General features: G+C 50.4%; 1 protein-coding gene across 2 annotated transcripts; it reads right to left on the reverse strand.

Annotated features, from left to right (window-relative positions):
- Positions 1–43,546: 43,546 nt before the first annotated feature.
- On the reverse strand, positions 43,547–212,601 carry Gli2 (GLI family zinc finger 2). 2 transcript variants are annotated; one of them, XM_041648623.1, is made up of 14 exons: positions 212,473–212,601; positions 109,721–109,727; positions 100,521–100,626; positions 80,133–80,335; positions 78,732–78,917; positions 69,915–70,116; positions 67,215–67,431; positions 66,090–66,212; positions 61,150–61,284; positions 57,366–57,515; positions 55,639–55,803; positions 51,980–52,261; positions 49,696–50,032; positions 43,547–47,553 (listed from the first exon to the last, which is right to left on the reverse strand). In XM_041648623.1, the coding sequence occupies exons 1-14, from the start codon at positions 212,599–212,601 to the stop codon at positions 45,158–45,160; spliced, it is 4,638 nt and encodes a 1,545-aa protein (XP_041504557.1). In that variant the 3' UTR covers positions 43,547–45,157. The 2 variants fall into 2 exon arrangements, with proteins under 2 accessions (XP_041504557.1, XP_041504556.1); XM_041648622.1 differs by lacking the exon at positions 109,721–109,727 and having other exon boundaries at positions 212,457–212,601.
- Between the last annotated feature and the right edge of the window lie 75,757 nt (positions 212,602–288,358).

Consider the following 288,358-nt stretch of genomic DNA (forward strand, 5'->3'; position numbering starts at 1 on the left):
GGTTAATGCATAAAGAAGCTGCTTTGGCCTGTGATAGGGCAGAATAGAGCTAGGTGGGAAAACTAAACTGAATGCTGGGAGAAAGTAGGCAGAGTCAGTGAGAAGCCATGTAGCCACCCGCAGTAAACAGATGCCTCCAATGGAGCCCACCAAAACTTTGCCAGTAGGTAGGCCACAACCTCATGGCAATACACAGATTAATGGAGATGGGTTAGTGTAGGATACAAGATCTAGTTAAAAATATGCTTAAGCTATTGGCCAAACAGTATTGCAAATAATATAGTTTCTGAGTGATTATTTCACGTCTGGGAAGCTGGGAAAGAACAAGCAGCCTCCCCTAACAACTGTGGGTGGCCCTTGAGGTTTTATAACACACCATTTCCTGTTCATTCTCTGCTTCCTGACTGTGGTTAGCATGTGATCAGCTGTCTTATGCTCCTGCCACCATGCCTCCCCTCCATGGTATCCCTTTGAGCTGGGAGTCACAATAAACCTTTCCCTACTTAAGTTGCTTCTAGGTATTAGGTCACAGCAGCTAGAGAAGTAACTAATTCATCCATCTTTACATCCATGACCCTATCCTTGAGCTGGGTTGGCAATGGCCATCATAAACCAAAGTTAAAAAAAAATGATGTAAGATCTTTTCTGCATAATAGAGTCCTAAGAGTAAAGAGAGGGATGCAAAGGATGCTGGGATCTTCTAAGAGTCCCAGGCTAACTAGAAACCAAACCAAAGCCACATTGTACTAACTTGGAATGATGACAATCAAGTCTAATCAGACAAAGATGGCAAGAAACAGGGCTTAGGAACTAGGACCAGGTTTCTACCTGAGCAGGAGCAAAGGTTTAGCCAATTTGAAATATCTCTTGGATGGGAAAGGTGTCATAGTTGGTGACAAAGATCTGACTTTGACCACCCTAGAACCTCTGCAAAAAAAAAAAAAAGCTATCTGTAGTTTCATGTGCTTATAATTCTAATGCAAGGAATATGGAGGTAAGCATAGTCTTAGGGCTCACATGCCAGCCAGCCTAGACAACTTGCTGAATTCCAGGCCAACAAGAGACAGAACAAGATGGATGTATCTGAGGAATGACTCCTGAGGTTGACCTCTGACCATTATACATTAATGCATACATGTGTACTCACATACACACATGCACACATATATTATTTGTGCATTCTTGTTTTGTTATAGTTGTGTTAGTTCCTTTATTCACACTGCTGTGTGCACCTGTCCTAAAATGGCCAACCTATACTTCCAATAGCTTTCTTCCCAGGAGAGTCACCATCAAGTGACAATTTATAATTGAATCAACTAAAATCAAATGCAAACAAAATTTGAATTCTGCATCCCACTCAAACTTTACCAAGTGCTCAATGGTCCCCATATTTGTCATCAAAGACTTTAGCATGTTTTGTTGGGTATCCTGTGGGCTAAGGAATGCTTGGAGAGCATGGGAGTGCTGGGATAGGCCTGACTGTGCTTTTATTTGGAGGAATTTGAACTTTGGTACTTTGGGTTAGGATAGCAGTGGAATTTTTAAAGCACTGCTTAATGGGCCACACTAGTAGGAGCATGAAAGACAATGGTGCCAAGCATGATTTGAACTGTGTGTGTATGGGGAGGGGTGGCTCAAGAGGTTTCAGAGGAGAAGAATTTTAGTATGTTGTCTAGAGATCATTCCTGTGATATTTTGGTGAAGAAGGTGACTGTTTTTCGCCCTTGTCCAAAGAATTTGCTGAGGCTAAAGTGAAGAGATTTGGATTAATTCTGTTGGAAAAAGAAATCTCAAACAGCCTAGTATAAACTCTGTCATGAGGTTACTAGTATTCATGTTTATAATGATTTATAATGAAAAGGAGCAAGGTGAGCAAGGAAAAATACAAAATGTACAATTTGAGGAGAAAAAGAGCACCAGGAAGTAGAATCGAACTAAGTCCTGTGTTCAGAAAGAAAAATAGATTAAGAAATAGAAGAAAATAGATTAATAGATAGAAAAGTGGTGCCCTTAGGGTAAGATCTTACCCAGCTAAGTTTCCAACTTGTGAAAAGGAATTCAAGAAAGACAGAAATCTCAAGGTCCAAATCAGGAGCAGGAGAGAGAGCACGAGCAAGGAACTCAGGACCGCGAGGGGTGCACCCACACACTGAGAGAATGGAGATGTTCTATCAGGAACTCATCAAGGCCAGCTGGCCTGGGTCTGAAAAAGCCTGGGATAAAACCGGACTCGCGAACATAGCAGACAAAGAGGACTACTGAGAACTCAAGAACAATGGCAATGGGTTTTTGATCCTACTGCACATACTGGCTTTGTGGGAGCCTAGGCAGTTTGGATGCTCACCTTACTAGACCTGGATGGAGGTGGGTGGTCCTTGGACTTCGCACAGGGCAGGGAACCCTGATCACTCTTCGGGCTGACGAGGGAGGAGGACTTGATGGGGGAGGGAAATGGGAGGCGGTGGAGGGGAAGAGACAGAAATCTTTAATAAATAAATAAAGAAAGAAAGAAAAAGAAAGAAAGAAAGAAAAAGCTTAGAGCTGGGTGTGGTGGAGCTCACCTTTAATCTTAGTACTTGGAAGGCAGAGCCTGGTGGATCTCTGAGTTTGAGGCCAGCCTGGTCTACAGAGCAAGTTCCAGAACAGCCAGGCTTAGACAGTGAAAGAAACCATAGAAAACAAAGCTGGTGAAGATGTGATTGAATGAGAGGGCCATGTTTCAGTGCCAGCAAGCAACAGAATGTGGCAGCTTCAGCACATGGTTCTGGCTTTAGAGTCAAGGACAGAAGAAAGGCATTTTGGAATCTTCCTCTGTGACTAAGGAAAGCCCCCAAGGTCAGATATATGTCAGGGGTGTCTCTGGATGGAAGCCTAGAGAGGCCATTTTATGGAGGTGTTAAGGTGAAGCCTGGAAGTCTTAGAGATCCCAGGATGTTAGAGATGCCAGAGTTGTGGGATACCTGCCAACGGAAGCTGCTCACAGGGAGTGGAACCAGTCTGAGAGAGAAGTAGTGGCAGTCGAGGCTTGATGGAGTTGGAGATCTGAAAAGCATTTTGACATCAGACATGAAGATGCTGAGTTTGGAGTCTATTCAAATGGGTTTTGGTCTTGCTTTGGTCCAATATTTCCTCACTGTGCTCCTTATGTTTTGGAGTGGGATGTATATTTTGTGTTATTACGTGTTGGAAGTATGTGATCTGTTTTTTGATTTTGATTTTATAGGGGATTATAGTTACAAGATTGCATGAATCTCAGAAGTGAATTTGAACTTTGGACTTTAAAATATTGTTGAGACTGTGATAGACTATGGTAACTTTTGAAGTTGGGCTAAATACATTAGGCATTATGATATTGTTACATCATAAGTTTGTGGGGCCCAGGGGGTGGAATGTGGTAGTTTGAATGTAATTGGCTCCCACAAGCTCATAGGGAGTGACATGATTAGGAGGTGTGGCTTTGTTGCAGTGGGTGTGGCCACGTTGGAGGAAGTGTGTCACTGTGGGGATGGGCTTTGAGGTCTTCTTTGCTTGTGTTTTTCTTAGTGTGACACACAGATCACTTCCTGTTGCCTGTGCAAGATGTAGAGCTCTAAGCTACCTCTCCAGCACCATGTCTGCCTGCGTGCCACCATGTTCCATCATGATGATAATGAACTGAATCTCCGAACCGTTAGCCACCCAATGAAATGTTTTCCTATATAGGAATTGCTGTGGTCATGGTGTCTCTTAATGGCACTAGAAAGCCTAACTAAGACAGTGTACATACCTGTAAATCTCATCCCCGGGGAGGTGAGGTAGACACGGGAGACCAGAAGGTTAAAGTCATCTTTTGGCTACGCAGCAGACACAAGGTCAGCCAAGGCTATGTGTATCCCTGTCTCAAAAATTAAACAAAAATAAGAGAATTTAAAATTTCTAAATTATAAAAATTTAAGTTGTAAACAATTAAGGTAATGACTTTGTATCTTTGGAAGGACTGGTCTGCTTGTGGACCTAGGGACCAGCAGAGGCCTTTCAAAGTCCCCTTAATTTGGGGGAAGTTTGAGGTGATGGAAAGAAAGTTCTGGAGAACTCTAGAAAACCAGCCATGGGAGCTGGAGCTGGACTCCAGCCCTAATGGGTGTCTTTCATTCTCATTACCCCCATTAGTGTTTTATTGTATTAGTTATAGCTAATTTACATTTTACTGAAGCATTGAAAACAGATTGCAGATGTTTGGAAACAGATGTTATCCTAATGTTAAGGCAAGACCATGAATATTTATGATGGTTACTGCCTGGATCAAATTACCTCGCTTAAACAGGGAGGCAGGCATGTTCTGACAACTTTGGCTAGCACCTGGGGAGGGAAGACAGACGAGTATTGAGGAATTTTTGGGCACACTTCAGTTTTCCTTCAGGAGGGATGTGTTTTTTTTCTTCTACCTTCCAGGGAACAGAGGTTGGTTGTTACAAAATGCATTTATGGACGGTTCTGCAGCAGTCACTGGCCAGGTCCAGTCTCCAGCTGGCTTTTTCCATGCTCTCCTTGCAGAAGGCCCTGCCAAGTCTTCCTCTGACCTAAGCAGTTATGGATGCTGCCCGGAATGCTGTGGGGACAGCTGGGTTTCTCCATGCCTACCTACCGGGGCTGGAGAGAAACCAGAAGAAATCAGGCTAACTCACCACCAAGAAGGACTTTCTTTCCCTCCATCCCTTCTTCTCTCCCTCCCTCCCTCTCTTTCTTTACCTCCCCCTTTTCTTCTTCTCCACCCCTTTCTCCCTTCCTCTCTCTTTTGTTTTGAAACTGACTCAGGTAGCTCAGGGTGACTTCAGATTCACTATGCAGTCAAGGTGAACTTGAATTCCTGATCTCCCTGCCTCCACTTCCCAAATGTTGGGATTAGAGGAGTGCACCATCAGACATGGTTTACACGGTTTATGCCATGCTAGAGACAGAACCAGTGGCATTGTGTATATTCGGCAAGCAAATATTCTGCTGAGTTAGACCCCTAGATCCCAAGGCAGGCTTTCTTCTCCTGACATGCATGTTGGCAGGATGCCGGCTCTGGAGCGCTTCCTTTGCTGTTGTAGGAGATCCTACCTTGACTCTAGGACCAGTGCAGAGGACTCTCTGCTGAGTATAATGGGAGAAGTAACGCTGGCCCAGGGCCTCAGAGTCCTCTTGTCATTTTGGTCCCTGTCATGTGACCTTTCCTGGGAGGATGTGAACAAACACCTACGGACTCCGGGTGAAACATTGAGGACACACAGAAGAAAACTCCATCCAAGTCCAGATTAGTGAATGGTTGAGGTTTTTGGTGTTGACAGGCTTAGTGGTAAGGGATCACCTCCAGGAGCATGGATGCCTCAAAGGCAGTGGTTTCACCAAAGCCCAGCCAGCATGGGTGATAAGTCACCAAAGCCGTAGCATAGGGCTCCCTGCATGACTTGCAGGCAGCTTGGGGTCAGTTGTCTCCTCTCCCCAGGAACTGTTAGTGCTTACACAGCTTTAAGGAAGGACTCGTGAATCCTGTAAGGCTCAGGAGCTTCCTGAGCTTCCTGAGCCTGGAACATTAGTCTTCGTTCTGTGCTGCTCCAGAGTCATCTGGGAAGAGGGAGACTCGATTGAGGAAGTGCATCCAACTGATGGCCTGGAAAGTAAGTCTGTGGTCATTCTCCTGTTTAATGGTGGATGTGGGAGGGCCCAGCCCACTGTGGGAGGTGCCACCCCTGGACAGGTAGTCCTGAGTTCTATAAAAAATGCAAGCCAGAGCTGGGCAGTGGTGGCACACACCTTTAATCCCAGCACTTGGAAGGCAGAGGTAGGCAGATCTCTGTGAGTTGGAGGTCAACCATGTCTACCCGAGCGAGTTCCAAGACAGCCAGAACTGTTACATAGAAAAACCCTGTCTCTGCTGGGCAGGTGGCACACACCTTTAATCCCAGCACTGGAGAGGCAGAGGCAGGTGGATCTCTGTGAGTTGGAGGCCAGCCTGGTCTACAAGAGCTAGTTCCAGGACAGGCTCCAAAGCTACACAGAGTAACACTGTTTCAAAAAAGAAAAGAAAAACACTGTCTCGAAAAATAAAACAAAACAAAAAAGCAAGCCAGTAAGCAGCAGTCTTCTGTGGTCTCTGTTCAGTTCCTGCCTCCAGGTTCCTGCCTTGAGTTCCTCCCCTGGTGATCAGCTGAGATATGGACTTGTCAGCCGTTTCTTTTTTTCTAAAGATTTATGTATTTATTTCATTTATGTTTATGTTTGTGTGCCTACACGAGTTTATGTATACCACAGGCATGCAGGTGCCTTTGGAGGCCAGAGGGTATACCCTCCCTGCGCCTCAAACTGGAGTAAGAGACAGTTGTGGGCTGCCAGATGTGGGCGCTGGGAACCGAACCCAGGCCCTCTGGAAGTCATCTCTCGAGCCCCATGCCCTTTCTTACCTCCATTGGTTTTGGGTATGGTGTTTATCACAACAATAGAAAGCAAACTAGGCCAGGCAGTGGTGGCCCGTGCCTTTAATCACAGCACTCAGGAAGGCAGAGGCAGGAGGATCTCTGTGAGTTTGAGGCCAGCCTGGTCTACAGAGTAAGCTCCAGGACAGCCAGAGTTACACAGAAAAACCCTGTCTTAAGGAACCTCCTTCCAGTACGGAATGTTTCTGTTACTGGGAAACTGCTGTGTATCCTGCCCCCACCAGCTGCATTTATTACCAGTACCTGCCAGAACCTGCTAGTAGTCTTAGTGGGCTGTCGCCAGGTGCAGCGACCCAAAGGTCAGCTGGTGCTGATTCTCACAGCCCCTTCTCTGGTTCCCTGGCTCTAGGTGGGTAGAGCCTGAGCCTCAGCTCATTCTCTAGACTCTCTCAAGGGAGCAGGCTTCTATTCTCCTACCCATCATTCTTTCTTTCTTCAGGGGCCATCTCAGTCTCATGTTTGAGACCTGCTCCAGGCTAGCTTCTGGGGTAGCCTTAGCAGGTATGTTCTATCTTTTGATAGCACAATAGGAATATGGTCATTTACAAAGTTTTCAGTAAGAGAAATGGGCCATGAAGTTAGAAAAATCAATCAATCAATCAATCAGTCAAGAATGGCCTAGGTTGATAACTCATATACACACAAAATATTATAAAGTAATTCCATAATGTTATAAGTAAGCTTATAATTTTGCAGTTCTTCATCCATAGCTATCCTGGGGTACAAGACATAGGCTGCAGGTTGGATGAAGCTGAAGCATGGAGAGCCCTTCTGGAGGAGTCTTTGGGGGACAGATGCTGTGCACCTGAGAAGTCCATGAGTAGGCAGGCGGTTTCGGGAGCTGAGGCTAGGTGTTAAGGGAAGGAAGGTGAGCTAATGGGCACTGCTAGCTACACACGTGGGTCCTCTCTAGCATTCACAAGATGCTCCAGTGTGGCTGGGAGCTACCCTATTTCAGCACAGCCCTTCATGTGGGTCCCAGAAAGCCCATTTCCCACAGAAGGAACCACAGTTCCAGAAAGGTTTACAGAGTCACTTGGGACATGTACTGATTTAACCAAGTCTTGGTATCTGTATGTTTCTGTGTGGTGTTGTATGTTTTTGTGTGGGTGTGTGCACATGTTCATACAGCATGCATATGGAGACTAGAGGCCCATCGCATGCACATGTGCATACGGCATGTATACAGCTACTAGAGGGTCATTCTGGGCCAGCCGGTGAGTAAGATCTCTGTCCTCACGGCCAGACGTGATGGGGAAAACAGTCGCGACTATACAGGTAATCTAATGGACTGATTGACCCAGGACCTCCTGTGGATGACTGTATCCACAGATCCTCAAGTCACAAGTCCCTTAGAGAAAACAGTGCAATGCTTGCTTAAAAACATAGGTGCACTCTTAGATCACAGTATCTGACATGTGACTGCCAGATAAACAATTCTCATTCTGTGATATCTAGGGATAGCGACAAGCAAAAGTCCAAGTCTCTGTGTGTTCATCTGGGTGCTTACTTTTATTTTTTTGTTATTATTTTGCCCTGGTTAGTTGAACCTGAGGGAGCAGAACCTGGAGATTTGGACAACCAACTGTATATGCACAGTAGACACTGAAGGCTGAAAACATAGCTCAGCATGCAGGGAATCCTGGTTCCATTTGTAGTCATGAGTCAGCCAGACGTGGTGACACATGAGTCAGCAGGACGTGGTGACATATGCTGTAATCGGCTGTGCAAAGTCATCCTTGGCTGTATCATGAGTTCGAGACCAGCCTGGGATACATAAGAAACTTTGGAACATAATAAAATAATATAAAGTAACAACAGACACACATGGACTTGGAGAGATGGCTCAGAGGTTAAGAGCGTATGCTGCCCTGAACGGATGTTCAATTCCTAACACCCACAAGGCAGCTCACAGCCATCTGCAACTCCAGTTCCAGGGGATCTGATGCCTTCTTCTGGCTTCCTCAGGCAACAAACAGACACACACACACACACACACACACACACACACACACGTCTTTTAAGATGGACATGTGATTACAGCAGATGTAACAGGTATACGGAGATGTATGAAGAATGTTCTGGAGGGCTGCTGGGGGAGCTCACAGTCTGGGGTGTGATATTTGTTCTGAGAGGGAAGGAGGAGGGGTACACCCACGGGAGGTAAGAGGAAAGCACTGGCATATCCTGGGGTCCCAGATGAAGACAGTTAAGGTGCTGTGGAGAGCTTCTAGGACAGTGTGACCAGACAGGTAACTGCAGGGCCAGGCCAGGACTTTATCTGGTAGATGCCAGGTCAGATGGCCCTGCTTGGGCAGGCAAAGGCCAGACCTGAGTAAGGACCAGCCTTCGGCCTCTGAGGACAGGGTTCTGAGGCAAAATCGTGGATAACAAGGAGACAGCATCTGTTGTTGCCCAGTCAGCATGACTCAGCATGTCTCCTCCTGGGCTCCTGGGCAAAAAAAACCTTTAGAGAGTGTTCCAGGAATGAGAAAGTACTTACCCCACACGCACATGTGTGATTTCTATGAAGTGGGCACGTGTGTGGTTTCTATGAAGTGGGCACGTGTGTGATTTCTATGAAGTGGGCACGTGTGTGATTTCTATGAAGTGGGCATCTGTGTGATTTCTTTGAAGTGGGCACGTGTGTGATTTCTATGAAGTGGGCACGTGTGTGATTTCTATGAAGTGGGCACCTGTGTGATTTCTATGAAGCGGCACCTGTGTGATTTCTATGAAGTGGGCACGTGTTTGGTTTCTATGAAGTGGGCACCTGTGTGATTTCTATGAAGTGGGCACGTGTGTGGTTTCTATGAAGTGGGCACATGTGTGGTTTCTATGAAGTGGGCACGTGTGTGATTTCTATGAAGCGGCACCTGTGTGATTTCTATGAAGTGGGCACGTGTGTGATTTCTATGAAGTGGGCACGTGTGTGGTTTCTATGAAGTGGGCACATGTGTGATTTCTATGAAGTGGGCACGTGTGTGGTTTCTATGAAGTGGGCACGTGTGTGGTTTCTATGAAGCAGCACCTGTGTGATTTCTATGAAGCGGCACCTGTGTGATTTCTTGGGAAGCTGTCTATACAAGTCTGGACTAGTGGCCGAAGAGGCAGATGGATGAGAATGGAAGGAAATGAAAAATGATATAACCATGACTTGACATGACAATACCAGATCATGCCAGTAGCCCCTGCTACCCCTCCCCTACCACCTCTGGGATTCTGCCAAGATGGCCTTCCTGTGCCTGGAAGAACAGACAGACAGACAACTGGGCCTCTCTTGGGAGGAGATAAGAACTGTTTGATGTTTTGATTGTTGGGACAGTCCATCTGCTCAAGAGATAAGTATCTTCCTTAGAGGTAAACAAAAGCTTCCTTAGATGATTCTTTTCAAACACTTCAGGATCTTAGCTGCAAGAGTCCCGCACAGGGCCAGGGTGTAGGAGAGGAGGGCCACAGGTGACTGAGTTAATGGCAGCAGCCGCCTGCTGGTGGCTCAGCCTGTGGGTCTCCCTCAGCTTGCTTCTTTAGAAAACAATGGTCCCAAGGACCGCCCACCTCTATCCAGGTCTTGTAAGGTGAGCATCCAAACTGCCTAGGCTCCCACAAAGCCAGTATGTGCAGTAGGATCAAAAACCCATTGCCGTTGTTCTTGAGTTCTCATAGAGGTGGGCGGTCCTTGGGCTTCCCACAGGAACCCTGATTGCTCTTAGAGCAGATGAGGGAGGGGGACTTGATCGGGGGAGGGGGAGGGAAATGGGACGCGGTGGCGGGGAGGAGGCAGAAATCCTTAATAAATAAATAAATTAAAAAAAAGAAAAGAAAACAATGGTCCCTCTGCGGATGACGCAGTCAGAGGGCCGAGTCTGGGAATTCCACGTCAGTTACTAAACAGCCAGACGAAAGAGATGCCACTCCTGTTAAAACTGCAGCTCAATAGCTGGCTACTCGTGTGGACCAGCAGGAAGAGCACCCACTGATAGCCGTGCCAATAGTTTCCTGGGAGTTCAGGTTCTGTGTCCGAGCTTTCTGCTGTGTTTTCCTAGTGGGCTATTGTCCATAGTGTACATGACATTGGAGTGCCCTGGAAGAAACCCCAGAAGTTTGGCAAATACATCCTTAATTGGGTTCTCACAGGTCATTATTGTTTGTTGACCAGCACTCGGGAATTCAAGTACTTGCTAAAATTTCTTTGTGAACCTCGAATCACTGTGAAGCACGTGTGGGGCAGGGATTCATTTTCAGACAGGAGTAGATGCGAAACCTGAGGCCTCTCGTGGGTGTGGTTCCAGCAGAGACACAGAACAAGGCAACCTTTATTTCCTTGTTCCAGCTGTGGACAGCTGTCCTTTTGAAGTCTGTATGGCGCCAACTTTTTCATATCTGGGGACCCCTTTTCATTTGCGTATGTGTATAGTGAACGTTGGCTTGAATGCGTGTGGATACCTGCCTGTGCAGGTATGTATGTATGTGTGTGTATATGTGCATGTGTGTGAGCGTGCATGCAGAGGTCCAAGGCTGGCATCAGATTCTTCCTCTGTTGCCCTCCTCTATAAGTGTATTGAGGTAGGTCTTCTCACTGAACCCACACTTAGCTTGCTCTTTTGGTTAGTCTGACTAGCCAGCTTGCTCAGGGGATCCTTGTCTCTACCTCCCATGCTCTGAGATTACAGGCGCCTGCCATGTCCTCCTGACCTTTGAATGGTTCTGGGGACCTGAACTGTGGTCCTCATACTGGTGCAACAAATCCTCTATGTTCTCTCTCTCTCTCTCTCTCTCTCTCTCTCTCTCTCTCTTTCTCTCTCTCTCTTTCCTTCCTTCCCCCTCTCCGTGTATGATTGTCTCTCTCTCCCTCTGTCTCTCTCTCCCTCCCCCTCTGTGTTTTTTCTTCTCTCTTCTGGGTTTTCGAGACAGGATTTCTCTGTGTAGCCCTGGCAGGTCTGGAACACAGAATCCGCCTGCCTCTGCCTCCAGAGTGCTGGGATTAAAGGTGTGCACCACCACCGCCCAGTCCCCTAGGGGACTTTTTAAGTTGGTGATTTCACTATTTTAAATGGCTCAGTGTTAGAGTGATTGAACAGCATGAAGTCCAGGTTTAATCTCTGGTAGCAGTAATAAAAAAATAAATATAAATAAAACGCCTCCAAACCCAGCATCAAATACTCTCTGGTGTTCCCATGCATGTGAAGGTTGTGATGGGGAAAATACAAGCGTTAGATAAACCTCCTTCAGTCACGGCAGTAGTGCTCTTGTTCAATGGCAATGAATTAAACTCTATGTTAAGTAGGGGCTGGGATATAGCTCAGCTGGTAGAGTGCTTAGCATGCATCAGGGTTCATTCCTCAGTGCCATGTATATGAAGTAGGGTGTCTTTAAGCAGATTCACTCAAGAATGGAGAAGCTATGCATTGATTTCTTGAACATGTGTTTTTGTGTGTAAGCACATGTGTGTGTGTGTGTGTGTGTGTATGCCCTACATGTATATGTTTGCATGTAAAGACCAGAATTAACCTTAGCTGTCCTCTTCACTTGCTATATTTTGAGACAGGGACTCTCCGTGGACCTGAAGCTCACTGATCCAGGTAGCCTGGCTGGTCTGGGAGCAGAGATGCTCCTGTCTATTCCTCCAGTGCTAGGATCACAGAGGCACAGCGCTGCTGTTGACACGGGTGCTGGGGATCAAACTCAGGTCCTCATAAAACAAGCACTTTACCTGCCAAACCATTTCCCCAGCCCTCGAGCCCTGCATTCTTTTTGTTTTGTTTTGTTTTTGATAAACATTGTGACTAAGAAACAAGAACTCTAAAAACCTGTGTTTATTTTCCCTTGGGGCAACAGATCAGGAGTCACTAATTTTGAGTTCACCATTGTGGTAGTTTGACTATAACTGGCCCCCATAAGCTCATAGAGAATGGCACTATTAGGAGGTGTGGCCTTGCTGGAGTGGGTGTGGCCTTGCTGGAGTGGGTGTGGCATTGCTGGAGTGGGTGTGGCCTTGCTGGAAGAAGTGTGAGAGAGGTTTTTGAGCTCTCTTGTGCTCAAGCTTTGTGCACTGTGAGCCATGGTCATGGCTCTTCACAGCAACAGAAACCCTAAGACAACTATGACGTCATAGACCCCACACAATGATGGTGTTGTCTCCCAAGAACATGCAACAACGTCCCCCAAAGGAAGTTATCAGTCTTAAAACTTGGGTGGACCTGATGTCACCCTCAAATCCAGGGTTAGACTGTGATGGTTAGTTTAAATTGTATCACCTAAGAAGGGTGTCTCAGTGAGAAATTGTCTAGATCAGGTCGGCCTGTGGGTGTGTCTGTGGGGACTGTGGGTGTGTCTGTGGGGACTGTGGGTGTGTCTGTGGGGACTGTGGGGGACTGTGGGAGACTGTGGGTGTGTCTGTGGGGACTGTGGGTGTGTCTGTGGGGACTGTGGGTGTGTCTGTGGAGACTGTGGGGGACTGTGGGGGACTGTGGGGGACTGTGGGCGTGTCTGTGGGGACTGTGGGCGTGTCTGTGGGGACTGTGGGTGTGTCTGTGGGGACTGTGGGCGTGTCTGTGGGGACTGTGGGTGTGTCTGTGGGGACTGTGGGCGTGTCTGTGGGGACTGTGGGCGTGTCTGTGGGGACTGTGGGTGTGTCTGTGGGGACTGTGGGTGTGTCTGTGGGGACTGTGGGTGTGTCTGTGGGGACTGTGGGCGTGTCTGTGGGGACTGTGGGCGTGTCTGTGGGGACTGTGGGTGTGTCTGTGGGGACTGTGGGCGTGTCTGTGGGGACTGTGGGTGTGTCTGTGGGGACTGTGGGTGTGTCTGTGGGGACTGTGGGCGTGTCTGTGGGGACTGTGGGTGTGTCTGTGGGGACTGTGGGTGTGTCTGTGGGGACTGGGTGTGTCTGTGGGGACTGTGGGTGTGTCTGTGGGGACTGTGGGGGACTGTGGGGGACTGTGGGTGTGTCTGTGGGGACTGTGGGCATTCTGTGGGGGACTGTGGGGGACTGTGGGTGTGTCTGTGGGGACTGTGGGCGTGTCTGTGGGGACTGTCTTGACTACACTAACTGAGGTGGGAAGACACATCACAGGTGTGATTATGTAGGGGATGTGTTACAGTTGGAGAGTTGCAGAGATATCCTGACTTATCAGAAAGCCAGGCTATACTTAGAGCTCTTGAGGGGTAGAGCCGCAGTAGGACAGCTCTTGAGGGGTAGAGCTGTAATAGGACAGCTCTGGAGGGGTAGAGCCGTAATAGGACAGCTCTGGAGGGGTAGAGCCGCAATAGGACAGCTCTGGAGGGGTAGAGCCGCAATAGGACAACTCTGGAGGGGTAGAGCTGCAATAGGACAGCTCTGGAGGGGAAGAGTCACAATAGGACAGCTCTGGAGGGGTAGAGCTGTAATAGGACAGCTCTGGAGGGGAAGAGTCACAATAGGACAGCTCTTGAGGGGTAGAGCTGCAAAAGTACAGCTCTGGAGGGGTAGAGCTGTAATAGGACAGCTCTGGAGGGGAAGAGTCACAATAGGACAGCTCTTGAGGGGTAGAGCTGCAATAGGACAGCTCTGGAGGGGTAGAGCTGTAATAGGACAGCTCTGGAGGGGAAGAGTCACAATAGGACAGCTCTGGAGGGGTAGAGCTGTAATAGGACAGCTCTGGAGGGGAAGAGTCACAATAGGACAGCTCTGGAGGGGAAGAGTCACAATAGGACAGCTCTGGAGGGGTAGAGCCGTAATAGGACAGCTCTGGAGGGGTAGAGCTGCAATAGGACAGCTCTGGAGGGGTAGAGCTGTAATAGGACAGCTCTGGAGGGGAAGAGTCACAATAGGACAGCTCTGGAGGGGTAGAGCTGTAATAGGACAGCTCTGGAGGGGAAGAGTCACAATAGGACAGCTCTGGAGGGGAAGAGTCACAATAGGACAGCTCTGGAGGGGAAGAGTCACAATAGGACAGCTCTGGAGGGGAAGAGTCACAATAGAACAGCTCTGGAGGGGTAGAGCTGTAATAGGACAGCTCTTGAGGGGTAGCGCTGTAATAGGACAGCTCTGGAGGGGTAGAGCCGCAGTAGGACAGCTCTTGAGGGGTAGAGCCACAATAGGACAGCTCTAGGGGAAGAGTCACAATAGGACAGCTCTGGAGGGGTAGAGCCGCAATAGACAACTCTGGAGGGGAAGAGTCACAATAGGACAGCTCTGGAGGGGAAGAGCTGCAATAGGACAGCTCTGGAGGGGAAGAGTCACAATAGGACAGCTCTGGAGGGGTAGAGCCGCAATAGGACAACTCTGGAGGGGAAGAGTCACAATAGGACAGCTCTGGAGGCTGGAGCAGCAATAGAACAGCTCAGTCCTAGAGGAACGGTGTCCTGACTATGGGGAAGCCAGGCTACCTGAAACTGGGGTGCAATGCGGGATGGTCTCCTCTCAGGATATAGGGATCCTGCTCTTTTCCTGGAGAGCCACTACAGCTGAGCTCTGCTCTGTCCCTTTAAGTAAACATTCTAGCAGAGGTATCTGCTTCTCCAGGCCAAGATGTTTCTTCTTTTGTTAACCCTCTGCTAAAGGTGAAACCCCTGCAGAAATGTAGATTCTCTGGCTCTGGTGAGAAGTTGTTACTTTTTTCTACAGTCTTGCTCAGCGCCCCTTAAGAAGCATCCTAGCAAGGTTCTGTTCTGCTCAGCCTTGCTCCACTAAGGGAGCCTCTCAGCAAGGTTTTTCAGCTCAGTCCCCTAAGGGACGTCCCAGTCAGGTTCCTGCGTGGCGAATGAAGGTCATCACCCAAGACTCTTGAGAAAGAGGTTTATTTGGGAAGGAGGAGTCCAGGAGAGTGGCTGCCTCTGTCAGGTGGCCTTTAACTGAAGGGGCAGAGAGGTTTATTTAGGGCTTCTTAGGGGCGGAGTTTTCCCAGGGAGATGGGAGATTGGTTAGTTTTTCCCTATTTAGGGATTGGTTGGTTTAGTTGGTCAGGGCAGAGATGGCTCAGACTTCATGGTCAAACTGTGTTTCTTACACTGGTCCTTTTTAGCTTTGTGACTCTAATCTTAGGACCAGGACTTCTGGAGAGGGAGCCACCAGGATTCGAACTGCAGGTGTGAAAAAAACTATGAAAAGGAAGGGGGAATTTACTGAGGGAGGCTCGTAGCTGGTCTGAGCTGATTTTCACACAGACACTCATAAAACAGAATCCAGAGACGAAAGTTTTGTTTATTTTTAAGTTTTCTTAAGAAAAAAAAAGTTGTTTAAAGTGGACTGGAGTGTTTGGCGGGGACAGGCGGAGCGGGCTTCTTTGTGCTCCTGAGTTTGTTAACTTGGTGACTTTGGGCAAGTTAATCACGACAGTGGACTCTGGCTCATCTCGGGGACTCATGCTGTGTCAGGGTGGCTGTGGGCACCGCAGTGTCCCCAACAGGACAGTAACCCTGGCATCACTTCAGGGTCCGGGCTGCTTTAATGTTCTGAATTCGTTCCTAAGAGTTCTCAAAATATAGCATTGGGTGTGCGGATAGTGGTGTTGGTGATGATAGTGTGTGTGTGTATGTGTGTGTGTGTGTGTGTGTGTGTGTGTGTGCGTGTGCATGCCTGTGATGATGTTTGAGGACATGTGCCCATGAATGTGTTTTTGTGGAAGTGAGGGGACAACCCGAACTTAGACAATCTCTCCATGTCATGGAACTTGCTAGACTGGAATTGTTACAAGTACACCTTGCTTTTTTTTTTTTTTTTTTTAAGTATAGGTTCTGTAAGTTGACCCAGGTCTCCATGCTTGCAAGGAAGCCCTTTCCTGATTGAGCTCCCTCTCCACACAACCCTCTCTACCTCTTCTTATCCCTGTGAGGCAGTTATGGCCCCTCTTTGGATCAGCTGCTCCTAGTGTGTATGGTATTGAGTCTGACTGACCATGCTAGGTGGTCACACCTGTGACCATCACTCTTATGTCCAGGAGTCAGATGTCCATGAGGCCAGCACATTCATCTATGAGTCTATTCTCAGACAAGCCAGCAAAGGACAGGAGATGGGTTCAAGCAAGGGGCAGAGGTGAGCAGGCAGCCATGGGCATTTCTGTCCCCCTGCTCGGGAAGGGCGGGTGGATGACTCCTGCCCCAGCGTGCTCACATGCATAGCAATTATTTTCTAACTGAAGTATCCTGCAGCAGGAGGGAGTGTCACACAGCTCAGGAATGTCCCCAAAAGCTTAAACCTCAAGATTTGCAAGGCCCTTCCTTTCTCAAGGTTACTGACACAGCACCTATCGCTGGGAAGAGGGGACTGTCTTTGCTGGAGTTGCCTTCAGGTCAAATTGTGCAGGGTCTCTAGGGATAGGTTGGTGAATCATCCTCAGGCCGGGATGGACCTTCCAGTGATGTAGCTACCTTTGATTCACCTGTGCTCCCGTGAGTACCCTTAAACTCACTAGTTCAGCAAGCTAGACTTGGTAGAATCATTTCTTTGATATGTCATCAGGACTCTAACTGGGATGACTAGACATTCGTTCATGTCACCCCAGGAAAAGTCACACAACACCCACCACAGCCCTCTGCTAATTTCTTTTTCTGAAAGCCAAGGCTCCTAGCTAAGGTTGTGTTGCTGATTCTTTTAACTGATGAATTGATTGATTGATTGATTTTCCTTCACACATGAATGCATTTTCTTTTTACCTAATCTGCCCTCACTCCCCAACCGCCAGCTCCTCCTGAGTCCCTTCCTCTCCCTCCTTCTGGTCCTGTTTCTCCCACTCAGCATCCCTTAGTTGCTTTGAGTTCTTCATCGAGGGTTGAGGCTGTATGTGCTTCCCCTTCCTTGTCAGCATGTCTATTATGTCATCGTTGTCCAAGTCTTGTCTAGGTAGCCATGTTGGCAAATCTTCATGGGTGTAGCTTCGCTGACATTCCTAAGAGACACAATCTCACAGCAAGCTTCCTGTTCCTCTGGATCGTGTGTGTGTGTGTGTCTTCTACTGTGTTCAATTAGGATTGCTTGCATGTATAGGTGTTGGGTTGTCCACTGTAGCATGCTACCCGACCAGGGGCCTCATCTCTGAAAAACACTGGCTTTCTCCCAACTGCCATTGCTGCCTGCATCTTCTCAGCTAGGGTGGAGCCTTGTGAGTTCCCACCCCATCCACGCTGGAATGTTGGCTGGATTGGTCTTGTGCAAGCAACCGTAACTGTTCAGAGTTCATCAATGTAATTGCAGTCATGTCCAGAAGACACTACTGTGCAGCTGTCCTTCTCAACCCCGGGTTCTCTTCTCTCATGTTCTCAGAGCCTTGTAGATGGTGATATAGATGTCCCATTTGGGAGGGAGCTCTCCATAGTCAGTTACTCTGTAACTTTCTGGGTTAACTTCCATCCACTGGAAAAAGAGCTTGCTGATTTCTGGGCAAATCATTTGTGCTGCTGTTTGGTCTCAACTCTACACCTGAGCTGAACCTATCAGGGAACCAGCCCATTTGTGGTAAGCTCTGCCATAACACTTCCTTAACAGCCTGCGGATACAGCCCCTTCCAGGTTACATTTGTGCTTATGCAAATGAAATCATCTCTGCATGGCACCATGCCACTCTCCAAGGGCTTCTAGGAAGGACAGTTTCCAGGGGTTGAATGGCATGTTAATTCTGATCCACAAATTAATTTTGTCTCTCTGTATATCAAGGGTGTGCGAGGCTTATTTAATTTGAAATAAATGTAATTATAGAAATGAATGGGCTATCAAAAATTTAAACATATGATCCATCAATATTGGCACGATGTGAGTGGCTGGTTATTATAAATAAGATGGGTCTTTGGCAATACGGAATTCAATTTCCCCTCGCAGTGTGTCTCGTTTCATCTTGATGTCGGGTTAATGCTAAATTACAATCCTTAATTTCCAGATCGGAGCTTAATTTCTAAGTAGGAGGTTAATATAAATAGCCCTCCAGCTGTGGGGCTTCTGGAAGCTCTGGAGAAGGCCTCAAAGGTAGGGCTATCTATGGTTTTGTGCAGTTATTTGACCCTTCAAATCCTCCGCCCAAGGCTAGGGCTGGATGCAAGGGCCGAGGTTGGTATATGGCGGCATTACACGATGGGGACCACGTGTTCCTCGGTGCTCTGTGGGGTGTGATCGAGCTTTGGGCAGTAGTGAGGCGACAATAGCCTCCCTCACAGACACCTATGTGCTCATGAATAGGAGCAACTGTGCCCTTCAACCTGGAGGGCACATACCCATTCCACTGGTCTTCCTTTTATGGCCGCAATTCCAGGGCAGACTAAGAGAAGCAAATTTCTTAATGGCACCTATGGGAAAAACACTGCAGAGCAGCTGTGAGATGGCTCAGTAGGAAAAGTACCTGCCGTGCAACCATGAAGACCTGAGTTCAATCCCCAGGTACACAGGTAACAAAAACCCATGTATGGTGGCACATGCTTATAGTTCCAACACTGGGGAGGTGGAGACAGGAAGATCCTTAGGGCTTTCTGGCAAGCCAGCATAGCCAAATCTGAGTTCCGTATATCAGTAAGAGATCCTGCCTCCAAAAAATAAGGTGGACGGCACCCGAGGAAGGACAACACCCAAGGCTGACCTCTAGCCTCTGTGTGTATATGTACATGTGAACCTGTGCACACAAACACCCACTACATGCAAACATGTGCACTACCCAAGAGCTCCAGAAAGTGGCATGCAGATACCCCAAGAGTGAACCAAAGACACACAAGTGCCACCCTGAGTGACCAGGCAGAGATGCTTGGAAAAGTTGTTCATCAGATACAAGGTCTCCCAAGGAGGCTGCCACCTCAACAAAGTCGATGGCACCAAGCACCAGCACTGGCTTCCAGATCATGGCAGACCTGTGCCTACTACACAGTCTCTGGGTGAAATGTGGAGTGGGCTATGTAGTTACCAGCGTGAGAGCAACTCTGAAGGTGACCATCAAGGAAAACTCTGGACATGGCTGTGGGAACAGAGCTCTGTAGCAGCTTCACAAGTTCACCTGAAGGTGAATACAACATAGTTAAACTCATCACTGGAGTCGTAAAAATAGTCATAACGAGCGTGCAACAAGGCAGGCTTAAGTTTCGAGCATTTTTGTGGTGGGGTATGAGTTAGCGTGTGTGTGTGTGTGTGTGTGTGTGTGTATGTGTGTAAGGGATGCAGGGGGCCTCTCCAGGGCCACAGTGGCTAGCAGCTGCTGCCGCCCCCACAGCCTGCCAACATCATAGAATCCCGTGTAGAGGATCCTTTCCCTCACGTTGTCCCTGATGTACTCAGAGATGGTCATATCCACTGCTGGTCCACCTGATGGCATCACATTCCAGTGAGGAAGACATCACCAACCTGCAGGTCACCATCAAAGGCCCTGGGTAGCCCCCTGTGATGGAAGTCTATTTTCTGTGAAGCTCCTGTTGGGCAAGGAGGTCCTGCTTCCCCACCCAAGAGCTACTCCCTGACTAAGATCTTCCACCCAAATGTGGGTGTTAATGGTGAGGTTTGTGCCAACATGTTCAAGAGGGACTGGATGGCTGAGCATCTGACATGTGCTGCTGACCAAGTGTCTGCTGATGGATCTAACCCAGAGTCCACACTCAACCAGGAGGCAGCTTGCCTGATTGGGAGAACTATGCAGGGTGCACTGTCAGGCCCTTAGAGACACACAGGGGGCAGGCAGGGTGCACTGTCAGGCCCTCAGAGACACACAGGGGGCAGGCAGGGTGCACTGTCAGGCCCTTAGAGACACGCAGGGGGCAGGCAGGGTGGGCTGTCAGGCCCTCAGAGACACGCAGGGGGCAGGCAGTACCAGCATCGGGAGGGACGAGGCTATCTGGGACCTGGCCAGTGGCACTACTGCCTCCTCCACTGACCCCATGATTCCTGTAATGATCTTTTGTTTGTGTTTTAACAAATAAAGCTTGCCTGAAGATCAGAGTGCACAGTTGAGCCACTAGAGGTGAGGCAGTGATGGCACACACCTTTAATCCCAGGACTCCTCTGATGGCACACACCTTTAATCCCAGGACTCCTCTGATGGCACACACCTTTAATCCCAGGACTCCTCTGATGGCACACACTTTTAATCCCAGGACTTGGGAGACAGAGGCAGATGGATCCTTGTTACTTCAAGACCACCCTGAGTTATGTGAATCGATCTGGTCTATAAAGAGAAACAGCTCACACAAAGGTGATCCCAGCACTTGGAACCACACGCCTTTAATCCCAGAACTAGGGAGGTGGACACAGGCTGGGTGGAAAGAGGGATATAAGGTGGGAGGAGACAGGAGCTCAGTGCAGTCTGAGGATGCAGTCTGAGGACAGGCTCGCCCCTTTATCTGTGCATTGGTAGAGGTCGCTGACCGCTCTGCTTCTCTGATCATCAGCACTCACCCCAATAGCTGACTCTGAGTTTCTATTATTAAGAACAATTATAATTCATGCTACAGCCTAGGAGCAGCTGACCCCACAGTCAAGAAGCATGCAGGTGATTGAGAAGCTGCAGCCGGGAAAAGGCTGGACAGGAAGTGAGTACCGGGGAAGCTGCAGGGGGCCCTTCTCCATCCTCCCTCCCTTCTGTTGCTTGCCTTCCTGTTCTGCTTCTAAGTTACTTAAGTTACAGCTGGGTGAGTGGGGTAGTGGAGAGGCACCAGAACCTCGTTTTGAGTTGAGGGGGTCGGGAGAGAGAGAAAGAGAGAGAGAGAGAGAGAGAGAGAGAGAGAGAGAGAGAGGAGAATATAAGTGAAAGGCTGGAAGAGAAGGGCCTCCCGTGGTGGCTAGCTGCAGAGTGCTTCCTTTCCTGTTCGACATACTGTTGGTACACCATGGCAGTAGCAGAAGAAATGGTGTTGTTCATGATCAGGTCAATGCGATTACTTCTATGAATGAGACACTTGTTTGACCTTTGGAAAATGGAATGACATGCCAGAAAGGATGGAGAGAGAGCTTGCAGTGGTGGAAAATTCTGTATCTTAGTTGGTTATACAGGTGTGCACCCCACCCTCCAAAGCACCAAATTTAACACTTCAGATCAGTACAATTAGCCATAAGTGAATTTTACCAGAAGCAAAGCCATGCTAAAGACCAAACCAAACAATAACAAAAGCAAAAACGGAAGGCAGAAAATGTCCCCAGGCTTTTGAGCGTAGGCTTCTAGGTGAACAGCTGAACTATTTCCACCAGGGAGGAAAACTCAGAGAGAGCTAAGTTTGTGTAATATCATAAACCCCTTGTGTGCATGGTTTATTTAAGATGTGACAGCTGAGGAAATTGGCAGCCAGACAGCTTCATGTAGAGACTAGGAGGGAGTAGGGACTGGTCTCCAGAGAGCATGACCGTGGGACCATGACTTCATGGTTAACTTAGAAAGGTGTTTGCCTCTCTTTTTCTCTGCCCCTTCCCTCATCCTATCCTGAAAATTGTGAGATTCGTCTTGGTTGCCGACTTGACAGGATCTAGAGTCACCTTGGGGACACCCTCTCAGTGTGTCTGTGAGGGAGTTTATAGATGGTTAATGGAGGTGAGAAGACAGCCCCCAGCCCTGAGGAATGGCAGTGGACCTACACTCCCACTCCTAACCAGATGCTATTTACAACTGATACTCACAAGGAAGGGAAACCCAGCTTTCTCCTACCTACTGTCACTGAGTTCACTGACCCTGATCCAGAGCAGGCCCCAGGAGTAGTGGCCAGCACAAACCAGGCTCCATGCTTCTCAATGCACTTTCGTTTCTTTTTGTTTTGCTTTGGTATTTTTGCCTTATTGGCTCTTTGTTTAAATTTTTATTTTGTTGTTGTTGATGTTTTGAGAGAGAAAGAATATGAAGTTGAATGGGCAGGGAGATGAGGATGATCTGGGAAAGATGGGGGGGGGGGGAAAGGAATATAATCAAAGCATATTGTATGAGAAATATTTAAATAAAAAGTATGGATAGCACGTTCCATGGCCTGGGGTTTCAGAATACAAAGAACATAAACTGAGCATCAGCATTCTCTTTGTGTGGCGGTTTGAATGAGAATGGCCTGCAAAGACTTCTATGTCTGAACACTTGTTCCCAGTTGGTGAAACTGTTTGGGAAGGATTAGGAGGTGTGGCCTTATTGGAGGAGGCGTGTCATTGGGGAGGACTTTGAGGTTTCAGAAGATTCACGCCATTCCCAGTGTTTTCTTCTCTGCCTCCTACTTGGCAGTCAAGTTGTAAACCCAAAGCTGTTCCACCTTTGCTCTGTCATTATAGACCCTAATACCTGGACATCATAAGCCTCAAGTTAGATCCTTTCCTGTACTTATTGCCTTGGCCAGGGTGTTTTATCACAGTTCTGTGTCAGTTAGCATGATCTATTGAGCAGATTCTGAGTCACCTAAGAGACAGCCCTCTGTGCGTGTCTGTGAGGGATTGTCAAGACCAGGTTGATGAGGTAGTATGACTCACTTTAGCTGTCAGTGACACCATCCCATGGACTGAGGTTGAATAAAAAGAAGAAGTGAGCTGAGCACCAGCATTCATCTTTTTCTGCTAGCTGGCTGTGAACGCACTATGTCCAGCTGTCTTTTATCCCTGCCACCGTGCCTCCCCACCATGATGGACTGTCCCTGTAGACTGTGAGCCAAAAGACCCCTTTTTATTTCCAAGACAGGGTTTCTCTGTGTAGCTCTGACTGTCCTGGAACTCGCTCTGTAGGCCAGGCTGGCTTCGAACTCACAGAGATCCACCTGCCTCTGCCTTCCAAGTGCTGGGATTAAAAGTGTGCACCACTACTACCCGGCCAACTCTTCTTTCTTTAAGTTACATTGTTAGGATATTTTATCACAGTGGCAACAACAAGGAAAGAAGTAATAAGGCTTCCAGGAACCTCTGATCATAACACTTTTACCAACTGGTCTACCCACAGCTTCGCTTCTGTTTTAAAACAATCTATACTATCAATCCATTCTCGCTGAACCCAGGGGCAGAAGCTCCACGACCCTAACAATGCCCACATGTTATCCATGAGCAGGCATATCCTTTCTGCACTGAACATTGAACAGCACTGTGCTCCAGGCTGTTTTAAAGAGCTAGGCCACCCAGAGCAAGAAGAAAAACGTGAAAATGGACCGTGAGAAGGATGCTTGTTTATAGACTAACAAGAAGGCCTTGTTCTGCTTCAAGAGGGAACATGCTCTTCATGGAATTCAAGTTTCTTATTGCCACTGATGTGTATGTTGGCAAAGGACCAACAGCATCACGGGTATTGGTGGTGACACAGGATTGTCACTGAGTAGAGCCAGTGAGAGATTTTATCTTTAAAAAAAAAAGGAAAGAAAGAACAAAACCCAAAACAAAACAAGGTGGAAAACAGTTGAAGAACAACAACAAAGGTTGTTTTCTGTCCTCCGCATATACCAAGGTACACGCGTGTACCTGCACACACATGAACACATACAAACACAAGCTGGGCACGGTGGGCCATGCCTGTAGTCCCAGCACTTTAGATACACAGGCAGGAGGATTAGGAGTTTAAGGCCAGACTGAGCTACATGGGACCTTGTCTCAATGAACGAACAGAATCCAGGCAGCTGCAACAACCCCACACCTCACACCAGCAGAACCCAGGTAGCTAAAACAACCCCTAACCTCATACCTGCAGAACCCAGGCAGCTGCAACCCCATACCTCACACCTGTATTTTCTTAGTCCTGGCGTCTAGAAGTTCCAACTCATTTTCACTGGGCTAAATGTGTCAGCAGGCTGAGAACACACTCCTCACCTTCTCCAGTGTCTGGAGCCCACCTCCCCTCTTTGGCCTCTGATCCTGCTATAATATAGACCTACAATGCCTCCTAAGGGCTGGGTTAAATGTTTAGTTGCTAAAATTGTGCTACTGGGAGGTGGTGGAAAGGAAGGTTTTAGGTCACTGGAGCATGCTCTTATGGGGATTATGGGACCAGGCTGTCTCTGTCTGTCTGTCTGTCTGTCTTGTTTCCTTGCTTCATGTTCTCACCATGATGTGTTCTGCAAAAGCAGTGGAACCAACATACAATGGGCTTGAACAGCTCACGTGAGCCCAAACAAACCTTTCTTCTTTGTAAGCTGATTTATCTCACGTGTCTGTTACAGTCACAGAAAGCTCACTGACACAGGCTTCTATCTCCCGTCACTTTGGTGGATTATTTCTGCTGCCCCTTCTTTAGATATTCCATTGCAGTCTGCCGTCCTGTCTTCCTCTCAGAAGGACCTTGTTATGACAGACGCAGTCTATCTAGTTAATCCAGGAAGGTGTACCTAAAGACACAACACCCTTATTTTAACTGCATTTGCAAAGTCACTTTTTCTTTTCATTTTTGTTTTGATGTGGGTCTATGTGTTTGCACGCGTGTTTGTGTGCATGCGTGTATGTGGGCATGAGTGTGGAGGCTGGAGGACAACCTTAGGTGTTGTTTCTTAAACCCCACACACATTGTTTTTTGAGGCCAGGTCTCTCACTGTCCTGGACTGCATCAAGTAAGCTAGGCTGGCTGGCCAGTGCATCCCAGGGGTCTGCCTGTCTCTGCAGGAATTGCAAGCCTAAAGCTCACATCTGGTTTCAAAGTCCTTATTCTCCATACGGTAATATTCACTAGTGTTTGAGAAGATGTGGATGACAAGGAGAGAATCGCTACTAATCTTACCTGTGGTGTGTGGTGGTGGGAGGTGTCTGCGTGTACACCTACACACAGAGATTCACTTTTGTAATTCATGAGAGTGAGTGTCTATATTCCTCTCCTATTGCCTTAAGTCAGTGGTTCATAACCTGTGAGTCATTACCCCTTGAGAGTCGAACAACCCTTTCACAGGGGTCACGCATCAGATACCCTGCATATCAGATATTTTTATTATGATTCATAACAGTAGCAAAATTATAGTTATGAAGTAGCAATGAAAATATTTTTGTGGTTGATGGTTGGCGGGTGGGTCACCACAACATGAGGAACTGTATTAAAGGGAGTGGTACATTAGGAAGGTTGAGAACCACGGCCTTAACTGTGGCTGTTTCCTCAGAACAGAACTTGCTCTTACACAGCTGGCATGGTTTGGAGCAAGTTTAAGAGGTCCTCTAAGCTTCCTGTGTTGAGATTTAACCTCCATCCGAGGTACGAAGACAGCCGGAATGGTTTGCAGGGTGGCGGGGGGGGGGGGGGGGTTACTTTGTGAGGTGACTAGCTTCAGGGAAGGCTTTCAGGCAGAGCTACTGACCAAATCCTGGTGGCTTTAAAGAAACGGGAGAGGAGCCAAGGAGCAAGGAGGTGGCTTAGTTGGGAAAGTGATGGCCACAGCATAAGCATGATCCCACGTGGAAACTGAACACGGTGGCACATAGCTGTAATCCCAGTCCTGGGGAGGCAGAGGCAGGAAGATCCCTGGGGCCTCCTGGCCACAATCTAGCCAGATGAGCAGGTTCCAGGTTCAGTGAGAGACCTCATCTCAAACAATAAGGTGGAGGGTCTGGAGATGTGGCCTAGTGGGTAAAGGCTCTTGCCTGGCGACCTGAGCTCGGTCCCTGAAACCCACATAAAGGTGAAAATGGAAAACTTACTCCACAAAGTTGACGTTGACATACACACTGTGGCACTTGTCATACGCACAATAATAAATAAGTACATAAATGATTTAAAAATTCTTCCTTGGGTTGGCAATGCATCCTGCTTCTGCCTGAACTAACCTTGACCACAACGGTTACAAGGCAACAGCTCTGCAGCTTCGGTGCCCCCTCTGCCTTTCTAGACACTCTCCTTCATTCTTCTGTAGACAAAACCCCCTCAGCCCTATTTAGTTTTTCAATTTTACTTTTATTACCTGCAGAAAACATAAAGTATCAGGCTTCTCAGCTTATACCTATTGGCATTTTAAGGTTAATTATTAGTAGTAAGTGTGTGTGTTACATGTCTGTGTGCCTGTGCACATACCACAGAACATGTGTGGGGGTCACAGGCCAACTTTGTGGAACTGCTCCTCTCTCTTCCCCTTTCCATGGGTCCTGGGTATCGAACTCAGGAAGCAAGGCTTTTGTGACAAGCACCTGTACCTGTTGAGTTGCCTTGCTAGCCCCTACTGACATTTGAAACAGTGCTTTGCTGTGGGAATGAATGGTTCTGATCATTGGAGCCCTTACTCATACTGGATGCCAGTAACCTCTTTCCTGCCCAAGAAAATCTACATATGGACATTGTCACTGTCCCCTGGAGGGATGGGAAAGACTTTGCCATTTGTTCTCAGGCTCAGCAGGTCCCTGATTTGACATTCAGGGACCCTGTAGAGTGTCTCCCGGCCCTATAGAGGCTCTTTCATTTTTTTTTTTTAAACCTGTCTTCACTTCCTGCCCCAACAGTATGTTCCAGACCTACTGTGTTGGCTAGTTTTATGTCAACTTGACACAGGCTAACATTATTTGAGAACAGGGAACCTCAACTGAGAAGATGTGTTCATAAGATCAGGCTATAGGCAAGTCTGTAGGACATTTTCTTAATTAGTGATGAAGGGATGGTTGGTGCTATCCCTAGGCCGGCAGTCCTGAATTCTGTACAAAAACAAGCTGAGCAATCCATAAGGAGCAAGCCAATAAGCAGTATACCTCTGCATCAGCTCCTGCTCCTAGGGTCCAGCCCTGTTTGAGCTCCTGCCTTGGTGTCCCTCAATGGACTTACATTGTCCCTCAATGGAGATACAAGCCAAATAGACCCTTTCCTTCCCAAGTGACTGTTATGGTCTTTCATTACAGCAATAGAAACTCTAAATAAGGCCCTTAGTTTGTAGCTTCCTTCCATCCTCGATATTGGCCACTTGTTAAAGAGACTTACCTAGTCATATTAACAAAGCTGTGTGAATGTAAAATGAAGGGTGTGTGTGTGTGTGTGTGTGTGTGTGTGTGTGTTTGCACGCACACAGGTGAGCACTTCTGTGGAGACCAGAGGTTAATCCTCAGGTGTTGTCTACTTTTTTTGTTTTTCCTGACTGAGTCTCACAGGCTGGAACTTGTCAGGTATGCTGGGCTGGCTGACTGGCTGTGAGTACCAGGGATCCATGTCTCCTCCTCCCTGGTGCTGGGATTACAAGCACATGCCTCTCAGTCCCTGATCTTTTATATTTTTAACATGGGTGTAGGGGATTGAACTCAGGTCCCTGTGCCTGCGTGCACTTTACCAAAGGATTCTAAAGTATAGAGAGGCATGCTCAGTAGCAACCTGCCCCCTCCTCCCACCTCACCTCACCTCCTGCTTATGCCCCTGCTTCCTGCCTCTGTCAGACTCCTGCTCAAGGGCATCGGCAGCAAGTTCGGCAGCAAGCTCGGCCTGGAGGAAGTTGAGCTCAGCAGCTGAACACTCAGTGTTTCTGTTTTAGGGATGATCCAAACCACTCTGCCAGAAGATGTGTGCTACAATTCCCCTTGTTCACAATCAGAAGGGACCCCATAAAATCAACGGTAAATGCCACTTGCCAATTTGTGTATTGACACAGTATGCCTTCTCCTATAAGAGCGCCCTCTCTCTCATGTATATGTGTGTGTAGGTAATGTGTGTATGTATATGTGTGTGTACATGTGGACACCAACCTTGACTGTCATTTCTGAGATACTATCCACTTTATGGTTATTATTATTATTATCTCGCATTTTATTTGTGTATGCATGTGAGTGCACATGTGTGCGTACCCTCACGTGGTGTGTGTGTGTGTGTGTGTGTGTGTGTGTGTGTTGGCCATAGCATGTGTGGGGAGCTCAGAGAACAACATGAGGGAGTCTGGGAACTGAACTCAGATGGCCAGGCCTAGCTGCAATTAACTTTGCCCCTTGAGCTGTTTTGCTTGCCCCCTTAAAATTGTTTAAATTTAGTGTGTGTGTGTGTGCCTGCGTGTGCCACCCCCAGATTACTTGTGGAGGTCCAAGGACAGGGCTCAGTCCTCTCTTCACTATGGGATCCAGGGCTCAAACTCCAACTCACAAACTTTCAGTACTGAGATGTTGCCAGCCTCCGCCTTGCTTTCGTTTGAGTCAGGGTCTTATTAGCTTGACGCTCACCTACTAGGCTAGGCTGGCTGGCAAGGCCCAGGGATCCACCTGTCTGCCTCCCAGCTCGGGTGTTACAAGTGTGCATCACCATGTGGGTTCTGGGGATTGAACTTTGGTTTTTAGGCTTACGAGGCAAGTGCTTTACTGACTGGATCTCCCCAGGTCTGCTTTTAGTTGTTTAGAAACAAGATTTCACATAGCTCAGGCTGGCCTTGAACTTGGTGTGTAGTAGGCATTGACCTCAAACTCCTTATCCTCTTCCCTCAGCCTCCCACGTACTGGGATCTTGTCCCCACGTCTGTAAACACTATGGGTGCTCATGACTGCTTGGCCTAGTTCTGACTTACATCTTATTCCCCCCACTGCTGAGCCTTCACGCCTAGAGCGAGGCAGGCTGGTGGTCCCAGTGCTCAAGCTTTGAGAGATTTAATCTGTTTTATTGAATTTTCAGATCCTCAAATCAATAGCTATAATAATGCCCAGCAGACAGAAAATCCCGCTCCAGGTATTTTTGGCTAACAGAGCTGATATATACACATGCTGAGTTCCCCTTGACAGCATCAAATAGCTTAGGAAGTCTTTAGGCAAGGCAGTTTATAACCCTAGGCAGCCAGCACAGGGTCAGGAAGCCATCTATTGCTGCCCGCTGAGATCAGGTCCCAACCTAGGGAAGGCAGGAGGAGCCCACGAGGGTACGGGACTTCATGGGCAGCACGCAGGGGCTTGAATAAAATCTGGTGCCAGTTGTCAAGCTGTCTACAAGGCTGTCACTTGTAATAAGATTTTCCTGTGTTACATAGCACACTTATATACCAATCTGGCCCCAGTGCCCAATGCTGGCAACCACTGGCCACTCCAGGGAGGGTCTGTGTGAGACGATTTCTAGCCCATAGGACTCAGGAAGTGAAGGAAACATGCAGGACCCTCCCTAAGGTAAACAATTCGGGAGATGGTTTAGTGGGTGTCTTAGGATTTCTATTGCTGTGATAAAACACCATGACCAAAAACAAGCTGTGGGAAGAGGGTTTATTTCATCTTCTAACTCTCAAGTCATACTACGTCTTTGAGGGAACTCAGGGCAGGAACCTGGAGGCAGGAGCTGAGCAGAGGCATGGAGGAGTGATGCTTACTGCCTCGTTCCCCAAGCCTTGCTCATCGCACTCAAGACCACCTGCCCAGGGCGGCACTATCAGCAATAGGCTTGGCCCTCCCATATCAATCACTAATTAAGGAAGTGCACAGCAGGCTTGCCCACAGGCCAGTCTGGAGAGGGTATTTTCTCCATTGAGGTTCCTTCTTCACAAATGGCTCTAGCTTCAGTCAAGTTGACATAAAACTGTCAGCCTAATTGACCCTTGTCAAGTTGACGATCAAACACATTGCTATTAAGCCACAGCCTTTTTTTCTTTTTAATCCTCAGTATCTCATATTAATGATAGTATCACAATATAAAACATTCCAATTTAAAAGTCCAATAGTCTTTAAAATTCAGTCTCTTTAAAATATCCAAATCTCTTTAAAAGTTCTCTAAAATATTCAAAGTTTCTAAAAAAAAATAAGGTTTCATAAGTGTGGGATCTTATAAAATAGAAAAAACAAGTTAAAACACTTTCTAATCCTGAGAGGGACGGGCCAGAGCACAGTTACGTTCAAATGGAAGCCAAAGCAAAGTCCATCTGTGTAAAGCTCAGCATCAGGCATCTGGGACTCACGATCGTCTGGGCTCCGAGGGGCGTGAACAGCACACATAGTGTGTCTGCTCATATAGTGTGTCTGCACACATAGTGTGTCTGCTCACATAGTGTGTCTGCACACATAGTGTCTGCACACATAGTGTGTCTGCTCACATAGTGTGTCTGCACACATAGTGTGTCTGCTCACATAGTGTGTCTGCTCACATAATGTGTCTCCTAGTCTCAGACCAGCTCCACTCTACAGCTGCTGCTGTCTTTGGTGGTAATTCCATGGTACTGATATGTCCAAAATTTGTGGGGGTCTTTGCAGCCTTTGGGCTGCACTTCCATCAACAGCCTCACCTGTATCCTTTCTAGGAACCCTGATCCTACTTTATAGTGCCGTGACTCCTCAATCTTGGGACATCAGCTGAGGCTGCACACATTATCAGTGGCTCCTCCTGGCCTCTCACAGTGCCAAGCCTCAGCTATGTCTTCAAAACCAGTACTGCCCGGGAAACTCTTAGATACTATCAAGTTAGGCTGCCAGCACAAGGTACAACTCCCACCCCTGCCCCAAGTCTGGACCACAGCTTCTGGGTCCCGACTCCAAGGCAACACTTCACAGAGGATTTGGCCTCAATGATGCCGGTTCTTCAGCTCCAGCTGACTAGTATTGACTGTCCCAGCAAAGCAAAGGTGACACTTTAGTCACTCTGGTCTCTTGTCAATCACAGCTGATTCTTCAGACCAGAACCACAAACTCTTAAAACTATTGAATGACCCTGATAGCATATTTAAGGGACTCTCAGCTTTCCTCAGAAACTTTCTAGGCTGGGCTTCCATCGTCTGCATTGTTCTCAACACGCTTCTAAGTCCCATAGAGCAACTCTGAGCACTCGATGGCCGTTTCAGGCCAAAGTTCAAGGGCTACCACAATCCTCCCAAAACACGTCGTCAGGCCTGTCACAGCAATACCCCACTCCTGGCACCAAAATTTCTATGTTAGTGCCTATAGTGCTGTGATAAAACACCATGATCAAAAGCAACGTTGGGAGGAAAGGGTTTATTTCATCTTACAGTTTGTAGTCCATTACACAGGGAGGCCAGAGCAGGAACCTGGAGGTAGGAGCTGATGCGGAGGCCATGCTCCTCATGGTTTGCTTAGCCCGATTTCTTACAGCACCCAGGACCACCAGTCCAGGGCTGGCACCACCCACAGTGGGCTGGGCCCTCCCACATCAATCACTAATTAAGAAAACGCTCTACAGACTTATCTGCAGCCAGATTTTACAGAGGCATTTTCTTAATTGAGGTTTCCTTGTCTCAGATAAGTCTAGTCAAGTTGATACAACTCTAGTTAGCACAGTGGCCAGAGGCAGCTGCCACCAAGACTGAGGACAGAAGGTCAATTGGTGTAGAAGGGTCTTCTTTCTATGTGTTGCTTTCATTGGTTAAATAAAGAGACTGCCTTGGCCTTTTGATAGGACAGCAGCTTAGATAGGTGGAGTAGACAGAACAGAATGCTGGCAGGAAGAAAGTAGGGTCAGGGAGACACCATGGAGCCAGCCACCAGGTCAGACATACTGAATCTTTCCCGGTAAGCCACTACACTGTGATGAAATACAGATTAATAGAAATGGGTTAATCAAGATGTGAGAGTTAGCCAATAAGAGGCTAGAAATAATGGGCCAGGCAGTGTTTTGATTCATGTAATTTCTGCATGGTTATTTTGGGAGCAAGCTAGCCAGGCGGGGCAGAACAAAGGACCTGCTCTCCTTTTACAGCAGTCAACTCCTGGGACCTACATGTCTTAGGGAGAGAACTGACTCCCACAAGTTGTCCTCTGATTTTTACATGTGCGCCATGATTCATGAGTCCACACACACACCCTTGCACATCTACACAATAAATAAATGTACTAAGATACATTTTTAATTGCTGTGGAGAAGAGACTCTTTGGGGCAGAGCTATCTGTGAGTCCGTAAGGTTCTTCAGTGACGCCACTTTCATGAGTCATCACTGATGCTGGGATGGGCTTTTTTGCGATGTTTCAGAATCACCTATGCTCCTGTAACCCCAATAAATGTGCTGCTTCTCCAACCTAGACTGAGGTGGAATGATTGTGCTGGGGGGGGGGGCCTTTGCCCACAGCTCCCCAGGGGATGTTAACACATCGTCCTTCTCTCTGACTCCCAGGGACATGTGACACATAGCCAGCTAGCATCTAGGAAACAGCAGTAGCCACGATGGAGATAAGCCATACCAGAGCCACAAGGCGACAGCCGGCCTGGTGAGGAGCAGAGGTGGCTACCAGCAGAAGAGGTCGCCAGCACAAGTGGTCACCAGCAGAAGAGGCACCGAGTCCTCCAGACCTCTTGGCACTCTAGGCTCACAAGGGGTTGCGCTGTGATCAGATACCATGCCTTTTCTGTAGACGGTATCCTGGTTGTAGATGCTGTGTCCCCTGGGGCCCCTTCTGGATACTGCTGGAAATCAAGGGTATGGAGTAAGGCTAGGCTGGCCCCAGGGCCACCTAGGGTGCTGGCCTTTTTCCACCCTCCAGGCGAGGAGTTCACATACTGGAAGGAAAGACTGGCAGACTCTGGCCACTGGATTTCCACTGGTTTGTGGGACCCACCACTGCCCTTCCTGAGGGCTGACTGTCCTTTTTGGCTGCCTTCCCCCTCATTCTGCTGCCGGGGCATAGCACACTGTTGGCGCTGAGAATCTCTCAAGACACACTTTGAGATGACTCAAAGTTGGACAGGCAATGACTTTGTGAGTGGAACATGGATACACATGGTCCTTCGTGTCACTCATGTTAGAGAAACAGAAGAGTCAGCATCTTGGAGGGAAACAGGAAGTGAGATAAACTCCAGGTGAAGAGGAAAGTGAGGTGTGGCCTGGAAGGATTTGTGTGGACTGAAGATCCCTGCTTTCACTTCAGCCCATTGACATTTGATGCTGAGGTGCTGAGAGGTTAACTCAAGCCAAGAGCAGCTGGAGAGAACAGTCTATTCCAGATAACAGTCTGGGAACGGATCAAGGGAAAAACCAAAATGAGTAATGGAACAGTGGGCTTGGGTATAGCTCCATGGGACAGCATGAAGCTCGGGGTGTGATCAACAGAACTGCAAAAAACAACCGAAAGACCAACAGCAGGCACAGAAATCTACCCCAAAGCCACAATAAAACAGACTAATGATCAAGTTGCCTTTTTTTACTGGCATCCAGGGCCAGCAATTCTAAACAACATCAGTAGTAAAATGGCCCTCTGTAAACCAAAATCAAAGAACCAAAAAAAATAAAAATCCCAAAACCCAACTTCTGTTGGTTTAAGGTCTAAACAATTGCTGTAGTTAAGTTGATGTTTTCTTTTTTTTTTTTTTTAAACACAAGAAAGATGGAGCTGAGCCTGGCAGTGGTGGCGCACACCTTTAATACCAGCACCTGGGAGGCAGAGGCAGGCGGATCTCTGTTGTGAGTTCGAGGCCAGCCTGGTCTACAAGATCTAGTTCCAGGAGAAGCTCAAAGCTACAGTGAAACCTTGTCTTGAACCTCCCCACCCCCCAAAAAAAAACCCCAACAACAACAACAACAAAAACCTAAAAATAAATAAATAAATAAATAAAATTAAGAAAGACAGAGCTGGAAGATGGCTTAGTAATTGAGAGCACTGGCTGCTCTTCCAGATAGCCCAGGTTCAATTCCCAGCACGCACACGGCGGCTCACAGCTGTTTTTAATTCCAGGCCCAGAGGATCTGATGCCCTCTTTTGGCTTCTGTAAGCATTGAAAACTCAAGTGGTACACAGATACACATGCAGGCAAAACAACCACATATATTAAATTGAATTAAATTTTCTTTAGAAAAGAGTCTGTGCTACTTCTGCGCGGACCAGTGTTTGATCCACAGCACCTAGGGCGGGCAGCTCCTGTGAGGACCAGGGTTCGATCCCCAGCACCTAGGCTTGCCACTCCTGCAGAGTAGCTAACAAAAAAATGACTTGATTTATGGCTTTCTTTGCTTTGTTATGATAAAAGAAACTTTGTGCAGCTGTTACCACATTGGAACATGGAAGTTTTGGTAATCTATGTCTGTTTCCAGGTCATGGTCACTTATATTTGGCTCCTGAACAAACTATTTCGTATTCTTTTTGAGGTGAGAGATATTTTATCGTATATTGTCAAGTATATTAGCGGGAACATCAAGTTGGTGGCTTGCAGCTAAGTGGGGGAAACCTCTACTGTTGGCTTCAGGTGGTGTCTGATGATAGTCTTAGCCATTGGGTTGGTGGAAGCTAATATAGTCCAAAAGGACATACCAAATAGTCACAAGGACGTTAGGTCACACATAAAAGTGGTCAAAAATTGGATATTTAAGAAACCGAGCCTCAAATAATTTGTCTGTGGACCAATCTCCACAATCATTCATGTTTTTAGTCAGTCAGTCAGCCTTGGGGAATGCTTGCCATAGCTGAGGCTTCTTTTTTATGGAGACTTCAGTTCACATTATTCTTTAATAACGAGTGGGTATTATCTGAGAGGTAATCTGTGAATACACACATGTGTGTGCATGCATGTGCATGCGTGCGTGCACACACACATCACACACACACAGAGACACCACACACACACATGCACACACACACAGAGAGACACCACACACACACATGCACACACACACACAGAGACACCACACACACACAAGCACACACACACACACACACACTCCTCTTGTCACTGTAGGTAGGTTCGTGGAATTCAGACCATTTGGGAGCAATCATGCTTCCAGGTGCTACAGCAATAAACTCTCCACAGAGACAAAGACCCCAAACTTGGAAGTTGATCCCCATGGAAATGGAAAACTGACCTTGTGCCAACTGTTGGGTATAATGTCTTTGGTAAACACAGGGCTTAGTTGAAACACCTTTTAAAGCTGAGTGCATATTCTCTGTGGCAAGCTGGCTATTTTAAAACTCAATAGTAAAGTAACACATTACATCATCATAGGACAGAGGCAGGACTCAAACTGGCCATTTTGCAGATGTTCTGGTTTTATTAAAAAGCCTGTATTGGGTATGGGACATTAGTTACCTAAAATAGTATTTCCTTAGCCAGTTACTGAAGAATTAAAGTTGGTATATATAAAGAATATTGTACAAATAGCTGACTGTTTTCATTTTAATTACTATAATATTAATTTTCTTGAATTTTTTACATGAGTAAAAAATTAACATATATAAATAACTTAAATGTGTCCCATTATGTAATATTTAAATGCATAGTTAATATATCAGATATCAAAAACAATGTGGACGGTTCCTGAGGACAAGCACCTGAGCTGAGCTCCGCCCCCACCCCAGCACATACCGATTAGGCTGTGCTCACTGGAGGGTCTTGGACCAGCCTGACTTGCCAAGGCCAAGTTTCTGTTTGAGAGTAGAGCTCACCATTCTTGCAGAGCTGTTGGGAGCCCCATGCATGGTCAGCCTCAGCACACCCTGGCTCAGGGCTTGGCAGGGCCAGAACAGGGTCAGGGCAGGGTGAGGGCAGAGGGTCCAGCACAGGGCAGGTCGGGGGTCTCCATTCAGGAGATGTGGAGAACATTTATCCTTCCCAAGCCTGTCTTCTCGGCTGTAGGAGGATTGCCACAGCTCCCCCTCAAGGGTATGGCAGGGGTTAAATAGAATAGCATGCTTGTCGGGATCTGGGCTCAACTCCAGACCCTGGGTAGGTGTGCAGACACACGCTTGGAGCTGAAGCAGCCTCTTAAGGGATGACAAGAATGGCAAGAATCTTTGGGGACTTGAGGGGGTAGCATGTTGGGGGAACATCTGATTTTTGAGGAAAATGAAAGCCAAGCAACAGGCGCCAGGGAAATGTCTTGCAAAGTGTTTACCTTGCAAGCCTAAGGACATGGATTTGGTCCCCAGAATTCATGTAAGATGTATCCTGTAGCCCAGGTTAGTCTCAGGCTTGATGTGAAGCCAAGGATAACCTTGAACTCCTGATCCTCCTGCCTTTACTTCCAATGTGTTGGGATCATAGGCACGCGTCATCATACCTTGATACAGCTACTATGTTAAAGCCTTGACTCAGCAGCCAGAGATGGGGCTCTTGCTGTGGTACCCAGTGCAGTTTACAGAGGGCTTGGAGATCAAACCAAATGACAGGTGCCCACACTCCAGAAGCTGAGTTGAGACAGGTATGTCCAGTCGATACGTACGGCCTAACACAGACTTCAAACATAACAAAACAGTTTTAAAATGATTTTAATTCTGTATGTAGCCACATCGTCACAATGTCAAGAGATCAGACGCAGGCAGCTTGAAGTGGTTGCACAGGGGATAATGTCAGAACTGTGTGAAGGAGAGAGGTAGGTCGGTTGCTCTGATTTGCTGGCTGCCAGCTTCAGGTTTAGTGAAAGACCCTGTGTCTCAAGGAATAAGATGGAAAGAGATGGAGTAGGACCCTCCACACCTTTGTTTGGCCCCCACATGATAGGTGTTCACACACACATTCACATGCATGCTCTCACACACACATACTCACACTTGTGTACACATGCACTCACACACATACTCACACATGTGTACACATGCACTCACACACATGTGTACACATGCACTCACACACATACTCACACATGTGTACACATGCACTCACACACATGTGTACACATGCACTCACACACATACTCACACATGTGTACACATGCACTCACACACATGTGTACACATGCACTCACACACATACTCACACATGTGTACACATGCACTCACACACACATACTAACACATGTGTACACATGCACTCACACACACACTCACACATGTGTACAATGCACTCACACACATACTCACACTGTGTACACATGCACTCACACACACACTCACACATGTGTACACATGCACTCACACACATACTCACACTTGTGTACACATGCACTCACACACATACACATGTGTACACATGCACTCACACACATACTCACACATGTGTACACATGTACTCACACACACTCACACATGTGTACACATGCACTCTCACACACACATACTCACACATGTGTACACATGTACTCTCACACACATACTCACACATGTGTACACACGCACTCACACACAGTTTGACATGCTCGAAGACAGACCTAAAGTAGGCAAGCACTTCAGCAAGAGATGGACGTGTCTGAGTGGAGATTTACCCAATGTTTTGCAGAGAGATCCACTTACCTGGGGAGAAAGGAATGCAAGTTGATTTGGTAGGAAATGGCCCACCTCTCCCCAAGCCCTGCTCATCAGGTGTGACGCAAAGGCCCTATGCAGCAGGAAATGACTCATTTGGTTTCATTTAAGTTTTACAGCCGGTGCATTTAGCAGTGATTTCTGTTTTCCAAAGCCTGGCGAGCTCACAGACAAAGCTGGCGCATACAGACTGTGCCGTGCTCGTGTGTGCACACCATACACACACGTTTGCTTTCTGGTTCCCAAATTTCTTAAGCATTAGGTCATTTTCTTCCCTGGCCAAATAGCTGTCTGCAGGGTGCTGGGCCCCCACATAAATCGTCCAGCTTGTGATATAAAACACAGCCCTTATTGACAGCCACTGTGCTGGCTGAGGCGGTGCTGCCAGCTCGTAAACAGGCGCTGGTGTCACTGGCACCGAGTAGAGCCAATAAAGGACACTGGGGAATTACCTCTAGCCACCGCAGCTGACTTTACCGCGGGAATGAATGCCTGAGGCCTAACGGGCTCTCCCCACACCTAGTAAAGAGTTGCACTGAGAAGCATTGAGTGGGGACAGGTCCCCCAAAGAAACCTTGTCTGCAATCTGGCCCAAAAAAGGAGTCAGAGACATCTCTTGTGCCTGGGCATCTTCCCACGTGGGCAGTTGGGCTTTCCCCAAGCCTGGAATGGGCTCAGATTCCCTTCTGTAGCCCATACTCAGACTGTAGGCTGGCTGGTGGTGGCACAAGCCTCAGACTTCCTCCAGGAACTCCATGACCTTGCGGCAGATGGAACAAGGCTCCCACTGGGCCTGGCCTTCCATTTGCACGAGTGCCACCCTCACTCCTCCATGCTTTTCCAGGCTATCCCTGTCTTCTCAGCCCATTTGGGTCTCTGCTTCCTCTATCTCCTGAGAGACAATCTTAGCGCCTGGGTCAAGAGACAGGCCAGCAGCCTTCTTTTCTCCTCAGTTCCAAGCCCCCAACCTCTTTGTCTCTGTCCTGACCCCTTGTTCCAACAGGCTACACCATTCTGCCAAGGCCAGCTTAACTCACCCTGCCCCACCCTTAACTCCCATCATGCACTATAGCTAGCTCTCCTACTTCTCTGTCCAGAGTGTCTAAGAAATCATTACGTGTGTCTTTTTCCCACTGAGGACCCCAGTCAAGGACTGAGAATGTAGCTTAGTTGGTATGGTGTTTGGTTTGCACACACAAGACCCTAGCTTCAATCTTCAATGCTTCAGGTATGGTGTTGCCCATCTGTAATCCCAGCACTCCAGAGGTAGAGGCGGGAGGATCAGGAGTTCTAGGTTATCCTTGGCTACGGAGGGAGTTTCAGGCCAGCCTGGGCTAGAGAGACACTGTTTCAAAACAAAACATTCGCAATCAGAGACTCTTCTATTGTTCTCTTTCTCCGTCTTGGCAAACTTCTGAAAGGCGCCATGACTTGCTGCTTTCACCGCCCCCCCTCCCCCCAGTCTCCCTGCATACACGCTCTCCCAGCACCAGCTCACCGCACCAGTGAGCTCATTCAGAAGGTGTGAATTAACAGTTTTGAAGGCCATCTGTACTTGAGGGAAAGCATAGCAGGTAATGGGGGAGGTATGAGAGCTTATTTCTTCCCAACGCTGGCGATCAAACCCAGAGCCCTCCGCGAGCGAGGCAAGTCCTTCTAAACAGGGTGGTTACGACAGCAAAGGCCTGAAGGAAGGAACGAATCCTTTGGCTGTTTGAGGGGAGAGCATTCCAGACAATGGGAAGGTCAGCGCGAAGGCACTGAGGCAACATGTGCTGGGCCTTGCTTGGCATGGTAATAAGAACATACAGATGAAGTGGTAAGGGGAGGGGATGCGGTCCACAAGATCCCAACGTATCATGAGACTTGGTTGGGACAAGGACACCAAGTGGGGAAACGGTGTTTGAAAGGACCTGGTCTGACAGAGGAAAGTGGTGGCCTGAGACCAGGCTGGGGCAAGTAGATCAGCAGGGAGGTGTGGGTTGAGACAGAGACAGGAAGTGGAACACAGTTCTGTTAACTGGATCCCCCAGGTTCGTGGGGCAGCAGGAGCCCCATCCCATCGTTTTGGAGGAAAGACGTTCATTTCCATGTTTGTGAGAGTACATAGTAACAGCATGGCATTGCTGGCTTGTGGATCCATAGGAGGGGCTCACGTACAATATGGAGGTGGGGAGTGGTGATGATGCAAAGGGTTCTGGGTAATTTCTGAAGTTGCAGTGAGGAAGATTTTCCTGTGGCTTGGATTCAGGATGGGAGAAGATATGTGTGAGTGCCCACCTCACACTTGCTTACCTGTGTGCATGGGAGAGTGAGGGAGGAGAGGGAGAGGGAGAGGAGGTGGAAGAGAAGGAGGAGATTGTGGGGAAGACAGGAAGAAGAGGAGGAGAGAGGAGGGGAAGAGGAAGAGGTGGAAACCATGGTTTCTGTGTCCCATGAGACCAGCGTCTTTAGTTACTGTCTCCCATCCTCCTGGGGAACCACCTACCCCTGCTTTCCTCCTCTCACCGACCTTCTCTCAGGCCTCACACTTCAGCGCGCACACGCGCGCGCGCGCACACACACACACACACACACACAGCTGAGGAATGAACCCAGGATTCTGCACTTGCTAGGCAAGCATTCTAGCACTAAGTTAAATCCTTGACCCCAAGTCTAACCTTTGGACACTGCTACATGACACTGTCCTCTACAAAGTTCATATTCAGGAAACACCACACATACACATAGCCCTCATGTTTTAAGTCCATTGAGAATTTGATGTTCAGCTGCACCATGACTATCCTGGGATGCACGCGGCCTGTGTGTCACAGGTTGGGCAAGCCTTTCAGAACAGTCAGTTTGGTCTCTGGGTGATGTCTTCTGACCGCCCTCTGTCCCATGCCACCAATCTGCAATTTTACCACCGTCAATTCTGCCTTGATGACGGCAGCTTTATAGGAAGTCTTAAAGCTGCATGTCTGAAACGCTAGCCCGTTCTCTGTGCATGTCTTAATTGAAGCTTTTAGGTTGTTTTCATTTTATGTAGTTATCGATGGGGCTGCATTTAGGGCCACTGCTGTCTTTATTTCCTCCGTTTCTTCTTTGTATTGATATTTGTTTTCTATGTCCTGCCTTCTTTGGGTTACTTGCAGACTTTATTTTTATTTTGAGGCAGTTTCGTGCAGCACAGCTGGTCTCAAGTCTGTGCTGTAGCTGGAGATGATCTTGAACCTCCTGTGTCCTGTGTGCTGGGTTAAGGGTGAGCACCACCACACCGACGTTGTTTGAAGATTTTCAGTATTTGTTATCTTTTGTGCTCTTGCGCAGAATCCCTTACAGTAGGGGATTCTGCATCCCCCTTAATTGTACAAGAAATCACTACAATCTCCCTACTGAGCATCTCTGTCTAAAAATCCGTATTTTGCCATTCCCAGGGCAATGCAGCCATCTAACCTCATCGGAGTCACAAGCCTGCCTCTATTTGTGCGGTTCTTGCCTTATGACATCGACAGAATTGACATGGAGACGTCAGTCTTGGGGATGGGGAGATGACTGTCAGTAAAGTGTTTTCTGTGAATTCTAGGACCCAAGTTCCCGCCACAAAACCCACATTAAACATGAAGGAGCCAGGCATGGTGATGCACGCCTTTAATCCCAGCACTCAGGAGACATCGAGGGAGGCCAGCCTGGCCAACAGAGCAAGTTCCGGGACAATCAGACTATATGAGAAACTCTGTCTTGAAAAGCAAAACAAAAGCCAAACAAAAGTTAAAAAATAATAAAAAGGTGGGTGTGGTGGCCCATGTTTGTAATGTCAGCACTGTCGAGGGTGCAGGCATATCCTGGACTCAGTGGCCAGTTCACTTATTTGGTGAAATCCAAGACATCAAGACCTAGTGAGAGTAGACAGGGCTGGAGAAATGAGCGCTTATGTTGTCCTTTGGCCTCTACAGATGCACGTGTGTTCTCTCTCTCTCTCTCTCTCTCTCTCTCTCTCTCCCTCTTCCCTCAAGCTTCCAATTTTGTCAAAAAAGATTTAAAACATATTCACTTTAGGTATATGGATGTATACCTGTAGGTATACAAGGACACTATGCGCATGCCTGGTTCCCAAGGAAATCATAAAGAGTGCAGTTTCTTTGACTGACTGTGAGCCACCATGCGGGTGCTGGGTCCTGGGTCCTCTGCAGGAGTGCCCTTATCCACCCATCTATTTCTCCAGGCCTCTGTGTTTACTTTTTGTATGTATCTCTGTGTCTGCGTGTGAGTGTGCACACATGCATGAGAGTACACTAAGGTCACAGAAGGAAGTCAGATCTTCCCAGAGATAGAGTTACAGTGGTTGCGAGCCTCCTGACACGGGCGCTGGGAACTGAACTGGGGTCTTCTACAAGAGCAACAAATGCTCTTAACCACTGAGCTTCTTGTAAAAACCTCATTTTTAATGTGTGTGCGCTTGCATTCCCCCATCTCACCCCCATTTCAGGCACGCACATTGCCATAGTGTGGGTGTAGACTTGGGAGGACAACCTTGTGTGCCGAGCCTCACCCTCTACCTGAGACAGGGTCTCTGAATTTGTATGCCAGGCTAACTGGACTGTGAATTGATTCTCCTGGTTTTGGACCCTAACTCTCCATAGGTAATTCTACTACTGTGTCTGGCTTTTTTGTGGTGGCTTCTGGGGAGTTGAACCAACCAAGTTATATTGTACTCTAACAAACAAAACTTGCCTCAAGATCAGAGCTAGCCACAAGTTAACCACAGAGGTCTGGAGGTCTGTACAGACAGACAGGAAGTGATATGGCTGGATGGAGAGAAGACTATAAGGCGGAAGGAGACAGTAGTTCGGCCCTTTGTCAGTTGAGGATTAGCAAGGTAAGAGGTGGGTGTTACTTGCTTGTTCCTTTCTCTCTGATCTTTCAGCATTTGCCCCATATCTGGCTCCGGGTTTCTATTAATTTGAACTCGCCCAACACTATAGTCCCAGCCTTGTGAAGTCAACATTGTTCAATCGTTGCCCAGTGCTGACTATCAATTTATTGACCCAAGGTTCTGCCTGTCTACCCACAAGGAGGCTTTCCTAGGTGTGGGGTCCTAGCCACAGCTCTCTCCTGGTCCTCTACCCAAGGCTGGGCGCTATGCAACCAGGACTTCACTTGCCTGTCCTGACTCTTTTCTGTCAACGTTAGGGGTCTGTCCTTCTTTCCACCCTTCACTCACTAAAACAGTTAATCTCAGTGTCAACCTGACGGGATCTGGAATCACCAGGAAGCATGCCTCTGGGCATGCCAGTGAAGGCTTAGAGGTTGGGAAAATTGAGGCACCTTAACCGCAGGCAGCACTGATGGAGGAGTTAATTTCATTGGTTAATAAAGAAACTGCCTTGGCCCTTGACAGGACAGAAAATTAGGTAGGCAGAGAAAACAGAACAGAATGCTGGGAGGAAGTGAGGCAGAGGCCATGCTGCTCCTCTCCAGGTCAGACACGATGAAGCTCTGACCCAAGATGGACTTAGGCTAGAATCTTCCTGGTAAGTCACCACCTTGTGGTGCTACACACATTTATAGAAATGGGCCAAGCAGTGTTTAAATGAATACAGTTTGTGTGTTGTTATTTCAGGGCATAACCTAGCCAGGCGGCCAGGAGCCGGGCGGCAGGAACGCAGCCTGCAGCTCCTCTCACTACATAGCACCATTCTATCTTCTGGGATCCTAGCCTGAAGCTTACCTTTAGCACCTCCTTCCTCTGCTTCCTGACTGTGAACGCATGTGACCACATACCTTATGCTCCTGCCCAACATTCCCCACTGGGACAGACTGATTGCACCCTTGAACTCTGAGCCCTTCTCCCGTAAGTTGCTTTTGTCTGGATTTGATCACAGATTGAGGTAGTAACCAAAACATTATCACCAGGAACCAGACTGTGCCTGGGACATGAGACCTGGCACATTGGGACCCCAGTCAACTGACTCAAGCGTGCTGAGAAAGCTCACTAGTATCCGCGTCCCGGCAACCTGTCAAACCCTGCCTGCTCCCACTCCAAAGTCTCACTTCTCAGAAGCAAACAGCCAGTAAATGATTCTGAATTAAGCTTGTCTGGGTTAAGGTGGGCTAGTCAGTTTTGACACAGTTGTGAAAAAAATACAGCCTAATTTCTGTTCAAATGCACCAAATTTACTGCCTAGATTCTCATTAACTACTGTCAAGGGAAAAGCAGATGGACAAGATAAATTATGAAAAAATTATTTTTAATGTACAAAAAGACTTATTTACAAGTTGAGACTGTCATCTCAATTTATAGCATGTAGAAAAAGCTAAAAATGTTTGGCAATATAAATTTGGCTGGACGATTCACCCACAGTGTATTCAGGGATGGCGATATCTACACAAAAGAGATACAAGTGGAGAATGGGAAGTCAGGGTCTATGTCAGGCAGTGAGGTCCCACCACTGGAACCACAGACCCGTGGGCGTGGCCCAGAGCTGTCATTTGGATTCGGTCTTGCCTCTAGATTGTAAACAGACAGGTTTGCTGTCTTAGGACCCAGAGGTCCAGACTCTGCTAAGAAGTTCCTCACTGAAGCCAGAGCCATGGCCAGAGGGAAGCTCTGAGTGGCGAGGTTTGGTTTGGCAAAGTGTCTATGAACTCAAAGGGAGAAGTTTTGGATGGGGTGTGCGCAGGTGTGTGGTGGGGAAGAGGCATGGGTCCCCCTGCAGGGTGTTCTCGACTGATTCTTTCTGCAGTCAGCTTCCAAATGCCCCTTCTCATCTGGGGCCAGGCCATACCGAACAAGAAAATTCAGTGACTAGTTCCTCCAAGTCCAAGAATCAATCCTATGCCCTCTCACCCAACCAGAAACACCATGCATGTCATTGGTCGATGCCAAATAACATGGAGAGGAGGGCAGAGGTCAGGGGAGCGGAAAGTACCGAGACAGCACGTGGTGGTTAGGTGTGGACAGTTGGCCACCCGCATAGTGTGGAGAAGCCCTAGAATTTTCCATGGAGGGTGGAAGTGCACAGGAGAAAAAGGACTGGGTAAACATGCAACTTGCTCTTTCCGTGGACGGTCTCTTCACCTTGGTCCATCCCCAGCCCACAGCAACCCGAGGAATTAGACACAAGTGTTCTTCCCAGGAGGGGCACCACTGTACGCTTCCGAACACTGTAAACAGGAGAGGCCCCTGGGGGCTTCTGGGCTTGTCCCAGGTAGCAGTTTATTTCCTCGTGATATGTATTTTATTAATTTTTCTCCACTCAGGAAATCTGCGGGTCCCGTTGTGCCTAAGGGAATGGAGATGCTAGCAGTAACTGAGGAGACGCCGTAGTATCCAGCAGATATACCTTTCTCCTCCGTGGTAAGCAACCTTGGCAAGCTTCATGGAAGAATCCGGGGGAGGCAGCAATCCCTTCTCCTTGCCAGCGGCAGAACGGCAAACCCTTCTCAGAGCAGAGTATCCAGCATGGTCTCAGATTCAAACCCAAACGTGATTCCCCGTCCCTCTTTGGGCCTGTACTTAGAAAGCCTTGGCCAATGCACTCTCTCATTAGCGGAATGGCAGAGGCAAAGAAGCCAGAACCAAGTAATCCCATAAACACCAAAGGCTGGCGAGCATTGTGTAAATGGGTTTCTTTCTGAACGAGACTTTATGAGTGTTCCGAAAAATAGGTCAAACAGCAAAGAGGATGCCCCTAAAACTTTCCTTAAAATATTTGCGAGTCTGGACCAGCCATTGCCCAAGCCTCTCAGACCTCATTAACACTTTTTTCTCGCAAAGAGATCAGACTCTCATGTTCCAAGAAGCTCAGGTTGCTCGGGTCCGCTCTGGAGCAGGGCCTTTAGGTCATCATATTTAAGAACTTGTTCTCTTCAGCCAGGCTGGTGAGCATGGAGCTCATGTCCCCGACAGCCATGTTGCTGATGCCCGCAGGGATGGAGGGCAGTGTCAGGGAATTCCGGGGTGTGGTGAGGCGTGAGGAATTCTGGGAGAGATTGTGGAGAAGGGTGGGGCTCAGTGCACCAGAGAACAAACTCGAGTGATCACCATCATCCATGATGGCATCAAAGTCAATCTGGGGGGCCTCCAGGAGCTGGGAATCCACAGTGCTGGACACCTGGTTGACCCCTGGTGAAGGCAGAGGCTGGGGCTGGATATTGTCTGAGCAAGCTTGTGGTTGTGGTGGCTGGGGCTGCATGGCTGGGCAGCCCCCATTTTGTTCATACATGTGGATCTGGCCATAGTAGTAGAGTGTGTTCTGGTCCTGTGACCGCCCTGTGTCCTGAGATGGCTGAGGGGCCAGGGATACCATGGTCCCTGCTGTTCCCTTGGACATAGCTTCTGCCGTCTCTTGGTTGGCAGACGTGACCATGGGTTGGCCAGTGGTCCTGGCATACAATTGCTGTTGCCCGGCACGTACTGCGCGGTGACGGCTGGCAGTGTTGGGCTCAGGGGGTGGCCGAGGTTGCAAGAGACCAAAGCCAGTGCTCTGCGGGGACTCCATGAAGCTAGGCTGGTGGGAGGAGAGAAGGTTGGAACTCTGCTGGTAGCCTTCCTGCTGGGGATAGCTCAGGACCGCATGAGATTGGGACAACCCAGGCAGGGATGAATTGGCCATCCCAAGCTCCCGCTGATGGCCACTTATCATGGTGGCATTGGAGACAACGTCCATTTGTGGAGGGAGTCCCAGGTGGCTGGGCTTGGCTGCCATGTTGCTGCAGGAGGGAGAGAACTGGTTCAGCTGTCCACTAATGTTCGGGCTCAGCTGGGGGTGGGTCTGGCTGTAGTTGGCCTGAGGGCTCAGGGCGGCAGGGACACTCAGGCACTGGCCGCCTGTGGTCGGCTGTCGAGGCTGTTGCGTGTAGCTCCCTCTGGCTGCAGAGGAGGCTCCAGGAAGCTGGAGGTGTGGCTGGGTGCTGTCTAGACCTCCTGGGCTGGTCTGCAGGGCTTGTGGGCTATATCCTGAGTACTGGCCAAAGGCTGGCTTCTGCTGAACCACAGCCAGATTGCCATGAGGGAAAGGAGGTGGCTTCACCTGAGTGGGCAGGGCGTCCATAGTGCCAGAACTCACCTCATTCCACTGCACAGGCATGTTGCTCTTACTGATGTTGGAGGAGGGGCTGTAGCTCAGCTGGCAGCCCCCCAGTCCAGGAGCAGAAGGACCCACATTGGAATCGGCAGCTGCTAGTCTACGGTGGCCCTGTAGGCCAGGACTGGGCAGTTTAGAGTTCTCGGGGAAGCCAGTGCTTTCTGCGGGATATCCCTGTCGTGTGCTGTCATCCAAAGAAGCACTGGTGTGGGCCTTGATGTACTGGACCACATCGTCTGGCAGCACCAGCTCATCTTCCACCAGCCCCAGGTCGGATTCAAGTCCTGTGCCATCTACTCCGGCAGCCATGGCCTCCATCATCACGTTCTCAGTGATACTAGGGGGTCTCGGGGAGTAAGTGCTGCGAGTCAGGCTGCTATCCACGCCAGGGTGGCTCTGTAGATGCGGGCCTCGTCGATCGGTGCAGGGAGGCAGTGAACCTGGATTCATGTTATGGGTACTGTGGAAACGCTGCACCCGAGGCAGAACCAGGGGGTCCGGTCGCCGCACAGGATCACTGGCCCGGCGCATGCTGCCGCCTGGCGCCTCGTGGGGGAAGGCAGGAGCTGCGCCCACATAGCCATGGCCATGGCCGTGACCGTGGCTGTAGGCAGGCCCATCGCTGCCACGCCGGGGCCCCAGTGGATGTGAGCAAGCGCCAGGGAGCGCACGCTCGGGAGCATCCAGTAACGCCAGGCGGGTGCGGAGGCTTACGCGCTCAAGGCCGGGCAGCGGTGTGGGTGGCGGCCCACCAGTGGCTGCTGCGTACTTGGCACGCAGGCTGTACTGCTGCGCAGGCGTAAGGTTGAGCAACCCTGGGCTTCCACCGCTGCACTGGCTGGCCTCACTGGAGCGCCGGGAGGCGTCTGTGGAGATGGGGTCATAGGAGTCTGCTGAGCTGGCATTGTGCGGGCGGCCGGCACCAAGAGGTGAGGCCTCACTGGAGCGACGGCTGGAGAAGTATGGGGAGATGCCAGAGGAGCGGCGGCTCACAGTGTAGGCTGAGCTCACTGTGCTGGTGGAGCTGTCCCTTCGTTCCTGCAGCTGGCTCAGCATCGTCACTTCAGTCAGCTCTGGCAGCCGCTGGTTGGGCAGCAGTCCCGCTGGCCCACCGCCCCCAGTGCCATTGAAGCTTTCCAGGACAGAACCTAGGGAAGAACAGAGGGGTCAGAGGAGGCCAAGAGCTGTGTTCTGCAGGACACTTAATTCCTGGTGGTGTTAGTCCTACGGCTACATTCCCAAACCAAAAAATCACCTATATTCTATTCCGAGTAACCGGTTCCTCTACCTTGACCAGGCTGAGCCTGGAGCCCCAGCACAAGGCCAGGTACACAGCAGGCACTCAATAGAGAAGAATTCTGGATATAAGATGGGAAGGAGGAAGGCAGGTGAGATGGCATGATGGTGCTTAATCCTACACTCGGGATGCAGAGGCAGGCAGATCTCTGGGTTCAAAGCCAGCCTGGTCTAAAGAGTGAGCTACAGGACAGCAGGGCTGCACAGAGAAACCGCCCCAGTTTCTTTAGCTGTATATAAACTGCACCTGCACATATGACAGAGTTACTGACATCAGGGCTCAGGAGGGTCTAGCCCATAGTTCCTATATCCCCACATGGAGGGTGTTTCCCCCCTTGAAGACAAAGGTTTTAGATACCCCAGGCTGGCTTGTGACCAAAATGACCTTGAGCTCTTGATCCTGCTGTCTCTATCTACTGGGCGCTGGAATTATGGGTGTGCACCACCACAACCTTGATTTGGTGCTAAGGACAACTCAGGGCCATGAGGATAACAGGCAAGTACTGGACGTCTGAGCCGCATCTCCAGCTCTTGCTGTTTGATTCATTTCTATTTTGAGGCAGGATATCCCAGTGTTGTCTAGGCTGATCTTAGAGGGCAGAGGCCAGTCAAGGCCTCTCATAGCCCTTTAGGGCTGAGATGGGCAGACAAGTGATCACGTCGCCTATGACCAGGGATGAGATGAAGTGGTGACCTGAGCGGAGACAGCTGTCTGCAAACCAAGAGATCCCAGCCCTGCAGAACTCATGGTCTTCTGCCAGCAGTCCTTCCAACAATGGGGCTGCTGGTGTGCCAGTGTGCTCCATCGTGGGTGGCAGTGCCCACTGGCACTCCAGAGATGCTCTTGGCGATGAAGACCCTGCCGAGCACCACCTCCTCCGTGAAGCCCCCTGCTCTTTCCTGTAGAAGGTACCTGCTCAGTGCCCCAGCTCCCCAGCTCTCTGTCTTTGTGGCTTTCCCTGCACGTGAATCTGACTGTGGCTCCTTTGGGATGGCAGCCATACTGCGCTCCTTCCTCGAGCCTTTGCCATGACACCCCAAATGCTGAACAGCTAGGTCAGGACGGAGCTGTAGCAGGGTCTGCCTGTGTTTAGAAGGTGACAGCGGCATGCTGCATGAAGAATAACATGCATGTTGCAGCTCACAGACCTGAACTAAGTTTTACTGCTGCCTGGGGTTTGGGTGGGGCCCCTCCATCTCTCTGAGTCTGTTTCCTTTCCACGTAGCACAAAGTCGGTTGAAGTAGCCAAGTGCAGAGAAAGCTTAGCAATTGGGCTTCACTTGGTTGACACTGTACACACTCCTTTACCAGCAGAACACTTACACATTTGGAGCTTACGCCTGCACTGAACTACACCCATATCTCTCTCCAAACAAAAGAACCTGGTCACTTTGACTTCTAGTTTCCCACTAACCCTTAGGAACCTTTAGTGGCCAAACATATTCTGAAATACAGCTACAACCAAGGAACCAGGCTGATCTGGCCTTAGCTTGTTTGGGGTGCCATACACAGTAAGGTAAACTATATTCTTTGAGTGAACTATCAGGGACCACCCCTCTCCCGACACCTATCATGTTATACATGACTGGGTGTGCATATGGATAAAATCAGGACAATGAACTAAGGCTTATATAACCTAAGGCTGCTAATCAAACTCAAAAGACCATCCACACCCTGCCCCTAGCAACCCATCTCCTCTTTCTAGAGGAAGTCCTGGGCAATAATCAGGAACTCTTGAGCTGTGTAAAGTGGCCTGTACTCATACTTCAGTTCTGAATAAAATGTGTCTTTTTTTGCTATTTCTGTGGGCTTCTTCAGTTCTCTCTCTCTCTCTCTCTCTCTCTCTCCCTTTCTTTCTTTTTTAATAAGACATTGAGAACCTGAAACCATCGATCTGTCTCATTGTGGGTAGTCAGTAAGACTGCAAGGTGCCTGGAGAGAAAACAGCCCCAGGCTCTCTCCTACCTGGGCTTTTAAGCCCCGCATCACTCACCATTTGCTGGGAGGGGAGGCAGCTTGGTGTTGCGGGTGTGCGGAGCTGGGCCGGCCCATGAGCAGGAATCTTTGAGTGACTTGAGTTTCTCTCTCTTCAGCTGCTCAAAGCGATGCATGGTGGTCATGTGTTTGCGCAGCTGCAGGCCACCAGTGGAGGGGGCGGCCAAGGCTGAGGTGTCAGCTCCTGGAGACGGGTCATCCAGTGCCGTCAGGTCTCCCAGACTTCCTGGCCCTGTCCCCGGCATCTCCACGCCACTGTCATTGTTGGGGGCACTGCCCAGGGGAGAGGGCTCGCTGCTGCAGGATGACTGGGCCCCGGGGCTGGACTGACACAGCTGTAGGGACAAGGCAGAAGGCACAGGCTCAGAGGGTGTGAGAAGTCATCTGGTCCTGAGCCCACTCCACATTCATACCCTGCTGTGTTTGATTGGGCAGGGACAGGAGGAAGCAGGGAACAACTTTGAAGAGACACTTGCGACCCATCCCTTGTCTGCCTGCAGGAGATGGTTAAGTCCACCCTTGAGCTTCTTTCCCAACGATGAGATTGACCCAAACTGCCTTCTACATGAGCAAGGATTTGTCCTATTGTAAGTAGAAGGTGACTACGGTTGCCCACAATGAAGTGAGGGGTAACAGAAGTCGGGCGACTTGCTGGCTAGGTGCCTCCTACTGCACAGAGTGCTCTCTTTAGGCCAGGGGAGGAGCAGGGAGCTAAGGCGTGTAGCCATTGCCTGCACGGCCACTCCACACTGGCTACATACCAACTTGACAGTCTAGACTCACCTGGAAGAGATTCTTGATAAGGAATGATCTAGATCAGATTGGTCTGTGTGCATGTCTGTGGGGGACTGTCTTGATTATTAATGGAATGTAGGAAGACCTAGGTTGAATGTGAGTGGTGGGTCCTGAACTGTCGGAGAGAAGACAGCCAGTTGAGAAAAGCAGCAGACAGCACTGCTGCGGACTGCGGATGTGACACACTTAGCTGCTTGACTTCCTGCCTCGACTTCCCAGAAATGATGGGTAGGGATCTGGAATTGTAACTCAAATCCTTTCCTCACACTTGCCATTCCTGGCTTTTTGCTGGAGTATTTGCTGTAGCCACAGAAATGAAAGTGGAATACTTGGCTCTCCCTCTGGGCTGGGGTGGGGCCGGCAAATAAGTCAACACCACAGCCCTCTACAGCATCCAGTGTGGCCTGAGATTGGCCCCACAAGCAAACCCTAGATGCAGTAGTTTAAGGCTCATTTCTGGATCAAATGCCTTCCCTGTCCCTGCCTCTTCCTTGGGAAAACACAATAATAATACATGCCCAGGTTAGTGGAGATGCTTCCAGCCAGCAGGACTCTGTAGGCCTTGACCACGGTGCCCTCCACTAGTCTTTGCTCCATCTAGCCCAGACTCACCCCTGCTCTCCCTTGATCCCCAGACCTCACCCCTGCCCTCCCTTGCTCTCCAGACCTCACCCCTGCTCTTCCTTGATCCCCAGACCTCACCCTTTCCCTCCCTTGCTCCCCAGACTCACCTCTGCCCTCCCTTGATCTCTACCCTTACCCGCCTTCCCTTGCTCTCCAGACCTCGCCCCTGCCCTCCTTTGTTCCCCAGACCTCATCCCTGCCTTCCCTTGCTCCCCACACCTCACTCATGCCCTTTCTTGCTTTGGATTCCTTGCTCCCCACACCTGCTGGCCTCTCTCTTGCTGCCTACCTTTACCTACTACCATAGCGTCACCTGCTTCTCCAAAGATCAGTTCCACCTCTGCCCAGTCAGGGGCCTGAGACCATATCCCAGTCCACCCTCTCACCCTGGGCACCCGCACCCCCACCCCATTCCTCTGCTCACCTCAGTAGCGTCTATCCTTAGGGGAGGTACAGTTGGGAAAAAGAGGTGGAGACAAAGAACAGGTGGTTAGAACGAAAGGAGCAGAGGCTAGAGTGGGGACGACACAGACACGGACAGAGGGGTGGGAACCCACAGTGGTACCCAGGTTCTGGATGAGGAGGCAAACATCCTGTGCAGAGCATCACGGAGGAAGGGCATCCCGAGCCCCAGCCTCAGTTGCCCAGCAGGAGCTGGGTCAGAGAAGGTGACTGAAACAAGACAGGTTTCATGAGGGGGTGCAAGGTGATAAAGGAGGAAAGTTGAGCTGGAGCAAGGTGGGGCATCACTCCATTCTGAGAAGGGGGTACCTTAGCAGAACCCTCAGAGGGGCTGGGCTTTTGGGCCTTGTGCAGAGCTGGGGAACTGCCCTCTGCCAGTTGGGCACCCAGCTCTGTCTTACCCCAGAGCTCTCTGTCTTGATGGCTTTGATATGCAGGCAGTCCTCCACAGTGTGGCTGGTGCTACTGGCCTCCACACCGTCCTCAGATCCCCGGCCACCGGGCTCGCCACTGGCCTCATTGTCCCCATTCTCTTTGAGCAGTGGCGCACGGAGGTGCACATCATTGCGTTGCTTCTTAGTGACATGGGCATCTGGTCCATGGACCGTCTTCACATGCTTACGGAGAGAGCTGGGGTCTGTGTACCTCTTGGTGCAGCCCGGGATCTTGCAGATGTAGGGTTTCTAGGAGGAGAGTCAGGCCTGGGTTATGGATGGGGGCCTAAGGACAAACTCTAAATGGGTGCAATGCCTGTTCTGAAGCCATTCTACATTCCCTGGCAGCCCTGGATGGCACAGGGACTAAGGGCTCCAACATCTTCACAGTCTATAGATGGAGTGCACCAGGTCAAGCCCACAGGAGCCTGGCCTCTCCATATACCTGGTGTACTTACTACCCTTGCATATGGAGGAGGTGCACTCTCAAAAGAACTCTTGCCACAAAAAGCTGGTGACACAGACCAGAAAGAGTGTGGGAAAGACCCACATGCTCCCCCAGGAACCGGGACTAGGATTTCAAGCTCATTAGACCTTTCTGTCTCTGTCAAAAGCAGATAGGATCAAGGAAACTTTCAGTCACATGGCCATGGGGTGCACACTTGAGTAACTGAACATCTAGTCTCTGTACTAGGATTGGTTACACTCAAATCCACAGACACAAACCACCACATACATATTCCTAACCCTGCACATATCTTCTTCACACACACATAACATACATACACACATATAAACCACTCTCACTTGCCGTGGAACAATTTTTGTACGCTGTAAATATGTATTGCTCTCATTGCTAATAAAAGGCTGATTGGCCAATGGCTAGGCAGGAGAGCGGGGGAGGGGGCAGAAAGAATGCTGGGAAGAAAGATGGAGTCAGAGGAGTCATGAGCAGATGCAGAGAGAAGCAAGATGAACATGCTGTGTTGAAAGAAGGTACCACCACATGGCAGAGGGTAGATAAGAAATACGGGTTAAGTTAAAATGTAAGAGTTAGCTAATCACAAGCCTGAGCTGTCAACAGAACATTTATAATCATTAATAACTCTCTATATTGTTATTTGGGAAGCGGCTGGCAGAACAGAGCTGATTGCGGTCCTGAGGAAAAACTCTACCTACTTGCACTCATATCTACGCAAACACGGGTATACCTACAAACCACTTGGCCCCACATACTCATATCTACGCAAACACGGGTATACCTACAAACCACTTGGCCCCACATACTCATATCTACGCAAACATGGGTATACCTACAAACCACTTGGCCCCACATACTCATATCTACGCAAACACGGGTATACCTACAAACCACTTGGCCCCACATACTCATATCTACACAAACATGGGTATACCTACAAACCACTTGGCCCTACATACTCATATCTACGCAAACACAGGTATACCTACAAACCACTTGGCCCCACATACTCATATCTACGCAAACACGGGTATACCTACAAACCACTTGGCCCCACATACTCATATCTACGCAAACATGGGTATACCTATAAACCACTTGGCCCCACATACTCATATCTACGCAAACATGGGTATACCTACAAACCACTTGGCCCCACATACTCTCCATATTGGCACCCACCACGTACATACAAACGCACAACACACATGTAAATACCTCCATACATGTATACATGTTCCCATATATACATGTGCAAAAAGTACTTATTTATATACATGAGCATCTTATATCTATATACAGATATTTATGTACCACCCTCACACATAAGCACATATATATCCACTATATGTTAATATTCCAATACACACAGATATAAATCTGTAACATATCTTACTCCCACATCTATACATGTGCATATAAATTCACACGTCTTAACACCAACTATATACTTCTGTCCATACATACATACATACCCATATTCCTCCCAAGGCTAGCTCCAGTCTAGAGAGACTCTAAGGGGCCCAGAAACCTTTGAGAATGCCTCTAACTTCTGACATGCACTGAAGAAAGGTCTCTTTGGGGCCCACGCTGTATCTAAGCTGTTAGAAATACTCTTTTCCCTAGGGCTGGAGAGATGGCTCAGTGGGTTAGAGTACTTGTTGCTTCCAGGTCCTTGCAGAGGACCTGGGTTCAATTCCCAGTACCTATATGGTGTCTTGCAACCACCTGTAACTTTAGTCCCAGGAGATCTGACCCTGTTTTCTGACTGGGCACATACATGATGCAGACACACACAGGCAAAACATTCATATATAGGCAAAACATTTATATATAAAAAATTACACACACACACACACACACACACACACACACACACACTGGTCTGCCTGAACCACAGGGATTGTATAGATGAGCTGTGACTGGGAGTTCCTGTTGAGTTCCTTCCTTGGGTCTCTTAGGCCTGTCCAGGAGCTCCGTTTGCTCTGAGCTCTGAGCAGGCAGTTGGTAGCCTAGTGGAGCCTACGCGATACCTTCCTCTGGAGCAGGAGCTGCCACATGGACAGAGGGCTGAAGGCACCAGGGCAGCTGTTCTGTAGGCAGACACCTACTTGTGGGTAAAGCAATGGCCCAGCATAGTTTCACAGCTTCAGAGAGGCCAGCCAGCCTGGCTCTCGGCCTGTGGCACCTCTAAGAGGCCGTATCACCTCTCTGATTGCCAGTTTCCTTATCTGTGACCCAGGCAGCAGAAGCCATTCAATGGCCAGAGAAGCAGGGAGCAAACTACATTTCAGGACATGCTTACAACTTGAAAACCGGGAAGCTCTCCGCATGTGTTATTTTTCAGGCACCATACACCTGCATTTCTGAGAAGGGTCTCTCATTGTCCTGGATCATGCCCAGCTAGACTGGCTGGCCAGTGAACCCCAGGGACTGCCTGCCTCCACCTCCCCAGTACTGGGGCTATAAACATATATCACGATGTCCAGCTTTAAGAGCATTAGTTTTGATTTCAGTTTCTGCAGATGGTGGCATCTGTATGTATTACAGACACGAGGAAACTGAGGTGCAGAGTGTCAGTGTACCACGAAGCTTTATGAAGTATGTGCTGTTTCGGGGAGAGGCTACGGTGTAAAGAGGGAGACCTGCTGGTATGCAGGACTTGTGTAAGGAGAGGGGCTGGTGGGGGCGGAGGCACCTGGCACATGGTTTGTGCTGGCTAGCTTTATCTATGTAGTATCATGTGGGGAAGAGAGTCTCAGTGAGAGACTGTTTTGGATTGGCCTATGGACATGTCTGTGGGTGTTGTCTTAATTACTCTGATTGATAAGGGAAGACCCAGCCGACTGTGGGCAGACCATTCCCTAGGCTGGAGGCAGTGAACTGGATGACAGCAGAGATGGAGCTGAGTACCGGCAATCAAGAAAGCAAGCATGCATGCGTTCATTTCGCTCTGGACTGCAGATGTGGTGTATATAACTAGCTGAGATTTCTGACTTGACAACAGACTGTAACCTAGAATTAAAGGTCGAACTGAGTCCCTTTTTGTCACGGTAACGCATCACAGCAATAGAAATGAAATAGAACAACAATCAAGGGCAACGCATTCACACATGGCGGGCCCATCCCAGGCACGAGTACGTACCTCATTGGAGTGAGTGCGGTTCTGGTGTTTGGCACGGTCCGAGGCATTGGAGAAGGCCTTGTTGCAGCCCTCATGCTCACACACATACGGCTTCTCCCCGGTGTGGGACCGCAGGTGTGTCTTTAGGTTCTCCAGGCGAGAGTAGGCCTTGGAGCAGCCTTCAAACTGGAAGGAGGTGGATTGGTCAGAAAGAACACTCCACACGCAACTCAGGCAGCTGGACTCAGGGGCTCCCCTCCACCCCTCCATCCCATTCCTTGCTCCCTCCTGTGGCACTCAGTCCCACTGTGCACCCCAAAGAATGCATGATGGTGGTAATGACAGTTACTCTCTCCTCTAGGAACACTGGAAAGGCTGAAAGCGTAAGGCAAAACTCAGATATATCAAAGACCTCGACAGACGAGCTTTACTGTGAAATACATGAGCTCACATGTGTGGCATTTATATAAACAAAAGCACACATTTATAAGCTGTCCAAATCGTCACCTTCTACAATCCTGTCAGCAGTATGTGAAGGTTCTGATTTTCCACAGCCTAGCTCTTAACTGTCTTTTGTTTCGTTATGGGTGTTTGGTCTGTACTTAAATCTGCACACCACACGTGGCCCTGGTGTCCAAAGCACCAAGAAGAGGGTAATGGATCCTCTGGACCTGGACTTACGGCTGATCAGGAGCTGCCATGTTGGTACTGGGAACTGAACCTGGGTCCCTTGAAGAGGTGCGACTGCTCTGAAATGCTCAACTATCTCTCCAGTTCCTGCTTTATTTTGTTTTTGAGACAGATTCTCATACAGCCCAGGCTGGCCTCAAACTCACTGTGTAGCCAAGGATGGCCTTGACCTTCTGATCTAGCCTCCAACTCCTAAGTGCTGGCGTTAAAAGCACACACCATCACACTCAGAGTATGTGCTACATGTAAGCATGCACCATCACACTCAGGGTATGTGCTACTGGGGACGGAACCCAGGGCCTGTGCAAGCATGCACCATCACTCTCAGTGCGTGTTATACTGGGGGCGGAAGCCAGGGCTTGTGCAAGCATGCACCATCACACTCAGGGTATGCTCTACTGGGGACGGAAGCCAGGGCCTCGTGCATGCTAGGCAAGTACTCTATCAGCTGAGCTATTTTTCCCACTATCCCTGGCAAACTCTTAGAAGAAAACAAAGTAGGAGGGATGGTTAAATCACTGTGGCCACAGGTTAGGTAGCCATTTCTAAGACACAACACCTAAAATTTGGATTTTACTAAATTAAGCTTTTGTGCTTCAAATGATATGATCCAGAAAATGAAGACAACAGAGAGAATTGGAAAAATATTTGCAAACTGTATCTGATAATGACCTAAAACTTAGCTACAAAAGAATTTTTGTAACCAAGCAGCAAAATGACAAGTACTGTTTCCCAAAGAAGATGTACAGATAGGGACCAGGGACATGTCTCGATGTACACAGGTGCTTGCTGCCAACCCTGATGCCAGGTTCACCGTCTCTGGGACCCACACAGTGGAAGGAGAAAACAGATTCTGGCAAGCCGTTCTCTGACTTCTAGGCATATCTCATCCCCCGCCCCTACTACATAAACAAATGTTACTAAAATGTTTTAAATGTGCAAACAGCTAGTCTGATATCATCTGTTATCGGAAACACCAGCTGAAGCCATAGTTAGTGCTGGGGTCAGGGCCCGCTAGTGGCTGGGCCCGCGCGGCTCTGCAGTAGGAGGAGGCTCACCGTGCACTTGTGCGGCTTCTCACCCGTGTGCCTGCGCATGTGGACAACCAGCATATACTGGGCCTTGAAGGGCTTCTGCTCTCTCGTGCAGGCCTGCCAGCGGCACACGAACTCCTTCTTCTCCCCATGAATGTGCTCGTTGTTGATGTGCTGTACGGAGGTGAGACAAGTGGTGGTGGTGAGTTCAAGGGTCACCTCCCTGGGCACAAGCGCTCTTCCCACAATCGCTCCTGCCCTCAATGGACCGTCATCCCACCCCAAAGCCTCTACCGAGGACACACAGACGCCTCAGTAAGGATCACTACGTGTATGTGCACACTCGTGTGTGTGTGTTTGTGTGTGTGTCGGCTCTGTCTGTCTGCCCCCAACCCTGCCTCTATGCCTTTGATGCCAGAGGTACACAGCTCTACTTCACCAAGGGCAAGGAGCCAAGAGACCATAGACTGCACTTTCCGAAACCGTGAGCCAAAGCAGCTCCTCTGTGGCCTAAACTGGCTCTGTCAGGCAGCTGGCTGCTACAACTCCAAGGTAAGTAACTCACCACTCATTCCCCTGACTTCCCCAAGTCACAGAAGAATACAAGGAAATAAAAGGAACGCGGCAGGGAGAGGAGGTTGGAAGAAGCTTCTCACTGTCTAATCCTGGGAATTCCAGCACCATTAGCATTTGCTGTGAAGATTGTTGATGGGGAGATAATACTTTAAAATTAAATGTTCAAATAGTGACAAACCGCATTTAGCCTTGAGTATGGATGGCCTTGAATATGGCCTTGTTCTTCTCCTAGGTATTTTCTGGGAACATCAGTGAGTCTGAAAATACATCACTTCCTATGCAGAGCTGTGAACCAGGGATGGGTCTGTTAGCTGGAAGTCTGTCAGTGAACAACAGGAGCAGGATCCACCCACGAGCTCACGGAGGTCGCAGAGCTGCCACGAGAGTTCATGCTAATTGACAGCTTGGCAGATCTAGAATCACCTGAGAGACGATCCCCTGGGCGGGCCTATGACACCAGGTGACGCTATAAGGCAGGAAGCCCCGCCCACTGGTTAGGGGGTCCCTTGACTGGGATCCTGGACTGGATAAACGGTGCAAGGGCAGGGAGCAGCAGCCCGCCCTCCTTCCTGTTTCCTTATGGTGAATGCGGTGGATGATGTGGATGATGCGGTGGATGCGGTGGATGCGCTATGACCACCTAGACTTTCCCGCCAGGATGGACAGCGCCCTGGACTGCGAGAGAAAACAAACCTTTCCCTCACGTTGCTTTTGCCTGGGTATTGTATCACAGCAGCAGAAAGCAGTCCTTTGAGAAAGTCACCTAAACTGTAGCAAGGCTATCATCTTAAGGACACTTATGTGTGGCTCTCCCCAGAGAAGCCCACACCCATATGTGGGCGTGTCTCCCCCCTTCCCCTTAGCCCCTCTCTTCCTATTAACCCCCATGCTTACATTTATGCTAAACTATCTTAACAAACTGCAATTCGGAGGCTGGTGAGAAAGCTCCATGGGTCTCTGTCTGCTTCCCAAACCAACAAACCAGAGTTTGCTCCCCAGGCCCCATGTGGTAGGAGAAAACCGACTCTCACAAGTTGTCCTCTGACCCCCACAAGCGTGCTGTGGTACATGCAGAAGCATAGACCAAATAAACAAATGTGTGTTAAAACAAACAACTCCATCTCTGCTATTTACTGACTTAGCCTGAGAGTCTCGGTTGTGATGAAGTCATGAGTCTTCGGTCTGAGCTGATGTTTCTGCAGTTAGCAGCAGGGGCTTCGTCTCCCACCCCCACTCATCATCGGAGACCCTTCCCATTGCCCATTCCATCCAGTGTGTAGAGGTCACTGTGCGACCCCTTCAGATAATCCCCAGCTGGTACACCTCTTTGTTCCATCTTTGTTTCCCAATTAGCTATCAAGGGCTAGTTCCTGGGGAGGGAGCTCAATGGTAAGATGCTTGTTCAGCCTGTGTGAGACCCTAGGCCCAAACCTCACCCCAAATACTTCTGTGTGTGTGTGTGTCCGTATGTGTGAGGATGCGCATGGAGGCAGAGGCCAGCACAGCCTGTCTCCCCCTGACGTTTTTGAGACAGGGTCTCTCACTGAACCTGGGTTTACTAATTCAGCAAGGCCAGCTGGTCAGTGAGCTTCAGGGGTCTTTGTCCCTCCATCTCCCCAGTGCCGGAACTATAGACCAAGCACCACCACACTTGGCCTTTTATGTGGGTGCTAGAGATCAGCACACAGGGCTTGAGGTTTGCATGACAAGCACCTGTCAGACTGAACTATCTCTCTGGCTCCTTCCCTGATGGAATTAGCTGATGAGTAAAGGCTGCCCACATACCCCAGGCGAGGCTCAGGGCCTGGCCTATGGGGACACAGTGATTATGGTGACATTCTTGAGGTATGAGCAGCAGGTGCTGGCTAAATGTGCGGTGTGGCAGACATACTGATACTCCTGCTTCAGAGATGTGCACAGGAGGGGGAAATGAAGCTTCCTCAGCTCTGCCCGAGAGGGACCCTTAACTGTGGGCTCAAGGCACGGTGCCAGGCTGACCCTGGGGCTAAACAGCTTAGATGATGAGCAAGGCAGGCCAGCCAAGGACACAGCAATGCCACTGCCTGACTTCTCTGTATTTTACAGGGTACTCCGAGGAAATGTAAACTCATGCTGTAGTCTCTCCCAGACAAAGACATTTACAACCCACACAGCTGCCAGGAACCGAGTGGCAGCACCTTGTCCTAGAAGATGAAAAGCCACCGGCCCAGTGCCCCGTGCAGCATGCCCGACTGTCAAGCGTAGATAACACAACCTTGGGAGTAAGGAAAAGAGCAGCCCTCTGAACTTCCAGAAAACCCTTCTCCTCCAGCTCCCATTTCCATTCATAAAGCCTTTCAAATGAGAAAAATGCTTCCTGACTACGCCTTTCATTTTTTTCTTATTGGTTTACTTAGCAAGAAATTGTTAATAATGGACGGGGCTCTGGCTTGCCATCCGTCTTCCCAGAGCACAGAGAGGCAGCACCAGGCAAAGCAGATCCTCTCTGGAGAGCAGAGAGCTCTTTCCAGGACCAGGTAGATACGATTCCCTCGGGCCACAGAGATAGCTCTGGAACGCCCTTCTGGGTCAAGACAGGACTCTAGCTGAGGAATTCTGTCTGCTAGGTACTTCCCCCTGGGTTTCTGAGGCAGAGACTCTCAGTGGCCTGGAACTCAGGAGGAAGGCTAGGTTGGTTGGCCTGAGATCTTCAGGCATGCATCTCTCTTGGCCTTCTCATTGCTTGGAGTAAAATCATCTGACACCATGCCCAGTTCTTTTAAAAAGGGAACTAAAACCAGGCCTTCCAAGCACTCTGCCAGTGAGCTGTCTCCACAGCCACGGAGCACATCTTTTTATATTGTCACCTCTGGACTTTTGCTAGAGCCCAGTTCCAGCCCAAGCACTATCCACTCTTTAGCCTAAGGGCTTGAACCTGCAACACACAGCTCTGATAATCATTTCCTCCCTGGTTTACTGCGAGAGGTCGACAATATGGATTCAAGTTCTAGAATGAACTTCCTGGGCATGTGGACTGCAGCTCAGAGCACCCAGTCTTGCTACCCTGCACCCGAGCTGGGGAAGGCGCCTCTTCAGTATTTCATGCATGTGTTTGGGGTGAGGTGAGGAGGCTCTAAGGCACCCAGTCATGATACCACCCATGTGCAGAGGATGGGGATCCCCCTTTGCAGAACAGGCCGTGAAAGGCTCCAGATCCTCCATCCCTCCGCAGCGGCTGAGGTCAGAGGCTTACATGCACCAGCTGCTCCTGGGTGTCATATTCCTTGGTGCAGTCTGCCCAGTGGCAGTTGGTCTCGTAGATGACCACCTCGGCCTCCTGTTTGCAGTCATCCCTGTCCAGGTCTTCCTTGAGATCGGCCAGCTGCTCCTGGGAGAAGGGAAGACCCACATCCACATGAGTCATGCCTGGGGACCCAGTCCTGAGGGTAGCATGAGATTAACCTCAGGAGTTCATACTAAGGACTCTTCGTTGGCACATGTGAGGACACACATTCATATACAATATATGTACTCATGTTATACGCATGCACATATACAATGCACACACATGTGGACACACCTGACATATACATACAGAGTCACACTCATTCCCACTTTCCTCAGCCCAACCTTAGGAAACCATGGTCGCAGGCGAGAGTCCTGGGCCCTTCCTGTTCTGTCATGAAGCTGTTCTGACCAGGGCATCCTCCCCTCCTGATCTGTATGTAAGTAGGAGAAAGGAAGACCCTGACTTCTGCCTCTGTGGTTCAGTTTCCACTATGGGTAGCTGAGGCGAGCCCTATAGCCGCTGGAGCGGGAAAAGTGTGTGGGGGTCCTGCCTGGACAAACAGGAAACCCCAAGTCCTCGGCCTTCCAAATCACCTTTTCATACTGTTTCCTCTTCCTCAAGTGCACGAGGGCACTCAGCTGCCATCAGCACAGGGCCACTGTCTGTCAGATTCACTGCAGAGAGGATGCAGACCCCACAGACTGTGTTGTCGGGCGTGTTTCCCTGCCACAGCTCACAGCCAGGGAAACTGAGGCTCAGAGCAATGGACTCTCCTCTCCACAGCAAATCCTAGTGTGTAGTAGCCTACACCTGGACCTGCGTCCCCTTCTGGTCAGCTTTAACTGTCAATCTGACACAGCCTGAGTCACCTGAGGAGGGAGCCTCAAATGAGGAGTGCCTAGGTCAGATTTGTCAGGGATTGTCTTGTTAACTGATATAGCAGGACCTGTGGGCGGCACCATAGCTAAGGCCCACGGTTCTCAGGTGCATAAGAAAGCTAGCTGAGCAGAAACTAGCAACAACACTCCGTAACTTCTGCTTTAGCTTCCTGCCCTGGCTTCCCTCGGGGACGGATCTGGCCCGGAGGTGTAGGCTACTACGCCTACTTTTCTCTCATACTTGAGTTTGGTCAGAATGTTTTATCACAGTGATACCATGGAAATGCAATACTCTTTTGACCACAGTAGCGCTATGAGGCCATTTCAAAGATCGGATCACAAGGGACTTCCCTGGAATGGTAGCAAGGGATAGGTGCAGGCGCCCCAGGCTGGCAGCAAGGTCCAGGGAGGGCTTGTGAAGTCTGTTGAGGACCATCCAGTGTTCAACGGAGCTGCCAAGCATTCTGGGAGCCAAACCAAGGCCAGGGGCAGTTATAAAGATTTGCTTTACTGTTCAATTTATTTTTAAAAACAGTAGGAATGTATCCAGTATTTCTGAAAGAGCTTCTGGGGTGTGGAGAAAGCTCAAGGACATTTGCCTAACACACAAGACCCCAGTTTAATTCCCTGTACTGCAAAACAAAGAAAACAAACTAAGGAAGAGCCTCCAGGGAAACAAGAAACTGCTGGCTAACAGGGACAAGCTCTTGCCAGGTTAAGAACTCTCGTGTCCATGGCACGGGTCACTTAGGGACACTGAGTTCATCTCAGAAGTTCAGGATTTCCCATGGTGGGCCACAGACACAGGCCTTCTCTGATTTTGCACTGGGGCCACACTTTTTCCACAAGGGCTCCCTGATTCACCACCAGGGACCCTCCCAACAAATGCCCTGCTCTGCAGGGGACAAAGCCGCCACACTTGACAAGCAAGCTCACTAGCTCCATAGAGATCTGAACACCTCCCTTCCAGGTGGGTATTCAGCAGCCAGGGGCTCTCGAGATGAGCCTGTGGAGGAGGTAAGAAGGTCTCCTAAGGCAGCACATAGAACGTCTGGAAACATCTTCTCATACACTCCAGGCTCTGCTCAGTTTAGACTGCCCTAAGGGGACCGGGGACCAGCAGGCCCAGCGGTGGGCTGCTCCAAGACCAAAGCAGGAGCTCTCCCAGTCTACAATTTAAGTAAGGGCTTAAACAGAGAGTAAAGTTACTTCTCTGTCTTTTCTGCTGAAGGGAGGCAAGGCCTTGCAATAAACCACACATGGAGGCATGAAGCCTGTCTCCTTGTGAGAAAGAGCCCTCTGCAGTGACTTGAATGGACTCTCCCTGTGCCCCCATCTCTAAATTTATTTGAGACAGGGCTTCGTACAGCTCAAGGCTTGCCTTAAATTCCCAGTCCTCCTGCCTCCACCACCAGAGCGCTGGGATCCCAGGAAGGTACCACCATGCCCAGTGCGCTTTTCCTGTTTTGCTTTGCATGCTATTGGTGTATAGGAAGGCTACAGATGTCTGCATGTTCATTTTGTATCCTACTACTCTGCAGCAGTGTTTATCAACTCTGAGGGTTTCCAGGGGAGTCTTCAGGGCCTTAAGCATGTATAGGGTCACATTATCTGCAAATGAGGATGCACTGGCTCTTCCCTTCCTAGTTGTATCCCATTTCCGTCCCCCTCCCTCTCATCCTATTGTACTAGCTGCAACTCGAAGCACTACGCTGACAAGAGAGGGGAAAGTGGACACGCTTGTCTCCCCGATTTTAGCTTCCCCCAACTTAGTATCATGTTGGATGGATGCAACAATGTAATCACAGTAAGGAAATTAATGAATCAATCTCAGGTTCTTTCTCTTGCTTGTGAGTCCTTGCCTGTAGAGATACATAAAATCCTATCTGTACGGAGGGCATGAGGTAGAAACAAAGCTGTCAGCAGAACAAGGGGATGCTAGTGAGAGTACAGGGAACTGAGAATAGGAAGAATATGCACTTCCATGAAATTGGCCTTATGTAACTTTGTATAATAATAATTTTTTGTGTGTGTGTGTGTATGCATGCCCAGAGAGACACTGAGTGTAGTCCTTATTCCTATCTGTGTAGACTCTGGTTAAGGGTCTCATCATCATGAACTGGAGTGAGTATGTGTGTGTGTACATCTGTTCAGGTATGCTGTTGTGCATGAACTGAAGGCCAGAGGACAGCCTTGGCTGTCATAACTCAGTCACTGCCCACCTGTCTTACTGACACAGGGTCTTCCTGAACTCGGAGCTTGCTGATGCAGCTACGGTCTGACCAGCAAGCCCCAGGGACTCATCTGTCTCTGCCTCCTCAGCACTGAGATTGATTACAGGTACATGTTATCATGTCCAGATTTTAACATGGATGCTGGGGATTCGAACTTAGGTCCTCATGCTTGTGTGGCAAGCACTTTATTGACAGGATCATCTTCCCAGTCACTCGCAAAACAGGTTTGGCTTGTTTGCTTGTTTTGGTATTTTTGTTTGTTTTTAAGGGCTCTGGGTGCAGGGCAGGAAAAAGACCTCTGGGTGGCCTTCCTAGAGTGTAGGGCAGTAATAAGGATCTATCCACGGATGTGGAGTGAGACTCCAAGGTGCTTGGCAGGCACCCATCCTTGGTCCCCTCCCTGTCCTCAACATTCCTGCATGTTTATCTTCCCTGAATGTGTGCTGTCCTCATCAATTTCTGCACACACCCCCTCCCCATGACGGCCAGCCTCTTGGAAACTATGCATCATGTTCAGACTGGCGCTCGTGTCAGTGAAGGGAGAAGAATTTGTCACCAACCCCTCTGTTTGCCTGACAATAAGAGGACCCAATATTTCATGAAAATTAAGTGTCTGGAGCATGCCTGATAGTTTACAGGCCCGATAAAGGATGGGCCAGCAGACTCTGGGAGCCAGGGACTAGAGGCCTGGAGCATTCTTGGTGACTGGGAACACAGATGGAGTAGGCCACTGTGGGGGCTTGGAGCTGAGGCTTAGGGTCACATGGCGGACTTCTGCTCCAAGAGCAGCATTGGCCTACGTGTCTTCCTAGGGAACGCAGCAAGCAGCAAGGCTTCCGGAGGGCTCTGCATTGAGGCCAGGCTCCACTCATGCTGGTCCCAGGCCACAGCTGTTCCATCTGTACTCTTCCCCACCAGGAATTATCCTTCCTCCTACCTGATGTGACCCAGCAGTTAGCATCCAGGTGTCTGCGAGTCGCCTTACCGGGAGCACCGTAGTAGAAGAGGTACAGCAGGGGACTCCAGAAGAGGGGGCAGCCTGAAGGACCAGAGCCAGAGGGCTCCAGGAGAGGGGGCAGCCTGAAGGACCAGAGCCAGAGGGCTCCAGGAGAGGGGGCAGCCTGAAGGACCAGAGCCAGGGGGCTCCAGGAGAGGGGGCAGCCTGAAGGACCAGAGCCAGGGGGCTCCAGGAGAGGGGGCAGCCTGAAGGACCAGAGCCAGGGGGCTCCAGGAGAGGGGGCAGCCTGAAGGACCAGAGCCACTCACGGGACTTGAGCAGTTCAGTCCCTTGGCTGAGGCCGTGAGCATGTGGGGATAATTGTAGCCTGAAGCAGGGTGGAAGGGAAGGAGATGTGCGTGTTCATTCATAAATTTGGCCATAAATGTAGCACATGCAGAATATTCATTTACTCATTTATATTTGATAAAAATGATATACGTTCAGGGTGCTGAGTAAGAGAGTCATGGCTCTATGAGCTCACCTACACTCTTTCTATGTAATGCAGATGGCCATCCATCCACTTGCCCATTCTATCCATTCATACATACATACACCCACCCACCCACCCACCCATCCACCCATCCACCAATCCATCCATCCATTCATCCATCCATCCACCAACCCGCCCACCCGTCCGTCCGTCCATCCATCCACCCACCCACCTACCCACCCACCTACCTTTCTGCTCCTCCCCCTTCTCCCATCCATTCACCACTAGTGCCCAACATCAGCCAAACCAGGAGACCCAACCTGGTCCCAGCCCAAGGACAGCGGCAGTGGGCAGCAGGCTACCTGCGTCAGTCCTAGCGGGGAGGCTGGCCGCAGGCCTTCGGCCTCAGTCTTGACCTTGCTGCGCTTATGAACGGTGATGGGATTCACGGTGCTACTCACGGCTGACTCGCTGCTCTGCTTGCTCTGAGGGAGGAGGCAGAGGACAGAGTGTCATGTAGGCACAAGGCAGAGGACCCCGAATTCTATCAGAGCTGTGGCTCTAGAGTTTGCCCACACAGATCATCTAGGATAACCCTGTATTTGAATGTATGTGTATACATATGTGTGCAGTACATGCTATGTGTGGGTTCACACAATGTATATCTGTGTTCATGAGCACGCACGTATGTGGACATCAGCGGTTATTCTCACGTGTGTCCCTTAGTCCCAACCCACATTGTCTTTTTGAGGGTCTCTCACTGGGACCCGGGACTCCCCAATTAGGCTAGGTTAGCTAGCCAGTAAGCTCCAGAGACCACCTCCCAAGAACTAGCAATACAAGTGTGCATCACCGTGTCTAGCTTTTTATTTTTAAATTTATTTTTTATTTTTCAAGACAGGGCTTCCCTGTGTAGCCCTGGCTGCCCTGGAACTCACTCTGTAGACCAGGCTGGCTTTAACTCAGAGATTCACCTGGCTCTGCCTCCTGAGTGCTGAGATTAAAGGTGTGCACCATCATTGCCGGTCAATGCCTGGCTTTTCAAATGTGTGATCATGCTTGCAAAGAAAACTCTTCACCCACTGAGATGTCTCCTTAGTTTCCCCACCCTTCTGTATTTTGAAGCATCAGAAACAGTCTCTCGGACTGGTCCTCCAACCAGAGCCAGCTGAAGCAGGGAGCCCAGACACCTTGTTTTACACGAGGCATGTATGTCCCTATGTAGCACTGAACCCTGTACATTGAAGGGTTTCTCCAGCCTTTCAAGCTTATTGGACAGAGGACAGACTGAGGGACTGGGAGCTTACCCTGGGTCCAGGTCAGGGCTTCTGGCCCAGTTTAAGGCTCTTCCCATCATGTGGCCTCTGTCCTCAAAGCAACCGACCAGTCAGGCTAAAGTGCAGTGATCCCCACCAGCTCCGAGCATGGCAGTCCTCAGGGGCTGCGTGAGCAGCAGTGGCCCACCTCCGGGTCTCGCACCCACCTACCTGGCTGGCATCATTCAGACAATTGCTGCTATTGCTGCTGAGCTGGGTAGGCATGGTGCTGATGGAGGTGAGCGCCATGGACTGCTGGGCCAGGAAGGTGGGTGAGGGCTGGATCAGGGGCGGCGTATGTCCAAAGGCTGAGCCCAGGCCCCGCTGCTGGCTCAGGATCTGCTGGTAGGCCACAGGGTTGATGGGGTGGGGAAAGGTGAAGGCTGGGCTGCAATGGAGAACAGAGGAGAATGGGGGACCATGTGGGTGCACTGCTGAACCAACACATCTGGGCAGAGAGGACCAAACCTGAGGCTCAAGATGGCACAATGTTAATCACACCATGGCCATGGATTGCCCTCACTCAGCCTTGCTGCCCACACCTAGCTCCTTGATTGCAACCTTGACCCCACGTGGGCTGGTTCCCTGCAGGTTCCAGGTTCTATCTCAGCCCCACACCTGACTGTGTCTGTGCTGACACCTGAGATGCATCCCTGAAGCACTGCTGCCTGTTGGGACCTCACTTGGCCTTGGACCACTGCGTTCTCTCGTTGTACTGAGCCCTGCAGCTCACTCCATCCCCCACCTCCTTGAGCTTCTGCTGCACTTACGAATTGTCATACACTTGCCCATGAGCCACTTTTTCCTGGCAAGAGATGAGAGGTGCTGGTGGCTTCTGAGGCTATGCCACCAGAGACATATGGTTTCCTCCTTGTTCCCTGCAGCATCTCTGCAGTGTGAGCTGCTGCTATGAGGAGGCCCCCTGCAGAGGCTCCTGTCCCAGTACTGAGGACATGTTCATGGACACAGAGGTCCAGGACATCCCATAATCTACAAAGGGGCAAAGATGAAGCCTCAGCGTCTGAAGGGGAACTCAGAACCACGCCAGCCTCAAATTCATTCATTCTCTCTCTCTCTTAGATTTTTTTAAAATTATTTATATGACTGTGGCTATGTATGTGTAGGTAACCACATGGGCGAGAAGTGGGCATTGGATCCCCTGGAGCTAACGTTACCAGTGGTTGTGAGTTGCTCAATGTGGGTTCTGGGAACCAAATCCAGGTCCTCTGGAAGAGTAGCAAATGCTCTTAACAGCTGAGCCATCTCTCCAGCCCCATCAGCTTCAAATTCTTGCTCCTCGGTGTGGGCTTAGCATTTAAAATGTTCAGTATGAGAACAACTTTTCCCGCAGCAGATATTGTAGACAACTGTAAGTGCCTGTATCCAGCCCTCGCACAAGTGGGGGGTGGGAGGGACAGCGAGGGCCGGGACAGTGTGGTGCCAGGACAGTGGGGGCTGGGACAGTGTGGTGCCAGCACAGTGCGGTGGGCGGGACAGTGGGGGGCCAGGACAGTGGGGGCTGGGATAATGGGGGTTGGGACAGTGGGGCCCAGGACAGTGGGGGTTGGGATAGTGGGGGCCCAGGACAGTGGGGAACCAGGACAGTGGGGGGCCAGGACAGTGGGGACAGGACAGTGGGGGTCCAGGTCAGTGGGAAACCAGGACAGTGGGGACAGGACAGTGGGGGACCAGGACAGTGGGGACAGGACAGTGGGGGCCAGGACAGAAAGTTGCCTGAACAGTGTGTGGGGGGGGCAGGTTAGTTGGGGACCAAGACAGTGGGAGGGCCAGGACAGGAATCACACTTCAGTCATGCTGGTTGCATCTGAGTCCTGGGGAAAGTCTAGTGTCACGTGCAGTGGAAAGGTGAGAACGTCTGGGTGGGGCTACAGTGAGACCTGTTACCTGCCCTGAGATGTGCTCAGGGCAGGGACCGCATCAGCGTCACACCTGGTGTGGCCTTGCTAGTCAACAACGAGATCTCTGCCACATTAGCGAAACACGAGAAAAGCCACATCAGTAACAACTGTGTTTCTGTGTGTGCACAGATGTAAACGTATTTTTGAGCATTTGTACCTGCAGGGAAGGAACATGCCAAAGTATACACAGGGAAATCAGAGGCAGCTTTGGGTATCAGTCCTCTCCTTGCAGCGCCCAGTGTTGGCGACAGGGGCCTCTGCTGCTTCTCCACGGCATGCTACAGGCGGGCCAGGCATGAGCTTCTAGGGCTTTCCCGTCTCCTCCATCTCCCCACAGGAGCACTGACTATGGGTACTGGTGCTATGTGCCTGGCTTTTGACATGCATTCTGAGGATTCCAACATCACTTACACTCTGTGGTTACTGTTTCTACCCACTATGCCATCTCCCCAGCTCCTAAAAAGGCCACTTTTGACCTTGGCTTCCTCTGGTGCTGTGATGGAACCCCTGATGACAGGTTTACTATGTAAGGATGCACTCCAGGGTTGGCGTGAACTCTCTGCATTACTGTTGCTTTGAGGTTTACAATTAGGGTCTCACGTAGCCCAGGCTGTTCTCAAACTCACTATATAGCCAATGGCTCTGAACCTCTGACCCTCCTGCCTCTATGTCCTGAGTGCTGGGATCACTGGCATGCATCACCATGTCTGGTTTTATACAGTGCTGGGGATGGAACCCAGGGCTTTGTGCAGGCCAGTAAAGGACTCTACCAAAGACACATCCCCAGCCTCACTACTGCTTCGCAATTATCAGCACAGTTGTTAATGCGCTGATTAAGTTAGTGTAGCATGAAGTTCTGTGTTTCTCCAGTGTAAGGCCTGAAAGGCCAGACCCTGCCATGTGGCCCCAGCCCAGCTCCCAGTTCCTATCCCCACCCGCGGATGGGGCTCACCTGAGGGCACCGGCAGACAGATGTCCATAGGAGCCGCTGGCTGCTGAGCTGCTCCTGGAGTTGTTGATGTAAGCTACCAACGAGTTGGGGGAGGTCCGGATCATGCGCTGCAGGTCCAGGCTGGCATCTGAGAGTGGGGAGATGGATAGTGCCCGCTTGCGGCTGAGGCGGGGGGTCACACGTGGGCTAGAGAATCGCGACGCTGTGACAGACAACAAAAGGCATGTTAGCGTCACCAATTCCACCCACATCACGAAGGTCCAGGATCTCTCCATAGTGTGGTGTGGCGGTGACGGGCTCATTTTCAACACTGAAGAGACCCTCCTGGGGAGGAGAGTGAACAGGGTTCCGAGTCACAGGGTCATGGGTTTTGCTGTAGCCGGTATCACCCGAATACCCTGCGCCCTAGGGGAACCTCGCCAAGCAGAGGCTGGAGGGCTGCTTCACAGCCTTAGTGTGGTACTTGAATTCTGGCTGGCTCCTCAGGACCTACTGGAAAGGATGCTGTGAGAGACCATGGAGGCAGAGGAGGAGCAAGGGAAAGAGGCCTCGTGGTACACAGATGTGCTCATACTTGGGGACCCCCAGCTCTAGGTCACCTGAGCTTCAGGAAAGTGTGGTTCTGAATGTTTATACCTCCTGAGCATGCACACATATACCCCTGCATGTAGGTACATACACCAGCCATGCTTGGACACTCCTGAACGTGTGTATACTAACATACACACACACACACACACACACACACACACACACACACACACACCACACATGCATGCGCGCGCACACACACACACGCACACACACAGACTCCTGGCACTCCAGGCCCCAGTCTGCTCTTCCTCCTTCCCCATTACCCCCTATTCTGGACAACAGTGCGCGCACTGCGCCCCCGTGTCTGCGCTTGGTGCGCTAGAACCCAGTTCGCGAGCTTCGGGCAAGGGGCTGGAGGTTGAGAATACAGACGCAGAGACAGACCGACACGCAGACCTTTAAACACTGATACCAAAGCCCCCAGAATGCTCCCTTTATTGTGTTCAAGGGCAGATTATTCGAAATAGCCACGCCCCAGCCAAACCCACCAGAAACCACTCTCCTGCGATCAGGAACTCCTGAAGGTCTCGTGCTCATAGAAGCTGTAGGCACTCAGATCAGGGGAAAACAAGTTGTTTACAAGAAATTCAGGATCTGGGGGTCTCACTGCTCCCAACACAACAGTGGCCTAGAAATTGTCTGACACCACTGGATGGCCCTAGTCACTGAAGTATCTTCACTGTCCCACAATGGGGTCTTATGGTAGTGGCAGCCTTCAGGACTGCCCTGAGATGAGAATTAGGTGATGGGTGGTCTAGCCCGTCACAAAACAAGGTCAGTGCCAGGGTATGTCTTCATCTTCCCAGATACTTGCGAGGAGCAATGGCTTCTATGCCTTGCCAATCTCCATCGGGGACTCTGGGCCTACATATGCCTCAGCTGGAGATGCTGCCTGCAAGCAGCCTTGATACTGCTCAAATGCTGTGCAGGACATCAAAGAACCTTCCCCAGCCTCCCTCTAATGAGGGCAAGATGGCGTGAAGCCATGCAGAACTCCAAGGACGGCACCTATTGCCCTGTCCACATGTCTGGGTGAAATGGCTAATTCCCAGCTCCTTCAAGGTGCCAGCAGGTCTGTGTGGATGACTAGGGTGAGCCAACAGTTTATGGTAAAGGGAAGAGCCAAAGTCTTGAAAAGATGACCGAGCCTGTGGTAGTGACCTACAACTCTCCTCCCCCTGCCGCCATCCAGGCATTCTCTGAGCACCTGGTTCCACGCTTTGAAAACCCTTACCTCAAAGTTAGAGGCAAAAGGAGGTCCCCTCTCGGGCTCTTCGTTCTGAACTAAGTGGAAAATGGGCACAAGAGGGGGCACAAAGGGGCTAACATCCACTAAAGGAGACTCATACAAGTCTTTGGCATGTATGTTCTTTCAGTATGTGTGCATATGTGTGTGTTTGTGTGCACACATGTGCGTGTTGTAGAGGCCAGAAGAAATTCTCAGGTGTTGCTCCTCAGGAACTGCCCATCTTCTTTAGACAGGGTCTTTTAAGGGCCTAGAACTCACCGAGTAACTAGGCTGGGTGGCCACCAAATCCCAGGGACCAACCTGCCTCTCCCTCCTGGGAGGATGCACCAGCACACCCCTTTCCACAAGAGTCCCAGGGAACGGAACTCAGGCCCCCGGCTTGCAAGGCAAGCACTTTCCTGACTGAGCTATCACCTCAGCCCATCGTCATCTATTTTTCAAAAGGAGATTTCGCTGCTAACACTCTGACTCCCACCCTCTCGGGTGCCCCTAACAAGAGGAAGCAGGCCAAAACTGACAGTGGTATTCATCTCTGTTATCCCTGCCCTCGAGGGAAATGTGTTTATTAACGCGCCTCTTCCCTGGATAAATCACTAAATAGGAAGGAAAGCCTGGCACTCATTTCCCGAGCTTCTCCTGTGATTTATGTCACGGGACTGCTGCACTCCCAGCAGCCATTCCTCTATGGCTGGGCCTGTTCTAACACTGGCCATCCAGTGACCGGCCACTCGCCTGTTCTCCCTCAGAAGACACCTGACGTGGCCAGTTCCTGTCTCTACCTATCTCTGTCTCTGTCTCACCTCTCCTCTCCTCCCCTCTCCCTCTTCTCTCATCCCCTCCCCTCCCCTCTCTTCTGTTTTCCTCCTTTCTGTATCTGAGGAAATATGTGAGCATGTGGACACATACATGTGTGTGCAGGGAGACCATGCCAACACTGATATTTTTTTGAGAGAGGTGCAGTCACCCCTCTTGTCCCCCACTGCTGGGGTTACAGGTGCAGTCACCCCTCTTGTCCCCCACTGCTGGGGTTACAGGTGCAGTCACCCTCCTGTCTCCCACTGCTGGGGTTACAGGTGCAGTCACCCTCCTGTCCCTCCACTGCTGGGGTTACAGGTGCAGTCACCCTCCTGTCCCTCTACTGCTGGGGTTACAGGTGCAGTCACCCTCCTGTCCCTCTACTGCTGGGGTTACAGGTGCAGTCACCCTCCTGTCCCTCTACTGCTGGGGTTACAGGTGCAGTCACCCTCCTGTCCCCCACTGCTGGGGTTACAGGTGCAGTCACCCTCCTGTCCCTCCACTGCTGGGGTTACAGGTGCAGTCACCCTCCTGTCCACTGCTGGGGTTACAGGTGCAGTCACCCTCCCGTCCCTCCACTGCTGGGGTTACAGGTGCAGTCACCCTCCTGTCCACTGCTGGGGTTACAGGTGCAGTCACCCTCCCGTCCCCCACTGCTGGGGTTACAGGTGCAGTCACCCTCCTGTCCCCCACTGCTGGGGTTACAGGTGCAGTCATCCCTCCTGTCCACTGCTGGGGTTACAGGTGCAGTCACCCCTCCTGTTCCCAATGGGTTCTGTAAATCTGAACTCACATCTTCATGTTTCAAGGTCAAACCCTTTGCCAAGTCTCCCCCCACCCCTCTTTTCTTTTCTTAGGCAGGGTCTGATGCAGCCCAGTGTGGCCTTGAACTTCTGGTTCTTCCACTTAGGCCGCTGGGTGCTGAGATTATAGGTGTAATCCACTATACTTGGCCCAGGTCTTTTCTGGGCTCACTCTTAGGGTATGCTCTGAGGAATTTAGTCTAAGAACTCTATCTACACTTCAATGACCCAATGGAGGAACCTCCATGGTGAAGCCACAGAGCTGGGGACTTAGGTAGAGGCCAGTGCCCCTTACCTAAGTTATGTCACAAGGGCAGTTCCTTTGTATCCTGGTCAACTCAGGTTCATCAAAAGGCCTCTCTGACCCAGCTCAATTCCAGCCTGGCTCAGCAGCCTGTGGGACATGGAGTCTGCTTCCTCAGCCTCAGTCTCCCTGCTGTCTCAGGCTGAGTCTGGGCCCCCTGCTGGAATCAGTCAGTCCCCTGAGGCCCCAGCGATGTCTGTCTCTCTCCTATGAGATCAATGTCCTGGGTTTCTGAGCCTCCCCATCCGCAGCCTGCATAAAGAATACACATCAGGATGGAGGTGACATCTGAGTCAAATTAGTGCCAATATGACAATAAAACACACAGCAGAGGAGTTAGGAGGCTGTGAGCAGACGGGACTTCAATCAGAACAGTTCCCTCTTCCTGGAGTGATGCAGGGGGGTGGGAGGGGGCAGGCTCTGCCTGCTGCAGGGTGACATGCAGTGTCAACAGCCTAGTGCGAGAAAGTTCCACGCTAGGGGCCTGTGATGGGCAGTGAACTCCATGATCTCTGCAGAGCCACAAGAGGAATGGATTCGAGACTGTTCTGTTCCCTTCTCAGGGGCTCAGCTCCTGGTCTTCCTGCTGAAATCAGGCATGAGAAGAAGAAAGGACATGGAGGGAGGCAGGCCTATGGGACAGCCTGGTTTCCCTGGTCCTGCCCTCACTGAGGCCCAGGGAGGAAGGTGGCACTGGTGTCTGGACCTGTCAGAGGCTTTGCTGTCTTTCTGACCCACGTGTGGGGTGCAAATAAAACCCTTGAGAAGCTATTATAAGTTCCCAGACAGAGACATCCTCTTCAGCTTATGATACAATTCATCCCCACCCAGGAAAACGTGGAAAGTTCTAGGAGTTGGTATGTAGCTCACTTGGTGGAGTACTTGTCTATCACTATGATGCCCTGGGTTCCATGCCCAGCACCACACGGACTGTTATGACAGTACAGGCCTGTAATTTTGGCACTTGGGAAGTAGAGACAGGAAGCTCAGAGATCCAAGGTCATCCTCAGTTAGACCGTGAGTTCAAGACCAGCCCTGATTACGTGAGTTCATATCTTTAAAAAGTTTCATTTTAAGGACTGTTTATTTAGCCTTCAAAGTTAAGACAGTTATGAATGCTAAGCACGCTGTTGTGCACCGGGTACTGAACTAAGGTAAAGCCATGTTCTAGGTGTGGGAGAGCTGGAGGAGGAACTGAGGGCTGAGTGCCCAGATTGCCCCACAGTCTGGCAGATACTGCCTCCGTGCCTCTGTTGGATACACAAGGCCTCTGGAATGTTCTCTTCTCTGCCGGGTGCCCCGTCTCGAGACATAAAGACAAGGGCTGCTGGGAGAGGAGGCAGTGAGAGGATGAGTCAGGTTAGGTCAGGTCAGGTCAGGTCAGGTCAGGACCGGCTTTGGCGTGCTTACAAAAGACAGCCTGGCGACTGGCCAGCCAGCCAGAGCTCATTGGGGGCAGAACTTGATGTGGTATTTAGCATCATGCCTAGTGCATGCTTAGAACCTGACCTGGTATGTGATGGTTAGTTTTATTGCTTTGTTTTGTGGCACAAACTGGGCCCATCTGGGAAGAAGAAACCTCAGCTGAGAGATTGTCTCCAAAGCCTGGTTGTAGATGAGCCTGTGGCGGCATTTTCTTGATTGATGATTGATGTGGGAGGGTCCAGGTCACTGTGGGTGGTGCCACCCCTCAGCAGGTGGTCCTGGGTTGTCTACAAAAGCAAACTAAGCAGGCCAAGGGGAACAAGCCAGTGAGCAGTGTTCTTGCCTTCGGATTCCTGCCCTGGCTTCCTTCAGTGGTCAGAGTGTCACCTGGAAGTTGTAAGATGAAATGAACCCTTCAACAAGTTGGTTTTGATCAGTGCTTTATCATAGCAATAGAGAAGCCTAACCTGGATGCATGCCGAGTAAGCAGGCAACGAATGGGTGTGTATACCATTTCTTCTGCAAGAATACTGGGCACAATTAGTCAAAAAGGTGTAAGTTTTCCATGACTGAAGCGTCCTGTGGGGGTGGCGTGCAGAAAGTGCAGGAGTTGGCAGGGTCTGCCTGGCTCACATCATACGGTCCACTTGAGGGGGGGGGGAGGAGGAGGATGGGGTGGGGCTGGGCTTATTTAGCATCTCCCAGAGACACAGCAGACTGGTTATCAGCACGGGTACCTAAGTCAAGTGGAAGTGGTCTGTATAGTATAACAATCTGAAGCAATGATTGAAGCTCTGCCTCCCACTGCTTTGGAAAGGGCTGGGATAGATCTGAGACGGTGCGTCAGTTCGAGGTGCTTGTTGCCAAGTCTGATGACCAGAGTTCCACCCCCCAGTCCCACATGATGTGAAGAGAGCACTGTGGCAAGCATGCTCACACACACATACCAATCAGACAATGAACTCTAAAAAGCTGCAACTTCCCCAGGAGGCTCACACTGAGAGAAGGAAAGGGCTACAGCCTGGTACCAGTCTGAGGGAAAGTCTGTCCCCCAGAGAGAGTTCACACAGTTCTGACAACTTGCCAGAAGACCTTGCAGGGAAGATTTAATGTCTAGACCACACCTTGACCAGGACTGCTTAGCTGTATTGCCCTCCATTGAAACCTAAACTTCATATTTAAACCTTGAAGACTGGTGTGTGTGTGTGTGTGTGTGTGTGTGTGTGCATTCACTAGTCCCCTTTGTCCCTCTTCCATATGTAGTCACAGTGAACAGAGCTCCTCTCTCTGCTTTTCATGAGTCCTGTCTGTTTAAGTGGCCCATGGAAGATGGACTGCTGAGTCTGGCTTGTTATTGCTGCCAGGGCCCAGGTTCTGACCCTGATAACTCTGGTAAGTGCAGTGCTTTCAGGAAAGGAGAGAAGCCACACCTAACACACTGGGGGACAAGATGGATGGGAAGATGACGAGGACATGACGCCCAGAGTGGCCTATGGCCTGGGTGGGGTGATGACAACTAAGGTATGGACTCCTGGAGACGAGGGTGGCTTTGGAAGAGGTAAAGGGATTCTGTAGGCAGAGGTCACACAGCACTACCTGAGCACTGGGCGCACGCCAGCCAGCAGACCACACTCACCTTCATCTACACTGCATTCTGCTTCAGCTGGGCTCGTCCACTTGGCATATAAATACTGTGTCCCACTAGCTCTTATCTCTAGGTCTAGCTATCCCAAAGAAGGTGGGGACAGCAGGGGTTGACCTGGGTCCTCTCTGCTGCCTCCTACAAGGTCCTGGTTCCCCTTTGCTTCCTGCCTGGCTTCTCTGTGCAGAATCCAAACCCAGCTGTCCAGCCGCCTTCTCAAGGAGAATTAGGAACTGTCAAGGGCATTGTGGCCCAGCTACCTAGAGGCTTGGGGACTTGTTTGCTCATCCTAAGCAGGGTCCTAACTCCAGCCACAGGAGTAATGCTCACTGTCATTTTTCTCTCTGTCACACACATGACACTGCATGGAGGGGCACACCCAGGCAGGCACTCAGGATCACTGTCACAGTGTGACTCTGGTCTGCCCGGTTCTGCCTCTCCTGCTGTGTGGGCACACCTGCTCAACTTGGTACCCTAGCCATGGCATAAATGCATCTGTCCATTTGCCAGGGATCTGTTCATGTTCCTGCTCTAGGCCTTGGAGAGAGGTTGCCCAGAGTGGCAGAAGCTGGCAAGTGTGCACGACTCTGCACTTGACCTCAGAACCTCTCTTCTGCCTTGTGTTGCGGTGGCTGGGTTTACAGCACTGGAAAACACTGTGTCTGCAATGCACCCTTCCCAGCCCTGACCCTGTCCTGCTGCCTGCTGTGGGAGAAGATAGGAAGGAGTTCTACAGATGGGCCCCTACACTGTGCTAAATCCTGAACCCAGCATCTTCTTGGGGAAGGCACAGACAGGTAGGACAGCCACTAGACTGAATGTTGGCAACACTGCTTTGGCACTCAACAGCCTCCCATCAGGGAACAGCAGGGATGGACAGAGAAACTTGACCTTTTGTGTGTGGTGGCGGTGGTGAGGGGGGTGTCCTTATGTCTCAGAGAATCAGGACAAACCAGAGAAGGCAGGAAGTGTCCAGACAGACTTCCTGGAGAAGTCCCACCTCTGTAAAGAGCTAGCTCAACCGGAGCAAGGCTACTGAACAGAGCTTCTGGGGTGATTGTGGCAGAAAGCCCAGGAATGGAGCCTCGGGTGTGAGCTGAGGCCGGGATGATACAGGCCCACCCTGAATCTTGCAGCCTCTAAACAGCTGCCACAGTCCATTTCCAACCTGCTGCCCTGCAGGACCAGATGGCCTCTCTGCAGGTCTGTCTCCCTCCACCACGTATCACTGGGGCATGAAGAAACTGCTCAGAGATTTGATCACAGCAAAGAGAAACATAAGCACTGTGCTCCTCTCCCCTGCACAACCACACCCGAGCTAGGAACATGTCTTATATCTCTACCCAGTGATCTCCCTTAACACGACTCACCTACCGCTCATGGATGGGGTCTACTGCTGCCTGCCCTGATTCTCAGATCAGCATGGTTCCATCTCACTCCAGCAGAGGGCAAGACCTTCAATAAGCCCCAACAAGTTGGCACAGCCCACCCCGAACACTGGCCTCAGCACCATTCCTGACCCTTACTTGATTTCTACCGATCACGCTGCTCTCCTGAGCCCACACTGCTGCTCCAGGCCCTTTGTACAGCTGATCCTCTGCTGGCTTAGCTCTCCCCAAGCCAGCTGGTGGGTTTGCCTCTTCAGTCTTGTGCTTGAATGGCATCCCCTATACAGCTAGTGAGGGATACCCTTGCCCCCTGAGTCTGTCTCTTTCTCAAAGGTGCGTCCACTACCCCAGTATACCCCTCCATTCTTATTTTGTTTACCCTGTTCCATCCTAGCTTTCTAATTCCTGCTATTGGGCAATGTTTGAGGTCCCCACTACAGATTCTCCTCAAAGTTAAGTGAGGACATTCCATTCTTTGTGGTGACCACAGGGCTTCCCATGCTGCCCGCGCAGACAGTGTTGGGGTGCGGTGCAGACTTGAAGGACTGCTTTCCGTGGCAGTCGGTCACCATCTCCCTGCATCAGCTCCCCTCCATGTCCTACCCTCAAGTACTCACCATCCACGGGATTGAGGTAGTCGTGGAGATGGGGTGCACTAGCAGCACCCCCACTCTGCATTAGGAGGTCCCCGTAAGGTGCAGGGTGGCTTGCCATGAGGGTCATCTGGTGGTAATAGTCTGAAGGGTTGGTGGCTGGAGCAGCAAGGCCAAACAGTCCTCTCTCCTTCAGATGCTCATGCGCCACTGCCACAGAAGGGAAGAGAAAGAAACCGTCAAAATGCACTGCCCGAGGAAAGTCCAGCAGTTAAGGGTACAGATCGTTGTTGCAGAGACCTGAGTTCAGTTCCCAGCACCCATGTTGGGTGGCTCACAACTACCTGTAACTCCAGCTCCAGGGGATCCAATATTCTCTTCTGGTCTCTGGAGGAACCTATGCAAACACGTATGTACAGACTCATGAAATGAAAATATACAAATAAAAGAATTCACTGTCTAAGGAAGACCTCTGGCCTACGGTCCCAATGCAGAACCTCGTAGCCCACCCATCACTACCTGAGCTCTGGAGGCCAGAGATCCACACCGGATGTGTTCTCAACTGCTCTTCACTGTCTTTTTCAAGCAGGGTCTCTCACTGAACCTGGACCTCACTGATTCTGCCAGACTCAGGGGCTAGCAAGCAAACCCCAGTCTCTGCCTCCCCAGTGATGGGAGTCCAATGGCTTGCCACTGGGCCCCACTTTCTGCTTCTTTTCTCTTTTAGAAACTTGGATTCTGGGTGATTGAACTCAGACTTACCAACTGAGCTCTCTCTCCAGCCCCCAGGATAAAATTTAGATCTGAGAGAGTAACTATATTACATGACAGCTCACTTCTGGTTCAAATCAACCAGATCCAGTGGGCTGGTCCATTCTGAGCATCTGAGCGGACACAAAGTCGCTGATCTATCCCTGGGTGTTGGGACACCAGCTGCCTGTAACTCCAGCTCCAGGGCATCCCTGGGGGTTGGGAGACCTTCTGTGTTAATCAGCGCAGAGGGAGAAAACAGAGATCCAGGCAGCAGCCAGCTCTGCTCTGCCTTCCTTTTGATGTTGAGTTCTTGGAGCTATTCCTACACAACAGCCCTGACTTCACACTAATGGCTGCAGCCTTTGGTGTGCTGCAAGCAGCAGTCTGCTCCTATGATGTGGCCGCTGTATTCTGGATATAAAATTCCCCTCAGTGGCTCATGTGCTGAAAGTTTGGGTCCCCAATGCGATGTGCGGAGGTGCTGCTTTGGGGAAATGACGGGGCCACGAGAGCTTAGACCTAATCAATAGATCTGTCTACTGATGAAGCTGTAATTTTACATGTGATTGGAAAACGAAGGAAAACAGGTTGGTTGTGTGGACAGAGCCACTGAGTCACCCTTAGCACTGCCCCCTCCCAGGTCCCTGCTGCCCCTGCTCCAACACTACTTACCATCAGCAGGGCTGAGGCCCCTGGCTGCGGAGATCATTGAGAGTGTGGGGCTGCTGTGTACAGACCGGAGGTAGTGCTCCATATGGGGGTTCACGTAGGGGTGGTGCGCACTAAAGGGAGATTCCCCGGGGCCGGCAGGGTGTGGAGAAAGTCGAATCAAGGAGATGTCTGAGATGACAGGGCTGCCACTAAGGGTGGGAGGCCTGTGAAGACAAGAGGCGACATTCTCAGAATACTCATGGGACACGAACACCCCACTACAAACCCCAAACTACAGGGGTAGCCATTGACACGTACAGGCGCTCATAGAGAGGCTTCCCACAGAAGTCCGTCCTTTCAATTTCCTATGTCAACCTCTCTTAGTCGTCTCCAGCTTAGAGTCAGACCTTAGAAGAATCAGCCAGAGGACCCAGACTGGAAGCTCCACAGGGGTTTGAGAGATGGCTTAGTGGGTAAAGGGGTTGCCTTGCAAGCCTCAGGATCTGAGTTCAATCCCCAGAGATAATGTTAAGAACTGGGAGTGGTGGAGTGGGCTTGTAATTCCAGCCTTGTGGAGATGGAGGAAGACACAGACACACCCCTGGAGTACACTGGCCAGCCACTTTCGCTACTCGGCAAAGTTCAAGGATAACAGAGACTCTGTCTCACACAAAACGTGGAAGACACTGAGGAACGAGACTTGCAGGTTGTGCTCTGACCTCTATACGCTGTGCACACCCACAGAAAGGAGCGGCACACTTGGAGGTTGTGCTCTGACCTCTATACACTCATGCACACCCACAGAAAGAAGCAGTACACTTGGAGGTTGTGCTCTGACCTCTATACGCTGTGCACACCCACAGAAAGGAGCGGCACACTTGGAGGTTGTGCTCTGACCTCTATACGCTCATGCACACCCACAGAAAGAAGCAGTACACTTGGAGGTTGTGCTCTGACCTCTATACGCTGTGCACACCCACAGAAAGGAGCGGCACACTTGCATTGCCATCACTACCATCCTGGAAGTGGAACTCTGAGCACCCAACTTGGGTTTGCTGGGCCTAAGCTCAGCTGGTCACATGTTTGGGCGGCGACCCTGCTGCTGTGTGTCTGCGCATGTCAATGCATGTATGCTAGCCATATGGACAGTACATCCCTTGAGTGTCCAGGGATTCTGGACAGGATAATGTAGAAAGCAGGCTGGGCACAAGTAAATGTGCATGAATTTATTCTCTCTCTTTTCTTGGCTATGATGTGACTAGCTGCTTTAGGTTCTTGCCTGGACTCCCCCACAATGATGGGCTATGACCTGGAGTTGTAATTGAATATATCTCTTCTCCACTAAAGTGCCTTTTGTCAGGATATTTTATCACAACAACAGAAATGAGACGAAGACAAGGGCACAGAAGTTGGTGGCTGTAAGTGGCTTTCCCCGGGCCCCAAATCCAGGAACGGGGTTTCCTTGGCACTGAGGTTGCAGTATGGTCTAGCCACAGCTGGGGTCCCAACACAGTTAGTGAAGACATGTGGATGCCTAGCAGCAGACTGAGGCCACACAGTAGCCCCAGGAAAGCTGACTGATGTGACCCAAGCCCCACTCACCTCTGGGACAGGAAGACAGGAGTGAGTATTGTCAAGGAAATATGCATTCAATGATGGGGAGAAGGGTACTCAAGGGGAGTAGGCCTTGAGGTGGCAGTGGTGTCTGTGTCCCCACACAGAGGAACAGCATCTGTCTTCAGAGAGTAGTTGCCACCCTCTGGGGAAAGATGAATACTGCCTCCCTTTCTCAGGGGCCTCCCCTGCTGAGTTGCTGCCCAGCATGGCCTTCTCTCCCCAAGCCCAAGCTCTGCGGAGCATCCTGGGCACTGGATACCTTATCATGGTGGTCATCAAGGAAGCTTCATTGCTACCCCCTCCTGTGTCACAAGTGGCCCTGGGAAGGGGCTATGACTGGCCTCTTGCCCACAGCTAGGAGGCAAGCAGGAGTGTGTTAGAGTCGAGCTGGCATCCTGGTGTCCCCAGTATCTGGGGCTGCTCCATTTGGAGAGAACAGCTCTTGATGACTTCTACTCTGCTCGTGGACGTGGATAAGAAACTCAAGAAGCCGTTACAGCCACTCCAAACAGATTTACCAGGGTACAATGGGGTGGTTGGCCAAGTCCTGGCAAGTGATCTAATTAAAGGCCCAAGGAGCAAGTCTTTACTCTTCCCTCATGCCAGATGGGTGACAGGCTGGATCTGCAACAGTGGGATCTGGGTCCTGGAGCCATGGGGACATGAGCAGCTCTGGATTCGTGGGGGACATGATCAGTCTTGGAGCCATGAGCTGTCCTGGAGCCATAGGGGTGTGAGCAGCCCTGGAGGCATGGGGGCATGAGCAGTCCTGGAGCCATAGGGAAGTGAGCAGCCCTGGAGGCATGGGGGCATGAGCAGTCCTGGAGCCATGGGGGCATGATCAGCCCTGGAGCCATGGGCGCGAGAGCAGCCCTGGAGGTTTTCTGGGCATGCTGAAATTAGGACTCAGTTTGGATGGACAGTAGGATATTGACACGGGGCTGAACCTGGGGAGTCAAATCAGGACACTTCTGAACTCTTGGTGGATCAAGTTCAGATGAGCTCTGAGTTGGACGAGGGGGAGAAGGCAACAAGAAGGGCCAGCTATGTCAGCCACTGGATCACACCCTGGGAGCGTGTGGGTATGCCCATATGCATCTGTGGTGTGGGAGGCTGGGGGGCTTGAATGTACACCAAGGATGAAGTGAGACAAAGAGTCAGAAGTGGAGAAGTGGGCTGAGGAGATGCCCAGTGTGTAGTGTGCGCTATGCCAGCACGAGGATGACTTAAGATCCCCAGCACCCATGAAAAAGCTAGACATGGCAGCAGAGAGAGGAGGGTCCCTGGGGCTCACAGGCTAGCTCATCTAGTTGGATGGGGGATGGTTTAGTGGGATCCAAGTTCAAAAAATAAGGGAGATGCTGTGGGAGGGGGCTGCTTGTTGGTTCCCAGCTGTTTAGCCCCAAAATAATCACACAGAAACTGTATTAATTAAATCACTGCTTGGCCCATTAGCTCTAGCTTCTTATTGGCTCTTACATATTAATTTAACCCATTTTTATTAATCTGTGTATCGCCACGTGGCTGTGGCTTACCAGCTAAAGTTCTGGCGTCTGTCTCCAGTGGGGCTACACAGCGTCTCTCTGACTTGACACCTCTTTCTTCCAGCATTCATTTTAGGTTTCCCCGCCTAGCTCTGTTCTACCCTATCAGGCCCAGCTAGTTTTCTTTATTCATTAATGGTAATCATAGCCTACAGAGGGGAATCACACATCAGAGAGAGTGATTGAGGAAGACACCTGATGGCACCCTTTGGCCTCCACATCTATGCACATATGTGCGAAGGCACCTGCAATCCATAAACATGTACACATGTATGTCTTCCCTCATGTATGCATACGAAAGTCAAGGGTCTTGCCCAAGAATCAGAATGAAGGTCAGCCTCTGCCAAAGGAGCCAGAGGAGGTCAAATTGGACACGTTGCTATTTCTAGTTCCCTTTCCTCTCACCGCACCCTCTCTGCATTGTCTCCGACACTCTCTCCAGCAGCCCCACCTGGTGGTCCCCGAGGCATCACTTAGCTGGGGGTGGTGGTATCTAAGAGGACACCCCTCCAAGTACAGGCAGAGTTTGGGGAGTCTCAACCTCCATGCCGCCACTCTTGTGCGTCCTGATACTATACCCCTTAGAGCCGAGTGTTCCCGGCCTGCGGGCTGGTATGGATGTAGATGGATGAGCAGGTGTACGAACAAAGCACAAGCGTGTAGGGTGGCTGGACCAGGTGCTTAGTAGGTGCTTAGCCAGCATGTCCCCTTCTCTTGTTTAACAACATGGGAACACAAGAGCTCAGCACGCGGAATACACCCAGCTCACCCTCCTGACGTCCCAACGCATGCCCGCTTCTCACATGTCAGCACAGGAGTTCTGGCAGGAGACCAAAGGAGAAGCTGAGGTGATGAGAATCCCACATGGCCAGCCACGTGCGCCCTAGCACCAAGACTGGGCCTGAGCTAGCACGCCCAGACCCTTGGTAATGGGTCCCCGGGGAGCTAGAGTGCCGAGAGCCATGTCTTCCTGGACAGGAGGTGCGAGAGGGCTGCAGGCTGGGAGCACGGGCAAAGCTTTCACAGATGGAGAAGTGAAGGGAGGGTGTGGGCTCTGGGGCAGGAATGGACGTGTTCCTACTGAAGCGAGAGGAGAAGAAAATGGGAGGGGGGTTCGGGCCCTGAGCCCCACCCAGCGGAGCTGTCTGGGAAAGTGAACAGCACCCTGACTCATCCAGACTCAACCTGAGCACCCGGGTGGGCTCTGATCTCCTACTAGGGATGGAAGAGAGTGGGTGGGACCAACCGTGAGCAGCTGAGACAGGACCATGAGGCCAGAGCCAGGCAGGAGCCTATGTCCCATCTCACAGACAACTCCTGGGACCCAAAGAGACACCACCATGACCGTGAGGGGTCAGGGAAGGCAGTAAGTTGAAACACTAGGAGCGATGGTCCCTTGTCTTTTCCGGAGCCTTGTGAAGATGGTAAGGAGAGGCTACACTCTTCACTGTCAGCCTACACCTCTCCTGGCCTGGCTTCTGGGGTGACCGTGACCTCGGAGGCAGGCAGACCAGCTACAGCTCTGACCCCAGCTCCCGCCTTCTCGTCTGCGCTCCTCTCAGCTGCCCTCATGTCTCTCCCAAGAGTGACGTCAGAAGCCCTTTCCCAAGAAACTTCTCAGACCCGGGTCGGATATCTTGAGCTGCTCCTGTGGAAGATGGAGCCTTTTCCATTATGAGCTTAGCCAATGGCTGGGCTTCCTTGGGAGGAATAACAGGGGATGGCATGCTCAAGCTTGTCCTATTTCCCTGGTGACTGGACAGGCCCACTCAGGAGCAGGCACCCACTAGGTCTGCTTGCCAATTACTAAGCCTATACCCACTAGAGAACATGCTACTATGTCAAATAGATGGATGATAGACGAGTGGATAGATGGGTGGATGGGTGGACGGATGAAGGATGGGTGGATGGATGAAGGATGGGTAGGTGGATGGATGAGGGAGAATAGCAGGTAATATAGCAAAAGACCTGGGTTCCAATTTAGCTCTGCTCAGCTTACTCTGAGCTGTGTGACTGTGAGAAAGTTGTGTGCCTTTTCTGTGCCTGTCTCTTCATGAGCAAAGAACAATCATAGATGTGAGTCTATGGATTCGAGCTGCCAAACGCATGAGGGTGACATTTCCCAAACATGTGTCTGCTTCCTAATCCCTGGAACCTGGGGTCACCTGCATCTGTTCAACAAAGGGCATGGCAGACATGACCAAGGTGAAGTCTGAGATGATGTAAGTGGCCAGTTCTAGATGTCATCACAGGGTCCTCAGAGGTCAGGGAACACAAGACTCAAAATGGAGAAGGCCATGTGACCTGGAGACAGAGATCAGAGTCCCAAGCCAAGGGATGCTAGGCACCACCAGGGGGCCAGAGGGAAGAGCAGCTTCTCTGTGCGCCTCTATGGCACAGTGTCATCTTGCCATCGGCCTGCTGAGGCTGCCCTGCAGCTTCCTAGTCCCAGAGCTGGAAAAGCACACATTTCCACTGCTCTAAGCCCCCGATTTGCGCAAACTTGTGGTTGATGAAGATCCTGTCCCAGGGTGGGGTCAGCTCTTGCGGGGCAGGAAGTGCTACCCTCATCATCCCTGTCACTTTGGTGACTGTGGGACTCTCAGAGAATAGGGCTCATGTGTTGTTCCTGGAGCTGACCCAGGTCTGTGTGGGTGCACTTTCTATGGCAGGCAAGGGCAGTGAGAACCCCTGCCCAGCATTCGGGGGTGCCCTGGGAGGGTAGAGTGTTTTAAGTCCCGTGTCCCACCCTCTGTTCTTACAGGGCTCCAGAACGTGCCTTCCTGCCGCTGCTGGGATTACACGGTCACTGACTCCCCATAGCGGAAACCACCCGGCGTGACACACCAAGCCGTAGGCTCCGGGGACTGTTGGCCTGTGTGCTCCAGTCCTACCTCTGAGCCAAGCTGCCTGCCACCCACCACGATCACAATGCTGTGATGAGCAAGCCATGCTAAGACGCAGGGAACCCGTGTCCTCATGCCACTGCTAAGCCGCTGGGAGAAAGCTGCCTGTTTCCACCAGCACCACAGAGTCTTGCTCTCTTCCTGGACCCTACCAGGGCCCACTGACCTGTCAGGAACGAATTTGCCAATGCCCCAGTCTTGTTGCCTGGCCCCTCTCTTTTCCTTTCTGATGGGAGTGGGCAGGGCCTATGTCTGTTCCTGCAGAGCAAGCAGGCTTGCATCAGCTGCCCAGGCCCTTCCAACCCGAGAACATCCCCTCAAGGCTCACCGAAATCCCTCCTCCTTCCCAACAGGCCTTTGTTGCTCTGGGTTTTATTAGGTTTCTTTGCTTTGCTTTGTATCAGAAGCTTGCTCATTATGTTTCTATACATCTCCTTGGAAAGTTCCAAAAAAAAAAAAAACAGCATTTTTTAAAGTAGGTATTCAGGGCAATTGCACTTTCATAGATTCAGCAGGTTCACTGTTTGGTTTGGGTGGTGCTGATCCTAGCGCTTCATGACCCCTAAGCAATCCATCTACTCTGAACTGTATTCCTGGACCAGGTAAGGGTGAAATCTTCTTTTTAAATGTGTATTAAAGGCATGGTAGTGCATGCCTTTAATCCCAGCATTTAGGAGACAGAGGCAGAGACAGGTGGATCGCTGTGTATCTGAAGCCAGCCTGGTCTACATGGAGAGCTCCAGCCAGAGCTACAATGTGAGATCCTGTCTCAAAAACAAAAGTGTGTGCACACGTGTGTGTTTGTGTGTGCATGTGTGTGTGTTTGTGTGTGCGTTTGTGTGTTATTCTTTGTTAGTCTTTAGGCATCATCCACTTGGTGTTTTGAGACAGTGTCTCTCGCTGGTGGAATTCAGACTGGGCTATGCAGGCTTGCCTGGAAGCAAGGATCCATGTCTACCTCCCCAGTATCGGGATTACACATGTGTGCTACCACATCCAGCGCTTCCTCCTCTCCTTCCTTTTAATCTGCCTTCTGGGGCTCAAACTCCCTGAGCCATCTCCACAGCGGGTGCCCTCCTGCTGTGGCTCAGCTGCTCAAGCCTGTGGGTGGGAGCTCTGGTTGGCACATCCTGGAGGCTGAGATGTGAGAGCCTTGTAGCTGGGAAACTCCAGCCCCCACTACACAGCGTCCAGAAGACAGAGGAAGGGTGCCCCAGCAGCCATGTGGAGAGGTACAAGTGTACCCCAGATGCCTGGAGGGAGATGCAGACTGCTGGAGAGCAGCAAGGATGGGTGAACCAACAGTGAACAAAGGAACAAAGGAACGGAGAGTGGATGAATACTGACTGCAAAGTATGAAATCCGAGTTCCCAAAGAAAACGCCTGCAACAGTCGTGTTTACAGAAAGAGCACGGAGCAAAACTAAACAAGGAAATGAGGATCCACAATATAGAAAATTCTCATCCACGCCAAGAGGATGTTAGAAATTGTCAGGGAGGTTGGGGACAAAGAGCTGGTAACCACAGACAACAGCGGAGTGACAGACACTGGGCAGGGAAGTGGAACGCAACAATCTCTTTCTGGAATTCTGGAGGCAGAGCCAGAATAATCAGGAGTTCAACGTCATTCATGACTACTTGAGAAGTTAGAGGCCAGCCTGGGCTACATGAGACTGGAAAACACAACATCAATATTAATAAAAGCAGCCAGCAGGCAGAAAGATTGGAAACCCTTTGCTGCCTGACTTCATACAACAAACAGAACATGCTCACAAAAAAAAGCTCACAATATGTAAATTACTGTGTGAGTTAGGTGTTAAGTAAATGACCTACAAAAGGTTATGCAGCTGCTGGCCAATGCTTTGGAGCTTTTCTCTAAGCTCACAGCTAAATGGCTGGTTTTAACTGTTACCGACACAATCTAGAATCACCTGGGAAAAGTTCCGATGAAGGATTATCAAGATTCGGCTGTTATGTGGCCGTGTCTTTGGGGAACTGTCTTGATTACCACATCTGACGTGTGAAGGCCCACACCCTATGGGTGGTACCATTCCCTAGACACGGGCTCCTGACCTGTCTGGAGTGGAGAGAGTGGTCTCTTCTTCTGACTGGAGTGGCTTCAGGCCCCTGACTCCTTGGCTTTTCCTGACCCCCCATGATGGACTGTAACTTGGAATGTAAGCCCAACAACCCCCCCCCCCAAAGTCACATCTGTCACAGTAGTTCACCATAGCAACAGGTACACTAGCCCATTCCCATTTTCTTTGGAGTGCTTTTCCTTTCTTAAAAACTCTGTTTGTATTTCTAGTCCTGGTCCAGTTTATTACCCTGGAACATAAGAGCCTGGATGGTTCCACGCATCCCCTGGGACTCAGAGCCACTCCTATACCAATCAGGCTGGGCGTGGGATGAGAGTGCCTTGGCCATGCTGGTCTATCCCCACCAGGCATTTTAAATCTGCTTGTCCTTAGTATTTAGCAAGCCCAGATTTTGGAGAAAGGATGGCTGTGGAGATCCAAGCGTCTGGTTAGAGGTTGGCTGAGCGGGTGAGGACCCTGGGAAGGAGAATGGAGAGGATGCAGGGCTGCAGAAGGATATATGTGAGCATGTGTCCTCCCATCCAGGCATCCTATCTGAGCCGTGGATGACATGTGCTGCTTGGGGTCCCCCCACCCTGCCTGGTGGACTAACTCTGTGTCAGATACACATGCATCCACAGTGGTCCTGACTGCTCCCCACTCCTGCTACAGAGCCAACGCTCTCCAGGCACAGCTGAGCTCTGGTTTCCCTGGGTCATCTCTCGGCAGGGCTCTTGTAGAGCAATCAGCGTTTGGAGCTTGAAGCTGACCCCAGAGCAGATATCTCACTAAGTAAACACTGATGTTTGTATAGGGAAATGAGGTCATAAAACGGAGGCCACAAAGGCCATCCAGAGTGGTCCTAAAAAACCCAGCTGCAACAGTTAACCCAAGTTGGTCACCCCCCCCCCTTTCTTTATCTCAGCTCCCCTAGAGCCAGAAGGGCAGGAAGGCACTGCACACACCAACTCCAGATGTGCCTAGAGGGAGGGGCTGGGGATGGAGCTCAGCTGGGAGAGCGCTTGCTTAGCAGGCATGAAGACCTGGTTCCAGCCTTAGCGTGGAATAAATCAGACATGGTAGTACATGGGTACAATTCTAGCCCTACAGAGGTAGCGACAGGAGGAGCAGGCACCCAAGCCCATCCTTGGCTATGTGCTGAGTTAGATGCTGGCCTGGGATACACGCGATCTTGCCTCAGAAAAGGAAAACAAGTTCAAAGATAAGAGCTAGCTGTCTGGGAGAGGTTTTGTGGCAAGGTGCTTGACTTTAAGGCAGAGAAGTTCTGGGAGGTGGGGTGTTGGGGCTCAGATAGCCTCAGACTTGCTGCAGGTAAATAGTGGGGCTAGGAACACAGCTGGGCTTGGGGAAAGGCCAGGAGAGCCTTGTCAAGCTGAAACCCTCTTTCCGGGACCTGGGTACTGGTTACAATCTAAGGATGTGGAGTCCTGGTCTACTATATAAGACACTCTTGGGTGACCACTGCGGAGTGGAATCTTCTAGAAAGTCAAAGCCATGGATGGGAAAAGGTAGACACTGGTCTCGGAGGGGGGAGGAGGAGAGGGAGGAGGAGGACAGGGAGGAAGAGGAGAGGAAGGAGGAGGATGTTTTCAGGAAAGCAAAGTGAAGGGATGGAGGGTAAGCATGGCAGACTCAGCTCAGCCCCGCCGAGAGCTCATGGAATGTCCTGTCGGACCATCAAAGCTAGATGGGTTAGTTCTCCTGGGCTCGAATAAACTTTCTCTCGAAGGCAGTACCCACGAGTGCATGCCTGGGGAAGGTTCCCTCCTCAGCAGCACTGTATCAACCCCTCACTGGATTCCGACAGTCTCTGTGGGCGTAGGGAGGCGTCCATCCTGCTTCCCTGTACTGGACTCCACACCCCTCTCAGCTTATCAACTTAGGATCTGCTCTCTCCCCTTCCTTTTTATCTTTCTTTTCTGTGTGTGTAGGATGTGTCTACATGTGTGCACTCATGTATGAATACAGCTGCGCAAGTGTGTCTGTGTGCATTCATGTATGAATACAGCTGTGCAATTGTGTCTGTGTGTGCACTCATGTATGAATACAGCTGTGCAATTGTGTCTGTGTGTGCACTCATGTATGAATACAGCTGTGCAGGTGTGTCTGTGTGCACTCATGTATGAATACAGCTGTGCAAGTGTGTCTGTGTGCACTCATGTATGAATACAGCTTTGCAGATGTGTCTGTGTGTGTACTCATGTATGAATACAGCTGTGCAAGTGTGTCTGTGTGCACTCATGTATGAATACAGCTGTACAAGTGTGTCTATGTGCACTCATGTATGAATACAGCTGTGCAAGTGTGTCTATGTGTACTCATGTATGAATAGAACCCATGAAAGCACCACAAACTGTTCCATACACATTGTGTGTGCTACTCAGCTTTCCAAATACTTGAGATAAACTAATTCAGCAAAAAAGAAAAGTTTTGGGCTGGGAAGATGGCTCAATCGCTGAAGTGCTTATCACTTAAGAATGAAGAACAGAGTTTGAGTCCCTGAACTTGTTTAATAAAATAAAAGCAGTCGTGGTGGTGTACCCTCGTAACCCTGGTGTTTGGAAGTCTGTCAGGAGGATTCCTGAGGCAGCTTAACCAAATCGCTGAGTTCTAAGCATGTGAGAGAGATTTTGTGGATGGTGATAGAGGAATTGTCCTCTGGCCTGTTCCTGTACATACATGCACATATACATATATGTGCCCACTCACATGTGAACACACATATTTAAAAGAATGATTTGTCTTGTCTCACAGTTAGTTTAGAAAATCCACAGGCACTGAGCCCTGTTGACTGGGGTCTGTCGTGGCAGAGGACATCACAGGGAGGTAAGGAGGAGACGGTGGGGCAGCTTCTTTACCTCATGGTGGCCAGGTTCCAAGAGCAACGCCACCAACGGCAACTTCCCCCCACTAATCCCTACCCACCACAAAGGTTCCTCCACTTCCCACAGCACCACAGGGCGGGGACCAAGCCTTGAACAGGGCAATGTTCTAACCTAGGCCCAAACTATAGCACACACCACATGTGATAACTCACTTATCCTCACGTGAATCCCGCCCGCGCTCTGTGGTTCCTTCCCACACGACTGTGACCCAATGCCCGACAGAAGCAACTAAGGAAGGAAGTCTGAATCACAGTGTAAGGGTGCAGTCCCTCATGGTGGGGAAGGTGTGTGAGGTAGCTGCACACGGCATCCAGTCAGGAAGCAGAGAGACAGGGACGCTGGTGCTCCGCAATCTTTTACAGCCTTTTTTCAGTCCAGGACCCCACGGGAGGGTACCACCCCACAGAGAGTGGGCCTTCTTGATTAACCCGATCTAGAAACCCCCTCACAGCAGGACTGGAGACTTTCCTCCTAGGAAATCTGCATACTGTGGAGTTGACAGTGTTAACCATTACAAGGGCACCCCACCCCCTTTAGAGAAGAAGAAACTGAGGATTGCGGTGGTTCAGCAGCCAGCCCTGTGTGTAAGGAGAATACGCAGTAGGATCTGTATCCCAGCCCTACCTATTTCTGCCTCCATCCTGAGTGTGCAGAGTGGCCAACGTCCAGCAGAAAGAACCCCAAGGGACAGGAGAGGGAGCAGAGCATCACTTCCTGATGTCCTAGGACATCCTGGCCAGAAGCCTGTCCCTGCGACTGCTGGGAACTTGCTCCTTCTGTACAGCACCATGTCTACAGGACTACACCTTTACTCCCCAGTGGCTTGGGCCCCCAGCTGACCTCATCAGTGTTCCCCAAAGCCAAGGCCAGGAAGCGTCTCTTACAGGAGCAGCTGCTATTCACAAAGATCAAAGACGAGGCATCTTATCAGACAAGCTCCTCATTAAACTTTTACGGGCCAGATTCCATTATAAATGAGCAGTCTGTCCTAGGCCACTGAGCTCATTCCTGGGCAGAGAATCCGGTGTTCTCAGAGCAGGGGGAGATGGCGGAAGGGATCACGCTGCCTGGAGTTCAAATCCTACCTGTGCCAGACTAGGAATGTGTTACAGTTAACTGAAATGTCTCTCCAGTCACATGCATTAAAAAACGTCTGGCTAACAGCTGGGAGGGGGAGAGGAGGGGAGGGCCTGGGAAGTGATGGGATCATGAGGACTCTGCTTTTCATCAACGGATTAATGAACCGTCAAGGAATTAACCCATGGATAGATACATAGTAACTGATGATATTGTTGGGCTTAAAAGTACACACCCCCATAACTGGCTTTTAAAGTGGGTTCTAGGGGACTGAATTTAGTCCTCAGCTTGTACACAACCAACTGCAGCATCTCTCTAAGTCCAAAGGGGTGTGCTTCACCTCTCGCTCCTTCTTAATTCTGTTTCCTGGCTGCCACGTGGTGAGCAGGATCTGTCGCAGGATTGGCTAACGTGCCTCTGCCTCACCACAGGCTCCAGATGATGGGACCAGCGACCATGGACTGAAGTCCCAGGAACTTGAGTTTGAATAAATCTCTCAAGTTATTCTCTCCTTATCTATCACAACAAAGTCTAACACACAGGGTATGTCAAGGAAGAGGCAGCCTGCCTTCCGGTGTCTGAGTTTCCCTCTTATGAATGGGGAGGGCCAGCATTTCCAGGCCTGCATGGCGGTAGGTCTTGATTTTACTTCACAGCTGGCCTGACCCAGAGGTCTCTTTGCCTGAGGGTCCTCTCATGGCTATGCCGCTCCATTCAGGGCAGGCTGTCCACACAGTCTGCTCTAGGCTCTCCCTCCATCTGCTGACCTGTCTGTTGATCTGTGGCAGGTTTTAGAGAGAAAGAGCTCCAAAGATAGACAGCAACATAGCTGGGGAAGCCATGGCAGGAGGGACGAGGCTCCTGGTAGGTGACTCCGAGTCACCTAGCACTTCAGCCCAGGAAACAGGTAGACATGCCCTTCCAACGTCCCCTCCCATCTGCCTGTGGAGAAGACGGTTCTTTAAGACGCACAAAGCAGATACAGTGCGCCCACAAACAGGTACGGAGCCAAGAATCCGGAAGCAATCAGCCACGTTTCCTCCTGCCCAGCTGCTGCCCTTGCTGAATGGCTGAAGACTGTCACAGGTGAGTGTTTATCAACAACAACGACCTTGGGAAAGCCATTTTCAAAGCCTCCAGACTAGAAAGTCAGCTAGCTGAGTATAGTCCCGGCAAAGAAATGACCATCTTAACTGACAGTGTGCCAATTTACGGGCTGGCATCTCCATTTGTATGCTCCTGCTGGAAACAGGCGGGAACTCATGTTTGTAAAACGGTTCCCTCGGGGGACTTTGCGTAAGGTGTGCCCACCACCTGGCATTCCGTCTACTGCCTTCACACGCCAGCCAGCGTGCTGACTTTCCATGAACTGACAGTGAGACCCCAGAGCCATCTGTCCCCAGCTGGGGCCTTTCTGCCCTCTATGAAGAGTGGCCTTGCAGGACTATAAACTAAGTTTAACTCAGGACCAAGTGATCTGCAGGGAGTCGTTTGCTGTAGTCGGACATAGAATGTGGGGTGGCTGGAAGACACGAGAAGACAGCAGGGCACTGGTCACTCTCCAGCACACACTCCATGCCTTCTGCAAGCTGGGGTATGAATGAGGTCAGGTCACCCCGGGTGGGGCTGAGGTTCAGCTGGGAGTGGGAGAGGCACAGGAGATTTTAATGTTCCCATTTCAGAGGGGGCTATTGCTATTGTTGAAAGGGCAGTCAGCCCACAGCTCTGGACTTTGTTCCTGGATATAAAACAAGTAGGGACATCCCTAAACACTGGCCTGTGTAAATTTGCAAATAAGCAGATCCCCCAGGCCTCATCCTGGGCTAGAAAAATCAGAATGTCTGAAGCTGGGTTCCAAACATCTTTATAAGATATGTGTGGGGAGAAGGGGGCGGAGATGGAACTCGGGTGGCAGGGGCTGCCTGGCACACACAGTCCTGGGTTCCATCCCTGATGTAATAAATCAAGGATGGTGGTGCACATCTGTAATTTCAGCCCCAGAGGTGGAAGCAGGAGAATCAGAAGTCCAGTGTCATCCCCAGCTACAGAGCAAGTCTGAGGCCAGCCTGAGCTATGGGAGACCCTGTCTGAAAGAGAAGCATCCCAGATCACTCAGACTGGGGCTTGCTACCCTGAGAGGTTTCTCTAAAGTCTTCTAGGCTAAAGGCAGTTCCGACTGGCTTTCTCTGGAAGCCCAGAGCCGAGCAGAGCTGGCCCACAAGCAACACCGAGAGCAAAGCGGACAGCAGCTTCCTGAACCATCAGCATGGCCTTCCGCTCAAGGGCCCAACGTGCACCCAGAGTGGTTCTTTTCTGGGGGACCAGCCCCGCCACACTCCCCCACGTTCCCTCCAACATCCTGGCAAAGCTGTTCTAAGAGCAGAGGCCCAGAGGGGAGCAAAGGGCTCCCCTTCTTCTCATGGCAACATGGGCATTGCAGATGCTACAGGTGGGGTTATTTACAGGTCAGCTGGCTTTTTCTTCTTCCTCTGAAATTTTGGGAGCGTGTCCACATTGGGGGGTCACAGAGAAGCCCTGACCAGTGTACCCCCATCGCTGGTGTTTTTCACAGAGCCAAGATGTCGCACTACAAGTTCAGGGACAGTATCAATGTATACGAGCATTATGGGAGATACCATCCGCCATACACAGCCATCAGATACCGCCACACACGGGCATCATGAGCGATACCGCCATACATGGCCATCATGAGCCATACCGCCATACATGGGCATCATGAGCCTCACCGCCATACACGGGCATCATGAGCCTCACCGCCATACACGGGCATCATGAGCCTCACCGCCATACAAGGGCATCATGAGCCACACCGCCATACAAGGGCATCATGAGCCATACCGCCATATACGGCATCATGAGCCATACTGCCATACACGGGCATCATGAGCCTCACCGCCATACAAGGGCATCATGAGCCACACCGCCATACAAAATAATAAGCAAGTTGGCATGGAAAGGGACTGGTGATTCAGCTTATGCCTCCAATCACAGTTTATCATCAAAGAAAGGACAGGGCTCACACAGGGCAGGGATGTGGAGGCAGGAGCTGATGCAGAGGCCATGGTAGGATGCTGCTTACTATCCTGTTCTTGTGGTTTGCTCAACCCGATTTCTTACAGAACCCAGGACCACCACCAGGGATGGCAGCACCCACAATGGGCTGGGCCCTCCCCCATTGATCGTGAATTAAGAAAACTCCCTACAGCTGGATCTTATGGAGACATTTTTCTCAGCTGAAGTTCCTTCCTCTCAGATGACATAGAACTAGCCAGCACAGATCCCCAGCAGTTCTCACCCAGTCTTCATCCCATGACTTTTTCCCGGGTACCCTGATACATTTGACCATCATCCCTGCTCCTGGGGCCACGGAAAGACAAATGTCCATAGTCCTCCACTGAGGAGAAAGACTCCCTCCTCCCTGAGTCCCATTTCTGACCTACCTGTGCCCCCAGTCTGTCCTCCCACCTGTGATGAACCCTCTTCTGGACAGGTAAATGGAGACCCACAGTAACAAATCTCAAAGAGCATGCTTCCAAACCTATTTCACAGACCACTGCTCCATCCTAACTCGGGCTAGTGAGATGGCATAATCAGGAAACTGTTGTTCACCTTCAAGCATAAGGACCAGAACTGAACAAAGCTAACAAAAAGGGGTGGCGGTGACACACACCTTTTAGAGGCAGAGGCAGGCAGACCTTTGAATCCAAGGCCAGTCAGAGTTACATAATGAGACCCTGTCTCAATATCCCCCCTCCCCTGCCACATACACATACAAAAAAAAAAAAAAAAAAAAAAAAAAGCTGAGGAGCCAGTGAGATGACTCAGCAGGCAAAGTGCTTACTGGGCAAACATGACTACTGAGTTTGGATTCCCCAAATACCCACATAAAATCTGGATGGGGTGGCAAGTGTCTGCTAGGCCAGCGTCCAATCCGAGAAACTCGCTGACCAGCTAGCCTAGCTGAAATGGTGAGCTGGTGAAATGGTCCAGTAAGAGACCGTGTCATAAAAGAATATGATGATGACAACAATGACAACGATGTAAAGAACGGTAGAGGAAGATAATTCATGGCGTGTGTTTTCAATCCGCTGCTGCGGGAACAGACAGGCAGAACGTCAGGGCCTGCTGGCCACCCATAATAGCCTACTTTGTATGGGTATTACAGGTCAGTGAGAAACCCTCTCTTAAGAGGCAAGTTCCCGCCAAGCAGTGGTGGCACACGCCTTTAATCCCAGCATTCAGGAGGCAGAGGCAGGCGGATCTCTGTGAGTTCGAGGCCAGCCTGGTCTACAAGAGCTAGTTCCAGGACAGGCCCCAAAGCTATAGAGAAACCCTGTCTCAAATGAAAAAAAAAAAAAGGCAAGCTCCTGGGAACAGCAGCTGAGGCTGTTCTCTGGTTCCACTCCTACGCCATGCACGGCCACAGTCACGCAAATAAGCGGTTTTGTGGCTGTTACAAATGACAACTTGGAGGATTCCACCATTAAGATCATCTCAGTGAGAGGTCTTGGGTTTGGCATTCAATGGGGATACTAAGGTGGACTGCCATTTTGTTAAGAGATTATCAGAAGAGTGGTTAGCACGATGGACAGACAGACAGACAGACAACAGCATGACAAAAGCTCCAAGGAGTGTTCAGGACCACGCGGCAGAGCTGGGGTCCCTTCTTATAGGTCTCAGAAGAAGGGGAGGTTTTTCTGTCACATAATTGGTGGGTGTTCCACAGTGGACCTGCATCTGGGGTGGAGATGTGGATCTCCACGGATGTGACAGGGTGGGGAGGAGGGCCACACTGAGTTGCGGGGCACCCAGTATATGCATAGCCCTCTGGTGTCCCAGAGTCTAGCAACCCGAGGCCTGCAAACTTCCTTGGGGATCTGAGAATGGCACCTGCCACTCTCCTGGAATCACAGCACCTGGGGGAGTCCGCAAGGGATGGGGTTGCAGATCTGCAGACAGACTCTTGGGGAGCTTGCCATTTCCTTCACAGCAGCACTAAGAACAAGCTCCCCAAAGAGGAAACTGGATCTACCCATCAGCCTCCAGTCTGCAACCTAACGTTCAATAGATATGCCCGCTTCATAAATAAGAAAAATGAGGCTTGGGGGTTCATATGAACCACCTCTTCTGCACTGGCAGGCAGCCTGTCAGGGCTGAAATGACAGCAAGTCCTTGGGTATGATCCAGGCCCTCCTATGAGCATATGGAAGGCCAGGGACCATGGAACTCAGAGCCTGCATATTCGGATCCTCCCCTCCCGGAGTTATGGATCCTAAGAGCCACAGGCAGGGATCTGAGTGTTCAAGCAGTGTGGGGCAGGAAGGGGCTGAGCAGAGCACCAAGTACGCCCAGCAGTAAGCAGAAGCTTATGACTCCGAGAGGCAGGCCGGGGCTTAGAGATGACACGGTACCTCATTTGCCACGTGCCGCTTGCGTAATTAGACACATTGGTGGTAGCAAGCAGACTACCACAGGGGCTTGATGGATTGGGGACTCCACCAGGCTCGGACCACATTAATCACGGAAGCCAGAACTACGGGGCCATTTTTCTTACAGGCGTTGTCTAGTTCTCACCTGGGATGGAGGGAGTAGGAGAAAGAGGAGATGTGCCTCCCAGAGCCTTAGGCCAGCCCTTTCTTGGCCTTCTGGGTGGAATCCAGCAATCCTGATGTTCTCAAGGAGCCTCTTAGGATGACCTACCAAGTCAAAGGGCCTACACTGCTTCCTGGCAGTGGGGTTGACAGGCAAGATCCTCCAGGGCTACGTCCCAGAGTCCAGTCCCCTAAACCACACAGAAGCGCATGGGCTACCTTCCAGCCTCCACACCAGGACTCGGTGATATCAAATGATTAAGGACTAGCCCCTAAGAAGGCATGCATACTAATCTATTGAACCTGTCAATGTCATCTGCATCATAGCTGTGATTTGGGGGAAGATGTTAGGATGCAGAGATGATCCTGGAGCCAACTAGACCACCTCTAAAAGCAGCAGCAAGTGCCTCTGATAAAACAGACAGCCATGAAGAATGCCATACCAGGGGAGGAGCGGCGTGAGGTTGGGGCTACAAGTCAAAAGATACAGGCTCCCAGAAATGGGGAAAGACAGAGGCACGTGTTCTTTCCAGAACTGCATGAGCAAACATTCGTGTTGTTAAGCTACTGTGCTGGTCATTTGTTATAGCCACAGGAAGCGAGCACACACCCCGTAGTTATCCAGTCTGCTGCAAAGGTCATGGAAGCCAGTGAACAACAAGGTAACTTCCACGGTTAAGAGGCTATGGAGATAGCTCAGTGGACAGGAGCACTTTCTATGCAAGTCATGGGCCGTGTTCTAATTCCCAACACCCACTTAGAGAACTGGGCATGGCTGCGGATCTGTAAGCCACTGCTGTGGGAGGACAGAAACCAGAGGACACGGAGGCTTCCTGGCTCTGTCTAGTTTCAGGTTCAGGGAGAAACTCGGTCTCTAGGAGTGACAGTGAAGGGCATCTGATGTCCTGCTCTGGCCTCCATTGTGTGTGTGCACACACGCTTGCACACACATAAATTCATGTACTCAGTGTGAGATCCTGCCCAAGGAAGCACAGACATTTGCATCAGATATGTGAGTTACTTCACCATATTGGTACTGAATGATATGGGATGTTAACGTCTGAATAGCTGAATGGAGGACACGCTGTTTATATTATCTACTTTTTACAACTTCTGCATGCTTGAATTTACTCCAAAGTGAAAACTTGGCTATTGTGTATGGTACATTATCTGTGTATGTGAGTGTGTGGTTAGAGGACAACCGTGGTCCTCCTCTGCCTGACATGGGTCCCAGGGGTAGAACTCAGGTCACCAGGCTTGCACTCAAGGAGCCATCATGTCATTCCCTGACATTAAACTTAAAATTTGTTTCAAAAGAAAGCTGAAGTCCTGGGTTGTCTGTTTACTGTCTAGAAGGCAGTAGGTGTGCTGAAACAGTATCACTGGTGGGCTGGCTGGAATGTAGCAAAGGTACAGTGATTTGAACATCGGAGCGCACGGCTATGCCAACCAATTTTTTTCTAGTGGGAGATAGAGTCTCACAGGTGGGGTGCCAGCGGGGACTCTCTGCTTAACACTCTGTGTGTGCCTTCTACGGGTCTGTCATTGTCAGTACAGCCCCAAGGGAAGCTCAGAGTCTATGTGGAGCACGTATGATAACAGTTTATTCTGCTATGGCAACAGTGTTACAATACAGACAGGGTCTCATTCAGTTCTCCTCAGGAGGTGGCTCTGCAGCTGAGGAGGTTCTAGAGCTTGGGCAGGCAACAGGAGCCAGCCATAAGACAAAGGCCAGAGTAGAGTGGGAGGGGAAGGGGACAGGCAGAGGGACTCGCTTCCCAAGCATGGACGGCGGTGCAGAGGCTGAGAGTAGGGAAACGGCCAAGGCCTAGACCCCTGTGATGGTTAAAACTGATGATCAACTTGGCAATGGGAACCACGCAGGAGACACACATATATGCCTATAAGGTCTTTCTATATTAGGTTATTTGGGGAGGACCCACCCTAACTATGGGAGGCACTATGACATGGGCTGGGGTCCCACACTGAAAAAGAAAAGGCGAAAGCCAACTGAGCACCGGGATTCATCTCGCTCTGCTTCCTGAATGTGGATGCTGTGTGACCAGCTGCCACGACTTCTCTACCACAATGGATTGTAGCTTCAAACCATGAACTTTCCTTCCTCATGTTGCTCTGGTCATGTTCTCTGCCCCTGCAGTGGGAAGAGTCATGGGGTCTCTCCTCTGCTAGAAGAGTGGTGGTGTAGGAGGCGGAGGGGCTGAGAACGGAGCAAACACCAAGAGAATGAGCGTCTACCAGGGGCTGGAGGTCCTGGGTGGAAATGTCCAGGCACATCGAGGTGTTCCCTTTCTCCTTCGGGACCTCAAGATGGGAGGCAGGAGGAGACCTCAAGGCATCACTCTAGGCTCGTTTTAAAGAGGAGGGGACACCTGGGGTAGTAAAAAGGGGGGCTCCAAACCATTATGCCAGGGCAGTCTATACCTAAGGTTATATTCCTGACTTGAGTTTGGGGTACTGGATGGGTGATGAGCCTCCAATCATGTAGGGACCAACGAGGAAGCTTAAAGTCCCAGGCCATAGTGATGACATGTGACCAGAGCTTGCTACTCAGAAGAAACCAGAAGGTGGCGAGCATGTGAGTATCACCTGCTCATGGGTGAACAGTGGCTGCACACCAGGAGCGGCAAGCAGATGGAAGCCAACACTTACCCATGAACACCGTGGACTGAGTGAGGATCGTAATGGTACCGTCCTTCCTGGTGTCTCATGTCAATCGGCAAAGGCGCATGGAAAGGTGGCAGGAGCTGCTGAGGAACTGTGGAGAGGGAGGGAGAGAGAGAGAAAGAGAGAGAGAGAGAGGACTTCAAAAACTTTCCCCCTCCCTGGAAAAATAATTTTCAAAAGGCTTTAAGCTCCATGAATTCCTGAGCGAGAGTGGTCAGGACAAGGGACTCCGTGATGCCTGCGCTATCACACACCCACGAAGGGGATGAATAAATAATCAAAGCCAGCCTGAGAATCCTACATCTTCCACATAAAAGATCCCCAGCCGTGCTCTTGACAAAGACAAGTAGCTCAATGCTCTTTGAACTTGGGGAACCCAGCTTGGCCACAAATCAGGGCTGACAGTGCTGACAGGATCCGACTCCCGCCAGCTTCTGCCCACCCCGGCTTGGCTGCGTGTGGCTTCGGTAGCGTCAGGTAGCTACTTTGGATCTAGTGTGCACATGGGCTGTACATGTTTACCTAGAACCATCTATGAAACAAGGCCAGGCCTGGCTTGGGGGCATTTGCTTAGACAGCTAATTCTCTGCTCTGCGTACATACGTGTGTGTGTGTGTGTGTGTGTGTGTGTGTGTGTGTGTGCATGTGTCCACGTGTTTACATGTATGTAGAGGACGATTTCAGGTGTTGTCTTTAGGTGCAATCCGCACTGTTTTATAAGACAAGGTCTCTCAACGGGGCTTGGGGTTCACTCATTAGACTGGGTTGACTGGTTAGTCCCAGTGACCCACCCATCCCTGTCTTCCCGGTGCTGAAATAGCAAGCATATCACATGTCACCACTCCAGGTTTCTGACACGAGTGTGGGGACTCATCCTAATGAGTGCATGGCAAGTTCTTTACTATCTCCCCAGCCCCAAACAATGGTAAACTTAACTCTTTTATCACAGCACCATGGAAGAGAATTTCCTAGCATTGAGACTATGAGGAGCAGCCTTATTCCAGCGCATCTATCCAGGCACACGGAGCTGTCAGCAGCCCCGATGATGTGAGCAATGCACAGTCAGACCCAGCCCCACTTCCCTGGCCACCGGCCTTCTGACTGCGGGAAGCATGCACAGAGGAACGGGAACGCTCCAGTCCTTCGCCTTTTCCCAGCCTACTTGTTAAAAGGCCCTGTTTTCCTAAAGCCTATAATTACGTTTGCCTCTGGGGCACCCAGGAATTTTCTTTCAATAAGCAAAGAGCATCCTGCAATTATCACGATGATTTGTTGAGCGCAGGCCAAGCGCAGTCGGGGGCTGACTCAGCTCCGAACTGACACACGCGTGTTGGTGGTTTCAGTCCTGGAGGCACCCGCCAGCATGCATGGCTGGGGAGGTGGTGCACACTCATAAACCCAGCTCTGAGGAGAAAGACAGGAGGATCCCTGGGGCTCTCTGGCCAGACAGCCCAGCCCCACTGCCAGGTCTCAAATCCTAGTAAGAGACTGTGTCTCAGAAAACAAGGTGGACGGCATCTGAAGAATGAACAGTGACTAACCTCTGGCCTTCGTACACATGTGCACGTGCATACATCACCCAGACAACACATGGACCTCACATACGGGAACATGCCCACAAACATCCATTTTCACCCCTCCACTCACGCCACGAGGCTGTCACCACTCCACCTACAGGACTTCTCAGCACGCTAAAGGGGACTGCCCCCACCAAACAGCCCACTAGTCCCTTTCTCTGCAGTCAGCCTTTCATCAATATAGCCCTTGTCCTTTTGTGTCTGGCTTACTTCACTCAGCGTATGTCCTCGGGGTTCACCAAATTGTGGAACAGGCTGTAATTTCTCTCCTTTTTAGGCTGAATGCTATTCCACTGTATGGATATACCACATTTTGTTTGTCTGTTAAGCTGTTGGTAGACATTTCGATTTAACGCTATCAATTTCAGGGGACGTGGGAGACAGAGTCTTACTATGTGGCAGCCCAAGCTGACCTTGAATGTATGACAATCCTCCCTCTGAAGATTATCAGCCTGCTGACTGCTGTGATCGTAGCATGAGCTGCCCAACCTGCTTTAATGGGAAGAATTCTCAACGAGAGGAAACTTTCCCCCTGAATTAAAAAAGATTACTAATTTAGTGCGTGTGTGTGGTGTCTGCATGTGCATGGGGGGGGGGGGCGCGCACGCACGTGGGCATGTATACTGTATGCTGCATGTGTACAGGTACCCAGAGAGGACAGAAGTGGACACCCGATTCCCCAGAGTTAGAGTAGCATTAAGGGTCCTGATATGGGTACTGAGAACTGAATGGGGCCCTCTGAAAGAGCAGGAAGTCTATTACCCACGAACCATTCCTCCAGGCTTCTGAAATTTTAACTTCACCATCCCATGCCTATGGAGCTCTCCACTAGGGACTAAGCGAACAGAAACCACATCTCTCTGACATACTAAACTGGCAAACCAGACCCAGCGGGGAGCCAGCGGGGGACAATAGGCACTTGAACCAGCCTGGTTCTGGCATCTTAAGCTGCACAGAAGCAGATGGCCTCCTTTTTCTGTGGCTCGTGTCTACGGCCCTCTGTATCGCCACACACAGTTCACTGGCCCACTGGCCCTTGCACCAGCCTGCAGCCCAGTCCCTGGAGCCCTGCTGTAACAGGACAGCACACACTCATTCTGTCACTCCCAGGCTCACACTCAGGCTTACACCCACAGCCACCATGCAGTCTTTGCTGCCCCAGCTCTTCATGCAAGTAAGTAAAGGGATGAAGGCTACCACCGGTTCATCTGAAGTCTTGGATATTTCAGCTCAGTGGAGGTCATCCCCCTCAAGCTCCTGACGGAAGCTTCCAGAAACAAACACTTGCCCGAAGCTCTCTGTGGGGAAGTTTTAGCTTCTGGCTCTTGAGAGGATGCCCAGGAACACAAGGAGAAACAGGAAACAGAGCTACCTTTGGGCTGGGAAGACAGTGCAGCGGGTCAGAGCACCTGCCGTGCAAGCATAAGGTCCCGAGGTCTAATTCCTGACACGTGTGTAAAAGCTGGGCACAGCCACCTGGAAACCAGTACTGTAGGGGACAGGGACAAATGTCCCTGGGGCTTGCTGGTTGCCAACCTACCTCCAGGTTCAGTGTAAAACCCTGTCCAAAGGAAGAAGGTGGAGAGTAAGAGAGGAGGATACCGATGTCCTGCTCTGGTCTTTGCAAAATGCACGGGCACCTACACACACACACACACACACACACACACGCACCAGACATAGATCCACACACCTCTTCACTCATATATATACACACACACACTTAGATCCACACACTTAAATAAATAAATATATATGCCAGCTGAAAGCATATGTTTTTATTGTGGTTTTGTTTTGTTTTGTTTTTTCAAGGAAAAAAATCCATATTAAATCATGTCCTTCCAGCACAGCGTGCATGCACACACACACGCACGCACACACACACACACCATATGCCATTTCAAAGAAATATCTCTTTTCAAGTTTCTAAGGAAGAAGCTCAAAATGGAGAATGTTCAAAGGCCACGCCCTGTCCCCTGGAAAAATGCACATTTTGCACATTTGTTTTTGATCTTGCACAGTGAGACCCTGAGGAGGTAGAGTGGGGGTGACTGCCACTAAAAGTCCAAAACTTTTGTATGCTAACTCAAACACCACAGGCTCCTTGCTGGTAGGGTCCGTAGGGTCTGGTGAGGAGACATTTGTGTGAGGAAACAGCTGGACGGAAGCAGAGAGTCCTTCCCTGGAGGCTGAACTCGTTAGGGCCTCATGACAACCACAGCGGTGAGCAAAGTGGGGTCCTTACGCAGAGAACTCAGAACACGTGAGTCAGGGAAACACAACTAGAAGCCATTTCAGCTACAGGACGGTTCTGAGATAAGTTACACATGCCATGGAGACACCTCCCAGAGAGGGGGACAAGAGACTACCCACTGGACATGACCCATAGACTGGGTCCTGTGTATCAGACTGGAGGCACCTCAGCCTTCCAGGCTTGTAGGCAGAAGTTTCTGTCCTGCCCCGTCCCATAGTTGTGCAGTCCCAAAGAAACACACAGAGGCTAATGTTAATCATAAACTTTTGGTCTATTTGCTCAGGTTTATTACTAACTAGTTTTACAACTTAAATTAAGCCATAATTCTTGTCTGTGTTTAGCCACGTGGCTTGGTACCTTTTCTCAGTGAGGCATTCTCATCTTGTTTCCTCTGCGTCTGGCTGGTGACTGCATTTCTGCCTTTCCTCTTCTCTTAGTCTGGTCGCCCCACCTCTACTTCCTGCCTGGCTACTGGCCAGGCAGTGTTTTAGCAAACCAACACAAGTGACCAATCTTTACAGGGTACAAGAGCATTCTCCCACAGCAAGGCTGTCCACTCCCTGCAGAACAGGCACCTCCCAGTTTCCTGCCTTTTCAGTTCTGACTACAAGACGGAACCAGCTCAGAGGACGTGTGTCCTGTGTGAGTGGACCAGAGAAGCGTGTTTCTTGGAGAAGCCCTGTTGCCAGGTACCTGTTGAGCCTTTGCACAACATAGGTGGTGTGCTGGCTGTTCTTCACTGTCAGTGTGATGGGATGTACAATCACCATGGAAAAACACGCCTGGGTGAAGCTATGAGGGTGTTTCCAGAAAGGTTTCCCGGAGCAGGGAAGACCTGCCCTGAGTGTGGGACAGCGTATTAGTTTCTGTACTGCTGCTGCGACAAACACCATGAACAATGCCATGTATAGAAGGAAGGTTTATCTGGTTTATGGGTGCAGAGGGATAACTGTCTACTGTGACAGTAAGACACACAGCAGCTGGAACAAAAGCTGACAGGCCACGTCTTGAACAGAAAACACAAAGTAGAGAGGAAACTCTTTAAACTTTCAAAGCCCACTTCCAGTGACACAGGCCACACCTCCCCCAACTCCCAAAATGTACCACACCACCAACTGGGGACCAAGTACTCAAATGCACAAACCATGGGAGGAAGAGCTTATTCAATCCCCCACTGATGGGCTGGGGTCCTGGACTGAATAACAAGGAGAAGGCAAGCTGAGTGGCAGAACTCATCTCTTTCTGCTTCCCAAGGGCAGATGCAAAGTGACCAGACACCTGTGTTCCTGCACCCATGTCTTCCCACCATGATAGACCAGACACCTGTGTTCCTGCGCCCATGTCTTCCCACCACGATGGACCAGACACCAGAGTTCCTGCGCCCATGTCTTCCCACCACGATGGACCAGACACCTAAGCTCCTGCGCCCATGTCTTCCCACCACGATGGACCAGACACCTGTGTTCCTGCCCCCATGTCTTCCCACCACGATGGACCAGACACCAGAGTTCCTGCGCCCATGTCTTCCCACCATGATGGACCAGACACCTAAACTCCTGCCCCCATGTCTTCCCACCACGATGGACCAGACACCTATGCTCCCCCTCCCATGCTTTCCTATTGTGATGGACCAGACATCTATGTTCCTGCTCCGGTGCCTTCCGACCAGGATGGGCTGGGAGCCAGGTCCTTCCCTAGATAATTTCTTTAAAACCTTTTTCCCACGTTGCATTTGTTGGGTATTTTGTCCCAGCAACAGGAAAAATAAGTACTACAACAGGCCTATGTTGTGATAAGGCTCGAGTATATATAGATGCAGCCTGCAGGGCGATGAGGCCAAGGAAGGGCAGCTGGCTGGAGCTGACTGGCCAGTGTTGTGGTTGTCTCTATGACCAAGGGTCAAGAAAGCAAGTATGGTGCCCTTGATCCTGAATGCTGGGTACTCTGCCCTTGGGTTGTGGCCAGGGGACCAGAACATCCAAGAATGAAAGGTGCTTGTACTGAGAGTCCATGTTGTGTGCGAGTGCACGCATGTGTGTGTGAGTGTGTGTGTATGTGTGTGTGTGAGTGTGTGTGAATGTGTGTGTGTGAGTGTGTGTGAGTGTGTGAGTGTGTGTGTGCGAGTGCACGCGCGTGTGTGTGAGTGTGTGTGTGAGTGCACGCGCGTGTGTATGTGAGTGTGTGAGTGTGTGTATGTGTGTGTGCAAGTGCACGTGCGTGTGTGTGAGTGTGTGTGTGTGTGCGCACGCGCGTGTGTATGTGAGTGTGTGAGTGTGTGTATGTGTGTGTGTGCAAGTGCACACACGTGTGTGGGTGAGTGTGTGTGTGAATGTGTGTGCGAGTGCACACGCGTGTGTGTGAGTGTGTGTATGTGTGTGCAAGTGCACGCGTGTGTGAGTGTGTGTGAAAGTGAGTGTGTGTGTATGTGTGTGTGAGTGAGAGAGTGTGTGTGAGAGTGTGTGTGTGAGTGTGTGTGTGTGTGTGAGTGTGTGTGTGTGTGTGTGTGTGTGAGTGTGTGTGCGCGCGCGTGCGCGTGTGTTCCTTTAGAGAAGCAATTGGCTCTCTGGAGCCTCCAGGTAGCCCCATGTCAGGAAAGCAGATCTTTTAACTCCCGGAACAACTGTCTGCCTCCAGAGCCTTCAGGTCAGGGTACTGCGCCCCTGGGGAGGACACTCACTGCTGTTCATCCATCAAGGGCTTTGTGGGTGAGCACCCTGCTGCGGGCTCTCTGAAGCTGGAGCCAGCTCTGACCTCCTGAAATGAAGAGATCTCATGGTGCCTTGCCGGAGGGACTTCCACTTTCTCTCCCACTACGGAAGAATCTATCTGAACTTTCCCAGTTAGTGAATAATGGCGCATGTCCCTTCAGCTTAGAACCTCCCATGTCTGGGCTGGGGAGATAGCTCAGTTGGGATGGGAAAATGCTTGCCTTGTAAACATGAAGTCACAAATTTGATCCTCAGAACCCGGGCAAAAGGTGAGTGGTAGGCACCGTCCCAGTGCGGGGGAGAGGGGAGGTGAGGACTGACTGAGGACGTGAACAGTGTGCCTGAGGGTAATGTCTGAGGTTGGCCTCTGGCCTCTAGAACATACACACAGGTGTGTAAGTGTGCCTGCATATGCACAAACACAGATATATCAGAAAAAAAGGGTCTTCCTTTTGTCTCTTTGTTATTTTTTTATTTTATTTTTTGTTTTTGTTTTTAGAGAAAGGGTTTCTCTGTAGCTTTGGAGCCTGTCCTGAAACTCTTATAGACCAACTGGTCTCGAGATCCACCTGCTTCTGCCTCCTGAGTGCAGGGATTAAAGGCGTGCACCACCACGGCCCAGCTCCTTGTGTCTTAAGTAAAATCTAGGGCAATTATGTTATCACTTTTCTCCAAAGCGAACAAGCCTGGCTGGCAAGACAGTGCAAGGAATTCTCACTCCTGTCCAGATGGCTCACTGGGTCATTCTCCTCCTAGCGGAAGGGCATGGGTAACAAGTGACACTTATGTCTTTGACCAGAAAAGGTGGTGAAGGGAAGATGGCTCAGGCAGTAAAGTGTTTGTCACACAATTCTGAGGAGCTGAGTCTGGGTTCTCTTTCCTGGAAAAGGAAAAGTTGGGTGTGGTGTTACATGCCTGAAATCCCCGTGGTGGGCAGGGAGAGACAGGCAGATTCCTGGTGGTTCATGGCCAACCGGCCTAGCTGAACCGACCAATTCCAGTCTTAACAAATGAGACACTGTCTTAACAAAAAACAAAAGCTGAAAACCAAAAGCAAAACAAGATGCAAAGGGCAGGATCCATAGCTTTGCAGACAGGGGCTCTGGCAAATGGAGCCCTCTAGGCTGCCCATCACATCACGGGCCGCAATCCCTAGACAGCTCAGGCTGGTTACTCCCCACGTGTCTCTCCAGTACCTGTGGCCACTGTGTGCGGGGTAAAAACGACAAAGGAATGTGTGGGTAGCCCTCATTTATACAACGTCTAGACACGTGGCCTTGGCATCATCAGGGATGCAGCCTCTGGGTCACCTATACTTTTTAGCGCTGTAAAGATGAAGGAGTAGACCAGAGCTGGGAGTCTTCACTGAGCTGGGCTTGTCCTCAGTCCACTTTGCTGTGTGGACAGCCTCCAAGGCTAGCTTGTCAGTCAGGTGGACTCAAGGCCCACGCCTCAGAGCTAGAATGGCTGGCACTAAAACAGTTAAGAAGCAAGCACACCTCAGTCCTCAAGGCCTAGTGCGCCTGTCTTCAGGGCCTTGCACAAACGGCATGTGTTCCCAGGAACCAGCCACAGGACAAACTGCTGTCACAGGCCCCTGCTGGGCGCCATCGCCTCACAGGATGCTTTTAATACGAAAAATGATGTCCTGAGTGGCTGCTTCACGGCATGAGATTATAAAGTGTTTGGGTCTCACGTGGCGGGTGTGTGTGTGTGTGTGTCAAAATCAAGCTGGACATTCAAGAGCAGACTGAGTTAGCACCTTGGCCTACCCCTTTACTGACAAAAAAGCAGCTGGAAAAGCACATGGGGCTGGGCTGGAGCCAGCAGGAGCCGCTGCATGTGGACAGTGTCCTGGGGTTGAGCTCAAGGCTAGGAAGGCAAGAGAGAAGAAACAAGCAGACTCCCAAGAGTGCTCGGAAAATGCCAAAGGAGAGGCCATCCAAAACCTCGGGGAGACTGGACCGTGTAATCTATCCCTTTAGATGGTGTTCCTGAGCTAACAGGAGACAGACTACAAGAGCAGGCTAGGGCTAGCCCAGAGGGTAGTGCTGAGGGTGTCACCTCAGTGAGTCATCCTGTGCCTCAGTTTCCTCATCTGTGAAGTGAGGACAGTGACAGGCCAGAGCCAGAGGGAGACAGCATACAGCAGAGACCGCAGTAGCACCAGTGTGGCTGTCGCTACTACCTGCTCTGCTGAGCTCCATCCTCTTCGGCAGGGGCTGGGACACAGAGGGGAGCTTCGCAGGACCCTGGAAACCCCCGCCATCTGTCATGGGGAGCAGCAGGGGCTACTCAACCAGTTCTCGTTGACCAGTGGGTCCAGAGTTAGGGAGTTTGTGTGTCCTTGTTCATGTGTGCACATGCGTGTGTGCGCACATGCGTGTGCATGTGCGTGTGTGTGAGTGGACAGTTTCTGGTGTCACTCAGACACCATCCACATTTCCTCCTTTCTTTCCCTCTCTTTTCCTTTTGATCCTCTTCCTTTCCCCTTTTCTTTTTCGACACTTTCTTTCTCTCTCTCTGCTTTTGAACATGGCCTCTCACTAGGACCTGGAGCTCAGCCATCAGGCTAGGCAGGCTGGTCAGTGGCACCTGGCAGCTGCCTGTCACCACCTCCCTAGCAATGATGCTACAAGCACACACCACCATGCTTAGTGCTTTCTCAGTGGACACAGGGCATCAAACCCGAGCCCACATCCTGCAAGGTAAGCATTTGCCATCTGAGCATCTCCCCAGCCCCGGGTTAGGGAATCTTAAGGTCAGAAGAAACCTGAGATAGGTCAAGCCTGAATATGCTGGGCAACTGTCTAGTTCGTAGAACCTGTTTCCTAGAAAGCTGCGTGATAGCCCCCAGAACAAACAGTGGATGTGCCGCGCAGGACTGTGGTTCTGGGACTCTGAAAAGGCGTGAATCTACGGGCAGGGCCAGCGCAGCTGCTAAGGTGCTTGTCTCACAAGCACAAAGACCTGGGTTTGATCCCCTGGAAGAACCCATGTTGAAAAGTTTGGTGTAGTATTTGCTTGTAGTCCTATAGCTGGGGAGGCAAAGACAGGCAGATCCCCAGGGCTTGCAGGCCAGCCAACCTTGCCTCCTTGGGGAATTCCAGGCAGTGAAAGACCCTGAGTTCCAAAATCAAAGTTAGACAGCTCCTGTGAAATGACACTTGAGGCTGTGCTCTGGCCTTTACACACACGCATATAACATGGGCATGCACAGTTCACACACACACACACACACACACACACACACGGAGGGAGGGAGGGAGGGAGAGAGGGAGGGAGGGGGGAGGGAGGGAGGGAGGGAGGGAGGGAGGGGAGAGACGAGAGAGAGAAAAGAAATCCAGCCAAGTTCACAGACCCGAAAAAAATGCAGTCAACAAACTGGTGCCTGGGGCCCCGTGCTCCTGGCACCCACTGCAGAAGCGGAGCTTGGTAAACTAACTTGGTGAAGATGTGATCCCAACACCCTGCTCCTTGCGCCTGTGACCGACTCCCTGTTTACACCTCTTCATCTGGCAGCTACCAGGCTGTGCGGTCAGAGTCTGGGGCATTTGGTTCTTTCTAAAGGACATCTGTGACACTCCACTATTATGTCCCCATGAACCACATTGGCATCAGTTGCCACAGTGCTTGCAAGAGAAGCTAAGCTCCCAGTGAGGAGCCAGGTGGAGCCCTGCCAGCTCACTAGCTGACCAGACAACTCAGGCTCATCAGTGAGTTCCAGGTTATGAGACACTGTCAAAAAACCAATAAGGTGGACAGCTCCTGAGGACCCACACCTAAGGTTGTCCTCTGCCTCCAGACAGATATGCACATATACTTCCACATACAACTGTTAATGAGACATTTTGTATTCTTTATTCCACTAAGTCCACAAAATCTGGTACCCTTCCTTCCCTCCTGGGCAGCTTCCTGGGACATATCACCAACACCCAGCGGTCACATGCAGCTGTGGTTACCACATCCGACAGCTCAGGCCTAAGCAGTTATCACCATTGTCTTTGCACGCTGATGGATCTCTAGTCCAGGCTAATCATAAGTCTATCAACACATAAAACATGGGAATGAGAATTCCCTCAGACTCCCCCCATCTTAGCTTTCTATAACTTTTTTATGTCACTTAATGAAGGTAATAAAAGGTTACTATTATAAAAACCATGTTCGCCCTCCCTCCCATCTCTTCAGTCACAGAACTCACAAGGTCCCTCAGGGCTTGGAGGACGGTTACCAAGCGACACTGTGACACTCCTTTTAACCTCCCACACCCTTGACCAGGTCGGCCAGTGTTGGTCAGTGCAGCCTGCCTCCATCCTGGCTGGATCACTGCCCACTGCCTTCCTGGCTAGCTGGGGTGTGCTCAAATGAGGCGGTGGGTGTGTGGACTCCTGGGGCTGTGGAGATGTGTCTGCCAAGCCATGCAACATGTCCAGGAGCCCAGCTCCTAGCTGTATCACACCATGGATTGAAGCAAGCGTCTTTCTAGTATGTGCTATTCCCACCAAGCTTCCCCGATTCCATCCCGTTCACTCTTACCACTCCTGATAGAAATGATGGTTTTCGCTAGCAAGGGTAATGGGGGATCCACCAGCAACCCTGGAGTCTGCTCCACAAGCCCTGTCAAGAGTTTGTCCTGCGTGAAGAAACTAAGGCATGGAAACATGGCCACAGGCTGGCCAGATGGCCCAATGGGTAATGGAGCCTGAGGCCAAGGCTGATGATCCGAGTTTCAAACACAGAACTCACAAGGTTGAGGGAGAGAACCAAAACTTCCACAAGTTGTCCTCTGACCTCCACATGTGACCTTGACACGCACAAACCCACGTACATACATACACATAGACAAATAAGTAAGTGTAACTTTTCTTAAAAAGAAAACATGGCCATATGAGCCAACCTATCAATCAATGTGGTTTCCAGAACCTTCTTCCTGGAATTAGACTATAAAGAAGAGCCATTCCAAAGGCTTCCTAGACATCAAAAAGCCTCTTGCAAAACAATATTTTGATGAGCTAAGTGTGTGAATTAAAAACAGATGAAGCTGACTCAATATCCAGGGGAAAACGTCTCACACACTGGGACTGGGGGCTGGTGGAGTCTCCGGAACTCCAGCTCCCTCACAGAAGGCTTCTGACAGAAGAACTGTGTCACACTCTCCTGAATGTGTCCCTTCTTAATGCATTGATCCCCACAGCCCTCAGACAGGAAAAGGTTAGCACTCACCCCATTTTACAGAGGAGGAAACCGAGGCATAGAGCAGCATGGTGACTTGACCCTCGTCATGCCTGATTAGTGTCATAGCCAGGCTCAGAGATTCTGATCCATCGTCACAGGTGGGATCAGACGGTGGCATCTCTTCTGTGACCACTGTGATGGTTAGCTCTGTCACTTTGATATTACTTAATGGCCTGTGGGCGACACCACTCTCTAGGCAGAAGTCTTGACTGGTGTAAGGATGAAGAGACCCGGCTGGACACAAGCAAATGAGCACGTGTGCAGATTTAGTTCCTTCTGCTCTTGATTGCGGATGTAGCCAGCTGTCTGAGGGTTTAACCTTTACTTCCCCACAATGATAGACCATAACTGAAAGGCAAGTTGAAATAAACTTGTCTTTCCTAAGCAGCTTTTTGTTAAGTTACATTGTTGCCCAAACAGAAATGAAACTCCCTGGATGGTGGGAGACCCACTGGGTTCTGTCTCTGTTCCACTCAAGACTGGTTCTCCTGGGGGATGGGGAGGGCAGCTCCCCTCTGACATCCGGGGCCAGGTATCGGTGTGACAGGGCCATAAGTGTGAGATCACACTTATGAGGATCACTGACACCCGGGCTCCTTTATGGGGACACCAGAACTAAGGATGCCCAACAGGCACACTACTCTCACGTCCTTCCTGTCCATCCAAACATAACTGCAACCCACAGCGGGGGCTCCATGCAGTGCTTCTGCGTGCCACCAGGTAGGCGACAAAGCGGATGCTAAGTGCAGGAGGGGCGGTCAGGAGCGGTGTTATCTGTTTTCCCCAGCTGTGCTCCCGGTGCCTACTAATAACCCCCATGGATCATCCTGCTTGGCTCAGAAAACCTCATGACTGGCATTAAAAATGGGCCTCTTTCCTGCCCATGGCTGGGTGCCCCTGCAGCCCACGTGGGATGCCCGTGGTTAGCATGCTGCTTCCATAATTAGGGCTCTAAGGATGGCAAAGGGCCCACCTTGGGTCCCCAAGAGTGATGGCAGTTCAGAGAAAGCACCCACCTGGGCTTGCACTGATTAATGGCAGGCCCCATTAATAGCCCTGCTTAACACAGGAGTTTGTCAAGATTAAGTAATTGCCTTAAACAAAAACTGTATTATCTTTTAAGGGCCTGGTGAAGGATGGCTGGTGCTGGGAAATGGGGTGATGGATGTCTGTGACTCTGTCCACCACCCACCCTCCCTCATTTGCATAAATTATCACACACAGCCCTGGATTTGGGTGAGAAGTCCTGGACAGACACTGTAGTGTGCGGACAAGATGGCCAAGCTCAGATCTGGTGGCCACTAGGCAACTTCAACCACAGGAAGGTGTTCTATGCCTCTGGGATGCACCAAGTCTCCTTGGGAGAGGTAACCAGACCCCGCCCTCCAAGGAAGTGAAACTTGGGATAGAACATGGGACGGGGAAACCACTGCATAGGCAAAGTGCAGGAACAGAGACACAGGACCACCAGCCCTGTATGTGGCTAGCAGGCTTCACATACAGTTTGGAATACCATCACACATGAGAAAAAGCTCTCACAGACTCACAAACTTCCTAGGAACACACCAGAAGAAAGGGGAAGAGGCTCGTGCGGCCCCTCCCCTGTGGGGATCTATAGGCAGCAAACAGGTAATGGGGGAGGGATAGACATTTTCTTGTCTTGAAGCTGCTGGTGAGCAGCGCACACTTTTGACACGACCCCTCACCCAAGCTCCTTTTAACAACCCTACGAGGCCACCGAAAAGAAAAGGAAAAAAATCATGAACCTAGAAGAGGGATTATTGGGAACAGGAAAGGGATCAGTGGGAGCGAGGGGGCCGAGGGATGGTAATGGAAAGTGAACATGATCAAAACATATGTACATGCATGAAAAAACCCTAATGAACTCATTATTACATGTGATTAATACCTGCGAAGGAAAATGTTAAGGAAGGGTGTGTATGAAGGCTTGTGAGGAGCCAGCTGTAGCCAAGGCTATGGGCACTGCTGGTGGCCCAGGATGTCAACCGGGTTTGTAGGTGAAGCGTGGACCATCTAGTCCCCAACCCGCCCGAGTGCAGCATTCCTGTCTGAGCTTCTACATTCCCGGTACTTGCCACAAGTTCCCTCCAGGGCAACTCTTTAGAGCCAGCTGCATCAGTGACAGGGACACAGGATGTGGGGATGGAGCTAACACAGCAGGACTGACCAGGGAGGGAGGCAAACAGAGACAAGAGCTGGACTTAGAAGCGGGGACAACAGAGGCCCCAGATAGAAGACCTTACAGGTCATACGTAAGTGTTCTGGGAACATTACCCAGGTAGGGCATTTTGGGTAAGACCACGCCCTCCCCACGGCAGTCAAAAGGCAGAGGGTATATTTGTTCCTAAGAAGGACTGACAATGACCCACACTGCCATCTATGGCTTCTGGTAGCTTAGGGGACGCCCTGCTAAGAACTTTAGCTCTTCCCGATAGGCTACAGAGAACACACCCAAAGTGTTTCTGGGGCCATTAACACGCTTTCTAGGCAGAGGAGGGTGGCTCTCCTGCACATGGCTTCTCCCTTGGTCTGCCTACTAGTCATATACATGCCAGGTGGGTGATATTTCCCCTTCCTTCCTGGGCAAAATATGATTCCCAAACCAAGCCACCCACGCAAGTTTCACCAGGCAGAGACGCTGTTCCCATAACATCGATTTCCTCCAAACCACAGCTCCAGAGCAGACGCCTGTGTGGCCTGTTAGTGGAAGCTGGGGCTATGCCCGAGGGAGCCATCCCTCCTAGGAAGGGTACACGATGCCCTCTCCCTCCTCCTAGATAGGCAGGGCACCTACTCCAGCACAAGCCTTTGTGGCAGGTGGGGGGCGGGAGGGAGCAGAGCACAGACTTTGAAAACAACAGCTTTGACACACACAGCAAGGGCTGTACAAGGTGTCCCCTGTGGCTGCTGGCCAGAGGTACCGTGGAGCGCTCACTCTCTTCTCCGCCAGCCTACACACGGCCTCCATGCTCTGAATACTATTGGGCAGCCCGAGTGTGTGCCTGCTCCACACCACCCAAGCCAAAGGGGACAGGGGACAGAAAGCTCTGCTGGCCCCAGCACGACACAGGGCAGACCAGTCACTGGCATACAGGGTCCTGTATGGAAACAGTGGAGCGTCATCCATACCACACTTCATGAAGACAGTCTTCTGGCTGTTCCCTGACCTCTCACCAAGAACGTGATGGACGATGGATAAGGATGAAGGCAGCATCGATCACACATGCACTGTTCACATGCAAACTCGCAGTGAGCAGCTACTGAACCACAGTGACAAACCAATCTCATGTGCTTCTGCCAACACATGATAGCCCTTCACACCATTTGGGGTCCCCTGATTTCTGTCACCACTCCTCTTTTACAGATGAAAGACTAAGTTACCCACACCACAGCCTCTTTGAATTCCAGGAATTCCCTGGCAGCCCCTGGGACCAGCAGTGAAGCCACACAAAGGTAGCAATGTAACATAACAGTATCCATGCCTTACTTGGCTGTCAACATACCTGCCCCTCTCCTAAGCCAAGCTGGTAAGGTGGAGGATACCCAAGGCACAGTCCCATTCGAACTGCTGGGATGCTGTACAGGGAAACGCAGCCACAAGCTGCTGTGGGTTCTGCCCCCTTCTCCTTGTGCTCCTTCGCAGGAACTGGGAATCCCTTTCACAGCCCCTTACCACACACCCTCGGGAGCCCCAGGCTGGCAGAAATGACTGCTAATACTTCCAGGCACATTTACTGAAAGCCTTTGACACACAGGGTATTTTTATGGGATAAGCACCCCAGCGTCCATATCAGCTGGCAAGTTTCACTGCTCACATTTCAGCCCTGCAAAAAGCCTTTTTCAATCACTGCTGTGGTGAACAATAAACTTTAATGGCCCAGAGAAGCCTGAGGCTCTCTGTCCTTCCCGCCTCCTGGCCCAGGCAGCAGGCCTCCCTCCTCCACTCACTCTGCTGGGCCAGAGGGAGGCATGGTATACCTTTCTTCTCAGCCTCATGACGACTTCAACTCTGGGTGGAAGGCCTGAACGCACAAGGCTACCAGGGAACTAACAAACAGCAGTCTCCAGCTCAACTTAGCTGCAGAAACCTAGGCGCTATTCTCTGTGTGGGTGGATGTGTGTGTGTGTGTGTGTGTGTACTTGTATGTGCAAGCATGTGTGCAGAGGCAGAGACTAACTAACATTGAATATCTTCATCAATCACTCTCCACCTTATTTTTAAGTGTTTTTTTACATTTATTTATTTATTTATGAGCGTATGAGTTTATGCAAGTTATACAGGTATGCTGTCTAGTTTTATGTCAACTTGACACAAGCTGGAATCATTGACTCTAGAGTATATGGACTCAGCTAGATTGGCTGGCCTATGAGCCCCAGGGGTCCCCGTCTCTGTCTCCCCAGCACTGGCTTACAAGCACGAGCCACCATAACTGGCTTCTCTACTGTGGGTCAGAAGGGACCACACTTAGGTTCTCATGCTTCTGTGGCAACAAGCATCTCCCTAGTGTAACACTAGTATCTCAGGGGACTCCGGTAGGCAGTGACCATTGAGAACTGTGCCTCGTCACAGGTTTGCATACCCAGCCTGCCACCCCAGTGATCAGGCACACTCCTGCAGGCCACCAGTAGCACCCAGTCAGCTGCGATAGTCACTATCTGATGGTGGCAGAACCAAACTCGGAGGTAAGGTGATCACACAGAGAGCCAGGATGCTCACAGGACCAAGGGCCTTTCCTTTCCCTTGGGGGAGCCATGCTTGTTTGGAAGAATGGTCTAGGCCACCACACAGTTAGTGTTTAAGGAATGAAGAGGAATGTGTGATTCAACAAATGAGTGACTTTGTGTGGGGTGGGCAGTGTGTGCATGGATTTGTATGTAGGGCCAGAGGTTCCCACAGCTGTTGATCCTCAAGTTCAGCCCACCTTGTTTTTCCTTTTTTAAACATGGTCTCTCACTGACCTGTTGAGTTTGGCTACACTGGAAAGAGAGCCCCAGAGATCTACCCGTCTCTGCCTCCCCAGCTCTGCGACTGTAAGGGCAGCCTGCCACACCTAGCTTCAACAAGGGTTCTGGGTCTTCACACTTACACAGTGTGGTGGTTTGAGTGAAAATGTGGTGATTTGGATAAAAAGAAGACAGAAGTTGGTACCAGGAGCTGGGTTATTGTTGTAACAGGCCAGACTGTATTTTGTTTGAAGGGAAACGGAACACTTTGGGACTCTGGACTAGAAATGCAACTGGCCCTATAAAATGGGGCTTAATGGGCCAACCTCGCAGGAGCATGGAAGACAGTGGTTCTGAGGGTGATTTGAACTGTGGGGGCCTGGTTCAAGAGGATGCAGAGGAGATGAATATCAGGCTGTGGCCTAGAGATTGTTCTTGTGATGTTTTGTCAAAGAATGTGGCTGCTTTCTGCCCTTGCCCAAAAAAATCTGTGTGAAGCTAAACTGCAGAGTTTTGGATTAATGGCGTTGGCAGAGGAGATTTCCAGATGGTCTAGTACTGACTGTGTTGCTTGGCTATTAAGTCATCACATGTATGTGCATCTATAGTGAGAAGGAGCAAGCTGAGCAATGAGGAGAAAATAAAGGGATTGGTGACCTCAGGGCAAGACCCCAGCCAGGTAAGCTGCCAACCTGTGAAAAGGAATTGAAGAATGTCTTAGGATGGGTGTGGTGGTACACACCTTTAATCCTAGCATTGGGAAGCAGGGACAGGTAGATCTCTGAATTCAAGGCCAGCCTGCTCTACAGATCTAGGACAGTCAAGCTTAGGCAGTTAGGGGGAAACCATCAAAACCAGAAAGCTGATGAAGATGTAATTGAACAAGGCGGCCATATTTCAGCCCTAGCATGCACAAGACCTTGGTATCTTCGGCCATAAAGTTCTGGTTTCACAGCCAAAGCTACAAGAAAGGAATTAAAAGGAATCTCACTCCTCTACTAAGGAAAGCTGCTGAGGCCAGGCGGGTGGCAGTGGAGTCCCTGCAAGGAGGCCCAGAGAAGTCATTGCAGGAAGCTGTGACAGTGAAGTCTGTATCACCTCGGAGACCCCAAGATACTGGAGACTCCAGAGCTGCGAGATAGCTGCCGAGAGCTCCTCACAGGGAGCAGAACCAGCCCAGGAGAAAGACATACATTGCAGAGAACAAAGTGGATAGAAGTTGGAGATCTGAAGAGTGCTTTGACATCAGCCGTGGAGATGGAGAGTCTAGAGTTTGCCCAGCTGGTTTTCAGTCTTGCTCGTGTCCAGTATTTCCTCATTAGGCTCCCTTTCTTCCCCTTTAGCATGGTACTGCATCATCTGTGCCACTGTATGTTGGAAGTAGGAGATCTGCTTTTCCTTTTGATTTTACAGGGGTCACAGTTAAGAGATTTCATGAGTCTCAGAAGAGACTTTGAACTTCGGACTTTTAAACACTGTTGAGACTGTGATAGACTATGCAGACTTTTGAAGTTGGACTAAATGCATTTTTTATTATGATATGGCTATGGGTCTATCGGGGTCAGGGAGTTGAAGGTGGTGGTTTGAATGAAAATGACCTCCACAGGCCCACAGGGCGTGGCGCTATTAGGAGGTATGGCCTTGTTAGGAAGTGCGTCACTGGGGATGGGCTTTAAGGTTCTGGAAACTCAAGCCAGGCTCAGTGTTACTCTCTTTTCCTACTGCCTGTGGATCAGGATATAGAACTCTTATGTTGCTTCGTCAGCACCATGTACTCCGCCATGTTTCCCTGTATGATGTTGGTGGACTAAACCTGTGAACTGTAAGTCAGCCCCAATTAAATGCTTTCCTTTATAGAAGTTTCCTTAGTCATGGTGTCTCTTCACAGCAATAGAAACCCCAAAACACAGAGTAAGCTCTTGTCTGTCTCTCCAGTTGCCCTCTCTTTTTAAAACCTCAATTTAATCCCTGCTGACAGTCTAGTCCCAGATTCTGCTAGGACCTGGTTTTAATGAACACCTCTCTACCACTCATTTCTTGAGCCTCACGTCCCTCCCTGCCTCAGCCTAATCTACTTACTACACACAGTCTCAAAATGAACAACTTAGCAAAGCCCCCAATGGTCCTCCCCATCCATCAAGGCAACACGATTCATTTCTCCTTGGAGATGAAAAAAAAAAAAAAAACAGCCCCGAGGGACAATGAAGCACTTCCTTTGAAACTTTGGCACAATGTGAACTCTGACCCCTGTGACTAGAACGGGAACCAGATCCTAGGGTTTGGAAGATAAAGCATCCCGCCCTTGCAGTCCGTGGCCTGGGAAGAATGAGCGGGGCAGCATGGACAAGTCAGGGGCTCCGGATGATGTCAAAGACTAGCACCAGGTGTAATTTCATCTCAGTCCTCGATGCACAATGAGAGAGTGCCTCGGCAGCCTCGTGAGCACAGCATGCTCCAGCCCTCCCTGCTTTGCACCCCTTCGTGAGGGTGCCTCAAACACCCATTCCCTGGAATACCTCCCTGGAATACTCAAGACTGGTGGGAAGACTCCTCCGCCTAAGAAGAATCAAGAGGGTCGCCAAGATTCAGCCCTAGCACAGGCTGCCTGGGAACACCAGCTGCCTGTGTCTACGTCTCTAACTAAACTTTCTATTAACTACTGTCCCTCCAGCCCTCCAGAGCCAGCTGTTCAGTGGCCATACATGTCAGCAGCCAGCTCTCATAGGAAGAGAGCAGGAGAAGCCAGTCTGCTCTGCCCATTATCGTGGTGTGTCGACGCAGTAGCAGGTTTCAAGTCACCAAGACAGAGCACTGGGTTTAGACACAGAAAAATGGGCTCCACAGAGCTCGTAGGAGTTGACTGCCCCACGGCACTGCCAAGGCAGCTTCCGCAGTCCTTACGTTTCCTTGAGCAAGGACTCATTCTCTCCTTTGCAATGGAAGGGATGATTTTGAGTTCTTGAAAATTCATTAAGATAATTTCTGCTTAAAAATGCAACAAGACTTTAATTTTAATGAGCATATCCAGTGCTGGAAAAACAGCATAAAGTCCACCGCTAGAGGTAAGCTAGGGGCAGTGGAGACAGCCTTACGGGCAAGATGACCTAAATTTGATTCCCACAGGACAGCTAAATATGGTGGTGTGAGTGTTTGTATCCTCAGTGCTAGAAGATTCCTGGGACTCACTAGTCTACATGGTAAGCTCTAGGCCACTGACAGAGCCTGGCTCAGGAGAACAAGTCAGAGAGCACCCAAGATTCTCCTTGGCCTCCACACCAAGAAACAGACATAGACACACGCCACACACATACACACATGCACATGCGGACGCACACAGACATACACACATACAGAGAGACACACCCACACATACACACATACAGACATACACACACAGACATGGACACACAGACACATACTGATATAGACACACATACATACACACACACACACACATACACCTTTATAACCCACTGGTAGGAGTGAAAAGTGTTAGCACACAGTAGAACTCTTAGTTTTAACTAAATTAGAATTAACTAGTTCTAATCAAACAATTGGATACAACCTGAAAGTTCAGTCAGAGCCAAGTGTTTCGGTGAAGTCTAGACCCAGCCTTGAAGAATTCTACAGGAATAACGAGAAAAGGGTGCTGCTGCGGACTGGATGTGATTTATCTACCAATGCTCACGTGAAACTGAATTTACTCAGTTCAGGTGCCAGCACCCACATCGGGCAGCCCATACTGTCTGAAACTCCGGTTCCAGGGAACTCCCCAGTCTCTCCTGGCAATGGGGGACACTGCGTACATGTGGCCGGGGCTCCTGCAAACAAGCAGATCTATGCACACACACACACATACCAAAATAAAGCAAATTTATGAAAGGGGCTGATCCCAGTGTCATGATGCTGGAGCACTGTTCCTCTCCTGCAGTCTCTGCACCCTTGCCCTTTTGTCTCCACCTTGCATGGGGCTGTGCAAATCTGCTACTCAGACTGTGAGTGTGGTGCATGCCTGTGTGCACATGTATGTTTCATGTTCATGTGTGTACAGGTGTGCATAGGCACATGGAAGCTGGAAGTCAACATCAGGTGTCTTTTCTAACCACACACCACCTGATTTTTTTAAATATAAGGTCTCTCGCTGAACCTGAAGCTCACCAATTCAGTTAGACTAGTTAGCCAGCAAGCCCAGGGATCCTCCTGCTGTTACCTCCCCAGTACTAGGGTTACAGATGCACATAACCATACTTGGCTTTTTACGTGGTGTTAGGGATGCAAACTCAAGTCTTCATGCTTGAACAAAAAAAAAATTCATCTTTCCAGCCCCCAGATCACTTTCTTTATGAATTACTGGCCTCAGGGGCTAGAGATAGTTCAGTGGTTAAGAGCTCTTGCTCACAACCTATTACTGTAGCTCCAGGGCATCTAACACCCTCTTCTGGTCTATGAGGGTACCTGCATGCTCACGCACAATAACACATAGGTAAGTAAATGATTAGCCTCAGCTACTTTGTTCTTGCATCAGAAAATGGACTAGAACAGGTTAAAACCATACGGAGAGGACATCTCTTTGTCATCTTTCTCCCATAGGTCCTCCCCAGAGATAATAACTGGGGCCCTGAAGAGCCAAAGGAACCACTGACTGTCGCCCTCCCCAGCAGATACTATGTCTCCAGCACAGCCCAGACTGATGGGATAAATCAACAGCAAGGACACTGTCACCGGCCATCCTGATCCACTCAATTTTCCTGTGAATTTAGCAGCCTGCGAGCTTTGTGAGAACCCAATTGTATCCTGACACTTTTTAAATGATGCTTTTTTAGATCCTGCTATAATTTATCTTTTATTTGGGAGCAGCTCTACTTCCATAACCATTTGGAAGAAAGAGAGAGGGGGAAAAAAAACCACACCACACTGACTTGACTGTATTTATAACCGTCTACACTCAGTATAAAACACGCGGAACAGAGATTTGCCAAATGTGAATTCCAAGTCAACAGCCCACCTTGGTAAAGCTTGCGTGGTTTTAGTTTGAAAGAAAATACACATTTCATTGATGTTTACAGAGGCAGATGAGCCGGGAGGAGGGTAAGGTTGTGGGTGTGTGAGAAAGAACACATGTGGGCGCAAGTAAACCCCACCGCTAAGATTTACACTCATCACGAAAAGGATTCCGTTTTTCTCTTTTTACAATTCTGGGTAAGTGTGTGTGTTTACATGTGTGCAAGCATGGCATTTGTTTTTTTCTGTGTATGTATGTGTGCATGTGCAGGCATGTGTTCACATGTGTGTATGTGCATGTGTGCACACATGTGGTTTGTGTTTACTTGCGTGCTGGTGTGTGGCTGACTCCAGGCTTTTTCTTCTAATGCTCTCCACTTTACCTTTGAGACAGAATCTCTCATTAAGAAACATGGGATACATGGAGCCAGCTAAACTGGGGTCCCATGGGCTTGCCGGGTCCGTTGTGTCTACTCCCCCAGCACTGGTGTTTTATGTGGGTGCTGCGGGATGAAACTTAGGCCTTGATGCTTGTGTAGCTGTCCTTGACCTCACAAATACAATGTGGGCCGCAGAAAGGGCTCCGTGGGGAAAGTGCTTGCTTCCCAATGTGAGGGACCTGAATTCAGGTTCCCAGAACCCACAGGAAGTGTGATGCAGTATGGCAGGGCTGAACCCCAGGAGACTGCACAGAAGCTCATGGTAAACAAAGACAGAGATGAATTTAGAACCTGGAGCCCAGCAAGCTTCCCATGGTACTCTGAGTCAGCACCCTCCAAATTCCCTTGGGGGAAAGGGCAAGTGAGAAATGCAAACAGTAGCACCTCCTGACCTAGGGAAGGGAGCTCTCACCCTGGGGGCTCCCACAAAGGCCTCCTGTCCACCACTACACTCATTTAGATTCTGCTGTGGCCCGCACGGGGGTTGGATGCCAGCTTGAGGAAGCAGTCAGGTTTGTTCTAACGGGCAGACTCGCTTCCAAGGAGGCTTTCCCATGTGTTACCTGATGTGACCCTCTGGGGCCTCAGGGAGAAGCAAGATGGCCAAAGGAAGGAAGGTGAAACCATGCTGGGGCTTTGGGATGCGAGGTAAGGGCAACTTCTCTAGAGCTCTCACGCTCCCACACAGTTCTAGACAGGCCACACCTACTCGGTCTGAGGCCAGGCAGGGTGAGGGTCCTGCAGGGCAAAATCAGGCACAGGTTGGGGGCTGCCTGATCCAGCCTTCGGGTACCCTCCCCACTTGCCTCCTAGGTGATGCTAGATCCTGTTGACAGTCAATACCTAATCACCACACCCAGGGGGCCTTTACAGAAGTTCCCACGGGTACAGGCAGGAAAAGTGCTGACTCTGCTTCCATTGGGGAAAATGATCAAAGTGGGAAGTGGGGTTTGTCCACGACTCTGTTTGAAGAGATACCAACCCTTTCCCCGGCACCTCCCACCACCACCCCTACTCGAATCCCCCCCAGAACACAGATACAGAACCACCAAAATGGGTTTAAGGTGAGATTTTACCTACATGGATGGACCAGGACCAGCCTAGAAGGAATGTGAGGGGGAGAGAATGCATAAGAGGGAACAGAGGCGGAGGGAGGGGTCTGTGAGCTTCAGGCTGTCGCCTGTCAACCCAGGGGCATGTGGGCTCACAGCAGTCTTCCTTTGTAATGACACATGCATCTGTTACAAAAGACACACAAAGAAAATAAGCAGGGCTGAGGAGATGGCTCAGTTGGCAAAGTATTCGCCTTGCAATCATTAAGACCTGAGTTCGATTCCTGAAACCCGTGTCTAAATGTGGAGTGAGGTGGCACATGCTTATAATTCCAACACCAGGGCTGGAGGGGCGGGGCAGAGACAAAAGGATCCCTGGGGCTCAAAAACTCATCTAATTGGTGGGCTTGAGGCCAGTAAGAAAAGCTGTCTCAAAACAGGTGAATAGCTTTCCCAGAGGATGATATCCAGATCTGTCCTTGGTCTACTCATGTGCGCGCACACACACACACACTCGCACCCGCATGAACAACACACAGAGACATGCTTTAACAAGAAAAATAAACAGCAAATAAGTTTTGCTCAGATCTGAGAGATTGGCCAACATTTGGAGGAACAGATTATTGTCCACACTAAGATTTGGTAGTGGGCCTGGAGAGATGGCTCAGCAGATAAGAGTACTTGCTGCTCTTCCAGAGGACCAGAGTTCAGATCCAAGCACCCACATCAGGCAGCTCTCAGCCTGTCTTCTGTGATTCCAGAGGGGGTCCAATGACCTCTTCTGTCCTCCAGGGGCGAGCGCGCGCGCGCACACACATACACACACACATACACACACACACACACACACACACGGGGTGGGGGGTTGGAAGAGAGAGAGACAGTCAGAACTGAAAATAAAGCATTAAAACAGTGTTTGCAGCAAGCAGTAAGTGGAATTGTCTGGCTAGCAAACAGCAGGACTGCAAGCCGAAACTCAGCGGCAGCCACACAAAACCCGGCAATCCCCAGACAGTCCCCACTTCGGGCCTCTTGCAGGCAGTGATTAATATGCAGCGGGCTAGGAAGAAAAGCGCTCATTCTGCAGGGGAGTGGGGAGAAGGAGGGGGTCAGGTGGCTCTTCCTTGAATCAGGCAGCTGTGGGTCCTACACAATTCCCCTCCCCTCTAGGGGCTATGCCCAACCTTCCCCAGGACCAGCTTCCAAGGTCTAAGGTAAGGAGGCACCACGCTCAGCCACATGGCAGGAACGAAGCTGCAGGCCCGGCAGCCTTTTTGGTAGTTTGCTTCAGAAGGCTTCTCTCCTTTCTTTTCTTTTGGTAATTCCTTCTAAGGAACTGCCCTGAATACGCTCTCGCTTGTTCTCCTCTGGTTCACTTTCTTTCTTAGGCTACGTAAGACTTACAATTCCCAGTTTTCTATGGGGGAGCTGAGCCAGAAGTAACCTCCTCGCAACGCTCTGAATAGAACCAGTTCTCAGAAGACCCTCTAGTAGGCTCAGCTGTGGGGCTGCAGTCACCCAGCAGGAATCTCCATTGTCAGGCCGCCACACACAGGCCCCAGAGGGGGAGGGGTTGATGGGCTCCCAGGCCACCTACTTTAGAAAATGACCCCTCTCTTTGGGGGCTGGGTTTGAATACTTACCTTGGACCTCCCTTCTCCACCAAACCAATACTAAGGACAAAAACACCAGGAGCTGATAAATGGCTCAGTGAGCAAGGATTAGAGTTCCAATCCCAGAATAAGGTCTTTCGTTGTTGTTGTTGTTGTTTTGTTTTGTTTTGTTTTGTTTTCACAATGAACGCTGTGACTGGCTTGAAAACCCAGCGGGGAGGAGGAGATTGGTCTGGGGCTTACTACTAAGTCAGCAAGCTAGGGCCCAGTGACTCAAAAAAGACAAGCAGACGTAGCCTGAGTAATGGCACCCAAGGTCAACCTCTGGTCTCCACATGCATGTGCACCTGTACACACATGTGATTGTGCAAAAGCACGAACACAGAGAGAGCAAAAACACAAATATGGGGCCCGGTGGCTGCTCTCCCAGAGGACCCGGGTTCGAGTGCCAGCACCACAGTGACTCACAACCATCTGCAATTCCAGTTCCAGAGGATCTGATGCCCTCTTCTTGCCTTCACAGCTGTTGACATGCATGTGGCACACAGACATACATGTAGGCAAAAACACACATACACACAACATAAAATAAAAATAAAACTTAAGAACACAATGAAAGTGAGAAACGCTGGGCTGGCTGGCAAGACGGCTCAGTCAATAGACACTCTCTGCACAAGCCTTGTGTCCCGGGACCCATGTAAAGGCGGAAGGAGAGACCTGACTCCACAAAGCTGACTTCTGACCTCCATGCGTACACTAAGGCATACGCATATCCACACACATACATCACGGACACACACGTTATAATAATAAATACAAAGTTTAAAAACGTCTTTTTGAAAAAAAAATAGAGGAAACAATCCATGGTAACCTAGCTACCCTCCCAAACCATTGTGGACAGGCTAGGCTGCTTAAAAATCTCAGAAGGTCACCTCACGTCACCCCAGTCAATAATAAAATAATGGTATGCACTCCTAAGCAGGCCACTGTCCCCATGTCACACACAGGCAGTTTTGCAAAGAAGCACTCTATGTCCCTCTATGATTCAAAGCCACATGAAGCTCACCCCATTGTGTCCCTAATATGACTCCAAGACAGAGGCAGGAGAGGGATGTGCTTTGGAAACCACAGGGCACCTGCAGGACACTGGGGAAGTAACAGTCACTGGAGACAAGTGGTTAGAGGTGGCAAATAAGGGACATCAGCTGACATCCAGTATCTATGGTAAAAAGAGCTGAGCTGACCCATGGAGGATGCGTGGAGCTGGGGTATAGGCATGCCTGTGAAGCTACTGTGTGTGAGGTTAGCTTCCAGATGCCCTGGCAGCAGGGCAGGGGGGAGTGAACACAGCTGAGAGAACAGAACAACAGCAGGGTCTGCCAACGCTAACTAGTCCTGGAGATCAGCCCTGGAGCTAACCAGCCCTGGAGATCAACCTGGAGCTAACTAGCCCTGAAGATCAGCTCTGGAGCTAACCAGCCCTGGAGATCAATCTGGAGCTAACTAGTCCTGGAGATCAGCCCTGGAGCTAACCAGCCCTGGAGATTAGCCCTGGAGCTAACCAGCCCTGGAGATTAGACCTGGAGCTAACCAGCCCTGGAGATTAGTCCTGGAGCTAACCAGCCCTGGAGATCAGCCTGGAGCTAACTAGCCCTGGAGATTAGACCTGGAGCTAACCAGCCCTGGAGATTAGACCTGGAGCTAACCAGCCCTGGAGATCAGCCTGGAGCTAACCAGCCCTGGAGATCAGCCTGGAGCTAACCAGCCCTGGAGATCAGCCTGGAGCTAACCAGCCCTGGAGCAGCGCCGGGTCTTCCTTCCCCTCTGCAGCACAGGCTAGCAGCAGGCAAAGAGTGGGGATTAGACACCATGTCCCCAGGGCAAACAGAGGCCTGGGCCCTATCCACCTGCCTCTGTGTCCAGCAGTGACACTACTGGTTTACCCTTAAGGTTCCTCACTCACTTCAGACCTGGAAGCCCAATCCCTCCATCTATATGTTCCTTTTCCAAGACAACCTTGCCCCATGGCACCAAAGAACCTTCATGACACAAAGGTCATAAACAAAGAGGAGGACAACCTTGGATCCTGAGCAAAGGCACCACATCTCCTTTCCCTTCTCCTGCCCCCCCCCCCCCCCACCAAACAAAGACAAGCTCAGACCATCCACCCCAACTCCTGGTTAATTTGTCTTTCCACGAACACCTCTGCTCCACACCCATGCAGATCCATAGGCAATCTGATAAAGCAGTGAATGAACCATCTGACACAATTCCTGGGAACTCATCAGAAAACAAAAAACAAAAAGCAAAGGCAGAAAACAAACATAATACATCCTCAAGCAGTGAGTGAAAATGGCCATGATAGGCAGAAGATGCTCATCCTAGCTCCTCCCCAACACCTGGCACCAGCTCCAGGAAGCTAGACCTTGGGGCGTGTGTGTGTGTGTGTGTGTGTGTGTGTGTGTGTGTGTGTGTGTCTTCTCATTTCTAGGACTCTGTAGCCTGTCACACTAAAATAAGCACAGATATCTGAGGGAGGAAGGGAGGGAGGGAGGGAGGGATCCCATCATTTCTCATCATCCCAAACACAAACTGGCAGATCTGTGCCCCTCCCAAACCCCAGGTTTCATGGGAAGAGTACTCACAGACGCATGCCTGTAGCTGCTGACCACCCCCTCCCTAAGTCGCACGTGCAGGGTCTTCTGGGAATACAGAAGAAAACAGTCATTAAGAAGGTAGGTGCATAGATGCACCGGGGATGCCATTCAAAAGGGAGAGGATTCAGAACCACTGGACTTGGATTCTCGGGCTCAACCACCAACGTCCTTCCCATTGAATGGAATCAACAGGTGCCACAAATGCCCCAGAAAAACACCCCTAATAAAACCAAAAACATCTCCCATCCTGCCAGAACAGACACCCACGAGGCCAAGCTGCAGGGCACTTTGGCAGTAGAAACTGTTTATTAGAAACAGGCTGTCCTTCCCTATGGAGTCCTCCCCACCCCACTGCCTATTCCCTGAGGAGGCTTCTTTTCAGCATCCAGTCAGCCAGGGAGAAGGCTGAGGATAGGGCAAGGGCTTAAGAGGGCCCATGCAGGGTTGCTGCAGAAAGGGCCACTCCAAATCACTTTGGCAAACTCAAGAGGCCACCATGGCTGGTAAAACAAACAAGTGGCTCCAGGCGGGTCCTCTGAAGGAGCTGCCTCTGTTTCTGTGTCCTAGAAGGACGTGCTCAGTGAAAAGGGCTCTCGTGAGCGCTGCCCCAAGCTTCTTAGTGTTCCTCGTATTGAGCGAGCACCGCGGAAGACTCCTGGCATCTCAAGGGCCTGGGCAAACACTGGGCAGCAGTTCTCCACGGCACTGAGCAGACACTCCACAGCTTCCCAAGGAGGAGACCCCCGACCCCAGCAATCCATCAAGTGGATGCAAATCTGTCCAGGACAAAACCCAGGCAAACAGCACCCCTCTCCACATAACAACCCGTGCAGGAGAAGGACGCGTGCGGCAACTGTTGTGTACACATCGCGCTAAGTACCCCCAACTTCTGATTAGCTTCATCATGATTTGTGTGCACATTCGCCGCTTTTGAAAGACTCCCAAGTGCTCAGAACAAGTTGACTCAAGGCTAACCTCAAACAGTGGCTTTCCTGAACTTGGTCTTTTAGGAACAACACAGACCCTGGGCCCGAGGAGAGAAGTGCCCTTTAAAAGTGTGGGGGAGGTGTGAGGTGCTGGGCCGAATGGCTCAGTTAGTAAAGCACTTGTTGCACAAGAACAAAGATCTGAGTTCATATCCCCAGAACCCATTAAATAAAGAAAGCCAGGCACAGCAGCACTTGCCTGTAATCCCAATGCTGGGGATCCCAGGGTCAGGATCAGTGAGTTCCAGGCTTGTCAAGAGACATTATTTAATTCCAGCATTTGGGAGGCAGAGGCACAGGCTGGCCAGGTAGAGAATGGTTGAGGGAGGCCCTGTTGTACTTGGGCCTTCACATGCAGGTGCAAACACATGTACACTTGAAGCTGAACAAACATTTGCACAGCTGTACGTGAACACACACACACACACACACACACACACACACACACACACACCCGGGTACTGATCACAGGCTGGAGGCTGCATGAAGCTGAATTCATCTGGGGAGCACCTGTCCAGGCTCAGGGAGGGGACACCAACAGAGTATCCCCTAGCTGTGTCTTTTGCAGGCTGGGGTTAAGTGTGAGGTGTCCCCTGACACTGGCAGGCTAGAGTCTCGGGTGAGAGTCCTCTGTGTCTGGCAATGTCTATCACTTTCCAGGTGGGGGCTTTTAAACAGGGCATCTGGTCACCTTCTCTCAAGAGCTGTAGGTGTTCAAGGAGAACCTGCTGCTAAAATATGTTTGTGAAGTTGGGCATTTTCCTCCAGTCTCCGGGTACTTCCAGAGAAAGATGACTTCCAACGCCTTTCTGCATCTTCCATGTTTAGAGTCCAGATTTTCCGTACTTTCCTCATCCCCCATCCAACTGTCAGAGATTGGCAGTTCCTGCCCCATCCCTGATTCCCTGTACCCACTCCTCAGGCAGCACTTATCCTGGTGAAGCCCCTGCTGTCCACTCAGGCCCAAATCCACACAGCAGGTTCAGCTCTGAGTCAGCGTGAGGAACACCATAGCCCCAGTGGGGTCTCCTGCATCCTAGGCAGTCTCTGTCCCCTCCTCCTCACACCCAAGAGAAAACCTTCCGTAACTGTCCTCATTAAGTAATGTCCTCCTCTTATCAGGTCACACACACACACACACACACACACACACACACACACACACTGTTTTCCTATTCATGCATACTTATGATAAAGTTCAATTTATAACTCAGATACAGTACAGGATCAACAGGAATAATACTAAGCAGATATAAATATGTGTAACAGAATAGTCAGGATTGCTCCTCTGGGCCTCAGGGATTACCAGAGCACGATACTAGGATAGCAGAGAAGACTAACGGGAAGGCAAGATACGTAGTGACTACACTGGACAGAGATGCTTCTTATCTGGGTAGATTCTGGTGCGATTTGGGGTACAGCACGTAGGAAACCTTAGGTTCCTGCCCCAGCACTGCATGGACTGTGAATTAGGAGGCACACCTGTAACCCCAGAACTTGGAGGCAGGTGTAAGAGGATCAGAAGTTCAAGGTCATCCCTGGCTACTTATCACGTTGGAAGCTAGCCTGAGCTACAGGCGGCACTGCTCTAAACAAATGAATGGATGAATGATAAAAATAAATAATCAAACACGATATTATAAGATTTCCTCATACTACTCAGAAAAGTTACCCAGAATGTACAAACTTGGTTTTCTAAATTTTTATTACATTCGCTCTGTGTGTGTGTGTGGGGGGGGGTGCTCACGAGTACCACAGTGTGTGTGCAGAGGTCAAAGGACAACTTGCTGGAGTCGGTCCTCTCCTTCCACCATGTGTCCTGGGAATTGAACCCTGGTCATCAGTCTTGGTGCTGGGCATCCTAGCCTCTGAGTCATCCTGCCTGCTCTTTTTGGTGTTTAGATTATTTTTATTTATTATTTTCCAGACTGTGGCTGAACTCAGATGACTGAAACTATAAACATGGCGACTCCAGTCAGCAGCAGGCATTATTCCTCCTTCTTGGGCTCTTCGAGCCACAGAGAGCAGAGCGAGATGTTAATGACTTCGGTGATTTGTGACCCCTTGCGCTTGAGACTCTTCCCCTCATGTCTGAGTGTCCCCCTCCGACTCGGGGCATCAAGGCCTTGGGCTTCAGGGGGCTGAAGAGATTTTATTTTCAGTCCTTCCTGTGTCCCAAGCCTGAATCGCCCCACCGCCTCCCAGATGCCCGCTGTACATCAGCAGCTATCTTGTGGGCTATCCAGGCTGTCTGTCCAGCAAACACTGGCTGCCAGCAGCTTGTTGCCACAACCGTTCCCACAGTGCCTGGCAGTCAGTGAGAAAACAAGAGTCAGGAAGGGAAGGGCCTAAACACACAAGCTGCCTCAGAAGAGAAGCGAGGGAAACTAGCCACCTGCGTGGTGTGGCAGGAGGCAGGACAAGGCCGCATGGATGTTTCCAGGGCCAGGGGTGGCTCAGTTGATAAAGTGCTTGCCTTGCAAGATTGAGAGTCCTTCGAGTTCTTGTTTTGTATTGTTGTTTAAAAAAAAAAAAAAGCCAAGAATGGTGGCATGTGCTTGTTAATTCTAGCAATGAAGACATGCACCTATAAACATATACACGTACACACGCGAGCACGCGCACACCAGTAAAGAAAGGCTAACCCTAGACTCTACGGCCTAGAGGAGCAATGGTATATGTTTAGGGGGCTAAGCTTGTGCCTCTAGTCCCCAGATGGGATGTCTTTCCCCCTGGGGGAAAGGCAATCAAGGAAGGCTTTCTGGAGTCTATGACATTTCAGTTAGACATTGCTTGGAGGCCAGGATAGGGTCACTTAGACCTTCCAGGGGGCAAGTCAGGGACACAGAAAGGAGAGAATCAAACAGCAACTCCAGCAGCGAGAGGGAAGTGGAGGTAAGTCGGGGCCAGGCATGTGGCCAACGGGACAAGCATTTGGCGACTCTGTCACCCACTACAGCTGGGCCCCAGGAGCGTCCTAATGTCACTGGGCTTGGGGGTGGGGTGGGTGAACTTTGGGGACCTGGCCTGATTAAATCCCCCATCTCAACCCAGCCCCTGGCTGTATATCTCTACAGTGGGGGAAGTGACACGTCACAACCTGCACACAGCTTCATTTCTGGAAAGACTGTGAGAGAGGGGGAAGGTCAGGAGACAGGCAGCGTCGTAAATTTGATGGAAGGTTTAGCTGGAAGCCCCATTAAATCCACCGGCGGCTCGGTGCTGGGCAATGTCCTTCCTCTGGCTTGCCGAACAGGGCCAGGGAGGTGAGGGACTCGCTAAGTAATGTCCTCATTTTTGGGTGTCTCCTATTACTCCGGGGATGAAAAACCCATTACCCACAGGTTTAGTGGCACTCGGGCCCAAGACTGCAATATCGTCCTTTACCTAAGCTCTCTCCTTGGCCAACACACATGGCATCTAGGAGCTTTTTGGCCTCTCTGTTTCTGTCACCATCTGCTGAGACAGTCTCACTCTCCTTGAAGTCCAGGCCAGGGACCACAAGTTTCTGGACTCTGTTCCCTGGGGTGGGTGCTTTTGTCCCTACCCAATAGAGCACAAGCTAAGTGTGAGACAGTAACCCCCACTTGCTGGGCTGCCCTCAGGTCAGGCGACAGACTTTCAACACATCTATCTCAGGAGAGTCAGAGCTCACTATTTTCTGGGGAAAGGGTTCTGTCCTAGTCAGTGTGAATTGTCCACTTGCCCCAGCCCAGAGTCCTAGAGAAGACAGCCTCAACCGGGGATTAGCCGGACCAGACTGGCCTGTGGGCATGTCTGTGAAGGACTGCCATGATGTAGGAGGGCTAAGTCCGCTGTGGGCAGCACCATCCCAGGGCAGGTGGTCCTGGGCTGTAGAAGCAAGGAAATGAGGGAACCAGCCAGCCAGCAGCCTTTCTCCAGGGTTCCTGCTTCAGGCTGCTGCTCCAGTTCCGACCCCGACTTTTCATTCCCCAACAATGACTGTGACTCAGAAACATAGGCCAAGTCAGTCCTTCCCTCTTCTACGTTGCTTTTGGTCATGATGCTAGCCACTGCAACTAACACCAAAGTATAGGCTATAGCCCTTAGTGATGGGCTAAAGGCAGGGATCAAAGATGTTTCGGTTCCGTCTCTACCACCCTCGTACTTCTTAGCTCAAAACCAGAGCCTGACAAGTCACTGGCAAGAATCGCCCTTTGGACCTAAACTCAAGAATCTTCCAGACTAGAGAGGAGAGTGGACTCAGGGCTCAGATCCTAGCTGAGTGACTCTGGTGAATTGCTGAACACTCCAATCCTTAGTCTTCTCATTGGTTCAATGGGATCATCCTAAAACTGCTTAGGAACATGGGGGCCAGAAGAAAGTGCTCGACAAACACTAGCTAGTACTCAGCTCCTCTGGCCTGGGGGGAGGGGTGGGGCAGGACTCACTACCTTAGAGCAGGTGGAGGCAGAGCACTAATCTTTCTCACGCTAGGAAAGACCCTGGTCTCTGTCCCTTGAAAGTCCCGGATATACATGCTTTATGATGCTATTTATATGACATCTGGAAAAGGCCAAATGGCAGGGACAGGATCCTTACCGGGTTACCAGGGGCTGCAAGGCCATGTGGAGGACAAGATGAACATTTTGGGAAGAGGGAAGAGTCGGGAGTGTCCAGGAGTGGGAGTTTGCACTTAGGTACATCTGCTAAAATTCACAGGACTCTACACTCTATAGGGGTGAATTTTGCTGAACAATAGTTACACTTTAATAAAGGAACTTCAAAATAAAAAAAAAGATGGGCTGGAAAAGGGACTCTGTGACTAAGAACACTTGCTGCACATCCGACAGCTTGCGACACTCAACTGCAGTTCTGAGGGCCCCAATGTCCTCGTCTGAGGTCTCTGAAGGCTCCTGGATACACAAAGTGCACACAATCACAGACACAGGCACACACACCTGCATGTAAAATAAAATTATAAAATACAGATTTTTTTTAAAAAAAAGAAAAAGAAATAGACACGATGAAAACCAGATAGCTGTAAGCTCAGGCCAGCTTTCTGAGCCCTAGAGATGAAGAAAAGGAACCCACTAAAGGAGAATAAAGAAAGAAGGGCTAGAAAGAAAGCTCAGTCAGTAAAGGGCTTGCCTTGTATGCATGAAGGCCTGAACTGTGCTGAAACAAATAGCCAAAAACCTCGGTGTCAGTCTGAGGAGGTAGCTCAGGGCGCAAGTGTGAAGACGGGAGTTTGAATACCCAGAGCCGGTTTAAGGCTGAATGCAGCAGCACACCTCAGTAATCCCAGAGCTCCTGCAGTGAGATGAGAGAGGCACAGTGAGATGAGAGAGGCACAAGCTTGCAGGCCGGTAGGTGAGTCTGCTGCACACACGGCTACTGCAAAGCATCTTCATCTTAAACAAGGTGAAGGTAAGGGCTGACACCTAAGGTTCTTCTCTGACCTCCAGATGCACACAATAGCATGTGTCTACTCACACAGGCATATGTGTATGCATGTATTCACACGCATGTGCACTTACAGAGAGGTCTGGTGGTGTGCACTTGGAATCTAGTGCTGGGGTAACAAGGACAAGAGGATCCTTGGGGCTCCTGGCTCGCCAGCCTAGCCAAATTGGTAAACTTCAGGCCAATGAGCAATCTTGAATGCCAACCTGATGTGATTTCCTGGGAGACAGACCACTGAGCATGTCTGTGAGGAGCTTCTAGACCGAGTTAACTGAAGTAGGGAAGGTCCAACCAAAGAGTGGGTGACAGCCATCGATGGCTGGGGTCCTGGACTGAATACAATGGAGAGAATGAACTGAGCAACAGCATTCCTCTCTGCTTCCTGAGTATGGCTGTGATGTGACCAGCTGCCTCACACTCCTGGAGCAGGACTTTCCCACACAATCATCTGCCCCCTCAAACAGCAAGCCAAAACAAGTCTTTCTATTGCTAGGTTGCTTTCATCAGTTTTAATGCACATGAATGTTTTGCCTGGATGTATGTACGCACCATGTGTGTGACTGCAATGCCCAGAAGAGAACATCAAGTCCTCTGGAACAGGAGTTACAGATGACTGGGTACTGCCATATGGGTACCGGGAAAGGAACCCAAATCTTCTGCAAGAGTAGGAGATGCAGAACCCTATCTCCAGTCTCTTTTGCCAGAGCAATGAAAAAAATCAATGACTGCATCCTCATGCAGCACAGCCCGTAGCTAGTGTCCAGGCCTACCACAAGCAGACAAGCCCTAGCCTCCAGGGTTCAGAGTAACACAGATAACTTCAAGCACTTGAGGGGTCTCTCTGTCTGCTCTGATTATTACCACCCTTGCCCACTGTGCGTAATGCAGAAATAGAAACACACAAGCACTTCCTTCACACGGGCATTTTAATTAGCACTTAAAACTCTCAATGCTGAAATAGAGCTGGCCGTGGAGGAGATGATTTCTGAACTCCTCTGGCTGTGCCGTGCCCCGCCCAGGCGTAGAGGCTCGCTGAGCAATGTTGAGAGCTTATTAGAACAGGATTGTGCAAATCACAGTGAGCTAGAATCTACTGGTTTGCATCCACAAACTTCCAAACAGTAATTATGGGTTAGTGTGAAGTGGCAGCCCAGCTGTCAAGTGACTGCAAGCTGAGACTCACACAGGGCTGAAGCCAAGAGCAGGTGAGTGGCTGGGCACCATGTGAGCAGCTGTTTAGCCTGTGGTGCCTGGCTGGGATTCTGTCTGTCAATCACATAACAAGGGCCAGCTAATGGCATCTGCTCCCAGGCACTAGCGCAGTCACCACCTTGGATCAGTCACTTCGTTCAACCTGGAAAGAAGCTTGGTAGGTCTGAGTAGCTGCTCTAACCTGCAGTGCAATGGAGGTACCTCAATCAATAAAGTGTTTGCAAGCACAAGAACCTAGTAGCTCCATCCCTAGAACCCAGTATAAAAAGTTTCCAGTGTGACTTGCAAGATTGCTTAGTCACCTAAGATCCTTTCCCTCAAATCTGACCTTCTGACTAGATCCTTGGGAGCCACGGAACTGACTCCTGAAGGTTGTCTTTGACCACCACACGAGGGGCTTAGCATGTGGGAGCGCTCTCTCTCTCTCTCTCTCTCTCTCTCTCTCTCTCTCTCTCTCTCTCTCACACACACACACACACACACACACACACACATGCACTCATATGCAAATGCAATCTAAATTTTTTAAATTTATTCATTTTAATGTGTATACGTGTTTTGCCTGCATGTATATATATGTGTGTTATGTGCAATCCTGGTATCCACGGAGACCAGGAAGAGGAATTGCAGTTACAGGTGGTTGTGGGCCACTGTGTAGGTACTAAGAACCAAACCTGGTTCTCTGCAAAGCAGCAAGTGTTCTTAACCACTGAGACATTTTTTTTCAGTCCCAAATTTATTATTTTTTTAAGTTAGGCCTCTCAGCACTAGGGAAGTAGAGACTAGTATACACACAGGGCTCACTGGTCAGTTAGCCTCAGCTACTCGGTGAGCTCAAGGTCTATGAGATATTCAGACATTTGGGGATGGAGTGGGGAAACCTGAGGGTGTTGTCTGGCTGCTTACACACATACACACACACACACACACACACACACACACACACACACACAGAGAGAGAGAGAGAGAGAGACCTGAGCCCCCAGCGAATCATCAACTCCATGCTGTACCCACCCTTGGTGCGTCACTGAGACTGATAAGATCCCATCTGATGCTCAGAACCTCTGCAGGTACCAGGTCCTTTCCCACTTCCCCATGGCCTATGGGGCTCCCCCAGCCTGGGCAGTAGCAGCTGACAGCTCACCCCAAAGCCAGAACCAGCCATGGGACACTCAAGCTACATGGAAGGGAAGCTGATGCTTGAAAAATCAAAGGTCCTGCCCTCTCTGGCCAGGAAACAGACTCCCCTCTACATCCATGAAATAAATGCAAAGCCAGGGTTCAGGCAGCCAGCAGTACCCATGAGTCCATGGTGCAACAAGAAGACACGAAGTGCCCCTTGGAGACTCCAAGGGGAACATAAAGGGACAAGCACACAGAGAAATTTTAAACGAGAATTATTCAACAAAGTCTGACTCTGAATTTGGGCTGTAAGATAGGAGTTTCAGAAATACATTTTATACTGTGTACAGAATTTGTAGTACTGGGCTATGCCATACAGATTTTTCATAAATATCTTATTAATGGATTCACAGTATCTCCATCTCTTGCTGAACATTAATTTATTTAAATTTTCACTCTTACTCAGCCAAGTCTTTAAACACTATAATGTGATTTTACTACAGCCATGATTCTGCTCAGGCAGATCCCTGGACCTAATTATTTGTGTAAAGCAATGGACTTCTTGTTAACAGGCATTACCAGCGGCAAAAAATAGCTGCCGCGCTTGGCATGACAGTATTAAGCACAGGCGTAATTGTTCCCAGTGTGCACCTGGTAAATATTTGCAGCTGAAGGAAGATTGGGTAAGTGAGTGGCCACTGTATTAGCAACACCTCCCCAACCCGCGGCCCTCTCTTGCGCTATCTCTCTGAAGGTCATTATTCCTCACGTTCTCATCATGGACCCAGGCTCAGTCAACACTTCAACTATCCATCTCAGTCTGAACAGTTACTCCTCAGTGTTAAAAACTAAAGTTTTTGTTTTTGAGACAGTGTGGTGATATTCCTGAAGATCTGAGTGCAGAGCTAAGCAACTAGTTAGCAATAGAGGCCCAGCACTGGTGGCAGACACCTCTAATCCTGGCACTGGGGAGGCACAGGCAGAAGGATCTCTGTGAGTTCAAGGCCAGTTTGGGCTACATGAGATTGATTCAATCTGAAAGACTGGGGACAGGCTTTGAGAGCTACAGCCCTGCACCGCTACTCTCTGTTTCTTGCTGTGCTGATGACATGAGATCAGCCAGCTTCTTGCTCCAGCCACCTGCTGCCATGCCTTCCTGAAAACTACAGACTGTAATGGAAGCGTAAGTCAGAACGAGTGTTCTCTTCACAAATGCTTCTGGTCGGGGCATTCTGTTACAGCAACAGAGAAGAAATCGATACAGTGACCAGTCCCAAAGTTTACAGGTAATAATACAAATAGAGGTGCATTTGTGCGTGAACACACGTAGAGGCATACGTGTGTACGTGTGTATGTGTAGGTGGTGGGGTCTAGGCCAGAGGTCAACCTTAGGAGTGAGTCTGGAGGCACTGCCTGCACACTGTTTCGAAGACAGAGTCTCTGAGTTTTACCTGCAACTCATGGCTGGCCTGGCTGGCATGCAGCATGTGGTATCCACCGTCTGCATCCCACCCCCACTCCCAGGGCTAGAATTACAAGTGCACACCACTCCTCCCAGCTGCTTTTAACTCAAGTCCTCCCGGTTGCACTGTGAGCAGTTTATTGCCTCAGCCTCTCCCAGCCTCAGAGGGATGTACTTTGGGGAAAGAGGAGAGATGGGGTTTGCAAGAGCCTGGACTGTAGACTAATAATAACAACAACAACCACACTGTTATTGCTACAAGCAAGGGCCTGATCGCCAGGACAGGCATCAACTGTAACTTTCCCTGCCAACTCTACCAAGCCTGTCCATTTCAGGGCTATTTCTCCAACAGAGAGGATTTTTGCTTCTTCAGCCCTCCCATCACTCATGACGCCAGACCCTCTTGCACCCAGGATGAATCTGTTTCAGGCTCCGCTAGCCTCACCTGGGTTGTGTCTGGGCTTTTCCTCTTACTTTGCTCTGTCTCAAAAACTAGGGTAGATGGCATCTTACATTAGCACCCTGAGTTATTCTCTGATTTACACACGTTCATGTACATGTACACACACATGCGCGAGCATGCGCGCGCGCGCGCACACACACACACACACACACACACACACACACACTCTACTCACACAGTAAATAAGAAAAAATAACTTTGCAGACGCCTCAAAGTGTTCTCCAAGATCCTGAGACACCCTTAGACAACACTAAAGCCTCCTTCATTAGCTTACAGGATGCCTTTGACCTTCCCTCTGAGGCTGGGCCAGGAGCATGCCTCTGGTAACCGCAGGCTCCCTGGGCCTCCTCATGTGACCACACTCGTATCCATAGACATTTGGCTTCCCCTCGCCAGCCCTGGAACATGCACAATCATAACACACATTGTTTGCAGTTCACACTCCTGAGAACATGTTAGGGTCTTTCTCCTGGTTGGGGAGGATGAGACCCCTGTGCCCTTGGAGTCCTAGGCAGACTCACATCTCGGCAGGTACCACTGCCAGATCCCCACAGCAAGAACTTGCTCGGGGAAAGAGCTGCTGTCCCTGAGGTCTGCTCTGAGGGGTTGAACTTATTCTCTGGAACCTTTGGCCACAGGGAACCACTGTCTCCCACCTTGTCCTCCCAAGACAGCTCCCAGCTGCATGCAGCCTATGGGCCCCAGCTGGCGAGAGCAATTCCACTCTGCAGGGCCATGCAGCCGACAGAGCCGGGTCTGTGATGTTATACAGCGCGCCTGTTTGTTTGCCTTGGCCCTGGCTTGTTTTCTCAACTGGTTGGCCAGCCCTCTGCAAAATGTGTTTTGAAGCTTGCTTTTGCTTTTTTCTCATTCACCCATTCGTGTGTCTGTATGTGTGTAGGGTACATCATGTGTGTATCTATAGTCCCATGTATGTAGATACATACATGCATACATGTGGGTTTACATGTGTATGTGCACATGGAAACCAGAGGTTGACATCTGGTATCTTCTTCAGTCATTCTCTGCCTGTATACTGAGACAGGTCTCTCACTCAGACTCAGAGTTTGCTAATTTGGCTAGCATGGCTACCCAGTTTGTTCCAGGGATCCCCTGTCTCTACCTTCTGAGTGCTTATAGGTGTGTTGCCGCTCCTGCAAGCTGAGGGTGTGAAGCCCCGTCCTCACACGTAGGCTTCAAGCCCTTTGCCCACTGAACCTCCTCCCCGGCCCCTAAACTTTATTTTTCCAAAGAGAAAGTTTCGTGAACCTGATTGCAGTATTGGAAAGTCATTCCCACACAGTGCCACGTGACGACCAGGAGAAAGGCTCCTGGAGCTGGGGTGGGGGGCCACCCTAGTAGATGGAGAGCCCAGGTTGTGTTTAGAAACAGGCCGTGCCCCTGTAACCTGCACTGAACGTCTACTCGTGGCATCTGTCATCCTTGACCCGCAGCATCCCTCCTTGTTTCTGGTCTCTGGGCATGCATTGTTTCCCCGGACCTGAGATATGACACGCTAATGAGGCATCTCTCTGCTGCGAAGATGCAGGTGATTTCAAATGGTGCCTCAGCAGCGCCCTGGCTATAGTTTGTCAACAGCTGAACAGCCGTTGTCCTCACATGAGAGATGTGGATGAGGAGACACCTGGTGGTGTCCGGGTTTGCTCGTGTGGTGCCTGAGAACCCCAGCAAGGCTAAGGGTCCGCCCTGCAGGTGACTGAGTGCCAGGGACGTTTGCTTCTGGGTCCTTCAGCCCAACACCAGTCTTCACTGGTAGGGATGTAGGCCAGGTTATAAGAGCTAACCTGGGTTAGGGTTGGATATTTGTCATGTATCCCTTTATCCATAAAGTGAAGACACCAGGCTTAGGTCTTGCTAGGTTCTTAGTGATAGGGAGCTTCTTGGCAATGCCGGTGCCTGGCATGGAGCCACCTTTGAACCTGCTGGGCCAGTGGTCAGTCTATAGCTCTCCATATTCAATGACTGAAGAGGGTGGATGATGTCTCCCCACCTTCGCCTTGTTCTTCTGTTGAGGCAGGCTCTCAAGTAGCACAGGCTGGCCTCAGAATCATCATGTAGCCAAAGATGGTCACTACTCTGGATCTTCTGCCTCCCCTCCTTCAGGGAATCCAACCCAGAGTTTCAGCCATGCTATGCAAGCATTTTGCCATCTTCCCTGTATCTGCACCCCTGGAACCCCATCTCTAGATGACTTGCATGTCAGTGAGTACACTGCATACTTGGGAGCCTGGTCCTTATACTTGCAAGGCAAGCTCTTTACTCACTGAGTCATCACCCAGCCTTCAAACCTCTTTATTTTCCCTAGAACATTCTGGATGTTTCACTCTTGTCAAGTGGAGAGCAGTGAGCTGCCGAAGGTTTCCAGGTAACTGTCAGCAAAATGGTTCAGCGGGTAAAGGTCCTATCCCCAAGAAGACAATCTGAGTTAGGCCCACAGGACCCACAGGGGGAAGAAAGGAAGCAACTCCTGTAAGTAGCCTCTCACCTTTGTGGAGTGGTGCACCACACACAGACACTCCCACACTTGTAAAATAAGCGTAATGGGAATAGTAATAAAAAACCAAACTATTCATGAAGATCAGTGCATTCAATAACAAGAAACAGGTTACTTTTGAAATGAATTTCAAGCCATAAATTTCTTATTTTTAATTTCTAAAATGGTAAATATCAAGAAACATATACTCTCCAAACAAAGGCTCCTAGCAGGCAGGGCGGCTCATGTCTATATTCCCAGCGCTCCGAAGGTGGAGACAGGAATTAAGGTCATCCTCAGCTACAGAGGAAGCTAAACTCAGCTCGGGTTCCATGACACTCACACAAGAAAAGGAGAAGGGATAGGGTGTGGGGGGAGGGGGTCAGAAAACTACCAAAGCCATTGGCACCCCCAGCATTGTTCCACAGGAAAGGTGCCCTGACCCTGAAGTTTAGGAACCACCAACGAAAGGAAATGGAATCTGACCCTCTTTTGTAAAAGGAGGAGACATGAGCACCAATTACTGTGTGTACAATACACACGGAGAGAAGGAAGCAGGGGCATTCCCTAGAACTTAGTGGGCCTTTATGAGTGGGAGATTCTGCACGGGTGAGTGTTACTCATGTTTGCGACTATTACTGTCACGTGAGGGGCTGCTAACTGTTTTCTTTAGCCCATCATACTCAGAAGAGCTTAGTGAAGAGCAAGCCAACGAGTGGTGGCACCAGGCTAAGTGACCAGGGACATGAGCACGTGTTTTACACTAGAAAAGCCCTGGGGTCACCAGCGCTATACAAAAGCAGGAAAGTCATGGCACAGTGAGGTTGAGGTCCGGTCTTGCCACAGCTGGGTGACACTAACCTGTCACCAGAAAGCTGCACTCCTAGACTCTAGGTGGCCTGGGAGAGCAGCTATGTGTTGGCTGTTCTTGACACACAAACTAGAGTCATCTGAAAGGGACTTTATTGAGAAATGCCCTCTTAAGATCCAGCTGTAAGGCATTTTCTTAATTTCTTATTGATGGGGGAGGGCCCTGCCCATTATGACCGGTCATCCCTGGGCTGTGGTGGTCCTTGGCTCTATAAGAAAGCAGGCTGAGCAAGTCATATGGAGCAAGCCATGAAGCAGCACCCCTCAGTGGCCTCCGAATCAGCTCCTGCCTCCAGATTCCCGCCCTGTTTGAGTTCTGCCCTGACTTCCTTCAGTGATGAACAGGACTGTGGAAGTGTAAGCCAAACAAACCCTTTCTTCTCCAACCTGCTTTCCAGTCATGGTGCCGCAGCAATAGTCACCCTGACTAGGACAGGGTGCTTGTGGTCCTCCCCGGTGTTGTTGATGTATGCTGCACGCGGGGACTGCACCTGTCAGTCTGCCTACGCCTGGTCAGAGCAGGTGGCGAAGGGGCACAGCTACACAGCAGAAGGCCTACTAGGAGGCCCTGCTGGAAAGATGCCTACTGCAGGCTGGCAGATTCCTCTCAAGGGATGACACACTCAAATCCTTACCAATCTGCATCTGTGGGGCTCGGCTGCAACACCCTGGAAGTGAGGTCTTGGCTGAAGAACTGTTGAGGTCACAATTCAACGACTCTACCTCGGCCTCCTCTCTCTCAGACCCCAGCCATCAGCACGCATCACTACGTAACACAGTAACAAACTTCAAACATGTGCCCGCCCGCCCCCCCCACAACCTGTGCAGGTGATTCCAGGTCTCTCTTGTCTCTGGTACAGCGTGATGCCACGATCACAGCCAGACCCCGTGGGGACACCCCCTCACCTCACCCCGGGAACGGTTGGAACCCACAGCCAGCTTCTGAACTGGTGTGCTGGCTATGGGAGTTAAGAAACATAATAAATGGGCCGGGCTCCTTTTGAAGCACCTAATTTGCAATAATATTGAAGTCTCCAACAATAACTCATTTACTCTTATAATAAATATATAAAAAAAGACAAATTGCTACATTGAACATGCATTTTCTTCACTGCGAGTAGCTGGTACCCCTGGGAGAAAGCCCTGTGCTGCTAACTAATAGTAAATCCTTTGAAAAACCATGTGTCACAATGACGGACAGCCTGGGAAGGGATATTAAATAGATTTAGAGGTTAGCTACTCTAACAAGAACAAAAGACGTCCTTTGCAAACCCACACCTAGAGAGTACAGACCGGCCTGTGATTAGCACCCACGGTCCAAATCCTCTGGTGGAAAGAAAGAAAAGTTCTGTCCTGGGTGGTGTGTGGCCAGGTGTTGGGACAGAGAGGTAGAGGGCATGGATGAGAGGACACCCGGGCATGTTCAAACTCAAGTTCCAAAGTCCCACCCTCCAACCTTGAAGGTCTCTGATTTTGTCTCCTGAGCAAAGGAGCTCAGAGCAGCGGTCATAGGGTCAGGGCAGGCAGGTTGTGTATGGCCTTTACACACACAGACACACAGACACACACAGACACACACACACACACACACACACACGGAGATCAGAGGTCAGCCTGAAATGTCTCCTCCATACTCTCCAACTTTTTCCAAATTTATTTTTACTTGTGTATGAATGTATGTGTATGTATGGGTATGCCACACATGTGCAGACACAGGATTCCCTGGAGCTTGAGCTACTACAGGTACTCATGAGTTTCCTGATGTGGATGCTGGCAATGAAACTCCAGTTCTCTTCATGAGCAGCAAGTACTCTTAACAGCTTATCCATCTTTCTAGCCTGACCATTTTTTTTCTTTTTGAGACAGGGTCTCCCGTTGCATCAGGAACTTACTAACTTGGTTAGACTGGCTGGCCAGCAAGCCAGAGACCCTCCCGCCCCCATCTCACGGTGCGGGTTTCAGGCACACTCTGCTAGGCCTAGGTTTTTTTTTTTTTTTTTTTTTTTTTTTTTGGTTTTTTTCGAGACAGGGTTTCTCTGTGGTTTTGGAGCCTGTCCTGGAACTAGCTCTTGTAGACCAGGCTGGCCTCGAACTCACAGAGATCCGCCTGCTTCTGCCTCCCGAGTGCTGGGATTAAAGGCGTGCGCCACCACCGCCCGGCAAGGCCTAGGTTTTTGCATGAGGGCTAGGGACAGGAATTGAGGTCTTCATGCTTGCATGGTGTCCTGGTGAGCTTTTATTTTCAATGTGACACAACCTATGAACACCTGGAAAGAAGGAACCTCCACTGAAGAACTGCCTCTATTAGATTAGCCTGTGGCCATGTCTGTTAGAGATTATCCTGATTGATGATTGATGGGCGAGGGCCCAGCCCACCGTGGGCAGCACCATCTCTAGGCAGCTGGGCCTGGACTATCCGAGAAATCTGGCTGAGCAGGGGCCATGAGCCAGCCAACAAGCAGCATTCCTCTGCGGTTTCTGCCATGACCTCCCTGAACAATGGACTGTAACTTGTGAAATGATATATGCCCCTTCCTTTTCCAAGTTGCCTTTGTTCAGTGTTTAGTCACAGCAACAGAAGAGGAAGCTGGAACACTCAGCAATGCTTTACCAAGTCTTCACCGCCCAGCCTCTTGCTCTACCTTTACAAGGAAGCCATGGCTTGGGTGGGCAGTGCAGCCCAGCCTTGGCTTGGATGTTTGAAGACAGTGCCCGTGGGCACGGCCGCCCTGGCCAAGGGAAGCAAGTAGGGAGTGGCAGACCACTTCTGCATTTACAGGCTGTTTTGTGGACTCACAAATCCACAGGTCTTCCCAACCTGCTTATCTGAGCTGTGGGAGTCACCTGCCTCATACAGGGGATCTGAGGTTGGCCCATGTTGTCTCTTAAGTGATTTGTCACCAATCTCAAGTCCTGCCTGGGTATCTGTGCAGGGTGGTCCAGGGTTGCTAGCCCACAGCGGTCTCCTTACATGGAGGTGACCATGAGGTTGCAGGCAGAGCTTCTCGCTGCCTGTAGGCACCACATCTCAAGTGTTCTATGTCACAAATAGGAAAGAGGAGACCCTGGGGTTCAGTTCTATGGCTTGTGGAAAATCACACACACAGAATGGTAGGAACAGTGGGATGCCTACGGTGCTGGGCTCCACCTGAGAGGGTACAGACCCTGGCAGGTGCCAGGCTCCACCTGAGAGGGTATAGACCCTGGCAGGAGCAGGGCTCCACCTAAGAGGGTACAGACCCTCGCAGGGCAGGGCTCCACCTGAGAGGGTATAGACCCTGGCAGGAGCCAGGCTCCACCTGAGAGGGCACACAACCTGACAGGAGCCGGGCTGGCACACGGCAAAGCTATCTGAAGGAATCAAGACAACTCAGCAGCAGTTGGAGGGATCCTAGCACTCACCCAATCTCACCACCGTGTCAAAGGCTGTCGACTCTACACCCTGCCCTCCAACGACAAGCCAGGGTGTCCACAGATTCAGGTGTGAGTCTGTGTTACTAGTGAGGCTCAAGTGGAGCAGACCCAGCCAGGGCCCTTCTCTAAAGTCTTCCAGTTCCCTGTGAGCTCTGAGCCAAGTCGCTGTGCTCTCATGGGACTTAATTTTGCTACTTGCAGCATGTGGTGTTGATTACATGCTAGACAGGATCTCTGTAAGGGCATCCTGCCATTCATTCATTCATCCAATGAGAGAAATGTTTCCTTTCGAACAAATGATACATGAAGCTGGCACCCATGAAATAACTCGTGCAGGCTCATATGATTCCAGGGGCACAGTGCTGGCATTTGCAATATTTTTACCCCTAAGAAACAAATTAATTTTAGTGTCTGCAGAAACAATTAAACATCAGGGGTGTGTATGTGTATGTGTGTGCACATGCGCATGTGTGCACACGTACATGCATTTTATGTGTGTGTTTTCTGTATATTTGTACATGTACATGTGTGTTTTCATGAAGGCTAGAGATAACACTATTTTCATTTTATCTTTTGACACAGGATCTTTCACTGAGTCTGAATCTTACTGAATCAGTGGTTCAGGTTCAGGTAGGCTAGACAGCCACCAAACTCCGAGGATCTGCCTGTCTCTACCTCACCAGGGCTGGAATTACAGATCCACGCTGCTAGCATTTTAGGTGTCCTAGGAATCTTAACTTGGTTGTCACCCTTACAAAGTAAGTATTTAACTGACTGCGCTACCTCCCTCGCTTACACTTGAGGGATTTGTGCTCCAACCCTCTTATATTTTTGACGGACTTCTTTAAAAAATATTGCTATCTCTGTGTGGTGACACACAGCTTTAATCCCACCACTTAGTAGACAGAGACAGGCAGATCTCTACGAGTTCTGGAACAGGCCAGCCCCTGACAGAGTGAGAAGCTGTCTCAGTAACAAAACAACAATGACAGCCAAAACAAACAAACTAAAAACAAAATCTACCCTCACTAAAACACCACACAAATGAAAGTATTTATCGCTGTATGTGAGGGCAACATTTTTCAAAATCAAGTATACATGTGTACCCATGGAGACCTGAAAAGGACACAGCATGCCCTCAACCACCCAAAGTGCATGCTATGAACTGAGCTCAGATCCCCTCCAAGAGCAGTGTGCCAATCTCAGTCCCGAGCTCAACACCTTTCATGTGATAGAAATAGAAAAACTGTCTAGAAAGAGTTGTGAAATTCTACGGGACCGAAAAGGAGCTCCGAGGCCCTGTAGTCTGGAGCCCTACAAGGAGACATCTTTTGCCCTTGGGGCATGGTTTTGCTTGTTATAACTTTCCTTTCTTAAGTAGCCTGGTCTGTTCCACACCTCTGTGTCCAGAATACAAATACAAAGATTTCCTTTTACTGCTGCTTTCCGGCTCCAGGGCTGCCAACTGTTCCTTTACTGGCTCCCAGCAGCTCACGTCTAAAAACCTTCCTACAGTTTAAGCAACACACCCTGGTGATTGATGGAGATTTTTGCAACTGCTCTCAGTTTACTATTTTAACCCATCTATCATAAATCAGGAAGAGGGATGCTGGGCCCAACTGGAGGGCGTAACTTTCACTCATTACCTAGGAAGATTATAGCCATTTCATCGGATCCAGTATCTAGAGAAAGGGTCCTACTGGCGGGGGCCAGCAAAATTCATTTCATGCTTCAAAAGGTTGTGATGGGACTGCTAAGAGGAGAGGAAGGAAAGAAAACTAAATTGTTGAGAAGGTGTACGACCATGATTTGTTTAAAAACCACAAACTGCCAAGACAAAGATGTGTCCATGATACCAAGTAGCAGTTTGGGCCCAACTGCTGTGGCCCCAGGCATCAGCCCTGGCCACAGACATCTCTAGTCCCACCAAGAGCCAGACCCCTCCCAGCCTCCACTCGCATTAATTCCAGGATCGGGAATGGTACCCTCCACAACCTCCCATCTTCCAAGCTTGACTCTCCAGCTCTGTTACCACACAACTTCTTGGTCACATCCTTCCCTTAAGGATAGGTAACAATCCCAATGCTGTTGGTCTGTAATGTCAAGTCTACTGCTCTCTGCCATGGTCTGGGGACGGTGACCATTGTCTATTCTTGGAGTTGGGATCTTCCTTCCCTCTTCATGGAGGTTTCAAGGGGTGCCTCTGTCTAGAACCGTGTCTAGTTGTCAGCTCTGTTTCCTCATCATCAGACACCTGTGAGCTTCCAGACACCGTCCCCAAACCTACTTTCTTCACAGACATAATCTGATTAGGCTTGAGTTCCTCCAGGAAGGCCTAACCTCCCCACCTAGCTTTTCTGAATGTTGCAGGGTATGCACCATGGAGGTGGGGGGATAAGGAATGCTGCTGCCCCTTCTTCCCTGCCCCACAAACAAGTGGGGTTCCCATTGCCCCAGCGAACAACTCATAAGAACTCACTAGCGTATCATCTTCCGAAGGAACACCACCCCCACTTTTAGAACCCTCGGGGCCCCGAAGGAAGTGCTTTCCAAAAGCCCAAAGGGGAAGACTTGAAAGAATGTCAAAAAGAATCTCCTCAATTTTTCCGTCTCTAGAACATTCCTTTGTCAATGTGACTTTGTTTCCTTCTCTCTGAAATTGAACTTTCCTCCCAATTCATTCCTCATGTGCAAACAGCACCGTCCCCAGGGAAGCTCAGTTTTAACACACATGTTTTTCTAAGAAACTCGGAGCCCCAGCTAACGGCAGACAATAAAGATTCCTGTCTGCAAGCCCTCCTGGCTGCTCAGACCACCAGGGGATTGAGATGGTGAAGTTGTGGTGCTTAGAAGCTGAGCTCTGCCAGGGCTCAAAAGATTCAACATTCTCCCCAGCATCCTGAGAGTTCAAGGGACCTGGGGTCCACCTGTTTGTGTATGGGGGGGGGGGTGTCGCTCACCCTCCACATCCTCCCCCGGACGCCTTTGTCCAGCGCCACTTAACTTTTTAGCTTCAGGTTTCTCTTTGGGCTTCATCTCTACCCTCCGATCTTCCCCTCTGCGCTTCCCTCCCTGACTCTAGAGTACCCAGTCCACACAGCTCTCCCTGCCTCCATGGCTGGCTTCACACCTGGAGTGCACCAGGCCCAGGCAGGGAGGCAGAGACTCAGTTACATGCCAAATCTGTACAAACACAGCCACTGCGACCTCGCTTACACTTGAATGGTCTCAAGAGAAAAACTGTCCTTCTACTTCTTACCAACATGGGAGGGATATGGCCAGGCAGATTGGCAATGAGCCCGCAAGGGACACTGGGCAGACACAGCGCTCTGCAGCAGGGACTTGGAGCAGCCTGAGAGGAAGGTGTAGCCCTTGAATCGTTCTCAGGTCACATCTGAGGACGCTCTGCTGGCATGACATGGGTCCTGGCCCTGCTGGGACACTGCATTCCTCCCACTCTGTGAGCCTTTGGCACGCTCTGACTCACCTGGACACCTCCAGCCTCCATCAGGGGAAAAGCTTCCTGAGACGGGCTGAGCGAGTCCAATACAAGAGAAATAAGGAGTAGACACAGAGAATTGTGTAGACACAATTCTTGACTTGCATCGTAAGGGAGTGAGAGGAACCTGGGTGGGACCTTAGAAGACACTAGAGACAGTAACCTTACAGAAATTGAGGCCCAAGAAGGGAGAGCAAATTATCTCATGTACATAGCAAGGTTGTAGAAGAGACATGACTGGCCACGGTCACTGCCCCGACTTCCGTGCACACATCTGTACAGGCATATGTAGATAAGTGTGTGCATGCGCGTGGAGGCCAAAGGTTGGTGTCAGATGTCTTCTTCAATCTGTGTGTCTGTGTGTGGGTATATATACATGGATGTAGGTACCCGTGGACACCAGAAGAAGGCATCAGATCCCCTGGAGCTGGAGTTGCTGGCAGTTATGAGCTGCCCAACGTAGATACTGGGAACTGTACTCAGGTCTTTTGTAAAAGCAGCTCATAATTCGACCTCTGAGCCATCTCACTAGCCCCTCTCTACTTTATCCTTGAGACAGTGTCTCACGTGCCTTTTGGGCTAGACTGGCTGACCAGGTATCTTCCTGCCTTTGCCTTCCCAGGGCTAAGAGTTCAAGGCTGTCGCCTACTACATGCCATATTCTTCCTTATTTTTTCTATACCAGCGATTTGTATGTGTGTGGGGGTGGGGGAGAACACAGTGTCTCTTGTTGCCCAAAATGGCCTCAAATTCAATATGTAGCTCCTGATCTTCCTGCCTCTACCTCTGAAGTGCTAGCATTAGAAACATGTACCACCACGCCTGGCTCACCAATAGCATTTTGTATCCTTTTCCCCATTTCACCTCCAGGCATTAAAAGCACGGAAAAAGATCAGACCTGCAGCAAGAAGGTTCAGCAAGTAAGGCAACTTGCTGACGTAACGAGTCTGAGGACCCAAGTTCAATCCCCAGGACCCACACAGTAAAGAGAACCAACTCCTACAGGTTGTCTTCTAATCTACACGCAGCAATGCATAACACACACACACACACACGCACGCATGCATGCACGCACACAGCCCAAGACAGAAATAAATAAATAAGATTTTTGTTGAAACTAGTTTTTCCAAAAAACAGGTGGGGGGATATAAATCCAAGCTGCTAGAGAGACCCTTGGGCAGGAAGGGAAGAACACAGGGACTGACCAGGAGGAGGAGGAGAGCCCAGGGTCAGCTGCCTCTGTCCTCACCCATACTTGATGCCTACTGTCCTGCCCAACCCTTTCTGAGAGGCCCTTGACTCCATGTCCCCCTCTGAAACTGTCTATGACCAAATTGGAGCCTTACCCTTAAGACAGCTCTACCAGACATCCTCCAGGATCCACAAGACTCACTTCTTACACAGGAGGCAGGAGTAAGCAGGGATCCTCCGTCAGCCGTAAAAGCAGCCAGAACACCGTGAAGATGACTCAGTCAGCAAAGTGTCATGCCTTGCAGGCAGAACAACCGGAACCTGAGTCCTAGAACTCAGGTTAAAAGAAAATGGCCAGACATGGTTGCAATCTCAGCACTGGGGAAGTGGAGATAGGTCAGTCCCTGGGGCTCTCTAGCCAGCAGCCCACTGGAACTGCTCAGTTCCAGGAAAGTGAGAAACCCTGTCTTAAAAACAGACAGGCAAACGTTTGATGAAAAGCAACTGAGAAATGCATTTGATATCAACCTCTGTTTCTATGTACACACGCACATGCCCACGTGAATATGTACATGTAACATGTATTACACATATAGACACAGACACATACATACATCTACATGGACACACACATATATACACATGGATACACACAGACAAGAAACACACACCGGGACAGACTAAAGGATGGACAGACACACATACGCACAAAGGGACACAAATGGAGATTTAGAGACAGGCAGACAGGCAGGCAGGCAGGCAGGCAGACACACACTCACACTCACGGTATCGGGAGACTGGTGGCCATCTTTCATAAGGAACAATGACACTGCCCTATCAACACCAAGTATATCTCCAGCTTAGTCCCAGCTGTGCTGCCTGAGGCACAGGCTTTGGGCTAGAAATAGCCTGCTTGATCATCATTTTGTGCCTCCTTTGACGAGGACATCTGGGATCCAGAGAGGGGCCCGATCTCTAATGCAGTGGGAGCTGAACATACAGGGCCTAGAGCCTGGGTAGTGGCTTCTAGCTATCACACAACAGCAACCAGGATTAGGGTGATTCACAGTGGCTCCTGGGCCAGACTAGGTAGAGGGACAGACAGTCAAGCCAGATACTGCTGCAAGGCTAAGCAGTGGCAAAGAGGTCAAGGGGTCTGTCTTGGTGTGTTACACGAAACTCACATCTCCAAAGCACCCACCTCAGCCAAATGAAAAAGCACATCCCTACTTGGGTGGTACAGCCTGGCATGATACGGCAGAGGCCACAGAAAGAAAACAAGAGAAGGGAAGCGAACGCCCTGCCTCACAGGGAGAGGGAGGCCTCTTTGGGATAGACGCTGATGGGTCAGAGGCGCTCTGTCCCTTCCCTTTGGAGTGAGCATGTGACATCAGGGGGAGGTGCACAGCAACAGTCGTGAACTGGCCTAGAAACCATCTGCATAGCAGCTTCCCCAGTGAAACCCAGTTCCATGAAAGGGGCGTGGTCGTCAGAGGTCTGACGTTCAAGAGTCCTGTGCATTCCCCCACCCCCCACCACTTACAGAGTTCTTTAGGAAACATCAGGGCAGAAGGAGGTTTTTACAAGCTAGCCCAGAGAGTGATGGGAGCTCACCAACTCAGTCAGACAGGGAAGGAAGCAGCATGATTCCAAACTAGTCCCTCTGAATGTGGGTGACAGATGTATGGCTGGGGCCGACTGCAAGCCCACTGGCGGTGACACTGGGACTTGTCCCTACTGCTTGTACTGGCATTTGGGGAACCTGTTCTCTTCAGATGGATGCCTTGCTCAACCTGGATATAGTGGAGAGGGCTTTGGACCTTCCCCAGAGCAATGTGCGATACTGTCTCTGAGGAAAGGATGGGGGTGGGGGATGGGTGAAGGAAATGGGAGGAGTTGGGGAAGAGGGAACTGGGATTGGTAGATGGGATGAGGGGGATGGTTTGTTTTCTTTTTTTTTTTTAAAAAAAAAAAACCCAATAAATTAAAAACAAAACAAGATGGCTCAGAGGGTCTAAGGACCCAAGTTCCACGCCCAGGACCCACATGGTGGAAAGAGAGAAGTAACCAATGAGTTGTTCTCTGATCTCCACGAGTGCACCACGGTACATGTGTGTTCTCCACCACATCAATAACAAATACATGTAAGTTTTAAAATGTAAGGGAGGCTGCCCACCCTCAGTGAAGTCCTACAGCAAGGGCTCTCTGTGACCCCATCGGTCTCAGAGACACGCCTTCTCAAATGTTTGCAGCTGGGTTAGGCCCTGCACACTGTAGACTCTGAGCCAACCATCTTGGACAGGCTGCAAGTGTGTGAAGAAATCTCTCTAGTGAAAATAGCCACCCACGCCATGTCCAGGGCCCATCCCAGGCAAGCAAGGCAGGAGCCACCCGCCAGGATGGCTGAGTCCCACCACTGGGCCCGAGACACCCTGGGCCTATACAGGACAGGACTCTCCAGACCAAAACTGGTGAATGGATCCAGCACAGACTTTGGTCCTGCAGAACTCACAGAAGAGACATCAGGTTGGTACAGAGACAGGCAGATACGCCAGGTAACAGACTTAGTCCCCCAGGAGGACCACTGCAGCCAGCATCCCCACATGGGCCCTCCCACGGTCTCTCTCACAGGCTCAGAGTGGGACCCTCAACACCCAGAACCCTCTCTGCTGCCACCAAAGCCCAACGAATAACAGTCGATTCTGCCTGCTGCGGCGGTTGAAGCCCAGATGCCTCTCCTGCTGCCCCACATACTCAGCCATTTTACTGCTGAACTGGCTTCCTCCCTCATCCTCGGAAGCCCACAAGAACGCCATTCCACCCAGTCAGGCCCTGCCCATCACTTGCTCCATCCTCCCCTAGGCCACACCTTCCCTTGGCTTCCCTTCTCAGCCTCTCCCTCTCCTAATGCTTGGGGCCATCACCAGAGCACATTTGACCTTTACTTTGAATCCAATCTGCCCCTTCTCACAAGTCAGCTGCTTTTTTGAAGTCTGGCATTTTTATTTAGAATGCAATGGCATCTCTTTCTCCTGTAGAGATAATGCAGTACAGGTCGGTTTCTAGGTTAAGGTTAGAATCAGGTACCTGCAGTGTGGCTGAGCTTTGGCCTGACTGCACTCTGAGCCCCAACTTTTAAAACACAATCCTGGGGAGCTGTGGATGTGATGCACCAGTGTGAGGCCCTGAGTTTGATGCCAAGAGTCCACACGGGAAAATCCAGGTGTGGTAATCTCAACTCCACACATGCCTGAGTTACCTGGGAAGGGGAACCTCTGATAAAATGCGCCCAATAGACAAATGTGCCTGTAGACAAGCCTGTGGTATGATGTTTCCTTGATTGAGGATTGATGTGGAAGAGCTGAACCCACTGTGGGTGGTGTCATCTCTGGGCCAGGGGTGCTAGGTTTTATTTAAAAAAAAAAAAAGTGGGCTGAGCAAGCTAGAAGGAACAAGTAAGCAGAATTCTTCCATGGAACTCTGCCTCAGCTCCCGCCTCCAGGTTCCCGCCCTGACAATCTCTGCATGATGGGGTTACCTGATAATTAAGATGACATAAAATCCTCTTTCTTCTCCCAATTTTTGGTCACGTGTTTAATCACAGCAATAACAACCCAAACCAAGACACAGCGCTAGGAAGGAAGAGAGAGGCAGGTCCCTGGGGCTCATGGGCTGGACAGTCAGTCTAGCCTCCTTGGAAAAGCAATGAGACCTGTCTCAAAAAGGACAAGGTGAAAGTCACCTGAGGAGCAACAGTTAGACAATTTCCTGACCTCCACAAGCACGTGTACATACACATGTGCAAACACGTACATGTTTATGTACTATATATCTAGTCACACAAATAATATAGAACCAGTCATGATGCAGATGGGACACTCTTGAGTATTTGGGTGTAACACCATAAGCTGGACATTGCTCATGCCGTACCATGTACAAAATGGCCTACTGTCATAAAAACAGAGGCGCCATGATGGGCCATGTGACCAAAGAGGTCAGGTGAGAACACTACTAGGAAGAAGAGGGAACTGATTGGGTGATACCATTAGCTAGAGCTGACACAGGCAGCGGCTGGAGATACTGGAAGCAGCAAGCTATGACAGAGAAATATCTAGAATCTCTACGCGAGGGACGTCCGTGCGGGCCTTTGCTTCCAGGGTTCTCACAGGCTCCTCCAGAGCCATCAGCAGGCCCATGGCAGGAAGAGCCCTATTTTAAATAAGGTCAAGTTACAAGTGGGCTCAGCTGCATCCTCTGATGTGCCAGCACGCTAATCTTGGAATCCTATGAAGCAGATGCTTTTAACACAGTTCAGAGTCCAAGATTCAAACTTTCTCAGAGTTTAAAAAAAAAGGTAGAGCTGACACCAGCTACCCTTCTACTCCACTGTGCTGTTACAACATGCTCCCTCGGTCGGCAAGGTGGACCCACGGGGCAAGGCACTGCTGCCAAGCCTCGTGGCTGGATCCCCATGCCCCATGTGGTAGCGCGTGCACACACACACACTTCCACCTGTGTATTAAGTGCTCAACTCAGGATGCACACATAAAAATGGCTTCTAACTTTCAGAATACCACACAGGAGCCTGCACAGTGTACAGATTAGGACACAGAGATGCTTGGAATTGTGTGTGTGTGTGTGTGTGTGTGTGTGTGTGTGCATAAGAAGACCAGAATTTGCTACCCCGTGTCCTCCAAACCAACCACTTCTCTGCCTTGTTTTTTGAAACAGTGTCTCTCCGATTGGCCGGACTGGCTGGCCAGTGCTCCTGTCTCTCCCCTCTCACTCGTACAGGTATGCACCACCACAGTTGGCTTTTTATATGGGTGCCAGGGATCCGAACCAGGCTGGAGCAGCAAGCTCTACCCACTGAGACACCGCTCTAGCCCTGAGTTGTTGTTTTTGTTTCTCTAGCTCAACTGTGCAGCTCTCAGCTATGACCCTGTGGATGGCAAGATCAGCGTCTCGGTGTCAGAGGGTCGCACACCTCTGGAGCAGTCCCCGGAACCTTGCTTGCCTAGCCCAGGTGCCTTCTTCAAATGATTTGCTTCCACTGGGAAGCAACAGGAATTAAAGACTCCCACACAGAGACAGTGTCACCCTTCCTTGGCGGCTGCACACTTCTGCGTCCCTCCTCCCCATCTGGGGTGACTCACCCCTCAGATGTATAATGAATCAGGCACTTGCTCATTAATAAAAAATGACAAGCAATCATCTTCATTGAAATCTGCCAAGCAGTCAGCCCCTGCAGATACGGCCTGCTCGGCTCTGCAGATCCACGTTGGTCAGGCGGTAATGAATCCAGGAGGGGAGCCAGCTAGCGCAAAGCCCAGTGCTTACTGAGCAGGCGGGATGCTGCCTTTCCTCAGCGGGTGGCCCACGGCCTGCAGGACTAGCAGAAAGATGCCTTTTTCATCTGTTTTAACAAAGGGGCTTGGCTCAGCAGGCCCAGGCCTAGAGAGGTCAGGAAGGCAGGCGGGAAGGGTCCAGCGTAGAGGAATTCATTCTTTCTGTGACAGTCAGTGAACCACTACATCTAAACACTCCAGGAGGCCCAAGCACAGGCTAGACTCACGTCAATATTTTCTTTTTGTTTGACAGTGAGCAAAGGATGCTGGGGAGATGGCGGGTAAATTGCTTGCCCTGCAAGTGTAAGGACCTGAGTTTGGATCCCCAGAACCCATGGGAAGCCAGATGTGGAAGTTGCATATTTTGAACTGTTTCCCAGTATTCCTATAGCAGTGGGGAGCAGAAACAGGAGAGCCCAGGGCTCAGAGGGCATTGTGCTGGCACACACAGTCGTGAACAAGACACCAGGGCTGTCCTCTGACCTCCACATGTGAGAATCCAGCCTTAAGACTCCTGTCTCCTGCTCGCCCATACTCAGGGACAGAAGCCCTGGCCAAGGGCAGTGTCACCACCAGTACCTCCACAGGGCCACCAGGACCCTGCCGGATCCTCCCAAAAAGTACCACACTGCTTTGTTCAGTACGGAGTTGCAAGGGGACGGGTAGCCCTCGATGGAATTTAGGCTTTTCCCTCAGTCTTTCTGAACTTGGGGCCATCGGGACCCTCAGATTCCTTGTCTTGTAAAGAGATGAGGTTTGCATCTCGATCCCAATCATTTCCCATCCCTGCGTATCCACCCTCTGCCCTAGCAGCCTTCCTGACAGAAAAGCTGAAAGAAACCCCAACCCTGCGACTGTAAAATAACTGGCCACTGTGATGAGGGCTCCTTTGAAGGGCTGGTGGTAACAGGCCTTCAGCCTCCTCAACCCGCTTCATGTATTCCATCCCCTCCCCTCACAGTTGCATGCATGGGCTGCATAGGAAGCCGTGTGAGTTATCTGAATTTCTCACTTTCCTCACTGGACCATCTCTTGGTCATCCTGCCCGTGGCCCTGTGTTGTGGAAACCCAGCAGCTTTGGGTCCGCAGGACGGGTCCCTTCCCGTGGGCAGGTATACTAACACCAACCGTATGTGAAGTGGAGTGACATTCCTCACCCCATTAAGTCTCTTACTTGTACTGCCCCTCGGTGCTCTAGAGCCTTCTACAGCTCCCTGCCTACTGACAATGAGGCCAGGACCAGGCTCCCATAATGTGCCCTGCTTACACAATGCTGTTCTGCACAGGAGCCTTCTCCAGAGTGAACAAGTGACCAGCAGGTCCTTCATGCACCTTTAACTACAGGTGCTGGAAATGCTCTTCAGGACCGGGTGAGTGGGGGGCAGGGGGGTGTCCTATGATGCTCTACCATTACCCTCAAGCTGGTCGCTTCTCCCACAGTGGTCCCCGATGGTAGCCAAGCCACTTTAGCTAACGCTGAGGTCTGCATCCCAGTCTGCGTCCCAGGAGGCTAATAACGAGCCAATTCTCCAGGGGCTCTTGTAGCTTCTGAAATGGATACTGGCAGCCAGCTTTGGAGCCTAGCCTGAGCATATTTGGGAAGTAACAATGGCACACAGAGAAGAGATGAAAGGACCCATGTCAGGTAAGCTGAGACCTCACGAACTCAAGGAGTAGAAAAGATGGAGCAAAGAGTGTGTTTCTGTGCATTCAGTACTATTTGCATAAGTGCTATCAAGTCTATTAAACTTAAAATTACTTTTAAATTTAATTTCATTCATGATCAATGTGTGTGATGGGAGGGGCACGTGGTGCGCACTGTGGAGGTCACAGGGCAACATTTTGAAATTTTCTCTCTTTTCTTTCTTCAGGTGGTTCTGGGGACAGAGTTCAGGCCATTGGGCTTGTTGGATAAGCGCCATGTGTCTTCCCTGCTCTCTCTCTCTCTCTCTCTCTCTCTCTCTCTGTTTTTTAAAACTTTTTTAAAATTTATTTTTGTGTCTTCAATATCATGCATCTCGATCCCAATCATTTCCCGTCTCTGTGTATCCACCCTCTGCCCTTGCAGCCATCCCCCTTAAAATTTAAGAGAAAAAAGAAAAAGAAGAAGAAAGAAGGGGGAGGGAAATCTCAGCATGGAAGCTGTAGGGTGACACTGTAACACAATAAACCCTTTTATCCGGATATCTTTACTTGCAAGTGTTCACTGCAAAGAATCACTGGTCTGGGTTGAGGCGATTCTGGGCCCTCACTGGGACTCCTCTTGGATATCCTGCTGCTGCCCTGTGTTGTGAAGATCCTGCAGCTTTGGATCTGTAGGACCAGTCCCTTGATGTGCTTCAGCAGATCAAGATGGGGTGGATACTGGGGTGAGTCAGCCCATAGCCCTGGGCCTGGGCACTTTCCCTTGTCCTCAGCACCAGGACGAGCCCTCCCGCATTGCCTTGGCTGGTTCACCCCTTACAGTGATGAGCAAGGGATGGGGCGTTTCTCCACCTTTCATGTCCTCAGGGTGGGATCTCCCACACCTACACCTTCAGGGCAGCTCTACTGTGCTGCCCAGGCATGTCTCTCGGCAGCTGATGCGGGGCAGGGCCAGCTCTCTCTCTCTCTCTCTCTCTCTCTCTCTCTCTCTCTAAAGATGGGGTCTTACTCCACAGCCCTGGCTGACCTGGAACCCACTATATAGTCCAGTCTGGACTCAGACTTGCACAAATCCCCCTCTCCCGCTCAGGCCCAAAGTGCTGAAATGAAAGATGTGTGCTTTACAAAAGGGAGTTTTATATTACATTTATCTATTTGGAAGGGAGGTGATAATGAAGACCAGAGGACAACCTAAAGATTTTGGTTCTCTCCTTCTACCTAGCGGGTCCTGGGACTCTAATTCGAGTTCTTGGGTTTGGCAGCAAGTGCTTCTACCTATTGAGCTCCTCCTAAAACTCTCTAGCGGTGGAAGGTGGGCACTGTAAGGCTGAGCTGTACTCACTTAACACAGCGTCTTTACCTGGTATCCGACAAAGGAAAAGGTCAGTGTGGAGGGCATTGGCATTACAAGACAGGAATGACAGAGCAGGCAGAGCTGAACGTGGAGTCTTACCCTGTGCCAAAGGCCCTGCCATCTCTCGTCCATCCGTGGGTATTAGGGAATCTGCTCCTGTGGTCAAGTTCCAGACAAGAGCAAACGCCTGCAGAGGCAGAGCCCTGGACGATTTCCGTCAGAAGCCTACTGAAGAAAGGCCTGAGCTGGGATGGATCTTAGTAGGTAGTATGCCTGCCTAGCATCCGTGAAGCCCTGGGTTCTATCTCCAGCATTTTATAAACAAGGCACACATATGCATGCTTGTAATTTCAGCACTCAAGGGTTTGGGGGAGGAGAATCAGAAGTTTCTCATTAGCTAAGTAAAGAATTAGGAGCTGGCCTGGGCTACATGAGACAAGAAAGGGTGTGGGCAGGGGGCGGGAGAGATATCTTGTTAAGAAATATAATCCCAGCACTTGGGAAGTGGAAGCAGGAGAATCAGAAGTTCAAAGTCATCCTTGGGTTACATTTGAGTTCACCCTAGGCTACTTAGTAACGAAAGGAGAGAGACCAGAAGAGAGGGGAGGGGAAGGAGAGGAGGAGAGAAGATAATCTTGGTGCTGTGTCTCTTAGCCAGGACTTCTTAGGTGCAGAAAAGCATGCCCAGCACCGAGGTGCTTCCTGAAGGCCTGGTTTAGGATTAGGCCCGTCGCCAGGACAAGCACATCATGGTCCCGCCACAGCCCGGCTGGCTCAGGCAGGAGACAGCACATTGCAAAACCTTGGCCCCAGGGGTGGAGTCTGCCCTAGATTAAGAAACATTTTCCAAATGAGATAATTATTTAATAGGTAATAAACGCAGTCGCGGAGACGGCGGTGGGAATTCAGTTGAGTAAATGCCTGTGGCCCCGGCACCGAGAACCCTCCCTGGAGTCCAGCCCGCTGCTGCTCACCTCCTGGTGTCTACTTGTGCTCAGCTGACCTTCACAAGCCCTGTGTGTTGAAAACTAGCCGTCTGGTCACTCAGCCACAGGAAACACATCAACAAGCCCACAGCCAGGCACCTGCCATGTTGCCTGCCTGCAGTTCAGCAGCTTATCTTTTATATTGTCCTTCCCTTGAGACTTAGGGCCCAGTGGCCCATGGGGTGAGGCAGGAGGAATAGGAGACAGAAACAAGAAGCTGCTTTCTGCTGTTCACCTTTCTGGTCCGGGCTTAGGTGACTTTTTGTCCTCGAAGTAATTGTGTGGCTCTGCTGGGTCCACCTAAACAAGGTGGCCCTGACCTTCACACCACTGGATGTGAGCAGAGGGGAGGGGAGCCATCACCTACCGACCGCCACATGCCAGGTACCACAGGAGCGCCTATCAGGGCACTGTACCATACAGGTAATTTTACATGTTATTTCATGAGAAATAAAGACAGTGAGATTCAGAGCTCAAATGACTTGTTCCCAGGTCGCAGAGATGGCATCAGCCCAAGGAATCAATGCTATCCTTGTCTGACTGTATCACACTCTCTTTCTCCCCAACCCCAGACTCACGCCAGACATTCACTGGCAACTTCTCCACTGACCCAAGAAATATGTTTTGAGTGACATCTTCAAATCAAGCTTTAAGAAAGACACAGGGAATTAGAAGCAGCTATAGCTGGGGTAAAAAAGTTTCCAGTTTCAAGTGAGTCACAAAGAGGGAAAAGAAGACTCACAAGAAAGCAGTCTGAAGGGCTAGGAACCAGTAGTAGTTGTGTGTGTGCGTGCGTGCGTGTGTGTGTGTGTGTGGTGCGTGTGTGTGTGTGTGTGTGTGTGTGTCTAAGTCAGAGAGAGGGACAGGGAGGAAAAGAGAATAGACATCAGAAATAGGTGAGGAAGGGTAGTCATAGTGGCTCACACTGCAGTCCTAGCATTCAGGGCAAGAGTAGGGGAAGGAAGGAGGGGCGGCTGCTACGGCAGAAACTACTCTGAGAAACAACTTGGATGAAAATGGCAATAACATAAAACGTAGCCAACAAAAACAAATGCATTCGGTCAGTGGATGGAAGGACCAGTGGGTGGGTGGGCGCGTGGACAGAAGATGGGCAAATGTGTAGGCTGGTAGATGGATGGAAAACAGGCATATGGGTGGGTGGGTGTATGGATGGAGAGATGGATAAAAAGGTGGTGGCTGCACAAATCAGCAGATTAGGGAATGGCTGGGAGGGTGAGTGGGCAGGTGAGCAGGTGAGTGGGGGGCGAGGAGATGGGAAAATGAGTAGGGGTGTGCTTGTGCTGGATGAGCGGCTGGTGGGCAGACAGAAGGACTGAAGCTCTCTAGTCCAGTGTAGCATTTCCCTTCTGTGTCTCTCTGCCTTGTTGCTGCCTCGCTCCTCTTGGTCCTCTGCAGAGCCCTTTCAGCTCAGGTCTCCCTGATCCCGTGCTCCTGAAGGAGCACTGAAGAGGCACAATGACTTGGCACACCCTGGCACACAGTCCCACCACATGAGACCCTTCCACAGGCTCTGGGCTAGCACAGCAGGGACCCACTTCTGGTTCTGGCTCTTCCTTTCTGCCTTCTCCAAGCCCCCAGCCTACACTGCAATTAACCCTACCTGTTCAGGCAGCTATTTCTATCAACCCTACCTTGATAGAAATCAAAGGGCCTCTGGGCCCACTTCTGTGAGAGCACTTCTGCTCCTCCTAGGTCTGTGTGAGCCAAACACACCCACCTACAGGCCATCAGAGGGCCACGCGTTTGGATTTCAATCACTGTGGAAAGCAGGGCAATCTAAGGCGGGGGGGGGGGGGGGGGAGAGGAGTAAAGGCAGGTATAATAGCTACACAGGGGTGCTCAGAATGGCACTCCTTGGACTCTGGGTTTCCAAATGCTGGGTTTCTGGGTGCTCAGAGGTGTCCATGGGCAGTCTGAGCTTGTCCCTGACACCATAAGTGGTACTAGGCCAATCTGGGCACAACACCATCTATAGGCACATGAGAGCTGGGATACAGGTGGTTTATAGTAGAAAGCAGTGCACAGCTTTAAATCCCCATCAAGATTTCTCTCCCTGTAGACCATCCTGCCTCCCGCCCAAACTGGTACTCAACCCAACCTGGACACCCAACCTGGACCCCTGAGCATCAGCACTGGACTGGACCACCATGGATGGTGAGTTCAGCAGCCTCCCCGGCTCTGACTGCAGGGAGCCAGCAGGCCGCAGGGAACAAGAAGGATAGAGAGGACCTCCAGTGGCCCTGGCAGGCCTGCAAAGCAGAAAAGAAGTCAGGAGAGGCACAGGGTGAGTGGCCCAGGTCAAGTTCCAGTGACACCAGCCTGCATAGGTAGTGTGCCTCCCTAGCCTTGGCTCCCTTTCCTGGCCCCTCCCCCAACCCCTTCAGACAGTATCCCATGGTAGCCTAGAACTCACTACAAACCCAAGGATGACCTTGAACTTCTGATCCTCTTGCTTGGTCTCCTGAGCGTTAGGATTAACACGTGCACTGCCGTAACTGGGTTTACCACATGCATTGCTGTGTCTGGTTTACCACATGCATTGCCATGCCTGGTTTTTCTGCAGTGCTGAGGATTAAACCCAGGGCTTCAAGCATTCCCGAGGAGCACCCTACCTACTGAGCTACATTCCCAGCCTGTTGACCGCCCCCCTTTGCAAACAGGCAAGAACAACGACTATGTTACTAATAAATGTCCTAGAAAACTCGGTTCCCTGGCTCAAAGCAGGCATTGCACGAATGGTCCCTGACCACGTTTTTTTCCGAACACTTTCAGTGTCCTGAGTGTGTCTGAATGAGGGGTTCAGCCCGTAGTGAAGGGCAGCTTTCTATGGGCAGACAGCCCCGATGGGAGCACTGGCTCTGCAGCTCACCATCAGTGGGACCCAGGTTGGCCATACTACCTCTCTAGCCTCTCTATTCCCATTTGTACAATGAGGTAGTATGGGGTTGTTTTCTAGAACTATCAGAATAGAATAAGCAAACGGTACATAAACTCCATGAGAGGCTAGTTCCCAGCATCCCTTTGTTTCTGAGACAGTCTCATACAGCTGAAGCTGACCTTAAACTCCCTACATAGACCTCAAACTTCTGATACCTTTGCCTGCATCCCTCAGTGCTGGGGTTACAGGTACGGACAACCACACCTTTCTTATGCAGTGCTGGGCCGTAACCTAGGGTTTTGTGCAAACTGGGCAATCGCTCTACCAACTGAGCTACATCCCCAAGCACAGTTCCCAGCTTTCTTACCTTTTTCACATGTGGGCGACACTATGTCGTCTATGGGTGCTGTACACAACATCACCCCCATGAAAAAAATATAAAAATTACAATATTACAAAATTACAATAACTTTTATAAAAATTACAATAAAAGAGACAGCCAGAGTTGCATAGTGAGACCCTGTTTCAAAACAGAAAAGAAAGAAAAAAGCAAGCAAGCAGTGCAACCCTCTGGCAGCTCCAGGATCAGCCCACAGCCAAGAGGCCCTCACTCTTCTGAGGGCACCATCTACACTGAATCTTCCCATTGCCAAATCCCCAGGCACCTTTGAGCTGTTACTCATTCCTGTGAACTGTCAGTCACACTGAGCTGGCTTACCTAGTAGGCTGTGCGTCTCTGCCCGTCTGCTAGGTTAGCAATGACTCTGGCACAGATGGCCTCTTGGATAGTTGAGGGATTCTGGGTCTTCCCCAGAAGGCCTCAAGGGGACCTAGCTCTGTGTGGGTGAGCAGTGTTGCTCCACCCAGCCCATAAACAATCTGGCCCCAGCACGAGGCTCTCCCACCTGGTCAAGGGCCAACAATGTCAAACAGTTATCAGCAGCACAGAGAGTTGGCAGACACACAAACTCTCCTGGTCCTGGGCCTGCAGAGTCAGGAAGCGGCAGAGACCTCATGTTTAATAAGCCTTGTGGGGGTTGGGACGCCAGCACAATTGGTAAGCACTTACAACGTGTCCCAGCTGCCTTTACGCTCCTTGATGATGCACCCTGACCCAAAGCCAGCTGGGCTTATTTTAGGTTGCAATTCCAGGTTCCGGTCCATCACTGCAGGGAATCAAGGCAGCTTGTCATAGCACATCTACAGTCAAGAGCGGAGCGGAATCCATGCACCCATGCTGCCTGCTTGCAACTCAGTCAGCCACCTCTGCTCTTCTATAGAGCTTGACCCCAAACAAGGAATGGTACCGCCCACAATGGTCTTCTTACATCACTTAACATGCAAGATAATCCTCCACAGACATGCCCACAGGCCACAGTTCTAGAGAGCTGCTTCATTGAAACTCTCTTTCCAGGTGACTGTAGCTGGCTATGTTCCGTTATTAGTTAAAACTAACCAGCATACCCTGTAATCCCCAGAACCTATGTTTAAAAAAAAAATCAGGCATAGTGATACATGCTTCTAAGCCCTGGTGGAGACAGGTGGATACCTGGGCTGGTTGGCCAGCCAGACTAGCAGAATCAAGGAGTGTGGGTTCAGTGAGATATCGTCTGGAAAATCAAGGTGAAAACTGATTGATGAAGACCCCAATTTTGACCTCTGGCCTCTACATGTATGGAACATGTGTGCACATACACCAAAAATCTGCCATTCCAGACTGGCCCCTGCAAGCTAACCCTAGTGCTCTGGGCATCCGGTCTGAAGCCTAGCTCCTCCAATCAGGCTCCAGCTGTAGCAGAAAGCTCCACCCAGAGCCTGGGTGGACTGGAGACATGGAGTTGTCCCTCTGAAACCTCACCTTTCTTCTCTGTCTCTCCCAGGCCTCAGGCACTACAGTTGGAAGGCATTCATTTTTTCAGACTCAAGTCCCCAGGCATCTAGCCTGGCCAGGTTGCCCTGCTCTTGATAGCCTGAGGTCATCCTCATGCTTTTTACCCAGCTATTCTGGGCTTGGACCTTCTGACCTTCTCTGTCCCCGAGGGCATCTCTAAGGGACATCTTTTAGTCCCAGTCACTTCCTGTTTCCATTTGGGGACACCTGCACCAAGCACCTCTGAAGCCAGCACCAACCTGCACAGAGCTCCTGCTCAGAGTAACTCGCCCAAGGACACATGCCACCACCCATGTCCCCTGTGCTTCCTCTCTTGGAGTCCAGTCTCTGCCTCATACCCTCTCTCCTGACTCTCTCCACCACCACCACCCCCCAAAAGTAGGGTGCAGCATCTACACCATCCTTGCCTCTGAGAGCTAGGCCAGTATCCAAGACAGAGGGCACAGTGCATGAATGTTGATGGGCTGTTCAGTTGGAGGGTGATTCTGACCTATCAAGACACAGAGAACACTTAGAACTGGTGACAACTCAAGAACCACAGGAGCGTTCGCCATCCAAACCAAAGGAATGAGGCTATAATGGTGGCACTGGTATTCCAAGCCAAAGGAATGAATCCATAATGGTGAATTCTAGGCTTCATCTTCAAATGCGGTTAGAAGGCAAGAGAGATGCCTGTGGGCATAGAAGCCTTGCTCGAGTCTGTGAACAACTGCCTGCTCTGTCTCAGCATGAGCAGCTTGCCATGGCCCTGGTTCTGAGTGCCATCTCCCAAGCATCGGTCCCTTGGTCCTGCCTAGCTCTGCTGGCTCACACACATGGCATGTGTATCTGGGTGGCTAGGTAGGGGGCTGTACAGTCCCAACACCTTTCCTAGTCTGACACGGCTCCACCCTGGCCTACGCTCACCAAGAGGGCTCAGGGAATACGGGGCCCAGCTCTCAGCGTTTCTGTGATTTTCCAAAGCCTGAACTTTGGAAACTCTCCAGGCTCCAATCCATCGTTCTCTCTGGACTCCCCACAGAAACCCAAGCTCAGAACCTGCCACCAAGTATTCTCCATGCAGCAGATGTCCTCGAGGCTTCGGGACACTGGTGCTCTAATCCCAAGCCTGTCAAACCTCCTTACAGAGTGGGACGACTCCCTCTAGGCCTCAGCTACCCATGAGCACAGAGCTGAAAGTTTCCATCCCCTGCACACACCTTGACAGAGCTAGATCATCTTTACTGACAACTGTACTTCCCTAAGATGTGACCATGGCAGATGGTCCCTCCCCCTCCTGTTGGACAAGCTGGGGTGATTCTCTTGAGTTCCTGGTTGTCCTCATTTCTGTTACTGTGATAAAATGCTTTCACCAAAATAACTTCAGGGAGACAGGATTCATTATAGCTCAAGATTCCAGGTTACACTCATCGAGGCCGCAGGAGGTGAGGCAGGGGGGTGATCCAGTCAGGAGTGAAGGGAAAGGCACGCATGTCTGCTACTTAGCTGGCCTTCTCCACTCTTACACAGTCTAGGACCCGACTTACAGGGGGCTGGGTCCTCCCACATCGGTTAAGACGATCAGACCAACGTGATCTACACGGTACCTCACTGAGACTGGCCAGCAAGATCCTGCAATCCTCCAGTCTCCACCACTCCAGCGCTGCTGCACCAGCTACCAGTGACTGCGAGATCAAACTCGGGTCCTCATGCCTGCTCAGCAAACCCTTCACTGGCGGAGCCACTGTCCCAACCCCCGACAAGCTGCTGCAAGCCAGCGCTTTTCAAGTTGTTTCATTTGAATTTTCATAATTTTTTTTGACTTTAAAAGACAAAACTCATCCATTCCACATATGATTAAAAAAGAAATCAAACAGCCCAGCAGGATTTACAAAGGAACGATCCGTCCCTCCCCCGCACCCCGAAGGCGACCACTTCTTAGAGACTTCTGCCAATCTGACTCCCCAGCAGCCATCGGATATGTGTGAGGAATATGGTTCAACAGCATGTTTTCACGCCTGAGTCCGACGCTGGCCTTGCTCCTCCGTGCATCCACACCTGCAGACCTACAGTCGATGCTTTCCCTACATCTGGAGTCCTTCACCTCTGGTGGTCTCTGCCCTTCCTGAAGGCCAGGCCTGGCCACTGGCCCCTATCCAAGATTCTCCAAGCTGGCATACTGCTACCTCGTGGTCATCGCCCCCTTTCCCTACTTCGCATGAGAGAGTGGTTGGGAACTGGTAAAAAAGACATGTAATCAGAAAGTTTAGTTCCACCCTGCATGGAAAACATCCTTATCTAATGACCCAGTAGCTTGACTAGGTTTGGCAGGTAAGAAGATTGACAGGTTCCTTCTCCCCTGCACCTGGAGAGCAAGTGAGCAAGTTCTGCCAGCACTGCCTCCCTGCCCGAGGTGTACGTGTCTATGTGCATGTAAGTGTATATGGAAACGCATATGTACAGGAATGTGTGACTCCATATGTGCATGTGTACATGTGTGTGTGCACGTGTGTGCATGTGTGTGTGTTTGGTCTTGGCCTTGAGTTTTTCCTTTATCAGTCTCTACCGTATTTTCTGAGACAGGGCCTCACACTGAACTTGGTTCTCACTGATTTAGCTAGAGTGGCTGGCCAGTCAGCCCCAGGGATCCTCCTGTCTCTGCTTCCATTGTCCCGAGATTACAGATGGATGCTACTGATCTTGGCTTTTATGTGAGTCCTGAGGACCAAACTCCGGTCCGCAGCCCCGAGTTCACAGCCCCGATCTGTCCACTGCTGCTTACCAGCTGAGCCCTCTGCCTCTGCAGACCAGTTCTGTCTTCTGTTTGTTCTCCCTCCTTTAGAAGTTTTCCAAAACATTACTTTATTCTTGGCTATTTGAAATTTCACAATTATATTATTTAAATCATACTTTTCCCCCCCCCTTCCCTTTAAAGGACTGGGAGAGTCAGAGCTGTTTTAATGTGAAGACTTTTATCCTTCTGTTATGATCAATTCTCTTGTAAGAATTCTTTCATAATCTTCTTCCGTCTGTTTTGTGTTTCATTAGCTCAGACTTCGATGAGTCACAGATTCATGACTCGCTTTCATGTCCCGCCTTTCCCAGCGTTCCCAGGGAACACAGTTCCTGCCTTGCCTTTTCATTTCTTCTTTCCACAAGGTCTCCATGAAATCTCACCTTCCATTTAATTAACGAGCTTTATTTCAATCATCGTATTCTGAACCAGTTTTTTTTTTCTAAGTTGTTGTTCTACATATTCTTCATTAGTGACACCTGTTCTTATTTCAGGCATCTCCTGGGGATATCAACGCTAATGTTTCCACTGCCTTCTTTTGTTTCTTTTGGGTCTGTTTGTTTTAAGACAAAGTCACATTTAGCCCAGTTTGGTCTTTCTCTGTGCCCAAGGATGACCTTGAACTTCAAATCCTGCTGTTTCAACCTCCCCAGTGCTGAGATTACAGACAGGAGACACCATGCCCAGGTGTACAATGCTGGAGATGGACTACCAACTGCCGAACCCCAGCCCGTGGTCTCTTCCCAGGGCTGCTGTCTGAGGACCGTATCTCCCAGCTGTTTACAGAGACACAACTCTCACATCCGCAGCTGGCATCTCAGCCTCAGATGTCCATTCCCACGTAGACAGAACATCGGCTGGAACCTTGCCCAGGAGTTTCGCATATGAGTGGGGCTTGTCCAACAGCAGCTTCCGGGATTCCACTGGGGATCTCTAAGTGCCGGAGAGTTCCAGACTTGGCTCAGCACTCCAACAACTACAGGATTTTCCCGATTACCATAGACCTGTGACTCTACAAGCAGCCCACAAATATCCATTCTGTCATTGTCACCACCACCACCACCATCAATTTCAACATCATCATCACTGACATCATCATTTTATCATCATCACCACCACCATCTTATCACCACCACCATCTTACCACCGCCACCATCTTACCACCGCCGCCACCATCTTACCACCGCCACCACCATCTTACCACAGCCACCATCTTACCACCGCCACCACCATCTTACCACCGCCACCCTCTTACCACCGCCACCACCATCTTACCCCACCATCATCTTACCACGGCCACCCTCTTACCACCGCCGCCACCATCTTACCCCACCATCATCTTACCACCACCACCCTCTTACCACCGCCGCCACCATCTTACCACCCCACCATCATCTTACCCCACCATCATCTTACCACCGCCACCACCATCTTACCACCCCACCATCATCTTACCCCACCATCATCTTACCCCACCATCATCTTACCCCACCATCATCTTACCACCCCACCATCATCTTACCCCACCACCATCTTACCACCCCACCATCATCTTACCACCCCACCATCATCTTACCCCACCACCATCTTACCACCCCACCATCATCTTACCACCCCACCACCATCTTACCCCACCACCATCTTACCACCGCCACCACCATCTTACCACCGCCGCCACCGCCACCACCATCTTACCACCGCCACCACCACCACCACCGCCATCACTATCTTACCACCGCCAGCACTGCCACCGCCATCACCACCTCCAAAGAAACACCTAGGTTCCATTCATTCCACACAGATGAGCAAGTAGAAGAGAGATGTCAACAGCCCTTACTTATTTATTTTATTTATACTTTTTGTGTGTATGTTTGAACATGCATGTGGCACATGCATATGTGTCCATGTACATATAAAGGCCAGGCAGCCACATCTGACCTCTTCCTCAATCACTTTCCACCGTGTGTGTGTGTGTGTGTGTGTCTGTGTGTGTGTGTGTGTGTGTGTGTGTGTGTGTGTGAGAGAGAGAGAGAGAGAGAGAGAGAGAGAGAGAGAGAGGTCTGTCACTGACGAGAGAGAGAGAGAGAGAGAGAGAGAGAGAGAGAGGTCTGTCACTGACGAGAGAGAGAGGGGGGGGTCTGTCACTGACGAGAGAGAGAGAGAGAGAGAGAGAGAGAGAGAGAGATCTGTCACTGACGAGAGAGGGGGGGGGGTCTGTCACCGACCCCGAGGCTCACTGATTCAGATAGACTGGCTGGCAAGTGAGCTCCAGGGACCCTCCCAGCCCCCAACCCCACTCCCGTCTTAACCTCAGAGCACTGGGATTATAGCTCCTTGATCTTGCTCTTTTACATGGGTTCAGGGGATAAAGCTTGGGTGTTTGAACAACAAGCACTTCACATACTGAGTCATCTCCCTGGCTCCACTTTCTGGTTTATGTTCTTAAATCTACAATATAGCATAAATAACATAAATGTGACCATCTTCCCCACTGTAGGGAATAGTCCACTGGCCCTGAATACCTCAACACCATAGGAAGCCACAGCCACCATCCACCCCAAGAACCTTTGTCTGTGCTTATGACTCTGGCCCCTCTTTCCCAGCTCCTGCCAACAACCAGGATGTCCTTACTCTATGAATATGAATATTCCAGGGTGAGGTCATCCTGAAGCTGTACTTTTGAGATTGGTGTATTTCACTGGGCATCATCCATGTTGCAATGTGTTGGTGTTGATTCTGTTTCTCAGGCTGAGTAATAGCCCCTTACATGATCATGCAAATTTCGTCTAGCCCTTCACGCTTTGCTCACTGAATCCCAAACACAACACTACATACCTGACATTGTGCCTGACAAGGCAGATGGCCATTCGCATCTCAGAGGTGGCAATTAGCCTCCCTTTCCTTCCCTTCCATCTCTCTTTCTGTCACTTGTCCCCAGGCTCACAACCCACTTCTCCATCAGCATAGGTGGCCTTCTTGACCAAAGACCAGCTATTTTCAGGACGAATACAAAGCTCCCACCACTTGTAGCAGAAAAAGGCCAAAGAGCCAAGGAGACTTCTTTCTCTGCCCAGTCTCACACCGCAGCAATCCTTGCTGCCAGGTCCTTCTCAAAAGGTCCCCAGAACAGGACAGTGATAGGAAACAGGATCCAGTATTTATTCTTGTCTGGGGACTCTGCCCTTACCCTAGGACTGAGTTATGGCTGGGAGATGCTCAGTGGGTAAAGTGTTTGCCATACAAGAGTGGAGACCTGAGTTCAATCTGGAACCTAGACAAAGTCAGCTATAGTAGCACATATAATTCCGGCACTCCTGAAGCCCAACGGGAGGTAGAGACAGGAGCATGCCCAGTCCATAGACCGGCTAGTCTGGCACACTGTTTTGAACAATAATGTGGAAGGAAGGGCCTGACACCTGAGGTTGTCCTCTATGCACCACACGCACACACACACACACACACACACACACACACACACACACATGCACTCACACACGCAGGTTGGAAAGGGCAGAGCCAGGAAGCCAGAGTTTTCCTGGAGATAGCTTACAGCTAGTGCTCCCCTGTCCCACACACAGACTCTGGGTGCATGTCTCTAGATCTGATGGAATGAAGAGGGGAGCTACGGAGTTCTGAGCAGCAGACTGCCCAGTCCAGGCTACTGGCTACGGAGTTCTGAGCAGCAGACTGCCCAGTTCAGGCTACTGGCTACGGAGTTCTGATCAGCAGACAGCCCAGTTCAGGCTACTGGAAACGCCCAGGCCAGAGCAGGGGTCTGCACCCATGTGCCTTCTACTGGTTTCATGCACCCTGTTCCATTTCACCCCACCTCAGGAGCTGAGATAAAGCATTCTTCCCAAGTTCAGAAGCCAAGAGCATCTGTAGCGCTTGTTCAGGTGTGCACAGCAGCCCAACAAGCTCCGTCAAGATGCAGCCTGTATTATTCATGCCTGCCTTCTCCTCCCTGGCTTCTGAGAGAGGCCGCCTTGGTGGAGCGGCCCGCTTGCTCACTCCAAAGGGCTGCTCTGAGCACTGCTCCTGTGTGAGCCTAAGCGCCTGCCATTAATAAAAGATAAACAAGAAGCGTTCACCATGGCGACATCTGCTGCACGGGTCCCCCAGCAAGTCTCCCCCCTTTCCGGGCTTTGTAGCCCCATGTGGTAAGGAGGAGGGCTTGGCAGGGACCCAGCTGTCTTCTAAGCTTCCATGAGAGGCCGGCCCTGGCCTCAGCTGGATTAAATCAGCCACCTGGTTCCGAGCAGAAACCCACCACTACCATCCCTGTCCCCCACGTGGCCCAGTAGGCACATCTGAGAGCCAGGATCTCTGGGCTCACGACAGGGGTGTACTCAGAGTGGTACGGGGCTTCCCACCCTGACAGGTCACCAGCTTGTCATCATCTCAGGAAGCCGGAGGCCTTGGCAAGCTCCAGAACTGCCAAGGTTCTGCCTTCCTTCCATTACAGGGGGCCCATGAGGGTGCCCTGCATCCTCCAGCTCTGGACTCACTGCCTTCTCCTTGGCTAGCCAGTCACCCATCTCTTCTTCCTCGTCCCCAAAGGCTCGGTTCTGGGTGTCTTCCTCAGAGCTGTTCCTGAGTTTTATTCCTGTATGTCCCTTCCTCCATAGACATATTAAAAACAACATTTTCCAGGCCAAGGTGATGGCTCAGTACAAGGGTGTTCGCCCTTGAAGACCCAAGTTTGAGCCCCAGGACCCATATAGCAAGCCAGGTGTGATAGTGTGTGCTTATAATCCTAAGAGCTGGGGGTAGAGATAAACAGGCAGCCCCTGGGGCTTAATGGCTTAACACCTAGTTGGTGAGCACCAGGTCAGCAAGGGATGCTGCCTCAAAGGAAGAACAGAGTGACGGCCTGAGGAATGTCACTCAAAGTTGTCCCCTAGTCTCCATATATGAGTGCACACGTGTGCATCCACCCCTACCCCCCACACACACAGGGGTGGAGGGAGAGAGAGAGAGACTGACTGATGATGTTCTACAAATGACCTGGTAAAGGGGAGCGAAGACACGAGCTTCCAGGCTGGCTTACAGTCACTCGCTTGCTTCCAGCATAGCCTCCCAAGCTGAACAGAGCAGCCGATACTGTTTTACTTGCAGGATCCCCAGGGCCAGCCAGAGCGGTTGACTCAGCCAGGTGTGCACAGGACTGCCCCAGAAATTCAGCTAGTCACCTTTGGTCTTCCTGTCAACACTGCAGAAAGACAAAATTGAACTACCATCACCAGCCTACACACACACACACACACACACACACACACACTTGAAAAAGAGCCAAATAAGGAAATGGCATGGCTACAAGGGCTAGAAACCCTGTCTACCTAGCTACCCAGGATTCAATGAGGTCCTCCAGACATCCAAGGAATGACAGACCTGGGTCCTGCAGTGTCTCTGACCAGTTGGTCTCAGACAGTCTCCCTAAGCTTCCAATTTCCCCATTGTAACACAGAGAAGATTATGGGGGCCTATCAGGAGCCACACTGTAATTATTTCAGTCTAGACTCTAGCAATAAGGAAAAGTCCAGAAAACAATCTGTCGCATAAGTACATATTCCAAGGACCCTGGCCAGGACCTGCCCAGGGAAGAACATTCGCAGATCGTTATCTACCACAGACAGCAGAGTGTGTGCCCAGGAGGAACCTCTGCATTCCCTCACTTTCACCCATTCCCTGCAGCCCTTCGGGAAACTAGGTCCCCAAGAAGCCAGTAAAGGCTTTAAGCTCCCTGGTAGTAGAACAGGCCAAACCAGAACATGAAACCACCTGGGGTGTCAGGCTGCCACTGCTCTCTGGCTCTCCCAGGAGCACCCCACTAGGCCCTGGCTACCTAAGATGGGCTATCTGAGAGGGGGTGCAGAAACAGCTAATCTGGACAGCTGGGAGAGGAGTATAGGCAGAGGGTGCAGAGTCGGGGAGTCTGGGCCTCTCAGCTGGAATGCATAAGCGGTCTGATCTCGTTGGCTTCTAGAACAAATAAGGATGTGGACTCTTCTCCCGCAGCTTCACCAGGAACCACCCAGGGAGAGTGAGGCCTCAGCTCTCATCTTCCCTTCTTTCCTTGCTTATTCCTCCCTTGGCCTCCTGGGCTTGGCAGGGGCAATTGCAGGTACACAGCAGGATGCTAAAGAAGGCAGACCTTCCCACCTTCAGCCACACAACAACACACAGTGAAGGTGTGCACCAGGCTGCACAGGCCGAGGAAGCAGCATGGAGAACTCATAACCACTGGCTCCAGGAGGTTTAGGGGGTCTGAAGGGTTAGGGTGTCCCAGAAAGGAATCGCCCCGGGAGGTGCAGATTTCTATACAAAAATCACCCCATGCCCTTTGTCTTGGGACCAAAGACAAACTGGAACCTCTTACCTCCTTTAGTGTAGGTAACAATGATTTTTGCTAAACTGTCTCATTCAGCCCTTCCCTCGTAACAGATGGGGAAAGCGAGGCTCAGAAAAATAGAGGCTGATTCTGGGATACATAGTTCATTATGGGGGGCGGGGTCTTCCAGAGACCCTCAGTCAGCGCTCTGCCACTGCGCTCAGTAGTGACACCTGGAAGCAAGGAACAGAGACCCTTCACCTATCACAAAGCATAGGAAGAGAGGGTGTGTGTGTGTGTGTGTGTGTGTGTGTGTGTGTGTGTACATGCACATGGGCATGGGGGTAAAGGCCAGAGGACAATCTGGGGTCCTGTTCCTCACCTTGTTTTCATAGGCAGACCTCTCACTGGTCTGGGCTCATCTTACCAATTAGGCTACGAGAGTTGTACAGCAAGACCCAGGGAGGTACTAGTCTTCAACCCCCGGAGCAGGCACTAGGCGTGTGTACCACTTTGCCTAGCTTTTTTTTTTTTTTTAACATGGATTCTGGGGATCCAGCTTAGGTCCTCCTCAGAAGCACTATAGAGACTGAGCCATCTCTCCAGACTCAGGAAACGAGGTTTACACCCAAGTAGGCTAGAGTCATTCATCCTTAAGCAAATCCAGCTTAAAATCATTAGTCAACTACAAGAAAAACTAGCAAACCGAAACTTGGGGGCCGCATCTGTCCCCAGCTTGCTTTAATGCCACCCAGTCCCCACTGGATCAGAGCATACTTTCTACGTTCTCTCCATCGTGAGCAGCTATGACCAGACCCTGCTTGTGGTCTGAGAGGACAATGACCTGCCTACGGCTTTCTGCAGAAAGGGACATGGACTGCTGATGTGGACATAGGACTGTCCAGCACGTACTATCAAAATCTGGGGCTCGAGTCATCTTTAGAGATATCTCAGTCTGTTAAGTAACTGCCACACAGCATGGGCACCTGCATGTGGTTCCCCAGCACCAGCAAATTTAATCAGGGCACAGTGATGCAAACCTGTAACCCCAGCTTAGTAAGCTCGTCTCTGCGTCCACCTTCTGGCAAACAACCTGTGTTCTTGACGGCTGAAAAGTTCCGTGTAAAACTTCTCATCCAGTCCACCACCAGGCATTTGGGCTAGATCCGTAGCATAGCTGTTGTGGCTGGCACTGCTTTAGCAAGTGTTCCTGCGAGGTGTCCTTGTGTCATCCTCTGGGGAAATGCCAGGAGTGGTACAGCTGGTCATATGGTAAATCTATTCTCAGTTTTGTTTATAAATCTCTTTTGTTTGTGATTTCTAGATTTTATAGAGAAACATAAAATCATGTATGACTATATCTTTAATTAGAGTTTCTATTATAATAAAACACCATGACCAAAAGCAACTTAAGGAAGTAGTGTTTACTTCAGTCTACAGTTCTTAGGTATTACCCCTCCATCACCGAGGGAAATCAGGGCAAGAACTCAAGACAGGACCTGAAGGTAGGGTCTGAAGGAGGAACACTGCTTACTGGCTTGTTCCCTTCCTTATTGCTTGCTCAGCCTTCTTTCTTATGCCCTACAGGACCACTAGCCAGCGAGTTGTCTGCCCACAGTGAGCTGGGCCCTTCCGCATCAATTATCAATCAAGAACATGCACTATAGGCTTGCCCCCAGGCCAGTCTGGAGGAAGCATTTTATCAACTGAGACTCCCACTTCCAAAATGACTCTAGCCTGAGCCGAGCTGACCTAAAACTAGCCAGCAAAACATGTAAGATATGAAAGAGTAAGCGGAACTGTTGACAAAACAGAGGAGACTAGTGGGATGGAGAAGAGGTTAAGAAATAGACAACGGAGTGTGGTGGTTAATCTCAATCACTGATGACATTGAACATCATCTGAGAGATAAGTCCCTAGGGCTGCTGTGGGGATTATGGGAGATTACCACTGTGAGGCTAATTAAGGAGAGAAGCCCCGCCCACTGCACATGGCATCATTCCCTGGGCTGGAATCATGGACTTTATGAAAAGCAGAGAGTTAGCTGAGTGCAAGGATCCACCTGTTTCTTGACTTTGGGGTGCCATGTAATCAACTGCCCCAAGATCCCACTGTTGAGTCCCCTCCCAGACAGAATAGCACACCAAGCTGTAGACCAAATAAATTCTTCCAGCTTGGCGGCGGTGACGCACACCTTTAATCCCAGCACTCGGGAGGCAGAGGCAGGCAGATCTCTGTGAGTTCAAGGCCAGCCTGATCTACAAAGTGAGTTCCGGGACAGTCACCAAAGCTACGCAGAGAAACCCCACTTTGAAAATAAATAAAACAAACAAACAAACAAAAACAAATCCCTTTTTCCTTCCTTAGTGATTTTCTCACAGTAACAGACAGATAGTATAGGTAAAAAGATACTTAATGAAGCAATATATAGTTGTATGAATTTCTGTTTTAACATTAGGGCCAGCAAGATGACTTAGCAGGTAAAGGTGTTCACCTGGAGTCTGATCTCTGGGACCCGCGTGACTGAAGGAGAGGAGACTCTCACATGCTGTGTTCTGATCTCCATGATCATGCTGCAGCTGTGCGAGGACACACACAGGCACACACACGCACACACACACGCACACACACACACACACACACATGCACGCACACACGCACGCACGCACACACATACACATGCACGCACACACATGCACACACACACAGGCACACACACGCGCACGCACACACACACGCACGCACACACACGTGCACACACACAGGCACACACACACAGGCACACACACACACACAATTTTCAAACGCTTCTTTGAATTTATTACCAGATGATCTACAAATGGATCAATAAATCTACTTCCTATGTGTTTGGCCAGCAGGCAAAGTCTGGAGTCCAAGAAGTGTCATTCCTTCAGAAACTACAGGAGGCCATGCGTGGTGGTGCTCACCTTTAATCCCAGCACTTGGGAGGCAGAGACAGGCAAACCACTGTAAATTCAAATACAGCCTGGTATACATAGCAAGTTACAGGCTAGTCAGGGTTACATAGTGAGAAAGAAAAAAACAGACAAACCAAAGACAGAAACTACAGCTATATATTTAGGTAAAGATCGTAGGAAAATTCCTTTAACTTCCAGAGTCGTGGGTAAGAAGTCTAAGAGGCCACGGTCAGCCCTCACCAGCCAGGTAACCTTGACCATGAAGCAATGATCCAGCAAAGTCAGCCTGAGTCCTCCACGGACACTCTGAAATAGGTGACTAGCCCAGGTGTGAGGTGCTTCGTGCGGCACTGTTTGGAAACAGCAGAAGACTGGCAATCTAAACACCCATCAGAAAGGGGTCTCGTTAAATAAATTACAGCCGTCTGTATAATGGAATAGCAGACAGCCATAAAAAGAATGAAGAAGCGTTTCTTTCTGGTATAGAACAATTTGCAAGATGCATTGACAGAGAAAGCGAGAGAGATGCCGGCAATTGCATTAGGAAATATATATATATGTACGTATGTATACAAATTTATAGATAAGCACACATACATAAATATTCCAAAATTATGCCTGAGTTACGCATGCACATCTAGAATATCTCGACGGATGTGTAGCAAGCAGGTAATAGCAGTGCCCCTAGGGAGGGGAACCAGTTGGCTTTTGGCAGATAAGGCTGGGAAACAGGGTTCTCATAAGATAGCCTTTTACCTCTGTTGAATTCCTTTTCTGTAATAGCAAATCCAGGACAGTCAGGGCTACACAGAGAAACCCTGTGTCTCAAAAACCCCCAAACCAACAAATCAACCAACCAAAACAAAAACAAAAGCAAATTTTCATCAAATAGAATATTTTGTATGTGCAGGGAAGGGATGAGCATGCATGTGTGTGGATACGTGGTCCAGAGGCCAGAGGTCCTCCAGAGGTTAATGTCAGCTGTCCTCCTAGTCACTCTCCACCTTGTTTGCTGAGAGAGCATCTCTCACTGACCCTGGATGTCACTAGTGCGGCTGGACTGGCTGGCCAGTGAGCTCCAGGGACCCACATATCTCTCCCTTCCCTGTGAGAGGTTACAGACATGAGCCATGTATGCCTGAGTATTTACACAGATCCCAGGGACACTAACTCAGGTCCTCACACTTATATAGTAAGCCTTTTACGACCCGAGTCATCTCTCCAGTAGCCTAGAGTCTGTTTCTCAGTTGACAAGTTCCACACTATGGGTTGAGTACACCTCATCTGAGTAGGTCTGAGACAATGCCCTACACATTATGGGATGTGGAATGTTTTGGATTTCAGATGGCACGTGCACAATGAAATATCTTGGGCTTGGCACTCAATCAAAGCATGGGATACAGTTTCAACACACAGCCTAATGGCCGCTCTGTGTCTGGAGCAAAGCCTCACCATGTATAATTTTCCTTGGGTGGCGTCCTCTTGGTGCTTAAAATATTCCTATTTTCCGGCTCTCTGTATGAGGAACACTCCGTGTCAACTGGATAATGAGCCACGAGCCATTCTATTTAAGACACTTAAATAGGTTAAGGAGATGCCTCAGTGAGAAGAGTGTTTAAGTACCCAAGTTCAAATCCAGGAGCCCACAAAAAGAAGCCAGGTATGGTGACATGTGTTTGTAATCACAGAACGGGGGACACAGAGACAGCTGGATCGCTGGGACTCACTGGCCAACCAGCTGGCCTACTTGGTGAGTCCCAGATCACCAAGGTGGATGGGTACCTAAGGGACAATATACTCAAGGTTGTCCTCTGGTATCCACAATCACATGCGTGCGCGCGCGCGCGCGCGCGCGCACACACACACACACACACACACACTCCAGCCCTTCCAGACAGGAGTGGGACTTAAACACCCTATCTAACTAAATGCTTGGCTCTGCACTAGGGATGGGGTCCTGAGGAAAGCTTACTCTCCTACACACACACACACACACACACACACACACACGGCCTGGCTAGAATGAAGGAGATGTTTTCTTTAACCCCCTAACACATGGCACACCAAAGACATGACTCAAACAGTGCCCACAGCAGGCAGAGTTTCCACACAGCCAATCTTTAGTGCAGTCCAACTGAGAAGGGGAATCCAAGAAAATTAAAAAGTTAGAGTTCTTGCCTAGCATGCGTAAGGTTCTATACTCAGCACAGCATAAACCAGGTGTAGTCTGTAACTTCAGCACTCAGGAGGTAGAGGCAGGCAGACCAGAAGTTCAGGGTCATCCTCACCTACATAGTGAGTTTGGAATCAGCTTGGACTACAGGAAACCTGAGATGGTGATGTATATACATATATATATTCCAATATACACATCATATATATACCACCACACACATATATACACATATATATCATATATACACATATACACCATCACACACACACACACACACACACACACACACACACACACGGGGAAGGAGAAGAGAAGAAGGAAGAGAAAGAAGAGGAAGAGGCAGTAATGGGAACTGCCCTTGCAAAGGTGTCAGTTGATCCGTAAGATGGTCATGTGGCCTGCAAGGGGGACACAGGATTGGCTATCACTACAGGGAGAAGGAGCAAGCCTCTGACAACCTTCACCTTTCTTTAGGCTGTAGAAGCCTTGGTCCCCACCCTGCAGGCTGAGAGGGACTCAGCCAGCGAGTTTTAGAAGAAGGCAGAGGTAAGGTTTTCCTCCTCGGAAAACCGAGCACTTCACAGGCCTTTTGCCTAGGAGTGGATAATAATTACAATTCTTTCCCAAAATATGGGGTTCTGTCTCTCCCCCGTCCTCTGCCTTTAATCTGCCCTGGGAGAGAGAACAGTGACGGCTCACTCCTGGGGAGACTGCAAGCTTTCCAGACAGAGGATATGGGAACACATGCCCAGACAAGCACCGAGGACACCTAGCAAAGGGACCACCTGAAGGTGGAAGATAGAGGGTCTCAGGGCCATCAGGAATCCTTGAGCTGGGGCTGGTGGCTCAGGGGCCAGGAAGAGACCCAGTGTCCTGGAGACGGGGTGGTGGTGGTGCATGCATGCACCTGTGAAGACCAAAGAAGACTATGCGGTGTCTTGCACCCTTTCCACCCTTGAAATGGGGTCTCTCACTGTCCTGGTTGGTTACTGTCACCTTAACACAAGCTAGAGTCATCTGGTATAAGAAGCCGACTGAGAAAATACCTCCATCTGGTTGCCTGGAGACAAGTCTCCAGGGTATTTTCCTGGCTAATGGTGTATGTGGGGGAGACCAGCCTACTGCGGGCAGTGTCACCCCTGGGTAGATGGCCCTGGCTTGTGTAAGAAGGCAGGCTGAGCAAGCCAGGAGGAGCAAGTCAGTAAGCAGCACCCCTCCATGACTTCTGAATCAGTTCCTGCTTCCAGGTTCCTGGCATGACTTCCCTCAGTGATGGCGTGTAACATGAGAATTTTGAGAGGAAATAAACCCTTTACTCCCCAAGTGGCTTTTGGCCGTGGTGTTTATCACAGCAACAGAATCTCCAACTAAGACAGACGTGAACCCCAGTGGCTGTACCACTGAAGACTGGGTGCCTTTTGCTACCCAGTAGCACTAATGTACCAAAGAGGCTGTATGCTTTCCCTCTTCCTGGGAAATGGGAGAGACTAATGAGGTCTCTTCAGAAGGTTTGCAGTCACAGGTTTGAGCCTCACTGGGTAGAGAGTTAAACTGACAATCTCATCCCACCCCACTTTGAACTCCAAGCCACAGAAAGATCATAAAACTGATTGCATATCTGTACAGCTCTTAAAGACCCAGTAATCAGGACTGTGGGGATGGCTAAGTGGGTAAAGGTACTCACTGCCAATTCTAACCATCTGAGTTTGTTCCCCATCAGCAGAGTTGTCCTTCGACCTCCGCACTCACTCTGAGGCATGAGTGTACACATACACACACGCACATATACACACACAATGTATGTGTGTATATACGTGCGTGTATGCCTGCATCATGCATACAGATGCAGACAGACAAATAAATAAATAAATGCGGATTTTAAAATTAAAAAGAAAAGAAAACTTTAAAGACCCTGGCAGGCATCCAGAAGACCACTTTGGAAAGAACACTCAGGCCAAGCAAATTTCCTACAGTTAAATCTCTACTCATTACCCCAAATTACAAAGCACATGCAAGCACACTTATGGGCAAGAGTCAGCAGACAGCAGAAAGAGCCTATAGTTAGCTTAAAAAGGGATTAGGATGCCTAAGCAAAAAGTGATGGGTGATAGAAAGATGAGGTAAAAAAGGCATGAGAATGGAGAATACTACAGAAGGAGAGAGGCATGGTTCAAAGGGACAGCGTCTGGCAAACACTTGGGATTCATTCGACTTTCAAAGAGCTAGAGGTAGTTCAGAAGCTCGGCACACTATAGCTTATAAAACTCGAGCTAAATGCTTAGCCCAGTGCTCAGAAAAGTGTGGGTTCTGTCCCCAGCACCGCAAGACACACAGAAGCAGCCACCAACCAAGAACCGGAAAGGGCATATGAGAAGGACAGGGAGGATATCGCTAATAAACTGCTGATAAAAACGAGGCATGAATATACTCCTGAAGAGACGGGCTGACCTCAAAACAGCTAGAAAATACATAGAAAGTGGGGCTTAGCCAACCACTCAAAAAGCAGGAAACGGGATGTTGGGGGGCTCAGGATCAAAGGACAGGGAGATGAAATGGTGGGGGCGGGAGATCCCGTCTCAAAAAATAAAGCGGAGATCAATTTATAGGAAAATGTCCAATGTCAACCTCTGGCTTTTATGCACATATGCACACTCACACATATACACACACTCAGATGTGGAATACATACACATGTAAATATAAATGATTAAAAATAAATTCAAAAAATTGTAACATACAACTGTTGCCCTAACAAACCAACTCATACCTCAAGATCATGTCCAAGCAAAGACAGAGAAAGGGTGTGAGAGAAAAATGGTCAGCATCTCTAGGAAAATTTTTTTTCAGAAAAGGAAACTGAGCAAAGGAAAGAAAACACACAAATGAATGAAGAAGAAATCTGAATGCCCAGTGCATCACAAATAAGGAGAATAAAAATTAAAGCAGGATCATTCATGTTTACTGGATTGTCATAAAATAAAATAAAATCATGAATCAACTACTGCATAAGTGGAGGTGAGAAACTTGCCTAGCTGCTTTAGAGAGCAATTTGACAATATCTCATAAAGCTGAAAAGGTATGAACACTAAACAAGCCAGCAATTATTTTTAGATGATGATGATGGTGATGATGTGTACATGTGTGTGTGTCTGTGTGATACAGAGAAAGAGAGGGAGATGCATAGGCATGCATGCACAAGCCAGGGTCTGTGTGGCATGTGGCATGGCCAGAGGACAAACTGTGGCAGTCAGCTCTCCACTATGTGGGTCCTGGGGTCAAACTCAGGTTGGCATGCTTGTTGACAAGCACTTTTACCCACTAAGCCAGCTCACATTTAAAATGTTTATGGAGATGCAGATAAAGAAGTACATTTTACATCATAGTGTCATTCAGTCTCCACACACACACACACACACACACACACACCTGTGCACGCACGCACACACACACACACCTGTGCACGCACGCACACACACACACCTGTGCGCACACACACACACACACACCTGTGCACGCACACACACACACAACGCGAGAAAGTATGAAAAGACTGCAACTGCTTGTAATGCACTCTGATACTTAGTTCATCTTTTCAAACGCTATGAACTGGGACTGGGAGATGTCTCCATTGGTACAGTGTTTGCTACACAATATGAGGACCTGAGTTCAGAGAAAAAGCTGGGGGTGGTGGCTCCCACCTGTAATCCTAGCTCTGGAGTGGGCAGTGAGAGCCCCTGTCTCAAAACAAAAAAATCAAGAGCCATTGAAGAAGCTACCTGGTATCAACCTCCAACCCCCACACGCACACACACACACACACACACACACACACACACACACACCATTAAGCACAAATCTGATTTCACAACGTCTGTCCTCAGAAGCTCCTTCTCTGTGGATGTGAGGGAGGGGCTCCATCCATGGCAACCGCATGTGCAACAATAAACACTGCTGAGCAACTAAAGAAACTCAGTTCAGTCTTTTCTGTGTGCTTGAAACATTAAATATTTAAATATATCCAGTGGCCAGACTGTGGATGAAGCGTCCCTGTCTATGGAGTTCCACATCCACAGGTTCAAGTCCTACAGACTGAAAACTACCTGGTGGAAGAACAACTTGTCTATGAGGAGGAGAGATGCTGTCAGCGAAGCCTTGCCACACAAGCATGAGGGCCTGTGTGCGAACCATGTAAAAGGATGGGTGTGGTGAGAAGTTGGAGATGCGTACATTCCCGGGATTCACAGGCCACCAGTCTAGGCTATTTAGTGAGGCCTACCTGACACCCTCAGGTGTCCACTGGTCATGTGTACATGCAAGCCCCAGTGACAATCATGGTGACGGTGATGGTGACAAACTCTGAATCAGGCTGCTGTGCTTTGGGCTCTGACTCTGGCCTGGCCAGCCATGTCTACTCCATATCCACTAAGCAACTCGTCACCTGGCTGTTTCAGGCCTGCCCTCAGCTGCCTTTGGAAGGCCTGGCATTGACTTCCAATTGAATTTTAAACTTTGGTTTGTGGATTCTCATGAAAGAGAATCTTAAATCCAAAGGCCAAGTGTCCCTAAATGGCCTGCCCGTGTAGCAGCTGCCAGCAAGGAGGTCTGGGGAGCTACAGAGATGCTCTGAGCTCAGGACTCTTGGCATGCCTCAGCTCTGCTGGTTACCACAAGGGCAGTGGACAGAGGGAGATGACCACTCTGATGACCAGTGTCTGGGTAGCACATGGAGGGGTCTGCTCATACAAGGTAGGGGGTTGAGACTTTCAATCCACCCTCAGCTTAGCTCTGCAGAGAGACCTTTTTGTCTGGCTGTTCTAGGTAGGAAAACAAGTCTCAAAGAGGTGAAGTGATTGGCCTAAGGACACACAGCTGAGGAGCAGGAGATGAGGGGGTAAGCTCAGGCTGTGAGAAGAAGTCGCCCTTCACGTTCAGAGCTGGCATTGGTAGGTCACAGCACCTCCAGGTTCCCCAGGGACTGGGCCTCCAATCACACTGCCTCTGCAGCCTTGGAGTCCCACTCCAGGAGAGAGCCATCTCATAGACATGGAGGCCCAAAAAGAAATAAAACAAAGAGAAGTTCAAAGGGACAGTGCAGGCACAGAGGGAGACAGAGGACAAGGAAGGGGGGCTTAAGGAGATCTGGGGTGAGGGTGGAAGAGGAAGAGCCCTGTGTCATCCAGGCTGGTAAGACGGAGCAGGTGAGTACTTCACAGGGCTCCTAATGCAGTTGTCTGGGGGTGAGCGCACATCCCCACATCACCATCCCAGAAAATCAAGCCTAATAGGTATGATCCACCAGCATGCCTGGAGTGGGAACAGAACAGAGCTCCAGGGGAGGTGGAGACTGCCAAAAGGGCCACAGAGAGAAAGGGGCAAACACAGCCTCAGTTCCCCACCACCACCCCCCCGAGCCTGGCTTACCTAACACACTCCATGTGTCCCCTTGGGAACAGCCTGGGGGTTGGAGATAAAGTGACCTGCTCACAGGTCAGCAAAATGCAGGGTAAAGTCTGCAGCTTTAGAAGACTGCACATGTCCAGTGGAGAACTGGCCTTACACCGGGAACAGAAAACAGCAGCCAGAGGGGGCTGCAGCTCAGGACGGGCTGGAACAGAAGAGCCTCCTGCTCTTTGGAGATACACATGGAGGCTGAGTGCAGCTCTCTCCCAGGGGGACACACTGTGAAGGCCACTGAGATGTGAGTGGCTCAGTACTCACCATACATCCCTGGCACCAGCCTCAGGCTTGCGAGTGGGGCTCAGCCTAGCCCTCATGGCCACAGCGCCAGCCCAGGCCACCCAGTCTCCATCCTCCACCTCTTCCTGTCCCCTTCTATCACAGTGGATCCAAGAGTGAAATTTAATTGTCTGTACTTGATGCCAGCCTTGCCGCATGGCAGTAGTGTCAAATGGCACAAATGCAAGATTCACGTCCTCCCAAGGGTCACAGACACCATGTGCAAGATTCATAGGCTCCAATGCCCTCTGGGGACATCACCACAGTCTGTCCCAGGCCGCGGAGCCAAGACACACTGACCCTTTACTGCTGAGGGAGGCACACACTCACACTTCCCTGGTTAATTGATGAAGAGCTTAGGGCTGGAGAGATGGCTCAGTCGGTGAAGTACTTGCCTTGCAAGCTTCAGAATTTGAGTTGCATCCCCAGGGACCACGTAAAAAGCTGGTCGTAGAGACATGCAAGTGTAGCCCCAGCATCAGGGAGGGGGACACAGGAGGATACTATGGACTCACTGGTCAGCCAGCATAGCTCAAACAGTGAGCTCCAGGTTCAGCGTGGAGATACTATTTCAAAACAAACAACAGCAAAACCAGGTGGAGGGGGCTTCAGGGGTGGCTCAGCAGTTAAAGCCCTGGCTCTCTTGCAGAGACTGGAGTTTGAGTCCCAGCATCCACAACAAACAGCTTACAACCACCAGTAACTCCATATCTTGGGAATCCAACGCCCTCTTCTGGCCACCACAGGTACATGCACTCATGTGCATAGACCTATAGCTAAACATAAATAAATCTTTAAAAAGAATAAGGTAGAAGGTGAGGGAGTGAGATGCTTGATATCAGTCTCGGGCCTCTTTGTGCATGTCTGTACAAACAGAGAGAACATGAACACCACACATGTGCACATGGTCAAGCACACATAAACATACACCACATACATAGAGGGAAAGGAGTAAGAGGGAGGAGAGAGGGAGAGAAAGAGAGGAATGGAGGAGGGGAGGGAGGGAGGGAAGGAGGGAAGGAGGAAAGACAGAGAATATTTCTACATTACCTGTGTATATATACCCCATGTACTTAAATCATCAAAGCTCGCCTGTGGTATCTAAGACAACATGAAAACTTTGTGGCCAGAGTGTCCTGCTCAGTAAGCACACAAATGAACACAGACACTTATTTCTGAATATTCTCCACCCTCTACTGTCTGTCCCCAGGCAAGGAGCCTGGGCGGATGGTGACTGACTGCATTTTCCTCACCAATCCCCAACCAAGGGAATAAACCCAAACACCTCAGATTTGGCTCTTACTTCCGTGCCTTAAATGCCTGTGGCTTCACCCTCCGGAAAACACAGGTGCCTCCCTGCGTGACGTCAGTGCCCTTTATGGACACCGGGCTGTCCCAGGACACCTGTCCCCACACCACAGGCACCGCCAGTCTCCAGGGAGGTCTAGTAGCCACGGCCCCAGGTTCTGTGCCATGAAGTTTTTTTCCATGGGAGCAGTGCTAGCTGATGTCCTGTTTAGCACCAGTGTGGGACCAGGGAACAACAGTGCCTTGGGGAAGGTGGGCTCAGCATCAGGCATCAAGATGGGTGGCCTCAGGGTTCAGGGCAAAAAGAGAAAGGGACACAGAGACAAGGAAGGACGAAAAAGGGAAGACAGGGGAGGGGCAGAAAGAAAAAATGGAGGTGAAAGAGGAAGGAAGGAAGGAAGGAAGGAAGGAAGGAAATGGAGGAGGACGGGTGGAAAAGGGGTTGAAGAAGGAAGTTCGGGGTGGCAGAAATTAGACAAGGAACAAAAAGAAATGGACAGGAATACCAGGGCAAAGTGAAAGACAGTCAGACACAGAGGCCAGGGGCCAGAGGTCAATGAAAGAACAGAACAGGAGGAAAGTGACAGACAGACAGACAGACACACACACACACACACACACACACAGAGAGAGAATTAGAATATAGAGCCAGCACAGACAGCCAAGAGAGTATTATGGAGTCGGGCAAAAAAGGAAAGAAAGTGTGCACACAGAGGGCCTGGGTCTGTTCGCCCACAATGACTGTGTGCCCTCATCACCATCCTCATCATTTAAAACATTAACTTATTATTTTACGTGTATGGGTTCCTTGCCTTGTATCCACAGAGGATAGAAGAGGATGTCATATTCTTACTATATATATATGTATATGTGTGTATGTGTATATGTATGTGTATGTGTGTGTATGTATGTATGTATGCATGTATGTATGTATGGCTGTAAGCTGGGAACTGAACCTGAATCCTCTGGACAAGCAGCAATGCTCTTAACCACTTCACCATCTTTCTACCCCTCTTATCATGCTAAATTCTTCCCTGACAGAACCCCCAAGAAACGGACCCCTATTACCTTTGCCTTGAGTTTGGTCTCTCTCCCAATCCCCTGAGGGTCACTGCTACAAGGGACCATGTTCCCAGAACCCTGCAGCCCACCCTACAGACAAACACAGATTTGGCACACACATGTGCACACCTGTGTTTGCTCATTCTCATTCCTCCCCACCCTGGGCTAAGGGCTCCTAGTGCCTGGCATGTTCCCACTGGGGTCCAGAGAAGGGACAGAAGGCAGGGGTGGATAGGAACCCTCTGAGGGTAGAAGAAACTGAGCTGTGAAAATGATCAAGGAGGCAAGAAGGAACACAGGATGCTTCCCGCAGGGGCACTGCACATTGCTGTTTAGCCCTGGCGGGAGATGCTAGGACTAGGGGCGGGTAATAGGCTCACACCTAAGGGTAAGTAGAAAGTCCACCATCCGCCACCACTCAACTGTGACCTACACAACAGCAAACACTAAGCCCAAACAATGGAGGCTATCACACAAAGGGTAAAGTCCTGCTGTAAAACCCGAATGAGGTTCACAAAAAGTCACCCCACAGGTCTCTGAGCATCCCAAAGCCCCTAAATGCTCTCAATGAACTAAGTGGAAGCAACAGAAACAAGAGGCCTCAAGGGCTCATGGCAGGTATGGGTAGGATCGTACAACCCTTCTACATCATACTGGATGCCTAGGGTCTTCCAGGAGTCTGGACTCACTTCCCTGCCTAGCAGGCGCATGGGAAAGGGGTGCGGCACCACCAGGATGGAGCGGCTCCTAGGGAGCCACTGCTGTGCAGCTTGTATGTGAGTCAGGCACGCCCTAGCGTCCTAGCACTCTGCGATGGTTAACGCTGTCAACGCGACAGGGTCTACAACCATCTAGGAGACAAACCTCCTTGTCAGTGAGGGAGTTTCTAGATTGGGTTGACTGAGGTGGGAAGACCCGCCCTAACCCGTGGACAGCGTCATTTAATGGGCTGGGGTCCTAAACTTCACCAAAAGGAGGAAGTGAACTGAGCACCAGCGTTCATCTCTGGCTACGGATGCAATAGATGTGACTGGCGGTTTCAAGTTACTGCTGCCATGCCTTTCCTGCCCTGACAGACTGTACCCTTACAATACTCCTGAGCACAGACCGGTACAAAGACGGCTCGCAGAGGCACCGCTATAGGCAGAGAGGGACACATACGGTGCAGCATGTGACCAACCTTCCCAACTGAATAAAAATGTAATTTGAAAGAGAAAAATGGAACGATTCAGTAAACTGACCAAATCTACTTCTGATTCTGCTTGGTTCGCCCTCACGGCCAATACCACCAGCAAGCGCTCACTCTCTGTGTGGTTTGAAGGGCTGTGGTGTGTGGGATTTGACTTCATTTCCTTCCAGGGCCTGGACCTGGAGGAGACCCCGAGCCCTGTACAAACTGCAAGGGTGGAGGAGGATGTATGTTGAATTCCTAACACCCACATGTGGCTCACTACCATCCATAACTAACTCCAGTTCTAGGAGATCCTATGTCCTCTTCTGAACCGTGTGGGTACCAGGCATACATGTGATGCTCATACGTATACGTGCAAAACAATCATGTACATAAAAGGCCTGGTTCCAAAGCCACTACCCACCTATGTGGCCAGGAGTACTCAGATCACAGATCCCTAATCTAGAAAACAGGAACACAGAGAAACACCACTTTTTGAAGTCCTTACCAGAGATCCAATTGTCCCTTGAAATAAATACTCAAATGTTTCCAGTTAAAAATAAGTGGGCCCAGCTGAGGAGTCCCTGGAGTGTAGGGACACCCTCACTGTATCCCTAGACAAGGGCAACGGAAGGCATGTGCTACTCTTGTACACAGAGACTGTGTGGATGGAAACCCCAAAACAGGCCACTGAGAATGCTGAAAAGGACCCCCGTGTGACTGGAAGAACCTGACCTTAACCGTGAATGTGAAGTAATGGAGACAGACCAGCATGGCTCTCTCCTCTGCTGGCAGGTGTAGGGCATTACTTCAAGTATGAACTCCCAGCCTCCCAGAATCCACCGTCTCCTCTCTCCTTTCTGATTCACTCAGTGGGACATGTGCTGCAAGTGACCCAGCTATCTCCAGACAGAACCTGGCTGTCACCCAAGGCTCCGCTATATCACAACAAAGAGTCATCACCGGATAGCCTCCTAGTGTGACCAGAAGCGAGGACTTGGGGGCTCCTCACCCCTGGTGTCCTGCCCCACACTGGTACGCTGCTGGACCACAGCTGACATGCAAGGCTCTAAACAGTCCAGGCTCGTGCAGAGACATCTGTCAACCAGCAGACACAGGCGGAAGCAGGGTCCCTGTGATCACCCGCCCAGTTATACCCGGTTATCCAAACATCCGACTGCCGGTGGCAGGGAGGGTGGGCCTGTGGGACAGAAGGCAACAGGCTGAAGGGGGAGATAAGTCATCAGAAATGACTGCAAGAGGCTGAGGATGCTGGCTTCACACGCACGGTGCCCTGGGCTTGTTCGCCCAGCACGGCATAAACCAGTCGTGGTGGTACACGCCTGCAATCCCCGCATGCAGGAGCTGGAGGCAGGAGGGCCAGCAGCTTCCGAGAGAAGTAGACACAACCCCTGTGTGAGTCAGATGCTCCACACACTTTCCAGGACATAGGATACTGCTATACAACACCTGAAACGGCCAATTCTGGGGGGAGGGGGAGGGGTGAACTAGTAACATTCAGATCCTCCTGACCTGTGGAATTACAGGCGTGCATCACCATGCCCAGTTCTTGCAGGGCTGGGGATGGGACCCAGGACCACAAGCATACGAGGCAAGCACCCTAGGAATTACACAATAAGGAGGGAAGGGAGTTACTGCTACAGTTCCCATGCATAGCTCAGGGAAAAGACAAATCCTAGCCCCTCTCTATTGATCTAGTCACCTTCTCCACGCAACAGACCTCATGGCCTTATCTCCTCGCTGTGTCCTTCACACATGCTGCGACAGAGAACAAATGACATAACCTCTGAGTTTAATTTTTACTGCTGCTTTCCACTGCTAAAAAGATAGCTCAGGCCAGGGAGATGGCTCAGGGAATAACGGCACTAGCAGCATAGGCCTGAGAACCTGAGCTCCATCCTATGAACCCACATAAAAAGCCAGATGCAGTGGTTTACATCTGTAACCCCAGAACTCTGCCCACAAACAAGGGGCGGAGACCAGAGCATTGACTGGAAACTCACTGACCACTTAGCTTGGAGTTCACAGTCAACAAGAGAGATCCGTCTCAACAAGGCAGGAGAAAACTGACCCTCTGGAGCTGCTCTCTGACCACCACACGGGAGCCAATACACATACATGTTCACATGCACACAAACTAAGTTAATGACAACTTTGACTTTCGGAGCCAACAAATCAGAAAAATATTTTCTCTTACTTATCAAATAAAGTTAACTTGCCACAGCACTCCATTATTTAACAAATTATGGATTTGTTGGTCCGTCCGTCCTTCCTTCCTTCTTTCCTTACTTTCTTTCTTTCTGTCTTGGAGACAGGCCCTCCGGTGGTCTAGGCAGCTTCAAACTCTTCAGGGAAGGATGACCTTGAACTTGTGATCTTGTCCTTCTAGAATCACAGGCCTGCATCACCACACCCCGTCTATGCAGGGCTGGTGATATGACTCAGGGCCTCAAGCTCTAGGCAAGCACCCTAGGAACTAAGCTACATCCCTGGACCAATAAACTGCTTTCAGCCCATAAAGCATGAGAAGTTTCGATCTGTGTCTAGTTTTATAGGAATGAGGCCAACGGCCATCACATCCATAAATCCTGTGGGGACAGAAAGGGCAAACCTTCCTAGCCTGCATGACTGGCACTGTCCCTGTGGTCTTGACCTGTTAGGATCTCACAGGCATTTGCTCCCTCTCCATCAGCCTCAGCCGAGTCCCACTGCAGGGCAGTTCTCTCAGCACACAGTCATGGAAATCAGGGTTCTCTAGAGGAGACTCCAGCAAACACTCTGAGCCCCACCCACTCGGGTCAGGTCTCCTGTTCTTGTAGTCTCTCCAAACGGCCCCAAGTGGGCAATGTGAGGGGTGTGCCAACACACCTTCAATGCTTCCCACTGAAACACAGAAGCAGATCTCAGTGTGTGCAATCCTCAGCCTCTTCCATGCCTGCCAAGTAGCGTACACACTGGTCCCAGAAATGCCAACGTGGGTCTCCCCACCTGTTCATGCCTCCAGCTCCTTCCTCCCACCAGAGCAGCTGGACTCATAGGTTTGCACTGCTATAGCTTGCTATGGTGGCACCAGTGATAGCTCCTGTGATAGAAATTCAATGGCGATTCAGGTAAATGATCTTTGGCTACGGGAAAGTGTCCCTGAAAAGCATATTATGACCAGGACCAGAGGGGCTCTAGAAGCAAGATAAGGAATCAGAGCAAGACAGGCTTGTCCATGGATGCCAGGCTCATCCATGGCTCCCATCCACCCTGCACTTGTCCCTCACCATAGACTCTGCACCTGGCACCTGCCCAGTGGCTCAGACAAGAGCTTCTGGAATTCACCACGCTGGAGCCGTGCTGTGGACTTCTCCACTAGAGAAGGAAGGAAAGGCCAGGTAAGAGGCCTGGATGACTTCAGACTGCATTCTGGATGAAGATAGGAAGCCCACCCTTCTGGCTTCACAACCTGCTGAAGCTGTGAATTCCAACAGCATGAGAATTAACATTTTTTTCTATTTTTGTTTTCAATTTTAGAACTATCCTGGAAAAGATGAGCCCTGAATAGAAAGAAAAGAACCTAACCCAGACAGAGGGATTGGAATCGGGGGAGGGGAGAGTGAGTGGTAATGAAGCCCTAGAGCCCAGCATCTGAGCAGTGGAGGCAGGAGGATCAGGAACTCAAGGCCATCCTCCACTAGAGTGATTTAAAGGACAGCCTGGGCTAGAGAGACTGAAGAAGGGGGAGCAATTAGGGAGAGGGAAAGGAAGTAGGCAGGAGAAGAGAGGAAATGAGGAAGGGAAGGAAGGAGGGCTGGGAGGAAATGATCTCTCACTTATGATGCTCCCCCTTAGAAGGCAGAAGATGGGTCACCCTGAGGATGGTTTGTGCTGGTCTGCGCTCTTTTGCATTCATCTACTTTGCTGTTATTTGTGACAAGGTCTCATGCAGCCGAGGCTAGCCTCAAACTTGTTATAGAGCAACAGTGACCTTAAACTCCTGATCCACCTGCCTCTACTCCAAGAGTGTTGGAATTACAGGCATGTGCCACCATGCCTGGTTTATAGAGTGCTGGGGATAGAACCTAGGGCTTTCCTACATGCCAGGCAAGTGTTTTATATCCCCCAACCCCCATCAACTTTTTTAACACCTCAATGAATAGAGTCAGTATATGGTTTGAACTTCTGTTGAAGACTTCAGGGGGGACTCTTGATACTAGCCACAGCAACACCCCACAAGGAGCCCTCAGACATCTGGGGTCACAAACCTTCTGCAGCACCAAGATCAGCCAGCCATTTCTTAACACATTTCCAAAAGGACCCTGCTGCCCTTTTGTCTTTTGTCCTAACTGGGACCCCTCTGGTGGGCTGCGCTCAGCATCTGCTGTGCAGAGCGAAACCTCTGTGGCAGGCCACCAGGGACTCCTGCCCACTGGATCAGGTTCCTTCTTGATACTGAAGCAGCTGGAGGAAGGGAGGGATGGCTTTGGCTCACAGCTTGGGTGCACGATCCACTGTGGCAGGAAGGCATGGAGGCAGGAGCTTGAGGCACCTGCTGGTCACATTGCACCGCAGTCACAGAGTGGTGGATGCCTGCTCTGGCTCACTTTCTTCATTGTATTTAGTTCAGGATCCCAGCCCATGTGTTGCTGCTGCCCACATTCAGGGTGGGTCTTCCCACATCAGTGAAGCAAACCCAAACTCCCTCACAGACGTGCCCAGCTGTTGGTCTCCTGGGAGAGTCCAGTCAACCGTCAGCATTAGCCATCGCAGTCACCCTAACGGTGACTCTGTGGCCTTCTGAGCATTGCGGGAAGTGTCCTGCTGCCAGCAGCTCAGTATGTCCCCAGCAGTAATCCCTTCACCCCGCTTTAGGACAGGACACTGATGTTTTGTCCAGGCATCACTGGCATAGTGAGAACATGAACTTGGCTCACTGCCCAGGCCTAAGTCACCAAAGTCCATCTCCAAGTTAGACACATGGACCAAGCAAAATCCCGTGAAGGAGCAGCCACTGCCCAGGCCACTGTGTCCTGACCCTGTGGCGTCAAAGACTTACAGGAACACTCACTGCATAGCACAGACGGTGGCCCAGCCAAGGAAAGGGCTGGCTGACTACAATGAGCCTCAGCCAACACCAGTGCCACCTAGCTGGGTGGCCCAGATTGGTCATCTCAGCTTTCCCGTCTGTAATAAAGACACTGCACTTGCTTCTGGGAGTAATGGGGGCTCAGACCTCACAAAGGGCTGGCTGGGACAAAGCAGAGAGAGGTGGTTTCGGAGGTGATGCCCTAAGGCCCCTAAGTCGGCCCTCCCAGCTCTCTGCTAGGGAGAAGGTAAAGGTTGGGCATGGCCCCAGTTGCCTAGCTTGTGTGTTTTAACTCTAGTTCCATCTGCACTCAGTTAGAGCCCGAGCACCACAAAACCACAGCCTGGTGGGACAGGACTAGTCGTCGCTCAGAAGGCAGGAATGACAGGAGTTCAAGGTCATCCCTGGATACATAGCAAGTTCCAGGTCAACCTGGGATCAAAGAGCTGATAAACAGTGGGGAGCGGGAGAGTGAGGAGAAAGACTGGCCACGAGTCCCCTGGAAAGCAGACTCAAACATGAGCCATCAGACACTAGTTGATAACCCAAGCCAGAATAAGACTCTCCACCACCGGGGCCCCTCCTCGGCCAGAAGTGTCCCTCCGATCTCAGCATCCACACCAGACATTCTCCTCTTTGCTACGCTCAGCTAAGCCACAAGCCCATTCCTAATTTGGACATTTTTTCCCTCCTGACCTCCAAGCAAACTAGGAAAACACACATCCCAAGCCATGCTTCTTAACTCCATCTGTGAAGCCCAGGGGACCACGAAACCTTCCCTGCACATCTGTACTTTTGTAACCTCTGCCTAGAAGCCCTCCCTGCAAACCCTGTCGCCATCACACACTGGTGGCAAAGACATCAGCGAGCCACAGTAAAACAGCCTTCCAGCCCCACAGGGGGCAGGTCACTGTAAGCGTGGTGCTTAGGACCCTGAAAGCCCTTGTTGAATTTCTCTGGGGAAGGGAGATCTTGGTCTTGGCCAGCCCTGTGAAACCACAGGGCGGCCACACACTAGCTACTGACTCGGCACATGGCAACCCCTTTGAAACTCCTCTTGGTCACAAAAACAGATGGAGAAAACATGTACTTAGGCCACCTCAGCAAATTGTTCCCTGGCCTCTAGGGACTTGCATGCCCTGGGAAGAGGGGGAAGGGGCACCACCTTAGAGGAAGCTGCAAGAAGTCTGTCTCTAGCCACTGTTGGGACACTTGGAGGTTTAAGAAAAAGTCGGCCCTTCCCCACTCTCTGGGGAGAGCCACTCCCCTCTCTCCTCTCTGTCCCCTACACCCTTTCATTTTCCATGAAGTTCTGGCCAGCACAGAACTCTTTCAAAGAGAAACATGCATGTACGTACACACAGACACACACAGCATGTGCGGCAACATCCACTTCACAACACTGCATCCATGGCCGGCCTACCTGGAGTCACAGGATGGGCACCAGGCCATGTGGCCCCCTGGGAGAGCGGAGGGCAGCTCCCTCCGGCGCAGGCCACCAGCTCACTCTCTGCCTCTCCATCAGACAGTGACGTGACGCAGAGGGGAACTAATGTTCACCAGCTGGCTTGGTGTGTTAACCCTCTCAGCTTCCAGCGAGTTTGGCAGCCAACCAGGCTGCAAGCGTGCGCGGTCTCCCTAACAGGGGCCCCCAGTGAATGGCTCGCTGCAAATGGAACACAGCAGCTGAAGGCTCAGATGAACTGGCAGTGTACATTCTGGGGCGTGCGATGGGGACAGGAACTGACCCAAATCCACACTCTCTCCACTGCCTGAATTCTAAGGGAGTCAAGGAGAGCTCAGAACCAGCGAAAACAAATGCAGAAGACTGAAAGGGTCCAGACTAGGCCTTTCTTTGCCAGTCACTCAGGCAAAGCAGTCAACTGTCCCTAGATTCAGTCTCAACTGCCCGCAAGCTCTCTGCCTAGGCCCACAAACAGCTACATGCCCCACTTCCCAGCCTCCTGAACTCTGCCCTGGTTGGGATTTTTGTTACTGTGTTGTTGTTGTTGATTTGACACAAGCTAGAGTTATCTGAGAAGAGGGAGCCACATTAAGACAATTCCTCCCTAGGACTGGAGTGAAGGCAAACCACTGAGGCATTATCCGGATTAATGGTTAGTGTGCGAGGGCCCAGATCACAGTGAGCAGCGACATCCCTAGGTAGGTGGTTCTGGGGTGTATAAGAAAGCAAATTGAGCAAGCCTTGAAGAGCGAGCCAGTCAGCAGTGTTCCTCCAAGGCCTCCAGGGACTTCAGTCAGTGGTGGAGTGTGACCTGAGCCCTAAGCTAAACAAAGCCTTTCCTCCCCAAGTTGCTTTAGGTCGTGGCATTTTATTACAGCAATAGAAATCCTAACTAAGACAAGCTCCTCTTCACCCTCAAGACCCAGCTCAGGCCTCCCTATACCTCAAGACTTCCCTGCCTCTTCCTCCAGGGGTGAGAAGCAGTGGGAAAGAACCCCTCCAGAGCACTCCCACAGGGAAGCCCTGTCCCCATGCTTCCCAGTCTTTCCCAGCTGACAGGATCACTGAGGGGTGGAGGTGGGGAAAAACCTTCCCCCAACAATAATGAATACAGTCCCAATGACAGACTGATACAAATACCTCAGGTTGCTTAGCACTAAGAACAAAGGTCATGGCATGGGGTTCTCTGGGCCTGTCACTGGGGTTCTGCCGCTGGCAAAAAAAAAAAAAAGATAAAGGGAGAAGAGAGGCAGAGAGTGTGAAATAACTGTCCCTTGCACCCCAAAACTCTCAAGGAGAAAGCACTCCCTGAAGGTCACACAACTTTAGAACCAAATTTCCCACTGGGGGCTGTTTGGTGCCTTCAAACACAGGTGGGGGGGGGGGAGAACAAGGCAACTTTAGAGCCAGGTATAGGGCACATGCCTATAATCCTAGCGTTCAGAGAATCACCCTTCCAGGGCAGCCTAATGTACATACTGAGTTCCAAGCAGGTCAATATAAACACCCTATCTCAAGCAACAAAATGGGGCCAGGTGATCGCTCAGTTGGCAAAGCATGAGACCTGGATTACATCTTCATAGTCACATCAAAATACAAAGCCAAGTATTGCAGGGGATGCCTGAAACCCCAGGGCACACGAGCACATATGTGTGCACATGTGTACACACACACACACACACAGTCAACAGGATGGCTCAGTGGATAAAAGCACTTGGCACGAAGTCTAATGTCCTGAGGGACCCACAGGGTGGAAGAAGAGAACCAACCCCTGAAAAATAGTTCTCTGACCTCCAGAAACATGCCATGGCATGCGCATGCCCATCCCCCCACTAATTAATTAATTCACACAAGAGATAAGCACCCTGGAGCCCTAAACTCCATGCCTCAAGCGCCTCGGGCCTTACTCAGGACACCTCTCTCAGCAGTAACCAATCTGCTTGTGTCCCAGAACACTGGGGAATAAAAACGGCAGAGGGCAGGGGCCATAACCACTTTACAGAAGCAGGTTGCCATAGAAATAGGGTGCCAATGGGACCCTCAGGAAGAAGGCACTCCCTGGAGGGATCAGGCAGACTCAAGTTCAGATCCTTACTAAAGCACCCAGTAGCCGGGTGGCCTTGGCAGCACGCTGACCAGCAGCTTCCTTAAACATCCAAACGCCTTCTGAACTAAGCACAGTTGGCTAATCGGATCTGGCCTGGAAGGAGTCAGGGACTGGGAGGAGGCAGAGCATCGCGGAGCGACAGAGACAGCAGAGGGTCCTTTCAGCTCATATCTGCTGGGCTGAACAAGCTTGTGACCAGAGCTGTTAGGAACAGAGGCTGGGCCCTGGCAGCCCTCACAAGCAGGCTGGGCCACCTGTCCTCAGCAGGCCAACGTAATGAACAATGATGAAAAGCAGAGGAAAGAGAGTGTTGTTCACTGTGGCCACACTGGGAAGAGGAACACGGAGGGTCAATGACACCTCTCAAGTCCACTTTGGGGTCCTGAGATGAGGTTTGACTTTAAATAGAGAGCCAGAGGTGTGCATAGCCAAAACCAATCCTACTCCAAGTGTGGTCCCGCGCCCATCACTGACTCCGCCTCAGCTCTGGTCTCTCCTGCAAGGGGGTTGCACAAACAGTCAGAACTGTGAGATCCTTTCCTGGGAGACCAGGTCTTCCTCTGGCTGCCACTTGGCCTTTTTCTTCTTCCACTCTGAAACTCTGGGGGAAATTCCAGTTGTTTGGGGTCCATCGCCAGAACAGTCTGGTAGCCAAAGGGGGTACAGGCCTCTCTCTTTCTCTGGAATATCTTTATTCCTTCTAGGACTGTTAGAAGCTCAGGGCTGGATGTCAGATGGCTCTGAGAAGGAAGAAGGGAGTCTCTGGTTCTGCAGTCAGAGACCCAGCTTTCTCCCCGCTTTTCCATGTCGTCACCCTTGTACTGTTAGGATGCCAGTGTTGTGGGATATCTGTGCACCATGTGAAGATTCATTGCTGTGATCGCTGTAATAAAAAGCTGGGTGGCCAATAGCTTAGAAGGAAAGAATGGGCAGGATTTTCAGGGAGAGAGAGGAAGAAGAGGAAGAAGCTAGGCATATGAATTTCATCAGCAGACTCGGATCAAGTCAGACGTGCCATACCGAGGAGACGTAACCCAGCCACATGGCAGAACATAGATTAAAAATATGGGTTAATGGCCGGGCGGTGGTGGCGCACGCCTTTAATCCCAGCACTCGGGAGGCAGAGGCAGGCGGATCTCTGTGAGTTCGAGACCAGCCTGGTCTACAAGAGCTAGTTCCAGGACAGGCTCCAAAACCACAGAGAAACCCTGTCTCGAAAAACCAAAAAAAAAAAAATATGGGTTAATTAATTGTAAGAGCTAGTTAGGAAAAAGCCTAAGCTAAAGGCCAAGCTTTCATAATTAATAATAAATTTCCACGTTGTTATTTGGGGGCTGCAGATTCAAATATAGTCCGACAAGAAAGCTTACACATGGGCCCTGATCTGACTCACTAACTGTAGCAAGTCTCCTCCTTTGGACCCAGCAAGCAGAGCGGTCAATTGCACTGCGTTGATGAACTCTTGGCCAGACCCTGCCATCATCTCCAGACTGCTCGCCAATCCCTAAGGAAGGCAGGAATGGCTCTCTTCCTTGGATGAAGAACCAAACTCCTCAAAGTATCCACTGTCCCAAAGCTAGATTTGGGTCTGTTACTGTCAGGGCGGAGTCCCCAGCTCTGTGATGGCTAATCTTGGTATGCAGCTGGGCATACCTGTGAGGGCTTTTTTCTTGGTCAGATCATTAGAGGAAGGAAGATCCACCCTAAATCTGGACTACACCTTCTGGCGCAGCCCACAGAAACGGACGTAAAAGAAGAAAGCTTTTGCTTTTTGCCTGCCTGCCCTCACTCTCGCTGCCAGGTTCATCTATCCTGTTCCAGAGACATTCCGTCCCTGGTGTTAGAATCTCCTTCAGAATTCCAGAGGGTGAAGAACAGCGGCTCTACAGAACTTCCCTGTGCCTCCAGCATTGACTGGGGGCTGAAACGTTGAGTTTCCTTGAATGAACAATGAATGGATCCTTGGCCTTTCCCTCAGGAAACAGTCAAGGTTGAACTACTGCCTGCCAGCCACTCTAACAAACCCATATATAACTAACACACACCCATTTATTTTACCAGTCTGTCCCTTTAGAGAACCTTGACTAATACAGATACACACATAGCCAAGCTCACGGGGTACATCACAACCCAAAGGATGGAGGCTGGGGTTCCCTAGAGTTCTGGCTTTCCTCACCGTTTCTCTGTAAGTGGCCGGGCACCAACGTTTGGGCAGTCCTGAAGGGAGGAGGCACAGAGAGCACAGGACGGCGCAGGGAGGGGGGCAGAAGAAGACAGGATTCGGGAGGAGATTCCCAGCAAACCCTTGTAGCAGATTAATAAAAACCCAGAGACAGAAATTAGGGTTCAACCTGAAGTTCAGAGAAGCAAAACAGTCACTGACTCTTATCTCTACCTCAGTCAGAAATGGCGATCCTGCCTCCAGAAATCTCAGAATGAGACTGTGCTTAACAGCTGTCTCCTCCCGTTTTATAATTCTCTCTCGTGCTGAGATTGAAGGCGTGCACCACTACCGCCCTGTTTCTAGGGCAAACTAGTGTGGCTACTGGGATTAAAGGTGTATGTCACCACTGCCCGGTCTATAAGGCTGACTACAGCAGCTGTTTTACTCTCTGAACTTCAGGCAGGTTTTATTTACTAAAATACAAATGAAATATCACTGCATTTCCCCCTTCTAACCCTTTCTCCCATTAACTTCCTACACCAGGCACCCAGACCCTCAGAAGACAAATGGAGGTAAGACTTTAAGGGACCTCGGGCTGGCTGCAGCGCAGGACTCTTCAGTGTGTTCTAGACAGTGACTGATGAGTGACCGGCAGTTCACTCCTATAGAAGAACCCATCCAGGCCAAGGGAAAGGGGGGTGTCAGACAGGCGAGAGGGCTTGGGGTGTCCAGATGAGCAGGCGTGTATCAAAGTCTGTGGCAGGGTGTCTAAAGAGAGAAAAGACCCAGGACAGAACCCTGGACATGATTCCCTGGGACTCTCAGCAGAGGGAGAGTGGGCTGAAGAACACCGGGTAGGGGTACCATGCTGGCCAGGAATGGCTGATGAAAACATTAAGATGGCAAGCCACTCCACTGTCCCTCAGCGAGTCATCTGGGTGAGGATGGGCACATCCTAAAGGTACAAGGTGTGACAAGGGGCCCATACAGCGACCTGAGAGGCAAGAGTGGGAAGAGCAGAGCAGGAAACCCCAGGGAGGCAGGGGAATATCCGGGAGACCCTTTAGGACTGTGGTCCTCAACCTTCCTAAGGCTGCGACCTTTTAATAAAGTTTCTCATGTTGAGGTAACTCCTCCAACCACAAAGTTATTTGTTGCTACTTCATAACTGTAATTTCGCTACTGTTATGAATCATAATGTAAATATTTGTGTTTTCTGATCGTCTTTGGCCCATAGGTTGAGAACCACTGCTCTAGGGGAGCCACTGGAAGGCACTGTGAAGACCCCAAGGTCCTACTAGGAAGACCCAGGATCGGGAGACTGACAGCCTCCAACTGTCTACACAGACTCCAGCCTATCCTTAAAGCCAAGTTTGGCCATTTGTCCTGGAAAAGCCCACCAAAACAGCCAAATAAATAGTAAAGAGCCAAAAAAGGAGATTTATCCAATGGGGCTCTACATTGGAAGGAGGGGTAAAATCTGTACCCCAAAAAGCCAAGTTCATTAATATGGAAGGGTTATCTGGATAGCTCTCCCAGGGCAGAGAAACAGAAGACGCTTAGGGAAAGCCATACAGAGGTAGCAAGAGGCCCATTGAGGGACCGAGGAGAAGGCTCGGTAGTTAAAGGCCTGATGAGCAAGCATGAAGACCTGAGTTCAATCTCCAGAGTCTACATTAAAAAAAATCAGGCATGCTGGCATGCACCCAGAATCCCAGTGCTGGCAAGGTGGAGGCAGAAGGAGCCCTGGGGCTCACGGGCTGACCAGCCTAACCAGATGAGTGAGCTCCAGGTTCAGTGAAAGATCCTAGCTCCAAAAAGTGGAGAGGGGCTGAGGGCGACACCCATTGTCAACCTCTTGCTTTCAAATGCACGGCTGCGCACATGCGCCTTCGTGCACCTGTGACACACACAGCAACGAAGAAACCCTGCTGGAGGGACGACAGGCTTGAAGATACAGGCTGGTAACGCACGGGCCCAAAGAACCCAGATCTGGTGCCATAGTAGCTGGGAGTCATAGCAAGCAGAGAGCCGAGCTAGAGATGGGGCAACATGATCCATGCATGGGTGAAAGGGAAGCAGAAGCAGAATGGTGGGGAGTGCAGCGCTGCTTGCAGCAGCGTTCTCAGCATGCAGGTCACGGGTCGCCGAAGACCACAGAAAACACAAAAATATGTGCATTACCATTCAAAACAGCAGCAAAATTACAGTTAGGAAGTAGCAACAAAAATAACGTTATGGTTGGGGGTCACCACAACCCAAGGAACTGTATTAAAGGGTCGCAGTATTAGGGAGGTTGAGAACCTCGGGCTCTGGAGGGCAGTAAGTCAGGCTTACTCTCCAGCCATCCCCAGCTCTGGGACAGGAGGGATGGACGGATGGCAGGTGATTTGCAGCTCCCACTAAGAGGGCTGCTGTGGCTCCATGAAAGGCGGAATGCTTTCATTTCCGGGCTTTTCGGTGTCCGTTTATGAGTAAACATTTCTAGATAAAGACTTACCATCTGCAGAGACCCCTTCATACCCCAAAGGTAAGGGTTGAGATGGCTTGGAAACCACCGTTGTTACTTATCTTTATAACGGCCGCATCGCATGGCCATCTCCCCGTGTATATTTTCTGTGATTGGTTATAAATCAGACTTGTCCCGAGGGCTGGGGTGTCTAGGGTCTCTTTGCATTCTAAAAGGCCCAGCTAGCAAAGGAATGAGTTAGGAAACTGGCTCTTCCAGCAAAGGTGCTTGATTCGTATGTGTGAGGACCTGAGTTCAAAAATCAAACACCCACTTCCCGGTCACCTACAGAATTCATAAGTTTCAATCAAACTATAACACAAAATTATATATAAAAAAAGACCTCATAATGTCTTAAGTAAGTAACAATTTTGTATCGGTTCACACTAATAGCTATCCTGGAATTCTTATGGCCCAACAGGTTGAGGGCTGGGCGTGCTTGGCTCAAATGTTGAGTCTGAAATGGGGGGAGGTGGCAGGTGGCAGGGGAACATACACTGCTAGGGTCACAGACCTCCCAATCCCCGGCCCGCCTCCCCGGAACACAACAGCTTCTCCTCACCTCTAAGCAGGGTTTGCCTGGGCATGTTCACAGGAAACCAGTCAGGGACAGCTGCCTAGTACAGGACGCCACCGCCTGAGAAGGACAGAGGACCAGCTGGCCCCAGCTGGAAATGTATCCGAGAAAGGCCACTAGACAGACTCAGACATGAGCTTCCATCAGGGCCAGGAGGAAACAGTCTTTTCAATGGGGCTGGAAAACCAGCTTCTTTGGTAGCATTCCTTATTGGGCACTTTGGCCTCAGACACCCTGCAACACACACAGACCCCAGGACCTTTGTCAATTACACATCATAGCCTCCTGTGCATCATGTGTGGACTGCTGATCACGGCAAAGACTTGGCTTCGTTCACGCTCTCAAACATGTGCTAGTGCCTTGCGCGGCTCTCTGCGGAACAGCTCTCGCATTACTAATCACAGACGCGCAAACAGCAGCACGCAGCGACAACTGCTCCCCGAGTGACCTGCCACGAGTTGGGAAGATGGCAGGTCCCCAAGGTAGAGAGGGTCCTCAGGGAGCACACCTATGCCACACTTCATAAACCCCACTCTCCTTATGCCGTTGGCAAAACACCCAAGGAAGGTAAAGTAAGGAATGATGGGAGAGTTTATTCCGGCCCACAGTCCGAGGGTAGAGCCCACGATGGCGGGGAAGGTACAGAAGGAGCATGAGGTGGTTGATCACATTGCATCCAGTGCACGCTGGGGCCCAGGAACTCCATCGAACGCCCAGAATAGGAATATCCACACTAAGGTGGGTCTTCCCACCTCAGCTAACTCAGTACCGACAACGCTTTCACACACAGGTCCAGACATTTGTCCCCTAGATGACCTATCAAGTCGATGATCAAGACAGTGTCCCCACAGCCCTCATACTGGTCTGAGTGTGTGAAGCCTCCTCTAGGAGACAACCGAACACAGAGGGCAGCGGGGAGGAGACGGCAGGTGACACCACTGTCCCCCAAGCCTTCCTGCTGTTCTCCAAGGCCATGCTGCAGTGAATAGTGCCCACATCTTCAAGATAAAGGACAGCCTTGCCTTTCTTTGGGGCTACTGTGAGTTCCTGGGGACAGAGCCCAGTGGCCCTGTTTCCTAGATTCCTCTCCTCCACTTCCTCCGCAGGTATAGGAGCCAAAGATAACTTTTTCCACTCATCCCTCAGTGTGCATTCAAAGTCCACCCAGGGGCTGGAGAGGTGGAGCAGACAGTAAAGTGTTTGTCTCACAAGCAGGAGTACCCAAGTTCTACACTCAGCAACTGTGTAAAGACTAGGCATAGGCAGCATATGCCTGTAATCCCAGCCCTTGGGAGGCAGAGGCAGGAAGGCTCCGAGGGCTGGATGGTCAACTAGTCTTACTGAGTTACTGAGTGTCAAACTCGGTAAGAAAACATGCCCACAAAACTAACGTGAAAAGCAGGAGAGGAAGACAACTCGCGTCAACCCCGGGCTTCCACACGTGTGTGCACCCTCTACATAAATTCCTATACAAATCTGTAAATGCAGATACACTAACGCATGTGCAGACGTAAACATGCACACACGTACCTAACACACACACATCACCACAGATGCAAACATACATCACACACATATAAACACATGCACACACAAACATGCACATCTACCACATGCATAGAACGAAATAAATGAAAGAATACATAAGTAAATAAATAAGGCCATTATAAATTAGATAAACAAAGACTATTGAGAGCCATACACCGAACTCAGTTCAGAGCTTGTCCCCTAGGGTTGTGGGGGTCCACTGGCTACTGTCGAGTCTCTGAGCTCTCAAAAAGCAGTTGGACCACTCTTCCAGCTGGGCATACCCAGCCCAGACACTGCCGCTCCCATCAAGATCCCTCCCTACCCCCCATATGGGACTCATCACCATGCCCTGGGAGTCACCTCCAAGGGGAAACCTCTTGGGTAGAAGCAGGGTCACCCCCATTACCACATCCAGGCCATACCCTGCAAACACATGCAAACCACCTGGGGCACTCACGCACCCATTTAGATGCCAGGCTCGACTTCATTATCCTCCAAATGCTCCCCAGATCAGAGGCAGTGGGACCTGGCCGCAGCATAAAGTAAATTATCCGACCCCTCCCCACCAATGATAAATGGTTCTATTAGCTTTCCAGATTGTTAAAGCCCGATAGAACAGAACGCAGGGCGCGGGCCCATCCATTCTCCTTCTGGCGCACACTGAGTTGTAAATAGGTTATTCTGTGTGTAAATAACACATTAAAACACAGCATTAGCTGTGTCTTTTGATAGGGCGGAAATTGTTCCGAATAAATAATTCCGGACAGGAATGTAAAAGAAGCAGGATTTAATAGAGCATGCCTGGTGCAGCCGTGTTAAACATGACTAAAATGATAAACCTCAGAATATACGAATAGTAAACTGCACGCTGACACCGGAGTAATGAGGCTGTATTTTCACCAAGCTTGAGAAATGCTGAGATTAGTCCTGACAGAACCAAACGTCAGAAAACTGTTCACCACATAAACACTGTCAATTTGGGAAGGTGAGGTCTGGGCTCTATCCAACCCAAGTTCCTTTTCCAGTACTAATTAATGATATGAGCAGGTAGCCACTGGCATGTCCAGTCTCTGGACCTCAGTTTCCAAATCTGTACAATGAGCAGTTTGACCTGTTTGACCGTGGGAGCTTTCTCTCACTCTGTAACTACAAATGACCTCAAAGCTGCACAACTCTGTGTCCACTTAGCTCCGCAATAAGACACAAGAATGGAGCCTTGGCAGGTGAAGGCTGCCTGGGGAGGAGTCAGCCTTGCTTCAGTAAATAATCCCACCCCTGCTGAAGCATGAAGGATTCATGGAGGGCAGCGGAAGCTGGTGCTGTGGGAAGCCAGGAGAGTAAATGTGCAGCGGCAGCTGAAGTTGGCAAACCCAAGGATGAAAGGGGTCATGGAGAGAAGGTGAGGCTTGCTTGGCACCATGTAGCAGGTTTGAGTTCCCAAAGAGAGCCCGGGAGACCCAGTGTCTGGGAGATGCCAGCACTGTGGGATGAGCACCTAAGACAACAGCAGCTTGGGTGGAACCAGCCTGAGCCTCTGAGAGCGCTGTGTGTGTGTGGCTGGCCGAGTCAAAAGAGTGGCACTACCACAGGCCTTTGTGCCCTGAGGATCATGAGTCCCAGAACTCTGACACCGACTGTTACACTGTTGGACTTTTGAGGCTTTGCTTTGATTTTACCGTGACTATGCCTTGGTTCTTCCTTCGTGGAGTTAGAATTAAGTATGAAACTTATTTCTTATTTTACAGGCACTCACACTCATAGTTGAGAGACTTTAAGTGTTTAAAAAGATGTTTTTTTTTAAAGAAAACTTGGGTTTTTAAAATATCAACATTTTAGAAAATTGTGGGAGATTTAGGTCTTAGTCTTATAGTATGCTTATATTGTGATATTAGTGATGAGATCTTGGGGATAAGCTTTTGGTTGTGGTTAAGTAAGTGATGTTTGTATGTCAAACTGATAAGGATGCTGGTTGTCGCTTTGACACACCTAGACAGATCTGGGAAGAGGGCATCTTAACGGAGGAAATGCCTCTGTAAGACTGCGCTGTGAAATAGTGGAGTGACACATGCGGGCTCAGCTCACTGCGCGTGGTGTCACTGCGAGACAGGTGCTCCTGGACGGTACAGGAAAGCAGCTGAGAAAGCCACGGGGAACAAGACAGTAAACAGCACAATCCCATGACTTCTGCTTCAGTGTCTGTCTGCAGGTTCCTGCCCTGACTTCTATCAGTGATGGAGTCTGACCTGTGGGTTGTAAGATGAAATAAACCCCTTCCTCCCCAAGTTGTCTTTAGTTATGGTGTTTACTACAACTCAGAAACCTAAGACAGACAAATACACTGTGTCTCAAACAGCAAACAGCTGAGTATTCAGACTGAAGTCTGGAAGTAGCGAGTGTCTTGACTTTCTCTACATCTCAGAACTTCATCAAAGCAATAGAAACCCTAAGACAGAAGGAAAAGGAAAGAGAGGGAAAGAAGAGGAAGAAGGAAAGAAGGGAGGTAGGAAAGAAGGGAAGGAGGGAGGGAGGGAGGGAGGGAGGGAGGGAGGAAGGAAGGAAGGAAGGAAGGAAGGAAGGAATTCAGTACAGTCAAGGTCTGGGGAACGGAGAGGCAGAAGCCTCTGAAACTATAATACAAGCAGAACTCTTCCTTATGTTGCTGTGCTCGGTATTTTGGCACAGCAGTGAGTGTAGGAACTAACACTGCCATGTCCCTCTAATTAATTAATTAAGCTTATAGACAGGTGTGAATAGAATACATCATACCACACCGGACAGAGCTATGCCTGTTCAAGACCCAGCCAGTTTGTTCCAACCAACAGTCATTGCTTTGCATAAGGAAGAACCTCCATTACTCCTCTTGATAACAAGCACCCCAATACTCCAGAATGTTCAGAACCTTTTCAATATATCTCTGGGGGTCCCCACTCCTTTCTGCTTCCCTGGCAAGCCAGGCTGCTGGGGACAATGGCATTACACTCCCTGGACAGAGGCTGATGGGAACAAGCTGTTCCGTGCAGCTGGGCCATAAAACCAGCTTCCATGCAGTTTCAACAGCAATCCTGAGCATCACTTAAGTAAGAATAATTGCCCACTTAGTCACACCTGAGCGCATCCTGGCCTGTGTGTGGCCCTGTAGAGAAAGACAGGTGAGCAGAGAGAGCTGGATGCTTGGCAACTTCCCTACTGTCCACAAGGCCTGGGGGCTGAGGGAACGCAGGACACCATGGGACAGGGCCAGCACCAATGGACTCTAGACAGCCTGGAGCTCAGGCTAGCAGCTGTCCACTACAGCCCACCTAGCACACAGCTGGAACAATGGTGTCACTCGATGGACAATTGTTGGTGAAATGGCTGTTGTGCTGGGGAGGGGGTGGACAGTAGTGACAAAAGCACAGTAATGACAGTGTTAGCCTATGCAGGCATCCAAGGGGGCAAGTGACATCAGGGACCTTGAGCATGGATGAGTTGGAGGGTGTCGCACAGATCCCTAAGTGTGGTAAGATGGGCAAACTGGAAGCACTGGGCAGATGCAGAGAAATCCCGGAGCCTGGTAGGCTGGGAATAGAGCTCAGTTGGTGCCTAGTATGGATCAAGCTCTGGTTCCATCCCTATTACCATAAAAATAAGGCATAAAGCAGGGACACGCCTGTAATTCCAGTGCTAGGGAGGTGGGGGCAGGAAGATCAGAGCCACCCTCAGCTACAGAGCTAAGGTCGAGCTAGCCCGAACCATATAAGTAAATAGACAGACAGACAGACAGACAGACAATAGATAGATAGATAGATAGATAGATAGATAGATAGATAGATAGATAGGCAGGCAGGCAGGCAGGCCATCTGATAGACATGAGAGGGGTCATCTGGTATCATCAGCATTCCAGTACAGAAGAGAAGCCTCACACACACACTCCAAGCCAACTTGTCTCAAAGATGCTTTCCAGAAAGCCACCCAGGCGAGTGAACAGGGTAAAGGGGTGGTTGGTATGGGAAGGTGGCAGAGTCTTCAGGAACATCAGAACCTAGAGTCAGTCAGGGCCTAAGCCAGATAAACTGGTCCAGGCTGGCCTCAAACTGGTATGACCTTGAAATTCTCACTGTCCCAACCACATCTGGATTACAGACGACGTTGGCTACCATTCCAGGTGTGTGCAGTGCTGGGACTGGAACCAGACTTCCTGCATGCTAGGCATGCACTCTACCAGATCGGTTATACCCCAGCCGCTCTCTCCTCAGGGCAACTGCAGAGAGACTGGAGAGGTCTATTGGAAGCACCCAAGAAGTTCAGACCCTGAATCCACTTCTTCACGGCAGTGCTCTTAGCTTGAGAAACCTTGGGACTGGTGCACTACTCAGGATACAGTGATGAAGACTGCGCCAGAGGCAGGAGGCCTGCTTACAGGGCCTGTCTACGCTGCTCTGGATGCCAGACTAGGCTTCCTACAGGAGCTGCTGGGCCTTGTGGGTCCCCAGGCAAGGGTGACCAATGGAAGGTACACTTTTAGGTCAGGCCGAGTCAGCAGACTCAGTCAGGAACTCTGAGAAGAACAGGAGTAGTGAGCACAGAACATATCCCTCGGGCCTCACACCAACTAACCGGCCCTCTATTAAGACTTTCCCATGTCTAACTCAGACATCACCCATCAGCACTGCAGAGCAGCTACCACTGTTACACCTATTTCACAGATGAGAAAACCGAGGTCAAGAGACCACAACATTCTAGCTTTACTATATGGGCACCGTTGTCAGTACCCTGCACTGCCACGAAGCACCACGGGACAGGTATGAATCATTAGCAGCTCTTCTAGGAAAGGTCACTGACTCACACAAAAAAGGACTTCCCCTTTCCCCTGGGAAGCCAGGATATAGGAGTCTCAGACATTAAGAGTGTCTCAGGGCTGGGGTGCTGCTTGGTGATATTAAGCAAGTCTAAAATAAGAAGCCCTAGGTTCCACACTCAATGGGAGGGAGAAGGGAGAGGAAGAGAACAGGAAGAAGGGAGACAGGAAGGGGACGAGGGGATGGGAGGGAGAAAGGAAGGAAGGGGGAGAGGGGGAAAAAGAATAACCTGAGGGGCACAGACAGGGAGGGAAATGAAAATGAGTGTATCAGAGTTCCCCAGAAGCTTGGTTTAAACTAGGCCTGCCGTGCTGACCCCATAGACGCTCGGTTTTGTAGGTCTAGGGTGGGACCCACAAGAATGAGCATTTCCAGGGCCTTGGAAACAGCTCAGTGTAGACTGAGAACTTCGCATGCAAGAGCCTAGCAGTTCATTCCCAGAACCAAGGAAAAGGGGGGAGACACTTCCAATTCCAAGGGGGTGTTGAGGCTGTGGGCGAGGACGGACTGCAATGGCTGGCTACCTGGCTTTGTCCCAGAGTAAACATCACTGTCATTAGCCCCAGGGTTCCTGAAACTGGACTGGGTGCTTGATTTCAGCTCCAAGTTACAAGTCTGTCCCCGAGGCTTCTAGAATGGTCCAGTCCCATGGAAGCACACAAAGCAGTTCAGAAATATTTTTGGAAAAGAATCCGTGGCAGACGAGGAAAATACGACAGCATTTGGACAGATTCGGTGGAAAGCAACGAGAAACATCTGACTTAAATTGCTTTGCAAATTACACCATTTTAAAAATTAGAGGGTGGGGGGACCCTGGGTCAAAATGTATTTTTAAAGATTTATGGCCTCCAGAGTGTTAGCTCAACAGCTGAAGAGCCTGTGAAAGAGCCACCCAGAGAGGCTTCTGCCTGGGCTCCTGGGAAGCCTCCCGCCCATTGTGCAGCCAGCCTTTCCCAGGCTGAGTGCAGTGCAACCTGGCTTGCCTGACTGACCCACCCACCAGGCCCTGCTCTGCTTCTGAAAAGCTGTGTGTGCGTGTGTGCTTGCGTGCGTGCTTGCGTGCGTGTGTGCGTGCGTGCGTGTGTACCTGGAACTCACTGAACTAGGCTGGCTGGCAGTCAAACTCCAGGGACCCACCTCTAGCAATGGGATTACAAGCACACACCATGACTCCAGGCATTTTCCCATAGGTTCTTGGGATGAAAGTCAGCTTTTCAGGCTTGGACATTTTACCAATTGAGCTATCGCCTCAGCCCTGAGAGGTGCTTCTGACACACACTTTAGGAACCCCCCAGTCCTCAGCCTCGGGGACTCCATTAGAAGTTGAATGAGAGGCCACTGGCTCCAGGGACTTCACCGATGTGCCATGGCACACCCCATACATCAGCTCTCTGTCAGCGATCAAGAGCTGCCAGTCCTGGGGCGGAGAAGGACACTGAGACCCAGGAATACACAGGAGACCTTTTCAAGGCTGGCACTCGGGTATAGCAAGGGTAGAATTACAGCTCCAGTCCTTCCTTCACAGTCTAAAGAAATGATCTAAAAGCGAGTGGAGCTCAGCTCTCTGTATCTGAGGGCTCACACCTTGCAGATATAATATCCTGAAGATATTGAAAATATTTGGAGAACATGTATAGATTTTTTCCTAATAATGACATAGAACCCAGAACTTTCTATGTGTGACGCCCAGAATCCAAGATGCATCCAGCATCTCCATATAGTCACTGAAAGGGTGTAGGACCAGGTCCTTCAGGTGAACTGCCCATGTCTGAAGGCAGAACCAATCTATCCTAGCCCTCCTCAGATGTGTAGGAGCCAGGATATGCTGGGCCCATGGAAACCATTCCTTCCTGCCAGATGGTTCTATATCCTGATGCGAACCATGTAAGCAAGGTCTCATACAAACAACTGTCTGCACACTCTGGGAATCGGCTCTGCCATCTTCCCGCCCTGTCTGTCTTACATCAGTATGTCTAGAAACAACACAGCAAAAGGGGCCTTCAAGGATCAGTGACAGGCTCCCTGGATGTATATTGCGCACCTGCAGGCTCATCACCTGAAGCCCAGCATGCATCTGTAGCTACATATACACACTTGCAGCCCCTAGACACCATTAGGCATGCACCTGCAGCTCAGCATGGACCTGCAGTAAGAACATACACACTAGCAGTCTAGCATGCCCCTGCAGCCCCATTATTATATATACATCTTCAGTCCAGGAGACACGGTGGCCCCACACAGACCTCCAGTATATCCTGTACCTGAAGCCCTCAACACACGCACGTCTTCAGCTCAGCATATACCTACAGCGCCTGTGCCCTGTGTATTCTCATCACTGACACACACAGGAGCATATGGTCGCAGGTTGAGAACCAAACTCCTCAGAGGCTAGGCAAAAGTGGCTGGCTCCCAGCAGCCCCCCTCCACGGTCCCGCTCTTACGGATCATACATTTCCTCATTTACCATTTACGTTTGAAGATATCCTGACCACCCTTCCACTGGGTCCCACATTGAAACTTAGTACCTCTGTTCTGTCACAGAGAATTCAAGCAAGAGTGGGCTCTTGAAATACTTTTAAGCTTTAATTATATGTATTTATTTAACGGGACACATGCATACAGCGGTGCATACGTGGGGGTCAGAGGGCAACCTGCAGGAGTTGGCTCTCACCTTCCACCATGTGGGTCCTGGGGATGAGATTTGGGTTGGCAGGGTTAGCAGTCAGCACTTTTACCCAGAAAGGCATCTTGCCACCCTGATCCTGAAATCTTAAGGACTGCAGTTAACATCTGTGGGGTTCCCTCATGACAACGAAAGCCAAGTCCCAGGAGTGTTCTTTGGGTTTTATCACTGGGCTTCCCTACCCCTCCCCTTTAACCCACCTTTAGTTAAGACAGATTCCACTGTATCCCCTGCTCCCATGCAGGCACCGCCACCCTACCCAGACTCCAGCACAAACAGTTCGGGGAGCAAGTACAGCATGCTTCAACGGAGGTCACCCCAGTATCCCCGTGGCTCCTCAGTGCATGCGCCTGGACTGAGACTTACAAGCCACCTGTTCCTGTGCACCAAATGCGTGCCCTGCTGACCTCATCAGTCAACTCCCCTAGGAAGGGTACTGAGAGGGCACAGAGTGGACAGTGAGGGGCTGGCGCTCCTCTGGAGTGGCTGTGCTCCATACTCTGCCCCCTTTCCCCGTAGAAAACCCCACAAGCGTTTGCCCTCACTGGCCTCAGTGACAGCTGGGTCTGATGCCACAGGGGCTCTCTCCCCACAATTATGTCCTAATTACTGTCTAATTACTGCCTAAGTCTGCTATCCATTGGTATGCCAGGGCAGGGAACGAAGGGCTCTGCTAGCTTGAGAGAGGACGGCCAAGTCAGGGCGGATCCCTCAGGACAAGAGGGAGCAACGGGAAGCTAGCTCCTAGAACTCTTCAAGAATGGGGCAGGGAGAAAATCCAAGGAACTGTCGCTGGCTAGGTAGGCTAACCCAGGAGATGAAAGCAACAAGGCCAGGTCTCTACTCCACTGAGTTAGTCCTTAGAGGCCTAACTCAAGGGCAGCTCCATTTTACTGAGTTCTGGTCCCGGCAGCTACACCCAGCACAATCCAGGGACTGTAGCTGCAGCATTGACTCAGACCTGGAGAGAAACAAAGGCCGCCCTACCCCTGAACAAGGCCCCTCGTGTATTTGACACCTTCGAGAAAGCATCAGGGCACAACTAAATGGGTTTGAATAAAAAGGGAAAGACAAAAAAATCTCAGTTTCTTCAGTCTGAGACAGAATGGTTGTGTGGCCTCCAGATGGACAGTCCGGTGGCAAGGGGCAGGCGGCCTCACCTTCCCGCCAAACTCCCCAACTGGGACGCTGGCACAGACTGTGGAAACCGGAGAACGTCTCTCTCGGGGACAGTGAGATGAGAGAGTGCGGCTCGTAGAGTCCCTTCTGTGGTAATTAAGTTGGCCAGAAATCCACCTAAGATAGTAAATTCCATACCTGACCCTCTAATTACAGCCAGCAGGCATTGGCAGACAATTACTTTCTGAAATAGTCCTCGGCGGGCAAGAAGCTCTCAGGATACATCTCCCGGGTGCCAGCTGAACACACCCCAGGTTGGCCAACCAGCTGCCCAGAATGACTCCCCTCCCTTCCTCCTCCCCCTGCTCTGGCCCAGCCACAGAGTCTGGGATAGCCAGTTCTCTAAAGAAAGCTGCAAGTGACCTTCCTGGGGACCGGGATTCCCGGGGCAGGGGCGCTGCCCTCCATAAACCCAGCATGCCTCCCAGATGATAGGGGCCAGCACACTCATTAAATCCTAATGACCTCATGAAAAACACTCCTGCTGTTCTCCAAGCGTGCAAAACAGAAAGTATACCTCCTTGGGCGGCTACAGCTGCTGCCGCTGCGGCCACTGCTAGGGGACAGGCCTTTTTCCCTGGATCCGGGAAGCTGCTGTCCTCCAAGAGTCCACTCTTGGCTTCTTTCTTCTCCACTGCAGGGGCTGGGACAGATGTCTCCATCTCAGCGGCTCATACTCGTGGGTGGCAGACCCTGGAGGAAATGACAAAGACCGTCAGCCATAACATCGTACCCAAACCTAGTCAGAAAATGCCAACCGGGGCCACACCACAAGGCCCATGGCAGCCAAGTTGACACCCATGGTCTCCACACCAGGAGAAAGAACTTAGTTCATTTTTGACATGTTCATCCTGAGAATCGACCGGTCTGCTCAATGAATGGACACAGGGACCACAGCACAGCATTTTCATTTTTTTTAAACCTGGATTTAAAAAAAAAAAAATCCCAGCAATAATGTGTAGCCAGGAGCAGGGGACTGCCTAGCTTGGAAAATGGAAGAGAGAGCCTGAAGTCTAGGAAGAAGCAGACTACAACCTTTTCCAAAAATGGCCCAGATCTCCTGGCTTCTCCCCCTCCTTCACTGGTGGATTCATTGGAGCAGGTCTCCAGTCTGGTCCTCAGCCCCCTAGAAGCCCTGGGGGGACAGTCACCCCAAGAAAAGATCCATCAGGTATGAGCACTGAAGTTTCAGAACTTCAGCACGCAGGCTGTGACGCCAGATTCTGAGTAAAAGGAACAGCTGTCCACACAGAATCAGCTGGGATTCAGGTGTCCCAGGGAAGCGGGGGGGAGTGGAGAGAACAGCCCAGGCAGGACCCAAAAGGTCCCTGCCTCACCCTACAAGTCAACTCTTCCCCTCCCCTTACCTCGGCCACAGGAGAGGAAAGCAGCGGACAGAGCCAAGCATCATAATTCAGAATTAGTGAGATTAGCTCAATTTCTGAGTAAACACCAGGCACTCTGGGCCCAAGCAGATATTTTCACTCCCCAGGGGCAGTCAGTCTGCTGCACCTGCATTGTCATCCCTGCCCTCCCCACCCCAACCCACCACTGCCTCCTGGGAATGGAAGGGAGGAGTCTGTGCTTGGCTTCCCAGATGGTGGCTGGGGGCTGGACTAGGTGGGCTGATTCCCACAGGCTGCTAATGCTTCTTCACAGGAGGGTCTGAGAGCCACAGGACACCCCAGGGGAGGAGAGTCAACCTCCACTTTCTTTGATAGCTGTAGATATGCAGGCACATTCCACAGGAATCTGCGACACCAAGGGGAACCTGGGCCGGGGCTGCTGAGGATCCCCTTTCCATTAACGATTGCACCCAGGTCTCGGAACCTGTGGGGCTTTGCTTTCCCAGGCTTTCCACGGGGTCTCTCATCCATACATATGACTGGAGAACCCACAAAGAAAACACAGTGTAAGTGTTTGTGTGTATTCACATGTGCTGGGGGTGGGGTTCATGTGAAGGCCACAGGTCACCACTGGATGTTTTCTTCAATCACTTTCTATGGTTTATTGTTGCTGATTTTGAGACAAGGTCTCTCACTGAAGCTGGTGAGTGAGCCCCAGAGATCCTCTTTCTGGTTTCAGATTACAGAGGTGAGCTTCTGAGCCTAGATGGGAAACTCAGGCGCTTGCCACGGTTTACCAGCTACACCATCTCCCCATTCTCCAACCGTCTTTCAAAGTTTTTTGAGTATAGGACTTAGCAGAACATGCCTGTAAATCCAGGCATGGAGCCCGAGCGTGGAAATAAGAGGGCCAAGTATTCATGGCAGGCCCGGGACACATGCAAATACCTACCCCGCCTCAGAAAAACAGAACAGACAAGAAAAGTATATAAAGGTTCTGTCTGGCAAGCAGGAGCAGGCCCGTGCGCAGGGCGCTCGGCCGTCACAGTCAGTCTCCAAGTGATTCCTAAGCTAAACTGGAAACAAGACTTTATTAACTAAATATTAGGGCCAAAAAAATGGATCAGTAGGTATCAGTTTGCCATGAAGCCTGAGGACCTGAGCTTCATATCCAGGACCCGCGCAGTCATAAGAGAGAACAGACTCCATCAAGGAAACGGTGTCTCCTTTAGGAATGAATGGAGCGATAGATAAGTCACGGGAGCTGTGGACCTGTGACCAGCATCCTCCTTGTCATGGAACATCAGCTCACTTTGGCTTAGAACCCACACCTCCAACCCCACACTTGGAGGGCAGTAAGGAAGTTCGACTATTACCATATCACAAGCGTGGTGCCTTTGGCCCTGCAGCTACGCACTTGATGTAACTTGTGTCTTTCAAGAGCCAGGCTTTCCATCCCTTCATTTACAGCATGCTGACGAATGAGAATCACACCAGGTGCAAAGAGGACCGTGGAACAGGACAGGTTAAGGAGCCTCCCAGGACTGGCACGAAAACACCAATAATTGGAGCAGAATGGAGAACTCACCCTAAAGCCTGAAATCCTGGAGACCTCCCACCACCTGGCTGCTTTGAAGTCCTTTGGAGAGTGAGTCACACATGAGCACTTCCTGGGGTGAAATCAACCTCCAGGAGGAAGGCAGGACCTCGTCTCCCAGCCAGCACAGCCACCGCAGGCCCTGTCTAACCACATCCCTTCTGGTCTTGGGCAGGCAGCATGCATGCCCAGACTCACATGCATGAAGCGCATGGGAATGCATGCACACAGGTGATCACACAACACATGCAACACACACTGCACTATTTAGGTGCACAGATGTTTGCTGTGCACAAACATACAGTCATACATACATACGCGTACATTCACTCATAGTTTAATAACACTGGCAGCGCAAATGCATATGCCCACCACATGTATGTTTTCACAAGGAATTACATGCACATGTAACACATATACATGCAAAGACACATGCAGATCCAACCATGCAAATAGACACACAAGAGCTAATAAATGCCCACCCTGTCTTGACTGCAGGCATTTTTTACATTATTTATTTAGTATGTGTACACACACATGCACATTTGTAGAGGCCAGAGGTCAACTCTGACCATGTGAGCTCCAGGAACTGAACACGGGTCATCAGGCTCGGTGGCAAGTGAGAGCCATCTCATCGCCTTCTCAAGTAGCTCAGGTGGGCCAGGAACTTACTAAGCAACCCAGGATGACCTTGAACTTCTGATCCTCCCCTTCTTCTACCTCCCAAGTGCACCATCACGCCTCACTGGTGCAGTGTGGGGGACCAGACCTAGGGCTTTGTGCATGCTTGCCCAGCCATATCTGCTTTTAATATGAAATGATATAAGCCATGAACACTGCAGGAGTTCGAGGGAGCAATGCAGCATAGTGAGGTAAAAAAAAAAAAAAAAACAGTCACAGTGTCAAGACTGGCAGCACAGGAGCACCTGGCTCTGGAGAAGGCGGACGTTCCAGAAGCCAAAGCACCCCTGTGGTACTCCTGGGTTGATACTTCTACGTCGCACCCCTCGGCCCAAGCTTTGCCCCAACGCTGCAGGTTACAGAATGACGCTGCATTAGCCAAGCAGGAATCACCCCCAAGGCAATGCACCTGCCCCTTTCTAGCCCCTTGAATGTCTTCCTCCTAGAACAAAAGCTCCTGGATTTGTAAGGCCTCTGGGCTAGTGAGCTGGTGTTTGGAAACGTGGTAATTAACCCTAATTCACTGACTGGCTGGGCAGGGGTTGGGCCTCAAGGGCCAGATGATAAGCAAAAACCTTCTTCAGGAGATGAGATGAGATGAATATCAGAAGGGCTGCCCAGAGGCTATGGGTAGGACTTCTGGCTCAGGCTTGAGAAAGCATCCCAAACACTGCTGTTTCTACTCAGGTTTATTCCCTGGGATTCTGTGTTGACATTCCTGTGTTTCCTTATGCTGACCACTCACCCTCTCATTTCTACTAATACCGTAGAATTCAAGACCCAGAACCCTACACTAAGGGTAGCTAATCCATGGTCCCATATGGAACCCGAGATAGCACGTGATGCTGTTGCACAAAGGACACTGACTGTGGACACCAGAGAGGAAGCCTCCATTTGGACAAAAGCCAACTTCTGCCCCAAGTCTCCATTTCCCCATCTGTGAAATAGGGACAAAGGGCCTTCCTCTCCAGCTGGGCAAGCAGAGTCCCCACAGGAACAGGAAAGGGACCCTGTCCAACCTTGGACAGCAGAGCTCCACCATGGCCCCTTCTGGTGATAGAGCTGCCTCAGTCTCCGCTGGATGCGGAGAACACAGTGGAGAATACAGCGCGCGGCAGCGCAGAGTCATGCTAGATCCCAATCCCCCACCCTCACCGGTCCTCCCTGGGGATTTGATGCCCAGAGGGCCACAGTCTTTCCCTGGCATCCCTTCCAGCAGAGGATCAGACCACACTCTGCAGGCCTCGCCGGATGTCAGGCTTACGGCAGTGCTGGGTGTTTCTGAAGCTGAAAGGGGAAACAAGGCTGCCCTGGGGAGAGAAAAAGACTGCTTAGGACCCTCCTCAGAGGGGAAGCAGGCTGCAAAGATGCCAGGACCAGGCAGGACACCTTCACCTGAAGACAAGCTAAGCAGCAAGCACCTCAGGACTTCACTCCTACAAGAACTGAGCAGCCAGCAGGTCTCAGCTTCAACGACCAACTGACCATCCTTTAAAGTGCTGGGTTGAGGGCAGCACCAGGATCTCATGTTGGGAGAGAAATAGCATCGACTCATAATGTCTGCCATGGAAGATGCGGTAGTTAACCAGTAATGTCTGTCACTGACACTAGAGTAATAAGGGAAACCCAGTTTACAAAAGAATGCTTACCTTCCCTTAATCCTAACTTGAGAGCAAGGCTTCACTGTGAATAGTACTGATTCGTGTCTGCGGAGCATCTGCTGTTCCAGGGCACATGGCAGTCCTCATGATGGACAAAAAGGTGACTTAATCGATTAAAAGGCAAGGGGTTTGCCTCGCACGGTGGTACACGCCTTTAAACCCAGCACTTGGGAGGCAGAGGCAGGTGGATCTCTGTGAATTAGGGACCAGTCTGGTCTACATAGTGAATTCCAGATGGACAGAGTTATATAGAGAGAGACCCTATCTTTAAAAAAAAATAAAATAAAAAAGCAAAGGGCTTTGAACCATTAAAAACAGTTTTCTTCAGTGAAACCTAAGGAATTACCGGTATTCTAGAGCCAGGGACAAGCAAGTGGGCTCTGCACACTCTTAAAGGAACAGAACTCAAACCACAGCATCTTAACAAAAAAACCTAGGTCCTCATTCAAAGTGGGCAGGGATGGAGGCTGGGCAGCTTGGGGAATATGCTCAGACCCAGGTCAAGTCTTACTTCTAACACTTTGGCCCAAGTGATCTCAATTCTCAAGGGTTTCCTTTGAGAACGGGCTGAACCATCCAGGCAGTAGTTCTGAGCTAGCTACAGGGAGAGGTACTACCTTTGTTACCAGCCGCCTTGTCCCTCCCAGGGTGTGCAGAGAACCAGGCTTGGTTCCTGACTAAGCCTCCTTCCTAACGACTAAAGGGCTTCTAACCAGGTTTACAGTAGCAGACGTGAATTCCCTCTTGCAGACCAGGCCTGGGATGGAACAATCAATCCCAAGGCCCAATTCCTCTTGGCCTTCCCCCTCCAGCACTACAGCCAGGTGTTGACAAGGGCCAGCCATCTCTCCTGGCCCCTTCCCCAGTGGCTTAAAGCAAAAGGAACATCACAGAGCATCTGATTTACAGCGTAGCCAATCGTCAGCCACATCATCTCCCAGTCCGGACTGGCAGGGTGAGGGCCACTTCCAACTCCCAGGCCCGATGTGAGACAGGCCAGCTGGGGCCCCAGAGAGTATTAGGTGGAAAAAGGAATTGGGCTCATGGCAGGATGCAGACAGGATCCAAGCCACCTGAGTTGTGAGTGAACCAGCTACTATACAGGGAAGGGAGGGTCCCACCAGCAAGTCTTCCAGGCCTGAGGTCACAGGGAGGGGGTAGGACAGGGTTGGGAGAGCACTGACTACAGGTGTGGGGTGGGGCTCTGCCCCTCAAGGCTAGAGAGACCCAAGCTCTGCCGGTGTGTGGCCCTGGCATCTTCAGGAGCGGCTGCTGCTCTGACTTGCCAAGCTGGAGGCCTCCCCACACCCGACAGGCACCACCAGTGTGAGTGCCTGGGCACAGGGATGGCCTCTGCCAGGCTTAGTGCTCTGCTTTCCTTGAGTGCTCCACCAACTGTCAGACAGCCCTCTCCTGCCAAGTGAAACATCTTTTTAGTATAATGAAATGGGCAGGATCTGATTGGCTGGGATCTCTCTCCATGGGGCAGAACCCATGAGCCCAAGGCCAGCTTGCCAGGCGGTTCCAGGTGAGCCTGGGCCCTGTCCAATCCAGACCTCCCTGCCCAGTCATCCTCCAGCATGCTCAGGATGTCACAGGCCTCACACTCAGTCCTCCCTCTCAGCATCCACAGGTCACATCCCAAGTCAGCTAGTCAGGAACCCACTGCCTGGCGTGCAGCCCATGGCTCAGCTACAGCCTGGCACCCACCTGCCCAAGAGGGCAAGGAAAGAAAGTTCTACCTGCTTCAAGACTCGGAATGACACAAGATTCTGGGTTCTACTGTATAGCCCCTGCAGCTATGTCAGGCATTCAGTCCCAGCTTGAGTGGGGAAAGGCACAGAATGGCAGACCATTACGGGTTCCTAAGGGGAAAAGGCTGGCGGCTAGGTGGAGAGGCCTTGGGAGGAACAGACTGTTAATAAACAATGACAAGAATGAGCAGGTCAGACCAGCAAAGAATTACAGAGGAGAGCAAAGCATGACCTCTCCAGCCTGCCTATCTAGCCTCTGCACTCATACACCTCTCCGGACACTTAACGTACAGGCCGCGTCACCTCCTACCCAGGCTGGAAGTTCTCACTGGATTCCTCGTACCCAGGGCCTTAAGTCCCAGCCACTACCACACGACTTGGCACCAAGGTGGCATCTAATAAACGGATCCCACGTCAGGGTATCAGTGTGATACCATAGTGACAGAAACAGGGACTGAAGAAAAAAAAAGCTACATCAAGATTAGCATAGGAAGACTGGTGAGGTGACTCGGGGTAGAGGCACTTGCGTTTGACACCTGAGACTCGGGTGATAAACAGAGACAAAGGACTCCTGAAAGTTATCTGCAAATGCACCGCTCGTGCGCGCACAACACACACTATATGTAATAATAAAACGATTAACATATGAAGGAATATGGGCGGCAAGGAGCAACTGGCAGTCCTTCCATATCTGGGCTTCACATGACAAATGGAGCATGCTCAAGAAAAGACATCGCTAATGCCAGGCAGTGGTGGTGAGCACCTTTACTCCCAGAACTCAGAGGGCAAAGGCAGGCGGATCTCTGGGCTCCAGGCCAGCCAGGGCTACATAGTGAGACCCTTGCTACACAAATGTGAGAAAAACAGGTGTTATACATGATCTGTAAGCAATTACAGATCTGTGGCCTGCCTCTTTGGGACTCCACTCCTGGCTCACCATCCCGCTCCCATTCTCAGAAGTGCTTGCTCTCTCTCTCTCTCTCTCTCTATTGGTTTTCTTTTTTCCTTCCTTCCTTCCTTCCTTTCTTCCTTTCTTTCACTCTCTCTCTCTCTTTCTTTCTTTCTTGGTTTTTCGAGACAGGGTTTCTCTGTAGCTTTGGATCCTGTCCTGGAACTCACTCTGTAAACCAGGCTGGCCTCAAACTCACAGAGACTCTGCCTCCCGAGTGCTGAGATTAAAGGCGTGCACTACCACTGCCCAACTGCTTTCTCTTTCTTAATAAACTATATCTAACAAGTGTCTCTGGGGCCAATTCTTTGTCAGGGGACACAGGGGCCTTGAAGCCTTGGGTGGCCTGGGAAGACTATCCACACCTACAGTTCCATCAGGTCTCTGAAACTGAGTCATCTCTTAGACTGTCCCAGGCCATGTCCCCAAATAGCTACCTCAAAGCCAGTGAGTGCTAACAATTACTAAATGGATCCTTCACAGGAAAATGCTGCCTAGCTGGCTACTCAGAACCTCAGAAAGTGCTGGGCAGACCTCAGCGGCTAAAGCAGAAACACAGGCTCCCTACCTAAATTTCTACAATGCTAGTCACTCATGTGAAGCTGTTCGGTATTTAAGAATAGTAAATGGCCCTGGGATGGAACCAGCCCTTACGTGGCTTTCACATGAAAAGATCAGTTTTCTCTGTAGAAAAGACTCATGGACTGCCTCGCGCTCGCCATGGGCTCCGATGCCATCCACACCCTCCTATAAATGGTTGGTCTCCTGCCTTTTCCTGTACTTCTCAGCAAAAACGAGCGGCTCTGTCGCAGCCACTCTCTGTTGTCTCCCCTGGAAAACTCTCGGGGCACACTCAGTCACGCACCTCTGTTTGATGGGCCTTCTAGAGACTTCCAGAGGTGAACTAAGAGAGCCCGTTTAAGCCGATCACGTGCTCAGAGTCCTCACTGGGCTCTGGGCTCTGAGACAGGTGGGGAGACAGGCTCCCTGACCAGGAATGTGCCGGAGAGACACCCAGGGGATGGCGTGGCCTGTAAACAAGGCCGGGTACCTCTGTTTCAGGTAGAGTCCTCTACACCAGAAAGAAGTCACAGATGGGACAAGGGGTCATGGGCCTGTCACCTACAGTTGTCACTGGGAAGCAGGATTCCCAACCCAAGGTAGAGCAGACAGATGGAGATTGTGAGCTCTACGGTGGGATTACACACAGAAGAGGGGACCCGGGCCTCTTCCCTCAAGGGCTCTGTGTGAAAGCTTCCCCCTTTAGTCGCCCACCAATGGGACTCATTCTGCTAAGGTGGCTTTCCAGGCATGGGAAACCCATATGATTCTGGAGAACACAAAAGAGCCACAGTCAGGGACTGGGGGTGGCTCAACCAGTAAAGCTCTTGCCTTCCAAATATAAGGACCTGAGTTCAATCCCCGAAATCCACTGCAAAGACAACCAGGCATGGAGGTATACAGGAGAATACTCAGAGCGGGCTGGCCAAGCAGCTTGGCCAAATCTAGGAGTTCCGTGCCACCGAGAGACCCTTTCACAAAAACAAGGTAGAGATGTCCCCAGTAACAATACCAGAGAAGGTCCTCTCTGTCCCTGAAACACCTGCTCATATGTGGGCCCATGTGGATTCATAATCACATACACAAGAAAGTCAGCATTGAAAAGATCGCCCTCCCCATGGCCAAGGCCAAGTGTAAGAGGCAGAAAGTATGGTACCCAAGGCAGGGAGATCTGTATACGGTCACATCCACAGTGATGGGCACCACCTGGCCTCTAACTTTTCACTTCCACTTCCTTGCCTGGAAGAGCTCTCCCCAGTAAGCTGTCTCTGCTTCAACCACTACCCATGCATCCCGGGTCCAATTCCTTGTGTAGGGTACAAGAGGCAGGAAAGTCTGGCAGATGCCCTTTGGACCCTGATCTACACCTGTAACAATGTTAGTGACATGACCCGGAGGAGAGACGTTGGGCAGGGCGCAGGCAGTGAGAAGAGGGTTAAGTCTAGTGTGGATGCTGAAGGTCCTGTGGGGTGGGCCCGGAGAGATGGCTCAGTTGTTAAGAGAACTTGCTGTTCTTGCAGGGGACCTGGGTTCCATTCCCAGCACCCATGACAGGAGACTTAAACTTCCTCTTCTGGTCTCCATGGGAATGTGGGACGCAGGCACACACTCAGGCTGAAGATCCTGGTAGCCACAGCAGGACACTAAACAAGAGATGACGTAATCAAATGTAGTTGACAGAGCATGGGCCTGCACTGTCTTACAACAGCTGCTCCTGGGGCTTTACACACCCACCCAGTACCTTCTTCCTCTAGCTAGCCAAGCCGATTCCTGGCCTCAGTTTCTAAACCCTGGGAAGAATTAGATGTGATGAGGGAAATGTCTCACCCGAGAAAGACAATCAGAGAAGGTAACAGGAGGCCTGGGCCGGGGAAGGGTATCCTCCTCCTGGGACAGGAGGTACAGCTATCTGGGGCCAGGCAGATGAAGGGCCTGGACTTGGCTTTGCCACTCATAAGGTGGGTGCTGGAAAGAGATCTGACTCTACAAGCTGCTGGGCCATTTTTATTTGCTTGTTTTTAAAGGCATGCAAGGTTTTATGGGTAAGTAGGGAGGCTCCTCCAAAATGGGTGGGCCTTCAAGCTGCTGTTCCTTTCTCCGCCTTCTCCTCCCACCTCTGTCTTTTTCTCATTCCCTTCTATCTTCCCCTCCCTCCTTCCTGCTTTTTATCCATTGCAGACACAGAACTTCCCTAGAGAATTTCTGAGAAGGTCACTGTGTGTTCAACAGGAAGGAGAGAGGAGCCATCCAAGCTAGGTCAACTATTGCACACACCTTCTTGGCTCCACATGTATTCAGAGTCACTTCCCAGCATCAAAACTGTGTGTGTGTGTGTGTGTGTGTGTGTGTGTGTGTGTGTACGCGCGCGTACTCCTACCTATTCACATTATGCTTCCCTTTCCAAAAAGAACCACCAAGTAAGAGCTGAGGGGCCCATGCCTTCTGGAAACTGAGAGGCCAGTAGCCTGACCAGTTGCTCTTACCAAGAGCCAACCTGCAGGGAGCCCACATTCCTTTACCATGAGTGATGTCTATGCTGCAGAGGATGAACAAGCTGCTTTCTTTCCCGTTTACATAAACATAAACACCAATGACACACATACACAGACATGCATGAGCACGCACCATGCATGAGCACACACACACACACACACACACACACACACACACACACACACACACAAGAGCTGATGAGCCTAGAGAATTCCAACCTCCTCCCTAGATTTGAAGAAGAAAGCAGACCTGGGCAGCCAGTCCTGACAGAGGCAGAGCGATTAGGAGCAGGCTTGGGAGTCCAGGCTGCCTGAGCCAGGTTAACTTTGGCTCCACTTTTGATCTGCTGTGTGCCCTAGGGCAAGCTTTTTTTCTTCCTTTTCCCCCACCTCCTTCTGAGAAAGGATCCTCAAATTTGCTGTGTAGCCAAGGAAGACCTTGAACTTATGATCCTCCTGCCTCCATTTCCAGAGTGCTGGGATAACAGGCACGCACTACCACATCCAGTTTAAGTCATAAAAATGAAAAAAAAATGAAATCTATGCCCTGGCAATGCTGAAGCATAAATGGGTAGTCCGTATATGGCGGATGGGCAGTCCATATATGGCGGATGGCAGTCTGTATATGGTGGATGGCAGTCTGTATATGGTGGATGGCAGTCTGTATATGGTGGATGGCAGTCCATATATGGTGGATGGCAGTCCATATATGGCGGATGGCAGTCCATATATGGTGGATGGCAGTCTGTATATGGTGGATGGCAGTCTGTATATGGCGGATGGCAGTCTGTATATGGCGGATGGGCAGTCTGTATATGGTAGATGGCAGTCTGTATATGGTGGATGGCAGTCTGTATATGGCGGATGGGCAGTCTGTATATGGTGGATGGCAGTCTGTATATGGCGGATGGCAGTCTGTATATGGCGGATGGGCAGTCTGTATATGGTGGATGGCAGTCTGTATATGGTGGATGGCAGTCTGTATATGGCGGATGGCATTCTGTATATGGCGGATGGGCAGTCTGTATATGGTGGATGGCAGTCTGTATATGGCGGATGGGCAGTCTGTATATGGCGGATGGGCAGTCTGTATATGGTGGATGGCAGTCTGTATATGGTGGATGGCAGTCTGTATATGGCGGATGGGCAGTCTGTATATGGTGGGTGGCAGTCTGTATATGGCAGTTCTGTTGGTCTAAGTTGATAAGGACAACTGATCAGGTCTCTTCCTCAAGAGCGGACCAGATCTCATTACGGATGATTGTGAGGCACCATGTAGTTGCTGAGAATTAAACTCAAGACCTTTGGAAGAGAGGCAGTACTCTTAACCACTGAGCCAACTCTACAGTCCCCCAAAACCTAGGGCTTCCTGCATGCTAAGCAAACAGTCCAACAACTTTGCTATGAATACAGCCCCAGCCCAAGTTGTTAACACATCCTTAACCCAAGCTAGGGATTAGTGTGGCTGAGCTGCCCTTTCTAAAGAGTACCGTGGACAATGGATATGGTGTGCCGAGTAGAGAAAGCCCTCAGTGAATGCCACCTAAGACTATTATTCAAACACGAGGGTCCATATCCTCTTGTAGGTTAGGGAAAATGAAGACACAGTAGGCACAGACCCCCCTGGCAATGGCCGCCACATCTCAGCTGCACACTGAGACACACCTATCCCTTCTCCATGGGGGGGCCTTGCAACCTCTTGGTCCAACCCTGTGGTTTCCAAAGTTGAATCAGGGGAACCAGGAACAAGCTGCAAATGAAGCGGCCCCACTGCCTAGCCTTTGCAGTATTCATATATCAGGGGCTAGGGATGTGGCTCAGTTAACAGAGTGCTCCTCTAGCATGCACAAAGCCCCAAATTCAATCCCCAGCATGCGTAAACCAGACATGATGCACATGCCTGTGACCCTAGGGTGGGGAGGTCGAGGCAGAAGGACCTGTAGATCAAGGTCATCTTCAGCTATATAGTGAATTTGAGGCCTGCCTGGGTTACATGAGACTCTTCCAAAATAATATAAAAGAATGAGAGGCAATGACAACCACTGGTCTCTCCAAACTTTGAGAAAAGTGGCCCACCACCCCTCGCCATGGTGGCCTGTTGTGTTTGGGGAAAGAAGGCAATGAGTCCTCCTGTAAGTGCCCACCGCAGACTTCACAGGTGTAAGAGACGTCCCTGCGTCCTTTGCAAATATTTGGGACTTGACATAGGTGTCCCTTCGATGAGATCCCAGTTTGCGCATACATGGAAGAGGCACACTCCCTGACAGCCTGGCTCCTGAGGCCTCTAGCCTCTCCTCTCACTCCAGGCATTCCATCCTGAGTCCACTCGCAGGCTGGACCCAGCCTCAAAGGCCTCTAGCTCTACCCAGCTCCTTAGTGGCAGAATCAGGAGCTTTCCTGGGGAGGTGGCTCCCTCCTGAAACCCTGAGTTCAATCTCCAGGATCCACGTGGTGGAAGGAAAGACTGGACTCCAGCAGGCTGTCCTCTGACCACCACAGCATGTGTATTGTGGCATGTGTACAAACACACAGACACACACACTCACTCACGATGTAATTTTAAAAACACAAGAAGTTACTGACAAAGCCTCTGTCTTCCCTAGCCAACCAGGATATCCCTGTCACCGTTCATACAAGCAGAAGAAGGCCTGTGTGCCAGCAGCAAGCAGCCTAGCCTCTCAGCCAATCACCTGCCTGCGTGGCTGCCTGACCACGCCCCAGTCCTGCTGTCCATCCACTGCACATGGGTGATGGCTCCTAAGATGACTTCACCATCCTTACCCGCCAGCTCCAAGCCAAATGTGGAGCGCCACCCACCCATCCCACAGACACCGTTGAGCCAGCCAGAGCGTGTTGTTTACATGCCTGTCACAGAGACCAGAACTTGGCTCCATCCTACGTCACCTGCCCTGGGAACCTGGCAAGTAGCCCTCTGAGCTCCCCTAATTATCCTCTCTGTCTGTGTGGGTGATGGCATGGGCCTCGGGGACTGTGCTAGGAGGGGGGGAGGGAATTTTTGAGTCACAGATGAGGAAGGACCTACAAGGAGTCTTAACTGCCAGTTCTGCACTGCCCAAGAGCCACCAGAGAGAAGTGATCAGCTGTTCTTCTCGACAACCAGCCCCAGCTACTCCAGGCTGGGCCACCCCGGGCACTTTGGCCATTAGCTCTGGGGGTCACAAGGCCACAAGAGGACCACTAGTGGGGTGGCAGTAGTTCTTTTATATTAGGCGATTTCTACCTTACTACCAACAAGCCCTGCCCCTCCCTCCAGGAGTCTGCTCATCAGAGCTCAATACCACAGTGCCTCCCACCCCCAGCATGGGACACAGACCAGCAACTATCCCACTCCACAGGTTCTCTGTCTTCTCCATCCTGCCTACTTCAGGCTTTGTATTGTACTCCACTCTGACTTGGATTCTCATAGCCTATATTCCAAATGCACAGTCTCACTGGCCAAGTCTTAGATACTAGATGCTCACAGGTCACACCTCTATCCCCCCAAACTAGATATCCTACAGAAGAAGTGTCTGCCAAGACCTCCCCTCAGTTTTATCTTGTCACCCGATCCTGCACCCAGTTGTGCAGAGTCCAGGATGATCCAAAAACAGTGGGTGTACATTTAGAGCCTCCTAGCCCCTAAGTCCACTTTAGCCTCATTCGGGGAGGTGCAAGAGGGTCAGCAGAAGGGCTAGGGATGGCCAGTGGTGGTAGCACTTGCGGCTCAAGAGTGGGGACAGAAGTTCACATGCCCAGAATCTACATAAATGCTGCCTGCGCATGGCTTACCTGGAATTCCAGCCTCGGAGCACGGAAGACCAGGGATTCTCCAGAGCAAGCTGTCCAGCAAGACTAGCCATACAGGCAAGCTCTGGGCTTGACTGAGACCCTCTATCCATGAATAAAGTGGAGATGAAATAGAGGATGATTTCCAACAACCTAGGCACGTGTACTCACACATATAAAACATGCATACACACAAATACACCACATCAAAAAAGATGGAAAAAGAAAAAACAAGCCAGCAGAGCAGGAAGAGCACCCAGTGAGCCGACACACAACACCCCACACCCATGCCAGGGTCCAGGCAACATGGATGTATGCCTCAGCTCCTATGCTATCTCACTCGCTCATGCTAACTCTTTGCCTGTTTCCAACAGACTCACCAAAGAACACACTCATGAACACACATTCATCAACCCCCAAACACCCAGGCGAGTGCAGCGATTCACGCTTATACGCACTGTCATTTACACTACTTCTCACACCACGGATTCACTCATACTCATCATGGCAAACCCCTCTCATGCTCAAAGTCACTGTGACGCTAAAACTATCAAGTTGGCAAGATCTATAATCAACCAGGGGACAAAATCTATGCACACCTGAGAGGGAGTTTCTAGACTGAGTTACGTGCCTTCTCCTCCCTTCACACTCCTGGTGTCATGCCTTCTCCTCCCTTCACACTCCCGCTGCCATGCCTTCTCCTGTCCCCTTCACACTCCCGCTGCCATGCCTTCTCCTCCCCTCACACTCCCGCTGCCATGCCTTCTCCTCTCTTCACACTCCCGCTGCCATGCCTTCTCCTCTCTTCACACTCCCGCTGCCATGCCTTCTCCTCTCTTCACACTCCCACTGCCATGCCTTCTCCTGTCCCCTTCACTCCCACTGCCATGCCTTCTCCTCCCTTCACACTCCCACTGCCATGCCTTCTCCTGTCCCCTTCACACTCCCACTGCCATGTCTTCTCCTGTACCCTTCACACTCCCACTGCCATGCCTTCTCCTCCCTTCATACTCCCACTGCCATGCCTTCTCCTCTCTTCACACTCCCGCTGCCATGCCTTCTCCTCTCTTCACACTCCCACTGCCATGCCTTCTACTCTCTTCACACTCCCACTGCCATGCCTTCTCCTGCCCTTCACAGTCCCGCTGCCATGCCTTCTCCTCTCTTCACACTCCCTCTGCCATGCCTTCTCCTCTCTTCACACTCCCACTGCCATGCCTTCTACTCTCTTCACACTCCCACTGCCATGCCTTCTCCTGCCCCCTTCACACTCCCGCTGCCATGCCTTCTACTCTCTTCACACTCCCTCTGCCATGCCTTCTCCTCTCTTCACACTCCCACTGCCATGCCTTCTCCTCTCTTCACACTCCCACTGCCATGCCTTCTCCTGCCCCCTTCACACTCCCGCTGCCATGCCTTCTCCTGTCCCCTTCACACTCCCGCTGCCATGCCTTCTCCTGTCCTCTTCACACTCCCGCTGCCATGCCTTCTCCTCTCTTCACACTCCCGCTGCCATGCCTTCTCCTCCCTTCACACTCCCGCTGCCATGCCTTCTCCTGTTCCCTTCACACTACCGCTGCCATGCCTTCTCCTGTCCCCTTCACACTCCCGCTGCCATGCCTTCTCCTCTCTTCACACTCCCACTGCCATGCCTTCTCCTGTCCCCTTCACACTCCCGCTGCCATGCCTTCTCCTGTCCCCTTCACACTCCCGCTGCCATGCCTTCTCCTCTCTTCACACTCCCGCTGCCATGCCTTCTCCTCCCTTCACACTCCCGCTGCCATGCCTTCTCCTGTCCCCTTCACACTCCCGCTGCCATGCCTTCTCCTGTACCCTTCACACTCCCACTGCCATGCCTTCTCCTCCCTTCACACTCCCGCTGCCATGCCTTCTCCTGTCCCCTTCACACTCCCGCTGCCATGCCTTCTCCTCCCCTCACACTCCCACTGCCATGCCTTCTCCTCTCTTCACACTCCCGCTGCCATGCCTTCTCCTCTCTTCACACTCCCGCTGCCATGCCTTCTCCTCTCTTCACACTCCCACTGCCATGCCTTCTCCTGTCCCCTTCACACTCCCACTGCCATGCCTTCTCCTCCCTTCACACTCCCACTGCCATGCCTTCTCCTGTCCCCTTCACACTCCCACTGCCATGCCTTCTCCTGTACCCTTCACACTCCCACTGCCATGCCTTCTCCTCCCTTCATACTCCCACTGCCATGCCTTCTCCTCTCTTCACACTCCCGCTGCCATGCCTTCTCCTCTCTTCACACTCCCACTGCCATGCCTTCTCCTCTCTTCACACTCCCGCTGCCATGCCTTCTACTCTCTTCACACTCCCACTGCCATGCCTTCTCCTCTCTTCACACTCCCACTGCCATGCCTTCTCCTGCCCCCTTCACACTCCCGCTGCCATGCCTTCTCCTCTCTTCACACTCCCTCTGCCATGCCTTCTCCTCTCTTCACACTCCCACTGCCATGCCTTCTCCTCTCTTCACACTCCCACTGCCATGCCTTCTCCTGCCCCCTTCACACTCCCGCTGCCATGCCTTTTCCTCCCTTCACACTCCCTCTGCCATGCCTTCTCCTCCCTTCACACTCCCTCTGCCATGCCTTCTCCTGTCCCCTTCACACTCCCGCTGCCATGCCTTCTCCTCTCTTCACACTCCCACTGCCATGCCTTCTCCTCTCTTCACACTCCTGCTGCCATGCCTTCTCCTCTCTTCACACTCCCACTGCCATGCCTTCTCCTGTCCCCTTCACACTCCCTCTGCCATGCCTTCTCCTGTCCCCTTCACACTCCCGCTGCCATGCCTTCTCCTGTCCCCTTCACACTCCCGCTGCCATGCCTTCTCCTCCCTTCACACTCCCTCTGCCATGCCTTCTCCTGTCCCCTTCACACTCCCGCTGCCATGCCTTCTCCTCTCTTCACACTCCCGCTGCCATGCCTTCTCCTGTCCCCTTCACACTCCCGCTGCCATGCCTTCTCCTGTCCCCTTCACACTCCCACTGCCATGCCTTCTCCTCCCTTCACACTCCCGCTGCCATGCCTTCTCCTGTCCCCTTCACACTCCCGCTGCCATGCCTTCTCCTCTCTTCACACTCCCGCTGCCATGCCTTCTCCTGTCCCCTTCACACTCCCGCTGCCATGCCTTCTCCTGTCCCCTTCACACTCCCACTGCCATGCCTTCTCCTCCCTTCACACTCCCGCTGCCATGCCTTCTCCTGTCCCCTTCACACTCCCGCTGCCATGCCTTCTCCTCCCTTCACACTCCCGCTGCCATGCCTTCTCCTCTCTTCACACTCCCGCTGCCATGCCTTCTCCTGTCCCCTTCACACTCCCTCTGCCATGCCTTCTCCTCTCTTCACACTCCCACTGCCATGCCTTCTCCTCTCTTCACACTCCCGCTGCCATGCCTTCTCCTCTCTTCACACTCCCGCTGCCATGCCTTCTCCTCTCTTCACACTCCCGCTGCCATGCCTTCTCCTCTCTTCACACTCCCGCTGCCATGCCTTCTCCTCTCTTCACACTCCCGCTGCCATGCCTTATCCTCTCTTCACACTCCCGCTGCCATGCCTTCTCCTCTCTTCACACTCCCGCTGCCATGCCTTCTCCTGTCCCCTTCACACTCCCGCTGCCATGCCTTCTCCTCTCTTCACACTCCCGCTGCCATGCCTTCTCCTGTCCCCTTCACACTCCCGCTGCCATGCCTTCTCCTGTCCCCTTCACACTCCCACTGCCATGCCTTCTCCTCCCTTCACACTCCCGCTGCCATGCCTTCTCCTGTCCCCTTCACACTCCCGCTGCCATGCCTTCTCCTCCCTTCACACTCCCGCTGCCATGCCTTCTCCTCTCTTCACACTCCCGCTGCCATGCCTTCTCCTGTCCCCTTCACACTCCCTCTGCCATGCCTTCTCCTCTCTTCACACTCCCACTGCCATGCCTTCTCCTCTCTTCACACTCCCGCTGCCATGCCTTCTCCTCTCTTCACACTCCCACTGCCATGCCTTCTCCTCTCTTCACACTCCCGCTGCCATGCCTTCTCCTCTCTTCACACTCCCGCTGCCATGCCTTCTCCTCTCTTCACACTCCCGCTGCCATGCCTTATCCTCTCTTCACACTCCCGCTGCCATGCCTTCTCCTCTCTTCACACTCCCTCTGCCATGCCTTCTCCTCTCTTCACACTCCCGCTGCCATGCCTTCTCCTCCCTTCACACTCCCGCTGCCATGCCTTCTCTTGCTCCACAGACTGAACTCCGCAACTGTAAGCCAAAACAAACTTCTCCATCCCGAAGCTGCTTTTTTCCGGGCATTTTGTCACAGTAACAAGTAACAACACAGTCACACTCACTGTTCGTGCTCGCCTACAGACACACACACTGCACAGCCACCAGAATTCATCATCCCATTCCTCACTATTAGGGCAATGACTCAGCAGGGTCCCTTTGAAAGGCCCAGCTGGGAGAGGAGGGATTGCAGTGTTCAGAAACCCCGGCTGTCCCCAGCCCTGTGGAGTATCCCAGGTCCACCACCTCCCTCCTCACACAGGTTGGCCCAGACGTGGCTTTAAACTGAGCTGGGACTGTTTCTCACATTGCTCCCTTTTTTGTCCTCCTTAGGGGGGGGGTGTTCAGTTGAAACTGTTTCCCCCCAAGCCTCTGTAGCCCCAGGACTCCCCTTGAAATCTGAAAACTGGAAAGGGGCAGATCTGAACAGAGTCACACCCAAAGCTAAGAGTACCTCTTCTAAGCCAGGCAGTCTCTCCTCTCTGAGCCTCAGGTTCCCATCTAGAAGAGAGAATTACATGAGCCACAATAAAAAGACTAAACGTGGGCTGCAGGACACAGAACATGACCTCTCACCTGCCTATACCTGTTGGACCTGACTGATCCGCCAGCCGCCATTGGGGGAAAACGGGTCCTCAGAGGGCATGCCAACACCTGCCTCAGCACTAGACAGCCCTGGCTTTGGCAAAGCGGAGCCCAGGACAGGGAAAAAACATTAATGGAACCCCAGCAGCCAAGGACATGTAACCCAAGGTGACAGGAGATGGGGAAAGAAAGGACCAACGCCACAGCTGGCAGGCCTCTGCCATGTAGTGTGTGCTAGCATTGTACGGGTGGCCTACCTCCCTCTTTGAGGGAGGAACGGCTCCATCCATCTTACAGGAAAGAAGACGGGGTAGCTTCCTCCATGCCCACACTTAAAAGCCAAGGCTGGAGCTGGCTGTACAAGTGATTCTGCCTTTGAATATCCATCAACCACGTTAAAGGCAGCTTGTGCTCATACACATGCTCCTAACCACAGCACTCTGGGGAGCAAGGACAGGAGGAATGTTGCGGCTTGCTGATCACCGCCAGGCTAGTGCCAAAGTCACTGAGAGACCTGTCTCAAGGACAAGGTGGAGAGAGAGCAATGTCACATAGAAAGAGGCACACTCACATACATACATACCATATATCATGTACACATGTATCATACACATCTTCACATATACACACATATATAACACACTCACATCCACATACCATCCCACACGCATACACACATGCCCAGGTGTGCATACAAAGCCAAGACCCAGAACATTCCAGATCCCAGGCTCCCCTTCAGTTGGCTCTCCTGCCTACAGAGAACAGATTTTCTAAGTAAAAGGTTCATTTCTTAGCTAAAAGAACTGGGTCACCAGGTCCAGCTACTAGTGTGAAGCCTGGGGCTCTCTGCTCAGAACCACCTAGAAACAAGTGATGTCTCTTCTCCACCTTCCTGTCCGGTGCACGCAGGGTCCCTTCAAAAGGACGTCTCACCCACCATCAGGGCAGAACCACATCTGAGACCTCCACTAGCTGACTTCACCTGAATGGGGGCCGCAGGTAAGAACCAGGGGCAGAGGCGAGACAAAACATGGTGTCACGGAGAATAATTAGTAAATGCTGTCAATTTGGAAGAAAATTAATTAGCAGTCACTGTGGCTGTCTTGTGTCTGCTTCAGCAGTGTGTGTCTCAATTAAAATGTAATTGCCACCGCTTCAATCACAGCAGGTTAAATGGTTTGCATTGGTGGTCAAGCACACAGCCACATAAAGCTTCAATCTGTCGACAGTGAGTGCAGGTGTCAGGGATGGGAAAGGACAGCCAGGGGAGCAAGCAGAACAGCGAATCCCCACACACCCGCATCCAGGTGTCTGCCAGCCCCACAAGGGGTGGAGTTTCCAGAGCTGGAATCAGATGTGGCCGCCAGCCCTGCTGTGTAGATCCACCCTTGTGGAACAGAGATTCGACATGAGGTGGGGAGGAAACCAGGGTGCCAGTGACAGACCACAGGAAGGAGTAACAGCTGCAGTGCCACGGTCAAAACCAGCTGACAGTGAGCCACTGAGGGGAGATGGCAAAGGTGTAGGACAAGAGCTCACAGCTCTCGGGTCTTCAGGGTCAGGCGGGGAGTTGGGTTTGAGGCAACATGGCCCGTGAGGGACGCGGCAAAAGGGTTGCCAGCCCCAGGGAAAGCTGGCAGCCTTCCAGAGCAGATAAGCTGTAGCCAGAGATTGAAGGCAATTTAAGTTGCCTAAGTTTTAAAACAGAGGGAAGATCTCCGAGCCCAGGGTTATCAGTTTGTGTGAGTGAGGGATGTGTTTGCACGCATGCACACTCTCACTTGCATGTGTTCCTGTGGAGGTCAGAGAACAGTCTTGAGTGTGTTTCTCAAGAACTTACAGTTTTAAAGACGTGGTCTCTTGTTGGCCTGGACCTTTTAGACACACACATACATACACATACACACACACCAAATAAATAAGCAATAATTTTAAAATGTTCTAGTAAATAAAATAACGAAGGGAGAGATGGTATCCCAAACGCACCTCCTCCGTAGTGGCTGCCCAGTTATCACTAAGATGCCTCTGCGTATCTTCCAGTTGTGTGCTGAGAGCAACACAGGCAGACTCTGGGTCAGAGGGACAGATGGCCAAGCGCAGGATCTCGTCTCTTACACTGCTCTTCTAAATTGCCGGGTTGTTTCAGGAAAGCCATACTTTACCGCAAAATCAGGACGGATGGGGCTGGAGCAGCGCTCCATAAGTAGAGAGCTTGCGCACAAGCCCAGGGATCTGCGTTTGGATCCCTCAGTAAAAAACAGCACTGCCCACAATTCCAGTGCCGGGAAGCAGAGATAGGCAGGTCCCTGAGGTCTGGTAGCCAACCAGCCTGGCTGAATGGGTGAATTCAAAGGGAGACCTTGTCTCAAAAAGCATGATGGAGCTGAAGAAGACACAAATGCCAGCCACCTCTGTCCTCCACAGAAACACGCACACAAACCAAAACTGAAACACAAGAGAGAGGATGCTGAGAGGGGTGGGTAGCGGTGAGGGGGAGGCACGAGGGAGGAGATAAGGAAGGTAAGGGGTGAACACTCCCAGTAGAGAGGCCCAGCCCCTGCAAACTCATCCTCAACACTGTCCAAGTTCATTTCTCCTCCCTCCCTGCAGAGACCCCCGGACAAACAACCTGGTCCCCTCTAAGGGTCCTCAAGTCATGCCCCACCCACCACTCTCACCAATACCTCCATAATCTTGTCCAGCAGGGAACTAGCCGCCTGAAGGCAGTGCCAAGCTGCAAACTGCCACTGCGGTCGGCGTGAGCAATTTCCAAGGGACGCACAACAGGCAAATGACATCTGTCATCTGCCTTAAGTGCCAACTAACACATGGGCTAGCACTATTGGGCAGAAGGGCTTGGCGGGATGTCTGGGAGGACATCAGTGAGCCAGGCTAAGCAGCCTGAAGGAGGATCCCCAACAGCCTTACAGTCCCGCAGCCCAATCCATTTACACTGAGAGATTCCACACATCAAGGCAAGAGTCTATTCTGCTCCTGTGTCAGGGCTTGTGTCTCCCCCTCAGAAAGGCAGCCTCAGAATGCCACCACCATCAGCACACCAGGATCTTAACCCTTTCATGGCTCCACAGACAATATGAGAGAAGCTCCCTCTCGCCTTGGTCCCCTGTTGGCTATCAGATTCCTCCAAAATTGAAAGAGACTCCATCCTATATGGAAGCTCCTTAAGCAGGAAGGTAAACAATTCAAAATAGCTTCAGGAAGTCCCTGAAACTGATCTGACTCACTAGGCCCCTCCCTGCCAGAGTAAAGCATAGAAGCTGAGAACCACCCTCAGAAGAAGGAAGCTGAGCTGTGAAGAAGATGCTGGAGACCAGTTGAGCTGCCCAGAAGAGGTTTAGACCAGAGTCACTTGAAAAGGACACTCTCCCACCTGTTGAGTTGCCTGCAGGCTATGCATGTAGCCCAGGTTTCACGGATTCTGTGAGCAGTCTGTCACCCATGCTGAGGTGGGTCCTTGGTGGTGCAGCTGTCTTTGAGACATTTCTGCTGTCATAAGGAACCCCTCACCCATATGCCTGTAAGCAATCTCAATAAAATTCATTGGCTCACCAAATTGGACTTTAGTGGTAGCCATAGTTTGAACTGCCATGAGACCCCTCTCTTGAATGTTTTGCATCTCCCCAGGAGAAGTTTTGTCACACAACACCCCCAAGGAGCCTTAAAACACTTTCTGTAAGCTTCAGCTCTACCTCGTATTTGTTAGAGCAAGAGACCGCACAGAGAGACCTCAAAAGCTGCCGCTACAGAGCTGTTGGTCAAGGGGAAGCACACCACATCAAAAGAGGGAAAAAAGGGTGTGAGGAGATGGCTTGCTGGGTAGGAGTGACTGCCATGCAGCCATGAGGACCTAAGTTCAAATCCCCAGAGCCCAGGTAAAAGCCCTCCCAGGGCCAGAGCTCCCGTGGGGAGATGAAAGGCAGAAAAAGGATAACCCAGCTGGCCTGGTGTGCATAGCAAATGAACAACAAAAGGACTATTTTAGAAAATAAAGTGGAGCCTGGAGACTTGGCCCAGATGGGGAAAACATATTATCCTGAGATTGGTACCCAAACCCCATGTAAACAGAAGAGAACCAGTACCACAAAGCTGTCCTCTTACCTCCACAGGCATTCTGTGGTACTTGCAAACACGCACACACACAATGTGTAAATACAAATATTAATTCCTTAAAAAAGTAGACAATGTGGCCAGCCACGGTGGTCTATGCCTTTGATCCCAGGACTAGGGAGTCAGAGATGGTACATAGATATTTGAGTTTGAGGCCAGTCTGATCTGATCTACATAGCAAGTTCTAGACTAACTAACCAGAGCTACATGAGAGAAGGAAGGAGGGAGGGAGGGAGGGAGGGGGGGAGGGAGGAAGGGAGGGAGGCGAGGGAGGGGAGTGGCTAACACTAAAGGAGGAATAACATCTGAGAACTGGCATCCAAAGGCATGTCCACACAGAACAACCCTATACCTGCACACTCACAAACGTGCAGAGGGCATCAAACCCCACACCCAGCAAGTATCAAGTGTCAACCAGAAGGTCTAGGCAGTTTTGTGAGCTGGCTGCTCTTCTGGAAGACCTGGGTTCAGTTCTCCAGCACCCACACAGCAGCTCACATCCATCTGTAACTACAATCCCAGGGCATCTGTGCTATCTTCTGGCCTTTGTGGGCATCGCATGCATGTGGTACGCTGACATGCATGCAGGCAAACGACTCATACACATAAAAACAACACAAATAAATAAATAAATTTAATTGAAAAGAGCCACTTCTTTGCCACTTATACAGTGCTCTCTGGGTATCAAGCCCCACACCATCCCATTGGAAAGCAAAATGGCTGTACTTTGTACCTTCAGGGAGTTTGGCCAAGCAGAAACAAACTCACGGAGGCCCATAAGGAGTTATAGAAGAGGATGCTTGAACATGGAAGGCAAGGAGAGGCCCCCTGGAGGAGGAAAGCTTTTCATGTCGCCCGAGAATTGACCAGTACCCTGAGCTCACAGTCAGTCACTACTCAATCATAGCACCTTCCTCCAGCTATCCTTGGGATCTTCTCTTTTAGGGACTCAATAGTCTGCATCAATCAAGCTGTACTAAAGCAGATATTAGAAATCACCTTCACGAGTCTCCATTTATGTGGGAGTTAACCAAAGTCTGAGTCAGGGAGTGGCAGGACCACACAGTGTTCCACACAGATCCGTCTGGAAAGGATCCCGCTGGAAACGAGGGTGGCCTGGCAGCAAAGAGACCCATCAAGCAACAACTGTAAAAGCCCAAGCTCCAGAGGCATAAAATATGTGTGCTGTCTGCAAGACATGTGACCAACCCCTTCGGAGAGCACCTACAGGAGGGCTGGCTTCCCCCGTTTCCAGCAAGCCCAAGGATCTACAGGAAGGAAGCTGCTGCAGTTACTGATGGAAGGCTGCTGGGGCTCCAAGCCATCTGTGCCAGGCAGCTGAACACTGGGGCGGGAAGAGGCCCCACAACAGCTCCAACCCAAAGACTTGAAAAGAGCTGAGTCTTAGACACGCTAAGGGACACACGTCAGGCTGCTGAGACACGCTAAGGGACACAGGTCAGGCTGCCGAGACACGCTAAGGGACACAGGTCAGGCTGCCGAGACACGCTAAGGGACACAGGTCAGGCTGCCGAGACACGCTAAGGGACACAGGTCAGGCTGCCGAGACACGCTAAGGGACACAGGTCAGGCTGCCGAGACACGCTAAGGGACACAGGTCAGGCTGCCGAGACACGCTAAGGGACACAGGTCAGGCTGCCGAGACACGCTAAGGGACACAGGTCAGGCTGCCGAGACACGCTAAGGGACACAGGTCAGGCTGCTGAGACACGCTAAGGGACACAGGTCAGGCTGCTGAGACACGCTAAGGGACACAGGTCAGGCTGCTGAGACACGCTAAGGGACACAGGTCAGGCTGCCGAGACACGCTAAGGGACACAGGTCAGGCTGCTGAGACACGCTAAGGGACACAGGTCAGGCTGCTGCTCTGTCCTATGGTTCCTGACAGAGCTCGCTCTGTGGCTCACAGCAGCAGCTATGGCCAGTGCTATAATCTTTGCTCTTGGCCTTTGGCCAGTCCGCATGCCAGCCGGGCAGAAACATGTCTTCTCACCTGCACTTAAACACACCCAACCACAGCGCCATCCTATCTGCCCCCATAAATAAGCCTCAGCCCAAATTCGGGCTCTGAGGCCTTTTCATCTTTCTGTGTGCGTCCTCTCCCCTGTGAAATGGGGGTACACTCCAACAAAACATTGCATATGCAGGGGTACTGAGTGCAGAGCCTGGCAAAGACCCGTGACTGGGGGGACAGGCTGCTTATGGTCACCCCACTGGCCCACAAAGCAGCCACACCACAATCCAAGGCTTGTGATGCAGAGACAAGGTTCCAGAGAGAGGTGAAGAGCGGGCAACATAATGCTGACTAGTGACAGGGACACAATGGTCATTAGCTGAGTGTCAGCCACAGTGACTGACGGTGGCCAGTAAGTCCCAGATAACATGTCAGTCACACAATGCCCCCAAATGTCCCTTCCCAGAACCAAGACACACAGCATGGAGAAGAACTTAGCTTTCCAGAGCCGAGATCCAGGAGGTGCCGCAATACTGCCTTCACTGCATGGACAGTGACCCCATGAGGGCATGGAGTTAAGGTGAAGACATGGCCATCTGAGCCAGTGGGAAGAAGAAAGCTTGAAGAGGCTCCAGCACTCCTGTGCCCCCTTGCCAATTCAGTGAGTGTATTAAAAAGTTTCTTTTCAATTACCTCTTTCTTGAAAATTCCTAATAGCACTCTGATGGAGACACAATTTAATTTCCCAATTGGCTTGAAAATGAGGAGACCTGTAATTGTTTGACCTTCTCACTGAGGGAGGGCGGGGTTGGCTCTCCAGTGGCCCAAGCGTGAATAAGAACATCCCTATTGAATGTGCCTGCCCCCAGGCACCCAACAGTCTCATCCTGAGTCCAGGCACCCCACTCCATAAACCCAAAAGACCTTCCCTACACCCTGTGCTGCCCTTGAAAAAGCCACCAGGGGCTGGGGAGAGGGTTCAGTAAGTAAAATACTTGCCTTGCTAGCCTAAGGGCGTGAGTGCAATCCTCAGCACCCTCGTACCCTCATTAAAAGCTGGTTATGGTGAGATGGGTGGAGGTGGGGGGCAGAGACAGGCAGTGGATCCTTGGAAGCTCATTGGTCAGCTAGCCAAACCCACTAGGAGAAGTTCCGGGTCAAGGAGAGACCCTGACTCCAACAAAAGGTGGAATGCGGCAAAGGAATGACATCCCAACTGCTTTCTGACCACATGCAAACACGTACACACACTAAAGAAAGATGGGGAGGTGGAGAAGGAAATGCGAGAGGGGAAAAGAAAGAGAGAAAGAAAGCAAGAGGGCAGACAGAAGATAGGGGAGGGGATAACAGGAGGGAGGAAGAAAACGGGAGTGAAGGGGGCAGAAGGAGGAGAAAGAGGGGGAGAAGGAAAGAGGGAGGAAGCCACTGTGCTCCGACTATGGCCTCTGGAGCCCGGGGCACTAGTCCTTGGGAAAGTGCTATCCCTGAACCAGCTTGGCTTGGCCCCTCTGAGTCAAGGGCATGGTTTCACAGGGCCCTCCCTCGCTCTGGAGGCAGGCAAAGCCATTCTGGCTTTAAGAGAAACAAGGAAGATGCTTCCACCCTCTGCCAGGTGATTTTGTGCCTCAAGTTCACAAAGCTCCCCAAAAGAGGCTGGGAGGATTGAAGGCCATGTGTCGACCACCCCAGGACTATCTCACCCTAAAGATGGTATCTCTTTTCCCCAGCTGCCTTCTGCCTTTTCACGGAAAGGTGAATCAAGACCCAGCTTCTAGAGGGACCTGCCTGGTGACATGCCAGGCTCCACATAGCCAGTGCCACTAGCATTGCCTCTAGTTCCAGTCCCAAGAACTGTGCTGGAATCTTCTGAACTCAGTTCACACAATGACAACAATGGCGCCACAGTTAGCTTAGATGCCAGCCCATAGTATCACTTTATCTCGGTGACTCATAAAAGTCAACCCTGGGGTTGGGAGATGGTTTGAACAAGAAAACACTTGCCTTGCAAACACTAGGACCTGAGTTCAACCCCCTGGACCCATGTAAAAACTCCAAGCACGGTGGTGTATGCTTATAATCCCAGCACTAGGGAGCAGAGCCGAGTGGATAACTGGGCTCATTGGCTGGCCAGTCTTGCCAAATTGATGAATTCCAAGCCAATGAGAGACCTGATCTCAGCATGACACTTAGGATTGGCCATTAGTCTTCACACGCGTGCGCACACACACACACACACACACACACACACACACACCCCTCACCCTGTAAGCATACATTACTTTGCAATTTCCCAACTGAGAAACAAGCCAAAAGAAGGTTAACAGCAGAATTGGCAGATCCCATGCCATCCTGGGCATGCACCTGCTGTTGTTACCTGTGCCCTCACCAACCCCCGCTAATTCCAGAGAACACAGACCCTTAGCTACAGAGGAACCAACTTCTCCCACTGCTGGGGTGCGAGCCCTCATGAACACATGTTTTCTTCTTTGCAGCACACTACCCGACTTCTTCCAACCCAAGGCTCCCCTACATCTCTCCAAGAACAATGAGAAAGATCTTTGGACAGCCCCTTTCTCCCACAGGTGAGGACTCAGGAGCAGGAATGGCGGCGGAACATGTGGCCTCCTGAGGCCAGCTGACAAAGCACGTTTGCCGGCCAAGCAGGCACACTGGCCTCTCTTCACGCTGCCTGGAGGGACAAGGGATATGCTGAAGCCGTGCTTCCTGGTCAGGCTAATACATCCATCCACGCTGAGGCGTCACAGCTGGGCAAAAGGCTCTGAGGTCACAGAAGGTCAGCCGGCTCCAGACAAGCTGAGGAACAGCAGGGGTAGATCAACCCGCCCCACCCGCTGACGCGAATCCCTGAACCCAGCCACGCGAGCGAGCAAGGGAGGGTGGGCTCAGGCCAGGGACCCAGACTGCCCCGAGAGCTCGTCAACAGAAGGGACTTTTGTTTGGAAAGCAGGCTGTCTGGGTTCCAGGAGGAGGTTTTCTGCTGCTCTTTCAGTTCCAGACTGTCCCCACTCCAGCAGCCGCCTCATTACATGCTAGTGTGTCTCCTGCACCAGAAATGAGCAGAGGCCCAGACGAAATCGGGTGACAGACTTCCAAAACTCACACTGACCAGTTTGTTCTTATTTGTGTGCTCATGTGTGCGTGTGTGTGTGCGCGCGTGTGTGTGCGTGTGTGAGAGACAGAGAGAGAGAAAGAGAGAGAGAGAAATTGTGAGCAGGTGTGTGCATCTGTGGAGACCTGAGGTTGGAACTACGTTTCTTCCTTTCTTCCTCAATGGCTCTTCACACTATTTTTTGAGACAAGTCTCTCACTGAACCTGGAGTATAAAAATTCAGTCAAGACTAGGAGAGGACAGTGAGCCCTTCGACCCCAATGGTGCTTCTCCCAGGCAGGGATTAACAGTATATCCAGCTTTTACATACATGCTGGGGATCCGGGCTTTGGTCCCAGTGCCTGAATTTACCCACACTTCCTTCCTGCTGCTTTTGAAATTCCCGGCCCTGTCCCCCATCCATAGCCTACAACACACACCTCTGTGCTTCTCCTGGGACAAAGCCAGCTAAGCACAGACCCAGAGGAAACAAGGCTGCAAACGGCTAACACTCAGGTGGATAGTGGCCTGCAAGCTCCTACCATCCTCCCGACTTCACTAAGTTCAAGGGGACCATCCATCCTGCACTTAGTGTCCTGCCATCCTCAAATCTGCTCCCCCAGACAAACGTAAACAAGCCATGATAGTGGGAGGCATCTGAGTTGGCCACTGATGGGCAGGAGAGAGGAAGGGCCACTGGAGGACCTCTCACCTACGAGCGGCTCTCTTAGCCTAGGACTGAATGAAGAGCTGCCAGCATGCCAGCCAGCACGAACAAAAACAAAACCAGCACAGATTCTCTCCTCTCCTCCCATCCTTGGCATGATGGTGAGCTTTAACTGTTCAGGTGATACACGTGGATCACTTGGGAGGAAAATCTCAATGAAGGATTGTCTAGATCCAGTTGGCCTGGTGGGGGTAGGAGTTGGTCCTGATTGTTACCTGAGCGTTAACTGGGATGGGAAGATCCACCCAGAATGTGGGCAGCACCGTATCCTGGGCAGGGCCCTGATGAGTGTAAGAATGAGAAAAGTCAGCTGAGCACAAGCAGCGAGCCAGTCCTCTCCCTGCGCTCGCCTGCACAGGTGATGCAGCCAGCTGCGCGGTCCTGTCCTGACTTTCCTCTAGTGATGGATGATCACCGGAACTGTAAGCCAAAAAAACCTTCTCCTCCCACTTGTTTTTTGTTCCATTTTGTTGTTTTTGAGACAGGGTCCACTATGTAGACCAGGCTGGCCTTGAACTCATAGAGATCACGGGCCTCTGACTTCTGGTGTGCTGGAACTTAAGGTGTGTGCCACCATGCCTGGCAGTGTCACGTGGTTTTGGTCACGGTATATTATCACAGCAACAGGACACTTGGCCTCTCCATCCCTCTCTGTTCACTCCTCTGCCGCCATCTCAACACTCAACACTTCCAGCTTTGTCGCTAATGTTAGTAGCCATCGATCTGTGCACCTGGAGACGGGCCTCCCTCAAAGTCAGAAGATACCATCGAAGGCGGGTACCAGAATCAGTGCAGGGGAAAGGCCCAGGGCATCCTGAGGTCCCCTCTGCCATCCCCTAGCAACACCAAAGAACGGTTGAAGAAGAGTTTGTGGGACCAGCCAGAGATGTCTAGAGGTAGTAGGGCTGATAAGAGGGTCTTTGTAGTGGTTTGAGTGAGATCTGAATACTTGGTCCCCAGTTGGTGGCTGTCCAGGAGGATTAGGTGTGGCCTTGCTGGAGGAAGTGTGTCAGAGGGGGTGGGCTTTAAGTTTCCAAAAGACTTATGCCATTCACAATTGCCTCCTTCTGCCTCCTCCTTCCCGATCAGGATGTGAGGTCTCTGCTGCTCCTGCCACCACGCCTTCACTCTGCCATCATGGACTCTAACCATCTGAAATTGTAAGCCCAATAAAACACTTTCTTTTAGAAGTTGCCTTGTTGGTGAACGCCTTTAATTCCAGCACTCGGGAGGCAGAGATGGGTGGATCTCTGAATTCAAGACCAGTTGAATTGGTTTCCAGGACAGTCAGAGCTGCACAGAGAAACCCTATCCCGGTGGGGAAGGGGGGACCATGTTGCCTTGGCTATGGTGTTTTATCACACAACAAAAAGATAACTAATACAGGTCTTATGCATCAGGCTTGGGCACCTGTAACCAAGACATCTATGAAGGATAAGATGAAAGGATTGTTTTTCTCATGAATCTAGGGCCAGGATGGGATTGACTCCATTGGTCGAGTGCACACTTAGCAAGCTCAAGGCAGTTTGATTCCTAGTACAGTATAAACCAGGTGTGGTGATGTGTGGCTGGATCTTAGCACTCAAGAGGTAGAGAGAGACAGGAGGCTCAGAAGTTCAAGGTCATTCTTTGCCACACAGTAAGTTTGAGGCCAGCCTGGGCTACAAGAGGCCCTATCTCAAAAAACAAACACACAGGCCAGCAAGACTGCTCAGCAGGTAAAGGTACTTCCCACCAAACATGACAACCTGAATTCAATCCCAAGACCTACAAGGCAGAAGGAAAGACTGGCTCCTACTAGCTGTCCTCTGAACTCCACAGGCGTTCCCTGCCACTCACATGCCTGCAAATGTACACAGACAAAATAACTAAATAAATGTGAGGGGGAAAAACTGTCAGAGATGGCAAAGCCAGTAAGAACATTGGCTGCTCTTTCAGAGGATCCAACTTCAACTCCCAGTACTCATATGTTGGCTCACAATCATTGGACTCCAGCCATCTAAACCTCACTGGCCTCCTTGGGCACCAGTAATGCATGTATGCACACACATATAGACAGACAAAACGTTGCACATAGAAAATAAATATTTATTTACTTTAAAGAGTAAAATACAAAGAAAATAAAAGACTCAAACTAGCACTCTGTGATGTACCAACACTAGTAAGAGCCTCACCCTGGATATCCTAAGAGGCAAAGGCTGGATCTCTTTGCACCCTCCCTTCACCAGGCTATCAGCGCCCAACTCGTGCTTCCACGTCCCCTAGTAGCTGCCCCTGAGGCCCTTGGCCAGTGGCCTGAGGACCTCTGACCATGCCAAAGCCCACAGGTCACTGTACACAAGCTGTATCGGTGCCCCTCTCTGCAGCCTGAATCCCTGGGGATCTAGGATCAGTCAGTACACAGGGACAGGTGACAATACAAAAAAAAATCCAGAGGTTTTACTCACTGTAAAAATTCTGGAGACATCAACCCATTAGTGTGATACTTCTATAAAAATGTTCTTAGAGGGAGAAAGCCTCCCAGGACTATGCAACCATCTCTTAGGGACAGAAGGAGAACCCTGGAAAATCCTAGACAGTCAGAGAGCCTGGGAAAGTAAGTCAGACCCCCGGGGATAAAGACCTACTCCTGACATAGAATCCCCCCAACTTTACATAGGAGGGCTTGGAGGGGATGGGGAGAGGCTTCGGGAGGTAAAGGCCTTACAGCGTTAAGATATCCCAGAGCCCAATAACAGCCAGCTGAAGTAGCTCACATCTGTAATCCCAGAGTTCCCCTCACCAGAGGTGGCCATCTGACCTCCACAAACACAAGCTAGTACCCATGTGCCTGCACACACGCGCACACACACACATATACGCAAATGTGCACGCATGCTTGTGACTTCAGTCCAGTTTGCCTTCCACAGCCCTGCCCTGCAGCTATGTTACTCGCATGGGAAACCTAGAACCACTCCTTTAGTTAGCATGGTGTCCCCAAAGGCCTACTGAAGTTCCCGTGTGACAAGGGAGTACAAGCTCTACAACCGACATACCCACTGATATGACCGAGTAGTCATACTGTCTCACTCTGACAAGAAGTCTGTATCTACAAGCACTCCCAGGACAAAAGGCCCCAACACAGGACACTTGGCCATGATCATCTGCCTGCTCAGCAGAACGATCCTGCCAAGACCTATGAATGATCACCCCAAAACTTTTCTATGAACAGCCCAGCCATTCAGGGCCTTCATGAGATCCCTCACCCCAACAAGTGTCCCGCCAATTCGCTCACTCATTCATTCATTCATTCATTCATCAAATCCTGAGACTGGCTGATGCACCCCAGTGGCTCTTTCTGGTAAACAGAACACACACAGATATGGGACCCCACATGTCTATTGATATGATGATATGCTATCCTATCTCACACAAGGGGATGTCAGGTCATGGATAGAAGGAAGAAGAGTCACCCTCCAGGCCTGGGACGCCAGGCCCCAGAACCTGCAGTTGCCTCCTAGAATGCCTCGTCTCTCTGTCTTAATCAAACACGAATCTTGCCCTCAGTTCCCGCTCTGGTCCACAATGGAAGAAGCCAGCTTCCCTAGTATAAGAATTCACTTATGCCAGAGCCAAGAGTCCCCAGAATGTCTCTCTAATATCACACTATTGCTGGAGGTGGAAAAGCCACCAAAGACCCCATTTCACAGGCTGTTCTTTTATGGACAAGCACTGGCACCTGGATACTGGAGCTGAGTCTGGATTAGCCATGTCACCCTCTCTACAGAAAGGACTCACTGTAACGGCGACTCCCTGGTCACCTCCTAGAGCCCCACCCCTTAAAATCCATCCTCCCGCTGAGGGTTCTGAGGTCTAGCTCAAGCAGCCTTAAAGCTCAGCCTCAGGCCACTCCCACATGTGTTCCATAAATGTTTACTGATTGGATAATGGTGGACAGACAGAAGGGTGGACGGGTTAGATAAGATGGACGGTCAGGACAAACAGACAGGAGATGGGAAGATAAATAGAAGGGAGGAGGGAGGCAAGAGGGGAAGGGGAGGAAGGGGGAAGGAGGAAGAATGTGCAGGTAGATGGATGGATGAGCAGATGAGCATGTGATACTCATCTGCTAGGTGAACGGGTGGATGTATGGATGGGTACATCAAAGAATGAATACACCAAAGAGTGGCAGACGGAGGAGTGCATAGGAAACAGAGGAGGAAAAGCCCTGAAACTGTAAGGAAGGTACAGGGATGTAGGCACCACCTTCCCACGGCAAGTCCCTCCTCCTTGTGCAGGGCAGGCCCATCTCCAGAGCCTATCCAGCCACCCAGCATAACTGCACAAGAGGACATCCAGGGTCAGAGGACCTTCCCAGGACAGACCGAGCTAGGCAAGCATGCCTAACAAACAGGAATGAAGGGGCAGCATTCCAGAGGCAAGTTTTGTTTTGGTTTTTGCAAGAAGACAGACACGGAACTTTGGGGAGGTGGAGGGGATAAAAAGAGATGGAGAAGTTTAATGAGGAATAGGGGGACCACAGGCGTCCAGCAACAATGATCAGGGATGGTGGGCAAACAGAAGGTGCTCCAGCTGATCTGCCTGACAGGGGCTCAAGGAGCTCAGTTAATGATTTAAAAAATAAAATAAAACAAAAACAACCTCACATGGCCCAGGCTGGACTCAAAGTCTCTATGCAGCCAAGGATAACCTTGGATTCCCGCTCCTCCTGTACCTGCCATCCTGGAACTGGGGTTACAGCATGCCCTACCACTCCCAGCATGTGTCGTTCTGTGTTGACCGAGGTTTTCTGTCCTGCCTGGTCTCACACAGAGGTTTCCATTAGTAATAAATTGATTGGCCCATTAGCTCAGGCTTCTTATTAACTAAATCTTATAACTTACATTAGCCCATAATTCTTGTTTGAGTTAGCCACGTGGCTTGGTACCTTTTTTGGCGAGGCAGTAACATCTTGCTTCCTCTGAGGCTGGGTCACGACTGCAGACTGAGCTTTTCTCTTCCCAGAATTCTCCTGTTATAAATGCTGCTGAATTAATCCAAGATAGGTATTTTGAAAATAACTTCATGTCAATATTGAAGCCAAAAGGTATATCACTTTGGAGAAGAGGTTTTGCTTTTGTTTCCACAGGAAATGAGAGGCTGTGGATTCATTCTGAGCTAAGAAAAAACAGGTTTGATCAGGGAACACCCCCTGAGAAATCTCCAATAGAAGCAGATGACCCAGATGTCTGAGTTCTACATCCAAAACAGTTCAAAGACCGCTGCCTGAGATGATCAAGCCTTACAGAATACTCTAGTCAGGACTTGATCATAATTCTAAATTTTCTTCAGGTAACCATAAGATTATCAGTTCCCCTCAACCAGCAGGATGTAGCCTATAAAACTATTCCCACATTCCCAAAAAGTGGATGTTTGCCTTTGTTTAGAATGTTGATTACAGTATGTTATGGATAATGGTCTGGACAAAAAGCTAAACAAAAAAGATTCGATTCAGAGTTCTTGTTTAAAAAGGGGAGAAGACAACGGTCCTTTATCCTGTCACTTGTATTATTTTTAATAAAATGCTGATTGGCCAGTAGCCAGGCAGGAAGTAGAGGCAGGGCAACCAGGCAGGAAGTAGAGGCAGGAAGTAGAGGCAGGGCAACAAGAATTCTGGGAAGAGGGAAGTTTTATTCTGCAGTCATGACCAAGATGCAGAGAGCACAAGATGTGACTGCCCCGCCAAGAAAGGTACCAAGTCACGTGGCTCACACAGACAAGAATTATGGGCTAATATAAGTTATAAGCATTAAGAAGAAGCTGAGATACTAGGCTAGGCCAATCATTTTATAATTAATGTAGACCTCTGTGTGTTTCTTTGGGACTTAACGGCTGTGGGAACTGGGCAGGACAGAAACCTCAGTCAACAGTTCTGGGAATGGAACCCAGGGTTTCACATGCACTGGACAAACACTACCAGCTAAGCCACATCTCCAGCTACACCACCAGGTGATGGCTGAAATGTGGTCACCTCCCCAGCACAACCCTGCAGCTAGACCTTCACATACTAGCCAGGGGAAAGCCAACTAAAACTCTAAACATATGCTCAGGCAATCAGAAAATCAGAGGTGACCTGACCTCCCTAAGGGCATGTACCCCAGAACACCGAGATGCCCAGCGGAAGACTTCAGCTGCCTCGGATCCCATTTACTGCACATGAGCTGGCACCCACGAAGGACTCAAACCCCAGAACGAGCAAGTTCTAAATTTGGGACAGGCTCTAGGACCAGGTGGCACATCTCCTTCAGGGGATAGAGACAGCACTGACACCCTGGAAGCCAAGACCTGGCCCAAGGTCACACACCCAGCCCATCTCATCTGCCTCTCTGAACAGCAGAGCAGGAGACAGGGCCTTCTCAGTCACCATCCTTGCCTCCCTGGATGGTCTCTAACTAGGGAAGCCTCTAACTGACGTCCCTGGTTCATCCCATATTTTGCTGTGTCTCTCAACTGAGGACACAGGCAGTCTGGACTGTCTGACTCTGGGCTGCCCTTTCTGATCACATGACCTCACACATAGCCAGCTGCTCCGACAAGCAGAGAGAAAGCTACCAGCTGTAGTCGGAAACTGTATCAGACACAGGACCGGCCAGGCAGATGGCTCAGTCTGCCGTGAGCGTGCTGCAAGCATGAGGACCTGAGCCTGAATCCCCAGAACCTACCCCAACAAGAGGTTTGCCTGTAACGACAGTGTGTGTGTGTGTGTGTGTGTGTGTGTGTGTGTGTGTGCTTGAATCCCCAGAACCTACCCAAACAAGAGGTTTGCCTTTAACCACAGTGTGTGTGTGGTGGTAGTGGTGGAGGGGTATTAATAGACAGATTGCTGGGACTTGCTAGCTCCAGATTCAGGAAGAGACTATCTCAAAGGAATGAAGGTGAAGAGTGTGATAGCCCAGGACATGTGATGTTCTCCTCACACACACTAAAGAGCACACCACACACATACGTGTGCACACACACCTCTCTTTCATTCATGGGCATGTTTATACAATTATCTCTTAGGGACAGAAAGAAGGAGAACCCTGGAAAAGCCCAGACAATCAGAGAGCCTGGGAAAGTAAAATCAGACTCCCTGATGATAAGATCTACTCTTGACATAACCCTCCCCACACACACACTTTACATAGGAGGACTTGGAGGGGTTGGGGAGAGGCTTCGGGAGGTAAAGGTCTTACAGTACAATCATGATGGCCTGAGTCGGGATTCCCAGAGCCCACAAACAGTTGAAGCAGCTCACATCTGTAATCCCTCGCCGGAGGTGGCCATCTGACCTCCACAAACACAACCTAGTACCCATGTACCTGCATATTCATGCGCGCACACACACATGCACACATACACACATGCACACGCACACACACACACACACACACAATCTAAGCAGAGTATGCTTGCTTAGTCACCATCCCTTTTTCTCTGGGAGAGGAGAGAAAGCCAGCTGGGCTCCGGCTTTGGGTCAGCCTGCACGCCCTTGGACAAGTCATCACTACTACATCCCCCTCCCAGCCAACCAGAGGCCTGGAGACACAGGTCCCCGGAGCCCAGTGACCCTCAACTCTGACTCTCTGAGTTTCCGGCTCGATACAGTGGTCACGATGGCCTAGCCTGGCATTTGGACAGTGGGCTCCCCAGGGCCCACCCACAGCCCTGTCTTCAGGCCACAGAGAACCGCAGGCAGCTCTCCCAGCCTGTGGATGATTTAGAGCCTCTTCAGGCACCCTCTCAAGGCCACAGGCCCAACAGATATTTTCCACCCCTACAGCTGAGTTCAGACATTCCAGAGAACCCTGCTTCCTCTCTCCCGAGCTTACAGGCAGGCTAGGGGCTCAGGCACGACATCTGTGCCTAGGCCCCAGCTCTCTGTCACAGGCAAGGGTGAGACAAAGCCCGGGGTCTTGCAGCCAGGCCTGAGAGGCCCAGTTAGGGGGAGCAAGCCAGGCCTCCCAGCCAGCGCCATTCACGCCAGACCCTTCCCACTTCCGCTTTCCCCTTTCTCCCCATGACAACATCTTGAACGAGTGCCTTTGCTGGCAAGCCCAAGCACTCTGGGGTTTTGTAGTTCTGATGAGGCTCCCACGCTCAGCTGTGCACACAGCCCTTGGACAAGCTGCTGAGGTTGCCTGCGGTACTCTGGGTAAAACACAAATCTCCGGCCCACACATGTTCTCTGAGGCCTCTACTTCAGGGATGGAGGTGAGGTGTCCCTGGCCCTCCCAGCTGTGAGCGCCTCACACCCTCCACAAACACACTCAGGGTGAGGACCACAGGACCGTGAAATACTTTCCACCGTTTCAAATTGGAACGATCCTCCTCGTGAGAAAAAATGCAAATTAAATGTCCCACTGCTGGCCAAGATGGAATAACAGGGACCAGATTTAGGCTCCCACCCGAAACCACCAAAAAACCAGACAAAACATTTAAAGCATGCCAGGCAGTGAAGGGAGGTGAGCCCTACGAGGCCCAGCTTACTGTCTGGAGAGAGTTTCCAGGCCCAGTACAGGCCGATTGGATCAGTAGATGGCAGGGTGGAGGAGACAATTCAGTCCCTAAGAGTCCGAGAGAGAGCTAGAGTCTGTACGACTTCAGAGAGGGGAGGTTCAAACTGGCGACTGGGAACCACATGTGGAGGTATGAGGGTCTTGAGACCCTGCAGAATATAGTCAGTGGGTTCTGTTCTTCCCAGAGCACAGAGAAAGCAGCAGGCAGAAGGCAGCCAGAGAATAGTGTTTGGCACACATACAAAGGGTCAGTGCCATACCCACCAGGCGGGCCTCAGAAGGCACAGAACACACCCCATCCCATCTAATGTAAGAGGTTAGACTTGAAGTGGGAGGTACAGCTAGGTGGTGGAGGGCTTGCCGAGCTTGCAAGAAGCCCTGGGTTCAATCCCTGACACCATATAAATCAGGCCTGGTGATTCCCACTGGTCATCCCAGCACTTGGGAAGTCAAGGCAGCTACTTAGTAAGTTCAAGATCAGCCCAGACTACAGGAGACCCTACTCCACACACCCCACCTCACCCCCAAGCAAATTAACCACATCTCAGGGAAAGCATAAGGTTTTCAGGGGGAAAAACTAACCAATTAAGAACATGCGATTACAGTATCACACATCTACCAAAGACCCCCAGGCATGAGCTCCCCAGGATAGGAAGGCAGGATAATGTAATTTACACTGAATAAAGCATCAAGTAAACCATGCCTGCGTCACAGAGGGCACAGTGTTAAAATGAGCTGGGAAGAACATGGAAGCCACATGTCCAAAAACTTAAGAAGGAACTTGGGTGACATAAAAAGACATCAAACTTGGTGTGACTGGATGGGCAGAGCCTTCTAGCATCTGAAGACAGAGTGGTGACAACCATCCACTATGAAAGAAAGGAAAATGAATTAAAATCGAAAAGCGTGCGTGAGCTGTGGCGCAGTCTCTGACACACGAGTCATTGGTGTCCCCAGAAAAGCAGGAGGGAAGAAGAAAGAAATACTAGGGGAAAGGGCTTCCATTTTGCCCCCAAAATTTGATTTTAAGACTACAAACTCACAGAAAATCTTTGAAGCAGCCAGGGGCTCGTGAGATGACTCAGCATATAAAGACACTTGTCACCAGGCCTGATGTCCTGAGTTTGATCACACAGACCCACATGGCAGAAGACAGCCGACCCCCCAGTTGGCCTCTAGCCTCCACATGCACGTCAGGTCAAATGTGTGCATGCATGCATACATACAAAATACATAAATGTAGAGATTTTAAAGATCGGATGGAGCAATGAACACTAAAAGAGGCAAAGGAAGTAAAGCTTGGATGTGGCTCGCCTGGCAGAACCTGCTCACCATGCGCAAGGCCCTGGTCCCATCCCCAGCACAGTGGAAACTGGGAATAATATTGTATGCCTATGACCCAGCTCTCAAAACACGGAAGCAAGAGAATCTCCAGTAAAAGGCCAGCCTCTGCTTTATACTGAGTCTGAGGCCAGCCTGGGCTACATGAAACCCTGAGTGCTGGCTAGTTTTATGTCATATTGACATAACTTATAGTCATTTTGGAGAAAAAAAAAACCTCAATTGAGAAAATGCTCCCACCAGATTGGCCGGTGGGCAAGTCTATGAGACATTTTCTTGATTAGTGATCGATGTGGGAGGGCCCAGCCCATTGTGGATGGGGATGTCCCTGGGATGGTGGTCATGGGTTCCAACCTAGTAAATAGCACTCTTCCAAAGCCTCTGCATTGCTTCCTCCCCCAGGTATCTGCCCTGACTTCCCTGAATGATGGACTACAGCTGTAAGAAGAAATTAACCCTTTCCTCCCCAGGTTGCTTATGGTCATGGTGTTTATCACAGCAAATCTACCTGGGACACCCTGTCCAAAAAAAGAGAGGAAGGGAGGGAGGGAGGGAGGGAGGGAGAGAAGGAGGGAGGGAGGGAGGGAAAAAAGAAACGAAAGAAAGTAAGTCTGGGAAAAAGTTTTCCCCGCCAAACCTTGACCCTCTGCCGGAGAGAGAGAAGGCACATGGCGCCACGGTGCTGGCGCCGGAAGGTGCTCCACTCGTTGCCAAGATAACTTCTACCAGAAGCTGAGTTCTGAGAGCCCAGCAAATCGGGAACCACCGTGGACACCAGCAGCACACGCTTGGGAGTGAAGACCCTGCTTAGCTACAGCTTAAGCGAGTCACACGTGCGACACAGCTGTCAAATGCCCTGTGCTCCCCAGGCCCTTCAATATTGAGAATCATGATGTACATGTCCACCACACGCCGGGCGCTTGACACGTATGAACTCTTTCATCCTCCCCCGTGAGATGAAGCCACAGACATCCTTGTTTCTTTGGTTTGAGAAAGGCTAAGGTATGGCTTCATGTAGCCCAAGCTGATTTCAAGCTCAGAATGATGCTGAACTTTTAAAAAATTGTATTCAGGTTATTTTATAGGTCGGGTATGGTGGTGCATGCCTTTAATCCCAGCACTGGGGAGGCAGAGTCAAGAGGACCTCTGCGAGTTTGAGGCCAGTTTGAGTTCCAGGACAGCCAGAGATAACCTAACAGAGAGATCATGTCTCAACAACAAAAATGTTCGTGTGTGTGTGTGTGTGTGTGTGTGTGGTCTGTATTGAGGGACAGGGATTGGACACACCCATGAATTCAGGAAGGATATGAGGGGCATCATGGAGAGATGGGCAGTGGTTAAGAGCACTGACTATTTCTCCAGAAGATCCTGGTTTGATTTCCAGCACCCAGCTGGCGGCTCAGAGCTGTCTGTAACTCCAGTTTCAGGGGATCCAGTGATGCTCCTGTCTGGCCTCTGAAGGCACCAGGCATGCATGTGGTGCACAGATATGTACATGTAGGCAAAACATACGTGTGCAAAATAAAACACAAAATCTGTGTTTAAAAAAGGGCATCAAGTCTCCTGCTCTATCCCTCTCTACCGTATTCCCTTAAGGCCGGACTCTCCGGGATCCTGGATCTAGACTGGCATCAGCCAGCCACAGTGGTCCTCCTGGCTGCCCCCCAGCCCATACCGCTGGAGTTAGTGCTGCTCAGCCCCAGAAGTCCTCCTGGACACCTCCCATCCCCATACTGCTAGAGTTAGCGCTGCTCGTGGCCATGTCCAACTTTTCAGGATGATGAGAATTTGACTCAGGCCACCATACTTGCAAGTGATCTCCCCAGCTTGATCACCAACTTCTGATCCTCCTGCCTCCAACTCCAAATGTAGAGATTGTACTCCAAGCGTGTACACTACCACAACTGGTTCATCTGGAGCTGGGGACTGACTCTTGGGCTTTCTGCACAATGAGTAAGCACTCTAATAACTAAGCTACAAGCCCAGCACTCCAGGTATTTTGGCTTTATAATCTGTCTTCAGGGCCTGTTCTGAGCCAAGTCCCCTGCCATCCCCACCCAGTGGCATGCCCCAAGTGAAACAGCCAGTCCTGTCTGTCAATCCCTTTCAGAGGAATCAATGGACAAGAGGCTACACCTAGACTTGCCATGTGGCAACTTAGCCTGGGGGGGGATGGGATAGCCCAAAGGAAATGCTTACAGCCATCCTTTCAGAGAGCTAGTGTTCTTAGCAGGGAGTGGGTGGGCTTCCTCTTGGAGCAAGCAATAAAGGAACTAGACTAAGTCTGACGACAGAGACACATTCTGAACGACTGGAATCTTCTCGGCCCTGATCAAGCTGTGCGTGTCCCTACCCACTACATTCCCTCCACTCCCTCTTCCTCCACCGCCGTCCCTACTTTCTCGGGAAGAATATGGGCAAGCTGAACCCCAGAGCAGAAGGAAGTTATGACACTGACATTTTATGTTTGAGAACTTGAGCAATACCAGAAACACCACAGAGACTCGGTGGTGTGTGTAAAACCCACAGACTCACAGCCAGGCACCAGCAGACACCCCACGCATGGCCATGGGCCAGTCAGATCCTGGAAGTACTTAACATTCACGGGTGTGGCACCCTCCATCAGGTAACCAAGGTCAAGGTAAAAAGAGTGTCAACCAGTCTGAAAACTCAAAAAGAATCGTTTCTAATCTCAAACAGAGAAACTGTAAACTCAGGCACTGACTATGACAGACATGGGCTGGTGAGATGACACAGGAGGCAGAAGTGCTGGGCACCAAGCCCCAGGACCTGAGTTTGACTCCCAGAAACCGTACAGGGACAGGAGAGAAGCAACTCCTAAAAGCAGTCCTCTGACCTTCATGGCATAAATGTTCCTACACACAGACACACAACAAAAATAAATGGATAAAATGATGGAGAGAGAGACAGAGCGACAGACAGACAGACAAGAATGAATTGTTCTATGGAACAAACTAGGAGAGGATCAGAGAGGGACAGTGGCCCTGCCTGAGGTCTAGTAGTAGCTCAAATGCAAAGCCAGTCCCCAACTCTGGTCACTTCTGCCCATTCCCAATTAAATCCAAACAGCCACCTCCCATCTAACACATAGATTAAGTGTGGAGCCCAAACAAGCATGTGCTCAGATGTTAAAAAAAAAAAAAAAACAGCACTAAAAACCAATCATCAGCCACAGTTGCTCTCCCAGATGGAGACCCCCAACCAAGACTGGTTGGCTTAGATTTCTCAAGAGAGACACCAAAGGGAATGTATAGCCATTTCCCTCACCAAAAACTGTCCCCAGGGGCTTGAGAAGGCTGGGAGCCTCACTGAGTAAAAAGCAAGGCCTGTGTGCCAGTAACCCTGACATTGCAGGAGCGGGTCAGATGGATCCTGAGATCAGCTTTGCTGGGGGAGCTTCCCGATCAATGAGGGGACTGTCTCAGGACCATAAGGCAGAGAAAGACGTCTGATACATTGCTCTGGCCTCCATATCCGCATGCATGTGAGCGCACACACGCACCCCCACTTCCAAACTCATTTATCAAGCACTAAGTACAAATAAACAGAAAATAAAAAGACAATATTAATGAGTGCTATTAAGTAAGAAAACCTCAGGGAGCCATGAAAGCCTCGGACTACAACAGAAGAACTTTCACAGGCAAAGTGGTCATTGGCTTCACCAATGAAAGAAGGCACAATGAGCATCAACACAAAGGCCTTTAATATCCCTCCAGTCAAAGGTAGGGAACTAAAGAATGGAAGGGAAAAGGATGGGTAAACAATGGGTAGACAATGGAAGGATGGGTGGGTGGAAAGGATGATGAATGGATGGATAACAGAAGGCTGGATGAAAGAGTGGATGAAGGATGGAAGGGTAGACGAATGACCAACTGATAGATAAAGGGTGGGTGGAAGATAAGCAAGGAGGGAGGACAGAAAAGGGGGGTGAATGAATGGGTGGAGGAAGGATGGAAGGTTGGATGGATGGAAGGACAGTGAACGGATGTAAGAGCAGATGAAGGCTGCGTACATGAGAAGCTGGAAAGGAGATGGAAGGAGGGTGGAGGATGAACACTTGAATGGACAGCAGATACTGAATGAATAATGGCAGAGGGCTGGAGAGATGACGCAAGGGACCAGTACTGCCCTTGAATCACTACAGCTGTTCCTGAAGATCGCAGTGGAGTGTCCTGAGAACCAGCTCCACCCCATCTCTCCATATCCCACCAGTAACTCCCTCCAACAGCCAAACAGACTGTCCCCTCCCCCCTGGGCGGGGGGCTATCCTCAGGAAGGAGGTCAGGAACAGGTGAGGGCAGCCACTCCTCCCACCCCCTCCTACAGACAGGGTTCAGCAGGGTAAGAGGAGGGATGTACACATCAGCTAGGCATTCCCTCTTTTCTACTGTTGTGTCAGACTCAAAAACCAAAGCAAGTCAGGGCTGAGACTGTTGGCGCAGCTGGGAATGCCACCCCCATCCCTGAGCGTGCACAAACCCAGCACCGCACAACCTGGAGGAGTGGTGCACACTTAGGATCACAACACCCTGAGGATGGAGGCAGGAAGGTGTGAAGTTCAAGGTCATCCTCAGCCACGGAGCAAGCTCAAGCTAAGCTACGTGAGACCCTATCTCAAAATAAATAAATAAAAACACCACACAGCCGGGGCAGTGGTGGCACACTCCTCTAATCCCACCACTGGGAGGCAAGAGACAGACAGATCTCTGTGAGTTTGAGGCCAGCCTGGTCTACAGAGTGAGTTCCAGGACAGTCAGAGGTATTACACAGAGAAACCCCACCTCGAAAAAAATAAAAACAAAAAATAAAAAAGAAGACAAAACAAAAACAAACACACACCACCTAAAACTGTCAGCCCAAACTCAAGATAGGGAGCAAAGGCTCTGAAGAGTTGAGTTTTCACACATCAATACTCCCAGGGGTCTAGTCCCAGAGCACCCTGGATTCGCAGCACGTTCACAATTCACCACCTGAGTCGTAAGTATGCACATATAGGCAACGCCGCATGCATCACAAGCTGCTGTTTGGGGCATCTCTAGGCAAATCTCCACTCCACACACCAAAGAGAGTCTGTATCCTGTTCAGCATCTTCCCTGAGGGTCCTGCCCAGGCTATCCCTGTTCTCCACCACTCTGCTGAACTGCCCAGGCTATCCCTGCTCTCCACCACTCTGCTGGACAGCCCAGGCTATCTCTGCTCTCCACCACTCTGCTGGACTGCCCAGGCTACCCCCGCTGTCCACCACTCTGCTGGACTGCCCAGGCTACCCCTGCTGTCTACCACTCTGCTGGACTGCCCAGGTTGGGGCTCTGAGAGAAAAAAACTTTCCCTGACTTTCCCAGCACAACTGCTTGGTTAAGTAAAGGAGCCAAAGGAAGGCAGGCACAACGGCATATACTCATCATCCAACGCTGAAGCCAGAGGCAAGAGAAACCCCACAAGTTCAAGGCCTACCTGGTCTATATAGTGACTTCAGGTTAGCCTGGACTACAGAGTGAGATTGTTTCAAAAACTAACAAAAAGGAAAGGCGGTGGTAAGCTGGCTCAGTGGGTAAAAGCGCTTGTCCACTGGCCTGGTTTACCTAAACTCTATCCTAGGGACCCACATGGTATGAGGAGAGAACCAGCTCCTTCAAGTTGTCCTCTGATCTCATCATCACTCCGTGGCTCGTGAGTGCATAGACACACACCATGCATGTGTATATACATAGACGTAACAAAATAAAATTTTGAAAAGAAGTGACATGCAAAGGCCCAGACTCAGTGCTGACCCAGCACTTGTTTTCCTTGCCTGGGAGCTCCCCGGGACAACCCACCCCAAATCTGCTATGACCTAGGGACCTTGCCAGCCTGCAGCCAGGGAAACAGTCTCACCCAGCTTCCCTGGGACAATGGCTGGGGCAATCCCTTCTCCTGAGCAATGATCACCCTAGCTACCTCCAGCTTCCCCACCACAGCCCAGCTCCCCCACTAGACTGGAGGAGAGGCCTGGGATTTCAGCCGCTGGGTGCTGAACTCGGCCAGCAAGGTGTGCCCGTGGCACTGGAGTTCAGTCAGCGCTAGGCACCTCACAGATGTTCCAGTGAGTGCCAGCTGATTGGCTGATAGATTACAAAGGGAACTCCTTTTGATGGCATGGGTCAAACCATTTCAAATACAGGGGACAGAAAAGACACATGTCCAGGTAAGTATGTAAGAAACTGCTACCTGCTGTACCACTCCACACTAGGGACCCTGGGATACCCACCTCATCGGCAGCAGCTCGGATGTCAGTCAACAAGAACTCCCAGGGTAGGCTTTGCTGGTGGTCATCACCCGCCCAAGGTTCCCCATTAGTGGCACTTTGATATTGTAACACTGGGGCAGGATAAACCTCTTGCATAGTCTTGACACGCTTGATACTGTCCACCCAGCCAGCAGTGCCAAAATACCTCCTGACCTTGTCAGATATCCCTGGCCTGGCCTTGCTCCCAGATGACCTTGGCTTCTCCTAGGGAAGCCCTTAAGAGCTACTAGTATGACAGGGTCCCAGCTCATGGATGTCCTCAAAACAACACAGAGGTGAGGACGTAAGAGACAGGTCCAGCAGAGCTGACTGTAGCCTTCCTACTGTTGGCTCTGAGTGGACCATTTGGGCTTTGCCTCGTGTCTTTAATCCACATCATCTATAAAAGCAGAATAGATGAGGGATAGATGGGTGGAGGGATGAAGATCTCTGTATAGAGACCTCTCTCTGCCCCCTGCCTCTTTTGTCGTTGCTTTGAAGCAAGCACTCATGTAGCCTTGACTGGCCTCAAAACTCCATTTGGAGACAAGGATGACCTAAATCCTTGCTCCTCCTGTCTCCACCTCTCTGCCTCCTCCACAGATCTACCCTTGGAGTTCTGAGTAGAGCATAACAGCTCCATAAATGCAGTCGGGTGAGAATCCTGCTCGTACAACCAATGGACCCTCCTGATAGCCACCACCAGACCAACTATGAGGGTGGTCCCTACAGCACAAATTCAGCCTATCAAATGGTTTCTTCCTGGGCTGGAGCAGTGACTCAGGCGGTAAAGTGCTCACTTTGTAAGCTTGAAGACCTTGAATACCTGGGCGTGGGCCTGAAAGACAGCTCGTTGGTAAAGGCCCTTGCTGTCAAGCTTGTCAAACTGAGTTTGATTCCTGAGACCCCAATGGTGCAAGGAAAGACCCGACTCCCATAAGTTGTCCTCTGACCTCCACATCCATCCGGTGGCGTTCATGGCACCCCTCCCCCACAAAATAAATAGATAAATGTAATTAAAATCAAATCAAAAGCCAGCTGTGGTGGTATAGGCTTCTAACCCCAGGACTGGGGAAAGACAACAGGTGGGTCCTTGCCTAGCATGCTTGACGAACTTCAGACTACTGTGAAACTGTCCCCCCAGAAATTGGACAGCAGTTGAGAGCAGCAGCTGGGACTGACCTCTGGACTTCACAAGAACTTGCACATCCATACACATGCACCCACAATACAGGAACATTCATACGTATGCACACACCAAAATGAAATGTTTTCCTCTTTGATTCATTCTGGAATTTATTACTCCTGTGTACTTTATGAACAGACCACAGTGCCCAGTGGTTTGTATCAGAGCAACCCAGGCTAACCCACATGGGCAGAACCTCAGGTATTTAAAAGACTCTGCTGGTTAGTCAATTTAACTATCAATTTGACACACCCTATAATCACTTGGTGAGAAAGTCTTAACTGCAGAATTATGTAGATCAGGTTGGCCTTGTGGGCATGTCTGTTGGGGATTGTTTTGTTACCTGATGTAAGAAGATGAAGTCCACTGTGGGTGGTACCATTCCCTACGTAGGGACTCCTTAACTCTTTAAGAGATGAGTGAGCAAAGCAAGCAACACCTATGCATTTATTTCTCTGAGCTCCTTACTGTAACCGTTAAGTCCCTCACACTCTGACTTCCCCACAATAATGAACTGAAATTTAGAACCAGTTTATAGACCTTTTCTCTCCTAAATTGTCTTTTGGCAGAACATTTTACGGCCGCAACGGAAATGAAATTATAAGGAAGCCCCCAGCTTTACAGTCATCAGGACTGCAGTGACTGACGAGGCCACGGGTCCGAGAACACTAATCCTCAGGAGGACTGTGCTGACCAACAGACTGATCCTCTAGTATGGCCTCTAGCCCTTGAGAGAGATCATACTCTAGACATCACTTCCCTGGGCTGTTTTGGTCCAGAAGCAAGTCAGTTCCTTATCTGCTTGACCATGACACCCAGTTCAGCAACAGTGGACAAGGAGGGTGACATTCTTCTCCCAATCTGCTGATAATGCAGTCCTGGACGGACCTGAACCTCAGAGTGACAATGACTGGGAATACAGCCACAGTTGGTAGAATACTCGCCAAGCATGCCCAAAGCCCCGGCCACAGCATACATCAGACAAGGCTGCATACACCTAGCATCTGAGCACCAGGAAGGCGGGATATCTGAACACAAGCCCTATGAAAAGGATGAGAAACACTGCTACAGGGTGTAGTAGCTGGTTGCTAGGGGCAGAAGATCATGGAGACATAACCATTTGAGGACATCCTGAGATACATGAGACCCTGTCTTTAAGGAAAAAAAATGTTAATCTCCATCGTCCACCTTGATAAAGGCCACTGCGGCACAAACTTTTAATATAATCTGCACACTCACTGGGCTTCCCATCCGAACCTGTGTGTTTTGTGGCCCAGGGGCCCCACTTGGAGACAATCTATGAAGTTTTAGCCTTAGATCTATTCTCCTCCCTCATTTCTCATTCTGGCCTTATTATGCCATTCCTATTTGATGCTTGAGAGGTCTGTGTGTATGTGTTGTATGTACAAGTCCATGTAAGTGTGTGCCCATGTACAAGGAGGCATGGTCAATGGCAGGCGTCTTCCTCAATATTATTATTATTACTATTACTATGTATGTGTGTGTACTATATATGTGTATGTGGGCAGGAAGGCAGAGGTCAGACAGTTTTCAGGAGTCGGTTCCCTCTTCTACCATGTGGGTGCCCTGGATCAACTCAGGACGTCCGGAGTGGCAGCAGACACTTTACCCCCTGAACCATCCTTTCTACCTTATGCTTTGAAAACAAGGAGCTCACTGACTTGGCTAGGGTAGCTGGCCAATAAGCTCCCAGTTCAACTTGGATGCGCCTGTCTCTGCCTCCCCCAGAGCTGAGATGACAGACACACATTGCCAAGCCTGGCTTTTATGCGGACACTGGGGTTCCACGCTCAAGCTCTCACGTTTGCCGGTACTTGTATGCCCTCAGCTTCACTTCTGTCTCTCATATATCTTAAGACCAGAAGACAATACAATTCCCACAGAGCAGCAGCTACAGTTCTACTGATATAAGCGGATTTCCACATAAATATACATATCACACATCTCTCGTAGCATTTACCGGTACAAAGAGCCATGGAAGAGACGATATTGCAAGTGTAACCTACTATATTATGTCTATTACACACTTCATCTTCTCTAGACAAACACATCCCGTCTCCCTCCCGCTCTACTCCTGATCTGCATACCTAAGAGGCCTTGGCTGGATGATCAGACTTCCTCTCTCACAGCTTGCGCACCTCGTCCATGAACCACACAGAGCTGTCCGCTCACCTTGATCTCTGGAAGAGAGGGAGGGACAGCCCTAAATACTCTGTCCCTGCCTGGACACACACCATGCATCACAAGGGTACAGCCCGTGGCTGTCCGTGGACATGTCTGAGGGACAGGCCTTCAGCCTGTCACTACATGGCTGCGACCTCATTTTTTTTTTTTTTGAAATGTCAAAATGCTGCCTTCATCTTTAAAGATCCGGGACATATTTATGTGTCTGCCCTTCCTAAACTGCCTTCAGCTTTCAGGAGTGTGAAAGTGCCATCAGTGACCAAATGACCATCATGGTCCCCACGACCACCCCACCCTACCCTAGAGCATCGGTTCTCAACCTGTGGGTCGCATCCTTTTGGGGGGTTAAGCAGTCTTTTCACAGGGGTTGCCTATCAGATATTTAAATTGTGATTTATTACAGTTATGAAGTTGCAACAAAAATGTTATCACTGGGGGTCACCACAACATGAGGAACTGTATCAAAGGGTCTCAGCATTAGGAAGGTTGAGATCCACGGCCCTAGAGATGCCTTGAATTCTGAAGCTGCATACCAGGGGGATCAATCAGGAGAAGACAGAAGCAGATCCCTTGTCACAGAACTGTTTCCCTGACACCGGTGATCGCCACCACCACCTTGCCTCCCTCTGGTCCCTGGCGAGTGTGCCCTGGAAACAGAACATGTGGGTGACGGGTGAGAACAGATTGCAGCTGCCCCCAATATGATGGTCAACATGCTTTATCAGTAAGATCCAAAACCACCAGAGAGACGAGCCTCTGCACATGTCCAGGAGGAATTTTCTAGATTAGGTAAACCGAAGCAGGAAAGAGAGCCCAGCCTAAATGTAGGTGATCCCATTTCATGGGATGGAGTCTGCTGGGCGGGGGGTGGGGGTGGGGGTGGGGGGCGCGCGGCACAAGCTAAGTGCCAGCAGTCACTGCTCTCCGCTCCCCATCTGTGAATGCCACATGCTATTACCTCATCGTAACTTCTCTGCCTTGATGGACTGCATCCCTTCCATCTTTACGCTGCTTCTGTGAGGTGTTGGGGACAGCAATGAAGGAAGTCCTAGACACAGACAGAGCCTGCACATGATTCACCGAGCCATGGCCAATTTGCTCTCTTCATCTTCTGAGCACAACACAAGAGGCTGGGCCTGATTTCTCTACAAAACCTATCCATCTACCACTCTTTCTCTCGGCCTCCACTTGCCCCACAGGAAAACACCCTATGTAAGGAAAGAAATCCTCTGAATTGCCTGGGTGGTCCTCGGGCCTAATTTTCCACACCATTGCCACCTCATAATCAAGTACTTAATGATCAACTCTTCAGATAGTCTGCAATGAGCTCCCAGAGGCATCAGAAGCCACCCCTCGACCCTGCTCCCTCTGCCCAGGAGGCCACAGACACACTCCTTGGTCCTCACACTGGAAATCACACCAGTGGACTTCTGTGTCCTGCGTCAGACCACACTGCGGTCATTCCTAGCTCCTAAGGTCAACCTTTGGTCAATTGCAGATTCTCAAAAGAGAGTAACAAATTACACCCCTCATCTCTGCCTATACTGCAAACACTTGTATACTAATCTCCCCATCTCAGGCTTAAAAATATGAACTTTTTTTTAACTCCCAACATAATGAATAAGCCTAAAGATTAGAAGTTGAAATTATTAAGTAAATCATTCCACCTGCAAAGCTTCGATTTGCATACCATTAATTCATGATGCCATCTAAAACAAACTCATCACATTCTGTATATTACAAGCTGATTTATGTTAAGGATTGAAAAAAAACAGCTCAAATTTATGCCAACATGATGTACACGCTCAATAGAGAAAGATTTTTCTTTCCTTCTTCCCACCATTTTTGGGGCGTGTAAGTGTGTGTGTGTGTGTGTGTGTGCGCGCGCGCGTGCGTGCGTGTGTGTGTGTGTGTGTGTGTGTAAATCATCCAAACAATTGCAATCTAGCACGAAGGGAAAGGATCTGAGGAAAGGACTGGCTGGTAGGAAGATAAATTATGCAGCTGACTCCTGTGTGTGTGGCAGGCTCGAGGTGGGTTCAGCCTCGTACACACACACACACACTCCAGTTATTAATGTCAAGTATGCCAAAGATACGTTGGAAAATCATTACCATTCATCGTCACTAACCGCCATTAAATTTCAATCAATTCAACTTAGCACAAGTGTACTTGAGCGGCCCTTACAGTTTCTTATAAATGAGGCTCCAAAGTCGGCCTGACTTATTTCATTGTCCAAGGCACAAAGACAGGGTGCTAAGCAGGGGCTGAAAGGGGCCTACGCGGGGCCCCTCAGGATGCTCTTTTAAACATTCTGTCCTAAGTTTTCAAAGATCTTTTTTTTCTGCGAGTTGAGGTCAGGACGAATGGGCATGGCCCTGAGAAGCACCTTTCCTCCCCAGCTAGCTTTGGGGCCTTGCAAGCTACACTCTTCAGACATCTTAAAGTTTCAACCACCACCAAAAGTTTGGTGGACCGCGTCTCTCCTCTCATTAAATGCTCTGATTCTCTAAACTTCAGCATCCGCGGAAGGCAGGAGAAAGAAAACTCAGGGGCTGGTAGGATGGGGACACCCTGCGGCCCCGGGCTCAGGTGGGTACTGCGCCCCAGGAGGGCGCCCACGACCTGGCCTCTGGCCGTCTTCCTACCCGGCCACGAGCGAGCAGGGTCCCGGACGGCTCGCGCCACCCGCCGCAACAATGTAGCCATTGTTCGCGCGCCGAGGAGCGGGCGGGCGCGCAGGTGGGAGGCCGCGGGCTCTCGGGCACGGAATGTTCCCCGGACGGGGCGCGCTCGGCGCCGCCCGGACACGCGGCCTGCGCGGCCCCACCGGGACGGCAGAGCCTCTGAGGGGCGGGGCGGGGAGGGCCTGGCGGGGGTGGGGAGGAGGAGGGAGAGACAAAGAGGAGCAGGAGGGCGAGGAAAAGAAGGAATGAAGAGGGTAAGAAAAAGGGGGGCTGGGAGGAGACGGCAGAAGGAGAAGAAAGCGGAGGAAGGAGAAAAAGGAAAATGGGGAAAGAAAAAAAGAGTGAAAGTTAAGGGGAGAAGGAAGGTGCAAAAAGGGGAAAGGTAAGGAAGGAAAGAAGGAAGAAGAGACTGAAGGGAGGGAGGGGGGGAAGAAAAACGGGGAAGAAAGGATAGGGGAGACACATAGCAGCCTAGAAGTATTAGAGCCCAGTAAAATTCAGGAAAGAGCAAGAGTTCATTCTCATACAGGGAAAGGGCTCCGAGCCCCGCCAAGTCAGCAGCCTTAATCACACCCGGGGCTTTGCCTAATTACAGGGTGAAAGCCAGGTCTAAAGGTAGGGAGATACTTAACTGTGTCCCAGGGAAGGCCGAGGGCAGGGACGGGTTGTGAGGCTTTCTCCTCCACCCATACCAACCCCTCAGAGCTTGGATCCAGGAGGGGTCGCAGCAAGACGGCCACAGGCCTCTAAGAGCAATGTATGTTCCCTTGGATGGGATTCCACTACGTAAGGCCATTCTCCAGCCTTCCTCTCTGGAGGACTGGGACCCTCTGCACCCAGAGAGGTGATTCAATCCCAGTCCCCTGATGATGAATAAAAAAAGTTCTCTTTTTCATTTGCTGGGGTGTTTTTTTTTTTTTTGGTTCATTAAATTTTCCACAGATTTGCAGAGAAGAAAGCAGTCAATAAACATGGACAAAAGTGACGGCATCCCAAGGGGCAGAGAATGGGGAAAAGACAAGATAAAAGTGATAGCCCATTCCAGATTCACAGGCAGAGCCCTGAGCAGGGGCTGCCGAGGAATCTCAATGGGCCATCACCCTTCTTAGCCTGCCTCCCATTAGTACCAACTCTTCAAGACAATAGCAAAAGCACTAAAAGTGGTTTTCTTATGCTAATGTTGAAACCCAGCACTCAGTTAAAACACACTTCCCAGAAACCTGCCTTTTTAAAACACACATTTGAAACACACACTGAAGAAAAACAACCCCACATTAATTCGTTCTCTTTAAACCCAAGTCTCAAAAAAAAAAAGAGAAAATTTTAATGGGTACTGTCTGGTCACATCTTAAGAGAGTTATTTCAGGCACATGTATGTGATTTAAGAAGCCAGAGGGAAAAGCTAAGCAGAACCATTACGACTTCTTCAGTTGTTGGAAGAATCTGGAGAGAACACCACACAGGCACGTACTGTCATCTCCCCTGTGTTTTCCCAGGGTTTTAAATACTTATGTGACTTAGAGACACTTTTGTCACCCTCAAAAATCTAAAAACAATGATCAAAGTTTTCATTTTCTACGAGCCCTCCAATTAAAAAAAAAAAAAGATAGTATTGAATGTGGCGGTGTGTTTGGAAGCCAGAAAGGCACATAGGGGGTGGCCTTTACTCTAGGGACGCCAGTGCTGCTGGCCTCCAAACCTGCTAAGAGCAAACGGTTTCAGAGCACCTTATTCCTTTCCCCTGGGGTTCTTCAAAAGTGAAAAGAAGTGGTGAACTGAATGTGGGGAGTCAGGCTGTTGATCCGATCTTTGGTCTGCCCCTCTGGAAGCTCTAGAATGTGGGACTACGGTCTTTCTCTAGTTGGCATTCTTCACGTGTCCATGCCTCTGCTGCTCAGTGAAAGGAAGAAAGGAGAGAACTGCTTCCCTGGGGCTCCCTTTCAGAGGGCCCTGGCCCAGCTGCTGCAGCTGTCCCCAAAGAGGTCCACCTGGCCTGTGGCCCCAGGTACCAGCTAATAGGCACTGTGCTGGTAGACCTCCCACCCGCAGCCTAAACACGCAGGGCACGTTGGCCCCGCCTCGCTCCTTGCGGTTTGCACCAGAAAAGGCCAGCTGCACCCACAAGGTTTTAGGACTCTGTTTTTGAGCTGTGACAAGCCCGCTGGGTGTGAGGGGTCACAGCGGCTTTCACAGTGCATACAACCACCTCGTGGTCCGGTTAAAGGGAACTGCTAGTGTGTCTGGGCACTCAAGTTTTCCGGGAGGAGGTGCCGGTGGAAGAAGGGTACTTAGTGTAGGCAAATATCCAATTTTGTCTGCCTGCTTGCTGACGGTCCGGGATTCACTAATCCAGCCCCAGGGGCTGCACTGTGTACAGGGCTCTTGTGGGAGTACAAAAAAAGGGTGAAGTATTTGTGTATTTTTCAGTCTGCAGTGCAAACAAGCCAGCTACAGGACACAGCCCCTGAGACCCCCACAGCAACTAGGAAATGAGCCTGGGATCAGTAACCCCCTGGCCCCCTCTTACGACTAAGCAATTCAGAAGGGCAGCCCCTCTCAGTGCTCAATGTTCTCCAGAGGCCAGGAGGCCACAGGAACATCTTGAGAAAGAGGAGCAGAATGGCTAACGCCACACCAACTTCAAGGCCTGGTCTGAATTTGGCAGGAGACTTCGGTGGGTCTGAATTCTGTGCCAATCCCCACCTCACCAATTCCCACCTAAGAACAAAAATGGATTTATCAATCCCAGTCCCACCTAGTTCATGGATAAGCCCAGCGCTGGGGTGGGAGGGGTGTGTGGCCTGTCAGCCTAGCTCTCAGACACAGGACCAAGGCGAGAGTGGATCCTCTATGGGGTTCCCTACTACACTGGACCTTCCTCTGTGTTTCATTACTGCCTCCTCCCCACACTCTGGAAACACCTCATGGCATCTGGGAGAACATACAAAAACCACTCTAAATCTTCCTAAATATAATTAACTTAAAAATTCACCAGACCAGACAGCTTTCCATACGGCAGCATCTTAAGAGAAACTGTATCCGGAAGAGGCCGATCCCAACTCTTGGAACCCTCCAGATAGAAGCAGGTTCGAGAAAGCGAAAGCAAGATGAAGAGACTCAAGAAGTGGGACCTTTAGCAGGAGGGGGTCTGCCTGGCCTAGATTAGCCATTATGGGATTAGCGCCCCAGGATAGAACAGAAACTGGGAGAAGGCAAGAGCCACAAAGCTCAAAGCAAACAAGCATCAGAAAGTCTCCCCCATGTGAGAGAGACCAATCCAGGTAGGAACACCATGTATTCCCTCCCCAGCTCCAGAGCGACTGAGCTTTCAGGGGTCGCTCCCGGGCCGGACAGGGCTGGTCCCTAGACACACGGAAGCCTACTCAACCAGGGAAACCGCAGCCAAGGTGAGGAAATGGGCGGGAAGGGGGCTCGAAGGAGAGGTGGCTAGAACAAACAGATAGCATCAGGGAGACTTGTGACAAGCCCGCCTATTCCGCCCGCTATCCCCCCGTGCTGTATATTTTGGATTTCACAGTTTATTTACTTTACTTTTTTGGCACCGAGCCCCCGGAGCATGCCAATACAATATTTGTTTAAACACTATTTTATGCCGCTTGCGAGGGAAACGTTTACTTTCAAATTCTCCAACATCCCCCAGAGCCTCGTCTGCAAACAGCATATGAGCATTTTACAACTGTTCCCTTTATCTGAAGCTGTGGGGATTAAACCTTCACACGCCCAGCGAGGGCAGAGGGGCAGGGGGCCCAGGACATCCTGGGAGCCACCGAACTGGAAAACTCTCCCCAAAATGAAGGATGCCACAACTGTGGAACAGAAGGGTACAGAACCCACCCACTCCCAGACTCATGAAGGACCAGAGTACCAAGAACAGTCTTTCCTACCCCAGCTCTAACTGGGATCAGCCCTGGGAACCACAGAACTGTTACACAAAAGATAGTCAGAATGGAGAGGCCCCCCACAACCTCGATTGCGCCTCTGTGGCCGGGTCACTCTAGGTGAGGCGCAGGGGCTCCATCCTCAGTTTCCCCAAGCTCTAAAAGTCACGTTTCCTAGGAAATGAGAGCAACTACTGCCGGGCTGAAAAGTAGCCCAGCTGGGTGGACTTCCAGCTCCAAGCGCGGCGGGAGCCTCTCGAACTCACTCAACCACACGGTCCCTTCCCCCTATCCCGGGAGGAAAAAAACGCTCCCCTCTCTCTAAACCCTTAATAGGATTGGCGCCCAACTCTGTCCGCGCCGCTCCTCATCCATCACACACAGATCAAGTTGCAGTAGTGGATTTTTCAAATTCCTCAGCAAATATACTTGTTGAGAGATTGCTTGGGGGGAGGGCTAAAAGGGGGCTAGGATGATGAAAGTGAGGAGTAGAGGGAACCGATCCCTCGGCGAAGGATTACGCGTGGATCTCTTCGGGAAGTCAAGAGGATCTGGGGACCTAGGGTAGGAGAGGAAGGTAAGGAAGCCGCAACCGAGGCCCAGAGTAAAGACTCGCGGCTGGGGAAGGGGCAACAGGACTCAACAAGGGGAAGGAAAGAGGAAGAAGAAAATACTGGACTCCAGGACGCGGACTCGCGGAGCGGAGAAGTGGAGTTCCAAGTTCCCAAGCGGAAGACGGCGGCGACAGCACACGGCACTCTCCCGCCGGCGCGCTCCCAGCTGCCCATCTAAAGAAGCTACAGAGCATCCCAACCCCCACGCCGCCCCCAAACAGTTTCAGGCTCGGGGCCGTGCCACGGGTCAAAGAACGGCCTACACGAGCAACCCAAGAGGCACTTTTCCTCAGGTGGAAGACAGCAGTGCAAAATCGACCCCCGGCCACGAGTTCTGAGTCCCAAGAGCCTCCTTAAGCCCTACCGCTGCTGGACCAGAGCAACAATCACGGTTGCTCTCTCTGCCCCCACCCCCCAACAAACCGGTGTCACGATCTCGATTCCGGTAACCGGCCGAGAGACACTCCGAAGACCGCACAGCATCCCAGCCGAGGCTGGCCGAACTAGGAAGTGCTTCGCCACCACGAGCAAAAATAAACTAAACTAAAATAAAATAAAATAAGGGTGTAGGGGGTGGGGGGAGTCCAATGCAACTTTACCGAGGAGACAAAAGTTTGCCTCTAGCATGCAGGTGGCCTCTCGGGCGCCGGGCAGTGGTTGCAGGGCCCCATCTCAACTTGGCTGGCGCGGGGCTGCGGAGTGCCGGGGCTCAGGCCGCCGGGGCGGGGCTGAGCAGGCAAAGGAGGGGACCAAGGCGGGCGGGGGACCCCGGCAGTCCGTAAGGACTCCGATCCAGCAGCTCCGGGTGGCTGCGAAGCGACGCGCGGCCCACGCTCCTTCCCCTGGCTCCTCCTCGCCTTCCTCCGCGTCTTCTGTAGCCGCCGCCGCCTCCCGCTCCTCCTAGAAGTCTCATTGATGAGAGGAGTTTGAAAAAAAGTCCGCGGAGCCGTGCTGCCTCGGCTGGCGAACGCCGGCACTCCTGCAATCCATCAGCGTCTCAGGGATGGCGCAGCGCCCCCGCGCGCTGAGGTTGGGCACACCCAGGTCGTCGCGTCCCTAGCCTACCCGCCCCCGCCGCGTGCACCCCGCCCCTAGGGATGGGGGGTGGGCAGCCACTACCCTGGAGGGGATAGCCAGGGGTGATCACAGACTCTCCACCTCAGCTCTGAGTAAAGAAAGCAGCCCTCCAGGAAAAAGTTCCAGCAGGGGACCAGAGAACGCTGGGAGTTAGGAACTGGAGGGGTGGGGGGTGAGGGCGACACTACACGGGATGACCCAGACGCCACTCTTGAGGAGAGGGTCTTGGAATATCTCAGATTCCTCCACCCCAGTTCAGAGGAAATAAAACACCCCTACTGGAAAGTTCCAGCTAGGGTACCGGAGCACACGTCAGTCTCCAACACTTTTTCTAAGGCGCCGGAGTGGGGGGTTGCTAACTCAAGTCAGATGAGCTCCGGAGCTTAGGCTCAGCGACTGCTGGTTTCAATATCTGAACTCCCCCTTCCTTCCCCCCCCCCCCCACGCGCGCCCGCCTCCTCAGCCCTCCGCCGGTTGTTCCCGAAACTCACGGCTCCTCCGAGAGCTGTGACCGAAGGAAGACACGTGGGATGGGAAGCAGGACTGGATTCACGCGGGCGCTCTTTGCTAGGGTAGCTAGTGCAGGTGCCGGGGGTCCCAGGCGCCCCTCGCCCCAGCTTGCTCACGCAGCCATCTGAGAGCACGTTGGCAACAAGTGACGCAAGCATTAGGGTTGCTGCATATGTTGTATAGAGAGGGGTTTTGTTTTATTTTTTTCAGAGACTCCGCTGGAGCTGCTGCAGCCAGATGGAAGTAATCAGAACTCAACAACAACAGAGGGAGAAAGGAAGAAATAGGCTCACTTAAGTCACAGGCCAAAGTGAAGATGAGACTTGCATGAAAGCATTTGCTTAAGTAGCCCTGGGCCTTCCATATAGTGCAGAACTGCCCACTCCGATAAGCAAGTGGGCAGCTAATGGATATGCCCTCCCAACCCACGGGACTCAGCTTCCCCTCCAGGGCCCTGGGCTGCTCCTAGAAAGCTGCCTGCGGGCCTTATTTATATCTTGTCCTTGTGTTTGTGTTCTAGTTCTTTTGTATTATTTAACCTCTGTCATAGAGAGAGTCTCCTTCCTTTTTTTAAAGGTGGGAAGGCTGATGGCTGTGGAAGCCACAAAGTTGCCCACAGGCTCAAGCCCCCAGTCACTAATCTAAGGTTAGTAGAGTTAAGTAGATGTGCCTTGCTGAGGATGTTGGCAGCATCTCCTTGCAGCCCCTCGTCCTGTCTGGAATGCAAGGGGACCAAGACACCAGACCGATTCCACCCTGCCTGAATGGGTCGCTCACATCCAGTTTTACTCATTGAATCCCTTTCGGTGGCTGGCACAATTTATACCCTGCCCCCCCCCCCAACTTTATCTGTTTATTTGTTTCTGGAAGTCAGTATTTACTTTATGGGACAAAACCAAGGTCATCCAAATGCTTTGTACACTCTCCCTCCGAGGTCTACCTCCAAACCCCTGAATTATACATTTTTTATAGTTTAAACTTTTATTACATTTATTTATTTTGCGAGGTCACAACCCTCTGTCAGCAGTCAGAGGGTAAAAGGGAACTGTTTCTCTCCTTCCTACTTGTGGGCCCTGAGCATCCGGCTCAGGCTTGGTAGCAAGCGCCTTTATTGGCCTAGTCATCTCACTGGCCTAGACTTTAACTTTTTTTTTCTTTTTTTTTTATTTTTTATTTTTTTATTTTTAAAAGTTTTCTTTTTTTTATTTTTTTTAATTTATTTATTTATTAAAGATTTCTGTCTCTTCCCCGCCACCGCGTCCCATTTCCCTCCCCCTCCCCCAATTAAGTCCCCCCCCCTCAGCCCTAAAAGCAATCAGGGTTCCCTGTCCTGTGGGAAGTCCAAGGAACCCCCACCTCCATCCAGGTCTAGTAAGTTGAGCATCCAAACTGCCTAGGCTCCCACAAAGCCAGTGCGTGCAGTAGGATCAGAAACCCATTGCCATTGTTCTTGAGTTCTCAGTAGTCCTCATTGTCCGCTATGTTCAGAGAGTCCGGTTTTATCCCAGGCTTTTCCAGACCCAGGTCAGCTGGTCTTTGTGAGTTCCCAGTAGAACATCCCCATTGTCTAAGTGTGTGGGTGCACCCCTCACGGTCCTGAGTTCCTTGCTCGTGCTCTCTCTCTATCTGCTCCTGATTTGGACCTTGAGATTTCAGTCCTGTGCTCCAATGTGGGTCTCTGTCTCTGTCTCTGTCTCCTTTCATCGCTTGCTGAAGGTTAATATTCAGGAGGATGCCTATATGTTTTTCTTTGGGTTCTCCTTATCAAAAGGGGAAGTCTTATGGCCCCATTCCTCCTTTCTTGTTTCCTTCCTTCCTTCTCTTTCCCTCATATGAGAGAAGCAATAATTTCTTCTTGACCTAGAGAAAAAAAAATGCAGAAAGTATCCCTGATTTCATTTCCTTCAAAGTAGGCTTCCCTGATTTGAAGTGGAGGTGGGGGGGACTGACAACACGATCAATTGTCAAACTCTCTGGACTGGTGTGCTGAGGCATGCTGCTGACTGACAAAACCTAACCTGAGGAGGTGAAACACACCCCAGGTAGGGAGCCCACGACAGACAAAGTACAATTACCACCAAAGTCCAACTTGGTGAACCAATGAGTTTTATTTGGGGTTCCTTACAGGAATATGGGTGGGGGTTACTTACAGGAGCAGAAATGACTCAACGACAGCTACATCACCAAGGCCCACCCTAGCATGGGTGACAGCTGGAGCACACTGCACAGCCTGCAGGCAGCTCAACAGGGTGGAGAGAGTGCCTCAGTTGGTCTAAACCTCTCCTAGGCAGCTCGGCTGGTTTCTGCTTCTACCAGGCAGCTGGGCTGGTCTCAGGGTCTTCTCTGCAACTCAGGTCCTCAGAGAAGCCTCTCAGCTTTTATTATTTACTCTGTCTGGCAAGGAAGGTTCTAGTGAATCTGGTCAGTTCCAGGGACTTCCTGACCTATTTTGAGTTGTTTACCTTCTGTTTAAAGAGCTTCCTTTTCCATCTCAGAGGAAACCTGAATGATGCAACACAGGCCTTTTATTCTAGACCTCCAGAGGCAAGCAGATCTCTGAGAGAGAAAGAGAGAGAGAGAGAGAGAGAGAGAGAGAGAGAGAGAGAGAGAGAGAGAGGCCAGCCTGGGTCACGTAGTGAGACCCTGTCTCTAAAAAAAAAAGAAAGAAACTTGCAGAAACCAATGTATGTAATGCAGGATAAAGGGCCACGGAGATGAGGCAGAGTAGGGCACTTGCTATGGATCTATTCTGAGGTGATTGGCTCCCTGGAACGCACATAATCAAAAGAGAAAGCAGACTCTGCAGACTGTCCTCTGACTTCTACACATCTGTGACACATCTCACATGACACGTGACATGTGACATGTGAGCCCCATGATCTGCGCGTGCGCACGCACACACAAATATGCACGTAAAGAACAGAACAAAACGGTGACATCTGAACAAGGCTTCTTCCTTTAAATGTCAGAACTTCAGACCTGTCACTCCTCTCAGATGCTTGTTTGTATTCCTGCTGAGCTTTCAGAACCCAGAAATGAAGCAGACAGAAAAAGTGAGTCTTCTCCCTCCCTTGGCTGATTTGATGACCCCATTCATATCTGCCTTGTGCAACCAGGACTCATGTCTCCTGGCTGGAATATTAGCAGAGTCAGCTGAGTACTTCACTACCCGCTTGTCTCTGTTGGTCTCTTTGTGTTGCAAAGTTTGTGGAGAAGTTTAAATAAACCAAGATTCGGAGGAGAGATTGCTTTTTCTGTTTTTCTTCTCAGGTCAGTTCCACTACTGCTGGAATCCAGGCACTTGCAAAACCTCTCTGGCTTATTTTGGCAGGAAGGTGGCCGTGGAGGTGAAGATGGAACATTTGGAGTTTGAGGAGAGCTGTGCAAACATCACATCCTACTTTTTCTATTTTATCTATTTTGCATAGATGTGTGCGTGTGTGTGCATGTGTGCCTCTGTGTGTGTGTTCACATGTGTCATAACACGGGTGTAGAAGTCAGGGGACAATTTGTGAGAGTCTTCCTTCTCTCTTTATCGCATGGGTCCCAGGAGATCCAGCTCAGGTCATGTGGCTTGGTAGAGAATACCTTTACTGACCCCAAGTCTATATCTATATGATGAAGATTTAACATCAGAACCGGATGCAAAATATACAATGGATTTCAGAGTCCGAATACTAATTCTAATAATAACAAAGCTGATGTTTTATATTAATCATGGGTTGTTGAGGGTTAATATTGATTGTCAGCTTCAGGGGATATAGATTCTCCAAACTGGGCACAGTTGAGAAGAATGACCTGGACTGGCTGGGCCTTTGGGCTTGTCTGGGAGGGAGTTTCTAGATTGGGTTCACTGAGACGAGAAGACCCATGCTAAATGTGGGTGACACCGTGGATTAGGACTATAGATTAAATAAGAAGGAGGAAGCTGGACCTGGGGGTTAAGGGAAGCATTAAAGGGAAAGGGAAGAGGTGTCCTCCATGGTAAACACTGACTCTGCATGTGGAAGGCCCAGAGTCCCGGCTCCAATACCAAAAATTAAAAGAATTCTTGTCTGGCTTTCCTACTCTATCTTTACCTCAACAAAACCAAAGAGTTAGCACAATATGATGGTTAACACCTTGAATCCTATCACTCGAAAGAAGTGCTCTCGAGAAAACACACACACACACCAGCAACAACAACAACAACAACAACAACAACAAGCAAACAAAGCAAATAGTTGATAAATGATCAACGTAAGTTTCCCTTTTTAGACCAAGTTCCAGTCAGTCCTAGCGCAGCCCGAAGAGTTGCTCTGAGCTCAGGTCTATGATGGTGGCAGGAGCTTGAGGCAACTGGTCACATTTGTTCATAGTCAAGAAGCAGGAAGGAGGCTGAGTGGCGGTGGCACACACCTTTAATCCCAGCACTTGGGAGGCAAAGGCAGGTGGATCTCAGTGAGTCTGAGGCCAACCTGGTCTACAAAGCAAGTTCTAGGACAGCCAGGGCTGTTACACAGAGAAACCCTGGCTTGGAAAAAAGAAAGAAAGAAGGAAGCAGGGAGGGATGAGAGTCAGTTCCTGTGTCAGTCAGGATTCTCCAAAGGAACAAAACTGGCAGAATAAATATAAATACATGAAGAGAGAATCTATTAGAGGGGCTTACAGCGCAGGTCAGGCTAGTTCAACAACGGCTGGGTTCTGACAGAAAGGCCAAGAATCCGTAGCTGTCCAGTCCACCAGGCTGGTCTCCTAGGTGATCCTAGGTCCTGTCAAATTGGCAGTTAGTGCTAAACATCACACACTGTGTGATGGTTTGAAAGAAAATGACCCCCACAAGATCATAGGGAGTGGTGCTATTAGGAGGTGTGGCCTTGTTGGAGGAAGTGTGTCACTGTGGGGGCAAGCATTGAGGTCTCTTATGCTCAAGCTACACCTAGTGTGACACAGTCCACTTCCCATTGCCTGTGGATTGAGACGTAGGACTCTCAGCTCCTTCTCCGGCACCATGTCTGCCTGCACACTGCTGTGTCCCGCCATGATGATAATGAACTAAACCTCTGACACCGCCTAATTAGTTTTTTTCCCTTTATAGGAGTTGCCATGGTCATGCTGTCTCTTCAGAGCAATAGAAACCCTGACTAAGACACTCTGTGACTTCTTCTCATGGCTAAGTCCCTTGAGAGTGCCATGGCAGCGTTAAACAGACGAGAAGGGAAGGGCCAGTCACCCACTCACAATGCTAGTCATCCCCAGTGGGTGGGTGAGCAAACACGGCTGTGGTGGTCAGAGTGTTTGCACAGCCCAAACTCAGGTGTTGAAACTTAATTCTCCAAGCCCTTAGGATCAACTCAGGGCTTTTAGGAGGTCCCTGATAGCGCATAGGTAAGTAGCTGCCCAAGGTACAGGTGCTGAAGGGAGGTTTGGGCTCCTTTCAGGAGATAGTGGACCCATTACATGGATCCTTTACAGGTAGCTTTGAGACCCCCCTCCCCATCCTTCCTCATTTCCCTCTTTGCCTCCCCACTTCCAGGAGGAGAGCGTCATCTTCTGATACATGATCATGTAGCCCAGGCTAGACTTGAATTCATTCTGAAGCTGAGAATGCTCCTCCTGCCTCTGCTTCCCGAGTGCTAGAATTTCGGGAGTGTGCTACCACATCCGCTGTGAGTCACATCTCCTGGTCAGCACTGTTTAAAATGAGATGCCAGAGAGTTCTACAAGCCACTCTTACACACTGATTTTTGTTTGTTTCATGTGTGTTTTTGTTAAGGTTTTGTTTTGTTTTGTTTTGTTTTTTGTGTTGGGAATGGAACCCACACTGGCTAGGTCAGTGCTTTGCCACCAAGTCACACTCTCTTCTAGCAAATGAACTGAACCCAATGAGAGGGAATCCCAACTTTTTACATCGTAAGTCCCAGATGCCAGGGCTTACACCTGACAGTGGAGGAGGATGGCGGTCCTGGCGGATTGAGCACTCAAACTGCTGGACCTGAAACTGCTTCCAGGTCAATAGTGTCAAAACTGACTGGAGGGCTGAGGTGGGATTCCTTTGGTAAAGCGTTAGAGCAACACGCACCGTGCCTTGGGTCCCATCCCCAGCACTGTATAAAGGGGGAGTGGTGGCGTACACTTGTAATCCCAGCATTGGGAAAGTGGAGGCAGGGAACCAGGAGTTCCAGGTCATACCCGGATGCCTAGCAGGTTTGCAGCTAGCCTGGGCTACGTGGGATCCTGTCTCAAAAAAAAAGAAAAGAAAAGAAAAAGAAAGAAAAGAAAGAAAGAGGAGAAAAAGAAGGGAGGGAGGGAGGGAGAAGGGAAGGAAGGAGGGAGGGAGGGAAGAAGAAAGAGACCCACCTGAAGGACTATATGCTTAGTCCCTACTTTGGTCACAGAAGTCTTTTGTGCAGCTGGTGGCAATGAAATGCAAAAGCGGTGTTTTGTAGCTACCTTGCCTGACAAAGGCACCCTGCGGCTGTGACTGAATTCGGGACCTTGAGGTGCAGATCTTAGGCTCCACCCAGGCAGTGTCTGAAGTGCAAGAGAAGGGCAGATTGTAGGTTAGGGAATTGTGGTCTCCATTACCACTGCTAGTTCTGAAGATGGAAGAAGGGCCTTGGATCAAGAAAGCTTCTAGAAGCTAGGAACTTTTCTGTTTTTGTTTGTTTTCTTTTTGTGGTTGTGCTTGTGTATTTGCCTATACAGACAGGATTGTGTTCACCGTGCTGGGTGTGGGTGCTTGCGGCTTGGTTGTTTTTGGGGAGTGGGGGCAGAGGTCAACCTCAGGTGTTCCTCAGGCAGCACTAGAACCTGAGGCTTGCCCATTTAGACTAGGCTGCCTGGCTCTTGAGGCCCAGGACTCTCTGTTGCCGCCCCCAGAAATGGGTTACAAGTGCGACCACAGCTCTGTTTTGGTGAGTGCAGGGAATCCAACACAGGCCCTTGGACTTGAGAAGCAAGCACTTTCCCATTTTAGCCATCTCCCCAGCCCCCATTGCTGGCTTTGAAGACAGAGGAAGGGCCCTGGGCTACGGAATGCAGCAGCTTCTGGAAGCTGGAAACCGCTCTCTTCACAGCCAGCCAGAAAACAAAGCTCTCCTGCAACTGCCAGGAACCAGCTTCTGCCAGCAGCCCACAGCAGCACGGCCCTTCTCTACCTGAGCTCCAAACACAGTTCAGCGTGATCCACTGGAGTTACTCTGGTGAGGTCTCACTGGGCTTCTATCCCCAAATGATAGAACTGCACATTTGTGTCATTGTAAGCCATGAAATCTGCGGCTCGTTGTTACTGCTCCTGTGGAAAACTAATAGGGTTGGGGAGATGGCTCAGGGGTGAAGACACCTGCCACCAAGCCTAAAATCTGAGTTCATTCCCAGTACCCACGAAGTGGAAGACGGGAACCTACTCCTACAAATTGCCCTCCAGGTCTGCCTCTAGTGTCTGTGTGTCCTTGGTAATCCCGTAGCTTTGGGGCTTCCTTCTTCCACAGAGACAGTTATGGTAGACTTTTTTGGCCTCTTGCGCTCTGATTCCCTGTCCTGCATGTACTTTATTGGCCTTGAAGTTTGGCAAGGAAATTTTTTTCTCGCTACAAAGCACAGAATTCGGGCTTCCTTCACCAGAAAGGCTACAGGAGTGGATGAGGTCAAGGGAAGGGCTAGACACTCCAACTGCGCATGTGCCTTCCCGTGAGTCTTGCCGGGATTCAGGGGGAGGTGACTATAGATCACCCAGACTTCCCAGACCGCCCCGCAAGTTCCCCGCAAGTTTAGGCTTGGGCGAGTGGGGTCTCTAGCGGAGTGTCGAAGATTCTGAAGGAGCTTGTTCAGACTTAGTGCCTCATCTTTCCATCTTAACAGACCCCTTTTTGGGGCACCCAGGCAGACGGTGGACCTGGCACGAGGGCGAGAAGTCAGGATGGCTCCAAAGCTGCACCTTCTCCCACTATGCGGCCTTCAACCCTGTGCTTTGATCCAGCGCAGACGGGCCTTGGTGCTCCTTGTCTGTTCCTGTCCCTGGGCCTCAGCCAAGGTTGGAATGTGGGAGGCCTGTGTGGCTTGGGGCTCCCCACCCTGTCTGAGCTCCACACCTTCCAGAATTGGGGCAACCCCGTGCAGGTGCTTGGGAGCCATTGCAAAGTATCTTGTTCCTCAAAACCTAGCCTCGGTTTCCCCATTTGTCAAACAGTAAAGAGCACCTACCCAAAGACAGTTGTTGCAATGATAAAATCAGAGTAGTTTTTTTTTCTTCTTCTTTCCATTCCTTTGGTTTAGAAACAGGATGTCACATAGCCTAAGCTGGCCTCAAGCTAGGTATGTAGTCAAGAATGACCTCGACCCTCTTAGTCTCCAGAATGCTGGGGTTACAGGCATGTGCCTCTACACAGAGTTCACACCGTCCTGGGGAGAAAACTCAGGGCTGATACATGTTAGACCAGTACTCCCAACTCAGCCCCATCCCCAGCCCTGCCCACATATATGTGTATGAGTGTGTGTGTGTGTATGGCATTCCTTTTGAGACAGGATTTCACTCTGTAGCCTGGTGTACCTGAACTCACTGTCGCCTAGAGGACACTTTAGCACACAATGTTCCTCCTATCTCAGCCTCCCAAGTGCTGTGATACAGACATGAGCTACCATGCCCAACTCAAATCAAAATATTTCTAAGGAGTACTGAGTATGTCTGCACCTCGAATCTTATAATACCTATCAATAAATCGTCACCTTTTGCTTTTCCTCATAACTTCAGTCAAGCAGTTAAGATTAGAGAGGTTTGAGCAGTACGTTTCTCCCCTCTGCCTAGTCCCACAAGTGACTGGAGCAGGTAGCACATGAGCCTGGGTCCCTGGGGTCCTGCCTTTCCGCGGACCTCAGGGTTAACTCCAGTGTCCCCATCTCCTCCTGGACTAGTGAGATGTGTCAATCACACATAAAACAGCAGCCAGAGCTGCAGACCTTCTTGTGCCTGCTGCTGCACTTCTTTGCCAAGATGACATCAAGATCAGGAAAGTCTGGGAGGGCTATTAGGCCTAGCCGCAGTGTAGACCTGGCTGGGGCAGTCTTTACCAAACTCCACCTTGCCCGTCTTCTTTCAAGAGTCCTGAGCCCTAGTTCTGGCTGGCCTCCAGCTCAATATGACTTTGAACTTCTAATCCTCCAGCCTTTGCCTCCTGGAAGGTTACAGGCTTATACTCCACACCAGTTTATGTGGTGCTGGGTATGCAATCCAGGACTTCATACACACAAGCCAAACATCTACCAAGTGTGCTCCAGTTCTCAGTGGAATGCAGTCCTCTTCCTCAAAATGTCTTCTCTTAGAAAACTGCCTTGACCCCTTAACCTCTTCTGGGCTTGGCCTACACAAACATACTTCTCTAGACCGTAGCAAGTTCCCTGAGGATGACAAAGGTCACCGCTTCATGTCTATGCTTTGCACTAAACCCTGCCAACGAAGCAGGGGTCCAGAAATGTTGATTAAATCAAAGAGGGCTGTGCTTGGGCCCCAATGGCAGAGCACCAATAACAAAACAAAAGAAAGCAAAAAGAACTGAGGTCTGGGGATGAAGTTCAATTGGTAGACTGTTTGCTTAAGACACACAACGTCTCTGTTCCGTCCAACCCTGCATGAACCAGGCATGGTGGTGGTACATGCCTATAATTTTAGCAGCTGGAAGGAAGAAGCAGAAGGATCAAGAGTTCAAGGTAATCCTCAACTACCAGAAAATTCTAGGCTACCCTGGACTACATGAAGCTCTGTCTTTAAAAGAAAAGAAACCACAATTCCACCAAAAGGTATCAGAATATAGCTACATAGTAGAATGCTTGCCTAGCAAAGTTGGGAAGACATGGGGGTTTGAATTCTTTGTTTGTTTTGTTTTGTTTTCAGGTTTCTCTATGTAACAGCTCTGGCTGTCCTGGAACTCATTTTGTAGACCAGTCTGGTCTCGAACTCACAGAGATCCAGCTGCCTCTGCCTCCTGAGTGCTGAGATTAAAGGCGTGCGCCACCATGGCCCAGTGGAGGCAGGAATTCTTATGTACGGCTAATAGGATATAAAGTAGATAGCCAGCATAGAAGGCAGTGTGGGAATTCCTCAATACAGTCAAAGAAGAACCCAGTTGTCCCATTTCTGCATAAAGAAAGGAAGCTGGTATATGGAACCCAGGTTTATTACAGCACCACACACAAACCCCGAGACGTCAGGGCCTAGAGAGACGGATGGATGCTCTTCCAGAGGACCTGGTTCAGTTCCCATCATCCATGCAGGGGCTCACAGCCATGTCTAACTCTTTGACTTCTGAGGCAAGAACTTAACTCACAGACATACATGCAGCCAAAACACCCATACACATAAAATAAAAATAAGTTTATAAAGACGTTAAGAAATAAAAGCAAATATTTTTTTAAGAAAGAGAAAAGATAGAGAAACCATTTGGGTGTTCTGTTGTATAATATTACTTGAAGATGTGTTACATTTGTTTATGCTGTGGAATGTTTGTTGTAATGATGAAAGAATGCTATGCGTTCTTTTATGTTGCATTGGTTTAACTTTGTGAAGCTGTGATTCTTTGCCTGCCTAAAACACTTGATTAGTCTAATAAAGAGCTGAACAGCCAATAGCAAGGCAGGAGCAAGGATAGACAGGGCTGGCAGGCAGGGAGAATAAGTGGGAGGAAAAAGAGAGAAGCAGAAAAGAGATCAAGGAGCAAGAGATTAAGAAGTGAGAAAAGAAGGGGCCAGCCACCCAGACACATGGCCAGTCACGGAGTAAAAAGAAAGATTACAGAAATAAGAAAAAGAAAAAGCTGCTGATCAGTGGAAAAACAAAACAAAACAATGACATCTTGAATTTTGCATGCAAATGAATTTCCATCCATTTAGAAAACACTATCCTGAGTGAGGTAACCCAGACCCAAAAAGATGAATTTGATATGTACTCACTCATTAGTGGATACTAGCTATAAACAAAGGACATTGAACCTATAGTTCATGATCCTAGAGAAGCTAAGTAATAAGTTGAACCCTAAGAAAAACATATATAGATCCATTTGGAAATTAGAAACAGACAAGATTGGGAGCATGGGGTGGAGAGAGAAGGAAGGGTGGAAGGTGAAGAGGAGGGGAGAAGGGGAGGATTGAGGAGGACTTGAGGGAATGGGTTAGTGGAGACATAGAAAGGACAGAGGTGAGAGCAGGGAAAGAGATATCTTGATTGAGGGAGCCATTATAGGGTTAACAGAAACCTGGCTCTAAGGAGTTTCCCTGGAATCCACAAGGATAACCCCAGCTAAGACCCTAAGCAATAGAGGAGAGGGGCATGATCTTGACTTGCCCTATAGTCAGACTGATGAACGCCTTAATTATCATCATAGAACTTTCATCCAGCAACTGACGGCAACAGAGGCAGAGACCCACATCAGAGCACCGGACTGAGCTCCCAAACTCCAGCTGAAGAGTGGGAGGAATGAGAATATGAGCAAAGAGGTTACCATGATTGGTTCACCTACTAAAACAGTCTACCTGAACTAATGGGAGCTAACCAACTCCAGCCGGACTGGGAAGGAACAAGCGTAGGTACAAACTAGTTCCTCTGAATGTGGTTGACAGTTGCATGGCTGGGACAGACTGAGGGGCCACTGGCGGTGGCACCAAGATTTATCCTTACTGCATGTACTGGCCTTTTGGGATCGTATTCTCTTTGGATGGATACCTTGCTCAACCTAGATATAGTAGGGAGAGCCTTGGACCTTCCCCAAATCAATGTGCCTTACCCTTGCTGGGGATTGGATGGGGGTGGGGTGGGAGGGAGTGGAAACTTGGATTGCTATTTTTTAAAAAAAATCTAATAAAAATAAAAAAATAAATAATAAAAAGAAAAAAAAAGCCGGGCGGTGGTGGCACACGCCTTTAATCCCAGCACTTGGGAGGCAGAGGCAGGCGGATCTCTGTGAGTTTGAGACCAGCCTGGTCTACAAAATGAGTTCCAGGACAGGCTCCAAAACCACAGAGAAACCCTGTCTCGAAAAAGCAAAAAAAAAAAAAAAAAAAAAAAGAGGAAAACGCCCAGAGACAAAATGTAGACAGGATAATTTAAGAAAAACTGGCTAGAAAGAAGCCAAGCTAATGTTGGACATTTGTAAGTAAGAATAAGCCTCCATGTGTGATTTATTTGGGATCTGGGTGGCAGGCCCACTGAGGAGGAACGAACAAAGAGGAAAGAGGAAAACCAAGCAACTGCAGTGTTCACCAGAGGATGGATCAATAATGAAAATGTGGTGAATGTACGTAAAGGAGTGCTATTCAGCCCTGAAAAGGACAGGGCCTATCTGTTCTCACAACAGGAGGGAACCTGGAGGACTCCGTTTTAACTGAAAGGCGCCAGCCACAGACAAACTAATGGTGCTTGATTTTAGGGAGATGTGGAATCAGGGGTGGGGAGGTTGATTTAGAAGCTGAGAGCCCAGAACAGCAGCTGGGGAAGGAAACGGGAGGAAGGGGAGGTGGGTCAAGTTACAGTGGAGGCAGAAGCCCCAGTGTTCCCTCGCACAGTCGTTATTACCTCTAACAATAACGAATTGTTTATTTCAAGGACCCCACAGGAAAGAATGTCATCACAGAGCCGTGACTGATGCTCGAGATGACAGATGTGCAGGTTACACGAGGCATGGAAACCATGTATGGAAACACAGTGTATAATTTGTATGTGTAATTATAAATATGCACAATTACTATGTGTTAATTAGAAATAACAAAAAGCCTTTAGAAGCCTTCACTGTGAAGAGCCAGTGACTAAACGAGCAAACCCATGAGTCATCTGTCTCGCTGTGCACATCCGTCAACTGGCCAGCAGTGGCAGCTCAGAGGTGTGCGCATGCAGCCGTGCTGCTGACAAAGGACTGGCCACTGCAGAGAGACGGCTGTGCAGGCACAGGTGTCGCCACCCAGTGTGTCACACTGTGCAAGGAGAGATCTGGTGGTCACAGAGGACTAGCTCCCTCTGCTCTCCAGGAGGCCCTGGGCGTGACAGGCAAAGAGACCCCGGGCTTGCGGCAGACCTCTGGGGAGGGGGTCCAAACCTAAGCCAGCTTTCCTTAGCTGCAAAGTTGGGAAAACCCGAGTCTTTGAACAGAACCAGACACAGACCTCAGGTTCTGTAGACACATGACCTGGAAATTGGACCTCACACTGGCTTTCACTTTGTGAGAGTCATACACGGGGCCAGCAAAATGGTTCAGTGGGTGAGGGGCTTGCCGCCAAGACTGCAAACCCAAGTTAAATCCCTGGGATGCACACGGTGGGAGAGAACTGACTCCTATAAGCTGTCTTCTGTATGCTCCATGGCATGTGTGCGTCCCTCACATTAAATAAACAAGTACAGTTTTTTTTAAGTCATGCAAAGTTTCTTTAGCCACTAGTTCTTTGTTTGTTTATTTATTTATTTTGAGACTGGGTTTTGCTATGTAACCATGGCTGGCCTGAAATCCCTATATAGTTCAGAATGGCCTGAAACTGACATTTCTGCTACCTGAGCCTTCCAGGTGTTCCAGGTACTGAGGTGAGAGGTCTGCCCCATGTCATGCCCAGATTTTAAATTAATTTTGTTTATTATTAGTGTGTGTAAAGGAGGTGGTGTGCATGTATATAGGACAAAGGACAACCTTGTGGAGTTGATTCCTTTCACCTTAAGGTGGATTCTGTGTAATGAATTCAGATATTCAGGCTTTCTCTTTCTCTTCAGAGGGGGGGAGAGAGAGAGAGAGAGAGAGAGAGAGAGAGAGAGAGAGAGAGAACATATCTCACAGCGCTCATGTGGAAATCAGAGAACAGTAGTTTAGGGGAGTCCGTTCTCTTTTTCCACCATGTAATCCAGGCACAGAACTTGGGTCATTGGGTTTGGAAACAACTGTATTTACCCACTGAACCATCTAGCTGGCTTGCTGACACATCTGGAATCAAAACTCCGTAAAGATTGCTACATTACTGTATTAGTTGGTGTTCTTTAGGGTAACAGAACTAATCTCTTTTTCTATCAATATAGAAAGGAGATTTATTAGATTCACTTACAGGCCAATGGTGGGCTATGAACAGAGAGTCCAAAAATCTAGATGTTTCTAAATGCACAAGGCTGGATGTCTGGATTCTGTAGGTAAGGGAATCCTAAAGACGTAGACTCTATATCAGTGACGGAATGGACGTGCCAGCAAGGTGAGGACAAGCAGGCAAAGAGCAAAAGCTTCCTTCTTCCACGTCTTTATGTTGGCCAGCAGAAGGTGTACCCAGATTGAATGTAGATTAAAGATCTATATTAAAGGTGTGCCTTCCTACCACAAAGATCCAGATTAGAAGTAGATCTTCCCACTCCAGATTAAGAAGAAACCCCTCACAGGAGTGCCCTTTATTCAGAAATCTTAGTTCATCCTAGATGTAGTCAAGATGACAACCAAGAATAGCCATCCCAACTACCAACCTCAGGAGCTAAAGGATTCTTTAAATTTTTTTTACAACATTTGCATGTGTGTGTGTGAGTACATGTGTGTGCTTGTGCATGCCACGGCACACTTGGCATTATCTCATCTCACCATGTGGGTTCCAGAGATCGAACTCAAATTGTCAGAATTAGTGGTAAGTTCCCTTACTCACTGAGCCATCTTGCGGGCAGATGCTACCAAATCCCCTCTCATCCTTCAGGAGGCCCAACCCTGCCAGTACCCTGATCCAGAACTTCAGAGCTTTCCATGGGAAGAGGACTGGGTGCTCCCAGACCTCCCAAGACAGGATCACGGGGTGGTAGCTGACATGCGTGCAGAGGAGGGTTTCTGCGGGCTTTCTGCAGAGAAATCAGCCATACAACCCCCCCCCCCCACACACACACAGTGCTGAGGACAGGCCTGTAGCTGGCATGCCAGCCTCCAGCAGGGTCTCCAGAGAACATTCCTGATTAATAAGGCCAAGACCACTGGCAAAAAAACTGGAGGGGGAGAACAAATCTTAGCATGCAGTCATGGGAAAACAAGCAGTTTGGCCTTTGTTAAAAAATCATGTTACTTTTTGGAAGCCAAATATTCCTCAAAGGGGGATGATTAAACACACAACGGTTCTTCTTTCTGACTTGGCCAAAGTCCTGGCTCAAGCTTCACACCCTCCCAGTCTAGGTCTTTCTGAAAGGACCCACAGGCCTGTTTATCACTCTCGTGGCCATTTGGGAGACCTGAGGACCTAGGAGCACCAAGCTGGGAATTGCAGGTATGAATGCCCACTGGTCATGCTCAACCAAAGTCACTGGCAAGCAGGCCTGGGTTTCCCGGTCCTCAGAACGGGCGCTGGCTGAAGAAGTGTCTTCCACACTAACTGTTCCCACATCTGTTTGGGAGGAACTTGTAGGCGTTTCTCTGAGGACTTGCTGGCTGGAGTTGGGGAGGATGGAGGGCTAGGGAGGTCCTGAGGGGCGTGTCTGTGGGAGGCAGGCGACGACGTGGGGGGCGAAGGCAGGCTCAGGGCTGGATGGGTAGGAGCCTGCAGGCATGGCAGACAGGGATGGATTCTTGGTGGTTGGGGTGGAATTTGACATCCTGCCATTCTTCCTTATCTTCTCATCAGAAGAAAATCAGACAGGAGTGTGAGCTCACCCTAATATGAGAACCATTTTCACCTCCTGGTTCCTATCAATTAAAGCCTCTGTCATCTGTTGATCCTTTTGGAAGACTGGAAAGTATTTCTGGGCCAGATGGCTTGAAACTAATTAGGCCATCAGAGCTGAGAACGGTTGTCTTCCTCTAAGGCCGGGGAATCACGGCACAGGCTTCCACACAATCCAACTGGGATCAGAAACTCAATTCTACCATTCGCCAGCTATGTGATGATGGTACTTACTTGATGGTACTTAGTTGATGGAAGCTGTGATTTTTCTCTCCTATCAAATGAAGATATTAGCAGTCCAGCTCCAAGTACTTCCACACTAGTTGGGAGCTCTCCTGTCGGGTTCATACCAATATACTGGACATCGTGTGTGTGTGTGTGTGTGTGTGTGTGTGTGTGTGTGTGTGCATATGCATGTTTCTGTGGCTGTACATGTGTATGGGTATACTTGCATGTATGTGGAGGCCAAAAGTCAACCTCAAGTGTAATTCCTTGGGTCCCAACCACCTTTTTTTTTTTCAAAAAAAGTGTGTGTGTGTGTGTGTGTGTGCTCATACATGTATGCAAGTGCTTGTAGAGGTCAGAAGAGGACATTAGATCCCCTGGAGCTGGATTTAAGAGGTAGCTGTGAGCTGCCCAAAATGGGTACTGGGAACTGAACTCTGGCCCTTTGAAAGAGCAGCAAGTGCTCTTAACCACTGAGCCCACACCTTGTTTTTCAGACAGTATTAGTCTGAAAATCATTAGTCTGGATCTCACCAAGTAGTCTAGGCTGGCTAACCAGCTACCCCCAGGGATCTTCCTGCCTCTGCCTCCCAGCACTGGGATCATCAGCACAGTGTCTGGCTTTGTGAGTGAGTTCTAAGGATCCGGCTTACATCCTCTGTGTGCTCTGTGAGCAATGTACTGAGTGACTGAGTTACTTCCCCAGGCTGTCACTTGATATCTTTCCCCCTAATATGCCTGGCTACCTGCTATAGGGGAATGTTGAATATATTCTCAGGTTCTTGTGCTAAAAGCTTTGCTGGTGTTTTGGAGAGACTGTGGGACCTTCGAGAGATGGGGACTTACAAGATATTGTTAAAACACTGGAGGCTTGTCCTTGAAGGGAGCCCAGTCCCATGCCCCCCTCCTTGCTTCTTGGTGAAGAGGTGAGTGGGTCTTGCTCCAGCTCCTATGCTCTGCCTCAGCATAGGCTCCAAGCCAAAGGACCAAAGGACCACAGACTCAAACCATAAGCCTCCATCTTTCTCTCCTCCCTCCTTTCCGCCCCCTCCCTCCCTCTCTTACTTCCTTCCCTCTCCCTCTCGTTCTCTGTCAGTCCATTTTTCTATCTATCTATCTATCTATCTATCTATCTATCTTTTATCATCTATCTATCTCTCTATATCTATCTATCTATCTATCTCTGTCTATTATCTATCTATCTCTATATCTGTCTTCCACTCCTGCCGCCAGGGTAGACTGAGATCTCAAACTGTAAGACAAATAAAGGCTCCCCTCGGTACTGAAGTTGCTTTTGTCAGATATTTTGTCAGATCAACAGGAAGGCACCTATGACGGAAAGTGAACCAACGCTGTCTCAAGCAGAAAGCTCTAAGACAAACTGTCATGTCCTCCGGGAAGCCCTCCTGGAGAAGAAGCTACCTTCTAGTAGATAAACAGATAACCCCCACAGAAGGTCCTGGTACCACGTGGGTCTCTACTGCTCAACTGTGTGTTAATGGTCTCCTGATGCGGCTCTGCTGACTTCCTGCCTTAAAGGCAGGAGCAATGCAGTCTTCTCCTTTTCTTTTCTGACATAGTCTCATGTGGCCCAGGTTGACCTCATGCTTGCCAGGTAGCCAAGGATGACCCTGAACTTCTGACCCTTCTGCCTCTGCCTCGAGAATACTGAGATTATAGATGACACCACCATGCCTATTTTATACAGTCTGGCCCAGAACCAGGCTTTGGGTTCCACCCACTGGGCCGCATCCTGAGCCCACACTAGTTTCTTGGGGAGCGGTGGAGGGAGTTGCTTTGTTTTGTTGTTAGATAAGTTTTTATTCAAATATTTATCTTGTTGTTTCACTAGCGGAGCATCCGCCTCACCACTGCTGCTGTCATCTGTGACGTCCTGAGGGTGGCGGCCACTGCACCACTGCTGATGTCATCTGTGACGTCCTGAGGGTGGCGGCCACTGCACCACTGCTGATGTCATCTGTGACGTCCTGAGGGTGGCGGCCACTGCACCACTGCTGCTGTCATCTGTGACGTCCTGAGGGTGGCGGCCACTGCACCACTGCTGATGTCATCTGTGACGTCCTGAGGGTGGCGGCCACTGCACCACCGCTGATGTCATCTGTGACGTCCTGAGGGTGGCGGCCACTGCACCACCGCTGATGTCATCTGTGACGTCCTGAGGGTGGCGGCCACTGCACCACCGCTGATGTCATCTGTGACGTCCTGAGGGTGGCGGCCACTGCACCACCGCTGATGTCATCTGTGACGTCCTGAGGGTGGCGGCCACTGCACCACCGCTGATGTCATCTGTGACGTCCTGAGGGTGGCGGCCACTGCACCACCGCTGATGTCATCTGTGACGTCCTGAGGGTGGCGGCCACTGCACCACTGCTGATTGACGTCCTGAGGGTGGCGGCCACTGCACCACTGCTGATGTCATCTGTGACGTCCTGAGGGTGGCGGCCACTGCACCACTGCTGATGTCATCTGTGACGTCCTGAGGGTGGTGACCACTGCACCACTAATTCACCTGTGATGTCCTCACAGTGGCAGCCATCCACGTCGCAGACTGTGCAGTTCCTAGGATCTCCTTGGTAGT

Source organism: Microtus oregoni, unplaced genomic scaffold (assembly GCF_018167655.1).
Source record: "Microtus oregoni isolate MIOR12 unplaced genomic scaffold, Mior012 000003F_ref0000135, whole genome shotgun sequence".
NCBI classification, from domain to species: Eukaryota; Metazoa; Chordata; class Mammalia; order Rodentia; family Cricetidae; genus Microtus; species Microtus oregoni.

Excerpts from the sequence above, each read along its gene's own strand:
- Gli2 (XM_041648622.1), bottom strand. The coding sequence starts at position 212,601 with ATGGAGACATCTGTCCCAGCCCCTGCAGTGGAGAAGAAAGAAGCCAAG. Across the intron at positions 55,804-57,365 it reads AGAAGCCGCACAAGTGCACG|TTTGAAGGCTGCTCCAAGGC; the intron begins GTGAGCCTCCTC and ends ACCTCCTTCCAG. Across the intron at positions 47,554-49,695 it reads GCCTCCCCTCCCAGCAAATG|GTTCTGTCCTGGAAAGCTTC; the intron begins GTGAGTGATGCG and ends GTTCTTCCCTAG.